Source organism: Thunnus albacares, chromosome 5, assembly GCF_914725855.1.
Source record: "Thunnus albacares chromosome 5, fThuAlb1.1, whole genome shotgun sequence".
In the NCBI taxonomy this organism is placed as follows: Eukaryota; Metazoa; Chordata; class Actinopteri; order Scombriformes; family Scombridae; genus Thunnus; species Thunnus albacares.
In genome coordinates this window covers 27,927,614-28,172,346 of record NC_058110.1, presented here as the reverse complement: position 1 = coordinate 28,172,346, position 244,733 = coordinate 27,927,614, and the positions used below count along the sequence as shown (strand labels likewise).

At 40.8% G+C, this 244,733-nt stretch overlaps 8 protein-coding genes and 4 long non-coding RNA genes across 29 annotated transcripts; 6 read left to right on the top strand and 6 right to left on the bottom strand.

Moving 5' to 3' along the window:
• Positions 1-8,040: 8,040 nt before the first annotated feature.
• Positions 8,041-10,924, top strand: si:dkey-205h13.2 (cartilage intermediate layer protein 2). Its single transcript, XM_044351474.1, has 5 exons — positions 8,041-8,047; positions 8,469-8,649; positions 8,742-8,845; positions 9,068-9,239; positions 10,161-10,924. The coding sequence occupies exons 1-5, from the start codon at positions 8,041-8,043 to the stop codon at positions 10,270-10,272; spliced, it is 576 nt and encodes a 191-aa protein (XP_044207409.1). The 3' UTR covers positions 10,273-10,924.
• A 3,195-nt stretch (positions 10,925-14,119) lies between these two features.
• tmem269 (transmembrane protein 269) lies at positions 14,120-23,361 on the top strand. 8 transcript variants are annotated; one of them, XM_044350766.1, is made up of 8 exons: positions 14,186-14,390; positions 15,136-15,187; positions 16,355-16,404; positions 17,763-17,910; positions 18,313-18,410; positions 19,649-19,792; positions 19,916-20,116; positions 21,111-23,361. In XM_044350766.1, the coding sequence occupies exons 4-8, from the start codon at positions 17,870-17,872 to the stop codon at positions 21,218-21,220; spliced, it is 594 nt and encodes a 197-aa protein (XP_044206701.1). In that variant the 5' UTR covers positions 14,186-14,390; positions 15,136-15,187; positions 16,355-16,404; positions 17,763-17,869; the 3' UTR covers positions 21,221-23,361. The 8 variants fall into 8 exon arrangements, with proteins under 8 accessions (XP_044206695.1, XP_044206701.1, XP_044206694.1 ...); XM_044350759.1 differs by lacking the exon at positions 16,355-16,404 and adding an exon at positions 14,925-14,971 and having other exon boundaries at positions 14,186-14,392; XM_044350762.1 differs by lacking the exon at positions 16,355-16,404 and adding an exon at positions 20,672-20,726 and having other exon boundaries at positions 21,111-21,227.
• si:ch73-206d17.1 (tyrosine-protein kinase STYK1) lies at positions 21,863-28,176 on the bottom strand. 2 transcript variants are annotated; one of them, XM_044350757.1, is made up of 11 exons: positions 27,889-28,176; positions 26,721-26,798; positions 26,487-26,626; positions 26,105-26,248; positions 25,767-25,967; positions 25,436-25,617; positions 25,247-25,330; positions 24,801-25,018; positions 24,618-24,658; positions 24,314-24,410; positions 21,863-23,816 (listed from the first exon to the last, which is right to left on the bottom strand). In XM_044350757.1, exons 3-11 carry the CDS (start codon positions 26,533-26,535, stop codon positions 23,645-23,647), a joined length of 1,188 nt encoding a protein of 395 aa, XP_044206692.1. In that variant the 5' UTR covers positions 26,536-26,626; positions 26,721-26,798; positions 27,889-28,176; the 3' UTR covers positions 21,863-23,644. The 2 variants fall into 2 exon arrangements, with proteins under 2 accessions (XP_044206692.1, XP_044206691.1); XM_044350756.1 differs by lacking the exon at positions 27,889-28,176 and having other exon boundaries at positions 26,721-27,129.
• Positions 28,177-28,228: 52 nt separating this feature from the next.
• Positions 28,229-149,411, top strand: magi3a (membrane associated guanylate kinase, WW and PDZ domain containing 3a). The gene is made up of 21 exons (XM_044350744.1): positions 28,229-29,470; positions 103,314-103,430; positions 111,723-111,842; positions 123,641-123,847; positions 126,149-126,317; positions 127,192-127,271; positions 127,963-128,020; positions 129,971-130,077; positions 133,896-134,096; positions 135,689-136,321; positions 138,251-138,282; positions 138,932-139,172; positions 139,913-140,007; positions 140,370-140,562; positions 141,529-141,741; positions 142,022-142,207; positions 142,357-142,450; positions 144,231-144,291; positions 144,417-144,554; positions 144,710-144,848; positions 146,124-149,411. Exons 1-21 carry the CDS (start codon positions 29,164-29,166, stop codon positions 147,116-147,118), a joined length of 4,386 nt encoding a protein of 1,461 aa, XP_044206679.1. The 5' UTR covers positions 28,229-29,163; the 3' UTR covers positions 147,119-149,411.
• Positions 30,629-39,143, bottom strand: LOC122981917. The gene is made up of 2 exons (XR_006403362.1): positions 38,336-39,143; positions 30,629-31,990 (listed from the first exon to the last, which is right to left on the bottom strand). It is a non-coding gene; the product is annotated as an uncharacterized LOC122981917 (long non-coding RNA).
• On the bottom strand, positions 53,957-59,126 carry LOC122981916. The gene is made up of 3 exons (XR_006403361.1): positions 58,495-59,126; positions 58,282-58,380; positions 53,957-55,183 (listed from the first exon to the last, which is right to left on the bottom strand). It is a non-coding gene; the product is annotated as an uncharacterized LOC122981916 (long non-coding RNA).
• Positions 99,895-101,321, top strand: LOC122981915. The gene is made up of 2 exons (XR_006403360.1): positions 99,895-99,966; positions 100,830-101,321. It is a non-coding gene; the product is annotated as an uncharacterized LOC122981915 (long non-coding RNA).
• A 519-nt stretch (positions 149,412-149,930) lies between the features above and the next one.
• On the top strand, positions 149,931-155,534 carry LOC122981908 (lysine-specific demethylase 9). The gene is made up of 7 exons (XM_044350746.1): positions 149,931-150,577; positions 151,064-151,737; positions 153,219-153,356; positions 153,954-154,096; positions 154,288-154,455; positions 154,610-154,718; positions 154,859-155,534. Exons 1-7 carry the CDS (start codon positions 149,935-149,937, stop codon positions 155,390-155,392), a joined length of 2,409 nt encoding a protein of 802 aa, XP_044206681.1. The 5' UTR covers positions 149,931-149,934; the 3' UTR covers positions 155,393-155,534.
• Positions 155,535-155,930: 396 nt separating this feature from the next.
• On the bottom strand, positions 155,931-174,355 carry ptpn22 (protein tyrosine phosphatase non-receptor type 22). Its single transcript, XM_044350745.1, has 26 exons — positions 173,612-174,355; positions 171,755-171,863; positions 171,240-171,316; positions 170,988-171,083; positions 170,777-170,815; positions 170,440-170,511; positions 170,161-170,220; positions 169,699-169,841; positions 164,061-164,127; positions 163,889-163,966; positions 163,633-163,719; positions 162,635-163,178; positions 162,439-162,525; positions 162,104-162,187; positions 161,853-161,924; positions 161,598-161,734; positions 161,285-161,312; positions 160,921-161,019; positions 160,645-160,713; positions 160,400-160,533; positions 160,161-160,188; positions 159,137-159,199; positions 158,804-158,907; positions 158,678-158,708; positions 158,506-158,586; positions 155,931-158,415 (listed from the first exon to the last, which is right to left on the bottom strand). The coding sequence occupies exons 1-26, from the start codon at positions 173,711-173,713 to the stop codon at positions 158,354-158,356; spliced, it is 2,553 nt and encodes an 850-aa protein (XP_044206680.1). The 5' UTR covers positions 173,714-174,355; the 3' UTR covers positions 155,931-158,353.
• An 8,052-nt stretch (positions 174,356-182,407) lies between these two features.
• On the top strand, positions 182,408-192,831 carry LOC122981909 (membrane cofactor protein-like). 10 transcript variants are annotated; one of them, XR_006403357.1, is made up of 15 exons: positions 182,408-182,530; positions 183,456-183,543; positions 183,662-183,847; positions 184,068-184,167; positions 184,374-184,447; positions 184,540-184,722; positions 184,836-185,015; positions 187,019-187,118; positions 187,325-187,398; positions 188,568-188,675; positions 189,355-189,379; positions 189,512-189,556; positions 190,648-190,711; positions 191,886-191,946; positions 192,302-192,831. XR_006403357.1 is itself a non-coding variant. In XM_044350747.1 (15 exons), exons 1-15 carry the CDS (start codon positions 182,516-182,518, stop codon positions 192,302-192,304), a joined length of 1,302 nt encoding a protein of 433 aa, XP_044206682.1. In that variant the 5' UTR covers positions 182,408-182,515; the 3' UTR covers positions 192,305-192,831. The 10 variants fall into 10 exon arrangements, 8 of the variants coding, with proteins under 8 accessions (XP_044206682.1, XP_044206687.1, XP_044206684.1 ...); XM_044350747.1 differs by having other exon boundaries at positions 189,355-189,375; XR_006403358.1 differs by lacking the exon at positions 191,886-191,946 and having other exon boundaries at positions 192,302-192,363.
• Positions 192,549-205,783, bottom strand: LOC122981914. The gene is made up of 4 exons (XR_006403359.1): positions 203,503-205,783; positions 201,522-201,560; positions 196,562-196,650; positions 192,549-195,261 (listed from the first exon to the last, which is right to left on the bottom strand). It is a non-coding gene; the product is annotated as an uncharacterized LOC122981914 (long non-coding RNA).
• A 6,569-nt stretch (positions 205,784-212,352) lies between these two features.
• si:dkey-261h17.1 lies at positions 212,353-233,164 on the bottom strand. The gene is made up of 8 exons (XM_044352040.1): positions 232,923-233,164; positions 222,070-222,138; positions 221,506-221,756; positions 221,177-221,254; positions 218,159-218,270; positions 216,116-216,168; positions 215,635-215,781; positions 212,353-214,260 (listed from the first exon to the last, which is right to left on the bottom strand). The coding sequence occupies exons 1-8, from the start codon at positions 232,990-232,992 to the stop codon at positions 214,072-214,074; spliced, it is 969 nt and encodes a 322-aa protein (XP_044207975.1). The 5' UTR covers positions 232,993-233,164; the 3' UTR covers positions 212,353-214,071.
• Positions 233,165-244,733: the final 11,569 nt, after the last annotated feature.

Here is a 244,733-nt window from a genome sequence, read left to right as displayed (position 1 = left end):
AGATGTTACTTAATTTTCAATTTTGGTAGCTTTAGTGACACTTCAGTAAGCTATAAAACTTTGAAGGCTCTGTGGTTCTGTAGGTTGTTTTCTCTTCAGAGGGAGAGTCATCTGCAGTAGGACACAGTTGGAATAGTGTTTGGTCATGTGGGAATGCAGTTGAAGCCTCCTGCAGGTGCTGTGACCAGTAGTGTAGCTCTAATAAAGCATGCTCGGCCGCCGTAGTTGACCACACCACAAAACCACAATGGCACGATCACTTTGGGGTTCACCAACCTTTTTTCTTGTTTTTTGTAAGCTTAAAAAAAATATTTGTATTAATATTCTAAAAATGAGCACTATCCTTTCACTTAGAGTTGCTTCATTTTTATTTATTTTATGTTTTTGTTTCTCTTTTCCTCCTTTTTCATCACTTTCAAGGCTTGATTCTGCTGTTTTAGAGTCAATCACAGAAGCTTGCTATTTTCTTTCCTCTGGTTATTGTGTATTGCCTCCCACATCCCCCTGTCCCCACCCGCACCCCCCACCCCCACCCCCCCAACCCCCACCTCCCCTCTTCCTGGTTAAGTTCTTAAAGAAATTGTCCCCAACAAAGTTCCTTGATTACGCTTCCCATGAAAGGTTAATATGTGATCCCTGACTGGAACTACCTGGTTAAATGTTTGGAAACTGGTGTTATTATTTACTCAATGAAAAAAAAAATAGTCTTAGGCTCCAAATACACAGAAAGGTGCCATCATGTTGGTTCAATTGTGAACATGTGTATTAAGAAGAGCCAATGCTGTGGTCCAGGTTTAGGACACTGAAGCAGAATAAGATGGTGTTTGCTCTTAAACTGCTCTTAAACTGGATTATCATATATACACTGTACACTGTCGCCCAATGACGTACTTGTCAAGTAACTGCCACTGTTTTTTTGGTTGTTTTTTAGGCCACTGCAAAATACAGCTTGGTCATAAACATCAATTGTATATGAAAGGTGCACTTTTAGGAATGATGGATTTCTTTTTTTTTTTTTTTTATTTTACATTTTACTGTGTCACTTCTGAATGGCAGAAAAAAGACAATAACTCGATTAAATGAATGAAAGTGTACCAGATGAAATATTGTCCATGTCAGGACAACCTGACTGTTCCATTTCCAGTGTTGAAAGGACGCTCCCCCTGCCCTCGGTGTTTCTTAATTAAAAACAAAATTCATGTGCTATTTGTAATCTTGTGAGTTTTCTTTCTTTCACCACTGTGTTGCTGTGTTCTGCTCTACGCTGGGAGGTTTTTCTTTTAGAGAAAGCATTTTTTTTTTTTTGCACTAAAATCAGTTCATTGTTCCTAAATAATCCATTGTACGGGTAAACCTTAAACCAGGTCCCTGAGGAGAGGCTGGGAAAATTACAGCATGATTGCCCAGCCTGTTCAGAAAGTCAAGATCCAATGTTCCCTTGTAGAGGTTACACCCAAATCAGGTTTCTAAAGTAAACCTGTCCCATGGGTGTAAAACACTCTCATCTTACAGACTTTATTGTATTTATTTGTTAAATTACCTTGGCAGAGGATAAATAAAGCATCATGTAAAGTGAATGCACCAACAAAAGTTGGATAAACATAGTCGTCCCCCAAAAAACAAAAGGTTAAACAGGCTCATTATTAGATGAGTCATCGATACTTACAGTAGGCTGATAACAGTAGCGTTGTACATTATGAATATTCTGTGTAAGGGATACACATCACTCGTCCATAGTTTCAGAGCTTCTCATAATACAGTGCAAAAGAAAACAGAAGTAAACAATTCATGAACCATTATCTAGCAAATTGAACAAATTATCACTGACGGTGTCATCAGCAGAGTGCAGTTACGTAACCAGATTAGAAGGACCCCCTTCAGAAACACAGGAGGGGTTACCTGCACATTATAATCGACTGTGTGACATTCAATTGTAAACATGAGGACTAATCTTCTGTCAGTCTGTCAGAGGATTTTTACCAACGGAGGACAGGGCAGGGGTGGGTTTTTGGGTGGCTCAGTTTTCACGCCTACAATACGATGGTTATGTAAGAGAGTCACTTCAGTGAGATCTGGGGTCCATTGTGTAACCTCGATTTAATACAACGTGGCCTCACAGATCTGCCATCCTTCAAAAAGGTGAGGCCTTCTACTTTTTTGTGTGTGTGCGTGTAAAACTCTCTTATTAAACATTGTTACAGTAATTCATTCCACATTTTCCCATCTAGCAATAAATCAATCATCACTCCAGCACAAACAAGTTTGACAGAGTGTGCATGACTTATTTTCTTATACTGAATGATCTTTTTATTTACATTACAAAAGAAATCAGTTTTAAGACAAGTGCAGATGAGATACTGGAAAGCTTCTTAAAAGGGAGCTGTGTTTTTGTAGAATAATTGATGTGAGGCATTCGACATACGCTGCCTTCATTGTATGTTGAGTGCCTTCAAAACACAGATAGAGTTTAATACATGAAAGATATGTTTTAGATTTTTTTCTTTCTCTCTCACTCTGTGACATGGATTGTCTCATCTCCAACTGTTTCAATCATTATTGCACTAATAATATATTTTTTTTACCATGTATATTTAATAGAGCCTCAAAACGATTAATTCAGTGTCTCAATAAAAATCTGACATATCCTGTTGTCTTGTATGATTTTTTTTCCCTTCTGTGCTAATAATACATATTTAGCTCAATCATTTTAAGATAAGTCAACATGAAATGATACGACTTAGCCAGCAAAAACAGTTGTATTATGTCTTCTATGGATGAAAGTTTCTAAAGTTTCTAAAATAACCCCCGATAACGTCAATAGGTTTATTTTAGCTTGGGCTTGGGCAAACTGGGGGGTGTGGAGTTTGGACATGGAGTGTAAGATGCTATCAATTGCATTATGGGAAGTGCAGTATCCTGTGTTTTTGTTGCTTGACCCATATTAGGGACTTAAAGTCAGGATATCTCAGCTTGTGCTGCTTTAATTTTGAGCGCTATTTTTTTAAATCTGTCTCTTGCAAGTCCCAACACTTTATGGAAATGCAACATGAAATCACTGGAGCACCCCTTTAATCAAAAACGACTTTTGGAGCGTATTGGTGGCTCAATGTGCTAAGCTATCCATTAAAGCCAGAATAACAAAACACAATTCTGACTTTTCAAGGATTTCTAGACTGAAAGCACTGAATAAATCCTTATTATAACTCAGTTAAGGTCTGTTTGTGCCTTTTAGGAAACCTGTTGGATTGAACATGACACGCTAAACCAAGATCTCATTTTAACTGACCTCCTTTCGTCAACACAGCTGAATTACTGCATGTTTAGAGTCTGATGTCTGGTATTCTGTGTCTTTGTTCCAACAGTGATATAAAGTTCATTCACAGTAGAAATAAGATCCCATCAGAAAATGCGGCCAACATTTAGTACATAATTGAAAATAAGCACAGTTTGAACATAATACTGCTGCAACACTTGAATCATTCTTTCTTTTTTTTTTTTAAGAAATACAATTTGATAGTTATCAAGCCTAATATCATATTCACAGTGATCTCCTGTGGTCATATTATGTCAGGAAAGCATCACTGTCTTGACCCTGTTGGGTGTGTTGTGTAACAATGTCATGCATATAGCAGTTACTCTACACTAATCCTGGTTATTTTAAACCTATCTTTCAGGAATATTGAACAGCAGTCGCCTGAGGCTTTACCGTTTTGGCCAACACCTCAGTTTTTATCTACAGAAACTCAACTTGTCACCGTGTTATAATAAGAATAATAAAGGCAGACTCTGAGTGATGACACGCTGACCTTTTCAAATGAATGCCAGTGAAACAAAAGTGTTCAAGTTTGTATCAGAAAACAACAAGTGCAAAAATATAATTCATTTAAGTTTATACGTTTAGTTCATAGATTCTACTGTATATTAACTCTTTCAGCACATGCAGGACTGTCTGAATTTAATAAGTAGCCGTCTTTGTCATGTTTATAATCATAGCTGTCAAGCTCACATAGAAAACACGTTATCAAGTTGCTCTCTCTTTCTCTCTCAGCCTTCGGGGATAATGATTAAATCCCTCTGGCTTCAAAACATGAAGCGAGGAAGTCTTGACTTTCACCAGTGTACACCACACCTGGTCACCTAACACTACACACTGTTTAACTGGAGGACTGCAGCTTGATGAAAACAATAGAACAGCTCATTCATAATTTTTCAAGACTATATTAAAACAATAGTCAGGTGCCCAAATAAACACTGAAATATGTTTTGCTTGCTGTTATCATTCCTCCAGTTCATACCGGCTATCAAATGTTCTTTCAGTGTAAGTGATGGGGGCCACACAGTGCAAAACATATTTAAAAGTTTATCTGAAGCTCATATGAGGCTTCAGCAGTCTGAGTTAGTCATATCAAGTGGATATCTGCCACATTTACAGTTGTTTTAGCATAAAATTCTCTCTTTATGTTTCCTTAGACAGTGTTTCCTAGTTGAGTATGGTGTAGTAGTAGTAGTATAGTAACAAAAAGAGGGACTTTGGCACAAAAAAGACTGTAACGTTGAAAGATATCTACTGGATTTGGATGACTGAAGCTTCATATTAGCTTCAGATAAACTTTTAAATACATTTTTGCACAGAAGGAGGACTGTGGATTTTAGTCTCCATCACTTACATTGTAAGTGCGCTATGAAGGGATCCTCTAGTGGCAAGTATGAACAGGAGGAAGGATTATTGCCTGAATATTGTTTTATGACAGACTTGGAAAAATTGTGAAACTGTCCTTTAATGTACTATGGCACAAGTAAAGGAAAGAAATGCAAAATGAAACTGCTTAAATTAAGTTCCCCATCATTCTGTGGATTGTCAGATAAAATATTGAAAAACCTGCTGTCATATTACAGCATACAAATAAAGAATACTTGTAAGTTAATTGTTAATTAGATAGATGCTCCTCTACAGAATAATAGCTAATGTGCTAAATTATTACTGTATGTTACGCCTTCAATAATAAATGATAAACAGTATATAGGATGTTACAAAATTAATTATTACATATGCAGGTAATGATTAGCTTTTATAAACTTTGGTGATAGGTGATATAAAGTATCAAACGGTAAAAGAAGAAATGTTTTCATTGCTGAGATATAACACATCGTAATTGATCCATTTATGCATTTTTAAGAACTTATTCAAAATGAAGTAGTCACAATATTTCTACAATAAATAAGCCTCTTCATTCACCTCTCACAAGTTAGTTTCAGGTTATTTGGTAAATCATAAGAAAAGTGGTCAAATAGTGGTGAAAAGAAACAGTGGTTCTCTCTCTCTATAACTCAAGCTTTGGCTAAACTGAGGACAACTGTGTCTTCTGTAAGGGTCAACCTTTATGGGAGGGGCAGAAATACAGAATTATTGTGCACACACCACAAGATCTCAGGAGATGAAACCTATTGGTCGGATGTGAAATCAAAAGGTGATGCAGACATGCCCCCATCTGGTATTTACACTGTTATACCCATATGCTACTTCACATGGAAACAACTTTGTGAGTAAAATCCAGGAAAGATTTTTTTTTTTTTTTTAAATTTAATGAACAACTTAAGATTTTTTAATTAGATTTTCTCTCCTCAGGATTACTAGATAGTGAATCATGTTGGTCTTTCAGGTAATTAGATTTTATGTACTTTCTAGCTAATTTAAGTTGTGTATTTCATAATGATGCCTCCTCAGCTCTGTTTTCTCTTGAATTTTGCTATTTTAGAACTTTGCAGTTTGGTTTCTTCTAGTATCAGGTAATAAAAATAATGATTGCTTAATTTCTTATTATTTCTTATATACACAGAATCATTTATCCACCAAAATTCTAAATTTTAACTGATCAGTGACCTTCTCTTCCTCCAGACTTCCACTTATTTATCACTGCATTGGAAAGTAAGCCCTGCACTAATTTTGCCACAACCTATTGATAACTGAAGCAACAATGCACAAGACATTGAGATCTAACTTCCCCCCCTTTCCCCAGCCTGTAAGACAGCCTGGTTTGATGAGGGAGATGTCTCCAGAGATGGGGACTCTGAGCTGTTGAGTGACTTGAGAAGGAAGCACTGGACCCGGATCTGCTCCAGCCCCGTGGACATGGAGGCTCAGACTGTTTCGGGGATCAAGTCTCAGCACACCAGGAATACCTTCCACACGTAAAGACGTTTGTAGCACTGAGTTGACATCAGGAGGTCGTGATAGTGCAAAGAACTGATGGGTGTTGAAATGTGCAGTTTATGTCTGTTTTGTGTGCGATGTCATAGTCAAGATTTAATTATCTATTAATCATTATTCACCAATCAAGAACAATTTGGGCATGAAGCCAAACATTGACTACATTAACATAGTTTTATATTAATATGGACCTCTATGTAATGTTGTTATCACTAATAATCCTCTGTAATGGGAGAGCAGTAGATTCCAACTCGACAAGACAATACAGGTTTAGACCTTTAGCGTGGAGCAAGAATATCAAAGTCTTGTTGACGTTAATCAATGTTTGAACTTGTTGTAATTTATAACTTATGTGGGGAGATATGTAGCTATTTTTATTGCTGCACGCATGGTGGTGGAAAATAAACCACACATGTGTCGAGTGTTTCACCTACACTGAAATCGGTGACTTGCAGAGGATCAATACCCACAGTAAAATGAGGTATTACTTCTAAAATACAGTCAAGCAAAAACTACTTAAAGAACTACTAAAACTACTAAACTGATAAGGAGCAATGGAGCAAGAATATCTGTAATAAGTCAAAGCCTATAAATCACGTTAAATACTATACAGACCATATATAAAATTAAATTTACAGAGAGGGAAAAGATGCCAGTGTGCTCAGTTAAGAACTAGTACTTTACCTCTGGAAACTGAGGATGGCAGATATAGAGAACAGAGATATAGAAAATACATGGCACCTAAGACAGAAAACACTGTATCCATCATAACGGGACATTATTGTTATATAAACTGAACTTTTTGAAATGTATGTTGAAATGCAACTCTTTTGCAACTCCTTGGTTATTGTTGCTGTCTAGTATCATAAAGGCTGGGCACGAGAAAAGGTGCAGAAGACCCAAATAAACAAATCAGTCAGTCAATCAATCAATCTAAAAAAAATTGAAAAGTTAATCAGACAGATACTAGAGGTAGATTTTTTTTCTTGGTGGTGGTGATCTCAAGCCAAGTATAACATTAGGATGTGATGGTTGTGTTTTGCAGTTACAGCGCATCAGAGGGTCTTTTATGCCTGAACTCAGAGCAGAAGTGGAGACAGTGTGATGATTACAAGGTCATGTTCACCTGCACAGGACAGTTCTGCTCAGGTATGTGATACAACAAAAATGATACAACCTTAAATCATTTCGAGGAAAAACATTGACGGTTGTACAATAGATTGTATTTACACGCAGACAAAATATTGGTTTCTTTGATTCCTGATTGTTCATAGAATGTAGGACGCGCTGGTTCGATCATGATGACCCAACAGGAAACGGAGATTATGAGGTCCTCAGTGACCTCCTCAACATATACCCCAAAGAAATCTGCCCTCGGCCAATAGCCATCGAGGTTCAGACCATCTTTGGAGATCCTGCCTCAAATACCTCTGATACCTTTTTAAAGTGAGATTAATGACATCAGTCAAAAAGTACAAAAAATGTTACCTCAGGAGGTAGAGGGGATAGGTTTTACCCTTCTCGTCACCTTCTTCTCCTCGTTTTTGCAGTTATGACGCCACCTACGGATTTGCCTGTGTAAATGCAGATCAGGGGAGCAGAAGTTGTGAAGATTACAGAGTCAGATTCACATGTCCGAAAGAGTTCTGTCAAGGTACGTGATGTGTCTTCCTTTCCTTTGGACTAAACACACTAATGTGGAAAGAAAAGCACTCTGATTTCCCTGTAAATTATGTTCATAAATTTTCCAAATATTCACAAAAACATGCAGTTTAGATAAAGTGGAAACTCATAGTTGTGAATGTGAGTATATCCCACTTCTTGCCCAGTGCATGCTGGGTAGGCTCCAGCTCCTAATGACCCTGAACATGAAGGGTGTATATAGAAAACGTATGGATGAATATTTTCTTAATTTTTCTGTGTGGCTACATCAACATAAGTTAAAATATGTTAAAATATTTGTAAAATGTTACCCATATCCATCCATTGTTTATCTATATTTTCCGTGTTAAGTAAAAAAATACTCATCCATGTCTGTGAAAGCAATAATATATTAGTCCAAGGCTGAAATAAAATATACAACTGGAGTAAGAAGAACACAAAACAGGCTCCCCTGCTTTCCCACACTACCAACACTACTATGCTCCCTTCAGCTTAAAAAAATATTACAATAATTTTCATACAGTTCCTAACAAACATCAGTCTTGTTCTTGCTAAACCACAGTTTTAGCAAACTTGTATATTTGTAACATCTACTCAGTGTCAGAGCAGTGTCGAACACAGTGGCTGAACAGCGATGACCCGTCAGATGAGGGTGATGTGGAGTCCATTCTTCGTCTGCTAAAAACTTTCCCCGGTCAAGTCTGTGAAAACCCAATCAGCATCGAAGCTAAAACAACAAGTGGAATATCTGCCAAACACACCGGAGACACCTACCTCTCGTAAGCGCATCGGTTCTGTTTGATGTGACATTTATTCAGCTAAGCAAGCTTTCATAACGTGTGCTTTAGGCGGTTTGTGTTTTATATTCCAGCTATGATGTCTCTTTTGGTTTTGCATGCATCAATGAAAAACAGAAGAGTAAACAATGTGAGGATTATCAAGTGATGCTGACTTGTCCCTCAGATTTCTGTCAGGGTAAGTTTTTATTTTGTCAGGAAGTCATTTTGCTACAAAGTGTCTTATGATTTTGTCTTATAAAGCAGAGTTTCCAGTTTTCCTGTTCTGAAATTCAAAGTCTTAGAGCCTCAGATATAAGGCCCACAATGTCAAACCGTATTATATATAATAAATATAATTTACAATATGAAAAACTCTCTATACGTCTATAACTGTTCAATATTTTTCACTGTTTGGCAGGTTGCAGGACACGTTGGTTCAACTCAGACAATCCCACAGGGCAGGGTGACTATGAGACCCTCCTCCAGGTGCAGATGGTCTATCCCAGTCAGGTCTGTTCTCAGCCTGTGGCAATTGAAGCCATGACAGTATCTGGTGTCCCGGCGCACAAGACTGGTGACATCTTTCAAGTGTGAGTTTTGGGACAGACGACAACAAGTATCAAGTGTTGATACATAAACAAGAACTTACATCATAGTGTGTCAACAGACTGTAGACGCACTTTCACCCTAGACATGAAAAACAGCAAGAAGAAGTATTGCATTATTGTGTTGCTATGAGTTGTATTACATTTCCAGATGTGTAATAATTCAATTCAACTAAATTCAGTACAACTTTATTTATCTCTGTAAGGGCAACTGTATGCAGCAGCTCATCACCTAGATCAACACATACACACTCCGCTGATAGGAAAGACAGAAAAAAATAATGTTAATCACAAAGTTAAAAACAATGAAAGGAAAAAAAACAACTATACTGTAATTGTTAATATATATAATAAATGGTTATAAGCTTAAAAAAACTATATGTGGAATTGTTAAAATATATATTAATAAATAACTGTAATACCTACAACAATATAAAATGATACAGTCTATAAAATCTAAAAGGATACACAAAATAATAAGGCTGTACTAGTATAAAAAGCATTTAACAAAACACCCCTATACTTGTGACAGACTAGAGACAGAATGATCAAAATCAAAGCAGCAGAGGCTGAGATACTTTTAGTCCCCAGTAAACACTGGATCCTACAATTCCCATAATGCTACTGGATAGCATCAGTCATTAGATCTAGTTTACACCTGCATCTTTCAAACTCCACACCTGTAATTTGTGATGCAAGCTTTCTATTATACATCTGGGGTCTCCAAACTCAAGCTGGGATAACCCAGATGACATCACTATTACATCATCGGGGCCATTTTTTCACACTTTTGAACACTCCCCCCCCTGAGCCACAGAGAGCATTATGCAACTGTCATCACTGTAAACTGACTAAAATTGGTGAATTTGCCCCTTTGACAGTTTGTTTATTGTATGTGTTTTGCAGCTATGACGCTACTCATGGCTTTGCCTGTGTGACCGCTGAGCAGCCAGGTGGCAAACGCTGTCAAGACTACAAGGTTCGCTTCACCTGCCCGCTGGCTTTCTGCTCAGTGTGAACCATCAGTGGTCATGAAGACACTGCTGTGCACCAGACTGTTGTTTAGGGTATTTAATGTCAGTGGAGGATGTGTAGTAACTGTTATGACAGGATGTTAAGATCATCAGTCTATATCATTTTGTATTTGTTGCTGTGTAGATTGTTGTCTTTTAGGATTCCTCCTGTATGTTTTTATTCTCATTGCCAATAACTTACAGTGTCTCCTCAGGACTTGATGAAGAGAGCAAACACACTTCTGTGGGAAACGTTTGCAATTATAGTAAGGCTCGCGTCATGAATATTTATGATGCGAGCATGAAAAATTGCATATGTAAATACATTTCTAAATCCACAGAGTCCACAGAGCAGAAGTGTTGATGAATAACACTCGGATACCAGCGCTTAAAAAAGTTGACATGCATCCAGCCGTGTGGTTATCACAACAAGAAAAACAAGGATTAATGTTGTTACCGTAAGCATAAGGTGATGACTCATTCATAGGAGAATGTTGAAAAACAAAACATTTTTAGCAGCATTATCTGTATAGCATTTAGTGAACTTTATACTGGAGTTGTAGTCATATTATTACAGGAAGCATAAGATCTCATGGGTCAAGTATCTTTACTATTGGTCAGAATAGTGAAATAAATCTGACATCTATTCAATTGCAAATCCACACTTGCAAATCCCATGATATATACGGGAAGTGGGGATCATATATTTGCAAATATGATTCCATTAATCTGTACTGATTAGTGAATCTGTTTAAACTGAATTAACATAAAAGTATTCCATCTAAGACAGAAGTGGACATTACAAACCCAGAGTGCTGGTAATTTGTTTAGTCTGCCATGAAATAAATTCCACAGGAGCCACTTTATGTATACTGTAAATATAGTTCTATGATTAATACTTAATCAACCACTTATTAAGCACAAATTAGTCAAACTGAATAATTAAAGCACAAAGACAATTATTAAATCAGTTTCGCTTCAGTCGTGGTTAACTATTGTAATATGCTGATTAATGTGTGACTATAACTGCAGCCTCACATGCAAGTTTCTATCATTTGGTAACTTTTAGTCATTCATGAATTCAGCAAATGTTTTTGTAATGTGTTGCTGCAGGTCCATGGTTTTACAGTGTATTAATATTAGTAGCAGTAGATTACACATCCCGAACAATGGAAATTGGTAATCCTCAGTATAATAAAAATTAACATATATCAGTTAAAGTATCTGTGTCCTAATTGAACATCAGTTATCGAAACATGTCTGCCTACAGTACCAGAAGGGGTTACTCTGTTATTAATAACATTTACTTACTATATTAAGCGTTAATTAAAAACCTTTGATAGAAAGCTTCACCATTCCACTGTCTGATCCCCTGAACTGGTCAAAAATAATAGTTGGAGTCTCACAGTATGGCACCTTTTCGACCGAAAGTTCCTGGAACTAAACTTGGAACTAAAAGCCCCTGTTGTGTGTTCCTGTTTGCTTTTCCATCAATTCCATCCATTGGAGGAATCAGGTAGATCATGCAAATTAGATGCATAAGTAAATAAAAAAAGACGGCGGTGATTGAAACACAATTCTTTGTATTTGTTCTTTGTCTTTACTGTTGCATGAGTTGGGTGTAATGAATGAATCGAATATTGGTGCAAAAATGTTAAGTGTCTAAAATTTTGTTTTTGTTAAATCTAACCTTACTCTTGAAAACACAACAATAAGTACTTATAGCAGTATTGTCTTAATTTATAGGGACTACTGGCTTATTGTACTTAATGGTCTTATATGATGATTTAATGATCTTACATTAAAATAGATAGATAGATAGATAGATAGATAGATAGATAGATAGATAGATAGATAGATAGATAGATAGATAGATAGATAGAAAAACAATGAGGTAGGTATAATACATAGGTACAATAAGTAAATAGATTAAATCAAATATGAAAAATAAATAGAACAAATAAAAATAGAATAGAGACTAGAGGTATAACCATATCTCTAATATATTATTTGCTGAGTATACATTGTTCAATTATATTAATATGCTATAGTATAGTACACTGTACATTAGTGCAAGTCAGGATAATTTACACAACGTATATACATTTGTAATAGTATATATAGAGTACTTTAAAGATGATCAAAATATGAATATGAAATGTAACAGATGTGATGGATAATATAATAAAATAAAAGTCCAGGTGAGCAGTGTGTCTTCACTGTCAGAGGAGTCCCCTCTCCTGACACACAGAGTCATTTTACAGACTGATGGCAGTTTGCAGGAATGACTTTCTGCAGCGTTGTTTGTCACAGCAGAGCTGAAGAAGTCTCTGACTGAAGGTGCTCCACTCTTTGACCAGCAGGTCATGGAGGGGATGAGAGATGTTCTCCATGATGTTTATCAGTTTGTGCAGCATCCTCCTCTCCACAACCAGCTCCAGTGTATCCAGAGGAGTCCCCAGCACAGAGCCAGCCTCCCTGATCAGTTTGTTTAGCTTGTTAGTGTCCCTGGCTCTGATGCAGCTGCCCCAGCGGCGCAGAATATTGCACAGGTAGAAGATTTGCAACATCTTGCTGTGCACATTAAAAGGACCTGAACTTCCTCAAGAAGTAGAGTCTGCTCTGTCCCTTGCTTGTAGACAGCTTCTGAGCTGCATTTCCAGTCCAGTCTGTTGTGGAGGAATCTGTATCCCTCTACCATCTCCACCTCCTCTCCAAGAATGGAAATGGTCCTTGGTTATGGCCACATTTAGGAGCAGATGGTTGTTCTCACATCATGCCACAAAGCGGTCCACCATGTCTCTGTACTCTGCCTCCTGTCCACCGCTGACACACCACACAACTGCAGAGTCATCTGAGAACTTCTGCGGGTGACAGGACTCCGAGTTTTATTGAAAGTCAGAGGTGTGCAGGGTGAAGAGTAAAGGTGAGAGAACAGGCCCCTCCACAAACTGTCTATCAGGTAGTCAGTAATCCAGGAGGTTATGGACGCGTCTACCTGCATCCTCTGGAGCTTCTCTGTCAGCAGTCCAGGCTGGATTCTCTTCTGGAGAAATCAAAGAGCATGAGTCTCACAGTGCTGTATGTTTTGTCCAGGTGAGAGAGGACTTGATGAAGCAGGTAGATGAACCTGAGGGCGAAAAGCAAACTGCAGCGGGTCCAGAGAGGTGTTCAAAGTCTGAGATGGGCCAACACCATTTTCTCCAGGACTTTCATTACGTGGGATGTCAGGGCAACAGTCAGAAGTGGTTGAGAGCAGATGGAGATAACTTCTTTGGCACCAGAACAAGGCAGGATGTCCTCCATTGCACTGGAACTGCACTCTGTCCTGACTCAAACTCAGGTTAAACAGGTGTTGCAGAATCCCACACATGAAAGCATTTGGGTGTTGGGTTTGTAATCTAGCGGTGACGGAGTTAATGACGTCGGCAACAGCTGATGGCGGGATGTAAACAACAACCACGATGGCACATGTGAATTCCCTCGGCGGATAATAAGGATGCAAACTCACAGTTGAGCGTCCGGGCTGCAGAGACACTCTTTTTCCACAGTAACACGTCTGGGATCACACCATTTGTAACACCGGATAGTCATAATATAATTACTCATAGCAAAATAGGAGTTTGATGTTTTTATTTGAGGTGTGGTGCTTTGTTTCATGTGTTCATAAAAACACTGATTGAATCTTAAGAAAAATATTATTAAAATGTCATTCCTCTCGTCTACACGCATTCTCGCACTTTTTGTCCACACATAATTTCCAGTATATCGGTAGTCATCAAGTAAATTGCCCAACAATATTATGGAAAAGTGTAGAAGCAACTGGGAGCGTCATTTCCGGTGGAATATTCCAGCGGATTTACCCTTGGTCTTTAAAAGGACGTGCCGAAAAAGCGGCTGTGAAGTTTACAGGTAAACGGCCACATCTACTGTGTATGCTATTGACAGCGTAGCAACTTTAAACACATAAGTCAGATAACAGACAGATAAAGGAGAAATCAGTCTACTTGGGGGAAAAAAAGAAAAGGAAAGAAAGACAATAAGATCCAAAGTGTTCGTGCGCGTTTAGACGTCTCCATCATTTGATTTGTATAGTCTCTGTAATCTGTGGAGGTCCTTTCAGGTAAGATGAGATGCACTTTATGTATGGTACCCGTACGTTCACGTTAAAAGTGAATAGGTATTTTAGAACAGATGACATTTGTAGCATCATTTGGTTGTGACGCAGTTGCGCACTTGCTCCGGCCTTTTCCTTAAGATGCTGTGATGTCAGACAGTATCATATACACCTGTTACTTTGTTGTTATTCTCATGCCTCCGGTGATGTTTATGCACAGAAGGATATTGGCCGTCTGGCGCTGCATTAGCTTTATAGGGGACTGGTGCTGAGGATAGAGCGTTGCGCATTAAGGCTCCTGCTGAGCAGCAGGTGGTTTCGGACGCAGAAGTAGCAAAAGATTTGGGAAGCCTTAAAGAAGAGCCATGGCTGAATTATGTGGCTTACAGCCTGTTGTGTGTTTGATATTTTGGCAGTATGTTTTCAACAGTTAAAAAGATAGACAGTTAAAGGAGATGTATAGCTTACGCACACAATTTAAAGTTAGATTCAGCCATAATGTTGTAATGTTACAGCTATCACACAATATTTCCATCAGAGCAGCAGTGGACAGATTTACAAGTGGACTGCTACCAGTATAGCAAAGTGTGTGGTTGCCAAAACTGATCACCTAAAATGTTATTAGGGGCTATTTTAGGATGATGATGTTGTTAATTTATATGTCAAATTTTGAGATAGTCATAATTTATATACAGTACAATATATGTGATGTATTTATCTGAAGTAAGTGCTTTTAAATTTTGTCTTTCAGCTGTTGTGCTGTGATCCAGAGACAGTCATGATCCTCCTGACTCCCTCATCTGGTAGGTACAGTGCTTGTTTCTCAATCTTGTCTCATAATCTGGATTACTGTATACCAACATGGACATGGGTGTTAAAGGTTTTAATGGGAGGTGTTAATAGGATTAAAGTAGCCTAGATCTGCTTTAATCAAATTAGGCAAGAAAACAGTCACTAATACCCTGAGGAAGTTTTAAAGATGCTTAGACTGGATAGAGCGGGATGGAATAATTCATTTAATAGAATTAACCACTGAATATACTGTATGATATCGGTATACAGTATCAGATGTGCCGCAAGTAGCACATATTGCAGTTTTTATATGCAATTATTATAATTAACTATTATAATTAAGATCTGGAAGAAATTTTTCATTGTAACTATGGACATAATAATGTATACTACATATGTTTTACAGTTTGAAGTACAGTTACTGTTGGATACGATATTCGCTTAAGGTAGTGTATACTGTGAAACTGCGCTACAAATTCACAAACCACACCCAATAGACTGCATACATCTCCTATGACTGGTGTACATCATGTATAATTAAATGCAATTCTATTGTCGTTTATAGTTATATTTTATGTAGTTAACTCTAACATGTAAATAATGCAAATTCTCCAGTAAATTCACTTCAGATTATTCTTGTTGTGAATTGTTTTCCTTGCTTTTCGTTTAGGCTTTTAATCGTTACCAGGTAACATAGCAGGGTATTATATAACAAGGGCCTTCCCATCATGCTTTGCACTCATTAGGCAGCAGTCCAGAAATAGAGACCTGCTTGAAATTGACAGTGTGTATGGCTCTGGTTTATCCCCTTTTTATTAGTCCCCGGGTCAGTGCATTGTCTCGATGTTAGAGTAAAAGTTGAATGTAAGATCTGCAACCCAGCAGACTTTTATGCACATGGAGCTGCATGTGTGGCTCTTAGAAAAAGTCAATGATTGTCCAGTTAGTGAATTTGGAAATTACATGATATTCAAATTAAATGCAGAATGTCACCTGCAGTATCTCATGTGCTGTGTTTTCTGACTCAAAACCTTCCCGAGAAAAATTTTCAGGTAATTCAAATGCAAGGTTGTGATTTGTGTTAAAGCACAAAAATGAGAAGTAAAAAGCATGCTGTCAAGTAAAAGTGTAAGTTTTTGTTGGCTTTCTGCTGTGTCTCATGCGCTGTTTTCTTTCAGATGAAGAGTCTCTTGAACTCGTCTGGCTTTGGAATCACAGGAAGTTCAGGGTGAAGGGTTGCTACTGCAACATTTCAAAATATTGAAACTTTGCGGGTCATTTATCTGTGCATACTGTCTTGGACAGTACTATGACTTGAGAGAAAGTTATAAACTCACAAGAGTGGCGACGGACAGAAAACAGATTTCTTTGTCTGTCTGTTTTTGGCTGGAGTGAGGCAGTGTCAGCAGTCATTCCATCTTGCTGACTAATGTAGCTTTGACCATAGTAAATACTGCAAATTTTGTCATCAGTGCAACTAAACATATCAAGTTAGCGTGACATGTTTTTACTAATTGCACTGTAAGCAAAAATAAGTCCTATAAACTGTTTTATTATTGAGGATATAACCTCATACAGCTTAGTATCTTAATATAAACTGTATGTCATAAAAAGAAGGAAACCAGGGACGGTTGTAGATTTATTTTTACACCACAATCTCCATTGAAGTCCAGGCTTAGTTAGCTATGTCAGTGCTGCTGCCATGTCCTTGTCTCAGGTCACTATGTTTGATCAGTCTGATTGATCTCATGTCAGGTATGTGTCAATGCAGTAGGTCCAGCTCACACTCACATTAGCCACTATGTGGTAGTCCTCTAAATGTCCATGGCTTGTTCCCCCCACCAGTATTTCTGTGTATTTGACCCCTGATAAGATCACATTTGAGTGCTAACACTTCACATGCACCCTGTTCAGATACTGTATCCTTTTGACAATTTTCCTTTCCAAATATTTTCTAGATATTGAAGTTAACTGCATGTAAATGCGGCTGTTTTTTTTGTGACAGTAAAATATGTAACACATGTCTACTGTATAGATATAACTGACAATGTAATGAGTAGATAAAGAGACACTTTAATGTTGCATGCTGTAGGCTGCGCACCCCTGATTGAATGAATGTACAGTAACAAATGCATTTTAGTGATCTGAAAATGGATGAATGTATCGTAAGGTCGGTCTCCGTCCCATAAACATACGTCTTGGTAAGTGATGCTTCTTTTACATAAGACGAGGGAATCAATGCCGTAGTAATATTTTGCTTTAAAATACAGTAAAACAAGGAACACACAACATTTGATGGTTTAATATCCTGCAGAAAGGATTTTCACTAGATGGTGCACAAAATATTGTTATTTAGTAATGACTGCTATTCGTAAAGCATCCAGATTACTTTCAGGATTTTGACAACTGAGGTCTGACTCAAACTGGGATATAATTGGTAAACTATTCCCGTTCAGACACGTTCATCAACAGGTCATCTGGTATGGTCAACTGATCGTGGTAGTGATTTAGCTTTTTCTTAAACCACAACAGAGGTTATTTACTTAACACAAACAACTACTAACTGCTGTTGTTTTGTGGTCTCAGGTTTCTTCCAGTGTACCAACAAGCTCTTTCTGAGTGATCAGGCCACAGGACTCCAGATCAAGGAGTTTGCACGTAAAAATGCAGCAAACGCTCTGTCAGTTGCCAACATGGTAATGGGCATGGCCTCCATTCTCAGCAGTCTCAATGGGTGAGTGAACACGCCATTATTGGAATTTACTCTCTGGAACATTAGGCAGGATCAGCTAATCTAACTAGCTAATGGCCCTAATCATTGTGTGGATAGATGTGGATTTTAGTAAAAAAAAAAAAAAAAGAAAGATAATAATTTGAATGCATTTTGTCATATATATATATATATATATATATGTGTGTGTGTATATATATATATATATATATATATATATATATATATATATATATATATATATATATATATATATATGTATAGGAGAAAGACAGTTATTTAACTGTATTTTGAAATCTAAACACCACTAGTTTTTACTTGTGAGAACTTGCAGATATTTCACCCTTTAAAATGGGTCGCTGTCATCAAATAGCTTAACCTAACAATTCACTCTGTTTTGTTCAGGCACCATCATGCTGCATGTTGGCTGGTTCTGATTGGCTACCTGCTGGATTTGGCAGATGGAGCAGTTGCCAGGCGACTTGATGCCTGCTCTGCACTGGGTAAGTGGAGTGTTGTGGTCAATAGTTCTTACTAAAGATAAACTTCAACTGGGGTGTTGGCAGAGCTTGCTGCTCCGTCCTTTGTCTGGACTTGAATTTGGCCGCACAGGGTCACACAGAAAGGGAACCAGTAAAAGGAAACTCAGCTATTGGAATACTCTGGATACTCTTACAAAGTCTCGAGAAGAGTCATACATATTTTATATAATGCAATTTGAGCTTTTATCAATCAGTAGGTATAATCAGTGGCTTTTTAGCCTTTCTTATATTTCTAAAGACTGCAAATTATACCCATAAAAATTTCAAGGTTGAGGTTTGAGCATAAATGGCACGACATCTCCTCGGTGGTACCACCTTAAAAAACACCCGATGCAAATATGCATCATATGAATTACCACTGCTGGCATATTTTCAAAAAGATCACAGTCCCGTATATAGTAAATCAGGAGGCACAAATAGCAGTTTTAACATTGCTCCCAGTGTACAAGTTCACATTTTCTCCCAAACCCAAAATAGCTCCCAGGTGCATCACAATACATTGTTAGCTGCACATTTCAGTGGGCTTTGTGTCCCGACAGGGTTTTTCTGCATGACTTTGCAGGTGGATGTTGTTGTGTCCCCCACGTATTTTGTCAAATGAACAATCAGTTTCTGATTAAGCAGCCTAATTCCACAGGATCACGACCCAATTGTCTATTTTATCCCGTTGCTTTGGGTTCTCTGCATATCTGAAATTGCTAAAATTGTTGACCCTTGGCTGTGGAATTCCACCTCGTTCATTTGAGCCGTGGCCTGAATCACCTCATCCTCATCTGCTGAAAACATGCTACGTGCTCCTGAGGGATAAAGAGACAAGGCAGGGGAGAATGTTGTTTATAGAATGGCCGCCCATTGGGCTGACACTGAAATTTCCACTTGGAGATTTTTGCACGTACGCATACCACTGTCATGTGTCAGTCACATTGGCGGTGACCATGCCGAAGAGATGATAACGTATTTACACTGACTTTTAAAGAACGCAAACCCATGACTAAGGCACTGTCGGATTAGAAGTAGTTTAATAATAGGACAGTTGGCATTCGCTGGTAGCGCTTCTAAAGCAGATTATTCAGAACACAATATTTTTAGTATGGGTATGGTCTGTCAGCTGTGAAATCCTAACACCAAGGCAATTCATTCCTCTCTGTGAACTTCACATAGACACTGATATTGACATTTTTTTTCTTTTTCATGCTCAGGTGCAAAGCTAGATGATTTTGCTGACTTCACAACCTTTGGGATTGCCACATCGTTGCTCCTGAGGACACCTGACCTGCTGGATAACATCCTATGCATGTGTTACGTCATGTCTGTGTTCGTCCGCCTCTGTTTCTTCTCAAGCGGTAAGTCTCTGAGATGTATTGTTATTGTACACTGTAGATTATGAAAGTCATGTTGTCAGTCATTTGACTCCAACTTAATAATTTAAAGGACATAGTGGAGATTTCCTCTTGTTTGGTCCGTAGGCATCCCATTCATGTATCGTGGTCTGCCCTGCATCTACTCTTCAGCCATCCTGGCCAGTGCCTCTCTGCTGTCGGGGGGAAACATGGCCGTGCTGCGGGTCATCGCGGTGGCCATGATCCTCTTCATGATCAGTCAGAACTTTTACCCCCACGACAGAGTGCTAGAGTCGCAGGCCTGGAAGAAAGCAGTCTACGCTGGAGGTACAGTCATTTAGAAAACAACAGTGTAGATGACTGCCAGAGCTGATGATTAAAGTAATGATTCATATTAGAAATGCATTTTTCAAATCATATTTTAGTTACAACATTTAGCATCTGCATGTGGTAATAGTATCTAGCCATGTAAAGAGTTTGGGTTTTATGTACTGACATTTTTGACTTATCCATCTGCCACTACCCCAATACAATGGAGGTGAATTGAAATTAGTTTGTGCTGCTCAAAGCAACAGGAAATTGATTTTTGAACAACTTGAAAGCAATGTGTCCTTGCACAAAAAATGTTCAGGTTAGGATAATCGATAGAAGTTGCTGTTTTCAAGTGGATTATCTTTAGCCATGCTTGTGGCGGTTGGTCAATCTATCACTTTGGTCCAGACTGAAATATTTCAGCAGCTATTGGATGGACATTTATGGTCTCTAGAGAGGAATTCTGATGACTTTAGTGATTCCCTGACTTATTCTCTATAGCACCACCATTTGTGTGTTTGTTTTTTCAAAATATTTCATGGGGCATTTTATGCCTTTATTAAATTGCAGTAAAAGATGACAGGAACTGAGGGGAGAGAGAGAAGGGGAACTTCACGCATCAGTGGTCTGCTGCCGGAATCAAACCGTGAACATTGCGGTTATGTTGCATGCGTCCTAACCATAGAGTAGTACAGTCTAGGGTCTTAACCAGTAGACTACCGGAGTTGTTTGGATAAATATTGGATGAATTGCCTTGAAATTTGCCTGAAAATACCTGCAATATATAATGACATGGTATCATGGTAAAGATATCACAGTAAACATTATATCTGCAACATCAGCATATTAGTGTTAGCATGCTGATGTTAGCATTTAGCTCAAAGCATTGACTTACTCTAAGTAGTAATCTAGACATTAATCTGGACAGTGTTTCTGGCAATGCATGCTGCCGTTGCTGTCGTTTTCCAGTGATTACCCACTGTCAATCAACTCATTTTTGTTTTTCCAGGAGTCATCATGGTCTTCTGCTCTTCCTTCCCCCCTGCATGTGTATACTACTTACTGTGGTCTGTCTCCTACATTTTGTTCCCAACATCCCTTTGGAGCAGCAAAGTATAAAAGGGTTGCTTTGTCCAAAACCCCCAAATAATTTTACCTCTGGCCCGTCTGGGTGAACTGAGGTTTCCAGACTGCTGCTGCTCCTTACTGCCATGGAGTATCCAAGCTAAACATGCTCATGCGCCACAGGCGAACACTCGCTCTATTTAATCTTTATTTTGATGTGACACCTCTAAGACAGAACCCGGATTGACGAGAGTGGGATGAGAAGGACATTTTAATGATACTGGTAAGGATTAACTGTCGTGCTGTCTTATTTGGTGCACATTCACTGAAGCCAGGGTTTGGGTGACTTGTTCTAAAAACTGAATTGTCATCAGGTTCATCTCTTGTGTAATCTCCCTACTACAGTATTAATCCAATCTTTCATCAATGTTGTGAATGTGCGGCAGCAGGGCACATCATCTTCTCTATTTCAAATGAAACAATTGCACACATTTTGATATGCTCTTACCTCCAATTAGGTTTTTAAAATGTTTAATTTTGTAATTACATAGAACATTAAAACGCTTATTTCCCAGTGTTGAGCATAGCTTAATGAATAACTGTTTGAGTGCTCTGTAGGTAAGGCCTTTAATTGATCTACAGTATGATTTCTCAGCAGCATTTTCAAGATTCAAAATTCCATGTCCTTTCTGTATCTCTATAACAGTGATGGGCATTCATACAGCATTATGACTGTGTTAACTGACATCTGTTGAAGTTTTTATCAGGGTTGGGGTCACTTCATCTCCATAGTATTCAGGTCAGGGGTGTGGGTTTCCTCAAAGTCCACCTTTTTTCCATTAATAAGTAAGTACGTTTTAAATGGGTTGAACTGAAAGTGCACTGACCCCAATCCTGGCCTCTTTGAACTAGGGACAATTAGCTTTTTAACAGGTTGTCACTCTGTCCAAGAAACTATGTATTAGAGTTCCACATTTCTTCTATGTGTGATTTTATTGGGTCATTGTATGTGTTTGCCTCTGTTTTAAGAGGCATTGCAGTTTAAATACTAAATCCACACTGGATCACCGTTACATCTTCTGACGACAGCTGAATCGGTGATGTTACTGCAGTTGTCTCTGATTAAGGTGAGGTCAGAAATTCAACATGAGTGCAGGTTGCAGCCCATAAATAGCACTGCAACAGCAGTTTTCTGCCACATGTGATTCAGTGTGAATTTACCCTCAAAAGACAACACAGAAACTGCAAATCCTGCCATCTAGTGGATAAGCACTTCATCTCGCTGCCCGTTCTGCTTCCACCTTAAAGGTGTTGTAACGCTGCATTACAGTCAGTGTTGGCTGTGATCCCAAGTGCAATGCAGAGGTTTTGAATCCTAAACCCACAGAGGTTGATGAAGGGAAGGATAAGTGTCTTGTTACTCTTTAACTTGGCCAGTATTCAGTCTGAGGGACATCACTTTCTTTTGTAGACCAGTCTTTTCACTAAGGACACCTTCATGGCATCACTCATCACGTCTCACAATTGGTATTTGTGCCCCTCTGCTGAGACTGTACATTGTGAGTGACATGGGGAGATTATAGCCTATAACTGTTCAGAAACTACAATTCAAAGTACATCAGAGTCAGAAAGATAAGATAATAGCACAGAGTAACAGGTAAATACATCTGTTCTCAGCCCTAAATATTATTAATATTTAAATTTTGATTCACTCTGTATCTTCTAAAAATGGTCATCTTTGAGTTTGTAACCAGAGGTGTCAAAATAAAGGTTACGACATCACTTTGCAATTGGAGTTCAGTGACTTTAATGATTTGAACCCTCTATAAGCCATAACTCATAGTTTTAGCAAGTTGTGAGTTATCTAAATGAGTCTACCTAACGGAGCTCTACCTCAAAAGCTCTGTTTTTATTATTTTTTTAATAAATGCAAAAGGTCATGTCTTCTGATTGGGATACTGATTTAAACCCACTGTGGGGTTTGACAAGGTTTATGAATGTGCTCTCGTGCATTCAGCTTTCCTGTGTGGTTGTTTTGGTTTTCAAACTGTAAAGTCACAGTAATGTATGCATGCCAAGAGCATTATGAAATACAAAAACTATACTTTACCCAATGCAAAAGATCCTGATGAGTAATAAGACCTGTGCTTTGATGTCTATACATTTTTGACAATAAAGAGAGGTAATAATAAATACTTGCTTTCATCCTTTTATCCTTCATTCATTGTATCATCGATATATCACTGTAAAAGTACAAAGTTACATGTTTTCTTGCACATTTCTTTTCACAAGTTGAGCCTATTCAGTCTATACATTTAGATTAATCTGCTGAGTCTAAAAACAAAAATGACAGATTATAGGTTATCATTGTAGGTAGGCCTACTGGTCAACAGTAGATGTCACAATCTGATATATAACCACACTTAATATGAAGATTTTTTCCTGTTGATGGATGTTGTCAGATGGTTGTACCTGCATCTATGAGAGCAGTCCCGCCTTTCTGTTATACTCAAATATGTCCATTATTTCAGGAACGCAAATGTCTTTAGTAGCTGCGAGGTGCAGTGAGGACTCTAACAGCTTTATGATGGATGAGAATGCAGGTCGGTCTTTGAAACTCCACATCCAACAGTACTTCATCAGATCATACCTAAGAGCATACGAAAGGGATTTAAAACACATTCGGTGTTAAGGGAGTAGTTTGACATTTTGGGAAATACACAAAAATACACATATTCATGTTCAAGCTAAAAGTCAGATGAGAAGATTGATACCACTCTTATGTAACTGTTAATAAGGGATCTTTACCGGTGCCCAGAGGCTGATTTGTTTTTTTTGCCTTTGGACAGAGCCAGACTGTTTCCAGTCTTAATGCTAAGCTAATCCATCTGGCTGCTGGTTGCACTGTAGCTTCATATTTTAAGAACAGACATGAGAGTAGCTTATCTAACTCTAAACAGGAAAGCAAATGAATATATTTCCAAAATGTCAAACTATTTATTTCCAAGTTCAGTGATTTATTTTTTTTGTAAAACCCCAGGGAGAGTATTATTTGAGTGGAAATTCATCACAAATGACTCAGTTGCTATTCCTGCACCAAGGGACAGTAAATCATTCCCTGTTAAGTAGCCCTTCTGCTTTACTTACAAAGGTCCTCCACAGTTCTCTGGTCTCTTCATTCGATAAGACCCTTGTAGCTTTGGGAGCACAGACTGAGGCTCCAGCTCAGGATATGGAGGAGAGCCTGAGATAAAAACAAAAAAACATATAATTGAAAAATAAAATCAAAAATGTGACTTTATTGGTAATATGATGCTGATGATGATGTGTCATGATCCAGTACTACACATTGTAGAAAATAATACTTTTAAAATAAGCTAAATTGAAAAGGTACAATTCAGTTGTGGCTAAATAAGAATTTCTCTAAAGACAACAAGACATGATACATTACCTAAGGTAATCAGTTCATACAGTAGAATTCCAAATGACCACCTAAGGAAAAGAAAATGTTGACTGCAGATCAACATATTAAAACCATTTTCTGTATGATGTAGTAGGCATATTATAGCAAAAACAGATAACACATTCTCTGTGTCTTTTGTGTGTGCTTCTTAGCCACAACTCTTGCCCTTACACGTCGCTCCTGTCGATACTGAGCTGCATCATAATCCTCTCTGGAGCTTGCCATTTAAGAGGCACCTTTGCTGCCCTCTGCCTAATTGCTGAATCCATTCTGCGTCCTCCGAACGCCACACCCAGCCCAGACACTCGGGCTGAGAGGCCTGGGCCAATTAAGATGTTCCTGGCAGCAACATCACCATGCACCAGCCTGTGCGCTGACATCAGGTAATCCTGAGGGAGGAGGCAATTACAGCCAAATATATCAATCTTTGTTTGAAATATTCACTCAGAATTCAAGATAAACAACAATTTATCCCCTTGTACTTTGGGGAAATAGGCAAGTGCGTCATGACCTGCTGTACCACAGCAGGGCATCTTGTATAGAGTGTGACATCTGAATTGTGCTAATTGTAGTCTTGTTGTTTGTTGGAAATAATTGGTCTTCAAAGCGTGACTCACCAAACCCGCTGCAACCTGCTTTGCCACCAGAAACACTGACCTCTCAGAGAAGCTCTGCGGGGGATCCGCAATGTTTGAATTCCTCTAGAGGGAAGAATAAGTCTTTGTCATTGCGCTAAACTGAGGAACTGAGGAGAATGCATGCATCATCAAATACAAGTTTGGACCGAAGAAGTGTACCACAGTTACATTTTTGAGTGACCAGAGGAAATGAAGGAGGTTCCCAGGGCTGTAGGCGTCTAAGACCAGGTACATGGGAAGACGTTTGGTCTGACAGTACAACATCTGCACCACATTCTCATGTTTACACACTGTGACATGGAACAGGACCCACTGCACAAACTCCTTAGCTTCAGGCTGGTTGGGGCCATCTATACAGAGTCACAGCAATAGCAGAGGAGTCAAATAATAACATATAAAGAAAGTTAGCAACCTTATTAACTGTGTTCTCATTATAATTACAATATATGAGAATGACAGAGGAAACTTATCTCCTAGCCTTGTGACATTCATGCTGTACCTCGGAGGGACTTAACCACCACGCCAGAGGAGGCTCCATCTCTCTTCTTCAGCAGACCTTTACAAATGGGGCCATAGCGGCCCGTCTGCCAAAACTCTAGTCCCTCAAGAACACACTCCTCAGGAATTTCCCAGGGATTCAAAGCTGCCTGGATCTTTGGAGTGCTTACAGAAGCTGCAGTCAGGGATACACTCTTCTGGCCTATTAAGAAAACACAACAATAGATAAGTTAGCACCTGGCATTGGTCTCAGGCACTGATGTAAAAGAGCTTTTGATTTTCTTGGTGTTTTTCAGTGTTTTTTATAAAAGCGGATATTCAGTTTTTTGCAGTTCATACCATTTGTAAAATGAGCCGACGTCCTCTGTGCTCTTTGTTTGTTCTTGTGGAGCCCGCAGAAAATCAGAGCCACCACAAAAACTGTGCTCAGAGCCAACAGAGAAGGGATGATAATCACAGCGAGAGGACCGGATGATTCTTCAGCTTAACAACAAGTAAAAAAAAGAGAAAAACAGGTTCAGAACATTTCAGAAAAGTTTTTTCATTATTTACTTTATTTCAACAAGAATGAGAAAACCAGAGAGGAGCACATCATACTGTCCTTACAAGAGTGAAATCAGCATGTGACGGATATCAAATCACATTGTTTGTTGAGTTCAAAAAGAAAGCAACTTCTAGCTGTTTGCAATGCAGTAAGAGCCACGTGTACTGTAAAACTTACAGCACAAAGGGAATGAGGTATCGTTGCCACATTTTGTGTCCACATCCATAAGGAGCAGCTGGCATTTCTCACATATGAGAGAAATGGCAGATTATATCGACAGACGAAATTCAACAATCATCACCAGAAGAGAACAATCCCTGTGGAGAGTAAAACTAATTAACTAACTCAAAATTGAAAAATCAAGCATGGCATGAAGTCTAATTGCTACAAATGACTTAAACATTTTCCTACCTGACACATGATGCCCTAGTGTGTGAGTCAACAACCTTGTAATACCAAAATGAATACAGCAGCCCAGCAACAGAGAAGCTGGAAAAAAATTGCAATAACAAGGCTGTTATCAGCTGCTTTTAAAAATCGGCCCAGCTTTATCTGTCCGCATGCAAGGGCGCTGACCGATGAGGTGAGCTGGAGAGTTGACTGAATGTTAATCATTAACAAATGACCAGAAATGGTAACATTAACAGGTGTGAGGCTCACACGTACAGTGCTGCTGTTAAGTGACTTCAAACTATGATTAATATGCACATAAAAGTGTTAAGTTCAGTTAACTATGTATGTCTCATATGAGGAAATTTGGCACTGGCTCAGTGAACACATAGGAGTAGTGCTGAAACTAATGATTTTTTTTCATTATTGATCAATCTGTTTATTATTTTATAGACTAATTGATTGGTCACTTGGCCTGTGAAATGTCAGAATATGGTGAAAAATGCCCAAGATGCAGCCTAAAATGTCTTGTTTTGTAAGATATTTGGTTTGCTATCATAGAGGACTAAAGAAACCAGAAAGTATTCATATTTGAGAGGATGGAACCAGAGAATTGGGCATTTCTTCTTAAAAGAATTACTGAAAGCGATTAGTTGATTATCAAAATCGATTCATTTTCTGATGATCGACTAATTGATTAATCAACTTGTAATTGTTGTAGCTCTACATTGGAGCAATAAGCCAAAGCAAATTTAAAAAAAAAAATCTAAATAGGTAAAGCTAATAAGAATCAGTAAAATATAATAAATATTAAGTGTGTGAAAGTATCATATAAAGTATAAAGCCTCTGTGCATCAACCCAGAAATTTTCAAACAAAGCAGCCAAACATCTGTTCATTTCAGTTCTGTTGTTGGAGGTTTTATTGTGGTTAAGTGTTGTTGACAGGCAGCTGTTACATTTTATGCAAATGTATTTTAGGAAACGGCATTTAAAAACAGTGTTGTTGTTGTTGTTGTTGGGTGTTTGGATTGAGGTTCCATTTTACGACTATTACAACCAGCAGAGGGCAGAGTTGCGCAAGAAATTGCCTCAAGCAAACAGCCTACTCCTCATCTCTGACAGCAGGAGAGGTTACAATTCTCCAAACGCGTTTCATGGATTTAAAAGTACAAAATCACGCTCAATAACCTCTTAAAAGTAGCAGTCTATTGTGTTGGAAACACATAAAAATCGGCACAAACGTCAGACCAAATTGCTGAACTGTGCGTCGATTATGCTGAATTTATACCAAGCAATTCCCACGTGAAAATATGCGTTCCAGTGCGGGAACTCCGCCTTTCTAAACACACCATGGAAACAAAACCCAGCGCTTCTTAGGGCACAGAAGACCCACCTCTCGCCTTTCATTATTGGTTCAATGAAAAGGCTTTAGGACTGCCCCCTGATCTCTGATTGGACAGAAGTCCCTGCAATCAGGAAAGCAACACGGAAAAAGATCAAAAAAAAAAAAAAAAAAAAAAAAGTTGTGGAGTGAAGCTTAATCGGATCACGGCTGTTGCATGCTGCTGCGTATTTTCTAGTAGGAAAAAAAAAATCCCCACAGTGCCTCTGGAGAAGTAGGGGAAATTGCAGTGCGCGCAACGGAGAGCGAGGAGCAGGACTTCGGTGTTTGGGAAGATCACATAACCGCCCGGTTCAGAGGAGGGACAGCAGGTATGTTTTCCCGTCTCCAAGGACTGCCTTGCTGATGTCACCGCGGAGGAGGGCAGGAGGACAGGTGCGCAGAGTAAAGTTGCCTCTCCAGTAGGCTTGGATAAAGAACTGTCACTGAGCGGCGAATAACCCAACAGCTGAATATCTTTAAGAGAGTTTAACCTTTTGTTTTTTTTTTCTGGAGTTTTGCAGTATTTGTCGAAACTCTTTTCTTGGCAGTGTTATCAATTTGGCTGGTATTTTCTTTAAGTCTTTAAGTGGAATATTACGCTTTTGGAGCTGACAGGCTCTCCAGTGCGCACAGACTGAGAGGCTCACAGGATTCTGCTCTGTTATATCGGGGTTTAACTGCGCGCGGAGGAAGCTACATCTTGGTTTTTTTTGGGTTTTTTTTTAAGTGCACATTGTTGTGAACTGGGGTGTGGGATCGAGACGCCCCAGCATCAGAAGCAACACTTTCCGCTTCAATGCGACACTGACGCAGCGGGTCTCGCATCCCAGTCGCAGACAGGTGATGCTCGAGTAATTCAATGGAAGGATCGATCATCACCAGAGGGAGTTTGATTTGAAAAACATAAAAGACTTTTTTTTCTCCGTGGAATGGAATACAACACAAGAAAGCAGCCTCAACTTCTATAATCTGCAATGATTTTTCCGTGCGTCATTGCGTCTTAGAAACCAGAAGCGGGTCTTGCGTTGAAGGACAATCGTTCTTGGACTTCCTTCCCAGGTTTACAGGAGCTACCGACAATGTCCAAGACACTGAAAAAGAAGAAGCACTGGTCCACGAAAGTGCAGGAGTGCAGCGTGTCGTGGGGGGGTTCCGGGGAGTTGGTCACGGTAGTTGAAGTGCGAGGCGGCGCTGAGCTTGGAGAGTTCCCCCACCTCGGACACATCGTTACGGAGGCGATGGTTTGTCACGCCGGGAGGTTTCCCAGCAGCGGGGACGTGCTGCTGGAGGTGAACGGCACTCCGGTGAGCGGACTCACCAACCGAGACTCACTGGCTGTCATCCGCCACTTTCGAGAGCCCATCCGCCTGAAGACTGTGAAACCAGGTGTGTGCCCGTCCTTATTTTGAATAACAAAGACCCCCAACCGCCCCCCACCACCCCACCCCACCCCACCCCACCCTACCCCACCACCTCCAACTCCCACATACTGTACACAACCAAACCTGTGTGTGAATCCTTAAAAAGCAAAGCAGAGTAACCTGAAAATTGAGAAGCTCAGGACAGGTGTGAGTAGTAGGCTACTATGAATAAACCTAGTGGGTAAAGCTTCACAGCTGAGCCCCCTGTTTGCCTGTAGGGTGATGTGTTAAAGGATCAGGTGTGCAGGTATATTTGGAAGCAAGTCTAAAGCATCTAAATTGTCTACCTGCATGCCTCCTTTTCACTCAATGTGGAGACACAACATTTTGTACACTACTTGCTTCTTCTGCTGCAGTACAATCCTGCCAAGCAGCAGGAGTGAAGGACATGCTGTGTTTCAAGCATGTTTGTGCAGAGTGCCCAGATCTACACGCACTACAACATAAGCCATGAACGGTCATTAAGCTTGCAGCCCTTTGTCTGAACTCAGTTTATAATCTTCTTTGCATTCACACACAATGTCCTATTCTGGGCTCCTGTAACACACTCATAAAGTCATCACACACACACACACACACACACATTGCTTTAATGTCATTGTAATTATCTGTCTGTAAGTCTGTTTTTTTTTTACCTGACTTACCAGCAATTACGTCTTTATGGCCCACAGCTATGCCTAATGAACGGTGTTAAATGTGTCAAAACGTAGTGACATTCAAACACTACAAGTCATGTGGGACAGAAGGTGTGTGTGTGTTTATGTGGATGGATTTGATGGAAGCACTGCTGAGTGTGGCACTATGCAAACACTTAGCAGGGATTTGTTAATGGTCGCCTTGCCAGCTTACGATGTCGGTCCGCTCGCAGCGTTGAGGTGAGTCCAAGTCTAATTGAATCAATTAGGCACATAGACTTAAATCCCCAGGATGCTGCGAAAGCCCGGCGACACGGTTTTGACACCTCGACTGTCTGGCTTCGTGGGTGGTTGTCGATGAAGGGGACGGGTCTTCCTGTCACACGTTAGGTTCACCTGTTGATTAGAGTTGAGGTGTGTGTGTGGTTGAAATCCACTTTTATACATCACATGAGACCAAATTTAACAGAAATAAAACAATAAAAATCTCAATTTTTAAGCTTTTAATTACAGTTTGTTGGGAATCAAACTCATCATGATACAGTCGACAATGACTGTAGCATTTCAAACATAACGGAGGTGATTTGTGAATGTAATCTTGTATTTAGACAGAACGTTATAAATGAAGTAAAAGCGAGCATCATCTCAGTTGCACAACATTAACATTTCCATGCTTTTTTGAACATTTTCTCTTGACATTGCGTTATGTAATGTCACTTGTATGTTAAGTGATGCTCCAGCTTCACTCTGACGTGTGTGGGCTGCTTACCATAGGCTCCTGTGTTCCCCTTGGGGCCCTACTGTGTGTTTATATCTCTGTCCCCTTTCTCATGATTAATTCATGCATCATCCATCATTGATGGCTGCCCGGTGCCAAGATGAGGCGACGGCTGATGGAAGGATCAAATGTTAGGCGACTGGCGTGGGGGTATATATACTTGTATTCTCTTGAGGGTGAATTCTAGGAATGAGGAGTGGATTTTTTTGGGGGGTAGCCTATATTTTAGTACTTTTGTAGACTTGTCACCACACTGTGTTGTTTGTGTGCCTTGTGTTTGCACACCACAGCAAAAAAATATTCCATCAGCCTAAAAGGGAAGCATTTACTGTACATTATTTCAGTGTATCCCCCTGTCGGATTTTTTTTCTCCCCTTTTCTTGCCGCCTAGTTTGTCTTTACTTTATCTCCTCCCTTCAGCCGATTATGCCTTATCATCACATTTCGCCATTCCCCCCTCGACTCTGCTATTTTCTTTCCTTCGCTATATTATTTTATATTTCACTCTGATTCTCACTTTTGCCTGAGTCCCCTTCCTTAATCCTCCATCCTCCGGTTCACTACATATTCCCTCTTTTCTCCTAGTCAATCTTACAACAAATCATTACAATTTTACACAATCTTTCGCTACAATTTTACTCCCTTCAGTGTTTCTCACTGGAGTAAGTAGTTTTAATCACCTGCCTTGACAATCACGCCTTCAGTTTCTAAATCAAAACATGCCTTTTGTGCTGTCAGTACAGCCGAGATGTTTCAACACTTCTCCTACGCGGTCAGGACAGAAAACCTGAAGTTTGTCACGAGCGGTCCTCTGGATCCAGACCAGCACTCAGTATGCAGCTCCCATACTGATAGAGGAGCAAGGCAATAGGCGGTAACCTTGAGGGGACGATTGAGAGTAGGGGCGTAGTGAACGTAGATACCTATTGCAGCTTAGAGTGTTCTGAGTGGGCAGTTCATTGATTCATGCTGTAAACAGACTTAGATCTGCTTGTTTTTGCCTCCATGGAGCTTAATGGATGGACCATTTAGGTCTCCTGTTCCACGGCGCCATCGATTCACAAATCCCGATCTATAATAGAAAGTGAGAAAAATGTTTTTTCAAAATCCTGTTCCCTTCTCATAGAAAGTCTGAAAGACACATAATGATAATAATATACTGAGATGACCAAGGTTCACATTTTATAGACCCACTCCAGAGGTTATCTCTGATCGCAGTATATGAATACAAAGCAAGGCGTAGATGGAAAAAGCACTTATCAGAGGTTAAAGTCTAAAGTGTTTTTATCGTGGTGTTCTTCCTGGTAACAGATGTACAGTTGCTAAAAAAAGAAAAATGGGAAATGCTTCTGGTATCTTTGGTGGATAGATGCACTTTAACGCTCAATAATATGAGCTACAGTCATATTATAATCCTACCAGACCGCCTTAATATAACAGTCCAATTCATTCCAGCATGGAACATAATACACCCGCATTAATACAAATGCTTAAATGTTACAGACGCCCCTCAGCAAGAAGTGAGGCTTTATCATCACTGAGTAAACAACTACCAACCTTAGATTTTAATGAGATTCTTCCTGCTGGAGAGTTTAACTGGGACTAGTTGTCTTCTATCTCTGTCGGTTTTAAATCTACTCGTGACTCTTTACACAACTGATTAATAGCTGAACTCATCCGAATCCTCAATGCCCAGAACAATCCTCTCTTCTTGATTTACTTCTAACAAATCCTCCTCATAAATATTGGGATATTGGCATTTTCGCAAAGGATATGAGCAACCATTGTGTAATAGCTACAGTCGGACAAGCCAAGCTCCCAAAATCAAAACCACGGATTGTTCTTAAACGAGATTTTAAGCGTTCCTGCGAGCGAGCTTTTTCTTCATGATTTGTGGGACTTTGACTGGAACAAGATCTCTGTCATTAATGATGTAGAACCGGCTTGGAAATACTTTCATCATGCCTTTACTATTATTATAAATAAACATGCAAACCCTTCCACAAATTCAGAGTGAAAGGCTGGGACGATCCTCGGTTTTCCCCTCAGCTGTCTGCTAAAAGAAAAGGATGTTGCCTGTGTGAAGGCCAGAAAAAATCCAAATCCCAGGCTGACTGGCTGATTTTTAGACAGCTCCAAAGATCTCTTAACCTCTCTCATAAAAAAAAAAAAAGGCTAAATCTGAGTTTTATCTTTTTAAAAGTGCTTGTAACTTTAAACGATTCCAAGAATTTTTTGGAAAGTAATAAAAATCTTCGTTTGGGAATGTAAACACCAACGAGTTGCCAGCTTCCATTGCAAAAGAATCTGGCTGATAAATCAGTCATTCTTAACTGCTTTAATGAATGTTTTGTTTCTTCAGGTTCTTTATTTGAGTCTTTCCATCCAGATCCAAAACAGCCTAATAAACAGAAGGTTCACTCTTCACCACCCTTGATTAATCATACGGTTCAGCCATTCAGTCTTCCTCCTATTGATGTGATAGAGGTCCATAAAGCCTTTAAACCAACTGGATCCTGACAGGTCTGGTATCTACTTTCCCTCCAACCTGCTTTTATCTGATTCGGTTGTTTCGTAATTTCCATCACATTTTTCCATAATTCCTTTCTGACAATCATCCAAGAAGTTTGGGCACATTCTCCAACAACATTGTTATGTGCCTGGACCGAGCATTTGAGAAAAGTGTGAGTCTCAGCCAGTATTCAAACTAAATATGTCTTGTGTTTATGTTGCAGTTTGGACAATTGAAGCTATTGTCTATAGAATACTTGCTGTCACTGACTTTTTGTAGGACTTCTATGTTGCACAAACTGTTGAGTTTTAGCAGAATCACTCATTAAAAGTTGGCTTTTTATGTCTTTGAGAGAAAAATGAGAAAAATACACCAAAAATGGATATTGTGGATTCTTTTAACCTGAACAACATGAGGTAATTTCCTATTTACTTGTTTCCAAAGCAGGCAATCTCGCTTCCTTTTCTTTTTGGCCCGCTGTCGGTGTTATACTAAGGTTAACACTTCATACGTTTGCCATCAGCAGAGCAACAGAGCAGCGAACGCCACAGTCTGCGTTAATGTGGTTTCCCCCCACGGTGCAGTCAGGACTTCTATGACAAAGCTGCTCTAAACCAGCTGAGAGGAGCTGTCAGGATCTCTCTGGTTCTGTGGCTTCTTCTCCCTTCTGTAATGTAACTGTCACTGCCTTTGTCATATCTACGTCTCCAGAGAAGCTCAGGTTTGTCTCAGAATTTACCTTGTGAATTCAGCTCAGAGAAGTACAGTGAGAGTTACAGTAAATATCAGAATGCGGTCCTTTCTGTTTACACCGTGAGAACACAGAAGCCCACGAGTCCCTCAGTCGCACATTTTTAATGAAATACCTCTTTATCTTTGCTGCAGTCAAAGGTTCGGGGTTGCAAAATAATCTTGAATCCTATTCATCCTCCTCTCACCCTACGCTGCTCTAAACATAGAGGCCACTCAACATTCCAAGTGCAGATGGAGCTTTACCGGCGCCGTTCTCATCTCTGCTCTCTCTGCCGCATCCTATTTTCTATGTTAGCCTGTGTTTATGTGCTGTTTATGCGTATCGCAGTGATACACCTGTCGTGACACCCACCCGTCATCCCCTCCCACTGGCTGCTTTCCCGGCTCATTCCCCAAACCTGTCACACTTCTCCGCCTTCCGCCTTGCCAGCCCGGCGGCGGCGGCGGCGGCGGTGAGGGTCGTTGGTGCGAGCAGATGGGCGCACCGAAGCCCCCAGACGGCAGCGGCTGCCGCGCATACCAAAGCGCACCTCGTTGGGATCCTCTCCTTCTGCAGCTCCTGCTTAACATAGCCCCTCTCCTAGTCCAATCCTTCTGTTTAACAGCAATTTACATGTCTGTCTCCTCCTTGCATTTATTTCCTCCTTCTCCTGCAGTGAAAGTGGGCCCAGTGAAGAGGGAAGAAATGAATGATGGAAGGTTTGCTCTTGCTCGTTGAGGGATTCCTGCATCATTTGTACACTTTTGAAACCATCAGCGATTGGCAAAACACCCCCAAATCTCCCCCGCCCCCCAGATGTTTAGTGACACGGGTATCCCTCTTCATCCTACCTCGCTTATACCGTCCTCAGAGCCGCATTGCGGTAATGAACCGTCCAGCAACAAAGATAGCATTTTCATATGAGCCATGCCTCTCACTGGCAGGCACCATGACTTGGCAGGCATGTTTAAAGGCAGTGGAGATGAGAGTGATGCTGATTCACCAAGGCTGCCTCTTTCTACTCGCTGAGTGGTCGTGCTGCGATGTCAGCAGCAGCAGCAGCAGCAGCAGCAGCAGCAGTGTGTCCAGGTTGCTGCTAGTGGAAATGGACACTGTAGTTTAGAGACACATGAAAACACACACACACACACACACATACTCTTCTTCCTCAGAGACCTCCTGCCCTCTTTCCCTCAGCTTGACTCCTAATAGGTCTTTCTCTAACAGCGAGCCATCCCTGCAGCTTTTTTTATCCCTTTTCCGAGATAAGATGAGGTCAGCTTCTAAACAGTGCATATATATATATATATAACGGAGAGCATAGCCTGGCAGCTCCTATATCATGAGGAATGATAGCCTCCGCCGCTGCGCTGTGTGAATACAGCTTCATCCTTTTTTTGTTTTTTTCACCCGTTTTCACTGAAAAATCTCTTAAAAGGAGCACATAGGTTTAAAACGGTTCTCGCCATGTTGCCACAAAGCCCACAGTTGTTTTTTTTATTTTATTATTATTGCGGCAGAAGGACATTGATTATCGCATTTGAAAGTAAACAAGGTATGACATTGACAGCTCAGAAATTGCTTCCTCTAAGAGAAAATCAGTTCACAAGTCTGTGCACCAAAGGTTTATAAATGGCGGTACATCGTTAACGAGGAAAACAGTGTATATGTCTTGCAGTTGCAGTATGCTTAACATCAAATTTGTGGTATGCATTTTTCAAAAAGCCAACTTTCAACCTTTTTAATATTCACAATAAACCCCAATAATAGATATTTGTTTTTTGCAGGAGGGATTTTTCTTTTCAGTTTTTTTCATAAATAAAAACAAATGATCACGGGCCCCGTGTTGTGTATGAAGCTCAGGTGGAATCTGTGGTTCGGCCAATCGCATCAACTCATGTTCCACTCAGCTATAAGAATGTAAATCAGTGAGTGTCTCAGATATGGCGGTGAGGTTGTTTTGGTAATCAAGGCTGGCAAAAGCGGAAAAGATTATTTCCTGTGTTGTTGTTTTTTTTTTGTTTGTTTGGGTTTTTTCCCCCCCCTCCTGTCATCCATTAACATTGTCATTGCTTTGCTGCACTGAGCACAGCTATAACCTCCTGATAAGAACGGCCCCTCTCTCTCTCTCCCTGAGACTTAACAGCAGGAGGTCGCCGGGCTGGAGTAGACCGCTATCGCACAACGAGTGGTTATGAAGACTGCGCGCTTCTCTAGCAGAAACGCACAACCGTCTGACCCACGATGTGTTTGAGGACGGATTGACTACAGGCTAAGAAATTGTCCCTTTTGTGTAGCTGCGAACGCCAGACGGGGGGGACTCGATTCAAGAAAGGGAAATCAAGATGGAGTGACGGAAATTGACTGTTATGAATCAATACGCAGGTGGAGATGTGGATAGAAAGGGGATACAGGGGATAAATTATGTGATAGATTGAACCGAGTTTCCTCCAGATGCACAATCACTGCCCTCAGCGGAGAGCCTATTTGGGGACTTTGTTTCTGGCCCCGTCTGTGTGAAACATCCCTGTGGTGTTGCAGCAGAGGCAATAAACAAGAACAGAGAGAAGAGGCAGCTGGCACATCATTGCCTCGGAAATTTGCCTGAGAAGGATTCTCTTTTGAAGGATGTATTGGATTAAACAGGGAGGGGAAAGGGGGGGGGGGAAACGATGAACGGGTTTGCGATGGAGAAGGTCACAGCGGAGGGAGGAGCGTAGACAATGGGAGGGAGAAGAAACAGAGGGTTGGAGAGGTAGGAACATTATCGTTAATCACTATAACAGTATCGATGCTCTGTTGCAGCTGTCTGAAACGATTCTGGCAACACTTCCTGTTTCAGACTTACTGCACAGTTGGCTGTTCTAATCATATCTGCAAGGTACTCGTCTATGTGAGCTGCCTGCATACTATATATATATATGTGTGTGTGTGTGTGTTGGTGTGTGCAAGCACGTGTGAGAATAAAAAATTAAAGAATTGGTCTCCACTTCTTGTTTGGCCTTTGAGGCTGAACTCAATCATAACAGAAACACCGGGTGTTTCCCTCCTAATGCTTTTAGATGCCAGCCGGAGTATTTTATCTTTAGTTTTTCTTTGCTGTGTTTCTTTTTGCGTGACACTGAAGGAGTATGTAGAGGTAAGGCTGTTTTGATTTTCTTTGGATTCATTCTCCTGTAGATTTTCAGTTTATTTTGGATGGTAATGATAAGACTATGATGGATTGCCTGTCCTGTGTATTGTGGACTTACGCATACTTCTGTTCCTCCGGTTGGGATCTGTCTTTACACTCCGGGTAATAAATCAGTCGAGAAGACTCAATCTAAGAGTTCAATCTCCTGGTCGGCCCGTGGTATATCAGACTTGGCCTCGCGCCCGTGCTTATGGGCCTTCGTCAATACTCCTTCTGCCAGCGTAGCCCACTCAGCTGTTTAGTCCCGGTACTCCACCTCCAAAGAATCGATTTCAGCCCATTCTGCTCGTGCCCATGACAACATCCCCTATCAAACGGATATAAAACCCACCGCCCTCCTAACACACTTTCACAGTAACCACCTACTCAACCAGCTGCTGCTGCTGCTGCTGTGTGGCCCCCTTCTGTTCTCAGAGCTGCAGCGCTGTCGGTGTATCTGCCATACCTCAGCATGAGCACAGCGAGGGGAGCGAGAGTCTTTCATGCGCCGTATGACCACAGAAACCACCTTTTGTTTCTTCTTCTTTCTTTTTTTTAGGTATCCTGCTATCATACATTGGGTTTTAGATCAGGTTAAGCCAAAGATGTTATTACTGGCTCAATGGAGCTTCCATCATTAATTTGGCCGGACGTAGATTAATGTAGAACTTCAACAATTAGTCGAACTATCTTAATAAAATCATCATTTCATTAATTTTTCAAGCAAAAATACCAAACATTTGCTGGTTCCAGCTTCTCAGATATGAGGATTTACCACATGTTTTTTTTTTTTTTTCTGGGAAGTTGTAATGGGGGGTTTTCACTTCTTTTTGATGTTTCAAAGACTAAAAAATTAATCAAGAAAATAATTGTCATTATAATCATTAGTCGCAGCCCTAGATGAATGCTGTTTAGATACAGATGGACAAACTGGATCAAATATAGATTATATATAGATTATATATAAAATACATATTCACATAGATTAGATGCACTTGACCTGATGTGAGATATGCGAGGCAGCCGTTTTCTCACTATATTATCAATGCATTGTGTGTACTCCTTCCTCCATCCATGGCGGGATGTCATGCTCTGTGGAGATGAGGTTCCCCCCGAGTGTCCTCATTAGAATTCATGGGTGTCAGGATCTCAGCCGGACAATTTAGCTTGCTTCGCTTCTTAGCTTCACTAACAGGTTATTGATCCGGTCCAATCTCATCCCCGTTAAGTCAGCCGACGTATCCGCAGCCGCCGCCGTGTGCGCGCCCGAGGGCCTGATCTCCATGAAAAGTCGAGGACACCGGGAGGACATCTTGCTTACAGTCTGTTTGATTCATGCGCGGCTCATATTCATGATGTTTTGCCTTTTTTTTGCGGAGGGTGCGAGCGAGCTCACGGTGACTTGTGATTGTATCTGTTTTGACAGTCTGCCTTCTCAGTATTCAGCTCATGAAGACTTTTTCTTATTTTCTGCTAATAAGCCAATCCCAGGACACAAATTGCAGAATCTTTCTGTCCCTGAAATGAGAAGAGGACTTGGCACTCTGTACATGTGCGGTTTGGATGTCAGGTGTTTTTTTTTTTTTGTTTTTTTTAAGGGCCAAACACACACACACACACACACACACACGCCTAGTGACAAATCTGCCCCCAGGCTTTTGGCAGCAGCCGGCCCGTCGGCAGGTCTCTCAGTTCTTTGAGGAACTCGACTCAAGAGATCACATGCGCATTACTCACTGTTTAAAGTAAGCAGAAGGACGTGTCCCGCTGCAATCCTGTAGTTGTTGTAGTGATGCAGTCACCGGAGCATCCACTAGTACCAGTCGTTCAAGCTCGTCACACAATAGCACGTTATTTAATGATCCGTTTTCAGTTTTTGTTGACATCATCAGAAAGGTGATGATTCTACCGCACTCCATTAACATACATGAGGGGAGCAAAATATTAGGAACACTTTTCAATATAACGTACACCACCACCACCACCACTATGACCCCAATAATAAACATAAATAAACATAAACTGACAATGTCAGCAAAAAGTGCAACGTACAAGCTTCATGAAAGTAGAATTTATGGCGGAGCTGTCGTATTGGACTGCATCAGATCACACAGGTGTTTCTAATAAAGCGGCAGTGAGTGTGTCTACTTATTCTAGGTTTTTCTTTTTCCTTTTACTACTATTTACGCTCGCTCGTGTCTTTTGTGTATTCAGATGTTGTTTATGCAATGTGTTGTTTGTCGGTATCCTCATTAAAGTGCAAATAAAACTTTCCAGCGTCAAACTCTGCACGTACAGTACGTTCATCCTCGCACGGTGAATGTCAAATATCCCAAGTGATGCAACAATAAGCAAAACACAATTTTTTTTCAGTGGAGGGAGGCTTTAAACAGCTTACAGGTATGATGTGTTGCTAAAAAAAAAATAAATCCCTGAGGAGAGGCTGTGGAGGAAAACCTCTGTTGAATCCTCTTAAAGCAAAGATGTTTTCTGTCTGACTCGGCTCGTAGAGTTAAGTATCCTCACCTGCTTCGAGGGGTGATGCTCAGGTCAAGTTGTATTTAGTTAGGGCAGCTCTTCTTGTATATTACCCGTCACCCTTTGACCCTAATGCAAAGCTGAATAATCTCTGGAATCCTTTTCACAGTATATTTGTATTTCTCGTCCCCATGATCACCTTCAGCGGTCTGCTGTTGTCACAGTGTTTTCTGGCGCATGATGTTTACTGATTGAAAAAAAAACCCGTCATTGGTTTTGGCTCCGTCAGCTGTTATCTTTCATTTTTTCCGGGGGTTCATTCCAACAAAGGCCTCGGTAAGAACAATTTGTTCAGTCGTACCATCCAATCACCGGAAAAACATTCAACTCCGGCAGAACATGTTTCGAAAGAATCGGTATAGATGACATGTTATTACAGTTTTATTACATAACCAGTTGAAACGATGACATGGTCTGAAACATTCCTCGATATCTATTACACACTGCTTTGACAAACAACTTCGTCAAAGTGTATGTGTGTGTGTGTGTGTGTGTGTGTGTGTCCCGTAAGAGGGCTTCAGAGTTTATCAGGGAATGGGGATCATGTGTGGAATGCAGTTATTTTGGATTTGTTGAGCGCAGTGAGAACTGCTGTGAAGTTCCACCAGGGTATTGTTACCAACAGGTGCTTGTTCTGGCAGCTATTTCACATTGTTTCCATGTCGCCTCTCCCAACTACTGGTGAAAATCTGCTTCAAGTAGACTTTGCTTTCTGCATCGGTTTTTCAGTTAAATTTCAGGTCTTTTACATAATAAATTAACTAGAATAAAATAAAATGCTTGTTTTAACATCTTGAATGGCAGAAATGTAATTGCAACATCAAAATAGCTTTTTTTTTTTAGTTTTGCAGAGGATGTCTGTCTGTATTCTGAAAGTCATCTTTTCTTTGGTTCCTGTTTGTCAGATGCAGCTGTCCTTTGTCCTGTCCCGTGTGTGTGTGTGTGTGTGTGTGTGTGTGTGTGTGTGTGTGTGTGTGTGTGTGTGTGTGTGTGTGTGTGTATAGCTTTCTCTCCCTTTTTGCTATGATGTATCAAAACCACCAAGAATCATTCAAGGCCCATCATTGGTATGCCAGTCATTCATCTTATCTCTGGCACATGTCCTGTAAATGAAAAGTGGTTTCAAGGTGGCGCAGCCTTGAGGTCTCTTAACCTATTATGATTCCAGTCAAGCTCAAAGCTACCACACTGAAACATCACACTGATGTGGTTGTACTCGTAGGATGCGGCGACTCCCTCCATCTCTCTCTGCTGCGAGATTCATTCACCGAAGAGGAATGCGGTTCGACGGGTGGCGCTGTAATGTAGACCTGTTCTCACCTTCCCATGTGTAAAAAAAAAAAAAAAAAAAAAAGGGGAGTGTGGAAACATTTTAAACTGTCCTGAATGACCTGATGTCAGAAGGCGTTTTGGATTCAATTGAAAATATCTTTACACCAGTTATAGAGCTTGCTGATGAATCTCAGCCCCTCAGAGAGTAGAAAACCGTGCAAAACCGCTCGCCTTGGCTGAGGAAAAAGTGAAAACTTGAGCAAAAGAACCGTCTGCGATCTGTTGACTTGAGAGGTCTAAAACCTGGCTTTGGAAAAAGGAGTTTACTTGAGCTAGACCGGGGAGAGAGGCAACAGCCAGACTTGTCCTGCTTTCATGATGTCAGACTTCCTCTTGACTGGTCCAAGGCTTAGCAGAGCTGTTATGGATGGGATTGCTGCTGTCTGCGTGCCCAGGCTGCCTAAGAGCCCGTGTGTCTGGGGGCTCCTTAGGAGCTGGCAGAGTAGCACAGCTCACACTGATTCAACACTTCTGCTGACAGGCGCCTCAGCTAGCTCGAGAAGTAAACACACATGCAGATGCACCGGCACGGGCGCTCAGCACATGCTCTTATACACACAAACACACACACACACACAAGCACAAATGATGGATAAAGTTCAGATTCTTCTTGACAGCCACCCACTGGTAGGTTGACCCGCGTGACCCCTCGCGGCAGTTTAGCACGAGACGGGCCCCGGACTGGACATATGGGAGCGAGAAGAAATAGATCCTCTTTTCATGAAACACGCAGGCCGTCTGCAGTCTGTTGTCAGTCGTCTGAACGCAACATGCTGTGTCATGTAAATGTAAAGGCTCTGTGCATGCATTGCAAACAGTGCTGGTGTCTGCCTCTCTTCTGGCCTGCTGAGTTATTTAGTAGCATAGATTGATGTAGCACAGTGATGTAGCACAGTGACAAAAAATCTTTAGCAGTTTGGTCCCCGGGCATATTGTCTCGTTCTGAGGGAAGATGATTCGCCCTCCGTCCGTACACTGTTTACACCCGGCGCGCAGCAAAAAGAGCAAGAATCTAACAGGCTACTAGTAAATTTTTGTAAAAACGTAAAGCGTCAGAATTGAAAACCAGACAAAGAGAAAGCGCTCAATACAAATTTATGGCGATATTTGACACCGCAGCATCACTCTTTCTCTCCCTGCCACCTCAGCGCCTGCCGAAACAAGATTAGGGATCAGCCAGACAGTCAATCTCACTGACACACAAACACACACACACACACACACACACATAGACACACACACACAAACTCTCACAGGGGGTGTTTGTGACTTAAAAGCTGCCATGGTTTTCTTGTAATGCATTTGATGACTTACTCACCTCTACTGTGAGTCTCACATCTTATTGAATGGCAGTTTGGGGATGAGAGGGATTCCTTTGTGACCGCATTGACTTGACTGGAATTTTGCATCAGTGTCGCTCTCATTTACCAGCAGAAAATACTGTAGCAAACACACAGACACGTCAGAGTACAAAACTGTTCATGTCCGTTTTTAGTCCGTTAACTACTTTACTAAATCATTACTAATTTCTAAAGAATATTAGGCATTTTTAGATTGTTTTTCTACAATCATTCTTGTAAAAGTTAACATTTTATCACTGTTTTTGGCTCATAGTTGTGTATTTATGATGTGATGTTGCAGCTTTTTTGAAAACTTGTGGTGCTCAAGGTCTGTTTTGCTCTCCAGACTACATAATTCAAGTTTCCTGGAAATCACCAACAGCCAGAGTTCTGGAAACTGCACACAATAACGATCCATTAACACATATAGTACAGGTGATAATCTCAAGTAAGCTTCAAGTTCTCTGCAAGCTGATTTACTTCAATGAAAAACGGCCTAAAAGTAGGAAATCATTGATAGAAACTCATGGAAAGCTAAAAAAATAGCTGGGAGTAATGTAAAATATATGTGACTAACAGCAATTCTAACAGCATGATCTTTCAGTCCATGCAGGTCCTTGATACCTGTGTTTTTTCTTCCATCTCGACCCTTCTGTTCTCTCGGTGCTCTGTTTGTTCAGACCATCTGTTTGTTCACCCCGATTTATTGTCCATTTTATCTCCACACTACAGCGAGCACCATCGCTACGATATGCAAATATATGACCAGCTTTGTCTCTCGCAAATAACAGCGTGATCCCAACTTTTGCATGTATGACTGATGATCGGGAGTCATAACCAGGCAGAGAAAACAGCGCGGCGGGTTTCGTTCGACGCCGGCGGCGCGGACGAAGCGAGCTGTTAAAAGTCATCAATAGGTGTTTTCTCTAGAGTCTTAGAGATAGAGACACGTCTTGGCACTCGTCCCCTGTAGGTTTTACTGTTGAACGGTTTGACAAATGAATCCATACCAGAATTAGAGTTTAACATATACACAAGTACTGTACTTAGAGTCACACATGTACCCTCATGATTCCCCAGAAGCCTGCTGTTACTCGGCTAATGACCCAACTCGGTTCCTGAGTCGTTTCTATTATTGGGATACGCTCCTATTCATCCATCATTGGCTGCTTGGTGATGCAGGGTGGCAGGGCGCATAAGTGGCCCCGCACTTCCCTCCTCTCAACCCGCTGTCAAACCCCCCCCCCCCCCCCCCCCCTCCTCTTCCTCCCTTTTTTCTCTTTTTATCTCTTCTGTCCTTCTGTTTTCCTTTTGCTCATCTATAGATGGTTTATGTGGGAGACCGGCTAAAGTAGAGCAGCCTTTTATTCTCTTCCTCTGTGTGGGTTATAGTAGTGGCTTCAAAGGAAAGAGGGTCAGTTAATGGAGCGCATGTAAACATCATCAAACGATGTCATATTCTGTGAACCCACACCGTCGGCTCGAGTGTTGTTTTTTGATGTGAAATTAACTTGGTTACCCCGCGCGCTGATAGCAACAACACTCAAAAGCAACACAATGAAGGACATCCTGGGAGCAGGTGCAGATAACGCATCGGTTTACCTCCACAGTCTCATGTAAAACTCATCAGCGCCTCCCCCTTTGTCTCCAGAGGGAGCTTAGCCTATTAGCCACGCACGTAGAACTAGCCACACTCGTTTGTCGGTTTCGGTGGAGTTTCTAAGCCGTATTGTATTTCTAGCTGGAGCCTGTTTTTCCAGATTTGAAAGGATGATGATGTTTGTCATTACATGTGAGTCTCTTTCGCTGTTCAAGCAGATTGAAGGCGGAGATAATCATCACCACCACCACCTACGACTCTGAAAGCCACTTGTTTTTTTTGACACATTACTGACAGGAGTGCATACCTTCTTGACAACCGGCGTGGTTGACGACTACGGGATGAAAGTGTCGAGCCCACGGTGCCTAACTACCAGCTGGTATCAATTACACCTGCTGACATCCAAGCCCTGTGAATGAGGATACGGCGTATTCTCTTTCTCCCCTTTTTAAGATTTAAACAGAAAAGCTCTCAGCGCAGGAATTAAAATGACACACTTTAACCCCACTCACCTGACGACAGGTGAACCCAGCGCTCTCAGACCACCGTGTAATCACAGTGTAAGACCACGACTGTACTAAAAGGGGGTTTTGGAGCGACCTTAGACCAAAGATGAGAGCTTTTGAGCATGTGAATGAATATATGTGTGTGCACATTTGGTGTTCAAGAATAGGGGGGGTGCAGGAGGAAGATGCTGCTGTGAGACCAATTAGCTTGTTCCTTGATCCCAGCCCTACCGGGGGGATCTCTCTGGGAGCAGGGTCTGACTTCCTATCTGGCAATGCAGCACTGCAGCTGTACAACATGCACATGCGCACACACACACACACACACACACACATATATTACTCGCTGCAGTATGAAATCATATTCCGCCAAACGATACAACCATAAAGCTCCCCACCTTGTAGCATTTTTCTGTTTGTGATTAGTTGTCAAGCTTATGAGCGCTCCTTTTTTTTTTTTTTCTTCCTGCATCTCTTTGATCTGCTTCACATCCAGTATTCTCTCATATTTTTTTTTTATTCCTTTATTAACCCTGCTCCAAGGTGCCTAGTCTATTTTGAGCTTTCCTTGCCAATCCTGTGGAATCTAAGACTATTTGATGATGCATTAATAATATATTTTCTTTCTTTCTTTTCTTTTTTTTTCCGGCAAATCGCTCATAAGCAAAAGCGGGAGAGCAATATAAGGGGGAAAAAAATGTATGTAAATGTGAGATGATGATAATAATAACTCTGCTCTAAGACAGAAATGTTTGCTTTTGTGTTTGGTAGGTAGCAACAGGGGCGAATGCTCAATAAGTGCATGAGAAATGCTTTTTAGTGGGAAAAGGGGCGCCTGGGGAAACTCTGTAATGAGGACGAGAAGGCGTTTGACATGCTCTGTCGCGAGCTACAGGCTGTTTCAATCCCGCGCGGAAGAAGTAGAATAACCGAGAGGAAGACGGCGAGATAGAGGGAGGAAAGACTATAGGAGAGAGAAGGGGGGGGGGGGGGGAGAGGAGGATTATGAGGGGAAGAGGTCTGAGTTAAGCCCCTACGCCCCATCTGGGAGGAGATGAGCCACCCTGTCTGTTAGTGGAGGGGAGGGCTAAATTAAGTCATCAGCAGCAGCACTGAATTACGGCCAATTGCAGATAATGGCTAGTTGGAAATGTCACAACAATCATGTGTTGATTAGCGCCACTCCAGGCACTCAGCGGTGTCTTTTCTCTCGCTGGGTCATTAAGCTGCTGAGCTATAGTCACCGGACTGCGAACTTCAACATGTCGGTGTGTGTGTTTGTGTGTGTGTGTGGATAAACACAGCCACACACACACATACTGAAGAGATGATTTCTCGTTAACCGTGTCCATTCTAAAGCTTAATGGAAAATCAGTCTGTGGTAGCGGTGTAGACTTGAAATTGTGGATCTGTTTGTGCCTGAGTGGGAGAGTCTGTGTGTGTGTGTGTGTGTGTGTGTGTGTGTGTGTGTGTGTGGGTGGATGCATTCCTATGTTTGTGTTTCTATCACTTTATCAAAGTCCAGAGCCTTTGCGTTAAATCCAACCAGTCCACCGTTGATTACCGAGTTACTGCGTTCTGACCCTTTTTTCTCTCTCCTCTCCTCTCTGCCGCCGCTCATCCCCTGATGTATTTATTATCGGGCACGACTGGCACAAGATATTAAATTAAAAGCTTAATTGCTTTGGAAAGGAAATAGTTGCCTGCAGCAGAGGAGTAGTTGACATTTATTTACCCTCAGATTAACCTCGAAAAACAGACACACACACACACATATATATACACAAATACTTTAGTCTCCTTTTTTTTTTTTTTTTAACAGCAAGATAACTCGGCATGTGGAGATATTCAAGTACAAATCCAAACTGAAACCAAGTGTTTGCTTAGTGGTGACAGCCTGCAGCGACAGCACGGCCCTATTTCAACATCTCAACCTTTCTATTCAACACTTTGGATTGCAACTTCTTTTTGGAGCATATAAAGATACTTTCTTAATCATTTACTACATTTTTCTTTTTCTTTCTAATATCATGCTCTTACTAAGTATTTCAGTAGAAGTATTTCAAATAAAACACACTACCTCCTTTGAGGAAATGCTCTTTACAGATTAGAGTTCGCTCTCCATTCTGGACTTTGCCCTATTTGACGGACAGCCAGCCTCATGTTTGATATGAATATCAATTATTTGGGATTAGCCTACACCAGAACAGCAGGAGGGGCACCATGTGATTTTTTTTTTTTTTTTTTTTTTTAAAGCACATCTAGTATTTAATGTGTCTGCCAATCATGACAGATTACTTCTAACCGGTTGAGCATAAGTTAAGCATGTGATGGTTTAAGTCGGGCGCTCTGAGTCGGTCTGCCGGTCACATGCTGGGCATCGGGCTCGAGCTGCCGCCCACGCGGTGCAGGAAAACAGCGGCGATACTTCTCAAACATCACCGCGCTGTGGCCGTATTAAGAGCGGATTCTCTTTGAAAACTGTCCAAGTTATACAAAAAATCCCATCGGCGCAACGAACCTGTTTGTTTGAAGCGGTCGCACTTTGAAATGGCTCATAAGAGAGATTGACTCGAGAGCTGTCGCTGTCAGAAATACCGAGGTGAAGAGTTGAAAGGGAGGGGAACTTTTTTTTTTTGGATGGCGTGTCTCCCGACGGTATGATGTGAGTCCTGCTTATCTAGCTGGCATGTCATGACACAAGTATAGAGACAGGCTGAGCACAGTGGCCCTGATGAATAACAGTTTTTTTTCTTTTTTAATGAAATCTGCACAAATAGCATCAGTGTGTGGGCTGTGGCAATAGAAGGTTTCTTATCTTTTTTTTATCCTAATTAATGTCCTTATAATGACTTTAATGTTAATTTAGAGCTGAAAACTTGTTAATCTCGAGTCATTTTAAGTGCGTACTTCTTTATAAATGTGTAAAACAAGAGCAAAAGGAGATTCTTGCACTTTTAGTCATACTTTGCTCGCTGCGCAAGCCAAGAGGAGCGGCTCACATGCAGCGGCAGCCAAACAGTCACTATCGTTGCCTTCAGGCCAAGATCTCTTCCCTCCAACAAGGTTACACAGTTTTTTAATGCTCAGGGGTGTTATTATTCATTCAAAGTAATTACACAACTAAAGGAAATATCTCTCTGGAGAAGGAAATATCTCTCTTGAGAAAGGGAGGGAACTGAGGGTGGGCTAATGGAGCCTATTGTTCTCCAAGTCTGTGTTCAGACTTCAGGGAGAAAGGAAGCACTTTGGAGGAGTGTGTGTGTGTGTGTGTGTGTATGTGTGTGTGTGTGTGTGTATGTGTGTATGTATGTGTGGAGGGCTGGCTCACTCACATGAGGAGTTTGGGGTTGTGTGAGGTGCTGTGCGTGCCTGGCCGAGCCTTGTCTTGGGGGTCAGGAAGAACAGCAGGAGTGTGTTATGCTGCACTCTGCTGGAACCCAGCTGGGGCATTACTTAACCCACACACACACACACACACACACACACACACATGCACACACACACACAGACATACATACCTTTTTGTAGTTCAGTGAACACAGTGTCGAGTCATTGTTAAGTGAACTATGGGTGGATGTATGTGTGTATCTGAGGAGAGGGTGCGGAGTTAGTCTAGTGTCTGTTCGTCAGGAATAGCTACTTCTGTGAGTGTTTCAAACACGAAGCGCGTGTGAACCGAAGCATCGATGTCGCATGCTTTTTCTCTTACTCTCTGTCTGCGTTTGTGTCTCTCTCTCTCATCTCACTGCTTCGTTTGGATTTCTTGGATTTTTACTAATTTTACTAATCCCAAAGAGAGCCTGCTGATGTAGAACGATGTAATAAAAGAGCTCAGTGCATTTTCACAGTAAACGTATAATAACAGGTGTGTGCACAGGTGTGTGTGTGTGTACGTGTGTGTTGATTAGATCTGTCCGTGTTATGAGTTCTGCACGGTTATCTACCATATGTGCGAGCCGAGAAGAGGCAGCTGCAAAAGAAATATCACCAGATTCCAAGTGATTTTTTTCTAGTCTGATTTTCTGTGTTCCCTAACAGATCTCCCAGGCCACTCTCGCTCCAAGGACAGCTGATTTCAAGGCCTTTTTCCACGCATGCCTCCCTGCTGCCTCACTCTTGGTTTGCTGGCTAGTGTCTCTCTGGAGATAGGTTTAAGGGGACATATCATGCACATTTTCAGGTCTATATTTATATTCCGGGGCTCTAGGGGAATATCTTTGCATGATTTACAGTTCACTTGGTTTAGCCTCTTTCTGAAACAGGCCGTTTTAAGCTCCTGTCTCTTTAAGGCCCCCGGAAGCTGCGCCTCGGCAGACATCCACCGGCTCAAGAGGCTACGTAAACAAACAGTAGTAGTAGGATGTCATTTCTTTTTCTCGTTCTTTTACTAAAAATGGTAACTTCTCAAATACATCCCTACATGTCTGAGCCTGAATCCGATCCAAAATATGCAAGCGGACAACATGAACAACCCAGAACGGATGGCCGTTTGTGTTCATGCACAAACAGTCTGATGTCATTTCGATGGGGAAGTAGAGGTAACACTGAGAACGGAGCGTTCAGAGCAGGCTGCAGCCCTGGGTTTTGACTCGCAGGGAGCATTTTTACATAAGTTTACCTCAAGTTTTGGAACTTTAAACATGTTTTACATAGACACCCAACATTATAACAGTATTAGAATAACAGAGAATCACAAAAAGCATGATATGTCCCCTTTAAAAGTAAACGTGGAGCTGTGAGTTTTAAAATAGTACGATTGTAGTACTTTTTCTCTCATGCTTGTATAGGAAACTTGGGTTTTGTTTTACTGAGACATCCTTAAATGTGTCTATGTGTCTGTGTGTGGTATGCCTACTGGCTAGTGTTCTGTTCTCCACACAGAGCAGTATTGATCAGTGGCGGTGCTCTTAAGTACTGACCGGTGTTGCAGTTGCTTGCTCGCTGGTCAATACTGCATTAGCCCTACAGAATAGTGCAGTTCTGCTGAAGGGCAGAGTAGTAGTTGCAGTCCTCTGCTACACCTTAAAACAACTCGACACAAAATGCACAACCAAGCGCTGTCCTCTGTGCAACCGCGCCTTCAAATGATGCAACACGACCAAAGACATACACTTAACCCATCACTTTTTTTTTTTTTTTTTTTTTTTCTTCATTTTACCCAGAGACTCTGCCTCCTCTTGCTTCGCAGTCAGTTTCTTGTCTTCACTGCCTCCCATTCTCCCTTACCTCTGACTCAAGATATTCAGAAACACTAAGTATTTAGCATTATAAAAAGCTCTTGTCTCCCATCCAGCTGCTGTCAGCGTGTACGCAACCACTCTTGATATGTTTATCTACCTCTGCTCAGAGCTTCCCAGAGCTGTCAACCCCCAGCTTAGCAGAGCCAGTAACCTCTTCTCTTTGTCCTCCTACTGCACAGTCAGATAGTAGGAATCAAAGTTAGAAGGCTTCACATGAATGGCTTTTCTCTCCAAATTTGTACACAGTTTGGACACAAACTTTATGGCTCTTTGTGGTCAGTTTGTGTCGGGTCGAATCTGTCCAATGAGAGAAACAATCAGTGGGAGAGGCGCTGAGCATTCCTGTAAGTGCATGCCTGTGAACAATAGTCCTTTATGTTTGTCCAGGCTCATTGTGCAGTCTTAAGTGTCAACACAAAAACAAGGCCTACTGCTTAGAGTGCATTAAAATCAATCAGAGGCCATGAGGCAGGGCACGTCTTGTTTCACATATAGCATTAATAAGATGTTTTGCATCAGTCAAGGCTCCTGTAGTTGCTAAGTGACCATTGAATGACTAAAGCCTGTAGTTGAAAGTTAAGATATTTCTAAGTTGTATCATTCTTCACACTGAGCGCTGAAAATATGCAAAGCTTCAAGTGTTGCAAGGAATGTGCTGCAGTACTTCACTGATGAGGGAAGGAATGACTGCTTCTCGCTGCTGATTTTTTGTAATACATGCAAATTCGGCGGAGGATAAACATAGCTAAACTACTCATTTTAACCTTGATTTTGTGGGAGAGTGTTTATCTAAATTGAGTTAAAGTGCATATATAATATATATATATAAGTCTTCCTGATATTTTGCCCCCCTCATGTATGTTAATGGAGTGGACAAAATCTTAGGAACATTCAATATAATGCACTCCAGTAGCCCAACATACGACCTCAATAATAAACATAAAGTAGAATTATCACCTTTCTGACAATGTCAACAAAAACTGAAAATGTATAAGCTTCATAAATGTAGAATTTATGGCAGAGCTGTTGTATTGGATTGCATTACCTAATGAACTGGCCAGTGAGTATATACAAATTAAATGAAAAACCGATACAGGCCTGAATGCTTGACCCCTACAGTGAGGAGAATCCGGTGGCTCTGTTATGCTTTAGGGAGCATTTTGTTGGCATGGTTTTGGGTCCACTTGTCCCCTTAGAGGGAACGGTCACTGCAAATCAATACAAAGTTGTTCTGAGTCATCACCTTTATCCGATGATGAAACAGGCCAGGATGACAATGCCCCAATTCACAGAGCACAAGGGATCACTGAATGGTTTGAAAATGATGTGAATCGTATGCTACGGTCTTCGCAGTCACCGGATCTCAACCCAATTGAACACCAGTGGGAGATTAGACAACGCTCTCCGCCACCATCATCAAAACACCAAATGAGGGAATATCTTTTTGAACAATGGTGTTCTTCAGCCTCGGCATTGATTCTACAAGTCTCTGAAACTCTTCTGGAGGGATGAACACCAACTTTGTATTGATTTGCAGTGACCCTTCCTTCTAAGGGGAACCATGCCAGCAAAATGCCTCCCACAGCGTAACAGAGCCACCAGATCCCCTCACTGTAGGGGTCAAGCATTCAGACCTGGACCAGTTTCTCCTTTAATTTCCCTTAACTTTTATTTTGTCACCCATCTGTGTGTGTGTGTGTGTGTATGTATATATATATATATATATATATATATATATATATATATACAATCTTACACATTTGTATGCGTGCAATGCAAAATGTATGGACTTGTTTGTTGCTTATTCAGAATGAGTAACATAGCCAGTATTGATTTTCAGCACTTTCAAATTGTAATGGGCAAAACCTAATTTGCAAGCAGCACTTTGTCAGCAAATTGATGATATTCAAACAAATATTGCCTGTTTGGGAAAAAGCGAAATACCTCTGGCGAGACAGCGTGTCTGAAGTTTGGCCCTCGCTGAGCTAAATTGGTCCCCAGACATGGTGATCAGACCAAATCAATGACGACCGCCACCAGATGCTTGTTTTGTTTCATTCTGTCCTACCTGACCTGGTGGAAGTGGAAATGCAGTTTACAGGGCTCACGGAAGAGCTGCATTGATTGTATTGATTCTTTGAACGTGATTGTGTGAGATAAACAAAAGGAAATGGGTTTTAGTGCTTCAAGATACCAAATACCGGACTGGACCGGTGTACCAAATTTTACCACTGAGTACTGCACGTGAGTCAGCCGCTCCCGAGTGGAACATAATGACAGGACATGAATGAGAACGCACCACAATCAGGACAACTGAGAGACACATGGTGTTTTTATTTCTCACAACAGCAGGGCCAGCTCTACTAACGCGAATGTTTGGCCCCGACTGAGTGAGTCACTGACTGAGTGATGAAGTTACACCATTGGTTGGCCGAAGGTGGCCGAAGCTAAGTATCCCAGAATGCATTTTGCAACAAACGGCAGCATTAAGCTGTTTGCTGTAGGACTGTTAATATGTCACTTTATTAAGTTTTAATATATTTTTTAGGCAAAATAGTAACCATTTATATTCCCAACATGTGGTCAGTTTATCCAAATAATGACATTTACATGAGAAAGGAGGATCTGTGCGCCGTTGCCAGTGTGACTTACTATCAATTTACATCTCATAATGACAAATGGCGATTCAGTTGGTTCACATAAAATCTTTTTTAAGCTCATACACTGTACCGGACCAGCAAGACCAGACCTACTTCAATACCATAATCTAATCTACTGTATAAGCTGGCCTCTGAGCTCAATTTTCACTCTGTATAATAAAAACAAAAAAAAACAAGGAGAGGTTTTCCTGTTTGAAATAAAACTAATTTTCCCTCTCCTCAAAACCAGATAATACCGTAACCTTTGAATCCCTCGCCTCCGGCTCCGGCTCGCTTATCTTAACCTCTGATGATCCCACCCTCCTCAGCTCTTCTCCTGGCCTGTCATTCTCCTGAATCAGCCTGCTCCACATTGCCCCCATGACCCCTATTCCCCACCCAGACTCCCACTCAGGTAGCTGCAGCGCCCTCAGGGTTTAACCATGAGTGTTCATGACCATGAGAACAGTGACCTCGACCAATCCGGCAATGTCACCTAGGATTTGTGTGACCACGTGTAGATGAAAATAAATCTATGATCCGAGCACTCATGTAATCAAGACAACTATACCTCCCTCTGCTCTGGGCTTGAACTTGAATTGGTTACAGTATTTATGTAAGGCGGTGTTTAGATTTCACTCTCAAGGGTGGAGAAATTTGTTTAGATGCAATTCAGGAATATTCAAGAAAGCAATAATAATGCTCTGATTCACTTTTAGCCCTTTAGGATCCTGTAGGAATAAATCAATCAGGTTAAATCAATAACAGTAGCGGCGTCGTCTAATAGTAAGAGCTTATCAAGAGTGAAACAAAAGGGCCCATTAGGTAGACATCCATCATCACCGTCGCCCCTGAGACAGAGATAAGATATCAGTCTGCCATCTCCATCCCCATGAAGGTCACCATGCTCCAACCTCCAGACCTCAAGGTGGCAGGTCACAAACAGCAATCTGTGGCGCAATCACTGCTCGCTGGTCTCGCCCCACACAATGCAATTTGGCTCAGAGGCAGCTTTTATTACTGCAACGGCAGCCTGTTGTTTGGTAAAGCTTGCCGCATGGGCAGAGATTGTGGGGGGTGGGGGGTGGGGGTGGGGGGGACTGGGATGGGAAGTGATGAAAAAGGATAGCAGTGCAGGCAGGCGAGGTAAGAGAAGAGGAGAAAGTAGGAGATAGGATAAGAAAGAGGAGAAGGAGGTGCAGAGTCGAAGGTGTGAGACACTCGAGAGAGGAGTGCAAGACATTAAAACCTAAGAGTAGGAGCAGGTGTTGGACTATGCCTGACTGATAAGGATCCTGGTATCCGTGTGGTACTCTATGGGTCTGGTCCATAAACTGTATATAAAGATGGATGTAATGAGGTGTGATGTCACCCACTGGTTGTTTATTTTCAGCGCCATCTTTTCCGTTTGGAGCAAGGACCTTCCAAATAAGGAGTTGCCAGGTGTTGTCTTTCACGCTCTGGAAACACGCCCCGCTAGCTCTGACTGAAGCAAACGTTAGCTTACTGGGAAAACTGTTAGCTACTTTAGCCAAATTGTGCTTATACGGCAGGTATCATAATCAAGTAACATTAAACTTACTGAAATATTGTGACAATAGTTGGACTGAGTGCAGTTGACTCATTGAAAAAAAAATCATTGAGTTAGTATATCTGGAGAGAAGTTGGTGCTTTTTGAATAGGAGTCAATAGGAGCCAGGGATATTTTGCAGCTAGCATCTAGTTGCTGTCGATGGCATTGCACAGCCTCAAGCTGGGGTAGTAGTCACTCGGTCTGGTCTCATCAAGTAGGACTCTGTCCTCTTCAGACCGCATCATAGAGGTGAGTAAATTCAAATAACACGGGCAACACAAGGATAATGCACCAAGACTTCAACCACATCTCTGCTAAGAATATGCAGATGAAATCAGAGCCTTGCTGATGACTCAGATGGGAAGGATCAGAGAGGCTCAGTATTTGTATGTCAGTGTGAGGAGACAGCACTAACCCTCTTTCCCAGTCTCTCTTTTCTTCCCTCAGAGCCATGTTATTTATGCACAGCACCTTCAGTGACAACACCTTTGGTCCTCCCACTCCCCTCTGTCCCGTTCACTGGAGAGGGGGATGATGTATTCCACTGCTTGTCTTAAAATGACTGGACTAGTCAATCTCCCCGGGTGGGGGGGGGGGTGGGGGGGCACAGTAAATCCTAAGATGAAACTTCCCAATCATGCTAAATATTGATCTGTTTAGAGACCCGTAGATGCTGCACAACAGTTTATGTGAGAACACCACACTGGGAGGATCTCTTTATCATTTGTCTATATGAACAGTAGTTAAGAGAAAACCCAAAGCTGGTGCATGAATGAAAGTCATAGCCTGGGCTAACTGACTATCATGCACTGTCCCTTCTCTTTTCCTACTTTGACTTTTCTTCTATGTCTTTTTTCATGTTTCCTTTTTCTTTCCTCCGTTGCTTTTTTCTCTCCTTATCATCCGTCATCCTCCAGCTTTGGCTGCGGGGGTGCTGGGGTCTGCAGCAGCGTCAGGAGACACAGGGGCATATGTCCCATTCCTGATCCCTTTATGTAAGGGGTTTTGGAAGGGAGGAAGCGCTCGGTTGAGGTTGGGTCATAAGCCGAGGCTAATTGGCAGCAGGCGACTGGGACCCTGTGGGGACAGAAGAGAGGTGAGGAGGGCAGGGGGGCCACGCTACACCCAGGGAGGGCTCTCACAAAAAAACAAAAAAAAAAACAAGGCATGGTCCTGCTGATTCACATTTCAGAAGAGGGAGAGGAAATTTGGCTGCATTGCTGTATGAGTGTAGTAAGGATGATAGTGAGGAGCAGGGAGGAGGAGGAGGAGGAGGAGGAGGAGGCAGAGGCACAGATGCAGAGTGTAGTTAACAAAGGTTGCCATGACACAGTGGTTGATAACACCGCCAGCCTGTTGCTCAGTGAGCGTGCAGACCAATGCATTATTGATAAATAAACATAAATCTCTATTGTCTAAAAGTACAAGAACAAGGTTAGAGATATAATTATTCTGACATCAGATAACAGTTCAGTTGTACAATGGAGGTAAAACCTTTTGTAATGAAAACCATTCAGTCTGAAATGATAGTTAATCAAGTGAATGGATGATGGTGTAGAATGACAATATTTGAATAAATCAGGTGTTTAACTGAAAAATCATTAACATTTATCCAATCAAATATGTTTTTAAGCATTTTATCGTTCATCTGCAAAGGATTACGCATCACGCATCTGTAATGCAGCCCTTGTGTAATCAAGTCCAGTCCCGGCTGGCTAATAACGTCGGTTAGATTGATGTCTTGAGGCCGTGGCTGGCGAAGCGTGAGAACAAAAGATCTGTCAAACGTGTCTGTGTGTGTGTGTGGTTAAAAGGACAGTCACCACAAGCGATAAATTACGAGAAAATATCCCACTGGATTTGTTTTGGATTAGGCCAATTTCCTACAAGACGTCAGTAATCCCTGGAGGACGCAGGTTTTAAGCCTTTTCGAGGCTGCGGAGACACAATCTTGTCAACATCACTCCCCATCTGTGGCTCTGCCTCATCAATTCATCAATGGCCAGCTCCAACATAATGCACAAACTGCCAACAACAGCAGATGCAAGCTGGGCAGAATTTATAAAACATACGTACAACTTGTTCTCCCCAACGCTGTGGACTGATTTTGTTCTCTACATTTCCTCTAGAGCATTTAAACCAAATATATACGTCAAATTTGCATATTGCTCTTAGGAATAAGTATTAGGGGAAGAGGGATTTAGTGACCAGACCTAGTGATGCTCTCTGTCCACATATTGGCCGGATTATGACCGGGCTTCGCTCCAAGCATGCTGTTCCATGCTAATTGCTATTGACTGTTATATAATACCATTTGTAGAGTCGGTTTAACATAAAATCACATCTGGTGTATTAACATTGACATTTTCATGATGTAAATTCCGCAGTATGTGACTTCTTTTTTTTTCTTTTAGTTCATTTGTGTTTGCCGGTTTATCTCTTGCCAGTCTCCAGGATTTATCTGTCCAATCTGTCTTTATCTCTCAGTCTTCCTGTCTTCCCCCTTATCCATTCTTTTCTCCATGCAAACATCTATATTCCTGTGCTTTGTCTGGCACCATGGATCTTATTGATTGACCATCCCTTCCCCTGCAGCTTCTTGCATCCCGGGCTTGTTTTCCAACTTGGATCGATACTACGTCATAATAATCCTCCCCCTTCTCCTCTTCTGTCTCCCTGACGCAGCAGCAACACCTCCTTCATACATCTCTACGTACTCAGGCATCTGCATTTTGCACCACAGAGCAACGGCGCACGAATGAGTCTTGTCTGACAAAGGGTACATCGATTTCTCCTGACCCACGCGCAACGCTGGGGAGCATTGATCCAGGCCGTGTTGAAATAGTGTTACTTATTGAGACGTGATTACACACTAAATGGGATTGTCCATAATGGACCATTTGAACATACAATAGGAAACTGTCATGTAGAAATGCTGCACTGCGTAGGAGCACACCAGGGAGATGATGTGTTGCCAGCAGTTCTGCTGCAAAAAGATGTTGTTTTTCCACTCACTAAGGAATACCATACACTGACATATTAATCTGAATAATTGATGATACATGAAAATACAGAGGGTGCCAGACAGTGTTTGAGAAACAGCTCAATCTCTTTTTTTTCCTTGAGTCAGAAACTTTTCCCTCCAGATCCCCTCTAGACATGTTTTAAGACATAGAGAAATAAAAAAAATGATATGTTCTTTCCACGAAAAAAAATCATATACCTAGCTATTCATTCTTAAAATTACATCTACTCCTTCTTCTTAATTGAAGAAAAACCAGAATCTATGAACACACAAATATTGTTCATTTTAAAGGTTTAAGTGCTGGATACACCATGTCCATTGTGGTGTATGTGCACTGGAGGCTTGCACATCATACTTGTGTAAGTTGAATATTGGACCACACTTGGCTCCAAACTAATTGTGATGTCAGAAATCATGGTGGTATGTACACACCTTAAAGTCAGATTTAAGGTGAACGCAGAGAAACGTTCCCACTTCAGCAGATGAATGTGATAACAGCCTTCTTAGTGTCAAACTCTGCACATTTATCATTCTGCACATTGGAGCTCAACTGAAGGAAGAAGAGGGAAAACACATTTTTGACTGGTGGGAGACTTTAAGGCCCAGTCAGACCAGCAAACAAAAGTTCATGGCAAAATCTGTTCATTTCTGTGGAACTTGCTAACTGTCAGTTAGCTAACTGACAGTTAGCTAACTGTCAGTTAGCAAGCTTGTTAACTTTTTCCCCCACTTTCAATAACTAATTATTGAATTAAATGATTTACAATCTAGAAAAAAATACCACAAGGGATTAAATAGCCACAAAAAAAACAAGAACCAAGAAAATAAACAGAAGCTTTGAGAGCCATTGTGACTGACTAAAGCTAACATGATCCACGCTGGCTAGCATGCTGTTGGTTAGCTCACCAGCTAATTTACCAGCTGACCAGGTAAGTAGTTCTTATGCCATAAAGCATCTGTGTGATCATACTGTGTCAGACATGCAGATGAATTTTGCTGTGGCACTCTCTAGTGTGACCTTATGTTTATTCAGTGCATCTCTGGATTTTCCCTGTTGTTGACTCGCGTGTGTTTGCACATTGATGGGCAGATAGATATAAACCCTTCTGTAAGGAAGGCCTTTATACTCTTTAAGTGTCCCGTAGCTCACCAAGGGACCATCCTGTTGATGATGAGGTCAGAGACGACACAGGTCTGCTCCGCTGACAGCTCACAGCACTCTCACACCTCTGGCCCTCTCCCATGAGCGCTGCCGAGAGGAGAAAGGACAAGAACATAGTATGGCGGATAATTGCTTTGGTTTTGGCTCTTGCTCTTTCTCCCTTTTCTCTGTGTTCTCAATCAATCTCTTTCTTATTGCCACCTTTTCTCTCCCCGCAGTCCTCCGCCTCCTGCTCCTCCGCCTCTTTGGCCTTTGACTCGGTCCCGTCTCGCGCTATTCCCTCGCCTCCTCGGTCAGCTGTCGTCGTCTCTGACGTTCCTTCGATTACATTGTTTACCTGTTTCGGCCGCACCCTGCGTACCTCACCTCCCCGACACACACACACACACACACACACACACACACACATACCTCCTCCATGACTCTTGCTCGCATGGCTGCCGGCTGCATTGTTGTTTCAAGAGCTGTTGAATAAGTTGTTTAGGACATTAGACAATGATCAATAGCTATTACTCTTACAACAGCTCCATCCAGGCATCAGTAAACAACTCCAATATCAAATAAACTTCAAATCCTTCCCCAGAGGACGTTCTTGCCACATTCCATATTTCCTGAAAGGGCAAACAACGCGTTTTTTTCCGCTGCCGTAGTTTGTTGTGTATGTGTGCAGGTCAAATCAATATCTCATTAAAAGTGATTATTATTCTCCAGTCACTGTTCATACACACTACCCGGTTTGAAATTTCAGGAAGGTTATTAGTCTGTTCATTTAGACAATTTTCCATCTTACACCAAATACTGATTAATGTTAAATAAAAACGTATCTGTTAGCACAAGTACCTATGTGTCATTTGGACATAATTGTGTCATATCCCGCTGATGAGATTTCTTATTCAGGTTGACAGATTTTGAGACCCATCCAGATTCTTTGTAGACAACAGATGCTGATAACTTCTCAGTGGAATCTCAGTGGATTTTAGCGTGTAGGAGGTGATTCAAATTCCTATAATTTGAATTGTGGGGCTAAGGATAGAGGGTGTCTGTATGCTGTACAGATTGTAAAGTCCATTGAGATAAACTTGTAACTTTGAGCGCTATAAATAAAGTTGACTTGAGGTGAGCTGAGATAACACGAGCACAGCGTAGATTGTGCGATTCACTTGGGATGCAGGTTTAAAAGAAAAAAAGAAAAATCATGCTACCCTTATTTTATTAAAAATACATATAATGGTCTTTTCATTTAACTTATACTGTAGTTGTTTATAGTTGTAAATGACACAATAAATCCCAGATAACTGAAGGAGTTGTGCAGTATATACTGTACTAATATTAAGAAAAAAATGTGTCACTTTATTGTAGGGCTGCAACAAATGATTATTTTCATTATTGATTAATCGTTTTTTCAGTTTACTACCATATAAAAACAGAGAAAAGCAACAAATCCCTACATTTGAGAAACTGGAACAAGGGAATGTTTGGCTGCTTTGCATAAAAAATGACTGAACCAATTAATTTCTTTTGATTAACGAATCTGTTAATCAGCAAATTTCTTTTGCTCTACATTGTTGTGTTGCAAAATGCACAAATCTCAGACAAAACACTCTTCTTGCAGATTTACATACAAATTGTGCAAAAACAGCAGGTGTACAGTTGAAGCCTTTTCATAGCATTTAATAGCATTTTAATGTGGACTGATTGACTTCCTGTTGGTGTTTTACATTCAGTCTTGTTACTCACATTAAAAGTTATTCACCTCATCACCTCTAAGCAGATTTCCCAGGGAAATTTGATGTCATGTCATTAGCGTTTTACAACTATTGTTTTCAATTACTCACAAGGCCTAGATCCAGGTGCGTCGTAGCTGCTCGCCTTTTAGTCTTTTCCTTCCTGGCTTTGTAAGGAGATGTTTTGCTGTAGCGCGACCTCTCTCAGAGGAACACGACGGAGCAGCCGGACGTCCTCCCGTTGCCTCATTGGTTGTGGCCGATGAGTTCATGCTCACTTTGTGACTGTCAACAACGCAAGAAATATCAAAAAAAAAAAGAATGCTGCTTTGTAGAAATGTCAAGGCCTTACATCATCAACCCAAAATGGAGTCAAAACATGTACTCTCTTTCGCTCTCACACACATAACATGCACGTTTGTGTGTCTCAACACTGGTTTCCAGGTTTACAATTGAAGAGGTTTTATCGCTCTGTATGAGACGGCGGATGAAATTAATACTGTAGTGATAATAAAAGTACTTGAACATGACTAACACCTGCTGCGACTTCTATTCAAGCTCTCCACCGCCAGACAAGCAATCTCTGGCAGCATGTTTGACCCCGTAAATGTTCCTGTGATCACTTTTTTTTTAAGATTACCCTTTTTTGCATTTTTGCCTTTATTAGAGAGTTAGTGTAGCGAGACAGGAAACAAGGGAAGGGTTCGACAAGCAACAAAGGTCCCCCTGGCTGGGAATCGAACCGTGGATGTTATTATATGGTACGTGCCTTTATAACCATTAGGCAACCAAGGTGCTCATGATCATACATTTCTATGAAACATTCAATGGCAGGAAAGGGCAAGGATTTCAGTTTCAATTGAGAAGAATTCACAGAAGACGTCTCTAAAATGTGTTCATCACCAGTGACGCCACTGTAAAGCACACATTCACCCTCCAAGGCCTCTCTGCTTCTTTCTTGTTTTGAATAAGAGCAAAAATGAACAATAATGTCAGTGAGAAATCGTTGGGCTGCAACTAACTTCAGATGTTTGATTCACTCTACTGCCAAAGCTGTGAGTTTTCAGCTAAAAAAAAATCACTGACGCACCAAGGTCCCTCCATTTCTTCATGTGATTTCAAATTAACTCGTGACAATGAAATGAATCAGTTCAGGAGCGACAATGTGGACTAATAGTTGGGAGTGTGAGTCAGGCCATTGAGGCTCACTTTTCCTCCACCTCAGATGCCCACACAATAGAGTCTCATTCTGCTGCCTGTCTCCCTCTGTTTGCACTGCCTTCCACAGGCCACTGCACCCAGACCTAATCACTTTAGAGCTGCTCATCTGAACCCTTCAGATCATGGGGCAGGACTAAACCTTGGCCCTCAGTTACCCTCTTACCACAGAATCAAAAGGAATTCTTTAATTTCATCCAGTGTCACAAAGTAAACGTGAAACTTCTCATCTAGACATGTAACGAGGGTGTCTAGACCAAACTGGGGTTCATCAGACGCCCTAAACACTACGCACAATTGATAAAGTTTAATAACTCTGGCAGCAGATTGCGAGGTATACAGTAGAATTATCCATGTTACAAAGTAATCTTCCTGAAATGTCTATCCAAACATGTTGCCACATGAAGCTGGATTTTATGGTGTTTAATTAGTTTCAAAACCTGCGCACATTAAAACCAGGTGCGTGCACGTGATACGAGCACACAGAACCAAACCATCCTCCCTCGCGAGGGATCATTTCTGCTTCGCGTGAACAAATGCAGTCCCTTGAGTACAGGGCTGTGATGAGCGCAAGCTTGATCCTCCCAACGCACTCACAACTGCTCAACACTCGCTTGTCAGATTCAGATGATTGGTCACTTTGAATACTGACCAAGACCTTTGATTGGCTGTTTGGTTTGATTACTGACACAGTCGAAGATAGGCAAAGGGAAACATAAATAATGATATTTAACGACTGATTCTCCAGTTTTTACCCCTTACACTTGTATTGGGCATTGTAGCAAAAGCCTCAACGCTGTTTAAACCCACTGTCAGATTTGCAAAACTTTTATTTTGCTTATGAAAACAAAAAGAATAAAAGACTCCACCTGGTGAATGTAAATCCAATATGCACTCTCTTTTAGGTCTGTATTTGGTCTCCATCAACTCCTAAGGGAAATATCTGGCTCTCTAGCTGCTAAATGCTCCACTATGTTCACCTATCACCAACTATGTCAGTTTGCTGTTTGGTGCTGAGCCGAAACAGAGGTAGAACTACTCTGAAAATAGCTGCCTGCTGCGGCCAAAAACATCATTAGAGCAGTGAAAGAGTGACATAAACAGTTAAGTTGGGGGCTGAGTCGCTGATAATTCTCTGTAGGTTCATCAGAGTGATGGCTCTGACATTACACATTGTCATAGCCTCTTTAATGTTGTCGTCACTATCAACGATCTCCGCCGACATCAAAAACGTGTTGGAGAAAACACAAGCAGACCAAGCTGATCAATCACATGGTATCTCTATAGCTGCTGTAGCCCTGATGTGTACTTACTGTGCATTTTTTAGGAAGTGCATGTTAGAAATGGCGAGGCTACGGCGTCTGGGTGCGTAGGCTCTGTAGTTTTGGCATAACCCCTTAATCCAGCCTGATGTTCTATTCTGTTGTAGCAAAAGTTGAGCCAGATTCAACATATTTTTGGGACGACCTTGAGTGTTTTTGAGCTGAAGAACCCTGTGTCCAACATAGCGGTGTCACTGGAATGTATTTTTTCGACACTCTGCTAATGTTGGTCTGAGTGAGGCCTTGATGTGGCTGGTGATAATTATCTCCTCCCCAACCAATTGCATGTGCGCACGGCTTCCAATGTCAGATCATTTTGGCAAAACGGTCTTGTCAGCCTCTATTATCATGGATCAGGTCTCTCACATTGCACATTCCCATTCTTACCTCATCTTTGCAGCAGTATTAGCATAATGGGACCTGTTAGAATAGAAGACGTTTTCCAATGCTATCCTGCACACACCTCCCCCGCTAACAACTCATGCCCTTTGTAGTTTCTAAGAATTCACCCCACACCCGACCCAGCTAAAGCATTAATTACCCGCTGAGGGCACATTGTTGTGTCTTATCTTGCTCCGGCACAAGGACTCGTCAGACAGTCGTGACATTTTTGGGAAGGTCATTTCTCAAAGAGCAAAAACAAATGAGAGTGACATCCTGTGAAAGGCCATGATATAACATGAGATCTACAGCTGACACTTTTACAAAACTCATTGTATCCCAATTACATGCAGCTCTTTGGCGCTTTGTGCGGCGCATGCTCCTCTCAGGTTGGGGCACGGTGAACTATGCGGAGCACACAGAGGCGGCATGGATCCATATGCTTGACCTTGACTCCTGCTGTCAATGCGTGTCTGAGTGAGCGAGCAGAACACGGATGCCTATCCATCATGCACACACCCTGCACTTCACACATCTCAACGCTTAAATGTGCATTTACATCAACGGGATGTGTGAGAGCAGGCTGAATAGTTGTTGACAGGGTGATTAGATTAAGTGGAGTGTGTCCATGTTTTATGGGCAGACAGCGAGGATATATTTATATACATACATGTGTGTGTGTGTGTCTGGAGGTGAAGGAGTTCCAGATTCATGGGTCTAGTGGGAGAATGGTTTTGGTTATAAAGTGGAAGTTGTTATGCAGGAGAGAGCGGTTCACATGGAGACCTTGAATGCGTAACGATGAATAATTGTGCAAGCAGCAGGTGCAGGTAAAATATCCAGGTTCCTATGAGCCCCGTGTCCTCTCCCGCAGTCATCCATCGCCAGTCTAAGACCCATCCTTACCGAGCTTCCTCATTTAACGGCTGCAAATTCACCCCATGGCTTGGGATTGTTTTTAAATTACTCTCGTGTCCCTGTTAGCAATCACATCCCCAGCCTTTGCGTTGAATATAGATTACAAACCAGAGAAGGTGGACAAATGGCACGCTGCCAAATCAGGTGTGTGTCTTTGCAGCTTTAGCTCTTGTCATGGCTGACTTCGACAAAATCACGCCTTTCACATTAAAAATCGCCCATGTGTATTTTTGGCTCTTATTCTGTTTTCTTTTTTCTCTCTCTCAAAACATCCCACCACTTTCTGTCAGAGCCATGCATGGCGAATTTATTCATCACCATTTCCTTTGGGTTATGTGAGTAGGATGACAAGAACATTTATTATATTTGTCATTTTTGCTCTTAAACAGCATCAAAAAAAAAGAAAGAAGCAGTGGCCTTGGAGAGAGAGAATGTGGTTGCTTCATAGTGGCGTCACTAGAGATGAACACATGCGAGGGATCTTTTGTGAATTATTCACTTGACTGAAACTGAAATCCTTGTTTTTCCTCTCTTGAATGTTTCAATGTATCATTGTGTGATCACCATTACAACCAACAAGTCCTCTAAATTAAATGGCCTCATACATTAGGTTGTTTGTACCGTGCACTCCAGGACGAACCATTGGAGCATTTTCAGAACGACCAATAGGAGTGTAATACGCCGCTTTCCAAAACCATTACTAATCACTGTTAAAATATAATGATGTTTTATGGTGTGACAACGCTGTGGTTAATCTGGTTGGGTTTAGGCACCAAAACCACTTGGTTAAGGTTAGGGATATATCATGGTTTGGGTAAAAATGATCACTTGAAATGTGGTTAGTACTTCCTTAAAGTTAAGAAACCTTTGTTACTGTCCCAACTCGCAATTGAAAACAGGAAGCAAACAGTGGTCTCCTGCAGCTAAGTCCACTTTTTGCCATCTAACTAACTATCTAGCTATCCGCCCAACACACCTCCCGCTAATAAGGAAGTCACCTCATATTGATATCATCTGAAATGTGTCACTTCCGCAAGTCATAATTACTACAGCTGCTAGATGGCGTCTGTCACTCAAACAAAACTACAGGTTGTTTTTGGTGAGTGAGTTTATGACCTGTAGTGTTGCTTTCCTTGGAAGGACGGGCTTATTACAACAATGGGGTCAAACTTATCACCTGCAGAGTCGGACTTTTGCTTGTATTGCACTGGAAAGCTGAAAAGAAGTTTCAGGAACTCTTAGTCATGTTCAAGTAGAGTATTAATTACCTGTCATACACATTTTCAATGGAAAACCCCTAGGAACATTCTCAACTTTTCCACCTTTTATGTATGTCATATCTTCTCAGGAAACCTCTCCTTTACTATTGAGGAAAGTAAAAGACCTTAGTGCTGGACCTGATTCTTATCAGGCAGTTTTGGGTCAGCCTTTTCCTCCCCTATTTGCCAGTGTTTGTTTTCAGCAGGGTGAATGGAGGATGTTAGTTAAATACACCCACTTCTAAACCAGGGGAGGAACAATGGGAACATTGTGCAGTAGTGGAGTCGCTGTAGCTCCTTGACCACCTCTTGTTTGCTTGGTTCATGTACTGTAGAAAGCCGAGATTGCTAATAAATCTTGTAGTGAGTGGCTTGTTACAGGAAGTGCAGATAAAGAGGCTGAACTCGAGTGTAAATGCACTGGCATGCATCCATGTCTCCTCATGTCTCCTCTCATTGGTGTTTTTTTTTTTTGTTTTTTTTTTCATCTTTTCCCAAGAAGTTTGACTCATACTTCTCTAGAGGAGGGGGGCACCCTGCCAGCATGTGTTTCCACCTCAGAGAATTTGTCGATTTAATTTAGGCTTTGTAACCTTGAAAACGCCATTCATCTTTCTCTTGTATAGATTTTTTTGACTTGACTGCTCCTCACCACCCTCTTCCCCCCATACTGTTTTTTGCCTCTCATTTTTCTCCATAACACCAGCAACATTGGTGGCAGCCACGCACGGCGAAATACAGACTGCAATTGGGTGAAGTGCAAGACTCCCAGACAGACGTGAGCAGGGTAAAAGGATTGGGAGCCCCATGCCAGGCAATCTCCCCGATAATGGAATGTGGCCGTTCAACAACATTCATAAATATTCAGATGAGGCAAAATGAGGCAGCCCAAGAGATTGTGTGGCGCAAGCTGTCAGCGGCATGCGCAAGAAGGAACAACAACAGCATTGCTGTGTCGGTGTGCTGTAGGGAAGAGGCCAGGATTTCGTTCTGCCGTGTAGCGAGAGTCAGGATTGCGGGGGTGGTATTGTTCTTTTTTGTTGAGGTTTGTTTGATTTTAAATATGAACCATGTTGATCTGATCTCCTCTTTCTGAATGGGTAAAAACAAACACATCCCACTGGCTCCAAGAAGTGATGTACGAGGGTTGATTGAGGTCTCACTTCACCTCAACAATTAGCATACGCTGCAGTTTCCCCCATGTGTATGTGTCAGAGCCGCAATTAACATGGCAGTGGCTAGCCGCATTTGGGTTGAGAAATGCTATCCCTGTGGTTCATAGTTAAATACTGGAATCCTAATGACTGAAATATTCTCTGCAGGAAAAGAACAGCAGGAAAACAGTCATTTTAATGACAAAATATTTGTGCTACCCCATTCCAAGGAGCTCAGTTTGGTGCTGTTAAGCAAACATGATCTTTATCTAATATTATTACAGCAATATCAGTGCAGTTTGCTCTGGTATTAAATATGTGCAAGGCACCTCCTGTGTTGATCCTCCTTAATATCAGTGATATTTTAGTAATAGAACTGAAATGGACATATAAATGAAATATAAGGAAGATTGGCTCCTCTTCCCAATGGCTGAAATACAGTTTAAATAAAATTAAAAACTTCCCTTTTCTGACACCTGTCTCCTGTACATTTAGAAGTAAAAAATAAGAACATTACCACAAACTCCTCACTTCTGCCACTGTGGCACTTGACCTTGTATAACATTCCTTCTCTTCTGTCTGTCAGAGCCTCATGTCTTTTTTCCGTCAGACATCAATAGATGTGGATGTTTGATTGAGCACGGAGCATGGTTTGTCATGCAGATGATTGGACTGCATGGCACCTCTTTTTCAGTCTTTCATTTAAACCCAATGCCAAGGACAAACTACCTTTTGTGTGTTGATTCACGGCTGTTACGTTCAAGTCATCTGCAGAAACAAGAGCATAGAAATTTCAGTCTCTTCATTTCAATAAAACAACATTACAGTGTGTACCGTGGATGGTTGGAATTTATTTAGTAAAGCTCATCATCATGGATATTTGATATTTATAACAGGCTGATTATATTATGTTATGCCTGATTGGTTATTGTAACGGGGTCATTGATGACAGAATTCCCTTTTTTTCATATTAGCACCCACAAATAAGAGACAGTTGGCCACTAACCCTCACTAACATCGTGACACTTATGGTCCCCAGAGGATGAATCCTACTGACTTTGGAGATCTTGTAACTTTTCCTCTAGCACCAACAACTTGGTTGACATTTTGGACTTTTAGGGAAACATCTCAACAAAGATTGGATTCATTGCTAGGAAATTTGGTACAGATATTTATGGTGCCCAGAAGATGTATCCTAATGACTCTGGTGGTCCCCCAACTTTTCCTCTCGTGCCACCATCAAGTCGAAATTACCATTTGTCCAGTACTTTGATTTATGACCAAATAACTGCAAAACTAATGACATTGCCATTTGCCTCAGCTGTACTTTGTGTTTAGTGCTTATTAGTAATTGTTAGCACGCTAACACATTAAACAAGATGCTGTGGTAAACATTACCCCTGCTTAACATCATCTCTAGACTCTTCGTCTTGTTCCAATGAAATCCCATCTGGGAACACATGTTCTATGATACGATCTCATTCATATTCCAATTTCATTCCATGGTTGAGAACAGTGGAGTGAAGCCTCGTGATCAAAATATCAATTTATATACATACCGTATGTGATCTGCTTACCTCCTGTGCTTGAAGAAATAGTTAAATGTAACTATTACACATTGTGGTCGTAAACCCTTTTTTAGGGCCCCCGTCAGACAGCACTTTGGGAACTATCGATTGGGAAAGAAAGGTCGATCGATTACACTTTACCCTGAAATTGAATGTTAATGCATGATCTCTGTAAAGCCTTCCAATGTGCATCAGTGGCACTGTTACTGAAAGCCGTTCAATGGAGGATTTATTTGACTGAGTTTGTCTAAACTCCCTGAGAGTGATGTAACATTTGATTTAGTGAGGTGAATAAATTGGTCCACCTTATGTCGTAAATCAAGGTAAAGTGTGGGAATGTTTGTGTGTGTGTGCGTTTGTAATATTCATCTACAGTATATCTGTCTGTATTTGTTGACTGTTGCTGCACTACTGTTTGCCCTTGCCAGTAACTTGACCCCTCACTGTGCTATTCATGGAACCTCAAACATCCAGGAACACACAGCAGCCAGGAGGCATCTATTGTTAATCATAGTGAATATTCAACTGTCACCAGAAATCAGAAGTGGAGTTTTTTAGGGGTTTCTATGTTCCGAACAAAAGGAAGTGCTTTGACTGAGTGGCCAAGAATTGTGGTCTTCTGGAAAATTGAAAAAAAAATAACAACAACAACAACAACAAAAAAAAAAAAAACGGGACTTCATCACTGCGTCTCAGAAATTGATGAGTACTTGTGGTTGTGTGTGTGTGTGTTTATATGGTTATGTGAGCTGAGGAAGGGGATATTATGAATGATATTTTTGTAGACCACTGTGGTGTGGCTGTTCCTCTGAACCTTGCTTTAGATTATATGTTTAGTGGAACAGCCTCAACAGCTCTGCGTCTAGAATATCCCAAATTCCTTCCAAGGCAAACCATTGCTTAATCTCTGAGCGAGCAACTATTTCATGAAGCAGTCCAAAAAAAAAAAAAAAAAAAAAACTCTAACCAGGCAAGATAAAAAAAAAAACCCCTCATTCCATTTTCTTATTTTGTCAGAAAGTTCCCCCCCACCCCCCAAAACCCTCCACCCCCCACTGCGGGACAAGCGTCAGTTTGTGCTGGCACCCAGATAAAGCGGATCAGCTGGCATAGAAGAGGCGTCCATATCCAATCTCTGTTTTGCCCTCCCCAACAGCGTTTTGTTATTAACTATCTACTCCGCCTGCAATAGGAAAGCAAAAGAAAGAGGAGGAGGAGGAGGATATGAGAGAGAGAGAGAGAGAGAGAGAGGACAAGTGAGCCAACATGCCACTCTCTCAAGGACGTTGGCTCCTTTTGACTGAGGACACTGTCGGTCAGACTGCAGTGTGTGTGTGTGTGTGTGTGTGTGCATGCATAGGCCAGGAGGCATCGGAGCCTTTGGGTCATTCCTCTCTGTGTTTATTTTTAGTTCCTAGCCACTATAACTGGGCAAATCCTACAGCTTAAACCATCACGGGGCCTCAATTAGGAGAAGAGAGAGAAAAAAAAAAAAAAAGCAAAGCTGCTCTTTGGCTAGCCTGAACAGTGGCTTCTCTTGCATAATGATGGGTCAATAGTCACTCGTTAGCTAATGATGGCTATCAGACCGGGAATTAAAACCCACTTAAAAACTTAATAGACAAATGCACTTTTGACCCCCATAGTCATGGTTATGTTCCCCTGCAAAATGTATTAATATCTCACTATTCATAATATTGTCTCTTTCAGTATGAGTCACTTTAAACAGCGGATGCGATCATTTTGATGACTACTTTCATGAACTCCGAGATCCTCCTTTGATCACCTCAATGGAGGCTCCAAACAAAAGCTTGGGTAGGATCCACTGAATAACAAAGAGAGGCAAGAAGTTCAGAGCTTGCAGACTTTTAGATGTGTGATTCTGCAGTGTTATGACTTCCTAAGGCACCAGCGATGATAATTTTCGCATTGCAGATAAAGACTTTGATTGATGTTTGAAGAGAAGTGGGCGAGGGAAAAGGGCAAAAAAAGGGAGAAAAAAAAAAAAAAAAAAAACCCTTTTCAATGCAACGGACAGGAACAAGATAACTGGGGGGATGAAAAAGCTGGGGACAGAGAGAAGGGTAAAAAGGAAGAAAGGCGCATCATAGAGGTGGTGAGAGCTCTCTGTGCTGCCACAGTGCGAGCTGAATGACAGCGTATCAGATAGCAGCCGAATCGTGGCGCCCTTGTTGAACTCCTCTGCCGGGGCTGTCACAGTCATGACTGGAGAGTAAAAGACACCGTCGGATGTGCATGTGAATGCAAGGCTAAACATATGGCGCTGTGTCTGGAGCCTCTAGGGTAGCAAGAGAGTGGGGATAATAATTCATTATAATATTTCTAAATAAAAACATGAATACAGTTTCCCACACAGGGACGGGCCTATTTTATCAAATTTACTGTCTTTATTGCAATTAATGGCCATCGAGGGGAGCACTTTTTATTCTCTGCCACTCTCATACGGCACCAAAGGAAAAGCAAAGGATATAACATACTGTGTTTTTGAATTCCATTTACGGATTGAATAATTTTAAAGACAATATTGAATAATGTCATAATACTAGTAAAGATACTGGAGCATATTAAGAGTCAAGTGGATAAAGGTTTTTTTTAAAAAGCTTACCCTTTCTCTCTTTCTCTACCACAACTGCCTGATACACTATTGACAGGGCTGAGAAAACAGTCTAATGGTGTGTATAATTCCAAAATGGTTTCCGTAATTAAATAGCATCTTGACACTAATTAGTTCTAGCTGTTGATAATACAGGCAGCCCAAAATCTTTTTCAGTGCCTTCTATTTAATTAACCAAATGGACTGATAAATAAGGAGCCATTTGCTGTCAGTCTTGGTGTGCGTTCGTTAACCGATGCACTTCTTCTTTTTCTTTATATATCTGCTCTCTTATTGGCACTCTGTCCATATCTCTCAGTCTTACCTTGCCTTTCTTTCTACCTTAACCCCTCTCCTGTGTTTTTCTTCCTTCTTTCCCATCCTACCTTTTTACCTTTTTCCTGTTAAAGAATTCAGCTCATGGCCACCTCAGAGGTGCGCTTTGCTCTTGACATACAGTATATGACCTTTAAACCATTTGTCTCTGGAGACATCTCCATGCTCCCTCCACTCACACATCAACCTGAAAACAGTGCTGCTGTTTCTGTGTTCAGTTAAGCATCAACATCGCCACAATGCACCTGGCGGATGAATTCAGCTGGTTTGAAATGAAAAACCTCTTCTGTGTGTGTGTGTGGGGGTGAATGATTTTCTCGCTCTTCTCACTTAATAAACTCGAGTAAATTCGCCACCGGTCCCTGTTGCATTAAAATGAAGTCATTTGTGCTATTTTTCCTGTAGAATAATTAGACAAGACAGCTTTTCCGTGCAGTCCACTATTTCTGTGGAGCTCATGCGAAGTGGTAGGGGTCCCCCAGGATGCTGCTGGCTACCACTACACCCTGCTGTATGGGAGTAAAATATGACTGCATTACTGAGGCAGCACCTACAGCCCTCCTCTCTGAAAAATCCTCAGTGTCTCTCCACTCTGAAGCCTATGGTGAGCTGTCGGCTTCAGAGGGTAACTGATTTGCAACAACAGCAAACAGTACACATACAATAAATTAAAACCCCACCACAGCGCCTAGCGGCTGCGGCGGCGTGCCCTCCTCCTCTATGACGGATGGTCTTAGACAGCTGTTGGAAGTGCTCGGGAATGTCGGACCAAATGTCTCACCCACATGATGAGTGTTGTGAGCTGTTTCTGGAGGATGCGTTGTTAAGACAGTGCCTTTTGTTCGGTACTACAGAATGTACCACATACCCAAAAGACACTCTCTTGAGCTTGTTACAAGAAGCTTAGCAACCGGGATCCTATTGTATCTTAAAGACAAAAACTATGACTAAACTCAATAAATCTCATGCAGCGCTTCATAACCTGGGTGATCCCTCTATTTAGTGGTTACTGACTGAAGTCTAAATCTGCTTGTTTTGTCCCATCAGCCCAGAAAATGAGGTGTGAGTAATGATGTGAGGTAATAACTTGTATTCATCAGCATCTAGCTAGTGTACTGTAGGTAGTACAGATTCTAGAGGAAGGCAGCAATAACCCAGCAGTAAGGTGATGGAGGTACAGTTGTGTGCAAAAATTTTGGTGATTTTTTTCAATTGAAAAGATGTTAACACAGCATCTCTAGGATATGGAAAATAAAACAATATTTTCATCAAACGTTAGTGCTTTTTATGTCCTAAATTGATCAAAAATAAAAACATCATTGTGGCATTTGAAAAAGTCTGGGCACCCTAAGAGTTCAAAAGATTCTTTTAACAAGGTCTCAGACCTTAATCAGCTCATTAGGCCAGAAGCATGTCAATAATTGTCATTAGGAAATGTCAGCTGATGTCAGTTTCAAAGCTTTACAAATACTCTGACTCTTCAAAACTCGTAGGAACACTCAGCAACCACGGGTTCCTCTAAGCAGCTGTGTAAGACTCTGAAAATGAAAGTCATTGATGCCCAAAATGCAAGAGAGGACTAAAAGAAGATAGCAAAGCGTTGTCAGCTTGCACTTTCCACAGTGTGAAATGTAATTAAGAGATAGCAGTTTAGGGAAACTGTGGAGGTCAAGATGAGATCCGGAAGACCAAGAAAACTTTCAGAGAGAACTGCCCGTACGCTGTGCTCAGAAAGGCAAATTAAAACCTCCATTTGACTGCAGAAAACCTGCAGGAAGATTTAGCAGACTCGGGAGTGGTGGTGCACTGTTCCACTGTGCAGCGATGCTTATACAAACAAGACCTTCGTGGAAGAGACAGTAGAAGAAAACCATACCTGCGTCCTCATCATAAAATCCAGCGTCAAAAGTATGCAACGGAACATCTACAGAAGCCTGATGTGTTTTGGAAACAAACGCTGTTGACTGATGAAGTTAAAATAGAACTCTTCGGCCATAATCAGCAAAGGTATGTTTGGAGATAAAAAAGGAACAGCACTTCATAAAAAGAACACCTTGCCAAGTGTTAAGCATGAGGGTGGATCTATCATGCCTTGGGGCTGTGTTGCAGCTAGAGGCACAGGAAACATTGCACGGGTGGAGGGAAGGATGGATTCTACTAAATACCAGCAAATTCTGGAAGCAAACATCCCACCATCTGTAAAAAAAGCTGAAGCTGAAAAGAGGACGGCTTCTACAACAGGTTAACGATCCTAAACGTACCTCGAAATCCACCATTGACTACCTCAAAGATGCGAGCTGTAGGTCTAGGAACGGCCCTCACCGACCCCTGACTTAAACATACTCATTGTGCTCACTAATCCACAAAGGTCATGTTTCTTGAATGAGAGGCTTTGCAGGAGCCGTTTTCAGAACTTGTCCTTCGTCTCGTTATGCCAACAGCCTTTCATACTGCACTCTCCGCTCAACATTGATCTACATGACACATACAAGATACCGCTAATGCAGCTGCGTGTGCAGTTCTGAAAAATGAACAGCCTGCCTGGCTTAGAGCAACCTCACTCTTTTCCTTTTTTTTCTCGTGAAGTGGGGGCTGATATTCATTTCCCAGTTAAATATTTGGAATGTGTGGAGAATTTCAGAATGCAGAGAGGTTGGTCCCTCCTGCTGCAGTTTCTTGCATGCCTCTGACTCTCGTTCAGACCAGTTTAGGTTTCACGTTAGACTGGAGAACGCATTCCTCACATCCTCAGGTCCTTGTTGACGAGGACAGAGGTCAAGGATTGGTGCAACAGCGTAATAATGAAATGTGGCCAGTTCAGATGGCAGCTGGGAAAGCTAGCAAAGGTGGCAGCCACTGATGTCAATGAAATGACATTCCACACAGCAGCAGCAGCACATAACAGGACTATAATACATTCCATCAGAATAATTTCCCAGTACGCTGTAGTTCTGCACATATCATAAATGTATTATGTTTCCCTGCAGGAGTACTGTTTCCTAGGTGGACAGGTTAATTGCAAACGAAAGGCAATTTTAGCAATAATCCGTGCTCTTACATGGAGATCATAGGGGATCATCTCAGCTGGTGTGAACATACATCTTTAGCTGAATACGCTCACCGTCTGTCTGCCCCCTGCTGCACAGCCAGTGTCAGCGATACATCTTTCTTTTTTGAGCAAGGATCCGCTCTCTAATCTTTGTACTTCAGGATGTGATTGATTGCTGTAAAAAAAAAAAACCAAAAAAAAAAAACAGGATCATGCAATTTTGTGTGTCAGATACCTCCTTATGAAAGAAGGCTGTTGAAAGGGGGCACTTTCACCCTTCATAGAAAACAACTGCTGTTGTCAGCTCTAAGTCCTTGTCGATTACAGTGAATTCCAATGAATTGCAATCACGCAGCATCCAAACCAATACTGCAAGGATCCACTTCTCTTCTGTCCATACCCTTGCTTAGTATGCTCCAAGAAGTCAAAAACATATCAAAATATAGTTAAATACACTGCTCTTGTTTGCTACTCACACAGTTATTTGCTTATATGCATATTCACAAGTGATAAACTCAAAGAGATAACACAAGCTACAAAAGAAACAACCCCACTAAACCCCACTGGGGGGTGAGTATTTGATACTGAAAATATTTGAGTTTTATTTCATCTCTGCAAATGTTGTGGAGAATGCCTGTAAGAGCTGCTGTAGAAATGGATATGAATCTATTCCACTCTCTCGCAACCACAACAGATCCTTAACTCAGAATAGACAGGTTGATGTCTTGTTGATATCCTGAGAGCTTTCAGTAGTATGACTTCATAGCACTCTGCAGTAATGTCTGACTGCACATAATGTTGCACATCAGCACAGATGCTGCTGTTTGAAACTTTTCAACATAGCGTAGTTATATTTTGGCCGGTAAGTTCTAGACTTTGCACCACAAAAATGGAAACATTAGGAAAATTAGTTGCGGTACAATAACTCTGTATCAACAAAATAGTTCTGCTAACACTTATGCAGATATAAATGCTAACAAAACATGCTTAAAGTTTATAAACTTTACAAGACGGAATTATTATATCTTTATATTAGAGCTATGATGTCATTTTGAAATGCATGCAAGTGTATTACAATGTCAACGTGTGCATACTTTTCAGTAAACTAATATGGATAATAACCTGCCTTTCTTATATGGTTTTGCAATCAAGCTGGTACAGATTTTATGCCTGAATCTGTGATTAAACTAGATGCAGCAACACAGCAGAGAGCCAAACAGGCCCAGATGGTTGTGATTAGGAGGACTGGACCTGTAAAATGAAGGCTGAAGGGATGATCAAAAAGTCCTGGAGGAGTAAAGAGGAGGAGGAGGAGGAGAAGAAGGAGGAGGAGGAGGTCAGCCTGTACAGATATTAAGAATCCTGAATGCTGCTTTAGAAAATAACGAAGAAAAAGAGGTGGGATGGCTATGTGGTATTGTGTCACACTGGGTTCAGGGACAGGTTCTTTAAGTCATAGATATTCATGCCTCTCATTATCTCTCCTAGCAGACGTTCTCATCATGGGTCCATCTGTGATTTAATGACGCTCCCACCGCTTTGATAGTGCTGTTTTGCGCTCTCTCTTCTGTGAGGAGATAGCTGAAATCGAGCTACAAGAGTGAAATGTAATGTGTAATTAACTAAAGACCATAGGAAGAAATAGCTTGTGGATTTGTGATGGACACCTCCCCTCCTCTAAAATCTGGTTTTGCTTCATCATATCAATGGAAAATGCAGAAATACATAGTGACACACAAACACACACTGATTTTATATATATTTTTTTGAAACCTCTGCAGTTGGCATCTCTTTTCCTCACCCCCCCCCCCCAAAAATCAATACTAATAACAGCGAACAGAGCTATTAAACATCACCTTGAGCATCATCCTCTTTTGTTCGGCATCGTAGACCAACACACGCAATAACCAACAGGACAGATGGACCAGTCTTGATAGCATTTCTACCACATCCACTTCAAAAAGCCAGTGCAGTATCTGCACACTCAGACCCTGTTGGGCGGAGACGCCTGACTCGTACGGCCCAGCCACTCTGCAGGCAGCTTGTCAATATGCTGAGTCACTGGAAAACACTGGTTGAGATGCTTTCGAGAGCGCCTCAAATAGAGTGGCCCCTGGAAAGAGGAGCCACTCAATGATAGTTCTCATTGAGAAATGCATGGACAGCTCAGAGGAGCACGGGTGGCCGGCTGAACGGAAAAGGTGTGACAGGTTATGAGCGTCGACATCTGGCCAATCAGCGCGTGTTTGTCCACATGTCAGTAGCTGCAGGACTGCTAGTAATGATGGATCATTACAATCGCTGCCAATAGCAATAACACCAGTACCAAATTCCATTTAAGAAATGCAGTTTCAATAACATGTCAATAGATCAGCCTGCTGCTGTGGGACATGTCTGGAACGGTGTCCATGGAAAAGATCTTAACACTCTGTCTTTGGCATTGATCATGATAATAAACAACATATATCAGAATATAATATGGAGTCTTCATTTAAAGAGATTGGTGGCTTAGTCATACATTTAAATCACTTCTCTTAAGATTTACTGTAGTCTCCTTTTGGTATGACCATGTAATCTTAAAAGGATGTGTAACTGATGAATCTGTAGCAGCAGGGAACATTCCTTCATCCAGATTGAATTTAATCAGATTTTAAGCAGTTGTCATCAGTAATTTATGTTATCACGCCACGTCTTTCTACGGGAAACCCTTAAAATCTGTTTTGCTTTGCAGTCAAAGCAGTTTATCATTGGTTTGAAGCCCACAGAGACAAGCAGTCCCTCACACCTTGCGATCAGAAATATCTGTCAGCGTTTTCTCTTAACTCTCTCCCCAGTCACCTCTGAGGGGCTCAGGCTTCTATTTATTCCTGGTGGTTCATTTGAGCTTAATCACATCGCACCAACTAGCAGCCACCTGGGGACGGGCAGAATTAATGAGTGTGAGGGACGGCCAGCAGATGGATGGGGGACCAAGGGCCCCACTAGGAGTGTGCAGAGAATGCCTGCTGGTTTGAGAAAAAAAAATTCTCTCCCTCCCGAGTCAGTCTGAGAGTAATGACAAGGAGAGGCTGTCTGAAGGCTGACTGATTGTTCCAAGCTGTCCACACCTCCAAGAGAGTCTACAGAAACCCTTAGGGCTCTGAGAAAGTGGGCATCTAATATCTATCTCACTAGGAGAACCTAAGAAAAGCCAAACTGCATAATGAAACATGATGGATATTCGGATTAAAACTTGTCTGATACAGATTGGGATCACCACCGGGGGGGTTGAACAAGTGAGAGACGGTAACTTAAGTGCATTGTTTTAGGTGATTTTGTGTTGATACTCTCCAGTAAATCTCTTTCTCATGTTTCTGTTTACAGAGTAGAAGCAGATGACAGATACTCTCCTCTCTGCTCCAGTAATCCCACCCAAGCTGCACCAATAATTTCATTGTGGTGAATTCTTGTAATGAGTTGTGGAAACTTGTCATAAACAATTGGAAGTCGAGGTATCTGACCTCCCTTAGTGCATGCGGTTTGTGGCACAAAGGTGGTTTTTATCCCATAATTGTAACCTTGTCCAAAAGAAGTTCCAGCGCTGAACTAAGTCGCCTACCAGTAATATGTATTTATATATATATGGTATATGGTATATAAAGTCTTGTGGATGTGCTGTCACCGCTCTTTGTGTTTTTAAAAGTGGGGATTCTGGCAGTTAGAGCAGGAGAGAGACTAGATTTAATATCACTGTAGACGGTTGCTGTGGAGCAGTTCTGCAACAATATGTTGTTTTTTTGATGGTGCATTAAATTAAATGGAAAATAGGCCAAATACGTATTATATTGTGGCTTATCCACTAACTTTTTCCAAACACTAAGAAGAATTTTGAGTTTTTTGTAGACTCAACTTGCAATTTAGCATTCTCAAGGTGGCTGTTTGGATTCAGTTTGATTCCATAAAAAATGTTTTATTTACTCACACGTGGCCTGAACAGCTTTTGAAGCAGCAGATTCTGCAGTGCACCGTGATAATTGTACATTACAATATATATGACATGTCCAGTGGAAGGCAGGCTGCCAGTTTGACGTTGTGAATATGAATAGTGCTTGTTTTCTGTGGCAATTTGAGTCATATAATCATCATGTTGTATATGCGGAATGATTTATGCCAGTACATTAGGAAATATAATCTCCATCTTACTTTATGATGTATTGGGCATTGCTCTCTTGTGGCAAATGGCGTCATATTTGTTCAGAATTCAAACCAATTCTTATTACTGGTTCTGTGTTGGGGGGCTATTTCAGGTATCATTTTGAGATGGTTGGGTGAATGTCTTTCTGCCATCTGGCCTATGGACTATAATGATTATATAAGTTAGTGTTAGCCAAATATGGCATTTGAATACGACATGTGACCTGGATGCCATTAAGATGCATGAAACAAATGTAAAACTTTATTTGATGATTGACTATTTCTTTCTCTCTTTTTTCATGTGGATCCTCTTCTTTCCATCAATTCAAAATCGGCGATGACCATATCAGGTAAGAGCAGTCTGTTCTTATTCACCTATTGAAAATCCTCATGTCTGGTGTGACTTTGTTTGCTTATTGTCAACAAATCTCATGTGCAGAGCCAAACCAACAATGAATTAATCTACGCAAACAGTACTTGTAAGTAGGATCAATTAATTATCGGTTTGGCTCTGCACATGAGATTCGTCGACAGTAATAAAAATAGAGAAAATCGGCAGCCTTATCCTTTAAGTTGCACAGTGAGAATGGAGTAACATTTGAATTCAGACTGGTTTTATCTTGAGTGTGCAAACTATTGTACTCCTCTTGACAGATCTGTGTGTTCTCCTCTTATGACAACAGTTGGTTATTACATCATTAACCAAAGCACCGACCTAAAAATGAATAGAATCTCAACACTAATAGAGTGTTCATCCTTTTTACTGCACAAACAAGGCCTGCTTTGGCTCAGTTGTAGCATTATTTTGTTTATTTTCCTCACTCGCTGCTTCCTTGCCCCTTAAAAGCCAACAGATGCTTTTTCTAAGTGGGTTAACTCAGCATGCCCACGTCCTTGAGCTGCAATGTCGTGCTGTAAATGGTTATTTCCATCTAGTAATGTCCTGTTAGGTCCTGTAGTGATACGACTGTCTAGAGCAGAACATTGGTGACCTGTCACAGCCCTGCTGTTTCCCTGAGAGGAAAATTTAACAGAAATCTCTCTGGGCCACCTCAACCCATTGCTCAGGAGACTGCTAGGGGGGGGGGTGTGATCTCTACTTACTTTGTGACCTTTCCACAACCCATCACATACAGAGTCTGCCAGCTAAACTGCAAACCCCAGAGACCTGTGGATACCTTATTGCCTGGGAATGAAGGCCTTTTTGCAGCTGCTCTCATCCAAGCCAGCTATTACGGCACCGTGGAGTATCATGGTGCCAGCTTTCAAGGACAGTCGGAAGTTAACTCGGCCTCTGCATGCAAGCAGGCTGTTTGATTGGCCTCAAGTGCACTAACTACAGCCTCTCCACTGTGTATGTATTAAGTACAGCCACTCCAGCATCAATCATTCTGCCATATATGGCCAGTGAAATTAGGCCATATGGTTGTACAGTACGTTAGATCAAGTACTTGGTAATCATATGAATGGCAGGAGGTTGCTATGTGTCGTATGACAATCACTCGAAATTGTGGTTTCTGTGTCACTGTCAAGTTGTAGCTGATGATTGAAACGAGCAGGTAGTAGCATCATCTGTTGCCGTAGCAGCATCAAGAGTAAATCTAATCCTCTAAAAGCTTTCTATACTCCCATAGAGTAAGCAGCAAACAGCCCCTGCTTTGGGTCTGCATTGCACATTTTTTGTATTTTACCAAATCTGACAGCCACACCTGCTTTCTGCAGCGGTTGACCGGGTGTGAAAATGGGCAGAGCTCAGAGAGCTCCAGAAATTCCCTTCTCCACATTTCGAAAAGTTTCTTGTTCCTTTACTTTCTGTGTTCACTGCTCAACTGCATCAATAGGCCTGTTTCAGGGGAGACATTTTGACATTTCACAGAAGGGGAAGCACAGGTGTAAATAATAGAATTAATGATGGGTAAATTCCATTTAGCTGCTTCAGTTCAGGGTTCTGGTATTGTTCATGCTGGCTCACTGTCACACTGTCATGGCTTACTGGGACACTTGAATACAACAGAGCCTTTGTTAATGTTATTAGTAACACCTGGGGCCAGATGCATACAACTCTGTGTAGACTCATGACTAAAACTGTGTGTACGCACAAAGCCAGAAATATGCATACGCATTCTTTTCCTCAGATTTGTAAAGCCATTTGTACGCATGGTTCTGTTTTCTAAATCTCATTCATTAAGGAACTAGGCGCACATGCACGAGCCTCATTTCCACTCCCACAATTAGCCATAAATGGATGAAGAGACGCCCTGAACCAGCCGTTTCGTATCAGTTCGCCACCTGCTCCACCACTCTTTACACCTGCTAATGAAACAAACAGGAAAGAAGAAGTGCCGTTTCACTGATTGTGTTGCACCGGCGAGGTTCTAGTACAGCAGAGCAGCTGTCATTAGGCGCAACCGTTGTGCACGGCTGTGGGGCTCTTTATACCGTCTATATTATTAATTCATCACATAGACCTGTAAACCATCGTCAGCAGTGATATCTCAGAAATGTAATCAATGATTAGTTTGTAGCTCTCATATCTAAACCGACTTTACATGGTGTGATGCAACTGAGGATAGAATCAAAAGAATATTAACAGCAACATAAAATGTGGACTCCTATGTAAATTAAAAGAATGATAAAATTAATCACACAAAAGTAATTAATCACTGTTATGTTTGCAAATTTGCCTTTGATTGACATTTTATGAATCTCTGTTTTAATGCAAAAAAAACATAAATTACACAATCAATGCTGCTGGTTATCAACCTAAACAAACAATGTTTTACTAAAAGATTCCGTCTCTCAGCTTATATTTCATCACCGCCTCCATCATATCACCCTCAGATCGCTTTAGAAAAACATGTGTACGCCTGGTCTGAAGAATGCGTGACGTACGCACATTCTCACCGCACAGACTGTGTGTTTATAATTCCAGTTTATGTGCGAGAAATGGCGTATGCATGGTTTTTGTGCATACACATCATTTATGCATCTGGCCCCTGTGCTTTTTTTCTACTATGACTGCTGTGAAAAAGGTCTATCGCTTCTGTGCTGGCAGGCGATAGAGAGTTGGAAGGGCAGAAAGTGTGACCTTGGCATCGAGTTCAGCCTGAAGAGATATTTTCCTATAGTCAGACTGTTCCCACTCAAACTTTTTATACCACATGATGTTGGATGTCTATGTTAAACATGGTCAAAGTTTCAAAACTTGAGGTGACCATATGTAAAAATGCATCCTGAAAGTCAAAAGCCAAGTTACTTCTTCCTCCACCTTGTGACATTAGACCTTAGACCTTGACCTTGACATTAGATCGTTCGCACATGCCCACAAATGGCCATCCGTTCTGTAGCCTTTGTTGCTAAGGCTGTTGCTAAGGTTGTTCACTCACATATTTCAGATAGGATTCAGGCTTGAACATGTACGGAAATATTTGAGAAGATTACTTTTCGAGTAAAGAACAAAAAAAAGAAGTGAAATCCTACTACTGTTTGTTTACCTAGCCTCCAGACCCGCCAGAAGCTGCCCCTTGGCAGATTTCCGGAAGCTTACCAATCAGAGCAAAGTTGGCTCATCAGAAGGGGAGCCTTAAAGAGACAGGAGCTGAAACAGCCTGTTTCAGACAGAGGCTGAACGAGGAGCTCCAAAAAGGGCCGGTATAAGATAAATATGGAGTTTTTAAACTGTAAATCACGCAAAAATTTATCAGTAGAGCCCCAGAATAAAAATATTGACATTGAAATATGCATGATATGTCACTTCTAAGTTCTCTGCAGATACAGCAACATGACTGGTTACACCCCAAGAACCTTTTTTATTGTTGTAAGAAGGGTTGAAAGAGCCCCCATGAAACAGATGTTCAAAAAAAATTTCTTCAACAGCTGATAGAAAATCAAAATCAGAAGTTGCATGGAACACCCTTTTTTTTTAGTTCTGTTGTTCATTCCAACATGAGTGGTTATGTGTGTGTTAATACATATAAAACCCCTTCGGAGACCAGATAGTCCAGCTGTTTGATGTTTTGCTGCTCTTTCCAACCTTTTGCATCATCATCATTGAACTGGTTCAAGCTGTGTTCCCGAAAAGCATTAGCGCCAGGGATTTAAAGGTGCAGTGTGTAGAATTTAGTGGCATATGGCAGAACGGACCTGATAGAAATGGAATATAAATATGTACTAATTAATGCATAAACCCATGAAAATAAGAGCTGTTGTGTTTTCATTACCTTAGAATGAGCCCTTTATATCTACATAGGGAGCGGGTCCTCGTCCATGGAAGCCGCCATGTTGCACCGCCATGTTTATACCTTAGCGCAGAATGGACAAACTAAACACTGTCTCTAAAGACGGCCTTTCATGTTATTCGCAAGTTTTGTAGCCACTGTAGGTTCTCCCACACACTTGGAAGGGGAGAGGGAGGGGTATTCAGTTGTTGTAATCTGCACCCTCACCACTAGATGCCACTAAATCCTACACACTGGTCCTTTAATGTACACATACAGTAAATCGCCCAAGTTAAAGCTTTCAATTGCACAGCAGCACCCTATATATATCCAAGAGAGGGAAGAACTGTGTGTGACACTGCTTTTACTTCTTGACAAAACAACCAGCACAGTGTATCTGCACAGTCACCAGGATTGGAATCCCCAGAGAGCATCAGGATGATTGATGCTTCTCTCTGCTGATTGCCTTACTCTTTTTTTTTTTTCTCTCCCAAACAACTCAGAGGCCTGAATGCAGCTTAGTAATGAAAACACAACCCATTGAAACCATTCTGAAACTAATCTGATGTCACAACTCAGTGCTACTTGAAGGCTTTTCTGTTTCTGGTAAATGACTGAAGACTTCCTTTATTTAATTATGTAGAGAGTCAGCTTTGATGTCTATATTTTGACTTACTTCTTTTTTCCTTTGTCTGACTCCGTCTATGTCTTTCTTTGTTCCATCAGACAGCTTTGCAGCATAGTGTACCTCTTGCTCTGCGTGCACCACATCTAATATTTATATGTATGAAGGCGGAGGGCATGCCAAGCAGCCCAACGCCATGTGCAAAAAAGCCTGTAGAGCCTTGATTGAGTATATGCATTGTTGGCAAGCTAGATTTGACACACGGTGATATCATAGCGCCAAAGATGCAAACCTTTGATAGTCTGCCTCTCGCCTCCCCACCTGTCTGTTTTCCATTCTTCTTTATTATTATTCTCATTCAAAAGGACCCTACAGCAAGCTGCATCCAATAAGGGCTGGCGTCCCAACATTTATCCTTGCAGAATTCAATTATTGTTGCCCCCTTTTTTTTTTTTTGCCTTTCTGTCTTGCTCTCATTCATCTAAAACCTTGAATCCGCTTTTATCATTTTTTTTCATAACAATGTCCCCAAAATCATAAATCTGAGCCTGTATTCATTTCACACCATGCTCAGCATGATTGTGCCAGGGGCAGGAAGTTGAGGACAGATATATGTGGCATCAATCACGGGCTGGTTCATCACTTGGCTTGCTCCTCGAACAAACAGTGTTTAGGAGGAGAACGATGTCGCAGCTTCCTCAATTGTTAGTGTTTACAACCTGTGTCTGTTTTTCTTTTAAAGCAGGCTTTTTATCTCCTCTGTGCTTTATCAGTCTGAGGGACCCTTCTCTTTGATGGTTTCTTATCAGACTCTGGGGTCATAAAAAAAGAAGACTGCTATCCCGGTTTTCAACGAGACAGCTTCATTTCATTTCATGACTTATTAGATCGTGGTCCTTGTTACGATGGTCTGTCTTGACTTTGAATTTAAAAATTGAGTTTTCTTTGTTGTCACCTGTTCTGGCGCTGGAATTTTCTTTTAACAACAAGATTAGTAAACCCTTTGGAGTTATTACATGTTTGTTTATGCAACATTTTTGCATATTTAGTGTTTTTTTAACTGTCCCTCTTTAACAGAGCAGTTATACATAACAGGTATTATGGGAATGCCTCACATTAATTTGGAATTCATTCATTCATTCAAGTCTAGTTAGTCTTAAAGCAAACGTTGCTGTATTACCTCCAGTTTTTCTGTATCTTCACTGCTGACTGATGGAGACCCAAATCTTGAGGGATGCTTTCCTTCTCCAGCCCTTTCCTGCTTTTATGAGTTTTAAAAACTCTTCTACTGAGGTCCAGTGGAAGTTTAAACTATGTAACATATAACCTGAGCTCTCCCAAGATGTGTTTCTGGCTTTGGACTTGCTAAGTTCTTTCCAGCCATCTTTATTTTTTCCCCCTCTAAGCTTCCAGGTGTGCAACTGCAGCTATTCAACATTGTATTTGTCTACTGTTTTGACTGATCCAGTGAATACAGACTAATTAAGAACAGTCGCACAGTAATATCGGTTATTCCAAAGACTTTACAAACACACAGTCATACGCACCCTGTTGGTTTTTGTGTGCGCCTGCCTGTCACTCAGTGTTGATGTGTAATTTGCCACCATGTGAGTACAGATTCATCAACTTATTAATGGCTTTGAGTTGTGCCACACACGTTTTATTATTCCTTCCCATGTGATGCCTTTATACTCTAGAATTGAACAGGTCATGAGGCCAATAACCTCATTTGGCTGCCGTAGATATAATGATAATAAAGCTGGATGAACCATACATTACGCAGAACTCCAGCAGGCCCATTGAATTTCATGCTGAGATAATTATACTGGTTTACACCCCGGCAGCCCACATACAGTACCGTTTCATTATCTCTGTGTGTTTTTTCAAGAGTATTTGATCTAAAGACGGTCAGCGAAGTCAAAGCAGCCCCGAGGACTTGAGACAATTAGTTAAAAGTCGTTAACACAACAATGAGTGATGCTTCAATCCCAGCCAGGCTGCCAGATGAAAACCGGACTGCTGCGTAATGGTGTTTCCTTCACCGCCTCTGCTGGCTAATTGAAAATGTATTTATTCCTCTGAATTAGCGCCTGCTCTCAGCTTTCCCCTCCCCTTCCTATTAAGAAGATTGGCTGTGAACATTTAACTTTGTCTGTCCACTTACGAGCGAAATGGTTTAAAAAAAAAAAAAAAAGAAAAAAAAGAAATCATCGTCGCCACGGGTTTGTGTCGACTTGATTAAGCGGTAGAATGTCTTTGAAGTGCGATAGTTTGATTTCTGCACATGTGCCGGCGTTTCTCAAGAGGGGACTTTACTGGGGCTGAGCAGGCCAAGATGTTGTATGATGTCGGTCCATTTCGACAGAGCACATTTAGTTTATAATTGCCTCTCTCTGTTCTTCTTTCTCCGCTGATTCAAATGAGGGGAATTGGGGAAGTTACACACATCATAGTGTGACCTTGTGTAAAACTTAGAACGTTTTTCATTATTAATATTTTCTCCTGGAAACATGCCCCCTTCCGCCCCCCCCCCGTTGTCCTCATTCCTCCCTTGTTTGCTCAGTATGTTAACCAGGCGCGAGGTGTGCAGTGGAACAGATGTCATAATGCATGTTTGTGTAGATTAGCTAATCACAGGCACCACCTGGGTATGCTGATTGCTATTAATCCACTATTGTAATTGAAAATTAAAGGTTGCGGGGCAAACGCATGCCGTCTCTTCATCTGCCCTAATAGATTCCTTACGCCTGCTTCCAGACTAGACTTGTCATTCACACTGGGAGCGCTATTACAGCATCAACCCCCGAGGTGCAAAGCTATAAAAATACTTGGTTATGACTGACATAATTGTGATGACGGCCATCTCTTTTCTGCAGTGGCGCCATATAATCTCTATGACCGTTTCACAATTGGTACTGAAGTGAAAATGCAGGGAGCAGCGTTTACAGGCGGGCAGGCGGCGGCGGTCTAGTCTTAAATACTCTTTCCCAAGATACAGTGTAACCGCAGCAATCTTCGCCCACACAGTTCCACTAAATATGAATATTTTTTTTATCAGAGTGTCAAGTCATTGATAAATTTGGTGATAAAGGCTGCTGTGTAGATATAAAATGAAATATTCTTCGTAAACAGCGGCACAAACAGTGTTTCTAGATTGTATCAGCATGCTATGGATTACTTGCTAAACGGAGGCAAAATAATGTTCTTCCTCAAAGGTGACATGATTGAGAGCTGCTGATTACGCTGTGACCGGTCAGTGTTCAAGTGTAGTTCAGCCTAGGAAGCACCCGTCCATGAGTCGCCCACCGATGGGGAAACCAGGACTCGCTGAATGATATCCCGCCACCGAGCCCAGACCTCATCCCGCTGCCAGCTCTTTGCTCCTTCTCCCATTGATAATCCTGTTCAGAAATATTCTCAGGGAAAGCGGATTATCACGGAGAGCAGTATGAATTTCCCTGCAGCTGTATCTCACAGTTAATTAAATTTATCATTGTCTTCCAAATGGTTGGCATTCTCATTCTCCTCACTCTCGCTGGGATGTGTGCTCTAATAAAGGGACGCACTGTTCGAGCAATTAAGCCTAATAGATTCCCTTTACCTGGGGATTCATGTCCTTAATCTGCTCATCCAGCTGTGTGTGTGTGTTTGTGTGTGTGTGTGTGTGTGTGTGTGTGTGTAACCACATGTTAGATAGTCGATTGGTGTGTCTGTATGTGTACATGCATTTGTCTTTAGATGCTTTGTGTTTGTCACAGTACAAAAGAACACAGGGTGGTAAATCCCTTGCTCCTGTTATGTAACATGTTAAAAGTGCACAAAAATGAACACACACACACACACACAGTGCAGTACACTTTGTACCACCCTGTGTAGCATACAAACACACACACACACACACACTCTTGTGAAAATAATAAAAAAAATGAATGACATCCCACCTCCACACTACATTTTTTCCCGTCCTCGTTTATTTTTAAGTGGACACAAAAAACTCCTCAAATGCCAGCGATGCATTTACAGCTGTACCTCTCTCAGGTGGCAAGGCAGCAAGTTACAGTTGGTATGGTTATATATTTTTCCTCGAGATGGGCTTTGATTACCAAAACTCTTCTCTTAGCCTTTGTGATCTTTTAAGCCGGTGTATAATAACCAATACCATTTACCTTTCAGGGAGCCCTTCAAAAGAATCCCCTAGTCAAAGACACAATAAGTACCTACTGTAGGTTCATAGATTGAATATTTTTTTTAAAGGAATCGCTGAAAGCAAACCAAGGGCAAGGAAAGCTGGTGAAGTCTTCTTTAATAACTTTGGTTTGTGAGCGCGGCCGTCATTCTGTGCCGTCACACCGCTCCAAGCTTCTTCTCCTTCAGCTCTGCCACGGCCGAACTTGTTTTCTCATACTCATCGTTTCATACTCGGCACATAAGAGCGGGGTTGTTTTGTTGCAGAGCAAGACACGCTTCTTCCACGCTAAAAGACGGCAAAGCTTTCAGCTGTCAAAAGAAACCTCGAGGAGCGTGTGAGGAGAGCGCGAAGGAGGTGAGGAACACTTGTCTCCAAACTCATCGTGGCGAACCTCCGACTCGAGCTGCGCGAGGGGGCGTTCAAGATGGACACGAGAGCTCAACGAGTACATATGGAGCTCTATTGAGTCTCTGTCAATGCATGCATAAACAGTTTTCCATCTTTTTTCCTTCTACCTATGTCTCATTTTCCTCTACTCCTCCCTCCCACGTTACTGACCTCATATTAACCATTTGTATTGTTTCATATTTCCTTATTTCCCAGTGATTCACAGTACAGTGCATCACCGTTTTGGTGTATTACACGAGCATCTGTGGCAGATAATTATCATCGAGTGAGTCAGTGGGAGTGAGTCAATGTGTTTTTGGTCAGGGGTGATCATATCCTCAAGCATTTATTGACATTTCAATACATCTGAAATAATATCTGTGGGTTTGTGTGTGTTGTTCGGTGGGTTCGGGGGGTTGTGTTTTGGTCAGATCTGGCTCGGCCAAGAGTCCCATTCTTCGGTCACGACTGAAACCTCTGGAGAGGGTGACCCATCCTTTTTTTCTTTTTGTGTGTGTGTGTGTGTGTGTGAGCATGAATGAAAGCAAAAAAAATCTCAGTGAGTCAGCTGGAACAGTCACACATGGAACGAATCAATCTTAAAGAAATCCCAAACCTCCGGATGGAAAGCAACTGGCGAGCTATCTCTCTGACATCATAGTAATAAGAAAGACCTATAGATCAACAGGGAGAGGACTCACCTCTATTAAATCAGTCCTGACTAGATCAGTCTCTGAGCAACACAACGCCATGACTCACCAACTCGGTCTGGGTGTCATTACTGCCACACTCTTAGTGCACACTGTTCATTCCTGACAGAAAGCCCCTATATTTTCAAGATGCTAATAAAGCAGCTCGGGGATCATTGTGACATTTTGCTGCGGATCTAACAAATTTGTATGTTTTTTCCTTCCGGCGTATAATCACAGCCTCTTTCTTGTACCGCTGCAATGCACCTTATAGCGAACAGTTAAACACATACAGTATTTGCAGAGTTGCATTTTTTTGCGTGTGTCTTACCTCCGTCTGACACAAACACATATACACAGAAACACACATGCTGTGATCACTCCACACGCTCTGCAGTATTTATAGATAGGGTGTTGGCTGACTCAGTCAAACTCAATTTATATCCGTCCCGAAACAGCAGTGAGCACACAGATGTTCGTTTTGATTCACTACAGTTCAACCCTCTCATTCGTCAGTCCATCATCCATGTGGAAGAATTATTTATTAAACATAACTAACGTCTGCTGTGTGAAAACCGGGAAGAATACAAATTTCAGTCATCAGAAAGTGCCTCGGAAAAACAGCGTGAGGTAAATATTCAGTTGACATTCAGCGGTTGTAGGGAGGGTTTTTGCCTCTGATTCTCGTCATATCTGCTCTCCGGCGTCTGGCTGCTAAAGCCTTTTCATCTGCCGTGAATGACTGATGTGGCTGCCCTCTCCTCTCTGGGCATCTGTCCAGCTTACTGAGCAGCCCCTTGTGTATGCCTTCAAAGAGATACAGATAAATCACGGACTAAATGTCAGTATCCAGTGGAAGTGCAATGCCCATAGGCTTCACTGAGCTTAAGTTATACACCTTGCGCACGTGCGCATGTATATGCTCAGAAACCCTTCCACCATAACTCTGACCGTCCTCTCTAACCACACACATTGCTCACTAAGAGGGATTTGAGGTGGACATAGGGCTGAAACAACTTAAGTCCAGCCAGCTGACTCATTTCAGTGATAGGTGCGTATCTTGTTCCATAGCCAGAGGCTCCAGTACATGATGGATGGATGTAATGTAGGAGAGTGGTTTCTCCTCATGCACACCATCCCAGCGTGACCCCCTTGGAGATGGACGACACGGATCAGGCTGTGACGTGTGTGTGTGTGTGTGTGTGTGTGTGTGTGTGAGTATGAGAAATAGTGGATACACCATTCCCTGGACCTGGAATAGCTTTTTCAGTCGTACCCACATGTTGAGGAGGTAGAGTGAAGGACCAGTCAAGGACCTTGGTAGTGAGGTGGTTTTAGTGATGAAATGTTACCCAGAGAGGTTATAATAGTTACAGTATATAGAGTTTGCTCTTCTGTGACACACGCATTTTAAATGAGTTTCCCTTGATCTGTTTTTGTGACAATATCCTTTTATGCAAAAGCAATTTTTTTCTTTCTCGACAAAACAATCTCACCACAAGGTCCGTTCTATCTCCCTCAGCAGGTGGAATTTGCCCAGTTGTCATGGGAATTGTAGAGAAAAAAAAAAAAAAAAAAAAAAAGGTTTTGTCAACAACTGTTTCCAAGGCTGAGAATGAACTTTCAATCTCGTTATTATTCTCTCAATCTCGTTGCCTCCATTTGTATGTAGCTTTAAGACTAAAGGCAAAAATGCGGCATATCTCGGGGATATTTCTTTTTCATTACTCGAATAATCATTCATTTTAAAAAAAATAGACAAAAATCATGATAAATGCACAAATTTTCAGAGCCTGTGAAGCCTTAAAATTGCTTATTCAATCTGACCAATAGTCCAAAAACTTCAGTTAAAATTATATGCAGCAGAGAAAAGTAAACAAATCTTAACATTCTAAAAATCTTAATCAAATAGTTGATGTTTTCACTTGATGAATGGCTATAATTATAGACTAATCAATTAACCAACTACTTCAGCTCTAGTGTACACACATATATCCCTGGTGTGTGCCCGTGTCAACATGATGCAATTTGAAGATGTGTATGTGTTGAGGATCGAGGCAGCATCTGGGTCAGCCCAGCAACAAGAGATGCACACATCAAATGAGCAACTGCAGCTCCTCAGGCTGTGCTTTCCAGTACAATGCCTTCTGCTCGGTTGTGCATATTATTAGCAGGCGAGTCTAAAACATCACTGCTGACAACCCAAGGCCTTTGAAGCAAACCTTACACACGTATGCAACCCTGTACAGTCACACAACAGTGCATGTCCAGAGTTGGGACCCATGTTAAATCTCTGCTGAAACAATTCATACCAGGAAATTCTCCCACATCGTCACCATCACATTAAATATTTGGTCTCTGATATGTAACAGTGTCACCTGGGTATATGGTTTCAGACCTTACAGCGTCCTGGTTTTGAGTGAAAATGTTAGCAATGTTTGTATGTGCATGTGTGTGTGTGTGTGTGTGTGATGAAGAGAGGGAGGAAAAGAAAAAAAAAGATAGAGACTTTTGTGTCCCGTGGGGTTCTCTCTGATGCATCGGGTGGCATATTGTCAGTGACATCCCAAGTTATTGAGGCTAAGAGCGCATCACTTTACTTGCTCTGCAGAACCGTAATCCACAGAGCTGCAGGAGCTGCTGCTGCTCTGGAGGATTCTGTTAGAGAGAAATCAAACTGTGGCACCTCTTGGTTTTTGGGTCTTCACACAACTTGAGGAAAATTGGGCATCGTCCATTTCCTATTTATAAAATTGCTCTCAAACAAGATAAAAGTCTACTGTGATTGCGATCATCTGATTAAAGATTTGGTGTAGTTAAGTGTCTTTCATCTACGGCTCTGTTTGAATTCTTCCATCTTTCTTCATATGGTTCCTCTTCCTCTCCAATGCTTCACTGATTGATTTCTTCCCATGCCGCTTCTTCCATTCTCTGTAATCCACTGATGTCAGTGTCTCCCTCCTCATACAATGGGATGTAAAGATCACTCTGTATCATGGAGATAAGAAGGAAAAGATTGTTCTTTGATCTTTGTTTCTCAGTCAATCTCTCTGGAAGCTAGCTGTTTGAGTGTGTGCACATGTGCAATATGTGTATAAATATATGTATATATATAGAGAGAGAGCACAGTAGTGTACAAGATTGCCACAGCCAGTAATAAAATATAAAGCACAATGGTATACAGTATCCAACTTCTTTAGACACTGGTCAGATGCATTCATAAAGAGCAGATCGCTGTAATCCAATAAAGGTTCAAAAAAAGTTGCCGAAATCAAGTGTTTCCTTGCCTGGAGGGAGAAACAGGATTTATTTCTAAAAAAGAAACTTAATTTAAGTTTCTTCTGGGAAACCAGGTCTTTAATGTGTGATTTGAATGACGAGTTCTGATCAATGATAACACCTAAATACTTTTATGTTGTGACCATTTAAATTTCAACCCCTTGAGCAGAGATCTTAGGAAGATTAGATGTTAACTCTTTGCCATTTGAAAATAGCATAAATTCAGATTTGTTTGCATTTAATACTAACTTAAGTTGAGTCAAATGGGACTGAACAACATCAAAGGTAGACCGGTGTTTCTCCTATGAGCACTGCTGCTAAAATTTCACACATTCTTTAATATCAATGGACTACTAATGGTTTTCACTTGCACATTGCACAAGCACGATAACACCCTACGTTATTGTGGAATTGTTTTGAGTCATTGACTAGTGCATCAAATCCCAGAATCCTTTAAGGAATAGGGCAGTGCGTAATGTGAGCGAGTGTGAGAGAGTGAGCGGCAGAAAAGTGACGGTGAATGTGAGTGGAGCAGAAGAAAAGGTTAGCAGTAAGTGGTCAATCTGGCAGTAAATGTACAATATAGGGTACAGTGTGTCAGTTAATAAATGTTGCCACTCCTCAAGACAGAGAAAAGTCTCATCTGTCGTTTCTCCAATTATGTTAGTGTTAGTTTGTACTACTGAGGGCGATGAGCAATAGATAACTGTATCATCTGCATAAAAATGGAATGCAGCATTTGATAAATTATCACAAAGATTAGTAACATATATGGAGAACAGCAGTGGTCCTGGTGTGGAACCCTGGGGGACGCCTTTTGATATAGGGAGAAAGGAAGAGAAAGACCCAGCAAACTCTACACATTGTGTTCTAGCTGACAAGTAATTTGAAAACCAACTTACAGCATGCTCCGATAAGCCATTATTGAAGAGTCTATCCACTAAGGTGATATGGTCATCTGTGTCAAACGCCTTGGACAAGTCAATAAAAACAGCTGCACAACATTTTTTGCAGTCCAATGCCTCAATAACTTATAAATAACCACTTTAATAGCAGCTGTTAGTGTGCTGAGTTGTTTTCTAAAGCCTGACTGATGTGATAAAATACCATTTGTGTCTTCAAATTCTTTAAGTTGTTCGCTAACAAACTTTTCAAGGACTTTAGCTAAAACACATAATTTAGAGATTGGCCTGTAGTTATCAACAACTGAGGGATCCCCTCCTTTCAGCAAAGGGAGAACATAGGCAGATTTCCATATGTTAGGAGTTTCATTGCTGGAAAGGGTAAGATTAAAGATATGAGTCAGAGGTTCTGCTATAAAGTCTACAGCTAACTTGAGAAAGTAAGGATCAAGCTTGTCAGGACCTGTGGATTTGTTAGGATCTAGTTGCTTTAAGGCTGTGAGTGGGTATTTTTGTTTGTTTCGGGGGGCTTGTGCGTGTGTGTTTGTGCAGATAGACAGAGGGAGATTTCAAACCACAGAGATGGCAAACAGCAGCCGGCTTTTGATAATGCAGAGGCAGAAGGGGGGACTCTCTTTCTCTGCGTCGCATCCAGACGGCCTCCACACAACAGATCAGCCAGATGAACAATGGGGGCGAGGAGGAAATGTGCTCGGAGGCTGACGGGCACGTGCACACACACAAACATGGATAACCACACTCCTCCCTTCCTGAGCTCTGCTGCATTATGTTAGCATTTTTATCCAGTAATTTTATCTTGTTTGTATGCCTCACAAGGGCGCACTAACCTCACTGTTAGATGGTTAGAGCTGTGCATTTTAGAGTAGACTACAGCTACTGGGATATCAGAGCCTAGAGATAAAAGAGAACCAAGTAGCTAAAGAAACAGGTGCCTAAGCCGAAAGACACCTTGTTAAAAATCTCACTCTTTTCATCCTTTCTCCTATCCTTTCTCTCTCTCTCTCTCTCTCTCCTCTTCCTATCATATTCCCTGATTGTAATTCTGGAAATGCAATGCCTTCGTAGTAGTGGACAACAGAGGTCTCCATGGCGTGTTAAAGTCAGTTTTGCCATCTTAAACTGGTTCATCTTTCTGTTGTTTGTTAGTTTCTTCTGTTGCGGTGCTTTTCTGACAGGCAGCCTCTACTCTGTTGTGCATGCGACTGTGCCAATGCTCTATTCTCAGAGTATGGCTCTGTATTGAACTGTGACTCATTGGTAAAGTGACATTAATTGTTTCCTGGTTAACAGCTTGCCCAAAGACGACAAATTCCACAAAAATAATCATGACGCACAAACTCAGATAATTGGTATGTGAGCTATTGGTCTTATAAACAGAGCTTATTCAAGGTTGCTTTTGTACCACACTGATCAAAACAGTTTGAAGCTGCAACAGACTGACCTTTCTTAGAAAAGCTGAATTAGTCAGTCAAACCTTTTTATCTACTAATGGTACCAGATGAAAAGCTGGGGGATCACCAGTCATCATCATCATGATCTTCTGGTCACCATGGATATCAGTATTATATATTCGGGCAATCCATTCAATAATTGTCAAAACATTCCACTCAAAACCACAAATGTCAACCTCATGGTGGTGCAGGATGAAAAGTCAGGGTAACACCAAAGTCATGAGGATAAATGGTTCCCAGACAATGTATCCTCAATCCATGGAGATATTTCTAGAGCTGCCTCTGACCAAAGATTTTCCCAGTCGACTAATAGTCATTAGTTCAAGTCATTAGTCGACTAGTTATTGCATGCTTATGATATTAATTTCATTATTTGAATATATATTTTTTGAGGCATCAGAAAATGGTTTGAGTTCCAGGGCTGACACAGAATGTTATAAGTTACATTGTTAACACTGTGCTTCATTGCAGAGAAACACAAAATAGTAATAATAAGCCTTTAAAATATAAATTTTACAAGAGCATGCACAATGCAAGCCGCCTGTTAATGACAATGAATGTGTTGGAACAAACAGGAAGGAGACTTTTACCTTTTTCAGTTGCGTGGGTCAGTTAAGAGCCTCCATCTCTCATTTTAGCCAGTATCCCAGCAGGAAAGTGCAGAAGCTGACAGATATTTCCAGAGGAATCAGTGCTTCTGTTATCACAGCGGATCGGGTCACTGACTGAGTGATGAAACGATGCCATTGGTTGATGGCATAACTTTATTGGTTGTGTGTTGCCCTTTCCTCTGTGCATCGTTTCAAATTAAAAGCCCTCTAGCGTTACATACACAGTCCAGCCATATTAAGGTTTGACCTAATTTTGTCAAGGCGCAACTCCCGAATGGAGTTTTCCCCCTGCGACTAACTGACAAATGAAAACTTGGTCAAGTAAGACTCTTCTCATAGACTAATGGTTGGTTGACCATTAGGGAGCAGCCCCAGATATTTCACTGGATAAGTCAAACCCTTGACCGGCAGGTGGCACTATATGGAAAATGGATGACACCAGTGTGCAACCACTGCAGTGGTGGTGGGAGTGTCCACTGAGCTGCACTTCACCAGACAGACCGCAGGGCAGATAGCAGTGCTCAGGGAAGCAGTTGGACATGAATACTGGGCGAAGGAGAGGTTAATATAATGATCTGTCAGTCTGCTTCACATCACAAGAAGAGGACAGGAGAGGGGAGAAGGCCCCACCCGCTCAGGATGACCACGGGGTGGCTGTGACTGTTCTTTCACTTCACTCTGCCCCGGCCAAGGATCCAAAGGGGACAGACAAGACAAGAGGCTCAAGCTTCATTTCAGCTTTTTGTTAAATGTCTTTCTCCAAGCCACAAGAGGATCGGAAAGGACAATTTCAAGGTCACTTCTCACTGTCTCAAAGCTTTTATACCTTTGTCACATGTGAGACAGAATACCTTGAATTAATATGAGCTCACCCTCTTCAACAATAATTCATTATACCCACCTACACACACTGGCTGGCTGCTGTGAACTTGTTAGATTGTATACACACATGCTCCAAGGATCAACAGAATAGGTGTGTACTATTAAATGAGCCAAGACAGCACTGAGCCAGTTTTATCTCAGACATGTAACTAATGGATATTTAGTGCAGTCGGCCAACAATAGCAGGCAAGCCATCCAGAGCCAAGAATATATTTCTGAAAAGCTGAGTGCTTTGGGACACCATCTGTGTCTATTGCCAAGTGCGCTGATGATTATCACATTGACTATAATAAGCCCGCAACATTAAGCCTGTACGCAATGTGTAGCAAGACCATTCCTTTCAATTATCCGCTAAAAGAGTTGATCATGCTATTCTGCCACGGGTGCAGGGATAATGCCATTGTCCTTGTGGCACAATGAGCTAAAAATAGTATCATAAAGAGTCACTTTTGTAGCACCTTGATGTCACGATATCTATAGAAATTTGATACCCATGGCTTCCATTAAACATGTTTAAAATTGTGATGTAAAATTTGCAACAATGGTTTTGCTGTGTACCAATACAGCTTAGGTACGATTTGGAGAAGTGGATGTTATATAAGCAGGTTTTCAAACTGGTCATTAGCCATTTTTAAACCAAAACACCCAGCTTGTGCAGACTGACCTTATATCTAGATATGGTCCAACTAATTGGATTTCAAGAGGGGTGTATCCAACCTGACGAGAGAAAAGGGTTGACTGGGGACATTGATTTTCCTTCATGTAACTTTTTTCATCCCAAAGCCTACCTCCAACTACAATCAATCTCTGGGGCTCTGCAGCCACTAATTGACTTCACGGTGACTCCTTTTTTGCCAACCAATTACAGCACTCAGCTTAAACAGGGGCTGTAAGAGCAACAGAGCTTGTTTCAGATGGGATCACACCTGTACACCTTTCCCGTTTTGAGGTAAAGTGTTTAAGGGGATGTAGTAGTGCTACCTCTATTACTTGCAGTGAACATGAGCATGGGTTTGGGGGATGACAAACATGTCTGCTTGTCTGCGCCTGCTGCTCTCTGGAGAGAAAAGAAATCATACCAGAATGGTTAATCTCATTGTCTCTCTGCCATTTTTAAGGGTAAAGTGACGCAACTGGGTGTCCCCTTAGATGCCAGTACACTGTTGATTCCCTTTCAGCCTGCCTGTCACACAGAATGAGGCAGGACATTCTGTTGCCCTGAATTGCCAAATGAACCTAACAAGGTGGTAATTAGCAGATGGTGGGGGTTTTCTCACTGTTTCCGGAGCGGCGCTACTGTCAGGGAATTGCCTCATTAGACGCCCACTGACACCCCTGCTGGTGACATTTCTGCATTGCTATCCTCTCATTTAGGAAAACCATTGTGTCTTTGCAATCTCATTGTAATTTAAATGCCTGTTTACCGGGTGCCTGGGTAAATATCTCTACAGCTAGTCAATTGTTTGGCCTTGGTGAAGTGAGGGCACAGTGGTGTGCCAAGAAGCGAGCCGAGCTGCAAAGAGAGGGGTGTTTTTTTTTGCTTTCGGTGAAATGTTTCTAGTGTCCGATTCATGCAGTAAAGCTCATTAGCCTTCGAAATAATTGTGGACGCTCTAAAATCTTTGATGTGCCAGGACCCTATAGCAGAAACATGTCAAACGTGCTCTGTGTCTGCTAAACTTGTCTTATAATGCTAGGACAGAAGCTTATGTCGGATCTTTTGGCTGGAAAAACATCTTCACTACTCTCAATAAAGGAGTTTTTGTAAAACGCTTCAATAGTTTTGACATGAGTTACAGAAAATGACAGATGGCGAGGTGAGGTGAGCTGAGAGTAGCAGTTTCCCATGGCAAACATACCAAACTGTAAGCGTCCTAGGGGATCGAGGAAGGATGATGAGCAGCAGCATGTGCTTTGTTTTCATTTCTGTGTGTCATAGACAGACAGAGTTGGGTTTTGTTTGCACATCCATACAGTTTTTCCTCTCCCTCTTCCTCCATATGTGTAAATACCGAAAACTAATCGACTCGAACAGAGCTGGAGCAAATGCTCGGTTTTTTATTTACCTTTTGTGTGACTGATGCAAGAGGCAAACGCACACACTGAGAGGGGCTGCGGCGGCGGTAGGCAGCAACAGGTAGATACGCGCATCACTTGAAAGTAGAGGCTCGAGATGCGACGGAAAGAAAGAAAATAAAAGTGACCAGCAGTGGAAGAATGGAAAAAGGAGAGATGCATGGAAGGCTGATAGCTGTTCAGCAAGTGATCTCAAACATAGGTGTGAGGAGCCCTGAGGGGGGGGGATCTGCCAGGGCTGTTGAATCTCTGCAGCGAGGGGAAGCAAAGACGAGCAGTCAGAGATGGAGTGATAGAATAATGATGAAAGGGCAGGAGGAGAGAGAGAGGTAGGGCGAGTTTCCACGTGTGTTCCCATGCTTCATCATTACTCCTCTCTGCAAACTGCAAACATCCCCCCCACTCCCTCCACCCTGCCCTTTCTCGCTCCCTCTATTTTTAATCATTCTCCATCCTTCAACTCCAGCCCCCCCCCCCCCCTGCTTTTTTTTTTTTTTTTTGCCCACCAACTCCCCCCATGTATGAGAGAGAGAGAGAGTGTCTAATAGCCAGATGACAAGGCACAAAGGCCTCCATTGTGTCCCACATGCCTCGTACTACCAGCCTGGCTGGCCAGTGATGCGCTGCCTTGTAACCTAGCGGGAATCCGAGAGTTGCAGCTCCCTCCCTTTCTCTCTTTCTCTCTCTCTCTCCGTCTCTGGAGATATGATGTAGCACGCTAACGCAACCTGACAGGCGGGCCACAAAGCCTACCCTGTTAGAGGCACTTGAGTGGGAGTTTGCTTTGGGCAGGGGAGGTGATTTGCATGTGTTTGTGTATGAGAGAGAGAGAGAGAGAAAGAGAGAGATTGATTTTGTTGACCCAGTGGGGTATCTACTCACAGGAATCCCGTGGTAATAATTAGTACCCCCTCATTGTCCGTACTGAAACCAGCTGATCTTTCAAGGCAGTGTGTGAAAACGGATCCAGAGCGGCATTCCCGAGCATGATGGAAGCCCCGGTAGAGGCTGAATCACTCCCATCCCCTTTTAACATGGGAACCGACCTAACCTGGTAGGGGAGGGGAGGGATGCACAGCTCTGCATATTGTTTGTGTGTGTTAGACTTTGGGGTTTTTTCGTGTCTCATAGCTTCTGGGAACACGGACCGCAGGCTTGTGGTTTTCGAGTTGTGATGCGTAGCCAGACCCAGCTTTTGTTTCCTTGACCTAAATTCCTCACATTCATTGTGCCAGTAAAAAGTCTATAGAGTTACATAATGGAGAGCCATGCTTCTCTTGGCCCTGGCCCTCACTTGTACCTCTGCCATGTTGCAGTTTACTGGACTGTTTCAACTTAAGTAAAGCGGCAGGCACACGCAGAGCGGCTAGAAATTCCAAAAATCACTTGTATTATTTGCTCATGTGCGCTCGCAGAGCAAAAGCCTAAAATATTGAGTTGTTTTGAACACTCAGTAAGCATGTTGAGTACGTCGAAGCAACACAAAACCCTCTCATCAGAAATGTGCTCAACACTACTTTTTGGCAGATGTTAAGGGGGGGGAGAATCAACCCCTCCATAACCAGCACAAAATAATGCTGCTGATCTGCAGTCACAGCGGTAGTCATTTTTATCCCTTCAGGGAATGAATACGAGAACTTCATTTAATTTACAACATTTTTGAAATTAGGTAGGCAATAGCTTTTTATTCCCCAGCAGCCAAGTCTATCCTTCAATGCTTCCTGCTGAAAATGGGTGTCATAAAAAAAAAATACTGGTCTAGTTTCAGAGTAGAACTCATTTAGAGTGCAGGATGCGGAAGATGCTCTTCACTTTAAAAATGTCATTTCTTTCACTGTGGGAATATTTCTCTTTGTTACTATGCAGTATGATTATTTTTTATTCGGTTTCTTCCTTCCAATTTCAAATGGTTTGAACCAAGCTGCTCGTTTGAAAGAGGAAATCTTTGGGCAGAAATATGTGTGACTAGAAACTGAATATGAATTATTTATATTTGAATTTGAATTGCTCGACTTAAATAATTGCATCGAAAAACTGAATTTGAATCATGTCATTTGTATTGTTTCATTTGAATAATTGCGTTGAAAAACTGAATGTGAAGAGCATCATTTGAAATTGAATGTATTGGTTTGGAATTGAATCCCAATAAACTGAATGTAATATTATGAAATGGAATTAATTTGCTCTGAAACTGTATTTGATCCTCACTGAAAATTCAACTCTCTGCTTCCACATTCAGTTCTCACAATTCAAATTCAGTTCTTGCAGTTATATTCAGTGCACCTACATACACATCCGGTCGTTGATGGAGACTAATCGAGTGCAGATTCATAGAACTCCTTTTTGGCCAATCAGCATCTATGTTTTTGACCATTTCCTTCCTGACTCCAATAACATGAAGATGTTGAAGGTACGAGCAAAGCGCGCCATTTTCTCTGTTGTGGGCTGCATGAACCAACACAAAAGTCTTCATGTTCTCCCATCATCTGAGGAAGTGAAGACCCAGTGGATTAACTTCATTTTTGATGGAAATGTCCCCACAACAACTGGAAAACTCAGTACAATGAAGGATTTACCTCAAAACTGAAGCTCAAGGATGGATCGATACCGATTTCAAACTTGGAACCTGTAAGTTTTTTATGTTGCTTTACTGTTTATTTTGCATGTTAGCCTGTTGAACTTGTCATTAGCACGTTCCTTGTTTAACGTGGCTAGCGTCTATTGTAGGAGTTTGTAATATTGAGGGACAGTCAAGAGAAATTGTGTGAATGTTAAGCCTTATTTGAAGACAATTAAATAACCAGAGTAGTAGATTGGATGTGGGTAAGAAGAATCCATCTTGTCAGGCTTCAAGTTATGTGCTTGTGTCCGAACCACCGGTGGTTTGGACCAATCAGCATCCTTAAAACTACCGGCAGCTACAGGCGTGGTTTAGGTGTGACGACAGCAAGAAGCGATAGCCTATGATAGACGGTGATAAACAGATGATTCACAGATACACTAATTACTGTAATACTAGTATTCGTGACAATACTGCAGCTCTGGTGCAGTTCCAGTGTAAAATATAGGAATACTGTCAACAGCCCTAGATCTCTCCTGTTGTAGTCATACAGTCTTTTTTCACAGGGAACTTACTTATACTGAATTTATGAGATTTTGATATGTCACATCACAAATTACAGTCGAAGTCAAATGCTCTGTGTAGTCAATTTCTTCCTCCATACTTGATAAAAACGATTTTTTTTGTCATTTATTTCACTGCTTGTAGCTGTTGCCATAACTACACATTCGGAGATGATATCAGAGGAAACTATAACTCTTTCCTGCATACAGGCCAGCACATCACTACAGTTACCTGCAACAAGGGATGTTGCCTGCCAGACCGACCCACAGCTGTTGCAGCTATTAGTAGTATTTAAAATGTAACATTTCTATGTATTTGTCTTATGTTATTTTGCTTGGTGTTCATGAAAAATACAATTCTGTTACAGCTGTCCAGGCTACTGTGTCCTGCAAAGACTTTGTTTGGTGTTGGCACATCCACTCTTCCCTATGCTGCTCCTCAGGCCTCTCTAACAACCACACCAATAAAGAAACCTCATCTGGATCTTGAGGAAGAGGAAGAGGAAGAGGAGGAGGGGGAGAGGGAGGGCTGGATGCTACATATGACCCTGCAGACTCGGTCACAGCTTCGAGAGGGTCGACAGACATGTTATGAGTTACTCAAATATCCCTACAAGTGTGTGTGTGTATGTTGCCAGTTTATTGGCTGAAATGAATTCAGTCTAATTCAGTATGTGAACCTTTTTTGTAATGTTATTTCAGGCTCAGTGGCAGTTCTGTCTAGAACAGTCTTCAGTGATGTGGGGAAGCTGAGCCATCGCCACTGAGGCCTTCCACTGTGTAATGAAAGAGTTTTGCTTGTAATCCTGGCTTGTGATTTGTGGCTATATGAATAAAACTGACTCGACTAGAAATAATTACTTCATGAATGTTTCACATCTTCTGTAGTTTCATATTGCACTTTCCACCCCCCTCACACCCTGATTATTATTGTAAGTGTTTACATTACGTAAGTTACTGTAACGTTACACGCTAACATGTTATCTCTGTATCTCTTCACAACAAATGCTTTCTACTTCACTGAGCTCTGTAGGTCATTTCTCACAAATGTACCTGTTACATGTAAAGACAAACGTAAAACAGAGCGTATGTTTACAGTTTAGAGACTTTATGCATAAATACTAAGCTAACATTATGTGACAGAGACATATAAATAGCAGTGTTTCCCTCAGGAAAACATCAGGAAGTTGTTCATTTCGCCACGATTTCTGATCAGATTCCTGCTCGAACATGTACGGTTGTGAAGTTTTCAGTTTGGAAGCAGTTATTGATGTGATATTCACGGTACAAGTGCACCTCTGTGAACCTGCACTCGATTGCTTTTCCTTGACAACTGAATATGTGTCTCAGTGAAATGAAACTGAATTGCAAAAACTCAACTTTTCAGTGAGGATCAAACACAGTTTCAGAGCAACTGAACTCAATTTTATAATATTACATTCAGTTTCAAGTTCACTGGAATTCACTTCCAAACTAATACATTTCATGTCAAATTATGCTTTTTCGATGCAATTATTCAAGTTGAGCAATTCAAATTCAAATATAAATGATTCAAATTCAGTTTCTAGTGACATATTTCATAGAAATCTTGTATGTGTGTGTGTGTGTGTATATATTGGTGAATATATTTGAATGAGAGTTGAAAAATGTGTCATATTGAAATCAAAGGAAGTTTTTAGTGTGCAGTTGATCAGTGAAGTAATGGAAATAAAATGTCAGACACACAAGCCAAAAAAACTGTGATGGAATATTCATCAGCAGATTAGCCAACAGCAGAATTAGTCTCTGAATGGGGAAAAAAAAAAAATCATGTATTTACAATCTCTGTAGGTGTCTTGCTGGGAGAGGTGTATTATCTTACTGACGGATGTTCCTCGCAGCAGTTAATGCAGATCACATTTGGAGTCTGGAGGACATTACTCAGAGTCTGGCTTCTGCTAGATTTTTGATTTCACAACATTTTCTGACCTGAAGAAGTTCTACAACATCTTGTGTCATAGAGACTGTATAACAGACATTGACAGAGAACATTACCACATACTGACCTCGCGGGGCTGCGTTTGAGACGACGCAGATGTACAACATGACTAGATTTTTATGAGGCACGTTGCGAGTATTACTGCAGCTGTGATAAGTGTCAGAACAACCGCAATGTGTTTTGTGTAAAAAAAAAAAAAAAAGTGGACCATAGTGCTCGCTGCTTCTGTCTGTGTAAGGTTAATTGTGTACCCCCCACCTGCTAGGCAACTTTGAGGAAGAATGGCCAGTTATTGATGTGCAAAGTGTAACTGAAGTCATATTCAAAGTGCATCCTATGTGTCTCTTCGTGTGGAAGAGGCTCCTGCTCCACACACACACAGCTGGAGTCCACACAAAGGAAGAGCACTACTATAGCAAACACAAGGGGAATTCTCTCAGTTTCTTCCTTCTCTCTTTATCTCTCTCTTTCCTGTCGCTGACGCTCTGTCGCTCCGAGGAGAAAAACTCGGTGATGACGACTGTGCAGCCGCTAAACTTCCTCAGACTTTTCTCAAACTGCTGTTGCTCCTCAGCGTCTGGTTTTTAATGAAAGAGCACATTAAATGTTTCACTGATATATCTACCGTCTTTGCCGCTTGGGTCTCTACTTAGCACCTTCTCAGGTACAAGTAACCGCGGTTTGGACGAGGACCCTTTTGGTTTGGGGCTTGTAGCATGTGTTGTTGTCTGCCATAGGAGTGCGGTTTAGCTCGTTAAGTCTTTTTAATTGTCTCAAAAATCAAATCAAACGAGTGGATGTTTTGTAAACGAGCGCCCTCCTACGTGATTTTAATTGTCGGACTGACCCCGGATCTCTCTTTCCTCTCTTCTAGGTAAGGTGTTGAATACTGATTTGCGTCACTACCTCAGTCTGCAGTTCCAGAAGGGCTCTCTGGACCATAAGCTCCAGCAGGTGATCAGGGACAACCTGTACCTGCGCACCATTCCCTGTGAGTATCTTCCACAGCCTTGGGCACCTACGTATGTTTTCCCTCCTCTGTCTGCACATTGCTTGTTGCCCTGTGACCCCTCCAGATGGAGTCTGGTCTGTTCTCATCTGTAGCACTATTTGCACCATCCTACTTTTTTCTTGCCTGCCTTTCCTTAAAAAAAAAAAAACACCTTAACTCATTTCACACTGACTGCCCCCCTTCCCTCCCTAACATCAGTTGATTTAATAAATGACATAGATAAACAGAAAGGTCCGTATAATATGAATTTTAAATTGAAGTTGGCTGAAAAACTCTTCACTTAATAGTCTTAACATCATTAGTAAAGCACCCAGTATTCGGCTTAATGTGACACTAATGTCTTAGGAAACAGTAGCGTAGCCAGAAATATTCATTTAGGTGCGCATGTGGGATATAAAATGTGCAGAAAACAAACTGACAGTGTGCCACATACATAAATTAAGTAAGCATCACGTATCCAACAATATAGCAAAGTGTGAGATTAACAAAGCTTAACTTCATTTAGAAGCTATTATTACATTAAAAACTCCTCCCTCAGCTAAGAACACAATAGGCTGCACCAGCAGGTCCCATTTCAAAAATTACTTCTGCCATCAAAAAGCACAATTTGTACAAAAAGCACATTAGTATGACCTACATGTGTCAGCACATCTTCAGGGTTTAAAGCAATAAGAAACAGCCACTGAGCTGGGATGTGTCATGTCCAATGCTTCCAGACTTTTTAGCAGAATTGAATGAAAAAACAGAGAAGAGTCACAGAAATGTAGCTGCAGGATTTTAGTGAAATAAACTCCAGCAGTATTTGCATATTACAGTACGCACAGAGGACCAAGTGCTTACTGTAGGTTCGACATAGCTTTAAATCCAAAGGCATGATTATCACAAATGTAATAGAAATGTCCCCAAATAGTGTGGATACTATATTTAACTGATCTTAGAATGTAAATTGTTATTTTTCTGTTTCTGCTTTCTGCAGAGCTGAAGTTTAATCCCATAGCGAGACATGATGGAACAACACCTCATCGCTTGTTAGAAATCTGTCTCTGAGAGATCTGATGTGCTTACAGACATACATACATAATTTGGCGGAGTGGGTCGTTAGGAGGGAAACAGTAGCTAACTCATCCGGAAAATCACTCCAACCGGGTGTGCAATCTACATATTATAATTAGGCTATTGCACAATTCTTTTATTTACTTAGCAAACAGAAATATATAAGCTACAAGCCAACAAAGCTTATACTCTGATACAGGTCTGAACTCTACATTAACAGATCGAAAACCTTGTGTTCACATAAGAATGAATAGTAGGCAAATACTTATGAGATTGTAAAACAAGAGTAAACACAGCTTGAAAACAAATCATGAATGAAGACATTTTCAGGGCCAACCAGCCGACCTTCTGTGCAGGCCCCAAACAATCACAAATCACAGACAAGCAGCAGCGACAGGTGATTTAACAACCAGCAAATAACTTATTCAAAGCCTCGGAGGGCTCCAAGGACCTCAACCAACACAACAACAGCTTCAGCGTCCAGACAAACCGTTAACATCTACGCAGCGAGGAGTTAAATAAAGTTACACGCAGAGAGCCACGGCGGGATATTTAACCAGCATGAAAGAAACCGAAGCGAGCACAAAGACACAGAGAGACGCAACAAGAGGGTATATTTGACTCGTGTTTTTGAAGTCCATGCTCTGTCTTTCACAGAAATGAAGTATCTTATAACTTACGTTCTGTCGCTTCTGCTCCTGTGCTGGTATTTCAACCAAACCAATTTCTGATGTCCATTTTGGCCACCAAAAAAACTTCAAGTCAAGTGTGACACATCACAACAGTGATCATTTGACCATCTGAAAAGGCTGTGACAACCTGTCAGAGGTCAAAGATCATCAGTCAGGGCGGGGCAGCCGTCAGTGACTTAGCAGGCAGGAAGTTCAAATGCACCAATGATCAAACACATCCTGGTCTGGCTGTGTGTTTTTTATTTTTATGATTATGCTGAATGTTCCAGCTTGAGATTTAGGTGGCACAGGCACACCCAGACACATCCGTGGCTAAGTGGGTGCTAGGAAAAACCCTGTGTAGACTGTGATGTGGAAGGCTAACATAATCTACCATGAGTAAAATATGCTTTAAGACTTCAGGGCTTGTGCAAAAGAAACTGTATTGGAATCAAGGGAATTGACACACTTTCTCGGTTTTAATGTTTAAATTAGGAAAAAGGAGTTTCAGGACTGAATATTTGAAGTATTGAACCAAGAGAGACATTTATTTGCACTTTCTGATTATAGCCCAACTTTGGTTATCTTATAATTAAAGGTGTGAGAGACTACTGCGAAGTTTGAGCTCCATTCTGTCTTTACTTTATACACTTGAGTTGTTTTGGGGTTTTTTTTTTATTTTTTTAAGAGTCTGCTGCACCACTACTTTCAGAACAGAGGAATAATTAAGCAGGACAGAAGGATTCTGTTTTTATACCCCAGCGATTTTAAAACGGACAAGTCCAACAGGCGTGAATGGAAGAGCAGCTGCAATTCTCTGGGCTGCACAGCTGCGTTAAAAAAACATTTTTACCACTCATCACTGCCCCAGACAATGTTGATTATCTGTTTAACTCTCAGTTTGCATTTCGAAAGCTCTCGCGTCAGACGGTTTGCGTAGAGGAAAATTAATCTTAATGGCGTATTTTAAACTTTCACTCAATGTGCAAGTGAAACGCTAATGACTAATTGGAGATGGAGATGTCATAATCAGCAGGGCATTCTAATTTCTCATCTTACTGATTTAATTTGCCTGCAGATCTTCACTTCTCATTAGCTATTTAAAAAGTAAAAGTATTCACATCACAACAATAGTTGTACTCAATTTCTGCCCGTCATCTTAAAGATTATAAATCTCTTACATCTTTACCCAATTCTGAGTCTAGTGAGTCGAATCTTTGATGTAAAAACTCGCGCCATGCTTATCCCATGTGAGACATCATCGTAGTCTGGCTTCAGTAGCTCAGCATATGTCCCCCTGTCCACTCTTGTCCGCTCATGCAAGCCTGTGCCACACCGGGTTATCACAGGGCACGGAGCCACGGCGACCTCGGCGAGGAGCCTAAATAGCCCACTACAGAACGAACGCCTGTGCTCATTACAGCATCCCGAACCTGGCATCTCAGAGTGAGAGAAGCATGACTTCCCTCTCCCAGTACACACACAGCGAGGTTTCATTAAAAGTCGTGCTCGCCTCCCACAAGAGATGACAGGAGCTCAAAACAGTGCCAGGGGTCCAAGGCGCCGCATAATCCTCGAAGCTTGGCTGAATCCCAACCTCCAACCCCACCTGTCTCCTTCTCAGGGCATTAATATCCGTCATGGCAATCAGCTCCACGAGTCTAATCGGAAGATAACAAAAAAAAAAAAAATGAGGAAGGAAGTGTAAAAAGAAAAAAAGCACCCCAGGTTTTCAATCCTTGCACTTTCTCTCTTTTGAGAAGATTGAAGAGTGCTCCTTTTAAGTTTTTAAGCTGCTGAGACAAAAGACAGAATATAGCTTTGCACTGATGTAGCTCATCACTTAATGGAGACTGCTAAGTTAAAAGTAAGTGAAGTAAAAGTCAAAAATTGCAGAAAATGTTTTTCCTTACATATCTTATAATGAGATTGCATTAAACCATTGTGACCTGTACTTTTCATAAATGTAAACCTCAGGAAATAAACGGAGATGTTACAAGGTCAAACAGAGCATATGCCACCCACATGATTCGGATTTTTTTTTTTTTCCTTTTACCACATTGCCTCAAACCTTGTGTTCCTTTTTGTTGACTTACATAAACATTTTATACGAGAGCTTCATACCAGACATCCCGCACATTGTGATAAAACCTTTAAAATTGTAGAATAAAAATTTTGTGAGCCAGTGTCATTTTTGTGTAATAATTATTATTGATTCCGACCTTGGATGAATACACGAGTAAGATCTTTGTAGTAATGAACGGTAGCAGTGGAACATTTCACCATATCATGATAGTAATGGCTCACATCTGTTGAGAGATGAGAACAGCGACTTGGAAGTGCTCCGATTCTGTGATTTAGTCTTCTAACTTCCTGTCTACACTGAATGCGGCCATTCAAAACATGTGCTAACACAACATTTGTTCAACCAAAAACACAGAGCCCACAGTGGAGAGTCATTTGGCGGATATGGATGCATATCAGAGAGTTCATGACCAAACCAAACCTCCACAGTTGTTTTAGGGAAAGCTTGTTTTCAAACCACCTCATACATCTACATGAGGTTCAGCAAATCTTGTGTAACAAGATCAAAATGACATATATTACTAGAGCTGCAATGATTAGTCAGCAACTGTTTTATAATCTGATAGTTTCAGTCATTTTTTAAGCAAAAAATGACAATTATGTGCTGGTTTCAGCTCCTCAAATGTGATGATTTAATGCTTTTTCTGTCATACATGACAGTAAAGTGAGTATGAATGAGTTTTTGACTGACATTTAAAGACATAATCTTTGACTGTGGGGAATTATAACGGACATTTTCACTGTTTTCTGACATTTTATAGACAAAATGATTAGTCGATTATTTGTGAAAGTAATCTGCAGATTAATCAATAATGAAAAAATCTAATTCATCTAATTAATTACATAGTTTGGGTGAAACTTTTCATTCATGTTTATTAATCAGCTTCTAGACCAACAAAGCAAAAAAATCAGCAAAATGACAAATGCAAGTAATATTTGTAACCTTAAAGCGTTTATCATCATACTGATCATTTAAGCATCATTAGAAACATCAAGCTACACCCCTACCCCTCATAGATGTTGGAGGTGCATTCCCATTTATGTGAAATTTATAGTGGATTGTGTGAATCAATCAGGACTGAGACGTTTGTCTTTTTGTGACAGCGAGCAGAAGTGAAGAGACAAAATGGAAATGAAATGAACAATGAAACGATGCATAAGGCTGCATGAGGTCAATATTGTTGCTTCCCTTCTTGTTCCATTCCATTTGGACAACGTCAAGTTAGTGCTCTGATTTATTATGTATTCATCAGACATTACAGCCAACATTAACAAAACCTCTTGTTCTAGAGAGAGATATCTGATCCGGTATCTGTTAGTATTCAATTTTACAAGTGTTTTTTTGTTTTTTTTTGTCTTTGTTCCTTTTTTTCATCATTTCTGTTCTGCTGTAATTAGCATCTAGGATCCTCGTCGTTAAACGCTTGTCATTTGGTTTCTGGTGCCCAACCGAGTGGGTGTTCAACCTGCCAGCAGGGAAACATACACAATATACTTCACATCTAAAGCTTTTGAGTTAGATTTTGTTGTTAGACCACATCAACCCTGGTAACTACTTGTACTTTTTCTGTTTTTCCATTTGCTTTGGTTAAATGCTGTCATGCTGTATTGTTTTCACGCAGATGTTTCATCTCTTCAAAGAGAAGCTTGCGAGAACCCATAGACAAGATGGATGTTAAAACAGTGTTTTCCAGAGAGATTTGGCAGCAAAATTACTCTCGTCTTTTCTTCAAAGATCCTTATCTCAGCGCCTTTGCTCAGATAACAGTTAGAGTTCTAGTTTCAACACTCTTAGCAGTCTCTCCACTCTCTGTCCATGGCTGGAGTGTAGTCATACTGTCCCTTACAGCTTTACAGGTGTAAAGACTGAAGACATGGTTTGCTTTGTGAATCTACTGTCAAACACAACAGCTGTACACTTTTTGCACTACCTCTTGTGGTCAAAATTACAATTACAAAAAAACCCATGATGGTGTGGTGAGAATTAAAATTGCCACGGTGGGAAAACTGATCCAACTTGTATGATGTTTAATTAGTTTCAAAACCTGTGCACATAAAAAACAGGCGTGTGCATGTGATACGAGCACACAGAACAGAATACGTGAGTGGGAAAGCATCCTCGTGAGAGAGAATTTCTGCTCTGCGTGCAGAAATTGACCCTCCCTACGCTCTTGCAACTGCTTAACACTCATTCGCTCATCAAGTTGAATTTTGAGACTTTGGAATAGACAGTCCTCTCCTTGGATTGGTCACTTTGCATACTGACCATGACCTTTGATAGACTGTTTGGTTTGATCACTGACAAAGTCAAAGACAGGCAGTTTCCTGAGAGAACAAAGGAAAACATAAATAATGATATTTAGCAGCTGATTCTCCGTTTTTTAACACTTATACTTATGAAATAGTGTAAGATATTGTAGCAAAAGCCTTAAACCCACTTTCAGATTTGTGAAACCTTTACTTTGCATATGAAAACAGAAAAAAAGGACAATTTCACTGATACAGACCACATTAGACCAGGTCCAGAAAAAAAACACTATACCTAGACCTGTCAAATCTGGGCTAGATTACCAAGGAGACTGTCTATTCCATACCCGCCTCCAAAGTGTCAAAAGTCAATTTGACGAGGGACCACTTGTGGATACTGTTCTTTGTGCTCGTATCACATGGACACGGCTGGTTTTTATGTATGCAGGTTTTGAAACTAATTAAACACCATAAACTTGTGTCTGAATCTTCAGGTAAGGTAGCTGAATAAACATAAAAAAAACTAATTTCTCTATACCTCTGCTCAAAAAGAAAGCTCATATTTCCTCCTTTTTGTGGCTTCGCTGCTCTCTGATTGCTCTGTCTGACAGAATAAAAGATTGTCTTTGCAATAGACTAAGCTGTTTCAGATGTGATGGCTCATACTGCAGTCAGGATGGATGTTGACACAGAAAGAAAATGAAGAATGGGGATAGGTTCCTATTAAACTCAGAGTTAAAATCCCTTGTGCTTGCAGTGCAGCCAGATAGCAGAGCAGTTCAGCTAGCGTAAGTGTAAAAGCCCTGATTATATCTAAGATGACAGTGAGCAGAGTCGGCATGTTGGGGAGCGTAAAATCATTTTCATAACAATATGTTTTCAGTGTCTCACAGATGAGGACACCATCAAGGCAAAACATGTCACTTTTTCAACCAGTTACAGCAGCTACGGCTCATTATTATTTAACCAGTGTGCAGAAACTGGAAAGTAATTGTAGTGGTTCAGTTTTGGAATAGTTTTAGATGAAGAGGAGAAGTAAATATTTTAAAAAGAAGGGAGAAAGGAGAGAAATTTTTAAAACAAAGTTGGATCCCTTGAGCTCATGTTGCAACCGTGGTGTCAAAAGAGAAATAAAGGTGGCTGGCCTTGACTATCACCACTGGCAGGAGACACTGTAAAACATGTCACTAGTTTTTACTCTGTGACCTTGGAGAGTTTAGCTTTGGTTTATGAATGTGAACAGATCTTGCTGAATGCTGGAAACAAGTGGTGAAGCTATAATCTGTAATGTTATCGGACTTATTGGACTTAAGGAGAGCTGTAGTAAGGACGCTGTGACGGTAATGTGGGGACAAAAAGTTTATGAGATAATGTTTGTTTTTTTGGCAAATAGGGATTTCCCAGAAGTGGTCTGGCGTATACAACATTTTTAGCTGAGAAGCATTTAGAGCTGCAACTAACGATTATTTTCATTACCAATTAATCTGACAATTATTCTGTTTTTCGGTCTGTGAAATGTTAAAAAAGCTTTTGAAAAATGCCATTCACCATTTTTTAGAGTACACAGTGATGACGGTAATTTGATTGCTTTTGTTAGATTCATTTTCTATCGATTGACTAATGGACTATATTCCATTATACTGCCATGGAAACCAAGCTGTGAGTGGGAGAAATGAATACACAGCTGATATAAAAGTAGTGTAATTATTCAGCTAATATGCAGAAGGTCAACAGTGAAGTTCGATTTTATCCATTCTTGTATTTGGTGCACACCTAACCAAAGCTCTCCTCTCCAATTCTCCGTATTTATTGTATTAATATTGTAGTTAATTGCATCCTTGGGAATAAAAGTAGTGCTGTTGTACACAGAAGTCAAAGTGTGCAATTAAAATCCTGTTCATTATCATTATCGTCAGTTATACTTCCTCTGTATTCTGACGGTTGTGCTGCTGTGCGAAGGATATTTTTTTTCCCTGTTTCATTATTGAATATGAATTCATAGCTTTGTGGTCCCGGATCTGTTGACTATTCATGATGTAGATACAGATTTTCCCCCCAGAGCGCTGTATTTGGACTTGAATCATATCCCTGAGGGCATGTTGGATACAGTGTCACCTGCAGCTGTCTGTCCCCCCCCCACCCCCCTGTCAGTGAATTAGTACGTTCCTCTTGTTTGGATGTTCCCTTTGTCTTTAACTGTGTGATTTTTTGGCAGGTACCACTCGGCAGCCCAGAGAGGGGGAAGTTCCTGGAGTGGACTACAATTTCATCAGTGTGGGGGAGTTCCGTGAACTGGAAGAAAGTGGACTGCTGCTGGAGAGCGGCACCTACGATGGTATGTTTCAAACACAACACAAACTACAACTCTACAACACTGTAGAGGGGCACATAAGGAAAAATAATGATTGGTTCAAAAACTAGTTGAAGTGTGTACTTAGGGTTGGATTTTGAACGTGTGCTTTTTGACCAAAATAAAGTATGTATAATCAGAAGTCTTGTTTATTTTGATTTGATAAGAATATAATATTTTCTGACCCAAATTATAACTTTCCCAATTTTAGTCTTTTACAGTATTTGGCAAGCAAAAAATAGTTATATACACATAACCTCTCGTAAAACCACACCTTCAGTTTTTGTGAGGTTTAAACTAACATAATATGGTGTTAATTAGGGAACTTAAGTGGTGCTGGTTGGCAAATTCTGTTATGTTTGGACGGAGCCTTGCTAGTTGTTGTTCCAGTCTCCAGGAAATAGCTGTCATGTAACACTAAGACATATGAGGGTGAAACTTCTCATCCAACTCTTTGGTAAGGAAGCAAATAAGCATGTTTCCCAAAATGAACTATTCCTGTAAGACAACATTCAGAAATGATGGATGCAGAGATGTTTTGCACATTCCTTTCTATGGTTTTGAAAAAGAATCGTTTTGGTTTTGGTACAGAAACTCAGGTACAGTACAGTATTGGCACCGTTTTCTGAAATTTTCAAATGATGCCCGGTCCTAATTGCACCACTTTTCAAGTTTCAGTTGTTGTAATTTTCTTGTTTTTTTAACTTCATTTCAGACATAAAGTACTTTAGAATAAAGTCAACTCAGGAAGACTATAAGAGGAAAACTACTGCCTATAGAAAAAAGAGTGAACAGAGGAACACAGTAAATTATCACTACAGTACATTGTCCCAGTCCACCTTGGGGACACAGCTGCAGCTGAGGATGAATCCCCCCCATGATGCTCAGGTTATTAGTTCTCTTGCAAATGTGCAGAGCTGTGCACCCTTAAGGTCATCAGGTGAAGTCAACACATTGCCCATGTCATCAACCTGTCACCATAAATATGAGAAGAACTGGAATTAATATATCCCCAGGTGATTTTGTTGCCATCCTGGTCCTGTTTGAAATGTGCTGGCTATGTAAGAGCTCTTTCGTCCGCCCTCTGTCCCTCTGTCCCAGATCCAGCCTTGAGAGACTGGCCCTTCAACCCTGAGCCTATGAACCAGTCAACAGGATGAATAATGAATCTGCTATGCCCATCCCTAAGTAATGTAACACAACCATACAGCAGGTATATTGAAGGCACAGATCCAGAAGCCCCCAGAAAGTTAATTATTAATGCCTGGACTTTTGACCTCTGAGTCCCCACAGATAAACTTTTAGATAAACTTCTCACAAACAAACACAGCTCTACAGACAGACAGGCAGATACGCTCCAATGCAGGGAAAGAGAGATAAAGAGATATTTATCACAATCATGAATTTTCTCCCCATGGTGAGTTAGTCATTGACTACAGCTCTGTTACTGGTCGTTAACAGCTTGTATACTAGAGATTGTGAAATAAGGGCCCATTCACATAAACACTCTGCTTACGAGAAACACTTTTAAACCTGTATTAAGTTGTACTAATGCACTTTAATGGACGGATGCAACTCCTTACTGTAGCATTCAAGTGAGGTGAGGGAGCGCCGTGATGTGGCTGGTGGTGCAAAAATGTGAAAATAGTTGAACTTTTAAGGAGACCTCACCTGGGTCACCTCTTTAAATCAATTTACACTCTCCCCTCTGGTCAGAGATACAGGTTCAGGTGCAACAGAATAACATTTTGATTGAATTCTATGTCCAATAAACACACTTTAATTCAAATATATCATAAACTGGCTCTTGGTGCCCCAAGCAGCCTGGCACTTTTATTCCCTATTCTTAGTTGTTGCAGTTTTTTATAAGTATTTTATTTTATGTTTTATTATGAGTATCAGATTCTCAAATCTATTTTATAGTGTTTTATTGTTTCTTTGCTGCTTTCCTCTTGTGGGACAAAAAATTTGAATTGAACTTTCATTGCACTCATTGCTTCACATTACAGGCCTTAATGCTCAATTCTGATTTTTTTAGTCAGATCTGATCTTTTTGTGTTGATGGTTCATATTCATGTTTGTAAGTGACACGTATCCGGCTCTGTTGTGAGCACCACTGAGGTCCTAAACTTCCACATATGTGCAGATTTAACTGAAATGTGAGCCGCATGCACACAAGAATAACAACAATAATGTAATTTGTGCGACAATCAGACCATAAAGATGGGGTCCCGTTTCACCAAATTTGCAACATGCAAGCTGTGACTTGCAACAAGAGATAATTTCCTCTCATGTTAATTTTGACATGTTTTAACTAATCAAAAGAAACACCATACTCATGACCCATGCATGAGCATGTGAGAGGACTGAAGGACTCAAATTTATCTGCAGTTTGCAAGTGAAAGAGGGCATTGGTGTGTAAGCAGTGCTTTGTAAAACAAGCCCCAGGATGACATGGCTGTGCTAGTATTTGCTTACAATAAGTTCCTTCCAGTTTGGCTTGAATAGAAGCTTCTCCATAAATTTCCAACAAATTTGAAACTTCCTCGGTTCTCCATCGACCCCCATTGCTGTTATTGCTCTCCTCCATGTTTATTTTTACCAGGCCGTGAGGTGCCGACACTGAATGAAGACGACAGGCAATATGCACATGCGCAGAGAAGTGAGATGTTTAAAAAACATGAATTCCGATCTGACTGTTGTGAGAGCGGTCGCATAACCAGCGATCGGTAATGAATCAAATCTAGGACCACATATGCAAGTGGCCCAGATCTAATTTATTTGTTCACACTTCCGTGACAAAATCAGATCCAAGTCACATGGAGGCGAAAAAGAATTGGATTTGGGCCATTTCAGCATATCTCTCTCCCTCTCTCTCTCTCTCTCTCTCTCTCTCTCTCTCTCTCTCCCTCATGTGATATGCTTAGCTTCTTCAGTGCACGTAACGTTTCTGTCTGAACGAGGCCTTACTGTATCTGTGGCTGATTGAATGGAAACATCGACCTGGACAGCCGGTCTCACCGCTGTGACTAATCCTCCAGACCTGTGAACAACAGGGGCTTGATGTGGCCACGGTTAATCTGTAACCAAGAACGACACTCACTCCCACAGGCAGCTCCGCAAGAGCCAATATCTGAGACAATGAACATTTCATAGATTGGTTGTCATATCGCTCAACAATAATAGAAAGTTATTTCAGAAGACCGATATTATGAGAATGATTAACCAAGCATAAAAGAGGAAAATTGTGTGTGTTTATGAGATCACTCCTCAGCATTAATCCATTCCATTTTCAAATTCCAGCAGTCTTGCTCTCTGCATTCAAAGCAGGTCTTAGCAGCAAAGTTGTCTCAACTGTTGGTGAAATAGATGGGGAAGTTTAAACTGCACAAAAACAAATACCAATTTTTGTTTTACAAAATGATGAAAGTGTCAGGATATGAGTAATACTTGTTACCTTGGCTGTGCTGGATTAGATTTGTGTGTATGTGAATCAGAGCTTATCCAATTTTCTACCATGACAGAAAAGCCAGTAGTATGAATCATTCATGATGGAGACAAGTAGCTCAAATGGACAAGCAATATTCAAGGAAAACAGGTGACTCTGCTGAAAGTCGAAGTCAGTAACAGTAGGACTAGCACAATATTGACAAAAGATTTCAGGTGAAAATGCAGCGTTGTGTTCGCTTCCATATCCATTTGAATCTCATTATATCACACACCTTGCTTTTTCTATTTGTTTGATGCAATGTGGGTATGGATCAGATTCAGCAGACTTTTTACTGTGATGGTTGTATTAGTCAAGCCCCATTAGACTGCATACCTGTACTGCCTCATTGATGTTTGTATATGACAAAACTGGCATGGGACACATTACCTTGATTACAAGTCGGAGGTTTAAGCTCTTTAGCTCTTTCTTCATTACAATAGTCCAGTACAACACCCGCATTACTGCTGATGCTGCACCGATCCGCCTGTCGACCTCACACTCCATCTCACTCTCACTTGTGAACAAGACCCTGAGATACTTGAACTCCTTCGCCTGTGGCAGCGACTCACTCCCAACCCAGAGGGAGTAGTCCACTTTTCTCCGGCAGTGCACATCCCCCGGGATGCAGGAGAAATTCCTCCGAAGGCGGGAGTTGAAGACCTCACAGACAGGGGCTTTTGCTACTTGTTTGGGTCTCCTAGGTCTGTCCAGCAGCCTCCCTTGCCACCTGATCCAACTCAACATCAGGTGGTGATCATTTGACAGCTCTGCTCCTCTCTTTACAAGTAGAAAGTTGATCAGCAGTCTTTGACCTTAGGTGTTCTGGTACGCTTATGAATAACCTTATGCCCAAACATGGTGTTAGTTATGGCCAATCAATGGCTAGCACAGAAGTCCAATAACAATGTACCACTTGGGTTCAGATCACGTAGGCTGCTCCTCCCAATCAACCCCTCCAGTTTTCTCCATCATTGCCTACATGAGCATTGAAGTCCCCCAGCAGAACTATGGACTTGCTGGGCCTTGCCTCCTCCAGGGCCCTCCCAGAGACTCCAAGGAGGCCAGATACTCCAAACTTCTATTTATTGCATATGCACATACAACTTCCCCACCAGGGAGTAACGTTCCACGTCCATAGAACCAGTTTACGATGCCTGGGATCAGCACGTCCAGGTCAGGTTTAAGGTGGTCAGTGCAAAAGGATGCAGTGTAAATATAAAGTATAGCATGGGACATGATGGGAAGACAGCAGAAGAGATAAGGAAAGGAGAAGTAAAGGACATGATTTATAGACAAGAAAGAGATGTGATACTTTCATTGCAGTACTGCCAGGGGACAGTTTGACAGGGTAAGAAGATGATGAAATCCCCTTTGTAAAAAATAAAAAATTCAGTCCCCCTGACAATCATGGACTTCACTGGAAAAGAAATGACCATTTACTAACCCCTTGTTTTGCTGGACTGCGTTGCCTACAACCATTTTATAATAGGGTCTTTTTGGTATTATAGGCTTTGTGAAGTTCTGAGGCAAAGCTGCATAGCTGTGGATTAGATAGAAACAGGGCAGCGGGCCAGAAGTCACAGAGGAGGGAGGGTGCAAAGGTGCTGCACTAGCAACAGTTGCCCACTCCTAGGAACTGACAAAACAGAGCCTGGAAGATTAAGAAGTACCTCGGCTCTAAGGACTGCTGATAACAGTTGTTGGATTAGTGTTGTTATTGCACATAAGAGCACGAAAAACTAAGAGAAAAAAAGCTGAAACAGAAAGTGGAAGAACATAAGATAAACAGGGAGGGATCAGGAGCAGCTCTATAAGGAAAACGATGATGGAAGTAAAGATAGGAAGGGTTTGTAATTCATATTGGGTGTCACTACACAGACTGAGGAGGTGAACATAAACTAGAGGGGAAGTTTATTTATGAGGGGCAGGTCATCTAACAGTGGATTGTGAAGCTGTCCACACACAGAAGCACTGGGAGCAGAGGAATGCAAGGTTGACAAGGTTGGCTTGTGAAGTGTGGGCATCCATGCCAAGCAGCACCCGAGCTCTGTGCCAAGGCCGAAGCACAAGATGGGCTTCACCCGCCCAGGGCACTGGCAGTCGCTGATGAGGCCTGGGTAGACTTGGCACTGCCCAAGAGAGTGGAAGCCCATCCTCAATGATTAATGAGGGTCTGTGACTGTGGCTGGCAGGTTCAAAGAAGCAGGGGGATAAACGCAGAGTGAGGTAGGGATTGGGAGAGCTTCTGGGAGGGACATGGTGAAGGCTGAGCCGGAGTAAAAACCCTTGAGAGGTTTTCCCAAACTTCCACAACATAAGGGATGTCTCTAATTTCCATTTGTGTTTGAAAACATTGCCACAAAACCATTTGCTAGCATTTCATGTTGCTAAATGACCATGACTGACTGCATGCATCTTTGCTCTCTTGAAAGCTTCTCTGGAAGATATAGTGAGATATAAAGAAGTTATGTCTAACAGTAGATATAACACTGGTCACAGTTGCACTCACATTTTATTTCGATTCTCACGAGTTGGAGATGAGATATGCTGGCAGCTGCTGACTAAAACAGATGGCGTAACATCTATACACACACACACACACACACACACACACACACACAGAGTGTATATACGCATTCTTTCTCACCCATAAACACACATGGCCTTAGTAGTGCATATTTCAGCTCCTTCTAACGGTAAGCAAGTTTTTTTAAAAAAGGTTCCCTCTGACACAAAACTGCTTCTTACTGGCAGCAAACACAACAGTGTATGTGTAACATGAGTGAATGACTGTGTAATTCACTGACTGTGCCAAGCAAGTGTTGGCCCAGGCTGTTAAAATGAAAATGGCTTTGCTTTATACTGTCCACCCACCACTCTCAAAGAGCTGCAAAAAGAGCTTTAATGTAATAACACTATGTTGAAATTGTTTGAATCACCAGCCCTTGGTGCAAATCTTTTCTGCTGCTTTCACCTATAATATAATGGATACTTGTCACTTTGCCATGGAGTGACAAAAGGGGAAGTAAGATTGAAATTATATAAGCTATTGATGACCAAAGATGTTGAATTTTATAGTGTGATGGGTTGTGATACTGTATCCACTGTCCCTTTCTGTATTAAAGACAAACTTTGCCTCTAATAGGTTTAACATAGCAACCAAATGGAGATGTACTGTTGATAAACCTCATCAAGAGTTTATATCCTCTTTATATACTTGTTTGTTGTATACTACTTGGTTAAAATGGTCATGTAGCTGAAACGTTTGTTAGTGAGCAAACTACAGTATGGATCAGAAATTTGATCCATCATTAGGGAACAGTTTGTGGGATGAATTATTCCTTTTATTTCTCTATTTCCTGCACATTGTTACATGTAAAATAGAACAGCACAGCATGTTGATTTGTCAATTCAGTGCCTGTATCAGCAGGTGTCTATTTTTGTCACACACACAGTCATGGGGAGCTGTTAGAGTGGTGTCTCTCAAGCGTTTCCCCCCCCCCATTTTTCCCAAGAGTGAACAGCTCATTAATCTTAGACTGTAATTAAGGTGAATGATTTGAAGTGGTCCCTCTGACATCATCAGGGTTGCCAAAGGGTGACCAGACATCCTATTCAAATCAGGACTGATTTTCCACTATTTGTCCTGGCATCCCAATAGGGAAGGTCTTTGTCCTGATAATGAGATATTGGAAATTTAATGAGGCAGAGATATATATCAGAACCATAGACAGGTTAGATCAGTGTTTTCCCCTCTCTCTGGTGCTCTCATGAAGAGATGATTGCATCAATTGTGAGGGAAAGTGAAGCAGCAGCATCCATATTACTAGATGAGTAATTATGATGGCTATTAGGCAGCTATAGCTATAGTGAATTTGGACTGTCAGCTGTGAAAACTTGTTAATAATGCATACTATGTCTAGACTGGGCGTTTAGGTAGGTCACTGGCAAAGAAATGGCTCTTCTTGGACCACCTCTTTTGGATCAGCAGTCTGTAAAGTTCAGCTTTTTCTTTCCATTTTGGGCCATATTTTGGACCTCCAGTGTGTATCAAAAACTTGATATATTTTGATATATTTTGATATATCTACCTCCGTTATTGTCCAAAAACCTATAAAAACACATCAATGAGACAAACCATTGCACTGGGTGACATGTTCCTTTGGCCTGAAGAGTATGGTAACAGTAGAATAACCCAAAGAATAACAGCGATCACGTTTTCAGTCTCCAGGGAGTAGTTCTGTGTAATTCATTATTCTAGCTTGTGCTACATACCACAACCTCTTGACTTTGTAAATAAGTTCAACATAGTGAAGGAGGGTGAAAGAACATGTCACCCAGTGCAACAGTGTGGCTCACTGTTGTGTTTTGTTTAAAATCATTTTTGGACAGCAAAGGAGGTCTACGGCACAGAAGAATAACATGTATACACACAATACTTATTAGTTGTATCGATTTATTGGTGGCTTGACTCTGCACGAGATTTGCTAACAGTAAGAAAAATATAGAAAATTGTCATATCCTGTAAGGTGCTAGCCATGAATAGCAATGTTCCCAATTCCCTTCCTGCTGAAGACTTTTGATGTATAATTTCCCACCTCTCTTTTCCCTCATCTTCTGTCATCTCTCTACTGTCGGCTATCTAATAAAAAAGGCATAAAATGACCCAAAAATAATTTAAAAAGCAGGTTTTAGACTCAAGTAAGAGCCCGTAATACAATGCATGTTAACTCGGTGAATTTCATCATATGAAAACTTAGTGACACATGATGCTTCGTTCAGTCTCGACAATGACTTATTCAACATTTTATTAAACAAGGCGTTTCTTTGTCACTCATGTGGCCTTATTCATAACCACATTTTCTGCAAGAAGATATACGAAATAAATACAGCATCTGTGTTAGTGTTTATTATGTCACTGTTTTGATTTTGTTGTTGTGCCTGTGTTATTTAATCTGATATTCTTTCTTTGGTTATTCACTCATTTATTTATTATTTATCTATTAGAATTACAAATGTTCACCTGTTTGATCTAGCTCACTGTTGTTGCCAATGTTCTGGCTGTTTTTAATAATTAAATCTAATTGTTACTGCTACAGCTGGTTGAAATCTTTGATATGATAAAGCATAATACATACTGGTGTCACATCAAAAGAAAGACAGTGGGCTTTTTTTTTTTTTTGTCGTGATAGAATATTAATAGTATTAACCATTTAATTCTATTAAATGAAGCTGTGAATAATCAGTGACTGCTGTGTATATTAAAATGATTATACATTGTGCTAAATAAAATAATAGAGCTGTCAGTAGACGCCCCTGGAGCAGTCGCAGAATATGAATGCTGAATTAAACTGTATTTATTTAAAATAACTTGAAGCAAAACTAAATGAGGGGCCACTTGAGATTCAAACAAACAGCCCATTTAATGAACTTTGTGAAAAGACCCGACTGCTCAAAGAGACATTGCACTCATTCTGTATGTGAAGTTAAAAACACTCAGCCTCCAGTCCTTCGTGTTCTCTTTTTTTTTTTTTCAGATTGTATGGTTTTATTCTAGTTGAAGTTCTAAATTCTCATCAATTACTGCTTTTCATATTGTGGCTCATTTGTACAGTATAATTACACGAACACAATCCATCTCAATGCTCTTCCTTATTGTGGCCACTTTCTCCTAGCTCTTGCTAATGGGTACTTACAGAGGTGATATGTACCTTTTTTGTGTGAGCCTCAGAAACTGTGGAGTGCACTGAACAAATTACCACTTCCAATTTAAGTTCCCAAATTTGCATTCTGTCATTAAACTCCCCATTAATTACAAACGGATTTAATGGTTTTCAATAAGATCCTGATGCTAATACTTCGTAAATTAAAACATGATTCCGTGTAATTACCTTGATCAATTATAATTTATTGTTTAACATCACACTCACAGTGCTTTTTAGTTGTGTGTTGATTGTTTATTTAGAATATCATAATCATAGCTGTTAAAAAGGCTTCAGCTGCAGAATCCTAACAAGGTTTGATGGTTATTTCTGTTTTGTTGTTGTTGTTTTTACATGTGAGGCAAACCAGCCAGTATCTTGTTTGTCTTGTGAAAATTTTTGATGAGGTCACCTTCAATTTGTTTGTCCAGCAGCTGACATAAACTACGTTGATATGGAATATCTGTAGTGAGATATGAATATGGATATCTGCAATGATATCGGCTGATATATCGGTCTGGCCTATTTATAGGGTGGGCTCCATTGATGATTTGAAAATATTTATTTAATTGAGGAAATTAAAATCTGAGAAGGCAAGATTGGTCTTCATTTTGCTCTGCGTGACATTAACACTCGGTAAGGAGCATTAATTCACATTATATCTGTCAGTAAGAAAGTGTTCTCCTTTCTCATTCTCTGCTGCCTCCCATCCTTCCTCCTTTATTCCTATTCTCTTATTGCCAGTATACTCCTTCATCACAGTGTCTGTCCACTCCTTGGTGTGCTGTTTAACTGTTACAATACAGCATTCAGCCACTCAGACACAGTCACAGACACAGTCTTTACCCACACTGCAAACACTGGAAGACTGTGCTTTCCCAGAGACAGATAACAACCAGTGAATCAATATTTGTACCTTGCCTTACAGACTATTTTTTCAGCTCCTGTCCTTCGAAGTTTTCATCTTTTCTATTATTCCTGCTGCACAGAGAGAGAAGGTAGTGAGTGGTAAAGTGGGTCACCCCTCTCCTATGGTTGAGGAAAGATGAAGACTAGTGGCATTCTTGTACCCCCCCCCCCCCCCCCCCCCCCCCCCCTCCCACCTTCCCCTTGCTCTGTGGAGTCAGGCTGTTTGCCCCCTTAGGCACCAACATGACAGCAAAGGCAAGCTGATGGACTTAAATGGGCAATCAAGTGCTTGAGAACCTACCTTGGCTTGCAGTAGTCACAGTTCCCCAGGGAGAGAAGCTGTAAATATAACAACAAAACAGTTTTCTTGACTTTGTTCTGAAGGCTGGGACTACTGCAGTAGTGAATAATAGTAGGATCTGATGATAATAATAACATACACAAAAACATACTTTTGAAACAGATAAAAACAAAGTATAAGATTAACAAAACCTTAACCTTATTGGACAATAAGATATTGACCTGATGAGGGTGCTAGATGAAAAATCAGGGACCTTAAGGGACATTATTACATACCGAGGAGCAGATGAATGTCTGTATGAAATTTCATGGCAATCGACCAAATAGTTGTTGAGACAGTGTAACTAGAGTAAAAACCAGGCTTCAACCTCTGGGGGCCATGAACATCTGTGCAAAACTTGAGATATTTCAGTCTGGACCAAAGTGGTGGACAGTCACCACACAAACATTGCCATCCCTAGACCCACGTCCCTATCATAGCTAAAAATATGATAAAATAACATTAAATTTCCCAGCAATGGCATCCTATGGCTGGGCAATGAACATAGACAGCCTTTTTGTGAATGGGAAGCCAGCTAGGGATCATGTCTCTGCAGCTACATTACAGGATCCTGCTGGATGGTTAATGCACCTGATCAGCAGGTTTTGGGGTCTGTGGGAGACAACATGACCTTCCTCATGCGTTGTACTCTAATGGCTCTATGTGTATTTGAGTAGACATACGGTTAAGTGGGTTAACTTTTCCAACCGTGTTGCTCAATAGAGACAGTGATACACAATGGGAATTAGCAAAAGACTAATTTGCTTCAGAAACTGAGGGGAAAAAACAGTTCTCCTTATCCAGGAGTCTGTTCCAAAACCTAAGAGTTATGACAGCAAAAGCTTGGCCTCATTTTGTTCCAACCAGTACGGCTCCGCCAGATATGATTTGTAGCTAACAACCAGACTCCCCTGTGCGTTAAAAGAAATTTAAACCGCTACAGCACTACATTTGAGGTGATATGTTTTTTTTCTTGATCTTGTATCAACGATGTGTTTTTGCTGCTGTATTGTTGTTTAGCTGTCTCTTTCCCTCCTGTGTTGGACTGCAAAGCCGAAAAGAGACCTTTAATTATTTCTTTCATATTGAACACTTGTGACTTTGTGTGTGTTCTCTCTGGTTCTCTAGTCATGTGGACCACATACAAGGATAGAAAATCCTCAAAGCAAGGTCAACGCAAGGTTGTCCAGCATTTTTTTTCCCAATCCAGGGGGTAGCTGTAGGGTTTGAACTTGGGTTTAGGATTAAGGTTAGAAGTGGATTTGGGTTAGCTAATGGTAAGTCTCTCTCTCTCTCTCTCTTCCTCTTTTTTGTCCATTCTGTCTTTTTCTATTCTTACCAGGCAATTACTATGGCACTCCTAAACCCCCTGCAGAGCCCAGCCCTGTGCAGCCAGATTTGGTGGACCAGGTTCTGTTTGATGAAGAATATGACAGCGAAGTCCAACGAAAACGCACAACTTCAGTCAGTAAGATGGACAGAAAGGACAGTGCCGCCCCAGAGGAAGAAGAGGAAGAAGAGAGGCCTCCTATGGTCAACGGCCTCGCCGGTGAGACACACCACTGACTTTTTATTTTTCAATGCGTCTACAATTCTTCCAGCTAGTTGTAATGCGTCTGTGCTCCATACTGCTTTCCTTCAAATTTAAACCCCAGGAGTTTTTGTTTTCTCGATTTATTTATTTTTTTGTCCAGCAGTTCATTATATATTATAATACAAAACAGCAGGACCTTGTTTTATTTCCTCCTTATCATTCTTTTCGCCAAACAAACTTTCTCAGGATTAGCTGTTCTGCATGCAAGGTCAGCACTAAATCACAGCCCCGCAAAGTCAAGAGGTAGCCAAAGTAATGTCTGAGATCAATAGGAGCAATCCCTCGGTTAGAGGGATAGACTTTGTCCTTGTTTCATTCTTTCACAAGGATGTTCTCACATTGCTCATGGCACAAACAAAATCAGAACGTGTTTCAGCTAATGGTAGATGGAAAGAAGTTAAAAAAACCCTCTAACTGCTGTGTCATTATAAAACAGTAATGGTAAGTCAACATTATGTTCCAACATGTTACATAATAACTGTCCATATGAAATAATTTTTACTACCATTCACCCATCTTAAACCAGCCAACTGAACAAAGTAGCAGCTTCTGGCTATTTGCTGCTCCAGCTGGAGCATGCAGGATTCAGCTGTCCTGTCCTCTGTTTTGGCTTCAGTAACAGGACTCTGACCGGCCCCATCACACCCTGGTTTAGTGCTGTATGGCGCTGCTAATCTACATTGATGGCAAAATGAGCCGCTCTGCATAAAAAGATGATGAAATAAGAAAATGTCTTAACTGACACTAGCCTGAATAGACTACAGAGCAATGCAGCCACAAGACATTTTGAATTTTGACTATTTTTTTCCTCAGTTTTGGATTGTGGGGACTTTTTCTAAATATGAGGAAAATAAGATTATTTCCATTATCATGTTATGGCTATTACTATCACATACAGTGTATGCACTGCATGCTCCAAGTTCAGATATGTTATCACAGAAATGTCATTAGCTTAATTCAAATAATAAAAAACATTTGTATACACTCTTTTATCCAGATCTAGTATCCACAGGAGGAAGGGGAAAGCGTTTTTACACTATGAGACTCGATATCATGCCAAGGGGACAGTGAAGAAATGTGTAAAAAGATAAATGTGCATGTAAAATGAGCTGCTCATCTCACATCCAAGAGGGAAACATTTTCAGAGACACGTCATCTCTATGGCCTTGGGCAAATAACGATGGCAATGTGGAGCCCTGCCAAGAAAAACCACCCATCGCAGAAGGATGTCACTCTTAATCCTTGAGTTCATGAGTTGCCTGGTTGCAAATGCAGTTTATTTTATACCTTTTGTCAGCATGTGGATGGATTGGACTGTTTAAGTAGTGAGGATGCTCAACAAAAAAAGGGTAGCAGAAGACATAGTGCCATGCCTCAAAGGGAGTTTAACAATGGTCATGCATTACCACGAACAGACAGATTCTTTTGTGTCCTTTTAGCATTCTCATCAGTTTATGAAGCATACAAGGCCACATTTGCAACATCCCAGTTTATATTTCTCTGCGAGGGCTGAGAGCTGCAATAGCCTTGAGCAAGTTTTTGTATGTAGTCATTTATTCTGACTTTATGAGTGCAGAAACCCCTCCACTGTTCCACCATGAAAAAGAGGCCCCAATTTCAGGACAAAAAGCTCCTGACTTCTTCCAGTCAATGGCTGTCACTTTTCATCTCTGCCATTCAATTACCCCGGCCAAACAAACCGAGCGTTCAATGCCATGATGAAGCTAGGTCGTACACAGCCAGATGAAAACCTGCAGATAAGAACCTCACACTCACAGGCACACACACACACACACACACACATCAAGATTATGCAAATACACAACCATACACACACACATGCAGCAGCCTGTGTGATACTAATAGAGTTGCGATGTGGCGCTCGCGGCTGGGCTGAAGCATTGGTCAGCTCTGCCCTTGCCTGGGAGGCAGTTCCCAGTACATCGCTGCTGACATGCAAATCCTATGGCAATTGCTGTGCTTCCGTCCTCTCTCTGTGTACTCTCTCTGTCTCTCTCGCTCTCTCTCTACCCCTTCCTCTCCCGTGGATGTAACCGTCCACCCAGTGTGCAGAGAAAGAGCAGTTCGAGCGGCAGCAACAGCAGGGAGAGATGCAAGGAGCCCAGAGGAGCTCCAATGGCGCCACACTCTCACCTCCTGTCTCCTTCTCCTTCTACCATCTCCCGTACCCTTACTCCCAACCCATTCCTTTTTCTGTCTCCATGCCCGTGTCCTTCTCTCCATGCCGGGCCACAGAGCACAAGGACAAGGCGGAGTGGAGGAAGACGGTGCCCAGCTACAACCAGTCAGCCGGGGCCATGGACTTGCGTGCATGGAACACGTTGACACAGGATGAAAGTCAGGAACCCTTGCCTAAAAACTGGGAGATGGCCTACACAGAGACCGGCATGGTCTATTTTATAGAGTAAGTAGCCTTTCTACTGCTACTTGCCTTGCCTTGTTTTGGTCCTCTTACTCTCCCATTACATCAGCATTGTGCTAATCCCACTCCCAGTACTCTCCCAGTTCATCTCTTTTTCTGCCACGGTAAGTCAAATGTGTTGAGAGATCTGGCAGCAAGTCTCTCTCTGCTCTCCATCCAGCGCGTTCATCTGTGCTGTATCAAGACAGGTGTTGGGCATGGAAGCTATCTGTGGGCTCACCAGTTGCAGTTGTGTTGTTCTCAATTAAGTTTTTCTTTCATTTCTCCTGTGTTTGATGTCAGGTTTGTTGGCTGGTGCTAAAAGCAGTAGGCCCGCATTGTTTACCTGGCCTGTTAGTGTGGCAAGCAGTCAATGCTGAGCCGCTGACAGAGCCCGGTGCTGCTGCTCGCTGCTAAATCAATACCTCATTCTGCCAGCGAGAGAAACAACAGGCTAAATGGAGCTCACCACCCCTGACCTGCTCCCTCAGTTCTGCTCTTTATGATCTCTGAAACTGCTCATTCTTTCCCTCTGTGGTCGATGTATTCCTCTGTCACCCCCCTTCTTCACTATGTCTCATTCTCTCTCTCTTTCTTTCTTTCTCTCCTTGTTCCTCAAAGGGCCCCGTGAGCTTAAGATTTATTTTAAAGGCTTTTTTTTAATAGGCCATTTGATCCCAAAAGATTAGAAGTTTGCCACACTTTGTGTTTTCAGGGAACTTTCAGTTCTATTTGTTTGTCAGAGCTGGTGGAATAGCTCCTGGGTAAAGTGGCTCCTGAGAGTTCCCAGTGCTAATTGCTTAATTGTCACGGTGTCTTAAATGTTTTTATAATGATTTTCCTGTGCCTAAAACCCTGTCCCCTCTTTGTACTTCAGTCACAACAGCAAGACCACTACCTGGCTGGACCCCCGCCTTGCCAAGAAGGCCAAGCCTCCTGAGAAATGTGATGAAGGAGGTGAGACAATATCTGCAGGTAGTTGATGTGCTTGCATGCATTAATACCTCCTAGTCCCACTCATGTATTCCCCTCCCCTAGCCACATACACTTCCACTTCATCCCAACTCCCTGCTGCATAGAGCAGTGTGTGCATGAGCCGCATGCTTGCCTCTCTGAAGGGGGCACTGGCTAACAGACGGAGACTGAACAGCTGAGCGGGCCTGGTCACAGTCGTGCCGGTGACACAGCAGAAACCTCCAGTCTCCAGCCTGCCCCTCTCCTCCTAATAGCTTCTGGGACACATGCAGAGAGCTCATCAGTGCAGCATCTCTCAAAAGACAATTTTCTATAGCCCCTCTTGCGTAAAGATCTCCTCTGCGCTGCATGTGTTTGTCACACAGCAGCAGAAACTCAAGATGTTGCACACATACACACTGCTGGATAGAAAGGCTATTATTTTCCAGGGAGGCTGTGCAACAACTCAGCATTTCCCTCCTCCTCTCCCTGCCTCGTCCACAGTGTGTATTAAGCCCTAAACACATAGTGACAAATAAAAGCAGGCCTCCTGTTCTCTAGATGTAGGTATGCATGCTGTGAAGTTGCCAGTCAAAGCACCACGCCGCACAGCGTGTGTCCAATTGTCCTATAGTGCCTCAGCAGTATTTGAAGTGATTTGTGTTTGCCTTCTCCCTATCTGTTCTTCCCCCAGAGCTGCCCTACGGCTGGGAGAAGATTGAGGACCCCCAGTATGGCACCTACTACGTAGAGTAAGTAAACTTCTCTCTGTGCCTAGGGGGACCCAGAGGGCTACAGCTGTGAACTGTGGTGGATGTAGAGGAAATTACTTGCTGCTTGCTTATATTTAGTCCCTTTGTATCTTTGCTGAAGTGTCAGTCAAAAGCCAAAAACTCAGGGCTTCAATCAACACCTGTGCAGAGCTGTTTTTATGCATGTTTTATTTCTCAAAGATTGAATGAGCTCTGTGTTATTGTATTCACATCTTCTGCACCTTAAAGCCAAATAGCTGAATTTTGAAAGGTTAAGATGTATGAAATGTGTTGCTGTTGAATCTTAGGGGAGCTGTGATATGGCGTTGTCCTTACATAATTTTCCCACACTCATGCAGAAAGCAATTATGTCAGTACAGAAAATTTTGGTGGGTTACAGCTTTGCGTATGTGTATGTGAGAGAGAATAGACGGTTAAGACAACAGACAATGAAGGGGTTTTGGTCCCTAAGAGGGGAACAAGGGCAAGATTCCATTCTGATCAAGAGTGTAAACAAGAGCACAATGTTTCATTTTAGTCCCATTACTGTGGACAAAGAGGGAGAGACCTGCAGGCGGGTGGGGAGGGTGGGGGGGGGGGGGAATCACTGTGCCTGTTTATGCAAGAGGGTCACTGAGAGGCTGCCTCTTCTCTGTCTCTGTCTCTCTCTTTTTTTTTTTTTGTCTAGCAAAATTTTTGTTGTGAATGAACGTCCGAATACGACAACGTGACACAAAGTCTCATTATTTCTTCAACCGCTGCACAAAAACATGAGGTGTGGCAATCAAGGAGTGAGAAAGTGAGAACAGAGAGCAGCAGAGGAAATGAAAGAGTGCAAATGGCAGAGAGAGGAATGTTTATCTCTCCAGACATAATGGGGAGGGTATCTCTGCGCATGAGTCATACACAGCAAGAGCGCAGAGTACTTTTTGTTAAATGCGCATTCACACACGCGCACACACACACACACACACATACCATCAGTGCCCCAGCATGTGGCTGATTCAGTGTGCAGCATCAATGCATTTTATCTTCCCAAGGTGCTGTCATGACCAGGATTTACAACTGTTAAAGCTCATTACGCAGATGAGCTACCTCTCTCCATTACCATCTAACCATGGAGAGACATTTCTCTGGGTAGAAGGAAATGTTTCAACACACAGGTGTGGCCTGCAAATCATTAATTGTTTTTATATTGAGCTTGGTGTAAACTCCCCAAAGTGTAGCTGCTGCTCCTGGGATAGCAAGGCTGTTTATTTTTAGAAACGCTGAGAAAGAAGGCCATGTTTGGGCATGTAAAATGAAAAAAAAAAAGGACACATTGTCCTTTACATCTATCTACAGTGTTAGTGAATCTTTTGATCTTGGGATTACAATGCATCGAGCAGATGTTGATCCCATCATGACAATGTGGACTATCAAAGCAAAGATTGCTACTGATCCTCTCTATCCAATTCTCTTTGAATTCACTGGGCACATTTTTTTTTATTTCTGTGGTTTAGATATGCTTTCAATCCATCTGTATGTGTTACACTTCTGGCACAGACCGGTTTCGCTTTGTGGTTTACAGGCTGTATCAGAGCAGCCTGCACGCTACCGTATATGACATGCTGTCTACCCCTTCTTAGGTCATGTCACACGTCGCCCTAGTCAAATCACAGGTTTGCATGACAGGCAAAGATAAGTATCAACAACGTAGACAAGCTGTGTTCTGTGAGGTCAAAAGGTAAGACTACAGACAAATACAAAAGCAGAAACATTAGCTGGCAGCTCAGACTGTGTCCTCAACTGTCATAGGTAATTGAATGAACAAAAATAGTAGGATGTGTGATGTACGCCAGCTAAAACAGGATGAAAACACATTAGCTATGCAGAGTCAAGCTTTATGTAACAACTTGTTCTACTATTTTGAATCATTGTTCACCTAATTCTGTTATCTTGCTTGTGCAGCCACATCAACCAGAAGACTCAGTTTGAGAATCCAGTACTGGAAGCAAAAAGAAAGTTGAGTGTGGACTTGCCCACTGCGGTATCGCCACCGGCAGCCACACCTGCAGGTAACTATACCCATAACCAAGCCCTCTGGAGCAAACTACGGAAGAGCTATTTACAGCATACAATATACAATCTTTCCTGTTGTTTCAAATGTATTTTTTTTCTGAATTGAATGTAATGAAAATGTAATGATGAAAATTATCACCCCCATTGAGAGATCATGTGTAAAAAAAAAGTAAGAATTTTAATGCTAGCATGATATAATGTGGATTTACAGCTTAGGAAAATCAAACCATTATAGACACTGTTCACATTCAATGTCATGGTTTAGATTGAAGGCCAGGAAGTTTTTCTTTAGCTGGTCATCAGGGAAAAGGACAGGAAGTGAGATCATTTACTCTAAATTGCATCCTGGAATTTAATGGAGAGAGAGAGATGGAGCAACTTATGTAACTCTCATGATGAATTCATCATTTCAGCATCTGACTCTTGATTTAGATGATCCTGGAAGAGAAATCAAAATCACAATTTTATATTATTCTTAGAAATGTATTGAATCATTTTTAGCCATGGCTCTAGTGATAGCAATGTCAGTCGGTCAATCGCTCAGTCCACCAGTTTTGATTCCAGACTGAAATATCTCAACAATGAAATTTTATACAGACACTCATTGTCCTGACAGGATAAATCCTACTGACTTTGGTGATCCCCTGACTTTTGCTCTAGCGTGATTTATAATTGTGTTTTTGAGTGAAATGTCTCGGCAGCTTTTGGATAGATTCATGCAGTCATACATTCATGTCCTACTCAATGTGAATAGAAATAGCTTTGTCAAAACTTTGGTTTATGACCACATATCTGCAAAACTAATGATGTTCCCATCAGCCACACCTGTAGGCTATCGTATGTTTAGTGCTATTTAGCAAATATTAGCATGCTAACAGACTAAACTAAATAGTGAACATAGTGAGTATTATATCAGCTAAAAGTCAGCATGTTCGCATTGTGAATGTGTTATATGTGCATGCTGACATTAGCATTTACTTCCAAGTGCTACTGTGTCTAAACACAGAGATGCTAACATGGCTGCAGACTCTTAGCCTTGCTAGTTTCTCTGCTGTTATTATGACGCAGACTTCATCTTGTATTGACAAGAGAAGATGTCGTGCAGCAAGGTCAAATAAGCAAACAGATTTCAGACATAACTACACAACATGTTATTTCACATATACTGCACATATGACAAATGGAAGCACTGTATAGATAGCAGTGTCAACAACTCGGCCCATTGTGCTTTAGGTCAGTAACTTTTACATGTAGATGTGTTTTTCTTCCTCCTCCTTGTCTCCCCTTAAAATGCAAAGAGCAGGAGATTATTAAGACACAAGTTCCGGCTTTGTAGTTCTAGCTTTTAGTTCAGTGAAGAAAAAAACCTATGTAACAAGGTATAGATGTGTTATCCAAATACAGGAGCACGTTTATCATCTCCTTCATGCTGAGATGTCTGTGTGGAAGATGTTCTAACAGTTGACAGGCTGCTGATAAACAGCCCATAGCCTCTGAAGCAATGATATTCAATTTGAATAATGGAGCAGCGCTTCACTGGGCGGCAGAATTCATTTTGACAAGTAGATATGAAATAGGGAGGGCTCTGAGGTCTCTTTGAAAACGCTTTTGCCCCAGTCATTCACCGCAGTTCAAAGATCTCTTTAGAACAGAGGAAGAGAGGGAGCGCGGAGAGACAGAGAAGGAGAAAGAGGTGACTGCTGTTGAAAGTGACTTATGATCATAAATTGCATTTCTACTGGGTCATCTGTTCATCATTTACCACCTGTGGTGAATGCTGCCGCTTGAGTGGTCTGATCTTCTCAGTCAATGTAAAGGTCTGGAGACCCGGAAGCCCCCGTGTTGTTGTAACATGAATAAGAATTATGATACTCTTCCGTACATGCACACACAAAGCATGACCACATTAGTATTCAAACTAGCCTCTGTATATCAGACACCCCTCGGACAGAACTGTCTGCCTCACTCTGTTGCACGTAGACTCAACCTCCCACAGCTGAGGCTCTCTGCAGTCTGCGGTTGATATTGCCTCTGTGTGCCACCGCTCCCAGCTTCGACTGCCTCTCCTGTGCCCACTCTGCACCTTCCCACCCTTGTTAATGAGAATTAATGGTTAGTGGTCTTGTGCAAGTGTGTGGACGTGCGTGAGGTGGCTTCTAAATACTGTTATGACAGACTGGCTAGCCTGACCTCCCAGACAACGCCGCAGAGCACAGGAGCAAAGCACAGTACTATACTCAGCCATAATTACAGCGCTGACAATCCTGTCTGACATTTCATATAATCACTTCACCCCCGAGAATACAGACTGTCCCTTTGTGGCCCACAGCTTAATCAAGACCATGTAAACACGGTTTTGGTGCGTAGCCCCCTCCCCATCCCACTCCTCCTTCTCTCTCTATTCGGCTGTCAGTGTCGCATGGTGGTCATGTAAGAAACAGTGTTGACAGTCTCTTGACATAGCGTGTGAACACGGAACGCCTGGGCAATCTGACGGGGCGTAATCATGTCAAAGAACATATTACACACACGCTCACACCTTAAGTTCTCATGAGGAATTTCATATTTTTGCACCTGCCTGCATATACTCGCATATTTACATATCTCGAAAACATCTCTCTGACACTTGTACAGCTCCGATTGTGGGAATGTCATGTTAATCATACTTGGCATAATCTTTTTTTTTTTTTCTTCAGAGCGGTCACGTTCATCTGCCAATTGCAATGCAATTATGCAAATCACAATCCCATGACATACTGAGATTGGTGTAGTAGGCAGGGGGAATGGGGGGCCTCTATCTCTTCCTCGGCCTAATGAGATTGATGTCCCCCCCCCCCCCCATCTATCAGTGTGGGAACTGCCAGAAAAGGAGCCCAGCATGCAGGGACACAGCACATAACTCATAAACTCATAGGCTCATACCACAGGGAAGGGCAAGCTAGGATTTAGTTAGAATGTCCCTTTTTCTGTCAGGGATAACTCTATTTTTCCCTCTTTCTGTCTCATCGCTCTTATCTCACTCTCTTTCTCACATAAGCAGTCACGCTCACATGCACGCACATACACACAAACACACACACGTACACACACACACACACACACGGTCTAATATAATTCCTTTCCTGTCTTCTATAAAGTTGCCCCATTTACACATCCTGCAGGCACCACAAAGGAAATTTGCAATGAAAAGTTTACCTGGAAAATGTCAGGCGCATTTCAGGATGTATTTATCGCTGCAGTGAAAGGAATTGGTTATTTTGGGTGAGACGGGGGCAAAATATAGACATTTTGCAATAACTGGATGTTTATTAGGTTTGCAAACAGAGCAGTAGACTTGCAAGTTTTGTATGTATGTGTGATTTATTTGAGATTTCTACTTAAATTTGCAAGTTCTTAAGAGTGTTTGTGTAATTACCAGTAGCGAATGACGCGCTGTCAGACACGTCACTGTGCGAGTGTTGTTACAGATACATAGATAGAGACAGATGGCAATTTATGAGCAAGCTTTTTTTTAATATCCTACTTCTCATTTTCACATACACGCGCATGCTTATACATCACAGACAGTCATCTAATCTGTGAAGCTGATGACTAGATGTGCTGCTCTCATCTATTGAATTAATGGAAATGCAACTCATGGCTGAATTTAATATATTTATTGCTAGACTAGAACCGTGTTATGTGTTTAAAAAGGGTAAACAGAAACATGTAGTAATATAATTAACAATAATTAGGCCATTAAAGATATATTCTCAATTTCCTTGTCTATTATTTCTTGTCAATCTTTTTACTCTTTCTGCCTTCATCTCTACAGCAGAGGAGCCTGGTAGGGGAGTGCGGGGCTTCACGCGAGATCCATCTCAGCTGCAGGGCTCCATCCTGCAGACAGCACTTAGAAAAAGCCCACAGGGCTTTGGGTTCACCATCATCGGAGGAGACCGACCCGATGAGTTCCTTCAGGTCAAAAACGTTCTTCCAGATGGGCCTGCTGCGCATGACAACAAGATCGCCTCAGGTAGGCTTCACCCACTGACCTACTGCTTATGAAAGTGCACTCCAGTGTCTGGATTGCACATGACCCTAATGCAAAGTCATACGAGGGGGAATTGCTAGAAGTTAACAGGAGACAAATGGACTTTTATTACTTGTCTAAACAAAACATAATCCAGTGTCACATTGACATGTGCACTGTTTGCATGTCATCTATGCCTATGCACACAATCGGGTTTGGCATCAGCGTAGGTACTGTACATAACCCAGTTTTATGTACCCTGAGTACACACTAACAAACACATTTAGACAAAAAAACGCAAAACAGGCGTTTCACTGTGAATGTCACATCGCTTGATCAAGCAAAGACAAACGTTCATTGGCAGTGTTCAGAGGAGCTGCTCTAAACATAGGAAGCTTCTGTCAATAAAGCACATGTTCAGTTTACGGTTGACACCCAGATTTTATATGCAGTCATATATTAGAGATTTAATAGGCCTGCAGACTGGTTGTCTTTTCATGGCTGGAGGGTGACAAGCATGCTTTCTATAAACTCACTAGTTCAACTGTCGTAGCACCTGCGTATTAGTGGTTCATTACATTCCCTCTGATTGAATATACAGTTACTTGCACTGTGATCACATGCACGGTGATTGTACAGTTGTAATTTGAATTACTGTTAGCGAAGCGTCTCAGGATTCACATTACAGTAATATTGATTGCATAGAATGCTTTTACAGCCATGCCAGTGTTACGACTGAGAACCAACAAGAAAATGGAGCATAGAATAATTATTTTCAATGTTTCATTTCCCTTGAGAATGAGGATAATTGATTAAACCAAAAACTGAATGTAATTAATTTCATTGGGTTATAATGGCGAGCGGTAGACTATAACAGCTTCATAATAGTTTTCTTTTTGATTTAAGACTTTCTGACTACAGGCCCGCAGCATTGATTTATGCCAATAGTAGGATGCTAACTCTCACCTACTGCTATTGTTTTGTGGATGTTTGTAAGTCATAAGAGCTATGTGTAGTGGATCCAAACAGGCACTACATCGGGATATGAACTCATTTCAGGAGTGAAACCTTAGCTGTGTTTGCTCAGAAATTGTATTGATTGCGTAGGTGGGTTGAATCCTCCACTGGGCTTTTAGCCAGCTAGCCAGTCAGCAATTCAGCCGGCCATTCAAACCCATATCTCAGCCAGGCCAAGGGTGATGAGAGTCGTCCCCCCCCCCCCCCCCCTCCCCCCTCCCTTCCCCACCCCCTGCCTTACAGGGAGATGAAAGGAGGAAGAAGAGAACAGCATGTCAGTGATCTTGTTCTATTTTATGCACACTCTCTCTCCATTCCCATTAACATCTTTGAATTTTCTAAAGAGTTGGAGGAGCAGGAGGAGAAATGCATACAGATTCTACTTATGCAATCCAGCTGGATAATTATAATTTCCCTTATTGTGGTAACTCCGTCAGTGACATTAGTGTGTCTTCTTTTATTTGCCTTTGTGTGCAAACAATTTTCGTATCGTTTGCATTCCTCCCAGTCATCACGGTCCACACTCTCTTAATTAGCCCATTTTACAAACATGTCAAATCTCTTTGTTTGTCTTCTAGGTGATGTGATTGTGGACATCAATGGGACATGTGTGCTGGGGAAGACTCATGCTGATGTGGTCCAGATGTTTCAGTCCATCCCGATCAACCAGTATGTGGACATGGTCCTGTGCCGGGGCTACCCTTTACCGGAGGACTCCAGCAGCAGTGAGGAGGCTTCAGGTGGCCTCTGCACCTCCAAGGACACTTCCCCTTCCCCCTCCACCTCCACACCACAGGACCCCCATTACACAATCCCAGATGGAGGAACCCTCTCCAGGCAGACTGCCGCAGTGCCACCCATGACCAACGGAGGACGCCACCACCACCATCCTCACTCCCACCAACACCATCACCACCTTCCTCACACCCACAACCAAGAGGGCCCTGACCCCACTCTGTTGCAGCCAGAGCTCGTGAGTGTACCCTTGGTTAAAGGCCCTGGAGGTTTTGGATTCGCCATTGCCGATTGCCCTCTGGGCCAAAAGGTGAAGATGATCCTGGATGCCCAGTGGTGTCGCGGTTTGCTGAAGGGCGACGTCATCAAAGAGATCAACAGACAAAATGTCCAGACGTTGAGCCACTCCCAGGTTGTGGACATCCTCAAAGACTTGCCTGCAGGCAGCGAGGTTAACGTGCTGGTGCTTAGAGGAGGTGAGTCGACAGAAATGAGAGTTCACATTGCTGCAAGAGCCACAGGTACTGTAAGCCTGCGACATTGCACTAATCCTCAGAAGTATGTTACAGCTGGCGGGGTCACAGTGCTGATGCTGTGACATCTCTGCTGTTAAATCGTCGCTGTCTATATTAATTTACTCAGGTTACTGTTCAGACAACAAACAGGTATTTGTGCCTGGAGATAGTTTAGCGGTTTAGTCCCACGCTTCTGAAATCATGTTAATCCCCGCACAGCTTTGTGTCGCCAGTAGTCTGCTTCTCTCTTACTCCCCCTTCCTCCTAAAGGAAAACAACCAGTGAAACAATAGAGGTGAGGAGCCCACCTGCTTGCATTTGAAATTAATTTCTTGAAAAGAGACAGTGAGAAAGCAGCATCGGTAGACCAGCGTTGTCAAAGGTCTATCCAGAAGAGGGGAAATTTAATGTCACATGTACAGTGTTTTAATTGGACGAATAACAGGGTGGATTATGGTGTTCACCGGTAAAGCTATAGGTATTGCTACAGGACAAACAGACCCTCCCAATGTTAAATAAAGCAATTTCACGCTCTGGTCCACACCAACTCTGCATCATCCACCATGCACCTTCCCAAACAGAGAGGAAGTCATGCTTAGTCACATGGTGAGCTGTACTCAGAAGGTGCAGAGAAATGGCAGTTTCTGTGATTCACTTGCTGCTTAGAGAGAGAGAGAGAGAGAGAGAGAGAGAGCGGGAGAGGAGGAGAGGCAGAGCATGGTGGGTAATCATTACCCTTTTTCTTACTTCAGGCTTTCACTGATTTGAAGGGCTTGTTCCCTTTTGCCTTTACTGCAGTGCAGTAGCCTAGATTCAAGAGATCAGTGTTGCACCCACATATCAGTTGTACTCAGCTGGGCTCTGCTCTGAGCTCCAGGGGTTTGTCCTGCGTGTGTGCGAGTGCTGCTGTTATTAAGTTTTTGCCCATGTGTGCTAGCCTTATATGCATCTTTTTGATGGTTCTGCGGTTGCATATCCAGGCTGTGTTACTGCTTAAAAAGGAGCAGGAGATCACAGCTTTCCAGGACTAATAGGAGCAACGCTGCGGGGCTTCCCTCCGGACACCCATAGACCAGCATTAGGTTAGGCTTTACTCCCAGCCACAGGCTAGAACTCCCTTCCGATGACAGCAGCAGAGAGAAATGAAACAGGAAATTATTTGGCCCTGCTCCCTGTTCTGGATTTAAATCTGGAAATGAGACAAAGTGCCCTTCCCCGTGGGATATGCACTGTACTCAGCGGATGAAGAGATATGATCAGGGACTGTCAATAGAGAGATACCACCAGTGCATTTACAGTATTAATATTTTAAAAGGAATTAATCAAAACTTGAAGTTAATCTCTCCTAAGCTTACACCAGGAAACATTCATTAAAACAACTAATTTATCAAAATTTGCTGATGACTTTTGCATATGTGTAATGGAAATCTACAGACAGTGAGAGTATTTACGGTGTTCTAGTAGGGTAGCAAACAGCTGGCGAGGTTTACTCTGAGAAGTGCATGTTTTCCCATGGCTTAGCATCACCTCTGTGTTTCCCACAGTGTCCTGACTCCTAAACTATTTGTGCTACTGTGGTATACTGCCCCCTACTGGTTGAATTATATTATGACTCACTAACAGAGAGGAAAGCAGAAGGAGGTATCACCAAATAGTTACAAATCCTCTAGGCGATATTATTACAGTAAGTTCACGAAGTTACGAAGTGCAGAAAAAGGCGTAAGAAGTGGGAGAGCTTCTACCGCTGAAGGCCAGTAGGTCAGTAGTGTGAAGAAAACCGCAAGTACAACTCATCCTTTAAGCCTTTAAGCCATTCGATAATAGGTGTTGTTGTTTTCTTAAACAGTTAAATTCAGAATTTAATCTCTTCTTCTGCTTCTTTGCTTACAGGTCAGACATCTCCTGTGAAATCTCTAAAACCAGTAAGTTGTAAAATACATCTTTGCATTTTGTCCTGTAGGTTGGAACAAAGAACATACAGATGATAAAACTGCTGCTGAATTATTAAACAGAAAAAAGGTTTCAAGTTTGTCTTGGTTACCCATAAGCACCACTCAGTGTGTCTGCTGTGGAAGCTGTTATAGCTACATTATTCAGGGAGCCCACATTAGCCGGGCTGTTATTTCTGGAACTGCATGTGGGTAAATATGCTGGCTCCTGGCAAACAGCAACTTAACATCCCTCTGCGTATGGGTGTTTAAGATGATATGCCATGTTCAACAGCTTGTTGCTGTATTGCTCCTCCATGCTGCACTCTTAAAATAGAGAGGAGCTGAGACAGCAACAAGCTTACTCATACTGTTTTATTGGTTCAACACAGAATGACTGTGTGGTTGCACTATTCAAAAAAAAAAAAAGACCAGTGCAGTTGTTTGGGCTCGCAATTCTGCAATTTTCCAGCCTCTATTTTTGACGTAAAACATTGACATAAATAAGACAATATATCATACTATATATTATTAAATAAAGTATATTATACATTTAAAGTGTTCTCAAGGAATACGTGATTTGTTTTGTGGATGTTTGCCTCGTGATCACCGGAAGTTATTTCTGTTATTTCTCTTTTTGCAGTGCACAGCTCCCATGTCCCAAACCCTGTCCCAGCCCGCTCCTCAACAGGTGCCCCATCCCTGTTCCCAGCCCGTAACACAGCCGCAGCGACAGGATATAATCAACAGCCCGGAGGCCCTGGCTCACCCGGAGGTGCCCCCCAACCCGCTCCCCTTCTCTACCAACACGCTACGTTCGTCTTCGCCCAAACCGGACGCATCTGAGCTCTACCTCAAGTCTAAGGCCATGTTGGACAGCAAGCGTAAGTATCCGTGATGTACTGCGTAGTGGTTTTCATCCTCATGGTTCAGGACTCCTGTTGAAAACAACGGACCACCCACCCGCCATTTTTCAACATGATCATGGATGCACAGATTTCTGTGTGACAAGACTCGCAGATAATGACTTTTTTTTTCATATCAATTCATCTCACAATTATTTTTCCAATTCATCAGTTAAATGTATAGTCAAATGTAATTACGTCCATCACAAGAGTCTACACTGATGTGTGTGTAGTGTTAAATGTACAATAATATGAAACGGAGAAAACAAATCTTCTCAAATTAATTCACATTTTAGAAGCTACAACTAGCAATTGGTTTGTTTTTACATGATAAATAAGCTTAACAATTAATCTAAGTATTTCATCATTTCAGCTCTAATTGTGAAATTAAATAATGTTGTATTATTTTAGGGTATTTTATCTGATGTAGGACATCTAATGATCTCAGTTATGACTTTAAACAACCACTGATAAGTAAGATAAAATGATATAATCTTTGTAGTTAATTGAATTGAATATTTTTTAACTGGTGAAATGATTTAAGAACTCCCTAGCAGTAGAACAACTGCATTATACAACACACACGTTGTCCACATGCCCGACAAACACTGTGATGTCTGGTTGACTTCACCCACAAACGGCATAATTAATGTGTTTTGTCTTTCGTGGCTATTTTAAATAAAAAGACTCATTCTTTCACTCTTTCCCCTCCTCTGCAGCTCCCAATACCAAGGACCTGGATGTGTTCATCAAAAGAAACCAGGAGTCAGGCTTTGGCTTCAGAGTCCTTGGAGGCGAGGGGCCGGATCAACCGGTAAGTAGCGGCGATGCACGTCCAGTCGTGAACTGTACATCCATAGCTTGGCATGCTGCTAGAATCCCAAACCCTTAGTTACTACAGACCAACAGGCAGACGCTAAGCAAATCAATATTTGTGCTGCATTCAGTTACTTAAATAGCCAGAATTTCTACTATTGCTGCAGGACAATGGGGAAATAAATTGTCAATAAAACAGCAAACTCTATTTTCCACTTTGGAAACAAGGCATCAAATACTCAAAGCAACTGAGAGGATTTCAACCGATTATTTACCACGAAGCCAGTCAGTCCTGCGCTCACTCTGGCTCAGATCAGCGTGTCAACTTGTTTTCTCTTATATACTCTCTCGCTTCCTCAGGTGTACATCGGTGCCATCGTGCCGCTCGGTGCGGCTGAGAAGGACGGGCGTCTGCGGGCGGGGGATGAGCTGCTTTGTATAGATGGCGTGCCAGTTAAGGGCAAATCCCACAAACAAGTGCTGGAGCTGATGACCAACGCCGCCCGTAACGGCCAAGTCATGCTCACAGTCCGCAGGAAACTGTCACATACAGGTTGGTCTACTTTTGAATAATCAGCTCCGTGTTTCTCTGAGGACGCTCGAAGCCTTAAAGGATTGTTTTTTTTTTTTTTATGCCTATTGTTTAGATCTGTATGCTAGAGGAAAAACCTCTGAGCCACAGCTTTGATCTTGGATTTTTTTCACTAATCCTTTAAATTTGTTCTGGATGACTTCCTTGCGGATAAATCTGAATAAATGAACTTCGACCGAAATTGAATTTCAGGATGTTATTCTACGCACAGTTTTCCTGAAAAGAAAAAATAAAGCTTTGAACGAGGCTTCTATATTTACTTTAATAACAAGGAAAGTGAATGAAGAATTTCATCCCCATACACGGAATAAAATTGCCTCACAGTGGCTCACAATAAACAGTTTGAGATTGTTTTCTCTGTGTTTATCTGTTGAAGCTGATTGGAGTTGTGTGTGAAGGGCAGTGGAGATTAGATCAGCTGGTGGAGTTGATTTACATCTCAAAGGATGGAAAAAAAAAAAAAAAAGAATATGCTGAGTTTTCTTTTTTCAACAGCACGAACCTTTTCTGCATTCAGGCTTGTTTACCCCCGCAAATAACCACTCCATGAATAGTACAAGCACTTTTTGAAATTACTTTGGATTTGATGTATTGCAACAACAGCTTTTGATCACGTTGCTGAAATTAAGCATCAATCATGTAAGGGTTTGTGATTTCAAAGCAAGGGGTTTAGAAAGAGATTCCCTAATGCCGGCTGATAAAACAGGGACTCAGCAAAACAAGCACACAATGAAGAGAGATCTCAGTATCGGAAAAGTGGCTTGTCTTGAATAAAACCGTTGTGTTTTGCATTATTTATGGAAGGATCTTTAGAATTATAAATTCTGGCAAAGAATTGTTCATTTGTGACCAATTGTGAAGCTCTAATCCAAATGTGTTTGTGAATGTCAGCATTCTCCCGTGTTTCTATGCGTTGTTATTTGTCAGATAACGGTGAGGAGGACAGCAGCCAGCAGCCGCAGCAGGTAGCGTCCGCCCTGGTCAACAGCTCTCCCAAGATGCCTCGCGTCGAAGTGCCGAACGCTGTCTTGCCCTCCCAGCCGTCTCGGCCAGAGTGCTTTGACGTTACTCTGCAGCGCAAAGACAACGAGGGCTTCGGCTTCGTCATCCTCACCTCGAAGAACAAGCCCCCGCCTGGAGGTCAGGAATGAAGAAAAACACATCTTATATAAATATGGGAGTATGAGGTCATTTAGGGCTTAACAGTGGTCTGCAGCATATTTAAGAAATGTTGAATGTTAGAACATATAATGCTAAATATAGCCAAAATAAAAAAAGTTAGCCTGAGATCAGATCTAGGTAGTATTTAAGTAAGCAGTTGATGGTTCAAAGCGTAACAAAGAGATAAGAAAGCGTGATATAAACATGCAAAACAAACAGGTGTGGCAGGTTGTCATTCCTCTGCTTTTCTCTGTTCTAGTAATACCTCACAAGATCGGCCGTATCATCGAGGGCAGCCCTACAGACCGTATAGGTCAGATGAAGGTGGGGGACCGTATATCAGCCGTCAACGGTCGGTCCATCATGGAGCTGTCGCACAACGACATCGTCCAGCTCATCAAGGAAGCCGGCAACTCCGTCACACTCACTGTCGTACCTGAAGACGGTAGGTTGACGGTGGAGAAAGTCTCATTTCTGTGAAGCTGATTTCCAGAAGAGAAGGGTTTTGAGATTGTTTTGTAGCAAATCGCAAGAGTGTGGTCTTCCTATTCGTCATTCTAAACGGGTGGTGTTGTATGAATTATGTTCTTACAGACAGCGCTCCTCCATCTGGAACAAATTCAGCCAAGCAGAGTCCTTCAGCACAACACAGAGCTGTGGGCCAACAGCCTCCCAGCTATCCAGACAGGTACACGACGAGGATACACACATACTCCCGTGCAAGCATAAGCATTCACACAGGCTTGCCAGCATCCCTTTCAGACACTGAGTCCATTGGAGACAATTTAATACAAGCTCTGCTACTTGAACCATAAATTAGCCCCAATCCTCTGAAAGCAGACTCTGGTTTGTGCTACATCGTGGCCCATTACCATTTCTTGTGGCCTGCATTTTCCTTGTTATTCAGAAACACAGAAAATCCCCCCCCCCCCCCCCCCCCCCCCCCCCCATGGTCACTGTATGGATGGTGAAGCAAAAGAAATAGATGAATAAGGAGTCTCACTTTCTCTTTGATCTTTCTTTTTTTAAAAGAAAGATTACCTGTGTCAGAATTTTTAATCCAGTGCCGCTGCAGCAATTCTCCACCATCATTTCTCTCTCTTTCTATTTCTTCTCACCCGTTCTGTTTCACTGCCTATCAGCATGTGTTCCTCTTGTCCTCATTTAGCTCTCTGTCCATTCCTCAGCAGCACCCACCCACCCTCCTCCTTCTCTGTCTAATCTCCAGCACATGCCTTGGGTCAGTCCAGGCTATATATGAGTTGTGGTTGTCAGCTCGGCTACATGAAGTGTGTAAACGCTTCTCTATGCCAGAGCTGCTAAGAAGGCCTAGACTCTTTTAGATAGTGTGTCAGCATAGCTAAGTTTCCACAAAGGCATTGTAATGAGCTCTGCGGAGCATTAAAGTATGCCCCCCCCCCCCTTATCTGCCACTGAACTGTAAAAGCGACACAGCTTTCTGAAGGATTTACATTGGTCTCTGTGCGTTGTATAATGAAACCGACCCAAAGAGGCTCCCGCTGCTGTAATGAAGGCGTGGCAGTGTGTGGATCATACCGGACACAGCTGAGAGCAAAGAGAATGAGACTCTGTCTACACAATATAGAGCATCTATATAATTATATATAATTCTCTTGCATGGGTTGCCCCACAGCAGAGCTTGAATCCTTTACCTTTAGACCTTACACAGACCATAAAACTGTATTTTGTGCTTCTGAATAAATTGGTATATATGAATATTGTTTATACCTGTATCTATATCTCTATATAACATATTCACACAGTGACATTATAACTGTTTGTATTGGCTTATTACATACTTCATACCCAGCTATCCATATTATCTAGTTAATCACACTCCTCCAAACATAATATAAAATATAATGAAATTCTCAGCATTTTTATGTAACCCAAGTTTTTTAAATTTTCCATTTTATTGTGTTTATTTATCTTTTAGTTTATGTACCTGCACAAATAGTCTACTTCTTTGAATCCTGGTCATCACAGGTCCTTTCTGTGTGTAGTTTGCATGTTCTCTCTGTGTTACCGTGGGTTACCGTTGGGTGCTCTGACTTCCTGCCACCATCAAAGACATGTATGTTAGGGTTAATAGTCCTGTCAGTGCCCCTGACCACCACTGGCACTGGCAAAAAGAACTAAAGTTGATCCCCAGGTGCTGCACCACAGCTGCCCACTGTGTATAGGATGGGTCAAATGTAGTTGTTTCAATGTATATGAGTGCTGTGAAATGACAATAAAGAAATCTTAATGTCAAATCTTAATCTTAAAAGACACCTCACCAAAAAAAAGCAATGAAAACAATAACATTTGAAATGCTTTTTCTCTGTGCTGACATTTGTTTCTCATCTCAAGAAGAGATATTGTGACATTTTGTAATACAACAAGACTTCATATCTGTAGTATGTCAATCACACTTTATAATGTGTTTGTGGTCTCCTCTGCGGTAGGAACGGTGACTCTCTCCCACCAAGTGAGATGGGAACACTTATCACGTCAGGCCCTAAACAGGTGAGACCGTAGCCATAGTTACTGAGTGTTTCTCTTCTTTTGTGATAAAATACATATCAACCATGTAACAGCAGTTTTCCAGGTTCCAGTCTCAAAAGCTCATATTCTTGTGTGTGAACAACCAGGGCTGTTTCGTGGTGGAGCTGGAGCGCAGCCAGCGAGGCTTCGGCTTCAGTCTGAGAGGAGGGAAAGAGTATAACATGGGCCTGTTCATCCTTCGACTGGCTGAGGACGGACCTGCTCTTAAAGACGGCAGGATACATGTGAGTTATCTCGCTTGTCACTCTCTGACTTGGGAATAAACTGGTCAACACTACTTTGCACTATAGCACTTTAACTTAAAAAGAAGAAAATAACAGTAAACACACTTATACTCACTGTTTGTGACATGTAAGAATGAAATCTATATGCATCACAGGTTGGAGATCAGATAGTGGAGATCAACGGCGAGGCCACCCAGGGCATCACACACACTCGGGCGATTGAGCTGATCCAAGCAGGAGGCAGCAAAGTTCATCTGCTGCTCCGACCTGGCCAGGGCTTAGTCCCTGATCACAGTGAGTGACAGCTGAGAACTGTCAGTGTTTGCCATTGCACATAGATCTATGCAATAGCATATTAACCATACATATATAGAAGCTTTTGTATGGATATGCTTGACAGCAGGGTGCTGAGTTTCTTTATTCTCATGCATGTGTTGCGAGCTTCTCTCTTGACCTGTCTCTCCTCTCATTCTCTCTCACTACTTTTGATCTTAATCTTCCTCTTGTGCTCTTTATCTGCCTTGCTTTCTCTGTTTTTCTGCATCGGCACGGCTGTCTATTTCTACCTATTTATCTCTTCCTCCTATAGGTCTGAACTCTTCTTCCACCCTGTGCTTCTACATGAAACCAGAGCATCACTAAAGGCCTCACTGCTTTTCTTGGTCTGTCCCTAATAACTGTGGTAAACCTTGTACTCCTCCTATTTTTGCCTTTGACCTCTCCTTTCAAAGTGATTCATACCCCAGATTTTAAGTGTCGTTCTCTGTCCCTTCCTTTCACCCTATGATCAATCTGAAATAGATCAGTTATCTGTGACTCAGTAAACACTCCATTTATCATACAGTGAGTAGAGGGCTAAACCAAAGCAGTGAGTCCTAGAAGAACGAACAGACCTGCAGGAGCACTGGGAGGCTTCAGAGCCCCGCAAGTTATTTTAAGGGTACAAAAACCTTTAGATGCCACTGAACACACACCTCATCCTGAGCGTGAATGAAGATGGAGACATAGAGAAAAGTCCTTAACTAGATATTGATCAGTGAGTGACAAATGGTAAAAGGATCTGTGTGCATTCACTGGCATCAACCTTACAATACGAAGACAAAAAATTAGAATGAATTTCTATGAGTTGTTGCTCCTAGAAATCCAAAAGCTCATTTCAGCACCACTAAGTCATCACTCTTCACTTTCTGTCTCTGGTTTTTTCTGCTGCATAATCTGCTCTCAGTCACAGCTGTGCAATTTTTATCAGCTCAGGGGAAAATTGAAACGTCAGTGCGGGGCGAACGCTCGCACCTTTTTCCGTTGATGGCTATGTCGTTGGCTGATACATATCTCAACCAGGGCAAATATTTAGAGGGATATTACGGAGGGTTATTATATAAAGCGAGCTAGGTGGAAAAAAAAATATTTTCATAGATGAGAATATTGTGCTTTTGTTGCATGACATGTATTATTATCTTTATTTTTTCTTGAATGTGCAAAATGTATTCTATTAGCTTGTGTTTCCTTGAGAACACATGTTTTTGCACAGCTAGAATTATTTCTTATTCTCCGCTGCTTGCTTCTCAGGTTCAAAGGACAAAGTAACCATTCCAACCTCAAGCTTTCCCAGACTTTCTGTATCTGACGGGCAGTCATCTCCAGCTTCTCCATCCTCTGTCTCCCTCTCTACCTCGGAACTGTCTCCTTCTTCACCCAAAATAACCGTTGAGTTCTCTGGGGGGGACCCCAGGGCAACCGGGTCCCCTGTGGCTGGGCAGGAACACGCACAGCAAGCTAACAGATCAAGAGGACAGCAGCTCTCCCACCACAACCATAAGCGTACCACCAGCCCCAGCACCCAAACCAGAAAAACAAGCAGGAGCGACTCCAAGTCCGCTAGTCCCAAGAGAGCCACTGATGGCTGGGCAGATCACGTAGAGCGCTCCCACAGCCCCAGAAAAACAGAGCGAGGCCACAGTGGATCCTTAGAGGACATGAGCAGGGATAGAAAAGCCCAAGGGCAGAGAGACTACCACTCCTCTAGCCCCAGGAAGAACTCCAAGAGGGAACATGACCCTGCTGTGCCTTTGAAGAACCTGGAGGACCCCCAGAGCCCCAGGCGTCCAGCTGGCCAACAGCCCAGCGTTTCCTCCGGTGAAGGGAAAGACTGGAGATACAAGGATGAGGATGTAGCCTACTGGCAGGAGAGGGGGGCTACAGAGAGTGGAGACAGAAGTTGGGGGACCAGCGATCGCCACAAGAAGGGAAGAAGGGCTGAACAAGAGGCACAAAAATCGTATTCCCCGATCCACAGGGAGAGGGCAGCGTCGGACGCTGACAGTAGCACCCTGAGCCGGAGGAGCGGAAGAGACAAGGGAGATAAGGAATATCGGGAGAGTAAGTACCGCGGGCCAGGTGAAGAAGTGAATAGAAAGGACCCCAGAGGTTCAAGCAGTAGCATCCAGGACCCCAGCTGCAACGGCACAACTATCAACAAGAAAGCTCCCATCACCCCGGGCCCGTGGAAAGTCCCGAGTTCTGCCAAGATCCAGTCCCAAGATCCAGTCCCACACAACATATGAGGGTATCTAATATCCTCCCCGGACTCTCCATCTATGTTAAGATAAAGCTGAGCCTCTGAGAGATAGACGGTTAAAATGGAAGGATTTTTTTTTTTTTAAGCAATTTCGGACAAAGCAGATCACTGTGTAACCAGCAACATAGCTTCTCACTGCTTATGGTTTTTTTTTTTTGTTGTTGTTTTTTCACCCAGTTTGCCTCCGTCAGTTTGCATCAAGCTACTGATGTCTGATCTGACATGCGTGCTCATACCTACATATGAGTATTTGTGCGGTGATGTGTGGACATGAGTGTGTAACAGGTGGTTTTCTGAGTGTGATTTTTTTTTTTTTTTTTGGATGTGACACTGAAGTCTATTTTGTGCCAATCAGAGACTCCGGTTATAAAGAAGCTGCTCCATATTGCACTCACTGTGAGACTGTTTGTGGGTAATAAGGTGAACTGCTCTCCCCATCTACCCACCTCAATGAAGGATCCTGCTTTTTTGGTTTTTGTTTTTTTTTTTGTCACTTTGAAGGTTTAAGGCACATTCATTCTGTCACTTCCTGGAAAGATTGATTCACTCTCGCTGTCACTGATGGATGTATTAAAGAGATGAAGCTGTTGAGTTTCTCTTCAATTGGCTGAAAAAAGTGACAGAGTATCCTCTAATTTGTTTACTGTCTTTTTTTTTTTTTTTGAGAGAGAGAGAGAGAGCCCGACCAGAGTTGTGAACTATGTGTGTGTGTTCGACAGCTTTCATACACGGAAAGACTTTCAGAGGGTGGACAAGACTACCCTGGAGCTTTATATGCATCAATCAGCAGACCAGATACTTGTGGTTCTAGTTCTAATGTTTGTTACATGTGTGTTAATAATAAAGCATAATGTAATTTATTGAAATTCTATGTAAACAAAACTGTTAGTACACATGTCCATGCTGACTCATTTCACTTTTGATGTGGACTTATAGAAAGAAATAGAATGTGTAGATAAAGCGTCACAGTGTAAAACACTTTGTTCAATGTGGTGACCGGTTGACATACTGCTGTTTCTCATTGTAATATCTAACACATCATACAGTACAACACTAAACTTATAGGAACTGCACAGTCTATACATTCTATTTCTAAGATTTCATGGTCTGTGAATGGTCACGCGAGCCTGATTCATAATGTTGTCTACTGTTAGCTGCTCTGTATTTTAGGTCCTCTGGCTATGTGTGTATGTATACAAACAGACTGGTAGGCCTATGTATTTTTAGATATCGCTGTAGCATTGACTATACTTAATCTGAGACATTATTTAACAAAGTGATTACACATATATTGACACATATTTTAGATAAGTTGGATTGGAACAGAGCTTGATTGTAAGACGTGAGACCTCTGCCTTCGACTTATTAAAAACTTTAAGAGACGCTTGTATTTTTAATCATCGTAAACCAAGGCACAAAAACTTTTTTTTTTTCCTCATTCTAACCTCCAAATCTATTTTTGATCAAAACGTTTTATTTAATCCATGACCCTATATGTGAGAAAAAGATAGTGTGTATATTTTTGACTTTGTTAGTCATTAACAACATCACGCCTGTCACTTTTGTGATTATAAATAAAGCCAGACTCCCCAAAGAATGCAGTTATTTTTCCACTCAAGGAGGGGAAAGCCATTAAAGTATGCTGCCCTTCGGCGGTTTGCACATAGTGCGTGATGTGAAAATGGCTTTAACGGCTGCTTCTTGGGGAGTCTGATTTGAAATTACACTATAAAAATTTTGGGGGAATTTATTGGGATCTGTTGTGCTCTGAAGACAAATTTTAGTGTTGTTTCAATGTCGCTACTGTGGTGTACAGAGACATCTAGTGGTTCATACACTGCTATTCACAAACAAGTCATTGCTTGAACTGTACCCTCATCAGCCTGCCTGTTTAAGGATGTACAGAAGTAACACATGCATCTCTTGGTCTGTGAGATCACTTATTAATTTATTGTTCACTTTATTGTCGATACGATGGGCTACTGTATTATTTACTGTTCATGCCATTACCATGTATGATACTGTGGCCTTGCATTGCTCCAACATATATTAAAAAAAAAAAAGTCTTTTAGTTTTGACATCATGGTAGTTGTAAATGTTTATAAATTGTACAGCACCTGTATAAATATTTGCCTTCATGCAGAAAAAAAAATCCTCTGTAAATCGTTTCATTATTTTTTTAAGGGAACTGAGAGGAAGAGATATAAAATGGGTGAAAAGAAATAATCTGGTCATGGCATTCTGTTCATGCACTGATAAATAAAGGTTTACTGAATAAACATGACTGATGTCTTCTTCTCATGCATTTAGATGAGCAAACTATATTGAGGCATGCTGTTGATCCTGTACTTACCTTTGGTAAAACAATTAGGTCTTTTACAAGATTCACACGTTCCTTCCCGCCTCACATACATTACAATATTACAGAGTTTTAAAAACTTCTTTTAACACGTCAGGTTCCTCCTGTTTATCAACATTAGCATAAGGTTAAGTGGACATTTTCACTTTAATAGTAATACGCCTCACACTGATTCATTATCGCTGTATACAGTGAAGCACTGCCTCTCGTGGCTATGTGATTAAATTAGCCATGACGTCACTTAAGCAGAAGTGAGTGCGTGCGAGTCTGCACGCAGTCAGTACAGTAACAAAACTCAAACTCCCGTGTAGCTTTGCAACAGAAGTAAACTACATAACCCACAGTTCCACGCGTTACGCATGCGCAACACAACCAAAAGAGCAACAAGGACTACAAATTCACGATAGGAGGACTACAATATTTGTGGGACATGCGCAGTAGGGATGCCGAGTCCTTTAAATGTACGTGCAAAGATGGCAGCTCATGTCGACTTGCTCCGTGGAAAAGTAGAAGAAGAAAAGATGAGGGACAATCTGGATAGATTCTTCAAAGAGAAGAAAAAGAAGAAGAAAAGAGACCTGTCGCCGTCAGCTGACAAACGGGAGAGGTCGGAGAAAGAGGCGAAGAAACTGAAGCTCCATCATCACCATCACCACCACCACCACCACCACCAACACCAACATGCTGAGCACCGGACCCAGCAGCCGCATCAGCTGCAGCAAAATCCTCAACCGCGCAACTTCAGCGGGGATAAACATGTTCTGCACAGCCACCACCACCATCACCATAATCACAGCCTCAGCAACGGCACGAAGAAGAACCTGCTGCCGCCTGTGCCTCTTCCTCCTCCTCCTCCTCCTCCTCCTCCGCCGCCGCCGCCGCGGAAGGTACCAGAGCAGCTGCGGAAGAAGCGAGCGGTTCCTCCCGAACCACCAGCTGCGCTCTTCACTTTCACGCCTCTCAAAGTGGCCCAGGCCAAACCCCAGGATTACAAAGAGAAGCATAGGGAGAAAGACCTGAATCTGAAGCTCAAGAAAGAAAATACTGAGGCAAATGTGAAGCACGCAGAACTGAAGAAAAATAAGGGTGAGTTTTGTTATTTTGGGGATAAAGAAAAGGGGCGTACACTGTTGGGGTCACTCTTACTGTGGTTTCCATGGGTGACAAGTTCCAAGAGGTTTCAGTTTTTTCAGTCACTTGGGGTTAATATTGTAACTGAACATAAATGCAATGAGTGTGTTGGTTATAACAGATTTCAGTCTCCTCTGTAACATTTACCTGCCTTCTTACAGGAAACGCATACTGTATAATAAAGCACTAAATCCATATACTTTACAAAATCTTATTAAAATGATCGTGTGTCAATCATCTCAGGGTGCATGGCATGGTATAAGTCTGGTAACTACTGTATAACAAAGTTGCGAGTGTGAGTAGCCATTGCTAAGTTAATGTTAAGTTAATGTTTAGTGCATTGGTTAGAGAATAATCCAATGTGGTGTTCAGCAGGGTTGCAGAGTATTACATAGCTAACCCTCCACTCTCTGACTTTAACCTGTATCCCTGTACCTGTAGAGCCAAGGCCCCACAACGAGAATGTCAAGTCTCTAACACTGGAGGAATATATCCTGAAGAAGAAAAAGAAGAAGAAGAAGCACCGTGAGGATGAGCACAGTGCCAAGAAGGTCAGATACATGCACAACAAAGCTGTTCAGACTGTATGCTCGGGGCTCGGAGCGGATCTCACCCTGCCCGTTCACCCTGATTCCTCTCCGTCTGTCAGCGTGAAACACGAAAGCAATCGCCAGCCTCCTGCCAGAGACACTGTGGACGACAACCACCAATCCTACCTCCATGCTCTCAAACTGGGACACGCTCCCTTCCTCTCCCACCAAGACCACTACATCCGCAGCTCCTGCCTCCAGACAGGCACCAGGTTTGGACGTTTCATACATGAGGAAAGGCAAGCTAACGGCGGGGCGTCAGTCCTGCACGCCTACGCCGATGAGTTAGCCTGTCTCAGTCCGGCTGAGATGGAGTGCTTCGCCCAGGAGTTCCTGGAGTTGGCCTTTGCTGAGAAGCCTAGAGGTGCAGCCACTTACGCCTTAGCAGTGGTGCACAGCGCGGCGGCCTACATACCTGACTTCCTGGATTATTTTGCCTTCAACTTCCCCAACACACCAGTCAAAATGGAGATACTGGGCAAGAAAGACATTGAGACCACCACTATTGCCAACTTTCACTCTCAGGTATGTGAAAAGACACGTGGACCTAAACAAAGGTTTTGAAACCGCACTCAACAAAATCCCACACACTTCATGAATCCATTTCATAGATCACAGCCTCTAAAGAGAGCATAACTCCATTATTGATTAACCTGTTGATTATTCTCTTCTTATTTTCTTGATAGATTGAATTGTTCAGTGATTCTTACAGCCCAAGTTGACAAAATTGCTTTTTTTTTGTCCGACCAACAGTCCAAAACTCAAAGAGATTTGATTTACCATCATAAAAGTGACGAAAAACCAGCAAATATTCACATTTTAGAAGCTGGTGTCAGAGAATTTTTTTACAATTTTGCTTAAAAAATTACTTGAACAATTAAGATAAGACTTTATTGATCCCTGATGGGAAATTACAGAGACAGACTGAGGTAAAAAAAAAAACATAAAGAACTATTTAAATAAAATAAAATATATGATTAAGGAAATAGAGGCGACACTAAAGAAGCTATACACAATATACACATTACTATTAATAATGAATAGACTATAAGAGTTGTGCAATTAATTTCGACTATCAAATTGTTGCTGATTAATTTGTTGTTAATTCACTTAGTGAATAATTGACTAATTGATTCAGCTCCAGTCTGAATCATAAAATATTGTGAGCTGCTCACTAAATTAAATTAGATACGTTGTTTGTTTCTTTCTTTTTTCAGATCGGTGGTAAAAAAAAAAAAAAAAAAGACGTCATAGAACGACGGCATAGAAAAGGAAGTGAAATGATGGTGTATTAAATATAATTTTGATTACAGATCATGTTTGACTCCTGTTAGTTTACTCGGTTCAAAGTACACTGTCGTTAAGTCAGAAGTTGTGCTGGTGCCAAGTCGTCCCTGTTCTTAAAGAGATCTATTAGAGAGCGAGAGTTGCTTTTGTTCCATGACGTCGTGAGATCGTATCTACTCTCACTGCCTGAGAAAGATGGCAGAGAGAGACAGAAAGTGAGCCAGGGTGTCTGCATACAGTTTGCGTGATGATAGATCTGCAGAGGACACCGAGAGCTCAGTGGTGTTCTGTTTATGTAGGGAAAAAAGACCTAGTTTGCTGATTTCACTACTGGAGATGCTTTGAGAGCAAAGTGATTACACTAAAATGCTTTGTTGTACCTACTTTACCCTTGTGGGTTAGTACTGCATAGAAAACATGTTCTACTGCTCATATATCAGGATCATTATGTCATGCAGGTTCATGTAGCCTTGGAGCCCTTTCTCTACAGCCATTACACAGCTGGCATATTTTTACACCGTTACCTGCAGGAGCTGTGAGATTATTTGTAAAACACACATCTCCTGAAGGTAGAGCAGTGATGACAATACTTATAATTAGTTACTTTCCACTCAAAGAACTTTTTATGGTATAGCAATCGCATCTTGTACCTCAGAACAGAGACTGAACATGCTCGGTCGAACAACAGACGGTGACGTTAACTGTTTCTCATTCTCCAGGTGAACCGGACTTACTGTTCAGGAACTTACCGGGCCGGACCCATGAGGCAGATCAGTTTGGTGGGAGCTGTGGATGAGGAAGTTGGAGACTATTTCCCAGAGTTCCTTGACATGCTGGAGGAGTCACCCTTTCTCAAGGTCAGAAGAAGATTTATTTTTGTATTTTTGTCATTGTTCTATAGAAAAAGTTTGTAGTCCAGCTTACACTAAACGACAGTTTTGTAAGTTCAGACCTAATATTTATACTTTACTGTATAGATACATAAAAAACATGTAATCATGAAACTGGTCTAAAGCCTTACTGAGAGTCAAAACAGGAACAATATGTTATTGACCGCCACCTGATATGATAGGGGAACTTAAACTCACAGCGCATCCATGAACTGTGCATCCTCCTCTATACTTTAGGCCAGAATCACTCTTACTGTGGTGAGTGCAGTACGTTGGAAGCTCATTAAGAAGTACAAGTGCCCCATATGGTCAAATCGCTCCATTGCTGATGCATTGTTATTGCTGCAACATCTGTTCAGTCTGTTGGTCTTTTGCTAGATTCTTGTATACACAGTAGATGTGCCTACAGGTGTCAGCAACATATATGCTTTACTGGTTAAAGCAAAGTAATGTACATCAGTTTAAGTGGGATCCTATTCCTAGGTTGGTCCTGTAAATTAGTTTTAATACCATAAAACAAAAACTCACATCTCTGTTTGTGAATGTCACTGTGTGTCACCACAGATGACCCTACCATGGGGAAGCCTCTCGAGTCTGAAGCTGGACTGTCGCTCTCAGAGTGATGACGGGCCCATCATGTGGGTGCGACCAGGAGAACAAATGGTGCCCACTGCTGACATGCCCAAGTCTCCTTTCAAACGGCGCAGGTACAACCCCAACTGCAAAGGAAATGAATGGTTCCATATCCATAAGATATGGAAATATAGAGAAAAGTAACTGTGATGATCAATTGAGGCAGAGGTGAAGTGCAAACTATACCTCTTGTGAGCAAACACAGGTGGAAATCAGTCTTCTCTTCCGTCCTCCATCACGTCCCCTCTCTTATCTTTTTGTCCAGGTCGATGAATGAGATCAAAAATCTTCACTACCTGCCGAGGGCCAGTGAACCCAGAGAGGTTCTGTTTGAAGACCGGACTAAGGCCCACGCTGACCATGTTGGCCAGAGTTTCGACTGGCAGAGCACTGCTGCAGTGGGAGTACTGAAGGCTGTGCACTTTGGAGAATGGTGAGTATTTTTTGGCCTGCTTCACCACAAATATTGTGGTTGTCAATATTTCGGATAATTAGACTTAAATGGACATAAATGCATGATGGCATGTGATGAGAACGGAGAAGTGACTTATCTGTGTGCTTTATGCTTAAAAAAAAATCTCTTACAGGAATAATCGACCTCGGATAACCAAAGATGTGGTTTGTTTCCATGCTGGGGACTTCAATAAAGTTGTGCAGATGCTGCAGCTGGATCTCTATGAGCCCCCAGTATCTCAGGTGAAAACTGGAATATTAATACATAATCCATATGGATGTGTGTCACAGTGCAGATCTTTTTGTTTGATTATAATACTACATGTGACGTATGCTGTACTGCTCAAATTTTAAACATGGAACCACTGTGTATCTTCATGCAGTGTGTCCAGTGGGTGGACGACGCCAAGCTCAACCAGCTGAGGAGGGAAGGCATCCGCTATGTCCGTGTCCAGCTCTGCGACGACGACATTTATTTCATCCCGAGGAACGTCATCCACCAGTTCAAGACGGTGTCCGCAGTCTGCAGCCTGGCCTGGCACATCCGCCTCAAACAGTACCATCCGGAGGAGAGGGACAAGGTGGAGGAGCACAGGCCCAGCGATCTCAGCCCCTCCTCCGGCCGAGTCTCTTTTCCCTCCCCTGCTAGGCCTGACGCCACCGCAACCCCCTGTGTGCAACCACAAGGAGACATCCAAGGTGGGGTGGCCAAGACTGAAGAACTAGAGTTCCAGAGGCCAGCAACACCTCCCCAGGAGCCTCAGCCGGCGCCTCCACAGCCCACCAAATCTGCTCATTTGCCCTCAACATACCAGGATCCCCACCTTTCCTCGGCACCAGTCCACTCCGGCTGTACACCTTCAAATGAGCCGGCCCTTCCAAAAACTCTCAGCCACACTGTAAGGTTCTCTAAATGACTTCTGTTCACCCTCTGCAACTTCTCTCTTTCTATCCACTGTGGGAGGTATCTGAAGGAATTTTAGACTAAAACTGACATCTGTGTCAATCAGGAAGCCTTTCAATTTAAATTATTCTTAACACTTTTTAAAAATCTTTTAATGTTGGTTAAAAAAAAAAAAGTCTCCAGATGTTGTGTTTTTCAGCCAAAGTACAATGTTTAATGGGACTATAAAATACTGCATATTTAGTTATTTTATATTTGATAGTCTCATTCAAGAGGTGTGTATCATAAAGAAGCTATTATTTTTAGACTTACAATATGAGTTGCCATGCTTAAGCGGGAAATTGTTCAAGTCACTTTTTTGGCAGAATTATTTAATGGGAGATGGAATCCAAATGTGCAGCAGTTCACAGATACAGAAGGACTGATTGTTTACATACTTAATATATGATTACTCTGGAAGCATGATGTTGACATTATACTGTTTTATTCATTTTAGTGACAGGGGCATGTAGACTAACCTCACCCAGAAGATACAGTGGACTCAGTTTTAAAGATTGAGGGCATTGTTAGTTACCTGCAAAGCCGTCACTTTGCTATTTGAGTCAAAAGATCGGCACATACAATACAGTATAGGATGTCCTGGATTGGTCATAGCCAGTAAACATAGGATAATCAAAATGTGTACTTTTTTGTTTGGAAAGACTAAACATTTTTATCTTTTAAATTGAAGAAGATATCATTTCCTTTTATCTGAGACTAGGCAAAATACAATTATCAAAATAAGCTACAAGCACCTTAAAGGTGCAGTGTGTGGGGTTTAATGGCATCTAGTGATGAGGTTGCAGATCGCAGCCAACTGAATACCCCTCACCCTCCCCTTCCAAGCGTGTAGGAAAAACTACAGTGGCTGTGAACCTCGCAAAAAACTCAAAAGGCCCTCTCTAGAGCCAGTGTTAGGTTTGTCCTTTCTGGGCTACCGTAGAAACATGGCGGTGCAACAAGGCCAGATCCGTGCAAGAGCACCTGCTCCCTATGTAGATATAAAGGGCTCATCATAAGATAATGAAAATACGTTAATATAATATAATGATTCTTAATTTCTTACACTAATTACAACATAATTTTCTATTCTATTTCTGCCAAGTCCACTCCACTAGGTGTCACTAAATTCTCCACACTACGCCTTTAAACTTTTTTGTTAGCGTTATAAGTTGCAGTTTGAAAGATTGTTTATTTAAATGCTATTTTATACAGTGCCCTTTTTCTTACTGTTGATACCGTTTTTTTTGATATGTTATTTATTTTCTTATGATTGAGTTTAACATATGAACACAGGTTTATAACCAGTGAGGAATATTTAAGATTATGATCTACTTATAGGAGCACTTCTTAACTGACGAAGGAATTACTGCTATTGCACTCAGCAATAAATTGTCCTCTAAGTCTGGAGTATGTCTTCAGAATATGGTGTGTAAATATTATATGTTGGTATAGCTGGGAATATGTGAATGCTGTCGGTGCACTCAAGTCATTTTTTTCATTTGATTAAAATCCATTCACACTTCTAGTTTTAGGTTGTATCCACTTTTCTGAGTGTAATTACGTGGTATCATGGAAATGGGAATGCCAATGCTGTCTAGCTTAATCAGATATACTGAGGCCTCCTACAATAAATTCTGTCTAAAAAGACCTTCACTTCTAGTTGAACATGGTTACCCAAAAAATTGTGATTTGAGATTTACAGCTCATCTGAACCTTACAAAGGCTTTCTATAAAGAAAGTGACTGACTACATCTTAGTGCCTTGTACTGTATTTGGTTAGCCTCATTTAAAACTGTGAGGTTTATTTATTGATGATGAATGGGATGATAAAATGTGTAAAACATAATTTTAGTGAAATGTATGCCTTTCATACTAGATCCTGTTCAGGAAGCAGATTTTTTTTTTGTTGTTGTCAGAAATATGGCTGACTTGTCTGTTGACTTACTAACTCAGCATAGAAATAAATTGACAGTTACAGTTCTGTTACATCTGCCTTTTTTTTCATGTTTTGTTGTTAAGCTCTATGTTCTAGGACCTTTGCTGTTGTGAATATTTGTACGGAGATGTTTTTAATCATTTTTTGTCAGTTATCTGGGTGATAACTTACAGGCAGTAGAAATCTGGTACCAATGTGATACAGTCTTGTTAAGTAGGAAAAACACAATGAGAATGCATAGACCTTATATATTTTTTAATAAATAATTTTGTGTGGAACCGTTGTATGTAACACAGTTTAACCGTACCGTTACATCATACGCAATATACATCACATTCACAAGCTATCCTTGTCAGTATGTTGATCATGCTTCAAAGGTTATGCCTTTAAAATCATTGAGAGACTTCAGGAAATGATGGCAAAAGCAAAAGTAAACGACGTGCTGAGTGCTGCCGTCTTCGTAACAGAAAAAGTGAAGTGCTAATAATCTAGATGTAGATGTTATCTTTATACCCGTTTTTGGTTTTTTTTTTTAAACTTCAAGCACAAATGCACACACGTACACTTCATCATCATAAAACAAGTTTAACAGCATTGCTTTGAGCATTGAAACAAGAAGTGTAAAACTTCTCACTGCAGACTGCTCAAGTCTTCAAGCACATCATTTTAGACACTGGCTTTCCTGAGATTTTGATGTTCAAGCCGTTGGTCCAAGTGGCTGTCTGTGTTGTTCAATGAGGCACTGATCAATATGTAAAAAAAAAAAACAAAACTGTATTGATATACAGTACAAAAATCATCAGAGCTGGTAAGAAGGCACTTCCTATTTTCTGCTGAGGGTGCTTATGTGCTGACGCTCCTTTGAGGATTGTCAATTGGTCCTGAGACAAAGAGAGGTGGACTTCAGTGTTTTTTCAGACTCCGACTGTCTTAGCGATGCAAGATCCTCATTAGAAGAACAGCTCCACTTTTGATATTTTGGGAGGTGTGACTTCCTCAAAACCAGGTCTCTGGATAATTCCTGGGGCCTTTTGGCTTTCCAAACCGGTTCCCAAATCCTGTGGAAGATGAATATGGCATCATACGTATTGTATGGGTTGAAATGGACCAAATATATAAATGTCATAATGAAGTAGATGCAGGCCTACCAAATTTGAAGACTGAAGAGGCACCATATGATGAAGATGGTGTTTCAGTTTGAGCAGGAGATGGTGGAGGGCCGTTTTTAGCTGAGAATATAGTTTTTAGACATGTTAATCCTATTTTTCTCATGGATATCAGTGCTTTTTTTGAGCTAAGACATAAATTAGCATTACTTACGTTTTTGTTTGTGTCTAAAAAATTTCAGGCTCTGAACAAAGGAAGCAAAAACATAGATTTAGCCAGATGCAATTTCAAAATTTCAAGTACTGGTTAAGGGCATATGTGTATAACTTTTTGTGATACCTTTGTTCTAGACATGCCCTTCTCATTGTTTTTGTCTGATTTGTTTCCGCACTGCTCTGTGTTCAAGGAGGGACTTCGGTTCACATCATGGTGTCCCACTTGCACTGACAAACAGAAACCGATAAGAAATGACATTTTTCGCTGCTGTCTTTTCTCTCTGTATTGTGGCGTCTTTTTTTAAGCATTCCCACACAGGTTTTTGATATCACAAACACACAAACGTCTTGCATTAGCTTATTTATTTGGTGTGTCTAATAATATCTAATAATAACAGTACATGTGAGAGAGGCTACTTTGTAGTGTGCAGCCCCTTTAATGTCTAAGGTAACTCACCACTTCCTCCTCCAGCTGCGACCACAGGAGGTGGAGTTGGCTGACAAACTGCAGAAAGGGGCTCTGCAGTGGAAACAAAATGATAAACTACCCTCATTATAGACAAAATCATTTAGATTAATCATGAACAAGACAACAACAAGCCTGGCATTTTACCCATCATGTTTGGATCTCTTGCTTTGGTAAAGGATGCCTCCCTGTGGTGTAGATAGGTACTTTTAAATACTCATTTTAACCTGCATGCTGTTGCATGTACTCAATAAACAAGACAATGCAACCTTTCACCACCAACAAAATGTGATACTGGTGGTGAACAGCCATCAGAATAATTTGGTCAGTGACCTCAACTGCTGTATTAAAGGATGGGTCTGGAGAAATTCTACATTTTTCGTATTGTTATCAATGAAAAGACCAAAACCAACACTGGTTTGAACCTACTAACAAGTATTGTCTGTGTAGTCAAAGCCTGATATGTTGTATTCTTCAGTACCATAGACCTCTATATTGTTGTCCAAAAACATTAAAAACATGTCACCCTTGCAGCACCCTGGGCAACATTTTAATTCATTATGATGACCATGGGCACTGTCATTTATTTTGAGTTGAATGCACATACACCATCCTGCTGTTATAAACAAAACTCTGCAACTGAAAGTAGTCCCCAACAATATGCTATTTACTCTTGTTTGAGCAATGTTAACTAAAAGCTACAGTGCCAAGCTATTTCAGAAAATTATTCAACCTTTTTAAAAAATGAAAACATACACTCATGAGCGATTTTTAAAGATTTGCACCTGCAGCAGCAACAAGCGGGTTTTGCTCTCAGTTCCAAAAACGAACTGAGGCAGTCGGAGAGTATTAAGAGACACACTCTTATCATCTTCTTTTTTTTTCTTTTCTCTTTTTGTGGGATGTGTTGACAATAAGAGCAATAAGAATATTGTTAGCCTTGCCCTTTAACCGCCGGTTCTAGAGTGAAAGCAGAAGAGAAAGGCGTCTGTATGTATGAGATAAAACTGCTTACCTTGTCTTGAACTTTTAGCTCGAACACTCTGGGGGGAACATTTGAAAGCAAAAATGTCATGACACTCAAATGTTGCGCTAACAAATGGAAACTTTGTCCTATCATGTTAATCATGGCAGGAAATAGCACTGAGGGGAGTATAATAAAGTGATTCAGTGAATGTCACTCTTTTGTGTGCTGTCTCTATTCAGGACAACACACTCTAACCCTTAGATTTATACATCTTTGACCATTATTACCTTGCTCCTGCTCATGACAACATCAAGGAATCCTTTGGGCTGAGAGGTGCCATCCCACTCAGATGAGATGCCTACCCTTGTTAAGGGCTGTGTTGTTTGTAAGGGCTGCGAGCAGAGGGCGGTTGTCTCATGATCTGTTGGAAAAGGGCAGAATCAAACAAAATGGCTTTTCTCTCAGACAACAAGTACTGTTGCACATGCTAAATTAGGAGCCTTTGGTGTAAGGTAGATGATGATGAACTCACTCTCCTCTGTGGTGAGGATGAAGGACTCCGGGGTTCTGTCAGGAAGGGGAGGAGTCAGGCTCTCTTCAGCTTCACAACCAAATATAGCAAACAGCAGCTTTTAATTTCGGTGGACTCAATCATGAATTATTATTACACATTACATTATATATTACACATTTATACATCTTCTCTTGAGATGAAATAAGCAGATTTATTTGTAGATAGCCTCTCGAATAGCTAAGAATAAAGATTTAAGTAAGATAATGATTTCATCATTCAGCCTGCTGAGCTTACTTTGAGGAAGCAGTGGAAGAGTCGGTGCGTCCGGAGGTGGGCCGTAAAGCTGGAGGTCTGAAGTTGTATTTGGTGCAAGATCAGGGTGTGTTACTGGTACTAGAGATACCACAAGAAAATAAAGGGCCATTGAAATGATCACACACATAGTACTTCATAAGTGCCAAATAATGTGATATCTTGAAACTCCCTAAATGGGATAAAAAAAAGGGGCATAACCTTGTAATTTAAAAAATGTTACAAGATTAAATTTTAATTCATCATCATATAATTACATGCCATATATTTTTACATTGTCAGCTCAATTATCATCCTGTGCATATACATATTGGCCCTTAACAGTGTGTTATTGCAAAAATCTTACCTGTGAAGTTCATATTGACTTTTAGACTCTACAAGAAAGAGAAGTATGTTGGTGTTACATAACTGCCATCGTAATTCATCTATGATAGAGGTTTACATCTACTAACACATGAGGTACCACTTTACAATTTACAATTTGGGCGACACATGTATCATCCACATTCTCAATGGACAGAAGCTGTTTGTCAACTTCATTGAGTGTACAAATTATGTGAATATACTGTAAATAATTCACCGTTCAATTTATCTTAAACAATCATGGCACTAACTTGTAGGAGGTCACACATCTGCCAGTGAAGACACTTTATTCTTACCTTACTCCTCAACCAAGGTTTCATCTCATTTTGAGATGTAGAGGCAGCTGGCTTTGAGTCACCAGACCATTCTGAAGACATTCCTATTCTGTTCACGTTCACTACTGGCATGACCTCAAACTTCTGCTCCACAGGAGCTGAATGGCAAACAAGAAGAACAATTTTCATTATTATATATTTAAGTAAAACCTACGGTCTACAAATATTTTTTGTTTATTGTTTAATGGATAGTGATTTCTGATATTATTAAGTCACCTTGATCAGTAGCCAACTCAAATGATTCTGGGGTTCTCTCTGGAAGTGGGGGGACAGGAGAGGGGGGGCCGCCTGAGAATAAAGAAATAAGAATTCTGGTTTATTCTGGATATTTTACTCACATCAATACGATTTGAAAGATTTGGTTCCACTAAAAAATTATGACATGAGTCATGACATGTGGCGTTAAAAGACAAGCATCTCTGAGCATGGTTTCACTTTAGGGGTGTCAGGTGATATTTTCCACTTACTGTATGTTCTTTCAACTCCCAACTGTCTGACAGTCTCAGCAGCAGCATTGGGTGGAATGATGACCGTTAACGTTTCACTGGGATCTGAGAAGACAAAGACAAAAGACAAAATCACATCTTGTAACACTCTAAGTCAAGAATATATTAGTACATATTGTAGCAAGATCAATATAACCGGGAAGCCATGTGTGCTTCCTTCAGAGGACAGAGTGATTATGATTATATGAAATAGGAATTCATACAATAAACCTAATAGTGAGGATTATGCTTAAAGTATACCTTGCAGAAGATATTGGTTTATATTTCAGACTTTTATCTACACTTGGAACACCAACCTGTATCACCAGCCAGTACATAGGATTCAGGGGTTCGTTCAGGTATCGGAGGAGGTACATCCCCATCAGTATTAGCCTCAACAGTACCTAAAAATGCACATCAATTACTACAAATATCAACAAAATTAAGTTTTACTGCCCTGTTGTGTTGTTTATCTGTGAGACTAAAAACACATGCACAGATATGACCATTTACCGGAGGCAAAGTTAAACTCCAGGGTCTGGTCATTCAGAGACAATGACGGCGTGGTGAAGACAGGGCTAGCTGTCCATTGTTTGGTGTCATCAGTAGAATCCACTGGTGCCTCCTCTGATGAAGGGGAGCTCATCGGGGTGTCAAAGTAGGGGTCCTCCACCATCAGACAAATGGCTTCTGCCACAGTTGGTAAAGGTGGAGGGTCCAATGATGGTATGTCATCACTTTCCTCTATCCTCTCCTTTACCCCAGCGGCTCTCTGGCTGGTATGCACCAGTTTTGGGGAGGTTTTGGGTCCATCCTGTAGGCCCTGAGTGGTGGCCAGAACCACAGGAAAGGCTTGGGGTACATCCCATTGTTGCTTGTCCCTCTGCTTGTCCCTGGCTCTTAAGGCAATATGATTGTCTGAAGCAGAGGGCATCAGTGTATGGTATTGTGGTAAAACATCCCTCTCCTCGTCAAGCGGGTGCTGGAACTGTGGTCGCAAGTCCAACTCCTTTCTCAAGTCAGTGTTAGGTGTGATAGCAGGTGGGACCGTTGTCATCTGTCCAGTTAAATAGGGGGATGTGAGTCACAATAGTGTTTGATAAATGAAGTAAATTTGCATGTAAATGTATTAACACTAAGCAAATATGAATTCTGCCTGATTAATATTTAGTATCATGGTAAATGCATACAATATTATACAGTATGTAAATATAAAAGGCCCATGCTTTGAACAAGTCACAGTCAAAAGTCTTGATTAGTATTTAGCTTCAAGTAAAGCAGTGGCCCTGATGACACAGTCTTCATAGTTCATTTTTGAATCACCCAGCCTGCTATTAGTTTCCACTCTCATCATGTGGTTGCCTTCTACATAACTGAATCGAATGTTATTAAAACCACAAGAAAGCCTGCCAAAGCTGTTGTTTCTGTTTAACTGTATTGATGATAGTGATGTTTGTGCTTGTGCTTACATATTTCCATTGATTTTGTGTTGTGTGTTCCTGGTTGCTCACCTCATTTCTGCAAGTTTGTGCATCCATGGACTGCAAATATCTCTCAAACAGTAACTTGATGGTTTTGTAGACCAGCTCATATTGTTCCTGAGGTTGAAAAACAAAAACTTGCTCTGTTAGGTGACACAGCCCTGAGACATGATGTACAAAACCCAAATGATCAAAAGATCTTTGATAGAATGAAGCAACTGACATGTGGCTCTGCTTGTTGGACAATTTGTTACATGTGACAAAAAAAGAAAAACACAACACCTACCTTGGTTTGAACCACCGAGGGCCTCTGGGTTCTCATGTTTTGAACTAAGTCATAGATATTGAAAGCTGGAGTGATCATCTAAAAACAAGCAACAAACAGCACAATACACCTCAGATCTCAAATTAATCTGGTTTAAGATTGATAATGTGCAGAAAGTGCAAGACTTTCTCACCTGTTTCTTCAGGAGGTTCCAAGTATAATCGATGGCACACAGGGCTCCTGTTCTACCACATCCAGCACTACAATAACAGCAGCAAAAGGTCAGATTTTAACCACACAGATTATCTCCAGCAAGAGAGATCTTTCAGTATAATCACTATAATTGTTCATTATGCAAGAGTTGAGGAAGGCATCAGACATGATGGTAAACAACAAATTTTCAAACACTGTGTTACAATCGTCTTGATTTTCTGGTATTTATTGTACTACATTGCCCAAACCGCACCCATCCGGTACACTAAGCAGGTTTAAACAAATGCTGATAGCCATATCCAATTCATAATTTATCCATCTCAAAAAGGCTCATTTCAGTGGACTTCTTTGAAATGCTGAGATTAAAGCCCGATAAGCATCTGCCCCAGGACCAAGTGGTATACTTATAAGGTATACAATGATCGTCGATGCTACTCAACGATGGAAGCGTTTGTGGAGGGTATGGAGGCATGCTCCCATGGTCCTGTAAAAGAGCAGATGGCTGTTTTGCAATGAAGGAAACAGACTCCTCTGAGATTAGCTAGCTCCAAACCATTTCTCTCCTGAGCTTCAAAGGCAAGATCTTCTTCTCTGTCCTGGCCAAAAAGATGACTACCTACATGCTGAAGAACAAGTATATTTATACATCAATCCAGAAGGGCAGCATCCCAGGCTTCTCTGGATGTTTAGAACACATGAGTGTCCTCAACCAGCTGACCTGGGAGAGCAAATGCAATCTAACAGTTGTCTGGCTTGACTTGGCCAACACGTATGGATCAGTCCTTCACAACCTCATCAATGCACAAATGGAACACTACCATGTACCAGCTACTTTGGAAGATTCAAGTTACAGTTAAAGACTGCCCATTTAACAACCCAGTGGCAGAACTTTTAAAAGGGAATCATAATGGGCTGTGCTATCTCCCACATCTTGTTTATCATGGGAATGAATCTGCTCATAACAGTGGCAGGGAAGGAATCCAGAGAGCTGATAATGGAGTCCAGCACCCGCAAACATCTAATAAGAGGCTTTATCGATGACCTAACCATAACAATTTCATCCCATGTACAAGCAAGGTTGATCCTAATGGCACTTGAGGATGTGGCAAGAATGAAGTTCAAACCAAGAGAGTCAAGAAGCATGGTGATCAGAAATGGGAAAGTGACCAATAAGTTCCAACCCCAAGTTCAGGGGGAGGTTATTCCATCAATTGAGGAAAACCCAATAAAATGTCTAGGGAAGTGGTGTGATGCCTCTCTCACTGACAGAAGCAATGTATCCAGGACCGAAAAACAGGCTAATGAATGGCTGACTAAGACAGAGGGATCAGGCTTACCAGGAAAGTTCAAGTCCTGGCTCTTTCAGCATGATCTGCTACCAAGACTTAAAGACTTAAAAGGTCAGAGGTAAAGGCGTCACCACAAAATCATGATGCAAGTGGGCTACCAACACATCAGTGGCATGGGCAGAGAGCATGCTGAAGTTGAGGGACATCATCAGGAACCTGTGCATGGGGAGACAAGGACTCGGAACCACCCATGTTTAGCAATGGGGGAAAGCAGACCCAAGGCAGAGGAGAGACATGATCCAAGCCCAAGTCCAACACCTGGAAGAGGAAGGGCAAAGGTCAAGGGCTGTGGAACTTGGATTATAAGGAGCCTGGACAAAGTGGGATCTGCCAAAGCGGAAGATCACGTGGCCTGACCTTTGGAGACTAGAGCCCTTTTGCATCTTCTTCCTTCCAACACCAACAAACCTGCACAGGTGGAGAATGAGGCTGGACCCACTGTGCAAGTTATGTGGAGGGAGAGGCACGTTGGCGCACATACTGGTGGGTGCAAGACTGCACTTAGCCAGTGGTGATACAGATGGCGCCATGACAAAGTCCTCAGAGCACTGGCTGATATCGTAGAGCACGAGAGACAGAAAAAGAGTCAGACCCATGTGAGACCTGCCCCATCCATCCAGTTCATCAGGGAGGGGGAGAAGCCACCACCCTCTAAGAAGACCAAGAAGAGTCTCCTGCAGGAAGCACAGTCATGAGGGTGGACCTGGGAAGAAAACTACACTTTCCCCAGGTTCTCCAAACACCCCTGAAGCCTGACATGGTCATATGGTCTGAGGAGACAAAGAGGATTGTGCTGATTGTACTGACGGTCCCGTGGGAAGACGGATGTGAAGAGGCCTCAGAGAGGAAAGCCACCAAGTATCAGGACCTGGTCCAACAATGCAAGGACAAAGGGTGGCAGGCCTGGCTATTTCCAGTTGAGGTTGGCTGCAGGGGTTTCCCAGCACAGTCTGTGTGGAAGACCCTCACAGCTCTGGGAATAGCAAGAAGGGAGAGGAAGACAGCTGCTTGCAGGTTGGGGGAGGCAATGGAAAGAGCCTCTTGTTGGCTCTAGAACAGGTGGGAGGAGTTGAGCTGGAAGCCAGGAGAGGATGGGCAGTGACTGCCAACCCACCAACTGGAGGACATTGTGGTTCAGGGTTGAAACGAAAGTTGGAGGCCACCTGACAACATCTTCTCCTGGCCAAAAGGTACAGTCATAAGAAAGTGACTGAAGGTGTTAACATCTAGATATATCTAATAGTAAATGTAGAAAAAATAAAGATCAAAGATGTTTAAGGCTGTGATTCAAAACCTGAGGTTCTTTCTCAAGCTTTGATCTCATTTGCAGGAAATTTGTGAATTTGCTCATTCATAATATTGCATGACTGTCCTCTATATGTAGACAGCTCTTAGCTGAAGCAATAGAATAGAGCAGAAAACACTACAGTAGTTAAGAGTATAATGTTCAGTCAGACAGGAAGTGAATCCACTATATGCTAAGTCTTGTGGCTGTAGTTAGTGGTGGTGCAGATTTTTAATATAATGAGAGGTTTGTGATATGAGGCCATGCCCTTTTCCTGTAAGTGTTGAGGTACAAAATCATATGAAGTTTCTGTTTACAGTGAAAAATGTTGATTGTATTTTTGACAGCTGTCTGTTGGTGAACTCCCTCTGAAGTGGGGTGACTTTCTGGTATGTAGGTTGGATCTGCCACTGACTCAACATTCCGTGTCTGACACGTCATCCTCAAAAAGGAGTGGGCATGTTATGGTATGGCAGGTTTTTCATAACACACTATCATAATGTTCTTTTTTGGGCTCTGAAGCCCTCTTTAAAAACTTAAAAAACATACTTAACATTGTTGATACTTCATGAATTTTCCTAATTTCATGAAAATTGCTCATAAACATGATTTTGAACTGATAACGTTCTTCTACAGTCTTCTACAGAGAATGACACATCACTTCTATTTGGGGTCTCAGAGATCCCAGCTGTAAAACATGGTTAAATTCCCAAATATTAAAAATATTAAATATTAATGAAGACTATTAAGATTCATGTTATTGGAGTTTTATAACAGTTTGCTGATAAGAGTTCTAATAGGGAGTTACACCTTTATGGGGTCTAATTGACCTTAAACATAAGTAACATCACTATGTGGGATAACGTACTGTACATTTCTTTGTTACTAAATGACTTTTTGGCAAATGAAAGGAACACACAATTTTGATGCACTGCGAATATAACATGTAAAACATTAAATATTTTCCTTATTTGATAAAATAACAATGCTTGATGGTCATTTTAGTTTTTTGTCACCTTCATGAAATTCACAAGACTGATTTGTGGCAAGGAGAAGGGTAACCATGTCAATATTTTTGTGTATAGTGGGTTTTAAGGTCAGAGGAAAGAAAAAAACGAAATTCAAAGGGAAAAGAATATAGTATGGTCTGTGGGACCCCTGACAATAAGGAAGTGAAGTCAATGTCAATCTTTTGTGTGTGGACTGATGCAAGTCATAATTCTTCAGTTTAACGTGATGTAAGTTTTAGTAAAACAGTACATGTGTGCCATAGAGTAAGTGCTGGAAAATCTGAGGGGAATGCCCATAAATATACTTTAAAACCTTGTGGGTCGTTGTACATCCGCCTACGCACACTTCCTGTCTAAAAGAAAAGGGAGGAGGTGTCTTATCTCTAGGGCTTGAAGAAGGGGACATATACACGCTGCCCACAAGCAATGTGTTCCCCTCGTAACAATTAAAACCAAAAGTGTGATTCATGTGATCACCGCTTGCCTGATGTTTTCACACAAAAGAACAGACATGAGAAATGTCATGCATCGTTACAGTTCATCTCCTGATAATATAACAATTCAAGCCCTGTTTATCTAGCAATTTTAGTGATAATATTAAGTGTTTTGCATAAAATTGCATCAAAATGTTTAGAACAAACAAACAACATTTTTTTTAAAAAATTCTCTTCTGTAAAAGAATTTACAGAAGTTTCCTGTTGAATATTTATGGGCTGGCTGTTCTGCAGTTTTAGTCCATATTGAGAAAAGGCACCCTCTCTTTAGTTCTTTGCCTGAACTGTTTGTACATTTAATGCTGTAGTGTTCAAAGACCTAAGGCTGTGGCTACGAATGTAAAGGGAGAGACAGTTGACTAAGCATGAAGGTGCTGAACCATTAACAGCATTGTAAACTAGTAATAAAAGTTCTAAACCAATTCTAAAAGGGACACTGTTAAGATGCTTAAATGGGTGTGATATGCTCTCTTTTACATTTTTTGTAAGTAAGTAAGACGTTGGCAGATGCATTTTGTACAAGCTAAAGTGTTCACTGATTTCTTTGGTAGTCAAGCAGTAGTCAAAATGAGAGAACAACCAAGCATGAAATAAGTTTCTTTGCATTGGAAAGTACAAGATATGATCTGACTTGCTATATTTACAAGGTGGAAAAATGTAGTATTAGTGACACAGTCTGTGCTGTCATAAATTTAAGTCACGTTCTGTAATGACATGCAAATGTTTTACCACTGATTGAATCTAGTTGAGTTTAAAAGCAACTTCAAATTCTGTCTTTCTTTTATTCAGACCCAATAAGTACAATTTCTGTTTTGTCCTTGTTTATTTTTCAAATAGTCGATCATCCAAGTTGTAATTCCCTTTAAGCAGTCTTTTCAACAATTTAGACTGTTGATGTTGTCAGGCTCTAGAGATAAATATAATTGTGTGTTGTCTGCATAGTGGTGAAATTTCACAGAGCATTCTTGTATAATTTGACCAAGTGGTAGCATGTACAGTGAGAATAGTGGACCAAATATGGAGCCCTGTGGAGCACCATATGGAATGTGATGAGTATTTGACACATGTTCACTAACACTGACACTAAACTGTCTCCCAGTTAAGTAAGTGTGGAAACAGCTGAGAGTCGTTAATTCCAAAAAAAACCTAATTTTTTAAACCTAACCTAATCTATCAGCACAGTATGATAAATTGTGTTAAATTAAATTGAATTAAATTTAGGATCAAGACAGAAACATTAAACACATCAGCACTTTCTCTTAGGTCATTTAAGAGTTTTACTAAGGCAGTTTCTGTGCTACAACCATTGGTATTTATCATGGGTGTTGTTATCATTGAGGAAGCTATTTCACTTTTTATATACTGCTCTCTCTGACTTTGCTGAAGAAGCCTAGATTTGATACAGCCCTGAAATTATTCATAAAAGACAGATCAAGATTGTTTTTCTTAAAGATAATTAAGTTCTATAAGGAAGCCTGACCTGCAGTGGATGCATAGAGGGACGTCGTCATGGGCTTGATAGGAACGCATCTCATACAACATGTCCAGAATGGGAGGGATGGAGTCTGGTACACCATGATCTGGCCAGTTGACATAATGCAGCTGTTTCAAAGTACGGCAAGACTGGAGGAAATTAAAGAATAGTCGAAAATTACAATGCTAGCCTCTTTTCAGAGCAGATTTAATGACAACACAAACACATTTACCACATTTATTCAGTTTTTGCTACTGTAGGTGTAGGTGTAAAAAAAACCCAAAAGATTTTACTTCACACGAGTAGATACTATCTCAAAGATGTCAAATATGACGTCATTAGTTTTGATATTTTAACTGCCTCTAGTCTTTGTAGCAACTAACAACACCGTAGCTGATAATATCCTGCTTGTCTCAGGAGAATTACTCTTACAGTTATTCTCACAGTTAGGCTGTTAACACTACTTACGTTGCGATAAGTCAGCCTCAACATCCTCGTCAGATAGTCCCCTTTAGTTTCCTCAGAATCCTGCACGAAAATTCCAGCAGTGTATCATCAACCTGAGTTATTCTTGTGGTTCAAAACAGATGTGAATTTCTTTTGCACTGTACTAATAATAATATTCTTTATAAATAATACCAGTGTTGTGTGAAGATAGTATGAAATTATAACATCAGCATTTATTCTGGACCAGTTATAAGAACCTGTCAAAGTAGGAAGTAGGACTGTGAGAATAAAAATACTCACACAATAAACTGTGAAAGGCTCACAAACAAATGGCTCCTCTTGTTTCTGTGGCCAGTAACGCTCACACTTTTTCTACAAAACAAGTACAGTGCTTTTAACATTCAACATTTCACATTTTGAAAATTGAATCACTTACAAGCCATCATACAAACACAGCAATCTGCGCGATCAAACCACAACAGGCAATGATCTAGTGCAGTGGTTTATAAAAACCCAATACAGCTAACTGCGGATTCACACAGAAAATGCAGAAGTACTGACGGTATACAAACTATGGTACACAATCTTTGTGTTGAGAGAAAGAAATTGTGTACATCAGTGTGGAAAATGGTGTTACCTTTCCCATCTCAAATTCTCGACAGGCCATCACTATGACCTAGAGTCAAATAAGACAATTAGAGATACAATGTACCAAAATATAACAGAAAGACATCTGGGGCTAGGGCAGTTCACCCCCCAATTATTTTATCACCGAATGGTTGTTTTGAGAGCAACATGAATGTTAAAACACCTTGTTGTGTCCACAGATAGATAGAACAAGTGGGTACCTTTATGTTGTACTCCCAAAGCATCCTCAAGTAGTCCAGTACTGTGTGGGGAAGAGGACCCTGAGTAGCAATGTAGGCCCTGGAACCTGACACTCCCTGTACACAAAACACAGCTCAAGAGTCAGACAATGTAGTATAATATTTGCACAAAGCAGTAAACATCAAGTACATATAGAGTATGTACACATACTGTACTTTATATGCAATCTATATGAATAAAGGATTCTCTGCACAAGGACACTGTTAATTTACCTTGATGAAACTGGCGTTGATGTAGTCTGTGTCATTTTTAGAGGTGGTGAGAGTGAGCTTTACTCTGCTGTGGTCAACTAAAATGAGAGAAATATGTAGTTATAATGTGACTGTTCTGTTATGTTGTTATGTATGTATGAATGCTCGACTCAGGAGTCATTGACTTTGCTGTATTTCTTGATACTAGATAAACATATTCCTTAATTGTCCAATAATAATGAATGTTAGAAAAAAATCTGTAACTATAATTAGTCACACCTCTACCACATTATTAGGTCATCACATACATAAAAATTAATTTACAGACATTATTTGCCTCACAATGTTACTGCAGCTCATGATTCTTTGATCCATCCACCTACATTTTCAACATTAGTGCGTTAGTGTGAGTAAACAGAAATCAAAAAGTCTTAGTGTCTTAGTGATATTTTATCTAAACTTCCCTGATGCAGAATTGTATTTATCATCTTATGTAGAAGTATAAAACAAACAAATTTGTCTTGAGCAAAGCTTACAGGGAACAATGTCCTTGTATCGGTTCTTCTTGATGTTGTCCTGCTTTTCTGCTGTTTTGGTGGGGTAGGTCTTGTCAGTGCGGTACTTAGTCGACTGGCTTTTCAACCTCTGAAAAGCACAAAAGAAGTCAAGTGACTGTCAGAGAGACTTTGTTTCTCTCGTTGTATACACGCAGAAGAATGAGCTTTTCAAACCAATTCTACTGCTGATTTCATTGCGTATAGAATGAGCCTGTGGTGGGTAAAATACTACCTTCGTGAAGGTTAGTATTCTGTCTTGTGTCAAAGAGGAGAAGTTTCAACACCATGGTAGTTTTTTGAGTTCTGATTTGGTGGTGTTGCTGTATTAAATTGCCTTACATTACCAAACATTTCCCATGTTGTGTTCAGAGACTTGTACTGTAGTTTGATGTTTGCTCTATTTCTCAGCATCATGGTGTTATATTGCACAGAAATATAGTTGTATGCTGATATACTGCTCACTGGCAAAACATGACAGGTGCAAATGGGAGAAAACTTCCTCTTATTGAGTATAATGCTGTAACATATTGTAACATGTCTTGGCTCATGTTAAGTTGATATATGCAGGAATATTAGTTGAGTGTAAACACACCTAAATTAAGTTTACCCAACTTTCAATAAGCAAAACCAAGTTTGGCAGTCAATGGAAGGCGATATGATAGTGATATGATTTTCAGCATATCTGGGTAGGGTTTCTTTAAGGCACAATAAAAATTTTAGGTGTTTTATCGAGAAAAAAATGCTTTCAGGTCATAGATAACTCAACTGTCTTCTGGCATTTTTGCAGTATTTTTGTAGTTATGAGTTAGAAAAAAGAGTGAGTAAATGGCAAGTACATGTGACTAATTGCACATTTGTCACACACGGTCAGTGTGTATATGATTCAACCCCAGATGACCAGAAACCATGACTCATTTTACTAGAAATTGACACTATGGCTTACAAACAGAGAGGATTTCCATCTGGAACTTACTGGGTGGAAGGTTTGACACAGAAATTAAAGTCATGGCACGTCCATGCTTACAGGATTTGTTAAGACACTGGTCTTTTTGTTCAGAGGCCAGTTCTCACAGTTCCACACAGTCTGTGAAAGGCCTTGCAGACCATCTGCACTGCTAATACCACAGAGTGCTTTTTGTTCTTAAAGGAAGTGATGCAATAGACCCTTTCCTCTGGAGTGGTCGAGGTTTTAGCTGCATGACAGCAGAAGGGCAGCATGTGAAGCACACGGTGCTGTCTTCAGGCACTGATGTCACTCATTGCCATGGCAGCAGCCCACAGATGATGTAATTCCTGGAGCTCAAGACTTCTGAGGAAGAGTTTTTGTGGGCATATACATGTGTTTGTGTGTGAATGTACAGTCATTGGTATATATATATATATATATATGTATATATATATATACACACACAAGATGGATAAATGACAAATGATAAATGTTCAAATGAACAAACTAACTGCTAACTGAGTAGTCTGTGTTAGTTAAGTGTTATCATGCATTTGCTTATGGATCTTCCTTGTTCATGCGCCTTCAGTGACAAGCATCAGCGCAAAGAGGAAGCACAGATGTGGCGTTAGAGCTGTTCATACAATAGCAGCAGAAGTGTTACTTCCCCGAGAAATGTCTTTCGTGAAAATTTTAGAAATCTAGAAAACTAATAACTTTCACGCTCATCGTGCCTACTGTCAATACATCCAGTATGAACCTACAGCTATTTCGATGTGGTTTCTGATGATGTGATAATGAATGTCAAAATAAGTCTACTAACTAGAGGCTTCATCTATAACACTACTTACAACAGTACTTCAACAGAAGGAACATAACTCTTGACTCACTGCAAATTCCCCAGCGATGCCATTCGGTGCCCCCTCGTCCACAGCCTCTTGTCTCTCCAGCTGGACCAGGAAGCTCCTCAGTATCCAGGCCTGCTGCTCCATGGCTGGCTGTACTCTGCCTGAGATAGGGCACCTTTCACAGGCATGTCAGGACACAATGGTCCTCATCCACGGGTCATGAGTAGGGACGCCGAGGCTCGGGTTCTGAGGCTGTTTGCACTTCTTTTGCTACTACACAAAGCACTTCTCTATTGCAACTCTTACATCAAGGAACTATTGTGGGTGAACTGTCTTAGAGGAAGCAAGAGTAAGCTAACAGGTTCTGTGGTCAGATTAAAAAACTGCCGCGCCCCCTGGGTGTCTCTCACTGGGTCCTAAAGTCACCCGGGTGTTTGATTGCATGACAGTGGCGCGGAGGGAATGGGAGCCACACATTTATGAATATAAACAGGCACGAACAGCTGTTCCTACCCAAAGTCAGAGTGCAATGTAGGCTGTCTAGCCTGTTGGACAACATGCCAGGACACACAAAATGAGTGGAGGAGGGATGTGGGTAGGGACAGAGGCAGTGGTAGAGGGAGTGGTTAAGAGAGGGTGTCTGAGAATCCTGATGTTTTCAGGCAGCAATTATAAGCAACCCACTCAACTCTCTGAATGGTTTTATGTTGTTCTATGTATATTTAGTCTCATATCTCTATGTTTGACCACTCCTTGAAATTCCTGTTTTTGTTGTATTTTCTACATTTTGTTGTATTTCTGTATGTTCTCTATCTCTATTTCTGTCTCTATTTCTCTGTGTTGAAATGTATATGCTGAAATGGCACCTCCAGTATATTTTATGGTATTGTATTTTGTGAAGCACCTCGTACCTCTGGTTTTGAAAGGAGCTATAGAGTTTACTAACTTACTTACTTACTTACACCTACTGTACAGTATGCCCACAGTCGCCATTTGTTTTGATAAACCCAACACATGCTATGGGCATTATATCAGCCATATTACACTTCCCTCTATTATATATAGCCAACTTAATATTGATAAGAGCATGAATAGAAATAACTAAACATATACAGTACCCGTCAAACTTTTGACTGGAACTGTATATGTAAGATTCTCCTATATAGCGAGTATGATGATATAAAATACAGTACAGTATTTCAGGATGATAAGGAAAACATACTGACTTACCAGAGCAGCTGATATGCAGTTCATGCGAGAAGTAGCATGCTATGTCTCAGCTATACATAAAAAAATGCCTTTTGTCAGATAGACACGGTCAAGACACACTGACAATGCACTGCACCCTGCATTTAGTAGATGTTGGGCTGCAAACATCAGTGGCATGGGGACATCTAGTGGCTTTCTGATAAACTATCACAAAGAGCCATTCTGACATTGAACATAGTAGTTCAATGTATTCAGTGGTTTGCAGGATTTTATTGACAAAATCATTATCAGATCGGATAGAATCAAGTCTAATATAGCAAATGGAGACGCAGTCAGACAGTCAAAGAGACTGAATATATTGATGGTCTCAAAGCGTGTTTTGAAGTGATTTCAAAACGACACAACCTGCAAGAAAGGTGACCTATTCGTGCAGGATGTCATATGTGTCTCCGAGCTGTAAAAGCATTTACTATAACCCCCAAGGCACCTACAGGAAGTGACAGTATCACCACCACAGTCCACCTCTACAGCTTCCTGCATGAGATTTAGTCTTCATACTCTTAGTTTGAACATCAAAATGAGGACACTGTGTCTGATTCTGCTTATTAATGGTGAGTAGATCCATTTTTACAGCTTGCATTAATTATAATAATTAGATTTTTTTTTTTTTAATTTGTTCTAAAAGAATTTTCAAAAATGTCTACCCAAATTATTACTTTTGGAAGATGAAAAATGCATTATAATATTCATTTAAGGGTACTGTTAATTTACATACCTATTAAAAAACACAAGAGTCAATAATAATTTTAGCTGTGATTTAGCAAAAAGCTTGTTTTATGACAGGAATATGAATACACAGAATAATCATGTGTCAGTAATATTCTATTATATTAGACTAAAGTAACTCCCTGTTCCCTGTCTGAAGATAGTTTTTATTGTTGTTGTTGTTGTTGTTGTTGTTGTTGTTGTTTTACGAAAATGAGTGCTGGTCTGGTTATTTTTATAATAATAGCAGAAACAAGTTAACAACTGAAACCAACATATCACTAAGCCCCCAGTTTTTTTGCGCATGACCCATTTTTTGTTTTCACTTTTGCAAATTTTACCAGGTTGATATTTAAGTTTGGGTTTGAAAAATAAGTTAAAACAAATTGAGAGTCAAATATATAATATATACGTTGAATATATAATGGAACCTGAAATAAGAAATAATACATATGATTACTGCATTTGTAAGCATTTTCATTCTGATAAGACTCTATCTTTCAGCAAGTCTTCAGCTCCAGTGTGATAAAGGACAGATTACAGCTCATATTGGAGGTGAATTCATTCTTTCCTGCACATATGACACTGAAGGATTCCTGTATAGTAAAAAATACTGGTGCAGAGGGAACTCCAGAAGAACCTGTGAGATTTTGGTGGATTCACAACGTGTTGGTAATGCAAAAGGAAGGTCTTACATAATAGATGCAAGAAGAAGAGGGCTGTTTGTGAAAGTCACAAATCTCCGATTTGAAGACGCTGGAATGTACTGGGTTGGCATTGACAAAATACATGCAGACATCATGACTTCAGTTAATTTGATTATAACTGAAGGTAAGAATTAAAAAAGAACCTTTTAATGATCATCTTGGAAAATATCACAATATCAGTATTTGTTTCTTCTATCTATACTGTCAAGCTGAATGAATTCAAATATATGAATTGCTTCTTTATACCAGTTCCAGTATCTAAACCCAGACTTTGGCCCTTGAGCTCTCTGGTGGACAGGCCTACATGTTGGGGACAGCAAGTGACAGTGCGCTGTGGCTGTACAAAGGGCACTGGCATTCGTTACGCTTGGCATCAACACATTCACCACAAGGACTGCTTGCTTCACCACTCACCTGATTTGAACCTACACTGTGGCACAGTGGAAGAAGACAGTGAATATTACTGTATTGCCAGTAATGACATAAGCAGCCAGAGGAGTGAGCATCTCTCTGTGCAGGTTTTGATGCCTGCAAACAGCGGCTGCATCTATGTCATTAATATGCAGGGTAGGAACAGATGTGATGTTCTTTTCTATAAAAATAACTGCAAGAACTGGAAACACTTCCTACAAAGCCTGTGTTTATAATGTATTGTTGATACCTAATGCTTCATAAAACATGCATGATGAATTATAAGAAATGCTATGGGGCTTCATGGCACATTATTGCTTTATAACAACAATTTTTCAGATTTTATAGTCATTATAAGCACAAATACAATAACATGACAAAATACTTTTCATTGAGGAACAAAACATCCTTGTTTTTGCTTTCACTTTGGCTGTGAAAAGCTTTATACGGTGTGAATGTAGGATAGAAGTAAGAAAGCCAAGCCACAAGATGCTCTGTTATTGGTTGATGCTTATGTGATTTGTGGGTTTTACAAAAATGTGAAAATTCCCCAGCCAGTTTTGTTCTTTTTATAAGGTTGACACTCTTTTTCCTCTGTGCTAACGCCTCTTTGACACTTCTCTTTTTTCTTAAGACTGATGTAAGGATGAAGGCTCTTTCCCCAATTACACTCTTACGTCAAGAGATAAGGGTGCAGAAAAAAAAGCCTTAACCACACTCCCTATCCATTAGTTGCAGAAAAGGCCCTTATGACCTTTCATGCAAAATGGGTGATTGTGATACTGTAAATGATTAGTATACTTAATCATTATGAATATTGTTGTTAAAAAATTTTCTTCTTAATGACCATTAAACAATAGAGACTGGAGCCGAAGTATCAAAATTTAACAGAATTTATTTCCTTGTGCAAGAAGGAGCGTTTCACAACGCAACACACAGGGTGAGGTTACAAAGAAAAAGGCTCCTAGTGGAGCACTTATAACAGGTTTTTATACACCTTAAGTGGGCGCTATAGTTCTTTTCTTAATCTATCAAATACAGTTCTCCTGTCTGGGAGCCATCTTCCCCAACTGACCCCCAGATGACATGTCTCACCCTTTCTCTAACGAATTTTAATTTCTACATCTCCCTCTTTACAAATATAATACTGTACTTCCTTTAACCTTAGCTGATAAATCTGCTGATGTTGCAGAGTTGCAGTACAAGACAGGAACTATTTATCATGATCTAGATAAAAAAAAAAGTGACACTCATACACCATGCAATCATAATTTTCATAACAATTGTGTCATTCTTGTTTTTATAATGACTTTATGTACTTGTAGGATTTGACTTTTTAGCGACCCCTAGTGGAAATACTAAAGAGGACATTTGGGTAAGGAGGTACTAGTATACCCTGCAGATCCAACCCAAGATAAATACCCTGTACCAGGTTTAACTGGGATTCTTTTATGTGTCTGCAAACAAAGACTTATGCTATCAGAAAAATTTGAAAGATAAACATTCATACTCAAAGAGACTTTAAGTAGGATTATATAATATATTATAAACATGGGCTTTATTGAATGTTGATAATGATGGTTTGGACTTGGACTTTGGATTTGATTTGAGGCTGTTATGAAATTTATATTGAACAAGGTTCACAAAAGAATTGCAATATAACGTCCTGTTTTTAATCATCAGGCCAACCCATTTACGACTGTGCTGACAGAATGAGCACCACCACGGCCAAAACTCCACCTCTGACTTGCACGGAAATTCACTCCGACACAAGAAACCTGTCTTCACACACCAATCACACCGATCAACATCTTCTCTTCAGCACGTTAGTCTATGCATTTTTCTACTCACTTTAATGCAAATATTAGCAAGTGCATTCAAAAATAAATCATTTAACAACTCTACAATGTGTTTCTTCTCTGAGAGCCAGTCACTAATATAATCTTTCTTTTTTTCAGGGCATGGACAGGGGTGCCTCTCTGGTATGCATTGCTGCGTTGGACTTCTTTTGCTTCCTTACTGATGGTTCTGGGCATAGTACTCAGATATACAAAAACAAGACACAATATCAAACGTGCCGAGAGGAGGAGGAAGGTTCATTTCAGTCGAGTGTCCCATTTGACTCTGTGACCTCTTTACAGTGCTAGGTATTTGGAAGTCATATCAGCCGCTGTGACATTGATTTAATTGTTTTATTGTTTGTTTTATTGTTAACCAAAGTTCTTTGATAACATGTGATGATTTGTTAAGTGTCTGGGTCACAATCTGCGTCAGTATGTTTATCAGTTTGTCTCGTTGCAGAATTTATCAATGCTAATCATTGTTTTAACTTATTTCAAATAACAGCTTTCCAATGTCACTACCAGCACATACAAATCATCTTAGGCCCTTACTTGCTTTACCACGCTTTCCATATAATAGAGGTGGAAAACAAGAATTGATGAAATATTTTGATAAACTCAGGCAACTATTATATTAACTATATATTAACTATAATATAATAGTATTTAATATATATAATATTATAATTCTGAGAAATCTTACATTTACATTAGTCGTCTAAATCATTTTAATAAAATAGTATAAGGTATAATTATGAAAAAAACAAAACAAAAACGTCTTAGAATATTTCTTTATTTTTCAAAATCTTTTGCTACCGTTAACAATATTCTACTTTCTAAATTATCCAGACAAGGTTTAAGAGACACTGTGTTGGAATGTTGTTGTTTTTTAACACTTTATTTATAGAGATTTTTACCTTTTATCAGACAAGACATCAACATAAGCTATTATCTCAAGGTACAAATATGTACAGAAAAATAAGGAATACCCTAATAAGGAATACAGACAAACCACAAAAAACATATGCATCATAGTGTATTTAAGCATAGACAGGACAGACCACCTGTAGAGGTTCATAGCTCCAGGCCAAGTTAACTATTCACATAGTTTATTAATGGGTCCCAGGTTTTATAAAAATTTCTCAATGGAGCCGTTGAGGGTGCATCTGATTTTTTTTTTCCAGCTTGATGTTCTGCTTCACATCTTTGATCCATTGGTTGTGTAATCGGGGAGTTACTTCCTTCCATTTAAATAGAACTGAACATCTAGCTCATAGACAGGAAAAGGCAGTGACCCTCTGTAAGTGAGCAGGGAGACAGGAACCATCTGAGAATGTACCAAAAACAGCAATTGTAGGAGAAGGCATAATACTACTGCCAAACGTCCTAGAAATGGCATTAAAAAAAGGATGATCAGAAAGGGGCGAGTTTAATTAGCAAATTTTTTTACATGTAAAGTCATTGATTTGTAAATAATGGAAAAAATGAATACTAGTCAGACTGAATTTTCTGGATAATTGTTCAAAACTGGCAAAAGTGTATAATAAACTCTGTATTTTCTTAATGTTCAAACAAATAAATAAAACTAAAAAGAAAGTCAATAGCAGAATGTTTATACTGCTTTCTGGTAATGATGACCGTTACTAGTGATGAAAGTGAAAACCAGCCATCACTCTGTTGCTTATTCCTAATTTGATAGAATGTAAATGAACTTTTATCAGATCAACACACTCAGTTGGCCGGTAATTTATTTTCATTCCACCCTGCCATTATACAATAGAGCATTATGAAACACGACGTATTTTAGGCCATGGATGTTTCATAGTGGAAAGCCAAACCCACAGATCCTGACCATAAAGACAAACAGAGCTCTCAGCTCCATGTTCAAACTAACAAAGTCCTAATGAACTCCATGTCGTAGTACTGACTGCGGTATGTTGGCTTTATATTGATACATGCTGCAACTTAAATTGATTTGAGAGGTAATTCAGTTAAGGAGTGTGTGATACAGTGTAAAACACGCATGTCTTTTATACTATTGCTGTCCTCATAAAAGTAAACAATTTACAGATACAAGTGCTTTTCGGACATTTAATGATGAGTGATGACGAGCTTAGGTGCTGTAAAACAAAGACTGGTTCTACGGAAACCATATAAAGAAATGCAAATACCTCACCTAGAAATTTGGTAACCTATCTCTTGTGTAAATAATGAATCAGCTTGGCCGGTGTTCTATGGCATGAAAAAACACTGTAGTCTAAGTTTGTTTGGCTTCATGAAAGAACACCTTCAAAACTGGACATGGCCTACAATTATATTTTCCTTATATGATGGAACTTGGGTGTAAAACCGGACAGTGAAGACAACTACATTTATATTCTAAGATTTGGGCCGGTGTGCATGTGAAACATGTGAAACTACTGTCACTGGCTTGAAATCATACAAATGATAGGTGACTCATTAATGACCTGTGAAACAATACTCCATTCTTACATTGCATTACAATAGTAACATTGCAGTGACATCACAAATTCTGGTGTGGTTGGTGATTCAATGATCTATAACCAGGCTATTGTGCCTCCATCCTCATGTGGAGAGGCAGGATTCCTGATTTGGTACTCACGTCTTATTGTGAAATCATCATTAGATCAGTTTTGGGTTTGTTAGTTGGTATGGCTATTCAATTAAAATATGAGTTTAAATGTGAAAATAAATAAAAATGTAACTTTTCATTCCAAACATGCCCTGAATTATATTTTAGCATATTTTACCATTTACCCTGTATTTTAGAGGCAGGAGAGATAATAGTATCAAAAGCATGTTCTCTAGAAGAGGAAAACTTGTTCAAGGGGAAGTACATCACTTCCTCATATTGACCAAGCCTGGGTTTGGTTCATTACATCATTCTCCATGAATGCCTCATCTGATGATCGACATTGTTACCATTGAAAAAATGGAACAGAGTAACTAGCTATTAGAAGACACATCAATCATAACGATGTACAGGTCACAGAAGAGGACAAAGTCCGTCAAAGATGTCTCAACATCCTCAAAGGGATTGTTAGCTACCTCTGCTATTCTGAAGGACGTTAACTGTACACAGGTCCATTAGTGCTCTGTAACATAGCTCCACAGATGGGGAGGCAAGATTGGGGGCCTTACAGGCGTATGTGCCCGGTTGTCTGTCATCTTGTCCGTCCATGGTTCTATGGTCATACAGCAACTAAATAGGCTAAAATAGCACTTTTTCCTGTATCATACTAAAGAGGTACTCAGCAATTCATGTATCCTATCAGCGGCTTTACAGTTAATGAAAGTTAATAAAAGTACAAAAATTTATGTAGGTCAGTGGTGGTGTTCATAGTTTTGCCAGGACTTTAATTTGAACAAGCTAAGAAGTACTTTTTGTGATTATGTGTGGCACAGGCTAGATTTCACACACACACACACACACACACACACACACACACACACACACACACACAGGATATACTCTATATATATAATTAATATATATATCAATCTTAATATAATTTATATATATTTATCAAAGGACAGAACTCCCCATGCACAGCCAATATTTTCAGTCAAGTGCTGGTCTGTCGCAGGATATTAGGTTATTTTTGTACTGTCTAAACATTTGGACAAATTATATACTGAGATTTTGGCAACATTTTTCTTGAAACTTTCAAGCCAATAAAGCTGAGTTGAAACTGAACTAACGTTGCTTGATAAGGATATTTAGACTTGTGTGTGTTTAATTTTAGATTACGCCCAGTAATGTTCCAGTTAACTGTGTGGGTTCTTTAAGGTTTTTGGGTTTTATCTGTTTTTGTAGATTTTGTTTAAAGTGATTAAAGTGTGGTAAAACCGGCCAAAAACATGCGTCATTAACCGTTAAAACGGCCACGCCTTTTTCCGGTAAGAAACAGCAGTACTGCGAAGGAGTCGAAGTTCACCATTGTGGATCCAACACAACGGCCTAACGACAACGACTCTTCACACGGACTTCCATGCTTCTCAGTCGGGTAAGTTAGAAGAAGGATCACATTCTTTAACATACCGCAACCAAAACCAACCAAAAACAGAACGGAGATGCCACAAAAACGAGACGTATCCGTAACGTTTGTGGATTGTACGTTAGCATTAGGTAGCTAACGCATGCACGGTTGATCTTCCATTACCCATTACGATTACTTGGATTTAATAAGGTATTTAATTATCAGCAAATTCAAACACTCAAATCAACGCAGTTTAACGTATTTTCCCACCTTGGTGATATACCGATGAATTCGGCATATATCTTGTTGAATTTAAAATTGAATTTAGGCTTATATCGTTAATTTTTTAGACTGACGCGTTACCGCCCTCACTGTGCTGTGGTTGCGGAAGACGGACTGAGTAACACGGGTTGGCTGCTAGTTGTTACATAATTAATCTTACTACTATATTGACATCTTTGTATTGTTCTTTTTTCAACGCATGCCGAATTGTCAGTATAAAGTGGCGCTATAGACTGATTGTAAAGTAGCACGGTTACATCAGCTATACAAGCGGCGTCACGCCAGTAATATAAAATATGAACAGATTCTGAATGGAGTTTGGCGAGGTATCTTCTCAAATACGCGACAACGGACAAGACGTAATTTAGCGCACTTGTCTACAAAGATAAGCAGGTGGACTATACACATAATCTTGAGATTAAATACTTATCGCGATTTAAATATTATATATTTTAATTTAAAATGCTCTAACTAGCTAATATCGATGTGTTAGCTTGATTTTGGTAACTTGGTGTCATTGAACAGGTAAGCTAACCTACGTCTTGTGGATTGTAAGGTTTAGGGATATGTAAACCCTGGTTAAATGGAATCATCACAAGCATCGACCATCTTAATCACGTTTAATACTCTGATTATCCACTACTTACATTTTTGTTTTGTTTTTTTCCAGAAAGGGCACAGTGAGTCATTAAATCCAGTCATGGGTGTCTTCTACTTCCTATTACTGAGCTATCTTGGCCTTGCCATTACTGCTCAAGGTGAGTGGTAGTACAGATAAGCTTGTTGATATGTGATTAGACACACCAGCTGATGTTTGATCGGGGGTTAACTAGTCCTCACTTGTGCTCTTCTTTCTTTCCTTCTTTTCCATTATAGCTCAAGATTGTGCCCGTCCTCCCGTACCTCCCAACATTGTTCCCACCACTGACATTAATTCACAAACATACCAACCTGGGAGCAAAGTTACTTTTGAGTGTGAGATTGGATACGTTACAGCGGGAGGGTCTAAAACCATTACTTGTACAGATGGCAGTTGGAGTCCTTTGAACCTGAAATGCGAGAGTAAATATTAACATTTATTTTTTATATTCTCCTTCCTAATAGTAGCAATATTTTAATAGTCTCTGATTTGGAACCACTTTTTATTAATGTCTTGCAAACATATACATTCTCTTTTTAAACGAGTGACTGATAATGTTTACTGACCTGTCTGTCATAACTTTAACCAGTCATTTTTAATGGTGGAATTCAATCAATCCTTATGAGCATTTTCTTATTTCAGGAAAGAACTGTGGCTCTGCTGGAGAAGTATTACATGGAGACGTTAGATATCCTCAAGGGACTTTGTTTGGCGATACACTGGAGGTCGTTTGCGATACTGGGTTAGTAACAAACTGATAACTATTAAAAAATGCATTTCATAGTTTAATGCATTTAAAATGCATTAAATGTTACTATTCAGTGTTTTCATATTGATGAAAATTTCAGTGTTTTCATATTGATCGTGAAATGCAAGGGTTAACACAGATCCTTGTTGAAAATTGATGCCTGAAGTCACACTTTTATTCTTTTTAAATTCCCTACCTAGTTACATATTGGTTGGCAGAGATAAAATCATTTGTGGAAACGGAGAGTGGAACGACAGGTTGCCTGTATGTGAAGGTTAGTGATCTCTGTGTGTTAATACAAGGCACATGACTAATTTAGAAACTCTGTTTATTTCCATTCTAATAGATTTCATTTTTATTTTGCAGCGGTGACGTGTGATCTACCGCAAACCGAATTTGTGGGTGGTTCTTTCAATCCAGTCAAGGACACATATAATTATGGAGAGGTTGTAACGTTCAGTTGTCAAAAAGATTATACACTCGATGGATCAAAAACCATATCCTGTTCAGAAAATGCAAAATTCCACCCTAGTCCACCAACATGTGTCAGTAAGTGTTTTTGCAGCCTCTCTCAACATTCTCCCAATGTAATCTCCAGAATCTGGAGGAGATTATTTGTGACAATTTTGTAAATTTCAGTTTTCCAATTCAATTTTCTGCAGAGGTTAAATGTGACGACCCTGTCACTCCAAAGGATGGTTACGTGTCTGATCATTCTCCACCCCCTTATGGATTCAAGGAAACAGTGACATTCAAGTGCAACAATGGATACGAGATGAAAGGATCAAGTACCGTGACGTGTCAAATAAATAGTACTTGGACCCCTCTTCCAACTTGTACAAGTAAGTCTTTTAGATGAAATTACTACTTATCACTGATTTTACACTAATTTCAGCTTTCATGTGATTAGCCTTATGAGATAATATTTAGTATACTTGAATATCTGCAGGTTCCCTTTCAGACTAAAAGTACCTTAAGTCGCATTGTTTTTTTAAATGCCTATTTTAAAATTTCAGGATAAATCCATAAAATAATTCACAAGTCTTCTGCCACACATCCTCTTATCTGCCAGATAAATTTCACAAGATTAGATAGATATTGCCTTGGATATAAAGGACAGGATTTGTGTGTTTGTGTGGAAAACTAATGCCATGAACATGACAATTTCCACAAGGCTGCAGTTCAGTGTGAAAAGATTTTTCACAACTGGGTGTACATTTCAGTGGAAGTTACTAAACTGTAGCATGTATCATTGATTATGAAAAATGATTCCTTATTAGATCATCACCGGTCTCAGTTTACCTTTTGGAATGAGACTGTAATACAGTGCAAAATATTTATTTTTTTGTTGTTGTTGATGAAAGGACAGGGACCTGAGGGCTGTTCCATCAATGCAGCTAAAGAAAGCTGCGCCTACTTGAAAAAGCCTGGCTAGAATTAACATCAACTTTCACTTGAGTGCATGCGCACGGAGTACATAAGCAGCCTAGAATAGTCGATTGTAGAAAAGATGATACCATGATGCAAAAAGAAGAGAAAACTAGAGCGGTGTTTTTCTCAGCAGCAGAACAAACCTGCTGATGAAACTATATGATGAATATAAAGGGGTTTTCACCAAAAACGGCAAAACTGCTGCAATTAACAAGGTGAAGGAGATGACTCGGCACAAAATTGATGACAGATTAAATGGACACCTGTTGGTGGGCAGTGATGGCCTAAAGGTTAGAGGAGTGAACTTATTACTAGAAGGTTGCATCCTGCATCCGGCTTGATGAATCTGCGTGGTGGAAGTGAAAAGCAGTGCTTTTTCCCGTTCGTGGTTTTATTTTTATTTGTTAATAAATGAGAATTAAGATCAGTGACTGTGGTTATATTATCACTAGGCTAGATAATATCAGGTGAATATTTGAAATTATGGTGTCGGCAACTCAAGAAAACCAACTTTCTAACATTATGATACTCTTTAATACATTTCATCTTTGACAGGATGTCCTTTTACAAGCATCACTGAAAGTCAAAAATTAACTGTAAACTGGTGAAGAATACAAGTACATTGGAAGCCACGTATTATGATCACGTCTGTCCGGGTCAAATATCACTATGAGCAGATGATTATTATAACCTTTTCTTTTTCTTTATTTGTCATGCAGAATACCATCTAATTGACATTTGTATATTTATTATCCTACATGAATATATAATTGCTGAATTTTAATGACTGTTTCAAAATACCGTACAGCTGTTTCAAACTCAGTGTGCACATTTTTGAAGCTGCGGGTTCTGATTTTTGCCAATAAGTTCCTTATTATAGGCGAAGATAGCGGTGAAATTCACTTAAATTTCTCCCTTGCCCCTCAATTTTTGTCATAAGCTTCGAGGAGACGATGTTTGTCATTGAGAGGAAATGACTTTCTGTCTCAGTCGTGATTTCAGTGTGCGCGCAGCAGCAGCCATGTATCATGATAAAGTACATAAATAAATTTAAGTGGTTTGAAATATTTTTCGATTTGTTGTCATGCATACTGTAGGTGGACTACTTGATTTCTATAGGCGACTTATTTAAACAGCATAAATGTTGTATATGAATGATTGTCTCAGAGCTTTTTGATCCATATAAGCAGCTGATCATTGTAACTGTGATCACTATAAGCAGTTACCACTGCATACATTTAAACAGAGCAGTAAGGGCATGGTTTGGACTTTATTTAATTTTCTTTTTCTCCTATATACATTCTCTTTTTAAACGAGTGACTGATAATGTTTACTGACCTGTCTGTCATAACTTTAACCAGTCATTTTTAATGGTGGAATTCAATCAATCCTTATGAGCATTTCCTTATTTCAGGAAAGAACTGTGGCTCTGCTGGAAAAGTATTAAATGGAGAAGTTAGATATCCTCAAGGGACTTTCTTTGGCGATACACTGGAGGTCGTTTGCAATACTGGGTTAGTAACAAACTGATAACTATTAAAAAATGCATTTCATAGTTTAATGCATTTAAAATGCATTAAATGTTACTATTCAGTGTTTTCATATTGATGAAAATTTCAGTGTTTTCATATTGATCGTGAAATGCAAGGGTTAACACAGATCCTTGTTGAAAATTGATGCCTGAAGTCACACTTTTATTCTTTTTAAATTCCCTACCTAGTTACAAATTGGTTGGCAGAGATAAAATCACTTGTGGAAACGGAGAGTGGAACGACAGGTTGCCTGTATGTGAAGGTTAGTGATCTCTGTGTGTTAATACAAGGCACATGACTAATTTAGAAACTCTGTTTATTTCCATTCTAATAGATTTCATTTTTATCCATTTTTTGTATATGAATGATTGTCTCAGAGCTTTTTGATCCATATAAGCAACTGATCATTGTAACTGTGATCACTATAAGCAGTTACCACTGCATACATTTAAACAGAGCAGTAAGGGCATGGTTTGGACTTTATTTAATTTAATTCTTTTTCTCCTCACAGCTTGAACAAAATGAGTGAATGAATGAATGAATAAATAACTTCAGAATAACGCTGGCACACTTTTATTTCTTAGATTATAAATACTAAGCTTTTAAATAAAAGTGATGCGAGTGCGAAAAGACACTTGATGGAACCGTCTTTTGAGTGTCTGTTTCCGTCCGTCGGACATTCTTTGACACACAGCTGAAGTAAGCTTGACCGTTAGCCTGCCACGGAGCAGGCTAGTACTGCTGACTAAGTTACCATGGTCACTGAGCTGAGACTCATAAACCGCAGTGATGGAACTAAACTCTGACTTAAATTAGTGAGGCTTATCGAAATAAGCCAGACTATCCCGTTAGCCTGCTTGATGGAACACCCCTCTTGTCACTTAAATCAGCATACAACTACAACATAAAATAGCAGTGTTAATTAGTAATAGAAACTACAAAATATTGAACTGATATCATCATTCAAGAGGAGCATAACTGGATTGCATCAATGTTTGCTCTACACATATTTTGAGAAAATTCTATCTTCAATGTTAAATCTGTTGAAAGTCAACACTGTATCATGAAAAACTCTAAAAAGAAAATAACTGCATGCTTATGGTTCATGTTATTGTTATATTTAATGTTAGGTCAGGTAATGTTAAATCAAATAGCATACAGGTTTAGTTAATTGGAGAGTATTCAATTGTAAGTTGCAACGTCCTGTGGTCTAAATTGCAAAGTGGAAATATTGATATTGCTCAGCTGAAAGAAGCACAAACACATCAGTGTTTTCAAATTTACTTAAATTGCACAGATAGTCTCTTCTCTGCTTAAAGAACAGAGTCTGGAAATGTAGTTAATGCTGCCTCTTAATTATGAATCAAAAACATGTAGTGCATCCCCGATGACAGTAACTCTGTCCTGAATACTCCTTTTATGTTTTTGCAGGAATTGAAATCCCGCCTAAACCTACCGCTGCTACTAACCCCACCACCACCACCACCACTAAAACCACCACCACCACCACACGTCCATTTTCCACAAAGAAACCAACAGGTAGAGTCAATTTTAATGTTACAAAATCATCTAAATGATAAATTATTACAGGACAACCGCTGATTCAGTAAACATTCAATACGTTCAGTAAACGCTCAGTAAACGTTGAGTACACTCAGACCTAGCGGTCTCCATTAGGTTGGGTGAGTTCAAAGTTGTGAAAACAACGGGGGTGTTTTGAAAACACCCCTGTTTTCACAGGTAATGTGTTAGTCTGTCCCTCCCGCCGCAGGAAATAATGGATTAATCCTGGAAAGCTGTTGATGTAGCACTTCTCTCCTTATGAAAGTAACACGGAGATTATTCGACCAATGAGAATTTAGTCGGACGAGAGCATATCGACCAACCAGTCGACCAGGAGACTACAGCCCTAGTTTTTTGTTATTTTCTTAGGGTTTTTTTGTGATACAGTGTTGACTTTAAACAGATTTAACATTGAAGATAGAATTTTCTCAAAATATGTGTAGAGCAAACATTGATGCAATCCAGTCACTTCTTTAATTCTAGCAGCTGAGTCACAACACTCTAGGAAATGCCAAACACTGTATTACATCACAATGTCCTACACCTCAATGTTTCGTCAAAACATTTCTTTGCTGATATGTCTGTGCATGAAAGAGATACTGTAGATGGACTTAATATTCTGTATCTATCTATTTTAACTGTATGTCTGTTTCAGATCGTGACACCACAACTAAAAGTGAGTCATTAGAATAATCTCTCATGTTAGATTAATGATTTTTTTTTTAACTGGTCACAATCCAAAGAAGAGCATTATAGTTTAATCAAAACCACAGTTAAACACAATTCTAACTTTTATTTATTGTTACTTTCAGATGGTGGACCTAGTTGGCAAAGGAATTTGGGTATTGCTGCGGGCGGTAAGTTACAACTTCAACCTTGAACAGTAGATCAAGAATGTAAAAAGATAATGTTGACACAAATAAGATCATGATGGAGTCAGAAGAACAGCATGGTCATATTATGGTTGACATGTAATATAAACATGTAGTTCTAAAGAGAGGATCATGTTCCTCTTTGGGGCAACAGATACAGTGGTATGAAAGAGTTTGGGCACCCCTGACAATTTCCATTATTTTCATTTATAAATCATTGGGTGTTTTGATCAGCAATTTCATTTTTGATCAATCAAATAACTGATGGACACAGGATTATTTCAGTAGTGAAATGAGGTTTATTGGATTAACAGAAAATGTGCAATATGCATCAAAACAAAATTAGACAGGTGCATAAATTCGGGCACTCCAATAGAAAAATCATCATCAATATTTAGTTGAGCCTCCTTTTGCAAAAATAACAGCCTCTAGATGCTTCCTATAGCCTCTAATGAGTGTCTGGATTCTGGATGAAGGTATTTTGGACCATTCCTCCTTACAAAACATTTCCAGTTCACTTAGGTATGATGGTTGCTGAGCATGGGCAGCGTGAAGTTCAAGGCTATGAAGTTCAAGGCTTAATGATCTCACCAAACCAATTTTATGTTCCAATTAATCAGTTCTAAGTAGTTACAGGTGTTCAAATCAACACAATACCCTAGTACTCAGCTTTTATTAGAAAATGAATGGCATGCCAATGTGCTTGTTTTCTGTGAAGACAAAGTAAATCATTATGCAGCCTCATAGTGGTTCCTGAACTTTTTCATACCACTGTAAGAAAAAAACGTGACATATTTAGCCATTAGAACCACACTCATGTTGTAATGGCTGGATGTGTCACTTGTGCATGACATCCATTTTTGTTTCGAAAGGTGCATTTAAGGTTTGAATAATCATGTCTGAGTTGCTGTACTGACATACAATAATAGCATTAATGATTACTAATCTAAACCTTTTCATGTCAGGTGTTGTCATTCAAATGGCGTTATGTTTATATTACATACATACATTACATTACATCTTTTTACATCATCATCTTCAAACATCTCCGTTTTTATTTTTTCTCATCATAATAGTCATTATAGGTAGCGCGATCCTTGGAGTTACTGGATACTTCCTATTCAACCAGAAAAAGAAAGGGTAAACTGTTTTATTCAGCTATGTGGACTAACCCTGAATGGCTTTATCGCTCAAATGGCTTCTCACTATTTTCGTTTGCAGCTCAAAACAACCTTTTAAAAGTGCTCTCTCCCTGTCATGACCTCGCACGTTTTTTTTTCTTTGTCTTTCATGTAAGTGATTTGTATTTGTCAGAATTTCATGTCATCTGAGCTTTCTGTCTGTCAGTATTAAATGTTGCATGCTGATATTGTGTGCATTTGTAAGGCTTTCTGGCTAATTTTTTTGTTTTACCTCAATGTCAATGTTGTCAAAAGGGGACGCTGTATTAAGCCCTCAAAACACTGTCCTCCTTAGAGCTGTAGGTTTCTCAGTAGAAAAGATTTTTTTTTAATAGTGGTTTAAATCAAACTCATTCAAATGTGGAATGTGGGAGTCAGCCAAATGCAGCATATAAATCCAAAGACTGTTCAATTGATGAACAATCTGTTCTCACTGCTTGATATTACATTTCCGGTTCATTCAGCTAATTTTAACTGCAAAGAGGGAAGTAGCGGATACTGGTTACGGCGTGTTTGTGGTTATGATTTCCTGTAAACGCCTTGTTGTTTTTTATCTCGGGGCAGAGCAGTTTCTGTATAAGACCTAACTCCCTGTATAAGAAAGTGTCATGAAAATCTAAGACTCCATTAATCATGTCACACCATGTCTTTATAACGTTGTGAAATGTAAAGATTTCACAATGTTGGGACCCTTTAGGGCCCTTATCCTCTGCCGTAAACTTATAGTAATGCTTAAGGATGGAAAAAATGAAGTTATCAGTCAATGAAATCTGATAACAATGTGACAATAGAGCATTTTCTGGTATTATAGTCATATACTGTATTTCTTTCTACAGAAGAGCTTAAACGAACAGTATATACAGTACCTCATACTACTGCAGCACTTGGCATCACAAAGTAACACCCACACAAATTTGGATATTTCGGCTGGAAGAGTCAGATGGATAGTCTTGCTCGCCCAATGCGTTTAAACTTATAGGGAAAGAAGGGTTGTGTGTCTGTGTGTGAGGTATTCTTTATAGATCGGTGGTCTGTAGACTTTCGGGTGAAAAGGGTGTGTCCCTGGGCGTCCTTAGACTCTCCTTACTGTACATATACATATTTATTGTTGACCAGTCATTATTGGATTACAGCACTCGGAATGGCCGTACTAACAAAGAGGCTGCAAATGATGGAGAGGGAGTAGCACTCGCGGTAAGAAGATGGACCACCAAGCACACCTTGAATTCATTTATGCCAAATGAACACACAATGTGATGAACACTAATAATATGTTTATAATCTAGCCAGAAAACATTCTTATTTCATATTGGATGCCAATGATTAATTATTAATTCTCAAGATGTCTGTTTTTCTTCCCACTTCCATATTATCCTGGACTGCTGACAATCCTGTTGGACAGCCGCGTGCAGTACTTCTCATAACACCCTTCACCGTTAATTTCTTTCTCTTTCACAGGGCCGTAGGGGTTCTTTTGTTTGGTTTTTTGCAATTTGTATAAAAGTCTAATTTCGATTTTTTTTTTAAATTTTTTTTATTCTTTCTGTAGTAAATGGAGCAGTCCTGTTGATCCAGTATTACTGTGTGTGAAGACGACTGCTTGAGAAGAGGAACATCACTGGACAAGTGTATGAATGTACTTGTACCTTCCATATGAATGTCGATGGCATGAGCTCATAAAACCACTTTTAAAAACTGAGCAGTATGGGCTCAGTCCTTTCCTCATGCTTTGAACTTGTAATCTGATTAGTTAACGATAATTAACATCTTTTGATAGGCCACTTGTAACTACTTCATCCTGTTCTCTATAATTCAATTCGGTGATGTTTGGAATGTCTTCACATCATCACAAGAGTTTTCCTGTAATTATGAAGGAATGAGATTTCATGTTTATCAGACAACTTAAAGTATGTGTTGATTTTAAGCGTATGCACTATAGCTCAGAGCACAGATCAGCCAGGACATATATCAGTCAACCCCTGAATACAGCCAAAATCGTAAAAAAAAAAAAAAAATGCTTGCATGGTTGACCTTGTATAAAGCCGCTTCTAAATGGTTTTTGTTTCATTCAGAAATATTCACAAATCAAGGTTAAATAGTTAAAGAACACAGCCTCTCACTATTGACTCAGAGATGTTACACTACTGCTATACCTGAAATGGAAATGATCAATCCCCCTGAAAAAAAAAATCATAGTTATAGAAGAGAGGATCTGTTGTAAACCAACCCTCCAGTCTTACAGATTAAATTTTCACCACTATAAAGTCACACTGGGATTTGTAAAACAATCCCTCACAAAGTGCCTGAAGAAAAGGCATGTTCCATATGCCTTAATGTGAAAATGTAAGTATTTTAGCTTGTTGTGTGTCAATTAATGTGTTTTTTTTTCCCTTCCAGTGATGCATAAATGTTTATGTAGTTGTTGGGGTCAGTTACAGGGGGCTTTCTCGTGGGCCTGCCTGGGTTTAATGTTAATATTAAATATTAGCACTTTTTAATGTCGGCACACTGGTATTTGTGCCCAGTTTCAAAGGAGAAAATCTCAAGTTTTCAGTCAAATAAATTGCGTTATTCCTTTTCCTGTAAATTATTTGTTTTGTTGAGATTTCTCTCCCAGAGCATCAAACTGTCCAGAAGAAGAATATTAGTATTAGGACACATTGTGTCTGAGGTTACATAAAGACAAGTAGACCGTGATCTCTGTAAATTTTGCACTTGCCTGGCTTATCTTTATTTATTAAAATAAAACATGTCAGAATGACAGATTTTGTATTGTTTCATGGAATTGACTCTGTCAGCACTATCTTTTGTAATGTTAATGAAATAAAACGATAATTGACAATAAAGACTCACCAGTGTCTTCACAATATACATGTAATATGAATATATCCAGTAAGCTTGAAAAGTTGATGAAACTCATGAAAATACATGCAGCATTTGTTACCCCCTCATGTATGTTCAGTTATATTATCCTGTGTATTATATGTATGTTAACGGAGTGAGTGCAGAGGGGGCCTAGAAAGAGATGTAGAGAGGACAAACAGAAATACACAGAAATGTCAATGGAAATAACTGACAAATTTAAACAATTTTATTGTCCACATTACAGATGAGTCATCTGATAGACAGTATATAGGTGTCGCTATTCATGAATAAGGTGTAATACAGTAGTAATTTGTAATTATCTCACAATATTCAAATTAATATTTACTGCAAGGCCTATACATACTAAACATTTAACTTGTGGATGTGATTTACTGAAGTAAAAGCACAAGTCTTTACAGTAAAAATTTAATAGGCCATTACATTACATTATTTAGGTGAAGCAGATGTTAGGTCCCATGTAATGAAAGAAAACATAATTTAACTGAGTTAGTGATTAAAATGGAAACAGTTTACAGTTATCCTGAACATACCTGAGACTGTAGGTGCAGAGGCATAATCCCTGTAATGTGGTATTGTATGTTATACAGTGCCACCTTGTGGATTTGACACTGAAATTTTCAAATGATCCCTTCATGAAGTAAAATATCCAGTAATGGAAAGTAAATTTACTCAAGTACTGTGCTGTACTATTTTCATTTAATTTTACTTTATACATTATTCAATTTCAGAGGGAAATATTACAATTTTTGTGTGACTCCACGTGTTTGACAGTAAATCTGCTAATTACTTAGACAGGATTTTACATAGAAAACATGATGCATTGTTATAGATCAAACTACCCAACATTACATGAAGTGGTTATAATTCTCTCAAACTGCTTACATATTAATGCATCAGTACTGAAAATCCAATGATATATAATAATAAAATATAAGTAAAAGTAATTTGATATTGTGGTATTGTTACTTTATTAAGCATTATATATTTTACTTAAGTAAATGATCTGAATTTTTCTTTCTCCATTGCAAACATCTTATCAGATATGACTGAGAGACACTGGATCAATGGCGAACTTGCTACTAGTAATTTCCGAAGAGGCTTATTAGTAGCCACTGTGAGAGTAATTTGGTTTTTTTTTTTTTTTCTTAACAAAATGTCACCATAATCAACACACAATCTGTAAAATAAAGGGCACAGCTTAGTTGCAAAATCCTCAAGGAAAGATGAGATCTGTCCTTCACTGTAACCGATTTCAAATGGTGCTAGAAACAAAAGCAGACTCTGAACACCAAAAGAAATCGGTCAACCTTGGAGAGAGGACAAAGAGCTTGAGCTGTCCAAACATCACTGTGCACTGGTGGCTTGTAGCTCGCTGAGGGTCGCTTCAGAGAGGGATACCTTCCCAGGTGAAGTCTCTTAATTTCACCTTTATCACTGAACACCTCTTGTGACACATCACAGCTGCCTGTTGCTGGTAAGTGAAACACACTTCCCACCCTAAGAACACTGATTTCAAATGGTGCTAGATAGATGACAATACTCTAAGCCACCATCTGAAACCAGCTTCCAAGGGGGGCACTTCTGACAAAGGGCATTGTTCTGTGGCGTAAAACGCTTTTGAATCTAGAAAACAAAATGGAAAATATAATTAATATTAGCAGAAATTAGTGGAAAACAATTAGTAGCAGTTGACACTTTGACACGAGAAATAAGCAATTCTCCTTTATAATGGATGTAGTAGAAACATGAGACCCTCTGGGGATTTCAAAAACTTTTTAGAAAGACTAACTGAAACAAAAAGAAATTTGAGAGTACAAAAGAGTGACTCAGATGCAGCAGCAGATACACATGCAGCGTGATATCCGCATGCATGTGTAATTAACAAAGAGCCTAGAACAATACTGTAGATGTGATACGTACTGATATGGCAGTTGCCTTAGAGACAGTCCGGGATTTGAAGTCTCTAACACATACTAAATGTTTTTATTGGACTATTCTCATTATTGGAATTAATATTATCAAGACGGCAAAATGTGTTATGGAAGTAGGGGGCAGAAATTGAACTTAGGATCCCTTGGCATGAAAAAGTTTGTACTCTAGGCACACAGCGTGTTCTCATCCACATTTTGACAAGAATTACAAGTGTTTGTCGACATCGAACTAATTATGTATTTTGTTTATTGTTAGACATCTATTTCTCATCAGGTACTTCACTCTTACCACTCATCACCTGAAACTGTAAACCCTCATCAAGATAGGAGACGCCCTAAGAAGCATCCGGTAAGGGAAAGACATAGACACAGCAATATGGCATTTAATCAAACAACACTAAGTCTTTCAGTTGGAAGAGTTAACTCTGCGAATGAAGAGGTAACATCTATTAGAGGCATTGTCATGTTAAGTTTCAGTCGATCTAGAGGCCTTACCATTTGCAAATAGAACAATTAAGTTCTTTAACAATCCCTCATTAGTCCCCTTTATGCTGATGCGTATCTTTAAATAAGTAATGGGCACAGTGAGCTGTAACTTGTGTTGTCTGTCTCTAACTTGTTTTTGACTGGATCAAGATGATGTTACAGGGAAGCCTGACAGATCTTGGAGACTGTAAGAGACCCCACATATAATGCACTCTGGGATGGTATAGGCTCTCAGGCTCCTGACCAGAAAGAAGTTTAATTCACCGCTGTGGTACAGGCCAGAAAGCAGAGAGGAGGAAAGCAAATGAAGGGAAAGTAAGAGAGAGATGAAATGGAAAACCACTGAGAAAGCACCAGAACACCTCTCTCTCTTTCTCAATCTATTTCTCTCTAACACACCCACGCGACTGATCCGATACTTGATCCAAGCTTCGCGGATGTGCGAAGGGCCAAACAAGAACAGACACACAAAACACCGCTGTATATCTTACTACATACAGGCTCACCTGCAGCTCTGTGCAGACAGACACTAGTCCTGCCGCTGCCTCGACAATTCCTCTCCTCTCTGTTGCTTGGTAGAATAGCTCTCCAGCCACTACAAGGGAAAAGCAAGGAAGTGGTAGTCAATCGTTGGCAATGAGAGCCATGACGCACACACGCAGCTACAATACACTGAGAGGGTGGGGCAGGGACAGGTAGTGGCCAGTTCACTGACTTGTTGCCAAGTGCTTCAACAAAGTACAAAACTACCCAACCGTTTCTAATGTGCGTTTTATCTTCCTGCAGTTTTTACTTTTCACATGCAGGTGAAAAGACTGACAGTTAATTGTCCCTGTCCCTCCAGAACACACACCCACACACAGTCTGCCTTAATTTCTTTATGTTTACAATGACAACTCCCACTAATATTTCTTGTCTTGAAATGGATTAAAGCCAAATCAAGGAAACCAAGCTCTGGCTTCAAAACATCAGATGTGATTTACACATTGCCACAGATTTGCCAGAGTGACGGCTCTGATCAGAGGGTCTGTATGTCCGTAGGTGTCTGGTTCCTTCGCCTGGCTGGCTCAACCCAACCCTGTCAGTTTTCTGTTTCGGGTTGTTTGTTGCTTGTGTGCCACTAGACCTGTTGTGTAATGCTTATAAAAGATTTAAAGGGACAGGAAGCCTTCAGAGAGTGGTCAGCAACAGAATCAGGGTGGAACGCCCTGGGGAAACCCATAAGGGTGAATATCTGCATGGCAGCCCCTATTTACAGAGAAATAGGAATAAAATACCAACAGTAAATCACTGAATGGTTTAACGGCAGTGAATGAAACATGCATGATAAGCAGTTTTTTTTAGCTATAGTTGTACTTTTGAACATATCTACAAAATAGTTAAAATACAGCTTATTGTTAAAAAAAAAAAAAAAAATAGACGTATCATGAATCAACTGTCTGGAGGGAAGTTGTGTACTGTCTCTGACTGTGTGTGTCACGATTAGGCCTTGTGTTGATGTGTAGCCTACACCTACACAGACTGATAGACTAACTAACTGTAGTGTTAACCCCCATAGTTGTGAGGTGACAGGAAGAGCAGCAGCTTCGGCACTGAATCTGCCGGTCATCTTCTTCCTTACAGTCATCTTTACGAGTGGAAAAATAAATAGGCAGCAATAGTATACAGTATGTTATACCATCAGCACATTTAGGAGAGAGGGAGAGAGAGAGAGAGAGAGAGAGAGAGAGAGAGAGAGAGAGAGAGAGAGAGAGAGACGCTGACTGTAGAAGCAGGAGCTGCAATGCAGACCACGGGCAGCCACACACGCTCTTGCATCATCTCAGTAATGTGGCATCTTTCGGACTTTGGACTTCCAGCGAGGAGAATGAAAAGACAACATGTGTACAGGGATTTAAATCATTCATGTGGCTGCCACCCTCGACACGTACACACAGGTACCAGATAGTGGCAAGCAGGCATGTTGTAGAAGATACTGAGCATCTGTATTTTACTGACAGTCCACAGTGAACAGGAAGGCCTTGGTAAGACTTTATTTTATGGTTCCTATAGTCTCCTACAATTTCCTAAATAGGAACTGATATGTAACTGTAAATTCATAGGAAGGTTCCTGGAAAGGACTATATAATTTGATAGAAATTATAAGGAAGATGGAGACAGCGTTCAACTGGTACACTGCCAATGAATTAAGTCTGATTAATTGTTTGTCTAACCTAGAGAGCCGTTTGGTCAAAACACAGCTGAAGGAAGTGAAATTTGTCTACATGCAAGTATATAATTCTACAAACATAGAGAATACATTTTCCGACAAATAAACAAATATTTACTTTATTAAGATTTTAGTATTTTTTTTCAAGGAATGTCCTGTGTAAATCAACACCTGCTTATAAACTTAGACAGCTAAGTAAACTGAAATAACTTCTGAGACCATTGTCTCTATTTCCCCTGTCGTTTGTACCACATTTCATTTCAGGAAACTTCCAAGGAAATTTTTAGGAAATTACAGTGCCTGTAAAACAAAGCGTTATCAAGGCCCGAGGTTTGCCCACTGCATTGTAGAAATCAGGGATGCACAGAAGTCTCAGCATCGGGTAGACAATGAATGTACGATAACCACTTTGCACATGCTATTGTCCGCTTACAAATAGAAATACAAGCAGTGAAGTGCCCTATAAACACTGCTGAAAACGATTTATCACTTTCCACCTCTCTAAACCCCCACAGGAAATGCGTTTTACCATTTTTACAAAAATCCCCACTTACTTTACTTACAACTAACAATATATTAACAGGTCAACCCATATTAACACCCAGAGAGAAGTGTTTCTGCAACTGCAAAAACCTTTGTATAAGAGAACAGCGCTTCTTAACCAATCAGATGTTGAACTCCAGCTGCTTTCTTGTACTAAGCCAATAAAGCACTGCTGTGCAGCTTGTGGAGCCAGGGGGAGCTCCTCCCATCCAATGAGAACCCTGGCTTTGGCACGATGGCCTGTGATGCAGCAGCTTTAGGAAGTTCAGTGCATGTGAACTGGAGAGAAGCCAAAGCAGTCACCAAGAGAGCAAGGTAAACAACTTCTCTCTCTTCCTCCCTCTCTCTTTATCTATGACAGTTTCCCTCTCCTCCTTTTCTTTCTTTCTCTCTCTCTGATCCTGAGCCATGACATTTAGCCCCTTCCGTTGCTGCTTTTCTCTAGGAGAGAGACAGATAGATAGACAGATAGAGAGAGAGAGGATAGAGATACAAGCTGTGTACTGGTTGAAGTGAAGTCCAACCCAGAAATGACTGCGTCATCGTCTCTGTCTCTCCTAACTACGCAGAAACAAATGTGTCTTGGGAAGGGTTTTGCCAAATCCCAGTGGCCCTGGAGGGTGAAAACAAATCACAGGACAGAATTGCCACTAGCCACAGACGCCGAGCTGATCTGTTGTCTGATATCAACATACAGCTGGATACCAAACAGTTTCTGCCTTTCCTTCAATTCCATCAAGAGTTAACCACAACAAGTAGGCCAGCGGTCAACAGCACAGATACAGTACATGTGTATACATATGTAACGATATAAAGATGTCACCCTTAGCTAAATTCAACAACCAACTCATCTTGTCATTTCTGAAGGCTGCTGTGATGTCCACCTGGCTGCATCTGTACACACTCCCATATCGTGGTGTATTAAACATATAATAGTGTTTCATAATAAGTCAGACGGCACCATGCATGATTGTATTCACCTATTTGCACCAGTGTAATCATCCGTATTCCTTGAGATGATGGTGGCAAAAAAGCGGTGTTCGAATACCTTGATAATTCTCAACAAAACATTCCTGACTGAGCTTCGCTGTGATATTAAGAACCTTCCAGAATATTCTTTTGTTAACCCCTTTGTCGCACCTCTGCCCACCCAACAAACACACCTTACCATGCTATCAAAACAAGACCTAGAGAAACTGTGTCACATCCTCAGCATCCATGTTGAAACTCCCTATACCAGCTCATAGGAACTACACAGCACACACAGACACACACACATGCAGGCACATATAGTAGCGACAGGCAGTGCAGATGAAAACTACCAAGGAGGAAGAAGAAGAGGAAGAGAAAGCCGAGGTTGTCCGAAACCATTGTGTCCACTCCAGGTGGAAAACTCGATGACTGGGCTTCTGTTATCTCAGCTTCTGTTTCTCCCGACATGAAAAAGTGACGTAGCAACTAATCCAAAATCTCTCCTCTCACTCTCTGACTTGCTCTCCCTCCCTCCCTGTATCTCTCTCCCTCTCTCTCTCCCTTTCTGCTTGCCTCTCAAACACACGCACTCTTTATTTTCATCTTGTTGCAACAGCACAACTGCTATTAGACTGCTACTTCGAACTAACACATATACACAGAAACAGATCAGACCCCACACAGATGCATATGTACGTGCACATGCACGCACACACACGCACAGACGTGCACATGCGCGCATGATCACGCTATTCCTCTTCCTGAGTGTGACGCAGCACTTAATTCTCTGTGCTTTTATATCACTGTTGTGGCTACACACGCAGCTTCTTGATCAAGCTGAGCCAGAAACACACTTTCTAGCTGCCACACAAGGCAAGTGAGCATGAGCAGATTGCAGTTAAAGGGACCCTACCACCATGGTTCCCTGTCCCCCACTCTGTGACGTTGTTGTGTCCCCATTTCCCCCATGTCCCCTTATAATTGGGTCTCTCTCCCTCTCTGCTGCCCTCCTCTCTGGCAGTCTCCTCTCTGCTCTCCGTTAGAGACACACTCTGGCTCCTGTGTCTGTGAGGCTGAGCTGACTGAGCCTCCTCGATCACCTGACAGCCCACTGGTTTTAAAGGCACATCACCAGCTTGTATATCAGTTGCATAAGCACTCAGATGGTCTTTTTTTAGATAAGCAGAATCCCACATTAGACAGTATTTAATGTCTAATATGGGATTCTGCTTATCTATGAATTTGCACAAACGGGAATGTTTACAGTACATGGTGCTCTGGTTTACATCATGATGCTATTTGTTTGTGATTCCGTTATGTTGATTAACAGAGTGATTTCTGGTAGAGAATTTATGCTGTTTCTCATTCAGTGTTAACACCTTTTACATCCAGAGTAACAACTTCACGCTGACACTTTACCATGAAAAGGCCTACAATATGTACTTCCCCTTTCAATTTGACTTGTTTCCTACCGCAGCTCTGCCCTAAAGGAAATGCACAGCACTTTTTCATCCTCTGTTTCTACTCAAAAGAATCTTGTAAAACGACTAGGAGATTAAAAGAAAATAACTGTAAACTAATATATAATGGTATATTATTTATGCAAATGTATGCCGTTAAATGTAAATCAGGAATGTACAGTACCGTGTTCCTGCCTTATCAATAGTCTGTTTTGGTTCAGTCAAACAAAGCACAGTGTAAAGAATTTGGGTCTTTGCAGTTTTATCTGATTGTTCACATACCTCAATCAGATGATTCCTCATTTCTAAATGTTCACGAAGCTGTGGGGATAAAAGGAGAAAAACACTTTTTAGAGTGCAACACCACAAAACAATGTCCTAAAAATCAAAAAACGGCTTTTTAAAAATCATCGAAATGATTAAATTTGCCCTAGAACACGGGTAGGAGTCGAAAACGGGAATGCTCCATCAGCTTTATGAATGCCATTGTAGCCATCCCTCTCCACTCCAGGATAATGCTGCTAATTCAAGCACCGTGTCACAGAAAGTAGCAAGGAAAAGGACAGTCCAGCTGGTTATCTGGGCTGTGGCATGACATATGAACAAGAAGGGGATCCGACTCTAATAGGATTATATTATATGTTGAAATCAAGAGATGATGAACACCCATAAATTACGAATGATTTCCCACTGTTAACATTCAGAGTTAGTTAAATTAGACAATTTGTGTTGGTGTAGCTACCACTACAATAATGCAAACAGTGTCCAGCAGGGCAATAAGAGGAACAAGCTTGGTTCTGTCTCTTTTATGAGCTCGTCTGTTCTCAACAAGGCTGTGCCTATTAGGTCTGTCTGCATTTCTGAAGCATAAAGTCCCCTTTATATGCTAAGCTGAAATGAAATCTTTGTCTCAGTTAACAAAGGGTAAACAAAGTTTCTTTCTGTGTCAGCTTACCACCACACCCATTTATTATAGAGATATATGACAATATGCGCATTCAACAAGTGCCTTCATAAATTTGTCATCGTTTTTAAAAACCTAGAGGAATACTTCCACAGGGGACAATTTTTATTTCTAACATCATAACCACTAGCTGGAGGTGAAGTGATGAACTGCATTCAACTACGTTTTGAGAATATTGCTACAATGTCTCACTGGCTGCCTAAACCTAGTTTTACTTCAGATATTTCAAAGGCTTCATTGAGCCATTAAAGCACAAACAATCCCTCTATTTTGATGCCTTATATTTTCCGTTATCCTCCAATTACAAATATAGATTTTCTTCCGGCATTTTATGTGGTTGTAAACTTTCTTCCCAAAAGCACTTGTAGCTCGTGATGTCTTAATTCCCCACTGGAACCAAAAGGATATGGAGCTCACAGCTTCACCTTGCAGGACTGAGAAAGGAGAGCATTTGTAGAAGAATCAGCTTTCACCCTTCAGCTTTATGGGAAATGTAAGGGATCTGAGGGATCAAAGCATGTTTGCTCGGAGGAGACTGTTAGATGCTGAGGGTATTGATCTGAGGATCGAGGTCTATCTGCTCCTTTAAGATACAGACATCCTCAACGTGCATCCTACGCAACTATAACAACACTAAGAAATTTGCATGCGAGTTGACCACTTGACTGTTTAGTGCTACTTTTCCTGCTAATGAGGATATGGAAAAAAAAGAATGGCTATAAGATAATCATTCAAATTAAGATACTAAACAACTGATGCCTTCAATGTGTCCCTGCCAGTTCTACTATAACCAAACCCAGTTATTACAGATAGTCAAGCACGGTCGATTACTTGGTAATTCCTGCTTGTCCTAACATACGTGCCTGTAGCCTCTAACGAGAATAGGAATTTTACTGCGACAGTGATATGTGTTCGTGTTGACAGAGACACGCTGCAGCTTTAAAGATACATCCAAGTGCCAGTCTTTCCTGTCTGCTATTTATGCTCCTCATCCAGTGGGCAGTGTGTTAATTTTAGCCATGTCATCTATCAGCCATGCCTGTTCCACTTCCTAAACCTTAATCTCTCCCCTTGGAAAGGTGCCCAGTCAGCTCCATTGATATTTTTTTTTGGCTGTATTGGGAACAATGGGCATAGATCCTAAATGCATCCACATAAATTTCAATTGTACATATTCCTTGATGTAACTGCGCACATCGATTTGTATTTATTAGTAGTACCTCGGAGTAAACAAAAGAAGTTTGAACTATTTACAATGTTTTATTCAAAGTAAACAGCGTCATCTTTTTCTGTTATTACCTGGTTTGCAGTCGGAAGAATGCAAACTCGGCTCTCATCAGGCGTCGTCCGCTTGTGTTACAGCGTTGTGTGCTGTATGATGAAAAACAAGTCATGGAGAGCTTTAACCTCAGCAGGTCCTGAGAAAAACCCAGGCATTATTTCATGGCATGTTAAACATACTACATAATGCATTCAAACGTTTCCCGTCAGCTCAGCAGTTTCTGGCATCACAGTGTTGGACAAGTCGGAGAAAAATAACCTTTGTACAGATATAATGAGCTCGGAGTTAATGCGACACTTTTGATGCACTTTTGGTGCAATTTTAAACTTAAAATGTCAGTCGTAAGTACTGTATGTATATGACTGCTGACCCTTTGGCCACACCCTACACGTAAATACTGTAAATATGCAACTGATAATCAGAAAGGCAGATGGCTAAAACTTTTTGACAATGCCTGATATAAAAAGTGTGCTGCTGCTCCGTCGTGCCACTTGTCTTACTGAATCTGCTTACCTTTCAGGGAGTTGAAAGCAATACCTGTTTTCTGCCTGTGAAAAGAGGAATAACAATATTCATCAGGAGGGCAAGCAATTAAAATTTCAAAGGTTAATTCTGTTATTTTGTTGGATTATCCAAAAATATTCATTTCATTAAGGCCTATTCTATCACAACATCGAACCTTTTCTCTTTCTGTGCCTCTGAAGCAGTCAGCAAATCAATTGGTCAACTGACTGCAGTCAGTCTTGGGTTTTGACGTCACAAGATGTCATGACTTGTTTTCCAAAGCGCAACCGATAGGTGTGCCAGTCCTTCTGTCAATAGTTATTAGGCATAAAATGCATAAAAACATACATTTATTGGCCCTCGTTTAGATGTGAAAACTGCACTGTTATATCAGTATTTCCTAATAAAAACATCAGACTCATTTCAAAACCACTCTGTAGGATAACTTCAAGCTCAGTACAAGATCTAAGCCTGCAGAAATACGCCATCCTGTGTTAAATAAGAGTATTGCTATTGGGGGGTTTGTTTACATCAGGAATAAAAAGTGCGTATGACATAGAAACCTCTGGATGGATGGAGCTGAGTCAAGGCCCTGGCACAGCAGGCACATGCAATATATAGATTTACAAACAACCACATTGGAAAAAAATAGAAAGAAACAATAGTACGTTTTAAGAAATAAACTAATTTAAGGTCGTCTCTGCACATGAGCAATGAGAAAAACAATCTTACATAATTTTAACTATACACACTCAAAGTCTCTTGAATGAAGAGGTGACTACTTTCACATGTCTTAACACATGTTACAGTTTATATACAGTTTGTTCAGCTGGAAACGCTAATATACGCACATCATGACACGCTCTGACAGGTGCAATAGGAACAAAATTCAAGTGACTGGCCCGCAATATACATTTCCTGAAAAAAGTAGCAGCAATATATAGATTCTCTTACGAATTTGACAATAACTAGCTCAAAGTATTTTCTCCTACTTTTAAACTTCCTGCTATGAATTGGAAACTACTGGATATCAAAAGCTGAAAAAAAAATGACATTCATATCTGCGCCGCTGCTAACAAACAAAAAAGGGATATAGACATAAACAGCAGCAAAATCTACCTCATCAATTAAATCATTACGCAGTGCCGCATGGATGCTCAGACCACTTCACTCCTGAGGTAAACTGAAGTGCGCAACATCCTCCTGCAGCAAGCATCCAGCTCACCTCTCCATCCCATCCTGCTCCTCAGCGGCTCCGAAGAAAAATGAGCCTCAAATCCGCACAGACATGTTTTATAAGGAAACAGCTGAGAGCGAATGCTTTGCTTATTTCCGGGTAACGTTGGAAACAACGCTGGAAACTGCGCACCTACATCGCAATAGTCTAATCGCGGTCACGCATGCCTTTAAATAAGAAGAAGCCTTTGAACAATTGTAAAACTAATTATATATTTAACAAACAAAGCGTGGCAATTGTGACATTAAAGGAAAGATTATACCGACTTAAAAGCAAATGAAGTAGGATAACGTTACTACAACGGCTTACCGCCCACCACAGACGCACTGTAACCTAAATCCAGACAGGATACAGATTTAGGTTATAAATTCATTGGAGTAGCCTGGATGTCAATAAACAGTTTCTCTTGTGAGACGAGATGACTTACCAACCACGCCTCTTTCGTAACACGTTGCGAAATTACCTCATTACCACTCAGCCACCGCTTCCATAATCTCCCATCCACCTCCTCGTTATTATTAAATCCAGAGTGGTCCCCAACCCTGATGAAAAACATCATCAATCGACATTTTCACAGCAACATAATCAAGCCGCGCCCACCGCACACACCCCCGTTTTCTCATTGGACGTCGCTGAAAACGCATCGACAGGATCACGTGCTTCTGACGCATGTTTACAAACAGGCGCAAAACGGGAGTGGTACAGCCAAGGAGAGAGTCGTCACTCTGACGAACCTCCGGTTTCACTCTAGCTTCGTTTGTACACCTCTCCTGACCTCTTTTAAGGAGCCAACGAGGGTGCAGTGGTATGAAACTCGTTTCAGTCCACAGTAACCTTTAATTTATAAAGGGACAAGGGTTTTTATTGACGAATTTGCATAATATGGGATGCAATCTAGTGAACGTGTGACCTTTATAATTGTAATTACACGATCATAAGCTCACTGTCCTGCTCCTCTATTTTCACCTTTCAGTCGACTGGAGGATCAACTGAAAGACTGCAGCAGTTGCAGTGGTTTAAATCTGTCCCCATTAACGGTTAAGTGAATTCTGGGAGAGTACCATGTTGATGGGGAAACTCGCTGTAGCAGTTGGACTTCCCAAAAAAAAAAAAAACCCTTCCCCTTTGTGTTTTCCTCCAAAACACCTGCCTACACACCTGATGTAGCACTTTTAGATAGAGCATTGAATGTATTGTAGATGTATATGTAAGCTATATATATTCACAGGAAATTCCGTGGTGCATGTAAATCTTCACTGCTTGTTTATCATGTTAATGGAAGTTAGAATTAATTCATTCGTTCTTGTTTAAATATGTTTGTCCTGGCAAGGGAAGTTCATATTACTCTTGAAGGGAATGTGTGATAAGGTTGTTTTACTGACTGGAGATCTGGGAACTAGTTGATGCCTGCATGGTTGATGATCTTCATGGTTGATGGTGGGGGCCAAAATCCACAGTGTGTCCACTCAGTCATTTTATGCAAAAATTAGTTTAAAAGTTTTTTTCTGAAGCTTATATGAGACTCTGAGTTATCATATCAAGTGGATTTTCCACCGTATAAAATTCACTCTTTGTGTTTCCTCGGACAGTGTTTCTGAATGATTTTGGCAAGAAAAACCTTTTTTTCAGTGTTCATTTGGGGACCTGACTATTGTTTTAAGACTGTGAATCTGTCCTTTAATAGAGATAAATTTGACACCAGGATGTGATGTTGACAGGACTCAGACGGCAACACACCTTTGTGTTGAAGAGTTAATCTCCAAAGAGCTGTTATCAGTGATGTTGATAGTGTCCATATAGTTGTGGTAGGCCAACAGGAAATGCTTATCATTCTGGTGAGCCACCAAGGCTACGGCACCTGCGTACTTATATGTAATGGTGTTAATTTAACAGTGTTACATGTTGGTTGATTGGAAAAAAAAAACTGGGGATGTAACAGAGCCTTGTGGGATCCCTGTTTTTAAAACTATTGTCGGATTTAGAACCATTAACCATTATGTGTTGTGGCCTATCCTGCAGGAAGTTCTTACCAGTATAGTGTTGACCTTTAACCTAGAGAGGTCATTAAGAAAGGTATGTTGATATATTGACTTATTATATTATTGTTATTGTTACTAACAACATTACCAATGGCTATATTAAATGTCCCAATAAGCCATGACAGTGTGACGGTAAACAAACACGCACAATACCAGCAACCTGAAAACAAAGCAGCTAATTGGAATTCAACCATCATTTATTTCTTTAAATTTACATCTGTGCTTTTCCTCCTGTGAGAGTAATGAGACATATTCTATTTTGAAATACTTTTCCAGCGTAGGATAAGCAGCGATGATTATCGCTTCAACACATTTATCAAGCAGCTTTATTATTACTGGACACAATGTGCATGAGAAAAAAAACATTCTGTGGAATAGATTCAACATCCCACATAGCTGATGTTAAAACTTTGGTTGGGCCATGTTTATCACATTTCTAACATTATACAAATTATTTGCCTTCACTTTGTTTATTATTTGTTTCTTTTCACTGTGACTTACATGTTTCCAGTTTACCCCCAGTTTGCCCCTAACACCACAGCAGGGGGCATCCTAACACAACAATATCACATTGAAATCTCAGTTTCCTCTATCTGCTTCACTCTATCTAATATCTAGTTTGGATTATGTAAGTATGGGTTGATGTAAATCACTTGTAGAATGTTGTTTATATGCTTATTTCAAAGTGTGTACATTTTAAATTAACTTTTAAATGAACATTTAAGTTTTAAGTTTCAGTTAAAAAGAATGTTTAAGCCACTATCACATCTCTTTATTCGCCTGATAAATTAGGCTTATAAAATGCACTGAAGTCAGTTTTAGTAAATAATTATTGGTGCGAGATCAATTGCGTGGACTTATAGTGTAGTTTACTACAGGGTGTGATGTATTTTTTTTCTGTGGACAGTTGCATCACTGGAAAAAAGAGCCAATGCCTTCCAGATTGTTTCCTTCAGCAGATGTTGGGAATAGACAACGACAGCATGGAGCAATGTGCAGGAAACAGACGGGAAATCAATTTAAGTGTCTGTTGTTATTTGTTGTTTAGGTGTCTATGGTGACAAAATATTACATTTAAGATTTTCATAGTTGGTTCATTAGTATATTCATTATTTCTGTGATGCAGTGCAGTCCCCTCATTTTTAACAATGATTGTAGCAATTATATAAATTCCAGGAAGAAACAACAAAGTGAAATGAATCATCAGAAAATCCCACAGTAATACCACAGGAGATTTAAAAATTGGCCGCATAAAATATAACCTCATACCACACCACACATGAACCCGTACTTAATTAACACTAAACAAACAGGGTTGTGACTTTTTTTTTAATCAGGACTGAAAGTGTAAAATGTCAATGCACATAACAATTAAAAACTAACTGGCCTTTGACATGGTTGTCTGATGGGACGCTAACTTGTAGGATGTGTCTGGTCACTCCCTTATGTGTGCACATTAGTCAGTGGGGCCCCATATTTGTCTTACAGTGGACCCCTCCCTTAATGTGGATCCCAGCTTTGAAACTGCATAGCACATTTCCCATCATGCATGTTTTTTTTTTCGTCAAACTATGTGGAAGTATATTTCTCTCTCTCTCTCTCTCTCAGTCGTCATGCACTTGGGGTTTTGAGAGAATGTCTATGTCAGTGTGGGTGGATGCATACTGTTGTGTGCATTTGAGGGTGTTGCATGAGAGAGGAAAAAAAAAGCCCTTTCACCGCTGCCAATGTGTCAAAAACATATTTCATATCATCAAGTTCAAGTAGAGTACATTTCTGAGACTTGAAACTCTCCTCTTTGGTCTTTGAAACACATAAAACACTGCGTATGGAGTTGTGTTAATTGATTCCAAGTTAGGGTTAATTATGCCTTATTTACGGTCAGCATGTGATCTGTTTTGATCACAGCTCTAGGAAGCTTGTGTACTTATTCAGATATTTTTCCCCTGTCCAACCCTACTGCTTTGATACATTGTGTGATTGTGCCTGTGTTAAATCAGGCCGGGTCATTTCTTTTGTTGTTGAGATTACTCGGTGAGATTAAATTGTCCGGTGCAATTTGGAAAGCTGTTTTGTTTACTCTCCTCCACAGTAACAGTGAATTCACAGTACAGGGTTTGTGTGGTAAACTTCCTCTCCCAAGTTTAGACTTGAGCATGCAGCTTTCCAGTTGCTCGTTGAGATATTATTTATCTTATCTTATAAATGATCTTATTTCCTGAATTTTCATCCAATTTGATTTTGTTTACTTTTTACACATATTTATCAAAATCTATCATCAATATTTTTATATGGCATGGATGAGGGTTGCTCATAGTGACCCTTAAAGAATTATTACCAGACTCTGCAGTTTCCCTCAGCTTGAGGGAGCTTCACAGCATCTTTCAGCTCTTTGTTTTGGTTTTATTGCCCACAACTTTACTGTTTTGTTCACTTTCGCTGCTCTCGTCAACATCGGTTCCAGCAGGCAGCTATTTTCAGAAAAAAAAAAAAAGCTCTAAAAACCCCCCACTGCACACCACCTACCCAGCACCAAATGATAGATAAAGTTATCAACTAGCTGGTGAAAATAGTGGAGCATTTAGCAGCTATGAAGAGCCAAGTATTTCACTCAGGGATGGCAGGAGACCAAAAACAGAGCCAATAGAAGAGTTATTCTGTTATTGCCTAAGCTTCAGAGAATTCATGTTGTCTTATTCACAGTTTCGCTTTTCTTCAGAATGAACACCATACACGATGGTTCATACTGCATTGTGTTTCTGTGCAGTACAGTGGCTCGGTTGTTAGAATGTCCTGACTTTGAACCCCGGCTGTCCCAGGTCCTTTCTCTGTGGGGTTTGCATGTTCTCCCTGTTTGCATGGGTTTCCTGTTCTTGCAGAAAATAGAAGAAGTACTTTATTGATCCCCGAAGGGAAATTGATCCTCTGCATTTGACCCATCCAATACACACACGCTATAGGAGTAGTGAGCAGCAGCAGTGCAGCGCCCGGGGACTTTCTCCAGTTCTTTTGCCAGTGCCTTGGTTCAGGGGCACTGACAGGAGGATTAACCCGTCTTTAACCCTTCTTTGATGGTGGGAGGTAACTGACAGTTAAAGGGTTTGCGGGAAAAGATTCATGTGTTGCCTGTCTATCTGTGTTGCAGTTTTCCACTTAATACTGTGACCTAATGTTTCAAATAATTTATCATGCAGGATCAGCAGACTTTGCTAATACCTTTCTTGCGTTTTTGTAACCTTTTCATGAACCAGAAAGTTTTTCATCTTTTAATTTTTCATCACTGGCTCATCACACCGACCACACCTCCTGACCTCAGGGTCCCGTCTCTTAAGTGCTGTCCTTTAACTCCCACCCTTCCATTCCCGCCCAACATTATCTTACCATCAGTGAGTAGAAGGGGTGTGCTTTGGCATGGAAAGGGAAAACATGACGTATTTGGCAGCTGTAACTATGCTGAGGGGGGAGCCACCCCACAATAAAAACAACCAGCTGAGTTTTGTTCATAATCCCAGATTCCACTGCACATACACTACACTTGGCTGGATGGAGGAGTAGAGGGGTGGAGCGACTAAGAGCTGGATCGGATGAAGGATGGGAGGGGAGTAGGCTAGAGCTGTGGGACTTGTATGACGTTGAAGAAAAACTGTAGAAGAGAAGATTTATTTAAAGGGTTGGTTCATCCATTTTTCAAATAAAATGTATTTTTTTTTTACTTAATTCTAGTGATATTTGGAAATATAGGTTTTGTATGCACCCCTGAAATATCTTCCACAAAGCCCAGTACAATGGAGACGAATGGAATTTTGTTTGTGGTGCACAAAGCAATAAAAAAACATATTTTAAAAAAGGAAACAATGCCTGCTTTACTCTGGATAATCCACACACTGCACTGTCAACAGTTTTCATAGGGACTATTTCTTTGTTAGAAAATAGTTGCAATGAAAAATGTTCACAACCACGCCTCTGGATTATTGAGAGAAAGAGATGTTGCTGCTGATTATTTTCAATTCTGTGAGAAGCATATATTAAAATCCATTTATCTTCATTGTACTGGGGCAGTGCCAGAGAAACTCAGCGGTGGCTATCTGAAAACCTGGGCAAATGAGACTATCTGCATGGCTAGATACAATAAGAAAATGTGGATTTTTTTTAATGTATTTTGATGAGCCAACCCTTTAAGTTTGACTGTATGGAGAACCGGAGGAATGAGTAAATGTAGAGCTGACAATTAAAAGAGAAATGAACTTAATACTCTCACACGGGTGGAGTCTGTTGGTTGTCCCTTAAGCTAAACACGTACAAAATAAGATGATCTCAGCTCAGGATTCAGATAGGTTGCAAATGACAGGAATGTATGTCCAAGTATATACTATACATACATTAATGCTCATATCAACAGGGATTAATACCTTTCAAATTTGCACCGTGCAGCATTTGGTTCGTCTCATATGTATTTATGTCAATGGTATGTGCTTGTTGTGCTGGCTTTTACGGTTCTGGCAATGTGTGACAACAGGACTGTTTTACAGCACCGTTGAACGGCCTTGAGGGAATATTTGCCTTGTAGGGTGTGGAAGGGGACGGCGCAGAGTAGGAATTCACATGAGACTTGATGTTGTGATGAAAGACGGGTGTGAAAGGATGGGAAACAAACTAGTCACACTGTCACATACAGTGGATGGCGACAGAAAACAAATTAAATATACATATATATATATATATATATATATATGTGAACATGATGATGGATAGTGAGTAAACCCACAGGCTGACATGGTGCTCATGAACGTGTCCTGTGCCGTTTAGCAAAGACAGCTGGTGGATGTTTTCGCTGCCCCACCCAAACAGTGAAAGACAAAACTGTGTGAAGTGATGTCATTACTACTGCTTATGTAAACCAGCTGTGTGACTTTATGGGCTGTATGGGATTTAAATTCCAAGTGTGTTAGAGCACAGATGTATGTATGTGTTTGCATGTGTGTAAGTACATGTGCACAGTTTCTGTGGTTAAAAACATCATTACTCTTTCCACTCACTCTTATGATGGGTTTTTTTTTAATATAAAAATGACTCAGAAAACGTGACAATTCATAAAAAGTTATTTATTTTTCTTTTTTTTTTCATGTTAAATCCAATTTTACACTTCAGGGTGCTAGTAATATTAAACAGTCACATTGGAATGTTAGGAATGAAAAGATATAAAATGAACTGAAAGGAGAAATCAATGTAAGACATCCATTTGTTTTTTTTTTTTGTTACAGCTTGACAATAAAACACTGCAGCTTCCTGTTGTTTTTAATCTCAGGTATGTCAGTAAAAACTGACGTCCCCTGAATTTACAGGACAAACTAATCACAGATTTGAGCCACTAGATCGCTTCTTTCTAACATAGCCCTTGAATATCTTCATGTTACATGACCTAGTTTAAGCATTGTAAAGATGCCACAAAGCACATATTTTAGCCCAACATAAGCTATGAAATGAAATTCTTTGGCACACAGAAGGACCATAACATAGGTGGGTACACAGAATAAAAACAAGACAAAAAAAAGTCACCATACTATATACATGATCATTAGAATACTGATATAAAAAAGAGCATATACAGTATATTGAAAAGAAAATAACACTGACAAATGGATGGACAGTGCAGACAGTCAGAGGCTGTCCTTGCTTTGCGTCCGAGGCCTTTATGAGTTAGTTGGTCATACAGTCAGTCACATGATTTTCAGCAGCGGCTATGAAGCTACATCAAAGAGGCCTTTTGGCTTTGTGATTGATCTCACTTCAGCTTGCAGTGATAAAATTGGAGAATTCCTTGCAGCTCCCCCTCATCAGTGGGATTAAAACTTTAATTCTCATTCATCCTAACCATGGGAAGCAACTGCAACTGTGAGCCATCACTTTGTCAACTCATTTAACCAAATTGAACACTTTTCATGGCTAATGTCTCATGCACATTCAGACACATCACTCACTCACATGCTAATACCACTCATCAAATCAAATATGCATACATACAGTAAGCAAGAGAAGCTTAGATGCATGTATGGATATATACAGTCCATGCACAGTACAGGTACAAGTATACGTTTTACACACACATGCAGGATCTGAAAGCAGCACACACATACACATTCGCACACCTACACAATCGATAACTCAATCACACAAACAAAATCAGAGCCCAAAGGTTTTCCTCTCTGAGAATTTTGTAAACAGATTTCAAGGCAGTGTGATTTGTTTCCTCTCTGTCTGTCATGGCTTTACAATAAACTAAGGAACAATTTCATTTATGTGCTCTTGCTATATTTTCTAGTGGAGGCTTTGGTCGGAGCTTTAAAGCTGATGAGTGTGATGGGTGTTGACAGCACATGGCTGTGATTCCAGGGACTGCAGTCATCATGGGAGCCAGTGCTGATAATGCAAAAATACACCCTCTTCCAACCCACCCACTGCCCATCTCCTGTCTCTCACCTCCAGCCTGGGTGCCATCAACAACCCAGGGACTGAGCCTTCGTCATCATCATCATCATTCATCATTCACCGTCAACATCGTCATCATCAGACTAGTTTTTCCTGATTTTTGTTGAGGCACATAGCCAAAGAAACAGAGGGGGCAATGGGACTATATCAACAGGAGTGTAGGAGATTCTTCTAGTCCCTGATGTCCACTTTGCTGTGGACACTGGTTGAGAAGGAGTGGATTCAAAAAGAGAGGTGAGTTTGCATAGGCATGTGTGTGTGTATGTGGATGGGTGTGTTTGTGGGGTTATTGTCATGGGCTGCAGTTATTTGTGACTGTTTCACAGCTCGGTGTCTGCTGTCTTGGTGGTGGAGTGGCCGTTGGTGGGAGGAGGCTCAGTCTTGGCTGCTTCGGGGGACTCTCCATTTACACTGGGTTTCTCCTGGGTTTCTTGAGGGGGGTTGAGGGGGGCCACGGACACAAGAGTGTTCCCCTGATTTTCCTGATCTACTGGATAAGTTTCCTCTGCCTGCAAATGCAGCACAAATGCACAATACGTTATGGAAAGACTAGAGAGAGAATTTACTTATTGCATGTAGGCCAACTGAACCAGCAGTGAAGTTTTTGTCCCCTATTTTTCTTTTGTATATTTACATGTTGTCATTTGGCAGATGCTTTTATCCACAGCAAGCTGTGGAACAAATTGTCAAATAGCTGCCTGAAGGGTTTTTTTTTCTTTTGTTTAAAAAAAAAAAAAAACTTCAAGTAAGAAACAACTGGAGGTTGCCATTCAAGTACATGTGAAATACCATAAACAACAAGAAAGTGGTGCAACAATCAACAAAGTGCTAAAAAGTTAAAGGGGCTCAAGTGCTGAGGTGTTCACGAAAGAGCTGAGTCTTCATAAATGTAAATGTAAAGCAAAAAATGTCAGAAAGGTTGTTGATGGTATAAATGTGTACATTGGACACGTGTATTAACGTCTCCATCACTAACATAGCAGCCATTTTTTTCCCCATACATCGATTCGGTATATTAAAAAGAAGAACAGCCTCACTGTGCTGCTGTGTTATATGGTTCCTCAGATTAAATATCTTGAGTGAGTTAAAAATGAAGCAGTATATCTCATAATCAGACACAGTTCTGTCATGCATATAAACACTCATATGTACAAAGATGCATCCACTATTCCCCAAACCCTTTCGCTATTACTTATAAACACATCCTCTTATGTGGTCTCTATCATGTGACATTGCAAGTGGTTCATAGAAACAGCTGTGTCTGGCTAGCAGATGAAACAGTGAACTCTGCAGATGAATAAGGCAGCAGAGAGCAGGGCGTGGGTCTTTGGATGATGCACACTCTCTCTGCGTATTCTCTCTGATAGTTGGCCAACAACATTTCCTAATTAAAACGCTGGCGGCAATTTGTGGCAAATGAAGGAAATAGTGCGGTTTTGATTTTAGATGTAGTAAAACATGAACCTTGCCTGAGAAAATCTACACACAGCGTTACTGAATGCATAACGAGAGATGTGATCGCAGACACTCATAAACACATGGTGAAGAAATTTTGATATTAATGATAAAATACACCTAGATATCATATGTAAGGTCACTTAGACCAGTGTTAAAAATTAAATAATGGAATGATTTCAGGTGATCAAGTTAGAACAGTTGGGAACATGATCATACTAAGTATTATGCAATATCTGCATTGGACAAGGTAAAATGTGTGCAATGATTTTCAATTCATGGGCTGTGTGTTGAATGATGTACATCTCCTGTAGAGCCAGTGCTAACATGTGAACCAGTGTGAGTTAATGAGGTCCACAGTGGCAACGGACTGTATATTCTACATTCATTCTTCAGATAAAATGTAAAAAAAAAAAAAAATAGCTCACCAGCCTCGCCCCCTTGGTGTCAGACCTGCGTTGGCATTTGAAGTAACCTATAGTAATTGCAGCTGCAGCGAGCAGACCAGTGACCAGTATTCCCACAAATACAGAAGAATTTGGTGATGTTGGGACATCAGTCTCTGTCACACCCAGCTGCAAACAAGTTAAGGAGATAAAGTTGTGATCAAAAGAAGTATACATGTTAATTTATAGTATTTGAAACCATACAAAAACAGTATTCTTGGGATAATTAAGTAAGAAAGAAAAGAGAATCCTGGGTAAAGTTATCTCAGTCATTCATGAAGTAGGCAGCCAAGTCAAGATTGTTTTGTCTTGACTTGACTTGAAATAAAGAAGAACTAGAGTTCTATCATGTCCCAGGTTTAAACAAAGAGTTCACTTCAGTTGCAGATCTTGCAGTGGTTATTCATGGTTATTTTACCACATTTTACCATATTCAGGCTTGTTGCATCCAGTGCTCTCTTACCTTGTCTTTCAAATGATCACTGCGGAGCACCTCAGCCACATAACCCAACGTAGCTGCAAGGGCAATACGTTTTAAAAATATGTCAGTAATCAATTGATTGAACATTATGGGTACATTCCAAGTCTCTTATTTGATCTTTCCTCACTCCTTGAACCGGAAATCGTTCTGGTCCACCATCACGAAGTCTCTTATTTCTGCTATGAGGAGCGAGGAGCGAAGATACACGAAAGCAGCCTTCCTGAAGTCTTTTACAGGCCGACATGCCACCTTATTGGATATAATTTATTGATTGGACGCTGCAGCTGATCGGACTGATCTGATACATCACAACATCACTGAGTGGGAACAGATTCCAGATTACACTCAAGTGCACCACTCCCTATATTTTATTTATTTTCTGATTCACCATCAAACAACTCCCTTCATTTATTAGAAAGATTTTTCTTTTCATAATTTGTTATTTCCCCCATTAACTTTTATTATGGACAAAATTAAAGTAAGGGAGAGTCTGTCTTTCAGCGAGAAACACTTTTTAAACACATTTATATTTTACATAATTTATCGTCATTTCCATTCAGTCACATATGAGGCTGAAAATTCCTAAGCGTCGGGTTTGCTGTGAATTACATAATTTCCTTTTCCCTGAAGCATTTAGGCTAATAAATAATTTCCGGTGTTCAAGAGACACCCTGGTCATATTCTGGGTCATTAAATAATGAATTTGCAACAAGTGAAGCCAATCCAGAAGTGCCTAAAACCTGCATTCTCTCCAATGGCCATCAGGGGGGCGACTCCACTGGCTCCAAAAATAAGTCTTTTTGTATAGAAGTCTATGAGAAAATTACCCTACTTCTCACTTGATTTCTTACCTCAGTAAACACTTTTGTAATGAGTTTATGGTCTCAATCGCTAGTTTCAAGTCTTCTTCAATACAGCATGATGTTCAGTTTGTAAATTATGGTCGTATTTAATTTAAATTTGACGATAAAGCAGTGTATGCTTTAGGGCGTGGCTACCTTGAAATTGACAAGTCGCTATCACGACGTTGGTTAGGGACCCCAGATTCACAGTATACAGGCATAGCTATCACTATTTCAATGTGTTTTCAGTTCATGAAAGTTAATTGTAACATTTTGATTGGCTAAAAAGTCTTGTTCAGTGTTTGGGTGTACTAAAAGACCCTCTAAGGAGCGAAAATTATCATTAGCATTAACATTATCACAGTTATTAATTGACTGTAAATGCACCGTGCTAACCAAGCTAGCAGTTTACGTTAGGGTCAGCTCCACCCTCTCGTCCAGATATGGTTACTTTCATCACCTCTGGCTCCAAAAATCCAAAATGGCGAAAGTCAAAATGCCAAACTGGAGGTTTCAAAACGCGAGTTCACAAACCAATGGGTGACTTATGGTGGCCACGTCCATTATTTTATTCAATCTATGATTCACAATCAGAATATCAATAAATACAGACGCAAATAATCAATCAATAATATAAACGCACTCTGGTTCACGTGCCTCTGAGCAGGACACAGGAGGATAAATACAGAATGCAGATTTTTTGTCATGTGCACGAGTTTGTTAAACAGGTAACAGGCTACAGAGAGAAAACACTGCTGCTCTGGCAGTGATAACTGTGCACCTTTATTGGTGTCAGGACAGTGCACATGTGTGCAGACACAAAATCAAAAGTCGCTACAGCTGTTAAAACCAACTGACAGCTGATCCAGCTGTGATCAGCTGCTGCCATCGTCAGAAAATGGACATCACTTCACATGACGCGTCAGAGGAAAGGACGTCTCATTTCTCTAAAGACATACTTCCTCCTTTCCTCTCTCCTCGCTTTCCTTCTCCATTCATCCTCGGTGGGAGGAACTAATACTAAGACGCAAGGAAAAGTGAGGGAAATGTGCGTGCAATTTAAGAGACGTGGGATGTACCCGATACAACAAGCATGTGTTATAATCTTATGTATCACATATGAATGAAACAGTGCATGTGCAAGTTATTATACAGAAGGCTGATGTATGTCATAAATACCCACCTTCCTTGCTGGACACCAGTGCTCTGTTGCCTTCCTGGAAGATCTCTAGATGACAGTTTTCCTCTTGGCACCAGGGTGCGGGGTTTTCTTCAATAATGCGTTTAGTGTCCTCCTATAAGAAAGGATTTGGATGTCACATTTAAAGTTAGAGTACATGCTTACTGTGTATGAATTAACAATAGCTATCTTAATAAACTCAAAGGAATAATGCAGACTTTAAACCTAATCTAAACATATTTGTACAGCACATTTCATGAATTATGCTCCTCAAAGTGCATCACATATTACAATAAAATTAAGAAAAAATTAAGCCAAATAATAAAATGAACAAGAGCTGAAACAATTCATCGATCAGTAGATTGACAGAAAATTCTTTTTTTTTTACATAAATGCCAAACTTTCTCTGGTTCCAGCTTTTCACATGTGGAGATTGTTTGATTTTCTTCATCTTTTGTTATATTATGAATATCGTTGGGTTTTGGACTGTTGTTTAAAGACATCACCTCGGGCTTTAGAAAATTGTCATGGGGATTTTTAACAGATATCATTTAATCCAGAAGATATTGTGCAGATTAGTTGATAATGAAAATAATCTTTAGTTGCATGTAGAGTTGGGACAATTTAGTGAATAATGGAAAATTAATTGCCAATAACTTCTTAAATTTGAGGATTTCCTGCTTTGCTCCTTTTTATGTCGACATAACATGTATGTAAATAGAATATCTTTAGGGTTTAGACTGTTGGTTGGACAGTACAGTAAGAAGCAATTGGAACACATCATTTTGACCTCTGGAAACTATTTTCTGACATTTTATGAACTAAACCATTAATTAAATGAAAATATTTAGATTCACTGATAATTAAAAACAACTGTTGAAGCTCTAAAATGAACAAAGGTAAATAAATATTCAACAATGTATAAAAAGTTAATGAAGTAAATCAGTAAAAAAAAAAGCAGATTATTCTTTGAAATTCAAAATGTATTAGATACGTAAAGATGGTTTAATTAGATTCATTACATATTTAATAATCCAGGTATTATTGAAAGTAAATAAAAATGTTGTACTGATAGAACAATCATTAGCATCCTTCTCATACCAAGTAATTTTCATAATGTAAATTCTACAGAAAATAATATATTAAATTAAATTATTCCCTGATTGGGGCAACTCAGAACTTGCAAAAGCCTGAACTAATTTCACATTTTCAGTGTACAGTATGCAGAGTAGAGCCATTTTATCTATTTAGGTTGATCACTGGGGCTAATAGCCAAATGTGTGTTCCCGAATTTTCCCCGCTGACCATCAGTGTACGTAGGCCTTTGTGAGTGTAATGGAAACAAAATGTAGTTGGATGGAAAACTCGCTGACCACACCTTTTTTCCCACCTTATCCCTGAACTATGATATCAGCTCATTGCACAACTTTAGGCTTTGGGACTTTTAGAACACTCTTCATTTTCTGTAATGTGATCCAAACATCTCTCAGTGTTCCCAGAAGACCACTATGAGCAAACCCTGAATCTTCAGTTAGTTGGGAGTGGGCCCACAGCTGGATTCTGCTGTAACACCCAGATCTTTGAGGCAGGGAGGAAGAAACTTAGGAGGGCTGAACCCTCCATGACGCAAAATCACTTCCATGGAATCTTTTCTCTTTATCTATCTGTCTGTCACTTATGACGCATCACATTATGCTCAGGAATCCACCACATTTCTGTTTTTCTTTGACCTCATATGCCCTCCAGCATCCGTGGCTGGAGTTTAAAAACTCAAAAGTTGAATTTGCTACTGAAATAACATGAGAAAGAGAACAAAGTGCGGGTTTTTATTATTAAATGTTAGACACTATCTTTTACAGTGACTGATGATTTAGGGATTTACAGAGGCATGAATAAGACCTTTCTTGTTTTCCACCACTTCAGAGCATTGTTGCTTGATTAAATTTGTTCTATTGATATTCTGTAAGTTTTTCATTTATCAAGGTCTTTCATGCCATTCACTCATTGCCTGAAGGGAATGACCATGTTTTTTCTGTTTTGTTTTTCTTTTCTTTTTTTTTTTGCGATGTGCTCTTTGAACAAATCATCAGCTGGCTAATACTTCTGGCACTTCAGCCCATGTTCAGTTTCAGGTTGAGTTGGACAGATGACTTCTGCAGATGGTCCTGGCTCTGTGGATGTTACAGTAATGACCCAAATAGAGGCTAACCGAAGTATGTGGACTGGGATCTGACCTGCTGCTGCGGCTCCGTGCACCTGGACTGATATACAATGTAACAGTCAGCAGTCAGCTCATTTTTAACATCACAGGTTTCTTCTGCTTTGTGCATCATTTCATTAGGAATTACAGTGAAAGGGAATAATATGATTAAACATGTGATATTTTCTAGAGTTTGGGGTATTATAGATGTCTCACCCTTTCCTGTTGTGACCAAACTTGAAATACGCCTCTATGTGTAATGACTGCTATCTCTTATATAAAAAAAAAGAGAATAAAAAAGAAATTAAGCCGCACCCTTGCAATTCATCCTTTTGCCTTAAGGACCCCAGACCAAGAGAAGAAAGATCAGCCCCACTATTAATTTGTCTCGTGCCAGGAACACAGTCTCAAGATTTACAACGTCTGAGGAATGTCTGAGAAAAGATCTGCCTTTATCAGGGCTATATTTCCAACTGTAGCTCTTTAAAACACATTAATCTTCTTCCTCTGCGTGAAGTAAGCCACTTCCTCTGGAGCCAAGGTGTAGGGGGCCAGATAAAGGTCTTGGTAAAAGGGAACGTGTCTTCAGAACACCAGAAGGTAACCTGTTCTCTCCTCTCGTTTCAGTGTGGTTTTAAATGTTGCATGCCAGAATCTCAGTTGCTGTTCCATACTGCCTGTGGTTGGCAGGGAGCAAGAGACGGCTGAATGAATATAGATCGTGGTAGGATGTAGCCTTGATGGTGGCAGATTAATGTCTTATGAGAATATTCTAGTTTTACAGTCGTACTGCAACAGAGAGGAAAACATGTTGTACTCACACAGTTAGCTGTTGTCACAACAACCTTGACAGCGTTACTTTCTTGGATGCTCTCCTTGTCAACACACGTCACAACCGGCTGTGGAGACAAAAAGTCAGATGGACAAATGAGGTGAAGAGAAGACAGCACACTTTGCACATATACAGGTAGTTATACCCCTCATCCATCAGTCATCCTTTGCGAACACATCATCCTTCAAATCAAAAGTGGCAAAACTAACATGTCTATTTGTCTTAGTCTTTGCGTTTGTGTGATTTTATGCTGATGGCAATACCAACTCCAAATGTTGAAAAGTTGAGCATCTGAACATGGTATAAGCAGGTACTCACCACCACATTTTTAAGAAAAACTTTGGCCTCGGCGGTTGTAGCATCCTTATTGCCTCCAGGACTGGAGGCAACAGTGGTTCCTGAGATGCCTCCATCTGTAACTGCAGTGTTTGCATCGGTCACTGATGGGTTATCTCCAGGAACAACAGACGCAGCAGGCTGGTCAACAGCAGGAGCAGCAGGAGCGGAACTTGCATCTGGGGCAACGGCGGTGCCTGGAGCTGCAACGGCGTCCGTAGCAGATGGGGGCGCTAAGAGCACAATCCAAAGACAATGCTGTCACACACAGGCATATATATTGGGTGTGTCAAGGTTTGTCCAACATGCCAAAACATAAAAACAAACTGAATGTGTCATTCATCATGTCAGTATGGCAAGATTACCTCTATTAGCAGTGGATATAGAGTGATATTATAAAAGAAATTTAAAATTGCATCTCAAATCCCATTGAAACCGCCAGGAACCCAGCACTAATCCCAAATCCAAGTGAGAGTTATTTTTTTTCATTCAATCTATGTCCATACAGTTTCATTCTGCAATTTGTGTGTTTATCAAGGCGCTTACCAGTATTGGGGTCTACAGGTGTGTCAGTTGCTGTGGCATCTGTCGCTGACTCTTGACACATCACCTCATCTGCAAGGTTAGAGAGAGCAAGCAAGACAGAGAGAAAGAGAGAGAGGGAGAACAATTTTAACACTCAGCTTCATCTCATAAATTACTTCTTGTTGACGCCTGTGTAAATTAGTCTCTGCTCTGCGTGTCACATATCTTGCAGTGAATACAATGGGAGAGCATTTGAAATTCTGTTGATGATTAAATATGGGGGGAAAAAATATTTAAAAATGAAATAATAAATCCCATGCCATTGTTTTATGTTAAAAAAAAAAGAAGGTATCAAGGGATGAATTTGCAAGCACACACTCTTTGGAATGAATTTTTGTGTGAATGAGGTCAGGGCAGAGGGTTGGTTTGAACAGCTTGGCCTGGTGAACCAAACCTCATGTGCCAAAGCCAAAGATGCCAAACCAATTTGGCATGTGTTCTCAGGGGCTCTGACTAATTAATAGCTGCATATGGCCTAATTCTCTCTTTCTGTAGGCAGTCAAAAGGTCATGGTCTCCTGACTATCCATCCATCCTTTGGGAGAGAGATCATGTGTCTGTAATAATATTGGGATTAAATTGGGTGGTGCTTTCTCATATAGGTAGGTTTAAAAAAAAAAAAAAAAGCAGGAAAGCATATCCCAAGTTCATGTGAGTTTTTTGAGCTAAATGGATGGATAGCTTGCCTTGGTTGAATCAACTTTACGGTCAGTGTCAGATATCCTTACCCCAATAACCTTAACAATGTATTCATATATAGAGACAGATAACTGCAATCTCTCTTTTGAACTGACTGCTGACCAGGCCAACTGTATATTTTTTATTAGACTGCCCTGTGCAATTAGATAGCAAGCATTTGAGACTTGTGTTGTTTTATTACACCCACACATAGACAAAGAGAGCTCTTTCTTGTACAGCTCAGCCCATCACCCCTGCCCCATGAGGAAACCATAACTGAATTAGCATCAGTGTGTGTTCAGGGATTACATTGCCTATTAAAAGCCATAAAAAGAGAAAACTAAACTTTGCAAGTATAACTCAACTCGAAGGCTAACAAAGGCTTTTAGAATTGTAACTCAATTAATCCTGCGCCATCATTTCTCTCCTCCACATGGAAGGAAACCAGTGTAATGTGTGAACAGTTTAACGTCTAACCAAAACTATGCTTCAGTCAGAGGAAAAATGTGTTTTGGTGCACCACTACCATTATTTAGTTAAGCACCAGATACATTTATATAAATGAGATGGATTTAGATGTTTAGTGTGTGTTTGCGGTCCTATAAACATGACCGACTTTAACAAACTTAGGGAGAAGTTCAGAGCTCTTTGTAGGAATGTCAGCAACTAAAACAAAAAGTACAGTAGCGTTACATCATTTCTTCCCTTGAATAACAGCTGGCAAGTGGCAGCCATGATAGTATGTGTCCAGTACTGCAGACCAGGCTCTGTATAAAATGGTCTCCTGCGGTGCATTTTATCTCGACACTGGCGTCAACTGGCTGAACATTGTCCAGAGCTGGTCATATGCTGCATTTTAACTGGTGTAAGTGGGCATAAATCCTAATGTTTAAGTGTGCTATTAGGGCCTTTGGCTAATTGCCTTCGGCTTGAGCTGGTATGTTTATTAGTGCAATAATGTGGGACAAAAATGTTTAGCCTCCACACCACAGAATTAACCTATAGGGCCTCAGTGTATGCCTCATAGGTACTGTATAAAGATTTTCTTAGCACAAGGAGTAGGACGATAGAATATTTAAAAGTATTTCAGTTAAATATTATATGTTGAATGACATAAGCATGATTATTTATGTTTAGAAGCTTTTACCTCCCCAGTTTCTGACAAAATATCAATCATTGCATTCACCATAATAGGTTCTCTTGCCTTCTAAACACAAATTATATGCACAGATTCTGCACACAAAATCAGATATATAGCACATTGCACATGCATAACCATACACATGGATAAACTCATATGCATACACCAGTCTACTCACTGACTGTAGTGTCACATGTATCACATGCTTAAACTCCAGGCACTATATTTCAGACATTCATCCACAGTAACACTTCACCACAGTGGACACCTCAAACAGCTGTGTGAGAAATCTCACTGTGTTTCCAGCCAGGTTCCTCAGCATCAACACACAGCCTCTGGACTTCCAGTCTCAACACAAACACACAGAAACATACATAACACTCCCACTCCATATAAACACAAACTTGGCTTTTCTCCAGAGTTTTTGATGGGCTCAGAGAGTAAGGCCAAGTCTGCAGACTACATAACCTCTTGGTTCAAGTAAATCCCGCTCTTCACTACTCTCTTCATTACTGGGCTACATCAACTGTATTTCCTGCCCTGGCTGTCCTCCTTCAAGCTTTCAGCCTGGGTGTTCCAGTCTTTGACGTGGTATGTGGTGTGTAGCTATGCCAGATGTAAAGAACTAAATCATAGGTTAAATAGAGGATAACGTATGGGCCCGGGATGATGAGTGACAGTTCAAATCCTGCATATTTTTTGCCTGTGTTTGGACAAATCAACAGCAATTATAAAGGCAGTACAAAGGCAGATACTTCCAACTGTAAATGACAAATTTGGTGGACGTTTCAAATGATTTGCAGCACCCTTTCTGCTCACATAGTTAGCTTATGTAGCCCCTGATAAAATAAGTGCTTTGGTCTATGAAAATCTTCCAGACCACAACAGTTATTGTTGACATGCTGCAGGAATGTGTCGCAGCATGTGCTTCACTTTATACAACAAGTGAATGTAAGCAACTTTTTAAGTCAGTTACACCATAAACAGATCACTTATCAGGTCCATTAATAAAGCAGTCCTAATCCCTTGGAAGATTGTCAGGAATTTCACATCTGACTGCAATTGATCATGTATGGAAAAATGGATTAAGGAAGGTCATTAGTGACTTGACAAACCTGTATTGCACATCATCACTCACTACTTGAATTCCAGGATAAAATATGCATTTTTTCACTGAAAATAAATCACATTACAAGGCTGATATTGACGCAAACACATAAAAAGTTCTGTAGGACTGCGCCCTGCTTGGACTGATGCACACAATGAAGGACAGTGATGAGATTATAACAGATGTGAAGGTTCCAAGGTTTAGCTCTTTGTCAGGTGGTGAATCATAGATTTTCAAGGCATCCAGACAACTGTGGACTCAGGAGAGAAGGGAGGAGAGAGATGAAGAGGTGGAGGGGGAGCCTGTATCTTATCATCCATTTACATACTGAAATTGTTACGAAAGCCAGATCCTACATTTTTACATTTGCTTCTGTTTCCTTCCAGACAACCTTCTTTCTTTCAACACCTTCTCCTCACTGGAGAAAAGCCTTGCAACTCTTATACACTTATACACAAACACACCCACACAAGTTCACGATCACTCACAGCTGCATAAGTGTACGTAAGAGTACATAACTTTCTCTGGAGGAAGTAAATACTGATACTATCATGGTAAGAAAATGGGAAAACACACACTTATTTTCATCATTTTTATTTGCTACGTGCGAGATCCGTTACTTTAACTGTTGATGTGTGTTGATTGTAGCGTGCGGGGTGCACACATCTTGACTTCAGCATCCGGCTGTTGACTCTAATGCTCAACGGTCGCTTTCCTTCCTCTGTCTGTTAAAGCCTATGGAGAACTATTGTATTCTTAGTGGTGGCCATAGATCATAAGAACAGAACTTGTGATGCAGTGTTGCAAGTTCCTAGATGAGCTCATTGTTCCTTGTTCCCCATGACTGACAGAACCAATGGCCAGAGCTACAAAAATAAGACCCATAGTGCGTCATGTGCCTGTTAACAGGATTTTAAATGCCAGATTTTAGCACCTCTTTTTGACTTTGTGTCATTTAATGATGTAGTTTAAGAATATGTGAGCTGACACATGCTGCAAGAGTGGATAACTACAGACAATACTCTGCTTGCCTTTGTCAGTCTCCTCTATGTCAGTTACAAGCAGCTGCAGCACCAACAGTTTTTATGTGTGTATATTTTGATTACAGCTATCTGGTCCCATACTCAGTCACTTACCACATCCCTGCCTCACTCACTCATCTGTCATGGCCTTTCCCCATTCACTCAATAAAGTCTAGCTGCCATTGTGATTGCCTTATTTTAACCCTCCTGCTGTTCCAGCGCTTGGATTTAGGGTGGGGAGGAGTGAGGAAATTGCAGTAAAAACAAACATTGTCACACCTGATTAAACGGGTGCAGTCTGAAAGTTTGAGCAGGGGACACCGGCCCTTTGCATATGGTATTCGAGGACGAGGCCTGCTTCCTATCTGAGGAGCCAGCGAAGGAGGCCTGAAGAGGGGAAAGAGTGGTGCAGCTGCAGAAAGTCCCCTTAGGGAACTCTTTCCCCTCCCTACATATCATGTCAGAGAGCTGTGAAATCTGTGACATCATGCTCAAGAGGGAAGCGTCAGCTCTAAATCTTGGGACTTACATTTGACCTCCACCCAGACAATAGAGACAACACCTTGGCTGTCAGTATGTGCCACGCCCGCGTTACTTGTCCTGTGTCCTCTGCTTCCAGATGTCCACAGAAGACCCTACTGTCTCCCCTCAATCCTCCCTCTTCATTCTCTATTTGGAGAAATGTCACATCAGCTTAGTTTCCACATACCCTTCTGGCACTAAATGTTCCGGTTGGCCAAATGTGACAGCAAATAATTGATCTATTAATCTTTCCATTTTTTAAATTTTATAGTTATGTCTATAAAATGTCTGTCTAGAAGCCAAAGGTATTCAATTAACAATGAAACAAATAAAACAGTGAAACGCATCAAATCATCACATTTGAGAAGTTGCCGATCATTGAATGTTTGGCATTTTTGCATCATAAATGACTTTAAAAGATTATCCAAAGTATTGTTTTCTCTCAGTCAGCTAGTCGATTAATCAACTGATTGTTAAAGCACAAGAGGAGACATGATCCTACGTCTGGCTGTAGTCTGCTTATAGGAAAGAATACAAGTTCTTGCAATCATAGGGACACTATCCTCCAGGTAATCTTGCAACCTCATAGCATTCCTTAAATATTGCATTATCCAACTTCTGGGACTGTGTGAAAAAATAAAAAAGACATATGCTATTGCTATAGAATATACCCAGTGTGTCCATAGAAACACCAGATACAGTCCATTTTACTATGACTTGCTACTCCACCGACTATCTAGAGGAAAAAAAAAACACTACTCAGATCCCCGAATGTGAGAACTATTTTTGTTTCTGCACAGACGGGTGGCAAAAGTTGACTTTTCCGCCTGGTCCACACCCCTGCTGTTTTTAAACCAAACATAAGATAGTTTTAGACGAAAAAAAATTAAAGGAATTAACAACAGGTTATGGAATGTTATCCATGCACATCCTATAGGACAGGATGCGGCTGTGACAGCACACGGCATGCAGCGACCTCTTCGACCTGCAGAGTAAAACACGCTGGAGGCTACAGATAACCGGCACCACCTCAGGCAGACACACACACACACCACACTAACTGTTATCTTTGGGATACAGCACAGGGATTGATAATTTTACTCTAACTTAAATTTTTCTTTCTCCGTCATGTATATTGGTGCAGTGCTGATAAAAACCAAATGCTGAGAAAACCCTGGAGAAGGATTAAAGCAAAGAATGTAAAGGTAACATTATGATTGATAGCAGCTACAGATCATTGTTTTTAATCAACCGCTAATTTACTCATTAAAATAGTTTCAGCAGGGCAGTGAAACTTAAAACCTGTGTTTCCAAAACAGTCCATCCATTTTGTTAGTGGATGAGAAACTGGAAACACCAGCTGCTTGGAGAGGCTGTAGCAGCTAGCTGCTCTCCTCTCTGTGTCAGAACCAGCACTGGGCTGCAACAGCAGATGTCCATGGACTGGTTCCAGCTGCTGTTTTTACATGAGATTGTGTGGGGAGAGGTTGTAAAAAGATATCGAAACCTATAGCCCTAAACAATCTGGCTTTGATATAATTATTGCTAAGGAGCCAAAGTGGGAGAGGAAGATTGAGAAATAATAGCGATAATCTGATAGCCTTCCAGATATGGCTAAACTCTGCAGTTTTCTATTGCAAAAGAAAAAAAAAAATGGGTTCCTTACAAACACATATACTGTCCATACATACACAGACACATACAATACAAATGTGAACGCCGTATCCACACTCAAAACCTTCAAGAATAGTAAAAGGGCATGATGTTGTGTTTTCAATTAGTATACAGCATGGCCTCAACAACATGCCTTTTAGTGAGCATTAATTACCAGGAGCAATTATTCTGGCAGTCAAAAGGTCTCAGCCAAGGCTCATTAAGTGCATTTATTCCCCAGGGTAAACAGTATATCCCTCCATAAAGATAGCCCTGCCTAGTTATCCGACGTACAATGCTATACACACTCGTTGCATTCCACTGGAATTTGTAGTAATATCCCCATAACTTTGCATCAATCAGTGTGAGGAGAATCACTAAGCTATTGCTGAAGTTTTAGTTTCGAGCCACAGTGAAAGGAAGAAGAGGAGGCTGCGTCCAAGTTCTTATTTTGGATTCACACTATAATCTTGGGGCTGCTCATTAGCTGAACATAGGGGAGATTTTGATCTGAGCAGTGATATCTGGAGTTTCTCTGCCTTGGTGCTGCTTGTCCCGCCAAATTTTCTGGGCTGAAAATGAAGGAGAAACAGGAGGAGAGGACTTTTTTTTTTTTTTTTTTCTCCGTTATGCTGGTAAAACCCAACAGCTGTAAAATTGCAGCAGGGTGCCAGGGGAACAAGGAACAATAAGCTCACCAGAACAGCAGTAATTGGAAAAGGAAGATTTGAATGCAAGCACGGCGTCTGCTACCCATTAAGATTGTTTCACTAGGTAAATATTGTTGCTAGACGATCTATTTCTCCACGTCAACTCCTTTTCCTGGATGATCATTTAGTTTGTGGCGACAGTGGTTTTATTTTCTTATCATTAATATGTTTTCTTTGGATTACAGCTGCCTTCAAATGAAGATAATTCAGGGAGAGAAAACAACTTTTTTAAAGTCCTCCCCTTGTTATGGTGATTATACTGATGAAGGCTGGCAGGTGAGGTAACAGAATGAACACTGATGACAAGCGGTGTTTGTTCGAATATTTTAATGATTTCAGCCCAACCAGGCTCTCTCGCTTCAAGGAATTACTATAGCAAAATTGGCAGTTTGACAGAACGCAGGCTCCAGGTTTAATTACGTCGCGAGCTCACGTGGCTCCTCAGTCATAACTTTGGGCCCAAGTGGACACACACACCCTCGCCTGACATAAGACCACTATCTGCCAAGGTTTATATAAAAGACCCACGCCCTCCAGCAGATGACGTGAATCAAACTTCACCATCACAAGTTGGGAATGAAGGAATGCTGGTCAATAGCTGAAGGCCATGAGAAACAAAGTGGCAATATTCTGCCCATGTTTACGTTGGCAGGGCGAAGCTGCTGTCTGAGAAACAAGGTTTTTTATATTTGTGTGCAGGGAGATATTGATGCTGATGTCTACTCTCTGTAAAGCTCGTGCCTCCTCTTCTTTTGTACTCACTCAGCCTTAACGGTTTATACCATCTTGAATGACTTGTATCAGTGAAGGCCACTTAAGTGTGTGCTATACAAAAGAAATAATGAGCTGTGGCAGGGATGGCTTTGCGCATGTGCATACAGGAACACATGCAGACCAAATTTGGAATCTCGCAACCACAAGCGAATATCTTGGTTTAATTTGGTGTATTCTAACAACAACTGTCACAGCTCATTCTGCTCTGCCTGAGGCCCTGACTTAGCAACAGAAACAGTCACTGTAGATGACAAGCTGAAATGAGCTAGACAAGATGTCCCCCCCCCCCCCCCCCCCCCCCCTCCCATCTCCAGAGCCGATTTAAAGCTTGGGTTTTCCCCCCGAAATCTTGAGAGTGAAAGAAAGCTTATAACATACTCCAAGAGGCGATGAATGACATCATCCAACATTGCAGTCCATGCCCATTTCAGTGCTACATATTTGTAAGCCTGCATAAATGCTGAATGACAGCCATGGGAAGTGGGAGCATAAACTAAATCTGTGTTTGCCAGAGAGTCAGGGTGATTGGCTTGCTTATGTGTGACAAGGATGTTTGCTCTGATAAACACAGTCAAACACATTCTCCAATCAAGTGCATCAAAGTGCTTATCCTGTTTCTCCTGCATCCTTCCACTCAATCTCTGTCTTGTTTGCCTGACTGAGTGTTGCTATCCTACAAATCTAAACTGAGATGATCATCAACAGTAAATGTTATTAACTGAACTGCAGATAAGCACATCTGGAATTAACTGCTCTTTTCAGTGAATTTTACTGTGCCAGTACAACATATACTCCACCCAGCTAATGTAAGGATGCCACATTATTTTAGCCTAGTGTTTGATAATGTTCTTTTTTTTCTCCATAAGCAACATTACATGCTATCTGACTCTGTATTCCTGTTGCCAGATGAGTGAGTCCAAGGCCTTTGTGGAATGAGTTTGCTGGTTTCCATGGTTTCCAGATATCAGAGAGAGAGAGAGAGAGAGAGAGAGAGAGAGAAAGTGAGAGTTTAATGGTCAGGATCTTCAATTGTTTGGGTAAATATTACGAAGCATGTTTTTATATCCGCCCTTGGATCAGCTGCCTCGCCCATTTGCCCTTGTGGGGCTAATGACATCACTGCTACCAAATCTGATGTGGCATTGATTAAACCTCCTGATCCACAGCAATTCCAGAAAAAAGACACAAGACAGGAGCCGTGCAGTGGAACGCCTCTGGATTTACCAGGATATTTGACAAAGAGTCTTTTTTATGTAGATCAATAGACAGTAGACAGCCATAATGGATCATGGACCATTAAAATTGTCTGTGTCTTTGAAAGAATATTGACGTCATTGGGGCCAGACCTCTGACCCATAAACCACTGCAGCCATATTCCTATATTGTGAAAAAGTGTCAAAGAGGAGACAGTTTGTCTCTTGTGACTTGATCAACAAAATGGTTCAAATGGTACAAAGTTGATGCAATGAATCATTTCATATATTTAAGTGAGAGATTTTACATTTTTTGTTTTTTTAGAGCCATATGTGACCATGCCTCTCTGCAAAATTCACACTGCAATGCCAGTTGGACACAAGTGTCAACAATGTAGCAGGTGTGTGTGATTGTAAGACTACTGTTGGATGTGGTAAAGAATAGAGGACGGGTCACCAGACCTCAGACAACACCCATGTAATATTCTTAAAGTAGAAATCAGAAGCTGTCCGCTAAATCTTAAAACAGAGATGAGAGGCTTGTGCTACTGTAAGATCCTACTCAGTTAATCAGGAGTTCAATCAACAGTTAATGAAGACCACTTCTGTATTGTTTGTGCACAATTAAAACATGAAATCTCAATGGAACTCAGATACCACAGATAAACTGTGCCTGATGGGCAATATGCAAATATGGCAAAAGGCAAGATGGGCATGGTTGTAATCACAATTAGGAATAGCAAAAAAAAAAGAAGTAATTATAGAGATAACAGGCTAGCTCTTTTTCACGCAACAACAGTAATAAACAAAAAATACATTGATGTTGATTATTAGTTGTGTCTTAAAATGTTGTCCATGTATCATGGCTTTAATTTCTCAGTGGGGTGTGCTCAGAATTATTAGATTTCCATGTAAATCTAATTACCATCTGTTAAGCTGCTGATGGAGGCGGTATGTGGTTTGCCTCTTTAGTGTGCAAACTGCAAACATGTTCCGCCATCTCATGATGTTTTCCCTTTTAAAGTAAACCCTTAGTTATTTTTATCAGCCTGGAATACTCCTCCTAGTCTTCCCAAGGTCACTCAAAACATTTACTGTTCCTGCGTCCATAGACGAGGCCCATAACTGCTCTGCAGAAGTCGTTACGCTGGGCTGAACTTCAACTAGTCCTCCTTTACAACCAGTGAGGCAGCAGCACCATCCAAGCCATACATCACCCTGCAATTAGCATCAGCCCTCAGACTGATTTGGAGTGGACTGACCATTGAGTCCACACACATCCACATGATCCTACACACACACACACACACACACACGCACGCACACTTAATGTTCACAGATTTGGAGGGAACACAGTTTAGGGAACTATTTCTGCTCTCTGTTGAATTCACATGTGTTGTGTGGTCACTTAGTTATATGTAGCACACATGCAGCATGCACATGAAATATCTTTATAACTCACTGGAGTCACAGTCAGGCATATGGCATCAGGCAACAGAAACAACAAAATTGATCCTATTTTTAAAATCAAACTCATCTATATTTTGATTCTGTTTTGTGTGTATGGTTTTGATACTTTTAAACACATTCAAACACGTATTAGCTCCACCCAGAGGCACTGCAGGATGTAAAGCATAATTACTCTCAACTGCAACTTTCCACTACTGAGCAGACCCTTTGTGTCTGCAGCCGCCCCACTGCAAACCATGCCTCTTTTGCGTCTGTGTGCAACCTCATGGTAGAACCCATCAAAGCAAACCCTCCAACTAGTGTGTACAAAGCTACTGTTTATGTACATACCCATGAAGCATGAAGTAAATTTTGCCCACTATTATGTCAGAGACTTTTGGAAACAAAAACACAGGGAAAAAAAAAAAAAAAGCAAAAAATGAATTGAATTCCACACACAGCGTAAGACTGTGTGATAGATAACCACATGGGGATAGAATGAATTAGAGAGTAAAACAAACTTTCAAAAGAAGATACTATAATCAATAACTATGAGAGTACTCACTGCTGAGCAATAGAGCGCAGAGCAACAGGACTCCAGCCATCCCATTCATTCTCCACATGGACCCAGCCATCCTCTCTGGTCAGATTCAGCGCAGCCGGTGGAAGTGTGTTCCTGAAGGAGTTAGTGTGTGTGTAAAAAGTGTGGTAAGTGATGGTGAGTGTGTGAAGGCTAGGGGAGTTGGGAGTTTCCTGTGAGGTCTGAGTGAGCGGGACAGACAAGCAGGATAAAGCCTGGCTTGTGTTCTGTTGCTCTTTATATGGCCCCACTCCTTTGGCCTCTCTCTCTCTCTCTCTCTCTCTCTCTCTCTCTCTCTGTCTCTGCTCTTTCCACACCCCTTTTCTAACTGCCTGCTGTTAACCCGTTTCCCTTGATGCAACCGTCCCTGCTTCCACCCTTCTGTATGTGTGTACATGTACCACATTCACCACATGCACCAGAGAGATAGAGTGACACGGGTAAAACTTGGCATGCAGTTGAGCTTTATCTGAAAAAGTTGACACTCTTTTGTAGACGTTTGCACAGCTTGTGTGCTAGTGATGTAACTGTTTCTGCAGTGTGGGGATTGTGGGTGAACTTTTGGAAAGTGTCAGGTGATGTTCAAGCTTTGGCTTGGCTTGAAAGGATTTGTAAAAATCCTTTTTTTTTTTTTTTTTTTTAAAGATACACATGGTAAACAGTAAGCACTCCTCCTGCCTCCTACATGTTGTGTAGATGGCTGAGAGGTCTGTAAAAGCACATGGCATCACACACACAATGCTCGGCCTCAATTTTTGTGTGTCCCTGGACAGATGACTAACAGCCTATAGTGAGTCATCCATTGAACCGCACAAGCACACATGCACCCTTACACGTACTGAACACGCCTTTTGTCAAATGTTGAAATACACACGCACCGACATCACAGACAACAAACATACATGCGATTTTGTAATTACATCACATCAGCAGAAAGTGACAAAGTGTTGCACAGATGTGTGGTGTGTTGTAGGAGTGTGATAGTGATTGTTTACATCCACACAGAGATGTGCTGTTCCAGACATTCATGCGGGCCACATCTGGAAGCACTGCAGTCCCACCACTGGGTTTCTGAGGACTGCCTGGAGACTTGCCTGTCAAACAGTGCAACCATATGAAGCTGAATGGAGCCAAGCTCGGGCTGGTGTCTGGGAATGATGGGCACTGATGCTTGTCACCTTGTATGTTTGAGACCAGATATTTTTTTAAAGTTTGTTATGGGCCTCTTGAAATTACATTCAGGTAACTGTAGGTTTAAATACTAAAAGTGTAAATACTTTGAAAGTTTGAAAGCAACATTAAAGAAGTCCAGCTTTTTTGAATATGCCTCGCTGAGAGTCTGTTCATCCACACAGTGATTCAAAACTACTTTTTTTATATGCCGGGATTAGTGAATCTATTTTTACAGGAAAAACATAAAGTTCTAAAACAAAAACAAACTAAAAAATATCAATGTATAATATTAATTTGACATTATAGACAAAAAACGCCCTTTTTTTTGTTAAAAATGCCAGCTTAGGCTGTATCGTTTTATTTTCCTACAAAAGAATACAATCTTCTAATGAATCTACCGTCTGGCTCCAGCTACTGATTGAGTCCTTTACTTATCTTCGACCCCTCCCTATGAACTTAGACACTGGTCCAATATTCATTTAACTATCCTGTGGTCATTAGGCGTTGCAGGAATTACGTAACCAAGCTTCCTCAGCGGTCTTGCCAAAATCAGTATCAATCTTGTCCTTTGCCAGCAGCTGTCTTACGATGACATCACTGATGACTTTACTTCTAAGAAATCTGGAAGTGAAAGTTCTGAAGATGGACTTATTGTTTATTCACTAACTTGGACCACGCCATTTGTGTATAGTTTAAATAGTTTATTTGATCAGCAAGATGGTTCAGGAAGGAATAAGATGAGGGGCGATGGATGTTATGGTCGAGGGGAGGTGATGGACGCCGGATGTGGGTCGCCGTCATGGATGGATAGTGACCAGTTGGAGTTGAGGCTGGAGCATCTAGGAAACCGGGGATGGAGACTCAGGGTGGGGGTCTTGATGAGCAATTTTTGCTTCATCATCCCCCGGATGGTTCCACAGAAAGGCCCCGGGACGGCTTGAGTTCGTTACCCAGGACCTTCTTGCTGTGAGGCTACAGTGCTGCACTGAGCCACCGTGTTGCCCACTGAGAGGAGAGAGGAGAATGGGGTTTTTTTTGGGGGGGGGGGGTGGGGTTTGAGAGAACCGAGACGAACAGGAGAGGTGGAGGCTAGGCGTACTTATATATGCGCGCAGGTATGTGGCCGGGAGGCACAGGTGATTTGGGTTAATGAGGCGCAGGTGTTGTGAATTGGTGAGAAGGAGCGGGCCGTGGTCTTGTTCCTGAACTTAGTTATTATAATAACTTCATTTAAAGAAAGATTACAAATGTGAAAATGTTAAGTATGATTTGCCTAAAAGTAAGAGACCCCTCTGTGCACAGATAAGATGTGGTATATTATCTCCAATTGATGACCCCAGTAAGGCGTCTACCCATACCCCCACTCAAGGAGTGATTGCCGATTACAACACGGGATTGTGAAACCAAGACCTATGAGCTCAACCACTATTTATTGAAACTGGAAGATACAGAGGCGTGATTGATAGATGAAAGAATCTGTGAATATTGTGAGCTGAATGAGGTAGAGAACAAAATTCATTTCATTCTACACTGTCCTTTATACCATGATTCATGAAAAATATTGTGTAAGAAAGTTACAGATTTAGATTTAATAGGAAGTGAGAATGGAACTTTGATTGAATACTTTTTGATAATGTTTTTCACGTATTCTGAATATGTTTCTAAAGCATAGGAAAGGGAGAGAAAAATACCCTCTTTATTCTATATGGATTGCAGATTATTTCTCTATGAACTAGATCAAGTATCAAACGTTTGACATGAATGGATTAATATGTAGATTTTGTTTTGTTTGGATTTGTATGTTGTGTTTTGTGCTTATGGGGCCGTGATTGTATATTTTTTGTGTTTCCATTGTTGGATATCTACTGGAGTGTCATTTGTGGGCGGTTTATGTTTCTGTGTACGTTTGGATGATGTTGATGTATTGTGCTGTTAGAAAATGGTGGGTTTACACGCCGTAATGTTTGGTTTGTTGTTAATTAATATGTCTATGTGAATAATTCCATGAGGGATGGGTCATGTCAATGGCCAGACACGAAAATAAAACCATTAGCACACCACTAGCAGGCATAAATATGGGGGTAATGTTGGTTACATCAAGAGCTTATATTTTCGCTAAAATGCATGAATTTGAGATCACTGCAAGAGTTGTAACTGTTCTCAGTAACAGTGTTGGTGGTGGCGTTTCCCTCTTCCATCTCTGCTTGGAGTGTTTACCTTCTTTATTCTGTATCCTTCTTCTGTTTTGTGGCAAGTCAGAATCTCATATACCAAATACTGACAGAATGTTTCTCAGACAGCTGTAAAACCTGAAAATAATTGTGAGGGATTTTTTTTTTTTTATAGACATACCCTTTATTAATTTACATATATTTTGCTTTTGATGTATTCTTTATTTTGAGCTTAAGGACTCAGTCTTGTGTAAATGTGAAGAAGCTGATGAGAAATTTATGATATTATGCCATCAAGTTGAAATCATCTGGTACAGCACAGATGGTGTGTGCTACAATACTTTTTAAAAAAAACTCTGTTTGTTAAGATAAAAAATCTTAACAAACATTCCTGGTGGTTCAGAGTCTTCCCTGCTTTCTTCTTCATTATTGAGGAGTGGATCAGGAATGTGAGTGCAGAGCGACTCTACACAACACAGGCATCAGTGATGATTTGACCAATGGAGTGAAGGAAACGAAGACAAATCCTCCCTCTCTGTCTGATGATGCTCTTCTTTCTCTATGAAGTCAGATGGGCTCCTCTCCGCCCTCATCATCCTGTTGACCGACCCATCTATCGTCACTCCTGCATCCAATTCCTCTTCTGTTTCCTGCTATTCTCCCTGCACATGATGCGTTGTAACAGCCAGGAATGCTCACTGCCCTGCCCTGTGCGTCCAGAAGTGTGCAGACAGACCCAGGGATGACCCCCAAACTCTTGAAAGAAGAACATGGAAACGTATTTATATTCACCCTTAACCCGGTGGCTTGTGTTATCTTGGCGTCCTGCCTTCCACGTCCGTTACATAAGGCCGTGTGAAACGGGACAGACCTGATCAAATGTTTCCGCACCATAATGGCTGGACAGCACGAGAATCTAGTTTCTCACCAAGGGAGCTGTGTGGAAAGAGCAACAGGAAGACTTCACGAAGGCAGCGATACTTAGTGTATGTAGTGTAACAGAACAGCCAGACCTCTGTCAGAATACCCTGGAGAGTTGATCAATGTGCAAAGCATATCCCGAATTCTCAGGTTTGGAAGCTGAATTGTGGGAACAATGAATGAAGGTATACTTGGTAAAGAGGAAATCTAATAGTTCTGGGATCATGTAGAGCATTCCAGACCAGGCAAGTAAGTAAAGAACTTCTAATTCACCTACAAAACATAAAAAGAAAGAAAACAACCTGCCTGTCATTACACCATAACATCATCTCGACACAAGTGTCGAGTCCTGTTGAGGAAAACAGACAGCCAGAGGAGACAGAAGCAAACAGGAAATAGGCTATAACTGAGGCCTCAACCTCTTTTGTTATTACATCATGTTCTGGAAAACTCAAAGAATGTTTCGGTGTAAACACAATTTTCACACAAAATACTGTTGAATATGTGTTGCAGGAACAATAAACTGGATATTCGATACACAGTCCTGATAATCTTGCAGAGTTCCCTCTCTTATCCGTTTAGCTCTGCTACAGTATGCATGACCTGCTTGTTTTATTGATTGAGAGGTCTGCGTTGTACTTTCCAAAACACAAAGTGAAATGCCAAAATCCTCCCTTTCCTTCTCCTCCCACCTTCAACTCTACTCCATTCTCTCTATCGCCTTGATCCCATACAGATGTTCTTCTTTAGCACTCCCCTCTGGAGGGAGCCTACTCCTATTGTTCATAAAAATCAGTCCCATGGTCCCCACCGACCCAGCCCAATTCACAAAGTGCGCACATACTGTGTGCAACAGTTTCATGAGCAGACAATTATGCATACTCAGCCTTGGACACATGTGATCAGAGACATAACACAAGACGGAGAAGTTAGTCAACATAGCAACAATTGCAACACAGTTTGGAAAAATCACAAAATCACAAAACCTGATGTCTTCTCAGCGAGTGCTTCACATACACACACACACACAAATCTCCTCTCTCCCTCTCTACTTTTTTCTGTCTCTCCACAACCTCCTTTTGAGTCTCTTCTTTGTCCCCAGCTTCCTCATGTCCTTCCTCATGTTTTTTTTTTGAAAAGGGCAAACTCTACAGGCCTGTAACTAGCCCTAATTGGCTCTGATTGGGTGGCTCGGTAGACATCTTGAAGTGATTTACGTTCAAGGTTGAGAGGGTAGTGAAGGTTGGGAGTGCTTTGGGTCTCAGTCTTCTCAATCATAACCCCCCCAGGAGTTTTAAACCCCTGATCCAGATTTTCTTTGAGTGTATCTATTATGGATATATGCATATCGATGCAGAAGAAAGCACTTGCAGAGAATGAGAGCAAAGTATTTAGTACTTCAAAAGACATCTCACAACTCATATTTCACTGCCAGACATCTTTGTTTGTAAATCCCTTTTTTTTTCAGTTATATTGAGCAATCATTTATTAGTCTTTAATGTCCGAGTTATGTAACCATCCTCATTTTCAATTGCCTCAACTGCAAAACACAACACACAAACACAGCAAAAAAATGCAAGCAGGAGGAGGAATAAAGCATGCAGGAATATTGCCATGTCATTTTCATAAATGTTGAACACAATTCATGTCAGAAGTCCTTGTTTTGATTCAACTTGATATCCGAACACTGAAATATAAACCTTTAAATTGTTAACTTTCAGGACTTTCCTTTGTACCACAACTCAAAGGGACCACAGGAAATGAAACGGTGCTGTTTGCATGATACCAGATGAGAGCATGCCACCGTAGTATTGACATCCTGTAAGTACATAATAAACTGTGTGTGTTCTGGCAGCACAAGGCCAGATAAGGTCTGTGGGATTAACTCATTAGATTGTTGGCTACCCAGATGGCTCTCATTACATGTATCTGTTTGATTCATCTGTGTAGTACTTTCATATAAGTCAAACTGTTGGCAGTTAACGGTTGGTGGTTCAGTATAAAACTTTTTAGCCAGTTGTAACATATTTGCAAAAGTTCTGCATTGACTGATATTATGGTCTCTAGTGCCCCATTAAAATCTACATAAAGTTTAAATACAGCTTTGTTGGAACAGATGTTAAAGATTTTCATTATTCTGTTTTATTTTTCACCACAATATGAACCTTTTTAGATTTTTTTTAAATGAATATAACTCACTGAACTGTTGCACATGTGAGTTTACATGAAATCAACAGCTGCAAGCTCCTTGTTTAGGTGATTTTCTGTCTGTTTAGACTTTTCCTGAGTGGGTTTCCTCATTTTACAGGGAAACCTGACCATAAAGCTATTTCCCAAGTGGACCATGAGATGGCAGTCTAAGACCAGGCTTTTAAAACTATCTCATGCCTTTCACAAAGGGAAAAGAGATTTCTGAGTGACTCAACTCTGCACTCTTGTGGTAATAAAAAAAAACTCCAACTAAGGAATAAACTCTTCTAGTGTTACATTTCCCCAATTCTATACATAGCAAACATATGGAGTTGACTAATGTCATGCCATGAACCTGTCAACATATCATAAATTAGATAAATATGAAAGTAGGATGAAAATATGAAAGCCTGGGCAATGCATTCCAGACAGAAAGAAAAAAATCACCCACAGGATTGCAAGGAACCTTGAAGAAAACTAAACTAAGCCAAAGGGTAAAAGAAGATGGCAGATCATGTTGCTTCCAGACTTAACAATGCAGACCTTTTCATTCAATAACCCACCATAAAATGTCTGGAGTGTTTTTGTTTATGGTGATGAGTGGATGAGGTGGTGTGTGTGGATGCGTGCTTGCGTGTGTGTTTTGAAGCAGGGGGGCTATGCACCTCAACCCGGTCGTTCTCTGAAGTGTTGCTCTGGGCTCGTCGGGAGACGCTCAGGTCCTCCACATCAAATATTCATTTCACAGAAACTCCTAAGCCTTAAATAATTCTCAAAGAAGTGTGCCGAAAGTGAGCCTTTGCTATCCTAGGCACGTTTCTATCTGGACAATGGATTCAAGGGAGCACAAGAAGGGAGGCAGAAAGAAGGGGGGTTGGCAGACAAAGAGACAGTAAGTGGGGATTGGATCTATTGTATGGGCCCATAGCAGATCCCATCTTTGGACATGTAGCCTATCATATAGGGCTTTAAATAAACCAATCAGAAAATATTTGATGGATATTATCTATTGATTTAGTGGACTGAGTCTTAATTTCAAGGTTCTTGAAAACCCACTTTCATTCTTACTGAACAGGCAGGGGTCAGCCCTGTCAGCCTGTGTGATAACAACCATCACCTGATCTAATCTGATCTGACCCTGTTCTCATCCAGGCCTTTATTCCAACCACAATTACACCATACCGGATGGATGATCTTGCACTCATTACCCCTCCATATCTGAGACCCTGACTGAACGAATCTGTCCCCTCTGGTGAGTGTGTGGCAGGTGGTGTGTCGACTTGGCCCCCGCCCCAGTGCTCAGCCCTGGTGTGCTGATAAGAGCTCAGCGTGGAAAATCAGACAGCGGCGCTCTGGCCTTTCAGAAGCGAGCAGGAGAAAATGAGCCATGAAGGAAATCGGAGGTGATTATCTTTATTATCAGCCAGGGGAGTAACCGTGGAAACGGCGACCTGTGGGGGGAGAGAGATGCACAAGCTGTTCCAGCAGCCTGCCGATTGGCCCATACAAGCTCCAGTGGTAATTAACATCTGCATATGCAAACGAGTGCTCCAGCTAGGGAAATTTGGCAGGCGTTTCTCACCTGCACCCTGTGCCTGAAAGCAGTAGGGTAGTTGAGTTTGTGTCACTGTGTGTACGTGTAAGTGTGTGTGTGGGTACACAGGGTGCACAGACACACACACAGACACACACACAAAATCAAATTATGAGTGTTCTGTGACTTCATATTCATAACACAACCTTGTTCCTGGGTGCACTTGTGTATTTTAATGTCCCAGTGCATTTGCATAGCTGAAAAATACTTACGCCCGCACTTTTTGGAAGCACAGTTGGCATGGGTGGACCGGGGGCACTGGGTCGGATAGACGACACCCACCCACCTCTTTGTTTTTGCAGTGCAGCGCTAAAAGAGATGAGGCCACACAACAGGAGGCTGTCAGCAGGCCTGCTGGGAGCCTCATTATCATCTCAGGGAGCAGGGAGCAGGGACAAGTGACGTCCAGAGAAAGACACTGATCATCAGCTTCGCCTGCTGATAGGGATAGTCAAAGTGCTCAGAAAAGTGGAAGAACTTGCTGTCAGCAAATGTCAGCGGGAAAGTTTCTATAGGCCTACGCATCAGTGAGACTGAAAATGAAAATGAATAGCACTTCTTCCCTCCCTAATCAAGTCAACGTGTATGTTTTTGCATATTTCCCAGATTTTCATCCTGCTGATTATGTACCTGTTTGTTCATGTGTGTGCTGTTTTCAAACATCATACTATTTACTGTATGTGTGACTTGTACTTGTCTGTGTGTGTGTGTGTGTGTGTGTGTGTGTGTGTGAGGCTAACACATGCTGCTGAATGAGTCTCTGACCTGTGAATTATGCAGAGCGCCCACAGACGTGTCCGGGGTGTGTGTTGTGCTGTGGAGTTCTAATGAGAGAGAAGCTAGCGGGCGGCAGGCGAGACGGGCTGCAGAGCACACTGAGAATGACAGCTCCAACAGCGGGAAGCCAGACTATAAATAGAGCCTGTGCTGAGAGCTTATGACACCTGGATTGCGTTTGCAATTTCCCTCAGACCAACTTCCACCACCACCTGCATCTTGTTCTGTTCAGCCTCGGTGCTGCTTCTTATGTCTTCTCTCTGTCAAAAGTAGTATTTCCTTGCATCTCTCTTTACTTTCACTTTCTCCTGCTCAGATGGTCTTGTCTTGGATGGTATTGTCCTTCTCCTCCTCCCAGGGGCCTCCTTTCTCACATCCTCCTATGTCCGACTACTCATTTCCTCCATCACCTCCAATCAGATTAGCTTAAACACATTAAACTGTGTGTGTGTGTTTGTGTGTGTGTACCACGTATTCCTCATGTTATGGGGACTTAAATCACATGTGAGGACTTGCCTCCCTTTTGGGGACAAAAAGCAAGTCCCCATAATGTAAATCATAAAATAAGGCTTGGTTTAAGGTAAAAGTTAAGGTTAGGGTTAGTTAAGGTTAGGGTAAGGGTTTGGGTTAAGGTTGGGCAAGTAGTGGTTAGGGGTAGTCTCCAGGAAATAAATGTAAGTCAATGTAATGTCCTCTGAAGTGATGGTAACATGACTGTATGTGTATGTGAATGAAAGGCAAATTGTAATGCACATACAATTCCTTGTATGTGCTTATAAAATGCAGCCATTTACCATTAGCTTCTGCTGAAATTTAAAACATATTTTCACACAAAACAGGACAGGAGGAACAATTATTACAAGCCATTAATTCTTTCAGTGTACATTTGGGCATGTGAGTGCTGTTTTAAGACAGACCTGGAAAAATGTGAAGCTGTTTAAAGATCCCCCTGATTAGTTTTAAAAAATTTTTTTAATAAAAATACTCTCCTTTGAACAATAATTTGTCTTTTTCCCCACAAAAAAGTCAAATTTGCTAGTAAAAATCCATAAAATTACATATACTCCTGCTCCCTCATTGAAACAATCTATCAATATACACATTTCAAAAGTTTAACTGCTGGACACAAGATGTCTCCTATTTCATTGGAAAGTCCAATCTCATTGTATGTGCAGTGGAGGTTTCAGGTTTTTCACTTCCCACAATTGACCAAAAACCACTTGCGATGTCACAAATCACGCTCGTAGGTACACTTCCCCCTTTAGCAGATGAATGTAAAAACAGCCTTCTAGATTCAAACTCTACACAGTGAAGATCAATCATCCCACTAAAAGAAGAAGAAGAAAATACATTTTTGAATAGCCAGGGACTTTAAGTAGGAAATATACCTGCTTTTAAAAATATATACGTTTGGTTTATGATCTCCATCTTCCTGTTTATTGACCAATACACATCGACCTATGATGAAATCCAGACCTGATTTATCACATGTATGATAAAAAGTGTGTTGTAACATTTTTTTGTTTACTTACTTGTGTTGTTTACATGTGTTCAATTGGAGACATGTATATTCCATAATACAGCAACTATACTGATAGGATAAAGACCGTCTTAATGTAAATTAGTGTTAAATATGGACATGAGATTAAGGCTATAGGTGTTGCCGACCAGAGGCTGTAAGATACAACTGATAACTTGCATGCATAGATCTAAATGATAAATGGAGTGCAGATATACAGTGTGGTGTGAAGCAAATTACAATGCCCCACATTCATCTGTGCGCTTTTCAGAGCTTTTGCTCAAAGACACTTGGATTTGTCGCCCATATATCTAACCTGTGGTTTTAAGATTAAAAAAAACAACTCTCCAAACACCACAATATATGGTAATCCAAAACCTTTGTTTATTTAATCAAATAAAGTGACAGGAAAGAGTTACAAATCCCCCTGATGCCCCAGCGGTTGCCTCACTTTGCCTTAAGATGATGGCAAACAGAAGTAGAGGGAAAGCAAAGGCATTTAACAACCATCAGGATCAGGAGGAGAAGCATCGAGGTCCTACAAGGTGTCGGGGATTGTTTCATTGTGAAATTAATACCCGACCATTCTTCGAAAATGGGGCTGAAATCACCCCTGGCATCCTCTTTTGCCAACTCACATTAATTATTTCAGAATTTGCCTTGTAATCCAGACTGAGAATCCTACCCAGAACGAATGGGATGTCAGCTTTATGCAACTACTTGTAAAGGCATTACAGGGCGTTAAGTCCCGCATGGATTTGAATTGGTCTCAGCAGTACAGGATTAGAAGCAGCAGGGATTAGACCTTCCCTAGAGGAAATATGGGAGCAGGGGTGGCCGAGGGACACAAGATATGGAATACATATTGCTCAGTACTCTGACTACACCGGGAAGTTGATCAGCATTGTTTACACCAGTCCTTGGGACCTCAGTAAACTGTCAGACTACACTTGTTCATTAGTGTCATGTGGAACGAATGAATGACCACTCTTCTGAAGAATAGTGTCTGTCTATACATAATCAGTTAAATCTGCTTTTGTCTCCGGTGCAAAGTGGTTTCTTTTCTCACAATGTTGATGATAAAAAACAATGTGATGGCTATAACAGAATAAGATAGATGCAGTGTTTTGCTGAAGAACGCTTACATGAGCATCTGAACCTCCTTCCTGTTTCTCTCTGCGCCCACTCCTCTACTTTTTCTACAGTTTACTCTCTAATAAAAAAGAGATGCATCCAAAACAGGACAGTATGAGTATGAGCTGGCGCTTTAGTGGTCATCCACAGTCGTTCTCTGCAAAATCACTGACCTCAGGGCCATTTCATTCCAGCTAAACACACTGACCCACACCTCCATTAGCAACCTAATGTGATTGCAGCCGCCGCGGTGGTCGACAGAATGTGAGCCCCAGTCTGAGCTAACAGACTTGCATGAAGACAAATGACGGCAATTC

Coding starts and splice junctions, on each gene's coding strand:
- si:ch73-206d17.1 (XM_044350757.1), bottom strand. CDS start 26,535: ATGGATGTGGACACAAAATGTGGCAACGATACCTCATTCCCTTTGTGC. Junction 25,331..25,435: donor TCCTCTGGTCACTCAAAAAT/GTAACTGTGGTA, acceptor TCTTCCCTCTAG/AGGAATTCAAACATTGCGGA. Junction 25,019..25,246: donor AGCAGGTTGCAGCGGGTTTG/GTGAGTCACGCT, acceptor CTCCTCCCTCAG/GATTACCTGATGTCAGCGCA.
- ptpn22 (XM_044350745.1), bottom strand. CDS start 173,713: ATGGAGCAGCAGGCCTGGATACTGAGGAGCTTCCTGGTCCAGCTGGAG. Junction 161,925..162,103: donor GGGAGTTGAAAGAACATACA/GTAAGTGGAAAA, acceptor CTTTATTCTCAG/GCGGCCCCCCCTCTCCTGTC. Junction 161,313..161,597: donor AACCTTGGTTGAGGAGTAAG/GTAAGAATAAAG, acceptor TCTTTCTTGTAG/AGTCTAAAAGTCAATATGAA.
- magi3a (XM_044350744.1), top strand. CDS start 29,164: ATGTCCAAGACACTGAAAAAGAAGAAGCACTGGTCCACGAAAGTGCAG. Junction 128,021..129,970: donor TATGGCACCTACTACGTAGA/GTAAGTAAACTT, acceptor TTGCTTGTGCAG/CCACATCAACCAGAAGACTC. Junction 130,078..133,895: donor ACCGGCAGCCACACCTGCAG/GTAACTATACCC, acceptor TCATCTCTACAG/CAGAGGAGCCTGGTAGGGGA.
- si:dkey-261h17.1 (XM_044352040.1), bottom strand. CDS start 232,992: ATGGCTGGGTCCATGTGGAGAATGAATGGGATGGCTGGAGTCCTGTTG. Junction 222,139..232,922: donor CTGCGCTCTATTGCTCAGCA/GTGAGTACTCTC, acceptor CTAACCTTGCAG/ATGAGGTGATGTGTCAAGAG. Junction 215,782..216,115: donor GTGATCATTTGAAAGACAAG/GTAAGAGAGCAC, acceptor ACTTGTTTGCAG/CTGGGTGTGACAGAGACTGA.
- si:dkey-205h13.2 (XM_044351474.1), top strand. Junction 8,650..8,741: donor ACCGGAGACACCTACCTCTC/GTAAGCGCATCG, acceptor TTTATATTCCAG/CTATGATGTCTCTTTTGGTT. Junction 9,240..10,160: donor ACTGGTGACATCTTTCAAGT/GTGAGTTTTGGG, acceptor TGTGTTTTGCAG/CTATGACGCTACTCATGGCT.
- LOC122981909 (XM_044350747.1), top strand. Junction 187,119..187,324: donor GAGGTCGTTTGCAATACTGG/GTTAGTAACAAA, acceptor TTCCCTACCTAG/TTACAAATTGGTTGGCAGAG. Junction 189,557..190,647: donor TTTGGGTATTGCTGCGGGCG/GTAAGTTACAAC, acceptor TCATCATAATAG/TCATTATAGGTAGCGCGATC.
- tmem269 (XM_044350760.1), top strand. CDS start 15,163: ATGATCCTCCTGACTCCCTCATCTG. Junction 15,188..17,762: donor CCTCCTGACTCCCTCATCTG/GTAGGTACAGTG, acceptor TTGTGGTCTCAG/GTTTCTTCCAGTGTACCAAC. Junction 18,411..19,648: donor TGATGCCTGCTCTGCACTGG/GTAAGTGGAGTG, acceptor TTTCATGCTCAG/GTGCAAAGCTAGATGATTTT.
- LOC122981908 (XM_044350746.1), top strand. CDS start 149,935: ATGCCGAGTCCTTTAAATGTACGTGCAAAGATGGCAGCTCATGTCGAC. Junction 151,738..153,218: donor TTGCCAACTTTCACTCTCAG/GTATGTGAAAAG, acceptor CTCATTCTCCAG/GTGAACCGGACTTACTGTTC. Junction 154,719..154,858: donor ATGAGCCCCCAGTATCTCAG/GTGAAAACTGGA, acceptor ATCTTCATGCAG/TGTGTCCAGTGGGTGGACGA.